General features: G+C 40.1%; 2 protein-coding genes, 2 long non-coding RNA genes and 1 pseudogene across 8 annotated transcripts; 2 read left to right on the top strand and 3 right to left on the bottom strand.

The window, feature by feature from the left end:
• Nucleotides 1-459: 459 nt before the first annotated feature.
• On the bottom strand, nucleotides 460-54,422 carry C9 (complement C9). 4 transcript variants are annotated; one of them, XM_027606471.1, is made up of 12 exons: nucleotides 42,082-42,132; nucleotides 41,869-41,957; nucleotides 40,960-41,065; nucleotides 40,296-40,440; nucleotides 39,762-39,909; nucleotides 32,278-32,416; nucleotides 20,646-20,888; nucleotides 16,424-16,664; nucleotides 13,592-13,717; nucleotides 11,710-11,888; nucleotides 5,934-6,159; nucleotides 460-1,622 (listed from the first exon to the last, which is right to left on the bottom strand). In XM_027606471.1, exons 1-11 carry the CDS (start codon nucleotides 42,115-42,117, stop codon nucleotides 5,935-5,937), a joined length of 1,677 nt encoding a protein of 558 aa, XP_027462272.1. In that variant the 5' UTR covers nucleotides 42,118-42,132; the 3' UTR covers nucleotides 460-1,622; nucleotide 5,934. The 4 variants fall into 4 exon arrangements, with proteins under 4 accessions (XP_027462272.1, XP_027462274.1, XP_027462275.1 ...); XM_027606472.2 differs by lacking the exon at nucleotides 460-1,622 and adding an exon at nucleotides 4,624-5,302; XM_027606473.1 differs by lacking the exons at nucleotides 41,869-41,957; nucleotides 42,082-42,132 and adding an exon at nucleotides 54,189-54,422.
• On the top strand, nucleotides 29,001-30,703 carry LOC113929526. The gene is made up of 3 exons (XR_003522228.2): nucleotides 29,001-29,522; nucleotides 29,638-29,735; nucleotides 30,479-30,703. It is a non-coding gene; the product is annotated as an uncharacterized LOC113929526 (long non-coding RNA).
• Nucleotides 54,423-66,066: 11,644 nt separating the features above from the next.
• Nucleotides 66,067-116,049, bottom strand: DAB2 (DAB adaptor protein 2). Of its 2 annotated transcripts, XM_027605225.2 has the most exons (15): nucleotides 115,632-116,049; nucleotides 87,870-88,056; nucleotides 86,732-86,871; nucleotides 85,939-86,037; nucleotides 83,921-84,052; nucleotides 83,509-83,589; nucleotides 83,024-83,050; nucleotides 82,723-82,776; nucleotides 82,251-82,313; nucleotides 76,810-77,463; nucleotides 75,659-75,821; nucleotides 70,829-71,461; nucleotides 70,171-70,280; nucleotides 69,497-69,564; nucleotides 66,067-67,878 (listed from the first exon to the last, which is right to left on the bottom strand). In XM_027605225.2, the coding sequence occupies exons 2-14, from the start codon at nucleotides 87,958-87,960 to the stop codon at nucleotides 69,502-69,504; spliced, it is 2,310 nt and encodes a 769-aa protein (XP_027461026.2). In that variant the 5' UTR covers nucleotides 87,961-88,056; nucleotides 115,632-116,049; the 3' UTR covers nucleotides 66,067-67,878; nucleotides 69,497-69,501. The 2 variants fall into 2 exon arrangements, with proteins under 2 accessions (XP_027461026.2, XP_027461025.2); XM_027605224.2 differs by lacking the exon at nucleotides 69,497-69,564.
• Nucleotides 116,050-207,975: 91,926 nt separating this feature from the next.
• LOC113928427 lies at nucleotides 207,976-215,586 on the top strand. Its single transcript, XR_003521899.2, has 3 exons — nucleotides 207,976-208,061; nucleotides 210,251-210,438; nucleotides 215,429-215,586. It is a non-coding gene; the product is annotated as an uncharacterized LOC113928427 (long non-coding RNA).
• A 26,852-nt stretch (nucleotides 215,587-242,438) lies between these two features.
• Nucleotides 242,439-243,793, bottom strand: part of LOC113928472 — an 8,521-nt pseudogene continuing 7,166 nt past the window's right edge.

Here is a 243,793-nt window from a genome sequence, read left to right as displayed (position 1 = left end):
TGATATTTATAATTCAAAAGAGTGCAAGGAATTTTCAGTTTTTACTATGATAGGTCCCCTTAGTCCAGGTCCTCTACAGCAGAGACTCTCTCAACAGTGAATTGTATTAGGAGCTGAGTTCAGTATTTGCATGCACTTAACAGATCTGAATTCTTTTTGATTCACCCAGGTTTCTGGGGGCAGGGAACAGGAATTCTTTTGAGATCCCAGGGCTACTTTCATATCCTAAAGGACCAGGCTGGCACTTCTATGTTTAGAGCTCCATCTCCGTATCACACCTAACGTATTAAAATGCATTCCATGTCCAATAACATTTTCCTTTGTTGTTTAAAAAAGAATTTGAAAATTGTTGTTAAATATTTTGCTTTCAAATTGTTTGCAAATAAATAATTTGCTGTGATCTTTCAGTAATTATGTGCATTCTGAATTTGTGTGAAGTGAGAAAAATGAACAAATTTATTTATAAATGCAGGAAATGTTTATTAACAATAACAATTAATGGAGTTGACATGATCATATTGTTTATGTTTATTAAACATTTATTAATTTTTATTTCGCATTTTTTCCTTTGTATTTTCAGTCTTTTTTTTAGGGGAAGTCTCAGACCTTTTCAAAAGCTTTGAGGCCTTAAGTATCACACTATTTAATGGATAAAATCATACAGTCAGTTCCCTTAATCACTTTCTTTTTTTTTTTTTTTTAAGATTTTATTTATTTATTTGACAGAGAGAGAGAGCACAAACAGGGGGAGCGGCAGGCAAAGAGAGAGGGAGAAGCGGGCTTCCTGTTGAGCAGGGATCCCAATGTGGGGCTCGATCCGGGATCATGACCTGAGCTAAAGGCAGATGCTTAAACAACTGAGCCACCCAGGCACCCCCTTTAATCACTTTCTTATGTGGGTAGGCTTACCTCATTCAATTCATAAGACTGGGTATTAAGCTGGACCATACAAAATTGCTGGTTATTTGTTTTTTTGTGTTTGTGGGTTTTTTTGTAAAATATGACTGAATAGAGGCAATTTCACATGATTTAACCTAATTGTTTTTTGTTACGAATACAATACATTTATTCCTTTGGAAACAGAGTTAAACTGGAGAGGAAAGACTAACAAGAGCAGAGTCCTATGCATGGGGTAGGCACTCAGTAGGTATTTGCTGAATGAATTCATGCAGGTACCAATGAATGACCCAACAAGAAGCAACAACATACACAAGAATGAAATTGCATGTTATGGACTTGGGGTAATGAAACTGGTGGAATATATTAATCATACAAAGCACTTTGGCAATTACTTTTAAAGCCAACATTCTCTTTTTAATTTAATTTTGTTTGTTAACAAGAGACTGGCATTGCCTCTGGGAGAAAGCAGTGTTGGCATAGTGTACTGCCTACTGCTCATTCAGGAATAAAAAAATGGAAACACCATAGGAGTTTAAGGAGGAAAAGAAGCCTTGTGGATCTGAAAGTGGAGATTTCAGAGGTCAATAGGATGTTCGTATTGCTTTTCATTTGGCAGCAAGAACTCTCTCCAAGGGCAGGATCCTTAATCGGAAAGTCCTGGTTTTTAGTTTGGTTTGATCCCAAGGAAGTCAACAGCTTAATTGTTTTTTTGGCTGGAAATCCTAGAGAAAACAAAGGATTATCAAATCTTAATGATTTAATAAGTCTTCAACTTTGGGTCCATCCATCCATCTATTTATTTATCCCCTTACCCTATTGCATCATGATGTACCAGATACTCTCTAGGGGCTGGGAACAGAATGGGGTTTAGGATACAAGAGACACATTTCCAAACTAGAGGGATATTCTCTTGTGTAGAAACATGAAATGTCATTAGTTCTGGAAAAGCAGAGGGAAAAGTGCTCAGGAAGCATAGACAGAGAACTGATACATGGAGAAATTGGAAAAGATTTCACTGAAGAGATGTTAATTGTTCTGGGTCCAGAAGGAAGGTTTTCCATGATTAGAGTAACCAAAGAATGAGAAAAGGGGAGGAGGAGAAGAGGAAAAGAAAAAAAGAAAAAAAAAAAAAAGAAGAATGCCCCAGGAAGGATCCACTGCAAAGGTTTTGGTTTAATTGCCATGGATGGATATCTGTTTTGTTTTTCTTTTTGGCCTTTTTAAAGAAGCTAATCAGGTAATTTAGAGAGCACTAGGTTGAGAAACACTGGTGTAGAAGGAGTAGAAACACACAAGGGTACTAAAGGAGAGGGGGGTTGGATGGGTTGAGGGAGGAGAAAGTTGGAGTTCTACTTTAAGTAAATAGTATGTTAAAAAAGGTGATGTTTAAGGTTTTCAATCTCATGATGGGGGCAGGTCCAATCTAAATGGGACATTGGAACTGAACATTTTGCAGAAAATGGGATGTCTGGAAGAGATTCCTTGAGAGAAAGATTCAGCAAGAAAGATTTCATCAAGAAAGATTTCTGGTGGACCATCCTGAGTCAGGTGTGAAAAGTCAACCAGAAGATACTAGGATCCTTAAAGTTACTGTGTAGAGAGGTGGAGGGAACTTGATCTTCATTATCCAGGAAACACAAAATGTGGAAACTGAACCAAGAAATTTACATAAAAAAACTGGTGCAAAATGAATGAAAACAACAGGACCTCTCAAGAAACAAATTAACCCTTAGAATACTCAGAGTAACAGGATTCCCACAGGAAACAATTTCCCCTGAGGATTAAGCCTGTAGTAAGAAATTACTAAGTACGCAGAAAAAAAATGCCACGAAAATGAGTTAGTACACTTAATAGACAAAATAACTGCAGTGCAGAAACTATATATTCTGGAGCAAATTAAGAGAGATTCCCAAATGAACATGTTTCATATCTTCAAAGAGATAAAAGTAGGAAAATAGTACAGTAGGCTAGGATTAATTAAAAATAGATTAAGTTCTTGAACGTAAGATCTGAAACCATAAAGCTCTTAGAAGAAAACATAGATGGTAAACTCCTTGACCTAGGTCTTAGCAATGACTTTTTGAATCTGACACCAAAAGCAAAAGCAAAAAAAGTAAAAATAAACAAATGGGACTACATCAAACTCAAAAGCTTCTGCACAGCAAATGAAATCATCAAAAAATGAAAAAGCAACCTACCGAATGGGACAAAATCTTTGCAAACCATATATCTGATAAGTGGCTAATATGCAAAATATATAAAGAACTCATACAACTCAATAGCAAAAAAATGATTCGATTAAAGATTGGGCAGAAGATCTGACTAGACATTTCTCCAAAAAAGACGTACAGATGGCCAATAGGTACATGAAAGATGCTCAACATCACTAATCATCAGAAAAATGCAAATCACAACCACAATGAGATATCACCTCACACCTGTTAGAATGGCTATTATCAAAAAGACAAAAAATAACAAGTGTTAGTGAGGATGTGACAAGAAATAACAAGTGTTAGTAAACCCATGTGCACTATTGGTGGGAATGTAAACTGGGGCAGCCACTGTGGAAAACGTTATGGAGGTTCCTAAAAAAATAAAAAAATAGAACTACTATATGATCCTCCAATTCCACTTCTGGGTAGTTAGCTGAAGAAGATGAAAACACTAACTCCAAAAGATATATGCACCCCTATGTTTACGGCAGCATTTTTTACAATAGCCAAGACAGGAAGCAACCTAAGGGTCCATCAATGGGTAAATGGATAAAGAAACTGTGGTATATACACACAATGGAATATTCAGCCACAAAAAAGAATGACATATATGGATCTTGAGGGCATTGTGCTAAATGAAATAAATCATACAGAGAAAGAGAAATACTGTATGATCTCTCTTATATGTGGAATCTAAAAAACCAGAAAAACAAACAAAACACAAAACTCATATAGATACAGAGAATAGATCGGTAGTTGTGAGAGGTGGGGGTGGGGTGGGAGAAATGGGTGAACTGTTTTTGTTTTAGTTTAAATAAATTGAATAATTAATAATAAATAATAAAGATCTTTAAGATTTATTGTAAGTGATAAAAGCCAGATGGATCAATGTATATACTTTACTACCATTGGGTAAAGAACAAAAATGTGGAAGGAAGGATATCTCTATCTCTCTCTTATCTATCTATCTATCTATCTATCATATATCTATCTAAATATATAATATATGTGTTTTTTTCTTATTTGCCTGCATATAAAAAAGACGTAGAAATAGGCATCAATGATAATAATACCGAATAGTTTTTGAACAGTTTCCCCAAATTCAAGTCCTTTGGTAGGCTTTTACATGTGTTACCTTACTGCAGGTCCATGAGTCCCAAGCACCTTCAGTCTAGTTTTTGTTTTTAATTAAAGCAAACACATAAAAATCATGTTTTAGGTAATTGACCCTGCTACTGCGGCCATATCCATTTGGCACAAAAATCGGCACCTTGGCAGAAGTCCTCTACGTAGAAAACAGACATAAGGAAGGCCAGGAGTTTCTGCTAGCTTTAGAAACTCATCCTGTTTTAAGAACATTATGTATTGGATAATGGAATAAGACTCAACTGACCCAATCAGACTCTGTAGCAGATAGCATTCCCTTGGAAACAGACTCTGAGAATCTGAGTTTGTAGGCAGCGTTTTTATTCGTGTGTGTTCTTGGGAAAAAAAAATCTGTGAGGAGGGTGGGAAGCAAAATTAGGAATAAGGGGAAGCTCAATTGTGATGTTCTTGCAACGGAGGCTTCAGCAAATCACATGGGGAGCTGTGAAGGTGGGTGGTGCTGCAGAGGGCTTGCTCATCAAATACCAACCACACTGACCAGTTATCAGATACAAGCCTCCCTCAGGCTGGGAGCATAACCTTGGGTGTGGTCGCTTCCTGGTTACAGTGCAATTCCTGAAGAGACTTGTTGTGTGAAATGTCAGCAGGTAACACTCCTAGGAGGTGGGGGGATGGTACTTGGTCCTGAAGGGAGATCTGGGCTGTACACCATGACATCCCCTACGGAGTCTTAGGGAATTTTGAACGCAGGAGGCATTGGGAAAAGATAGAAGCAGTAGAAGCAGAGGGGATAAAGGACGTGATAAATGGAGTCATGACAGTGGTCGCGTCATTACAGTACTAACAACAAGGTAATTAGGTTGCTACACAGTTTTTGAACGCCTTGAGAGGCCTTGTGTCTTTAACAATGGTAAATGATATTTCAGATCTTCATAAACGCCACCTGAAATTGTGGAGACTGTTGTATTATCCCTGTTTCCTGCAATCTGAAAAAGTGAACCTAAAAGACATAGGTCTTAGGGATTCAACTTTGAAGTGCATCTTATTCAAGGGTATTTATAAGAACATGTGAAGAAAACATTCTGTGGAAAATATAAAAAAATTTTAGAGAGATTAGGAATTTTGCTTACTTGCTTAAAAAAATCACAGTTGACCTTTGAACAACGTGGGGGTGAGGGGCACTGACCCCTGCAGAGTTGAAAATCTGTGTAGAACTTTCGACTCTGCCAAAACTTAACTACTAATAGCCTCCTCTTGCCTAGAAGCCTTACTGCTAATATAGTTGATTAACACATATTTTGTATGCTAAAAGTGCTATATAGTGTATTCTAACAATAAAGTAAGCTAGAGAAAAGAAAATGTTCTTAAGAAAATCATAAGGAAGAGAAACTACATTTACAATACTATTATAAAAAATTCACGTCTAAGTGGACCCATGCAGTTCAAACCCATGTTGTTCAGGGGTCAATCATTACAATCAAAAAATTTTTTTCATAGTTCTGTTTAAATGCAGAGGTATAAGATATAAAATTGCATTCTTAGTGATATATAAAGTCTGATTTGTCCATTTTCATTATTCATTCAGTTTTTATCTTCTGTTTACATGGATAATCTAGAAGTTTCATCCAAATTAATTCAGGAGATAATTTTCAAATTAAATAACCTCAAAACGCACAGTTTTGTCCCTAATAATATATCATAAGTTGTTCTCACCTCACGTTTTTTGTTTACTGGTTTCACAGGCAATCCCCGTAAATGCGATGGGGCAGGAACACAGACATTCTCCTTCCAGCAGAATCACTGTACCTCCATTTTGGCATGGGTCACATTTTCTCGCACTGTATTCATAGAGGTAATCTTCGATGGCACTTTCCAAATTTTGTTTCTTTAGATGTGCATCTTTTATTTTAACAGGAACCAGATTATATATAGGAGATAGCTACAAGAAAGCAAACCATTTAATTTCAGGACTTTTTCTACTGATGGAGCTTGTGCAATACCATTCATTGAATTAGTTGTTTATCAATTCATTAATTCAACAGAGTTTTATTTAATGACGGTATTGGCAGATACGATGTTAGCTTTTAAGACTATAGTAGTGATCAAAACAAGGCATGATCTCTGTGATCATAGAGATCACATTACAGAGATAAGAAGACTGATATTAAAATAATCAGATTGGGGTGCTTGGGTGGCTCAGTTGGTTGAGCCTCTGACTCTTGGTTTTGGCTCAGGTCATGATCTCACGTTTCATGAGATGGAACCCTGAATAGGGCTCCATACTCAGTGGAGAGTCTGAGATTCTCCCTCTCCCTCTGCCCCTCCCCACCACTCTCTCTCTCAAAAAAATAAACAAATCTAAAAAAAAAAAAAAAAAAGAGTATAGTAGTGACCAAAACTAGGCATGATTTCTGTGATCATGGAGATCACATCATGGAAGTACGAAGACTGATATTAAAATAATCATACAGATAAACTTAAAACAGAAACTATGGTAGGTGCTAAATGGGATGGGTACACATGTTTTAAAAATGCACAACTATGGATTTAAACTTTTCTCAGGATCATGTATTAACATTGTTTTTTGAATTGTTTTTGCTGCCTGTTCAGCTCCTCTTCTCTTCCAGCAGGTAGCCAGGTGCTCGATATCTCTTGCTGAAGTGAGGGTTTGTGTGCAAGACCAAGATCAGAAAGCCCCTAAAGGCAAATTCTTTACTGACCTTCCCCCACACCCCCTAAAAAAGCCTGAACTCATTGAGAAAGTTTTGCAGGGAGAACGAGTGTAAGATGAATGCCACGGAGGGAGGAGTTTCCTCCAGACTTAGTATGTCCCTTAAGTAGCAAGAAACCATAACTAGATCTCTGGCAGCTATTTTAGGAAGTAGCAGGATCTGTGGCGTGCCCCTAGGGAAGCTAGGTCCATATCAAGGTCCATATCAAGGACCACAGATTCGGGCGCCTGGGTGGCTCAGTCGTTAAGCGTCTGCCTTCGGCTCAGGTCATGATCCCAGGGTCCTGGGATCGAGTCCCACATCAGGCTCCCTGCTCAGCAGGAAGCCTGCTTCTCCCTCTCCCACTCCCCCTGCTTGTGTTCCTGCTCTCGCTGTCTCTCTCTGTCCAATAAATAAATAAAATCTTTAAAAAAAAAAAAAGGACCACAGATCCAGGGAACATTGTTCAAACTCACATAACAATGAACAATGAGGTTGCCACCGCCACCGTGGACTAAGTGTTTACACATATCATATTCCCAATTTCCCAAAAGACGCATCAGGGTTCTTGTATTAAGTTGGGCAACAAGGAAAGATCTCCCTGAACCCCATCCGACACATGAATAAAGGATGAAATTTCTAGCAGCGTGAGGGGATCTCAGTGTCAACGTGAGAATAGGTTCATATCCAAAATATACCAAGAACTTCCACAGTCCACACAAATGTTCTCCAGCACACACTGTTTTATGAGTTAGTATATAAGATTTAGATTTCAACGATGTCCTATTTATTTGGAATAAAGTAGCCTCTCACCCACGTTGCCACATTGGCATGAACAACATAAGCATGTGATGGAGTTATTTTGATTTTTAGGAAAAGAAATTCATCTTGTTTTACCCTTCAAAGGGAAGTCAAGGCCAGATAATCTAAGATACAGGAATAGAGGGTCATGGAGAAACTACAGTGTGGATGAAATGCATAAACAGTGTTCCAAGAGATAAAGACGAAGGTCATTCAGTGACCGCGGTCTGAGAGGAGCCTCAAACCCTGGAGGCAGAAGTCCCACAAGAAGACGAAGAACAATTAAAATGTACTTCGGGAAGTGTTCCTGAAGAGCCACATCTTTTTCTGATGAACTTTAGCTCTTTGCTAATTAAGAAAACCGTTCTAATTTTTCTCCTATCCTAGCTAACTCTATCTTTCTACCATTTGTAGATATATTTTCATTGGATGTAATCTGTCACAAAACTTGCCAACATACAAATAAATGGAAATGTAATTTAATATGAAGTACACTGAGGTTTCTCACAGGCTTCCAAACTAATTAAACTATGTGCCAAATCTAGTTTGTTGATAGAAGGAGTGTTATTTTCACCCCTATACAAGAGAGTTCAGAATGATTTTTGCCCTGTCTTTATAACTGTAATGGCTACAGCACAGAGCACTGGTACTCCAGCTCTCTAAAATACTTATGCTCTTTAACATCCGGTGCATCACTGCTAAGAGTTGCACCATATAACAAAAACGGTAGGTGAATAGTTCATTATGACTCAAGTTGATCCAGAAAGAGCTTAATATAGCTTGACACGTGGGTACATAAAGTTGGTTGAGGGAAATGAGAAAGGGAGAATGGAGGATGGAAAACGCAAGATGGAAGGTAAAAAGCAACACAACATTCATGCCAGAAGGACCCGCTCATTGGCACGAGCTGGGTCACAAATTTGGGTATATTTTCTAGTGCATTGAGTAAAGACAACTGATTGTAATGGCCACGTGCCTATAAGAAATATTTACATGATTCCCAAGAGAAACAAAATGATCCTTAAAACTGAGATTAAAGAGTAGTATCTCCCATGAGTTTTCATAAAGGAGACATTAGTATTATGTAACATCCTTTTAGTAAATAAAGCAGTGAGTTATAGAATTTTGGTTTTTATAATGCCAAGACGGAACTTCACAGGAAGCCAATTTGCTATACGCTAGCTATATTGATCTCGGCTGTTTTGCTCTAGAGGAAATAATACACTTTAGAGATCTCAGGCCATCATTAATAAATGAAATTTCCTCAGCTGACGTTTTTATAACTAGTTTGTAGCAGTAAGCTTAAGAAGAAACCAAGTTCAGCTAGTCTGTTGAGCTAAAATGTAGAAATGTTGTGTTAACATTCAGGCAAGCTGGAAATAGAATTAATATTCTTCCATGAAAACTGAAGCTCTGACAAAAGTTAATACTGAAGGAGAGGCCCTATCTCTGCATGAAGAAGGGTGGAGGAAAAATTCTTGGGCTGGGTTAATACATTCCTCAAGAAGAGGTTTGGGGTCTGCTAAAGCATGCAGGCAAAGTGAGAATCAGAGCCACAAGGTTATTTTTTTCATAGTTTTTATTTTATTTTATTTTATTTATTTTATTTTATTTTATTTTATTTTATTTTATTTTATTTTATTTTTTCATAGTTACTTTAGCATGGAAAAATATGTTATGCTATGTTAAGTTATGTTGTGTTATGTTGTATATAACTGTTTTACTTAGAAAATCTCGGCAAAATTCTTTAGAGTAATATAACTTCCTAGTGTTTTCTCCAAGATAAGCTGTTTGTAATATAAATACCTAGGTAATTGATTTAATTTGCTCAGAGGATTAAACATAAACCAGTTAATAGTTTAGTGTAGGTGGGGAGAGGTTTCACCAATTCTTTAAATAATTAAATAGAAGGGTCAACTATTTTAATATTAAGACCATCCCTGGTGTTTGAACATGTCATCCATAGATAAGAGAATGCTTCAACTTACCAAATAATTAATTAGTGATTATAGATTGTTTAATTACCTCATGGAATAGCTTCTAAACCAGAAAAACACTTCTACTGGATTTATAAAATCAAAATAATTTGCAATCTATTTTAAGGTCAAACCAGACTATATATCATATTCTTCAGGGATTTAAAAGTCACACAAAGTCAATAAAACACATAGTATTCTACTATTTTCTGCACTTCTAAAGAAGATACATTTTTAAAAGTGGTTCCTGGGTGACTTACTGTAGTTGTCATTTTCTTAGGTAGGACATTCATATGAAAAGCCCAGGCTTCCAATATGTAAAGAAAGAAACTTATACAGGTAGTTTAGATGGACTGCCTACTGATCTAAAAATCTGGAGATCAATAGTTGCCCTTGAAGATAGGATAAACTATATTTTGCATCCAGCCAGTGGGACTGTCCAAACAGAGTTGCTGAAAGTCTTTGAACAATCTTGGATCCCTACAAGGACAGCTGAACTTCCTTTGTCGGGATGAGAAGACAAGCCAGTTTAAGTGTCCATGTGGATATAAACATCTTTCTAAATGAATTCTTTTTTCATTTAAGATTTTCTGACATAGATTTATTTTTACTGAGTTCAAAATAATGAATTTAAATGTGATTTAAACATAATAAAATAAAAGGGTACCTTTTTTTTTGGGTGGGTACCCGGGTGGCTGAGTCGGTTAAGCGTCTGCCTTTGGCTCAGGTCATGATCCCTGGGATGGAGCCCCACATCGGGCTCCCTGCTCAGTGGGGAGCCTACTTCTCCCTCTGCCACTCCCTCTGCTCATGCTTTCTCTCTCTCTTTTTCCCTCTCTCTCTCAAATAAATAAACAAAATCTTGAAAAAAAAAGAGACTCGAATTTCGTATATAGACACGCTAATTTGGCCAACTTTATTTCCCTGTTTGTCCTACTTTTGGGACAAAATATTCGAAGTTCCATAGATATATTAGCATGTCTATAAATGGCTAGATTTCTATGACTTAAAGGGAAAGTAGATTACAATTTTCCGGTTTCTTAGTTCTGCCCTCATATAAATGTGATGGTTTTGGTAGCTTCACTCTTTAAAGACAACAAAAGGGGATGAAGGAATAAAAATTTCCAATAACCTTTATTGGATAGTCCTATCAAACTATGATAGGACTTTTGATAGGACTATCCAAACTTGGATAGTCCTATCAAAATGCCAATATGACTGTAACTCAAGTTAATCAAACTGAAGTCATCAAAGATAAATCTGACCCGAGGGAGAATTGTGAAACTGACAGGGAAAATTGAAACCTATAAAAGGAAGTAGGAAAACAAATAACAGATAAAGGAAAACACATACCCTTTCTATTAAGTTTGGGGAGAGAGTGATGGGGCTAAATGAGACTAGCATTTATATCTTTACAATTACAGCGCAGTTTGTTTCCCCTGGAAATAAGGACTAATGGGTTTATAAACTGAAGACTATAATCAAGATACAAAAAAGAAAAAAATTTCTGGACCCTAAGAACTGCTCACCCTTGGTCTTATTTTCTGAGACCTTACGAACTTCCCTCTCGTGAAGGCCCTTCATGATTCTCCTGTGTTGGAAGTGGTGCTAGGATGCCCCCTGAAAGCAAGGGACAACCAGGGGCAGATGGAAGAGAACTGACAAGTCTTGGGCACCAATTTTGTGCCAGTCTGTGCGAGAGGCTCTGTGCAAGCAATGCTACTGAATCCTCAAAATAAACATGAAGCCCTGGAGCGTGTAGGGTTGCAGAGGTCAGAGAACTTTACATGTTTAGAGGACAGAGATCAGAACTCAGCCTGGGTTGGTGTGAGGCCACAGGTTGTGCCTCTCCTCTCTGTCCAGCTTCTTTCTGGGGATGAGATAGCAGTGCGTTGGAATGCTTACATCTCTTTCAGATGAAGTTAACTGTTCATCTGAACCCACGGTTACGCTGAATAAGAAAATGTAAAAATCTCCTATTTGAAAATAAACATTCCTTACTTTTTGGTTTATGAGCACTGGAGCATCATTTAAGGAAGTGGCCCAATTTACAAAGTCACTCATATCAACCGTCTTGGCTCCTTTGAGAAGCTTCTCTTTCAGTTCATATGCGTATTTTTGGGTCCCTCCTCTTATGAGTGAAATAACGTCATCTATGATGCCATCTTGACTGATGTTTACTGAGAAGAGAAGATGATATAAGTGAAGCCTTTATAGTTCTGTGACATTTGATGAATACTTATTGAACCCTTTCATAAAGTATCATCTAGTACATTTATTGAATTTTATTTATATAATTTTTTTTACCCCAAATCTCCAAGACCAATTTTTATTAGTAGCCAATGGAAGACTTTAACTGTCTTAAAAAAATAAAAACAGCATGACGATTGAGATACATTGATGATTCCAAGTTCATCACTTATGCACATGCACACATGACTTTGGGCTACACTATACCTTTTTTGTTTCAGACTTACCTTCATAATTACATTTTATATAGGTTTGTTTTAAACTATTATAATATTATGAATAATCAAAACATATAAAAAAGAATCAGGTGAAAAGCAAAATTTTTTTCCATCCCACATTCCTACTTATTGCTCTCCTTCAATCTCTCTAGACTAAACCACTTTTAACAAAACTTGTGAATCTTAGAGAGTTGTAAATTTTTCAAACTGGAAAGGAATTTCAAGGAGTTGTTGTTTATCCTGTTTCATTTTTATAAATGAGAAAACTGAGACTCAGACAGGTGGAGTGACTAGCCCAAGACTAGCTTAAGGGGTAAATATTGAAACTAGGACATTTTATGGCAAGTTCAGTTTTCTTTGCACTTCATTAACGGTTTCCAGTCATGGCCATACGTTAGCGGTTGGTATGCTTTTAAAAATATCAGGCTTTCTTCTCTCTGCCTCCCCACTATCATTTGATTCTTTAGAGGTGAGCCTCAACCATTTGTATGTCTGAAAATACTCTCAGATTAGATTAGAGTAAAAACTGAGAACTCCAGAACTACCTCATGCTTGTAAATCTGCTAAATATTACCAAAACAAGCAACATTTTTACCAAAGATATTTATATTCTTAAAAAGGTTATGCACTGATTGAATGTTAAGGATGAATTGGGATTTCTTTCCCCCCCAATTTTATTGAGATATATTGACACACTGTAAAAGTTTAAGGTGTACAGCTTAATGACTTGACATATACATATATTGCAAAATGATTACCACAATAAGTTTAGTTAACATGCATCACCTCATAGAGTTTACAAAAACTTTATTTTTTCCTGGGATGAAAAATTTTGGTATCTACTCTCTTAATTACTTTCAAACATATCACATGGTACTGTTAACTAGTCATCTTGTTGTATATTACATCTCCAGTATTTATTTATCTTATAACTGGAAGTTTGTACCTTTTGACTCATTAGATGAAGGTGGATTGGGGGTTTTGAGTCAGGTGGAAGGAATGGTTTTGGTCTCTCCTTTCTTAAAGGTCACACAGGGTCCTGTCACTAGCCTATTCGGAAGCTGTGTTAAAATTGGGGAGAAAAAAGGAGATCTTTCTTGAAGACATTTCTCTACCATTGGCCTTCTACCATTGCCATGATAAATATGAAATCTACAATGACCATGGCGTAAAAGCCTTTCCCAGAGCTGCATGCTGTGTGACCTTACAATGGTGATTCCAATGAACACATGTCCATGGGTTACTTGTGTTTATAATGGTTTGGAAACCACTATAAAGATAAAATAATTTTGAAGCACTCTAAGTTTTTTTTTAAATAAAGAGGATAGACAATAAGGAGAGTTTACAGTGACAGAGTACTGCTCATTGACAACGCCCCTCCTTTTTTTTTAAGGATTGAGTTAGGTCATACTTACCAGTTCTACCTTCACCCCTCTTTAAACAATCATTTTTATTAATTTCTCCCTTGACTTCAACTCCAGCTTTCAGAGAAACATCCAGATTAAACCCGAGGCATCTCTGTATATCCCTTAGTTCAATACCTGTTTAATGTATTTAGTTGAAAATTGTTAAATAATGTTTATCAACATCACAAATAAATTCCAATTTTGCTATTTTGTAAGAAGCGTACTTACTGGGATTCCTACATATTATTACTGAGCTCAAATGCAAGGTCATATCTGCCCTGATTTGTCCTCATATTAGAATCTAGCAGCCTCCTTTTGAATTTGCTTGTCAACTTAATACCAAAGGACATAGAAATTTGCTCCTTGTTTGAAAGGGACAGAAGTCAGAATAGGGCAGTTATAGTAAAGTCCTTCACCTCTAATAACATGGCAGGGAGACACTGACATCTAACATATACTGAATACTTATCATATACACAACATCTTTCTAAGCATTTTGTATGCATTAATTAATTTAATCCTCACATTGGTCTTTTGAGGTAGGTTCTATTATTGTCCGCATTTTACAGATAAGGATATGGAATGGCAGAGCACGTAAGTAATCTGCCAATGGAATTCAGCAATTAGCCAAGTTAGTATTTGAACCAGGGTCGTCTGGTTGTTAAGCACTTCTCTATATTGACTTCATAATTTGGTCGTGGGATGCATCAACATCTCTTGATCCTCTTTGGAAGACTCTTCATTATTAAGGTAGCTAGTTATTGCTTTGAGCAGATGGCTTATATAGATGACAATTTTGTTTTGGTCCTATGAATGTTACTTAGTAGATAGCAGTCTTGGAAGCTGACTAACTGTGGTGTGTGGATGCCACAGTTATTAGGAAGAAAAATCCTAATATTTAATTCAAACATATAATTTATTATCTGTTTAGAAGAGAGAATAATAATTTTATTTTAAGGGTAAACTGCCTCAGTTCATTGACCATGTAGTTTTTGCTCTTATTTATCATTTCAAATCGTACACACACACATGCCAAAATGCTTTATGAAAAAGGAAAGGGAGAAGTTAAGTTAAACCCAGTGTTTCATGGTGGAATTTAGAAGTAGGGATCTGGGGCATTCAGGCATTCATTGACTCAACAAATATTTTTTGTGTACCCACAACTAGTGAGAACTTGAGAAATATCAGGTGTCTTTTCCCATGAGAAAGGGAGAGGGAGGATAAAAATGGAAGACCATGCTAGAAATCCAGAATACTAGATTTCCAGCTGTAACCTAAGAAGCATAAAGACTTTGATTCTGAAGCTGGGGATGAAAATACCTAAGTGATCCCAATGAACTTAGCTTCTCTACCTTCGCTGTGGAACTTTTCATGTTCAGACAGGGTCTGGACATCCCAAATCTAGGTGGAGGACATGGCCTGGTCTTCAGGTATTGCTAGTGAAGAAGTGAGAAAGATGACTTCCCTCTCAAAGATACCAGAACTGACCTAATGATCCTTGTCTACTAAGGCCAGATGCTAAGTAAATTTAAGTGGGTAGGTCTGAGTTATCCAAGATTAAAAATTTTGGCCCATGGAACTTTTTTTACCAAAGCAACTCTTAGCCTGAATTGTTCCTTGTGTTTTGATCATCCTTGTTGAGCCTTTCTCTTCTGATTTTCAGGTCACTCAAGACATAGCCCTCGTGTGTCCCTCGCCCATGTGATGTCTATCAAAATAGCCTACCAGGCAGGACTCATGAGACTTCATCATTCTATATATAGCCCTGTAAGGCAGTATAATCCAAATAACCTCATATTTCACTCCCCCTGGCAGTGTTTCTCCTTGCTTAAGACTGAGGCATCAGGAGCAATTTGTTCTGGCCAGGTCATATTTGTTTTGTCTATAAAGTGCTTACCACCTATGGGGTCAATGTCAGACTTCAAGCTCATAGCCATATCACATTCTTCACTTGACACAGATAGAAGCTATAGGGAAGGAGCCACAGAAAAGGTTTTTGCCAACACTTCCTGCCCTAAGAGACATACTGAAGAACGCTGAGGACAGAGAAAGGAGCTATGTTGGCGCCTACCTCCTCTTTAAGGAACATTATAACTAGAAATAATTACTCACAAAATAAATAATTAAAACTGATTAACACAGTCACTTTGCATCTACTTTATTCTTAAAAGGCTTAGATAAAGCTGTTAGGCCAGTATGGTAACCATGTAGTACATAGGTTTTTCCTGTACATGTGGCAGACATTGATGATCGACCATGGCCTTCTTTCCATGTTCCAAGTGTGGTCAGATATCTACTCAACATGGACCCAATTCAACTACCACCCTATGATTAGACGTGTCATAAGATGAGGTAAAGCTGATTTTTCTACCCTTGCTTTAAGACACCAGACTTATACAATCTTAACATTACTTTCTTCCTCCTCCTTAAAGGAAAATAGAGAAAAATATTTTCCTTCCAATACTGAAGAATCCTTTGGAAGATAATTGTCATACATATAATTGAACCAGTTTATTGATTAAGAAATAGGTTATGTAAATTATGTCTCTTGTACTTTTTTCACCTTTTAAGTAGTATGTCACTAGAAGCAGCATCACCAACTGATATTAAATTACAGTACAATTTTGTGCATTTCTCAATAATGCATGACCAAGTCATCTAGTTTGAGGTAGAAGTCAATTTGCTGTCTGATAGGGTTTTAGATGCCAAAGGGCGGAGAGAGAGTTCTCTCAAAGAAGCAGGACTTTATTTTAAAACACTTAACCACTGAAAGAGATTAGCAATAGGAATAATGATTGGTTAAAACAACATTAGAAGTTAGAACACTATTTCTAGGTATACCTTTCTCTTTCATGGATGCTTTATCCAAAACATATATTAGTTCATAGAATCCTCCTAGAGACCCAGAGCTACTATAGTGGGTTCCATAGGTTTCCAAAAATGCAAAATATTCCCCCTTTGCATAGGTAGTTGGCAGAGCTTTTATGTCATCCAAGAAAGTTGTTGTCAGCATGACATCCCGATTTCTCATCACAAATCTCCCCAGATGAATTATTCCTTTCATATGCAGAAACACTTTTTCCTTGATTGTAGAACAGAAGAAAAAAAATATGAGTTTCATCACCACTATTTCAAATTTAAAAATCACAAAATTTAAAAATCACAAAAATAAAAAATCACAAAATTTAGAACTTCCCCAGGCAACAAATGTTTTAGCAGTGACCCTAGATGACCACTTTAACCCAGTAGGATGGCAAACTCAAAATGTGGTTAGTCCCAACTGTTGATGAAGATGGGCAGCAATCGGAACTCTCAAGCACTGCTGGTGGGAATGTACAATGGCCTAATCACTGTGGAGAACTGCTTGACAATTTCTTGTAAAAGTAAACACACATCTACCCTGTGGTCAGCAATTCCACCTCTACATAGTTACCTACGATCAGTGACAAAATAGTCCACAAAGAGATCTGTACGAGACTTTTAGAGCAACGTTAGTCAGAAGAGCTTAAAACTAGAAACCACTGAAATGTCCAGAAATAGAAGAACTGATCAACAAATTGTGGTATGTTCACAAAAAGTACTACTAATTAGCAATAAAAAGGAACAAACTACCGATACACGCAACAACATAAATACATCTCAAAAATATTACGCTGAGTGAAAAGAGTCAGACACAAAAGAGTATGTACTGTATGATTTCACTTACATGAAGTTCTAGACCAGGTGAAATTAAGCTATGGTCAGAGAAATCTGAAAAGTGGTTGCCTCTCAGGCAGTAGGGGATTGACTGAAAAGGGCATGAGGGAATTTTCTTGAAGTGATGGAAATGTTCTATGTCTTGTTTGACAAGGTGGTCACACAGGTGGATACAAAAGTCAAAACTCATGGAACTACAGGCTTAAAATATTTGTTATTTGCATTATCATTTGTAAGTTATACCCCACTAAGTTGATTGTAAAATGTTGGCAAATGGAAGGAAATGTAGACATTCTATATGGAGCCCAATCTTCTCATTTTGCAGATGAGGAAACTCTGATCCAAAGGTATCAAGTTATTTGCTCCAAATAACAAAAATAGTCTTTGGCAGTGATTGGTACTACAAACCTAGGTCTCAGATCTCCCTGCTCCTTCCTCTAAGTCCTTTCAATTTTTTATAACAAAGATAGGATAAACAACATTTTAAGAAATGCAAGCTAAATGAGTGAATAGTTAAGCATTCCTAGGTATGATGGCTTAAATTTCCAGGAGAAAACTGAGGCAGTGACAAAGAACTATGTGTTTCAATGCCACAGACTGTCCCAGTCAAAACTAAACTACAATGTACACCTATGATTTGTAGATGGTTCATTTAAGTTGCTCCTGCTATAGTAGTGGTTAACACATGTTGATTGCATAGAAGTTGAAAACATTTTATTATTTTTTAAAAGTATATCTTGGTGTATATGAACATCACACCAAACTTTCTGTGTTTTAGAAGCACAACTGTTCACATTGTATGGCTGTGGGTGATGGTCAGTGATTCAGTCTTCAACAACGAATTTGCCTTCTGATGACTTGCATAATAATTCTCAGTGGAGTCTCAAACATGCACAAAACATATTTGGACTCCTCTTCATTGTTGCTAAAATTAGGAGGTATAACTTGTCAGAGAGCGTTAACATTCTTTGGCTCAACTTATTTCAGAGGTAGATCTTAGATCATTTCCATCCAAATATAAAGTTGTTCCTTCCATCTTAGATAATAAAAACAAAATCTCTCGGCCTCACTTGTCTAATCACTTGCTACCAATTTCCTTGCCTTCATTAGAAGCAAAATTCCTTTAAAAAAAATTCTGTACTGGCTGTTTTCAATTCCTCTCTTTCTATTTTCTCTTAAATCTAATTCAATCATGCAGCTTTCCTCACTACTTCAGCAAAACTTCTCTTGTCAAGGTCACCAATGACCTTCACAATGCTAAAGCCAGCAGCAGTTACTTCTTAGTCCTTCTTCTTTGACATATTCGCACGTTTGACCCAGTTCATTACTCCTTTCTCCTTGATACGGATTCTTTTCTTCTAGGGCAGTTCTTCTCAAACTGTAAAGTGTAGACAAATCACCCATAGAATCTTGTTAAAATGCAATTCTAATTCAGTAGGTCTGGGTCAGAGGCTGAGGTCTTAGCTTCCTGGTGATGCTAATGTTGCTGATCCATGGACCACACCTTGAGTAGTGAGGTTCTAGGGCATTATATTTGCCACACCTTGCTGTCCTCTGCTGGTTCTTCCTCTTTCGCCAGACCTCTTTCTATCGAAGTTCCTTGAGTTTAGTCTTGGATCTTCTCTTTTCTATTTACATTAATTCTTGGCGGTCACACGAAACCTTATGACTGTAAGCACCATCTACATACAAACAACTCCCAAACTTACAGCTCAATCCCAGATCTTTTTGTCAAACTCCAGACTTATAACATCAACTTCCTACTTAACATCTCCAAATGAATGTCTAACAGACATCTCAAACTTAATCTGACTACAATTGAATTATTGTTTTTATTCTCTCAACCTGCTCTACCGAAAGTTTTCTCTATCTCAGTTAGTAGCAGCTCCATCCTTCCAGTTGTTTATACCTTAGACTCATGCTTGACTCTATACCTGTTCCAACCATCTGCACACACCTGGATTCCTGCAATAGTTTTCAACAAACCTTCTTCCTTTTGCTCTTCACTCTCATAATTTCTTCTCATTTAAAATAAATTAGCATATGTCAATCTTCTATTCAAAAATTCTACTGACTTCTCATGTCACTCAGAGAAAAAGCTAAACTCAGAACAGGCTGTGAGGCCCTTCATGATCTGGTTCAGGATAAACTTTCTAACCCGTTCTCCTGGTTCCCTTGGCCCAATGGGCAGATATGTTCCCACCTTAAAGACTTGTCTCTAACAGTTCCTTCTGCCAGGTACATCATCCCAACTATGACTATTTGGCTATTTCTTCTCCTTCAAATCTTCATTCAGATTTCATTTCCTTAATGAAGTCTACCCTGGACTTTCTTTTTAATATTGCCACCTGCCCAGCACTCCTGATTTCCCTTGTGTTATTCTACTTTTTGTTTTATTCCATAGCACTTATCACTTTCTAAATACTATATATCTCACTCTTTTGCTATTACGTTTATTTTGTCTATCTCTCCCTGCTGAACTTCCAGCTCCCTGAGGACAGGAATCCTTTTTAGTTTGGTTCACAAATGTATTCTAAGCCCCTGGAACAGTGCCTGGCCACATAAGAAATCCACATTAAATATTTGTTGTATGATTTAAAGGATTTTCCAACTGCATAGTATGGATGGGTATGCATATTTATATAGAGACAAGGTACAGAGCCCTCCAAAACAATTGTATGATTAGGCATAATATAAATACTAAGTGTGAATTATTATTATTTTTAAAGGAGAGCATATCTAAACAGGTGACTATGTTATCAGAAAAGGAAGAATGAACATTTTACCAGCATCATACTGATTACAGAAAGTGTTTCCTATATTTCAAAGGTGATGAAACAAAATTCTAAATCTGGATTAAATATTAAAAAACACATTTTCAAAGCTTAAATTAAGGTATAATTACAAAGTAAGCAGACCAATGTCATATGCAATGTGTACAATTTCATGGCATCTACTTTAGAGACGCTTTCCAGTAAGTTGTCATCAGTGTAAGATACTGCAATGAAGAATCAGACTGAATTCCTCAGTCTGATTCTTCATTGTCATTCTGAAGATGGTATAAATTCAATAGTCTATTACCACAGTCTCAGTCCAAAAGTATGTTCCGAGTTCTTAATACGTTTGTTCTCTGTTTATCACCACCAAATATCTCACCCCCTCATATACTGCAGATCCCAAGGCCCTTTCTTCAGTTAGCATTCTTCTTCCTCACCTCCTAGCTACATATTTGGGGATTTGCTGAGTATTATTTTTTCTTTCTCTCCAGTGAACTCTATCTGGTCCAAACACTTAAACTTAAAAGAGGGGGTTTGGTTAGTTTGAAAAATATCCCATTATATCCTCTATATTAAGTGTTTGGTCTTACCTTTTCAGAAGAATGTGACAAGAGCAGTTGGTAAGTTTCATTTTTGGAATATGTAAATCGAAATTTACCCTCAGCATTTGTAAGACTGAAGTTTTTTTTGCCAGACTTTTCAATTGCTTCGGTAGGTGTGAATTTTAAAGTTATATCTGCATTAAAATTTGATGTCTTCTCTTGGACAATTCTTTTGAATGACTCCATCTGTTCTTCATAATATTCAGTTCTGAAATTTTTATCGGCTTTGGTCTAAAAGAGAATGATGAAATGCTGTGAAAAACAACATACAAAAAAACCACCCCAAATAAACACAGATGAAAGAAAAAACAAGCAATTATTTGAAAGGTATTTGAGCAAAGGAGTTAAGAGTGAAGCACTGAAGTGACATCGCTGGGCTCTGATACAGACTCCATGACTGAGGACAGGACACAGTAATCTCTCTCTGCGTCTGATTCCTAGTCTATGAAAAAGAGATGCTCACCATACATAGCCCAAACGCTGTTAGAAGATAATGAAATGAGATAATGCATATGAAGGGCTTAGAACATAGCAAACTTTCAAATGTTAATATGTTAATAATTAAAGAGCAATTTGCATAACAGATGCACAATATACTTCCATTTGTGTAAAAAAAGAAAGAAAGAAAGAAATGATAAAGCCAACACTGACTGAAGGCTTCTGGGCCAGCACTGCTTTGAATATTTTATGCATGTTTATTAATTTAAGCAGAAAGGTTAAGACGAGCTCTGCACTCTGAAACTTTACACTCTCCTGTCCGTTAATACATACATACATAAAGAAATAAATAATAAAAAACTAAAAAAAAAAAAGACTAGGAAAGCAAGCAAGCGAAGAAAGGTCTTTATGTGCACAGAAAATTACCAGAAAAATCGACAAAGCTAAGTGTTTGCCCTTGAGAAGGGGAACTGTGAAATAGAAATCTGGAGAGGGAGCAGGCTTATATTTCCTTGAATAATCTTCGGCGATGTTCAGACTTTTTGACTTTTTTTTTTTTACCACTTTCATGTTTGCATGGGGGAACAAAACACCCTGAACTAAACAACCTAGTTAAAAATTAAAAATACTAAACTTTCAATTAAAGAATTCTTAGCCACAAAACCAAAAGACAACCGACAGAATGGGAGAAGATATTTGCAAATGACATATCAGATAAAGGGCTAGTATCCAAAATCTATAAAGAACTTCTTAAACTCAACACCCAAAGAACAAATGATCCAATCAAGAAATGGGCAGAAGACATGAACAGATATTTTTCCAAAGAAGACATCCAAGTGGCCAACAGACACATGAAAAAGTGCTCAACATCCCTTGGCATCAGGGAAATCCAAATCAAAACCTCAATGAGATACCACCTCACACCAGTCAGAATGGCTAAAATTAACAAGTCAGGAAATGACAGATGTTGGCGGGGATGCGGAGAAAGGGGTTAGCCTAGTGATGGGTATTTAAGAGGGCACGTTCTGCATGGAGCACTGGGTGTTATGCACAAACAATGAATCATGGAACACTACATCAAAAACTAATGATGTGATGTATGGTGATTAACATAACATAATAATAAAATAAAAAAAGAAAAAAGAGTTCTTAGCCAACTTGACAGTTGTCAGGTATCAGTGGGAAGTTTGTTAATCTCAGTGGTGAAACTCTTCCCAGAGGTTCTCTGCAATAGGTTGTAACTCTTGTCTGAGAAGGAGCCACCCATCTCTTCAGTCAGCACAGACTGGATCCGCATACAGTGGGGAGCTGTTCTGCACAGGAAATGCTATGGTCTGAATGTTTATGTCCCTTATGTCCCTTCACAAAATCCATATGTTAAAATCCTAATGACCATTTCAATGGTAGGAGGGGGGTCTTTGGGAAGAGTCTTCATGAATGAGATTAGTGCTGTCATAAAAGTGACCCCACAGAACTCTCTAGCCCCTTCCACCATATGAGGATGCAAGAAGTCTGTAGCCCAAAAGAGAGCCCTAACTCAACGAGACTAGCACTCTGATCTTGGACTTCCAGAACTTCTGATGTTCTCATCTCCAGAATTGTGAGAAATAAATTTCTGTTTTTTTTTCTTTCTAAGCTACCCTGTCTCTGGTATTTTGTTATACTGGCCTGAATGGACTCAGACAAGGAAACTAAACTTACCATCTAATGGGAATATATATAAAAAATGTGTATAATTTTCATTAAATCTAGGCATGCTGGGAAGAGTGCTCAATATGAAGGGGGTGAGTAACCTAACCACATCACTTCCCTGCTTAAAATCTTTCAGTCTTCCCACTGCCTTTAAGATAAAGTCTAAACTAGACTTATTCCAAGTTAATCTCTTCCTGACTGTACTCCAGCCCTTTAGACACATTTTTTATTTTCACAGCCTGTGCTTCTTCCCACCACAGGGCCCTTTTATGCTGCTTTACTTTCTGGAATGTTCTCTGACATTTGCCTCCGCCACTCCCCATAAACCAAACACATACACATTCTCTCACATATACACACTCTAAGGCTTGACGTGGTTAATTCCTACTCCTATTTCAAGTCTTAGCTTAAATATTACTTTTTCAGCAGGGAAGGGTCTTTCCTAATCCCACAGACTAGCAAATCTGTTTTCTATAAGCTCTCATGTCTCTTAAAATAAAACAAAATGCAGGGCGCCTGGGTGATGCAGTTGGTTAAGCGTCCAACTCTTGGTTTCGGCTTAGGTCATGATCTCAGGGTCCTGAGATTGAGCCCTGCATCGGGCTCTGCACTCAGTGTGGAATCTGCTTAAGACTCTCTCTCCCTTTGCCCCCTACCCTCTGCATGCTCTCTCTCAGATAAATAAACAAATCTTTAAAAAAATAAAACAAAATGAAAAACCTTTTCTTTTATGATTGTTTATTTAATAGACTTTCTGATGGTAAGCTCCAAAAAGTCAGGGAACATGTCTGTCTTATATCTACACATCCACTATAGCCTCACCACTTAATAAAGTGCCTGGCATATAGTAGATGCTAACAAAAATTTATTAACTTTAATACAGCTAACAATAAAAACTAGTATTTATTGAGTGCTTACTCTGTGCCAGGGCTGTTAAAAGTGGTTTATGTAGAATAAAACATTTAATTTCTTACCTTTAAGATAATTTCTGTAATTATCCCCATTTTACCAATAAGAAAACACAGGTTAGGAAATTTGTTTGAGCTCACACAGCTAGCATTGAAACCCAGAAAGTCTGATTCTAGGGCCGAGCTGTTAATTCTTATGCTACACTGCCAAAGAGGGCTTGACAAATTCTAGCTAGTAAAATAAAGGACTCATGGAAAAGGTTGCCTTGAACTTGGCCTTGAAAAATGAATAGGCTTTCTGTTGCCTTGAGATCTAAGGCTAGTGGAAGTGTTGCTGGGTGAACTGGGGAGACCCTGGGCTCTAGGGCCTCAGCCCAGCCCATCTGGAATGAGTCCCTGAAGGTTCTTGGTCATGACTCGGGAAAGAATTCGAGGACAGACACTCAGCACAGTTGATGAGGGTCACAAATGGTTAAGTTTATTAAATCGAAAAGTACACTCTCGAGATAGGAGAGCAGGTGAGCTTGGGAGAGAGCTGTGCACCCTGGGGGTTGGGTTTCTATCTTTTACTGACAGTTGTTAACTAGGGGGTGGAATGTTTATGGGGGCGGGAAGCAGGGCTTTGCACTTTTTCTCCCTAATTTGGTCAGAGGTTTCCTGTCATGGCACCTGCCATCTTGGGCCTGTCTGGTTTGCTCCAGCTTCTTGTGGAGCGCGGCAGTGTAGGCCTCTGACCTTCCCGATAGTGGACCATGACTTCCTTCTTGCTGACTTCCAGGTATCCTGTTAGAACCTAACTGCCTACTCTAATAGGAGCCACTGAACACAATTCTACTCAGTCTTTAAAGCTGAAAAGGGCCAGAGCCGAGCAAAATGGCACCAGGGAAGTATTTCCTAACTCTCCTGGAAGGCCGAGCTCTTCCTAGCTTACTGTGTGCTAATTGGCAGCAAGATAAATGTGGTGTAATTTGTAGGCACCTGCACTTATTCCTGACATGGCTAGGAAGAAAGAGGCACTGGCAGAGATCAGCTTAGCAGTGTGGAGGATTGCTGGCAGGTGTAAGAGAATATTGGTCAGGGTATCTGTTAGGATGCTGTTGAATGGTCCTGTCTGACTGCTGGGATGACAGTAGTAAGTAGAGTCTGAAACAGTGAAGGTGGGGTCACTCCAAAAAGAAGTCTGAGTTCCATGACAGGCAGTTAGAGATGGACCAATATTGGGAATCATCATGAAGAGAGAGCAAAAAATCTTTGAAGAGAGGCCAAGTGGCAAGATTATAGAAAGCAGGATGACGCAAGGATAGAAGCAAGTTTCTTTATGAAAACCAAAATAAACAGACATGGAGAAGATGAAATTAGAGAGACAGCCAAGGGGCTTGCGTGTTCCGGAAGGCCATGCATATTATAGGGGACAGTTCAAGCTCTCTTGTTTAAAGGTTTATACAACTGATGCTTCTTGAAAAGAAAGACACATGATTTCTGGAACTGGGGGTGGAAGAGATAGAATACAACCAATAAATATTGTAGAGTTCAAATTGAAAGGAAAAGGTGGGAGAGCAACTGGAAATAGAAAGTAAAAAGGGAAAACTGTTAAGGATGCAACTAAGACTTTGTACAGATAGACAATGAAAGCATGTGTTATTTATTATGATTATTCAAGACATCTCTCACTAATTGAGAGAAGGAACCTGGAAAGAGCAGACTGACTGCCAGCTCATGAGCCACCCTCAGCCAAGGTACTGAGGGAAGCCATCCCCACACTCCCAACCCTTTAGCTACTAAATTTTGGGGTAATTTGAAATTTCGTAATCAGTAACAAATATGGTTCTTTTCCATTATCTTCAATGGATCATTTTCTGTGCTTGTATCTTAAATGTTAATGTGCTCTAGGACTTCATTCTCTATGTTCTTTTCTCTTTCATGGTATACTTCCTGGATGATCTCAAGCACTCTCAAGATTTTAATGACCATCTAATGCTGATGATTCCTAAATTTCTGCCCCCAATTTAGACTCTCTCTCTCCCTGCACATTTATATAATGTACTCTCTCAGTATCACTCCATCTAGATGTCACACAGACACTTGCACTCAAAATTATCAAAATTCAAATCATTATCTTCTTGGAATTGACTTTGACTCTTCTTTTGGCAGATTCCCCCCTCCCTGACTTCCCAGGTCTTTTTTGATGGCCTATCATCCAGTGGGGGTGTCCTTTTACTTTCTGTCTCCATACTTTACATCCATGGCGAGTTTTCTTTGTTATGGCTAGACATTGTTCTAAGCACTTTGCACTTATTAAACACATTTAACCTTTTCAAAATCTTATGAAGTATGTATTATTACCACTCCACTCTATGATAAGAAACTGAGATTCAGGAAGATAAATAAGTTACCTAATGTCTCATGGATGATAAGTGGAGGAACTTAGAATTTAAACCCAGGGAGTCTTAATTCAGAACTGGCCAATTGACCATATGCTACCCTGTTGCCAATTCATTAGTGAACTTTTAGTTCTTAAATATGCTAGATTTAAAAAAAAAATGCTGATTCCCTTTCTTCCTTTCAGTCTCTACTATTATATAAACAGTTTAGTCTTTCATCATTTCCTTCTTGGACCATGAAATAGCCTCCTTCTGTTGTTACCTCTCTGGTCTTGTCCTTTGAAATTTATATCCATAAAATACAAAGATTTAAAATGAAACTTTGACCCTGTTGCTGTCCTCAGTGGCTCTCTTCTCATGCTCAGGATCATGTCCAAATTACTTAATATGGCATATGAGAACCTTCCTTATTTGATTCCTGCCTGTGACTCCAAATTTGAACTCATATTAGTTTATCATAGACCATAGTTCCTTTCAAAATAGACCAGTCTTTTGTTCCTAGGAAACATCAATATACAATAAACAAACCAGCAGGTGCATAATAAACCTGATCTATACACTGCCAGGGCTTCTAAATGGACCCAAGTTGCAGCAGAAAGTACAGTTGTAATGTTTATTAAGCCTCTGTTTTCTGTTTTGTTGTCAATCTTAATGGAAATTCCAATTAAATATTTACTTGATTATGGGCTCTTGCCTTCATTAGACGCATGAGCTTTTAAGGAAAACATTGTTGGGGTGCCTGGATAGCACTGTCGGTTGAGCAGCTGACTTCTGATTTCAGCTCAGGTCATGATCTCAGGGTCATGTGATTGAGCCCTGGGTGGAGCTCCACACTCAGCCGGGAGTCTGCTTGGGATTCTCTCTCTCCCTCTTCCTCTTCCCTTCCCTCCCAATCGCTCTCCCCCCCCCGAAATAAATAAATAAATAAATATTTTAAAAAGTAAAGAAAAGATTGTTAATATACTGCATGCACTTATTTATTAATTCAGTGATCATTTGTTTTTAGCAAAGAATACAAGGTTAGTTTCTCAGGATTGCACAGTAAATAAAATAACTAGAAACTTGACTTAGGGTATATATGATGCAACAAAATACATGCTAGAACAGAAAGGGAAGCAGAGGCTATTGCATTAATTTACAGGTGGGGCATCTAACCGAAACAGAGAATTCAGAGAAAACTGAGGGAGGAGTGGTAATCAAAAGCCAGGTTAGGAACGACCTTTTTCTTCCTACCACAGAGATTGATTATTATCCTGCTGGCTACAGGGAAACACTCACTAAATATAAGCAGCTAAGTGATAAGATCAGATTTATCATTTATCTTCATACTGATGTGTGTGGAATGAATTGAAACTGAGCAAAACTAGAGGTCCTAAGCTGATAAGAAGACTCACAGCAGCCTAGTTGAGAAATGACAGGTGCCTAAGGCCGTGGCCATGGCAGTGAGAATGGAGAAGAGGAGACAGATTTAGGAGACATTGTGAAATAATGGAACTTGGAGATTGATTGGATACTGTAGACTTTGAGGGAGATGCGTCTGTAGAGAAAGTCTTTAGGATGATTCCCAGATTTTGAATTTGGTGATTAGGAAGATATTATTTCATTGTTTCATTGTATCCAGTTAAGTGAAGAAATCAAGAGCAAGAATCAGGGAACTGTGTGTTAAGAGTGAATATCAGCTTTGGGTATGTTAACTGTGTGATGACTGCACACAACTAGCCATATAGGTATCCAGGTCAGAGGGAGGCATGGGCTGGTAATATAGTATTTGTAAGCCATTAGGTTAGAGGTGAAAATTGAAGCCACAGGAGGGAATGAAATCAACCCAAGGAGAATATGTAGACAGAGACTAGTGAAACAAGGTGAAGTAAGAACTCTGGTAAGACCTATATTTAGGGGCTGTCCTAAGTAAAGGGAGCTCAAAAGAAACTTCAAGATGGACTTTCGCAAAAGCAGTTTGGGCAAGAAGGTAATAGAGATTTGGTGTTGTGGGCTGTATTATGTTCCCCCCAAATTCATGTGTGTAAGTCCAAAGCCCATGTACCTCAGAATGTGATTGTGTTTGGAGATACAAATACCAGAGAGTTAATTAAATTAAAATGAGGTCATTAAAATGGGCTCTAACCCAATATGACTGGTGCCTTTATAAAAAGAGGAGGTTAGAACTCAAACAGAGGGAAGAGGCTGGGGAGATACAGGAAAAATGGCATCTACAAGCCAAGGAGAGAGGCCTCAGAAGAAACCTGATCTCGGACTTGTAGCCTTTCAAATTGTGAGAAAATAAATTTTTGTTGTTTGAACCATCTAGTCTTGATAATTTGTTATGGCAGCCCTAGTGAACTAATATAGTTAGGGAGTTAATGGGAAATGCAAAAATTGAGACATCAAATGTAGATAAGAAGAGTATGTGGAGATGGGTGTTTCCTTCTTGTGTTTGTGTTTTTTTTAATGAGAGTCTTGAAGTATTTATTTATATATTAAGGGCAGGGTGGAAGATGAGAGAGAGGAGTTATTTATATATTAAGGGCAGGGTGGAAGATGAGAGAGAGGAGAAGATGAGAGAGAAGGCTTAAGAGGATAATTAACAAGGCACTTGACATGGAATCCAACATAAGGAAAGACACACTTTCTACTGAGACAGAATAGAAGGATGTTAAGGGTGGACTGAGTGAGAAGTAAGTTTGTACACAAGGACAACCTTAAGAAAAAACTAGAAAATTCTTTTCTAGGCTTGGGTATTCTCTGTCAAGTTGAAGCTAATGCCATCTACTGAGCTCAAGGTCAGAATGGTCAGATGAGGAGCTTGAGGGGGATGCTGGAAATTTTAAACCACCCCTGTGTGGACTGGGGAGGAATGCAGCCTGGGGGGAGGGGTGTGGACCAGCTGAGCTGTGTGGAGGCCCCAGGTGAGGCTATAATGCCACCAGTTCTTATATCATTATGAATTTCTCTAAGCAGTACAAGTTTACAAGAGGGGCAGAAAAATAATAGGGTTCATCAAAAGTTGGAGTGTTTCTGGATTATAGAAGGAATAGAAGTCAAGGGCATTGATAATATTATCAAGAGTGGTCAAAATGGATCTGGATTGATTATAGGAAGGAATTGAAAACCGGAGGAGCAAGATGGAATGGGAGGAAAGCCAGTGCCAAAGAACTGGATCTTGATGGGGTCCAAGAGTAGGTTTGTGGTCATAAGTGAGAGTGAGAGCTGAGAGATGGGCCAGGTGCAGTGAGGCAAAGGGTTAAACGTTGGATTCCCCAGTATTTGGAATCCACATGCATCACAGTTCTAGTGAACACAGCTAAGGATGTGGTTCCAAATGTGAGTGGCTCTAGTAGAACAGACACAAGAGGTTAAGAGGCAACAAAAAGTTATTGGCAGTCCACAGGATATAAAAGTCACCCAGGATTTGGGCAGGATTTGGGGAAAGGACAACTAGAATCCAGGTGCATTTTACAATTCTTTGTTGATCTCTTAAATCTTACATATTCATGGTGACCCAGGTTTAAAGAAAATGGTAATGAAAACCTGAAACCTGATTTACCAATTGTTACTTTCCAGAACAAAAGTGGAGACGACCAAAGAAGAACAAGGGAAAAGGAACTGATTTGTACATGACACCATCCCTGTTTTCTTCCCCATAATTGCAGGCTTCAGTGGTTCAGTATTACTTCTGATTTATTAAATAGCCAGTAGACCTTGACCTATAATGTGAATGCTAATTACACATTGAATCGTAGCAAAGTCTTTTACTAATTATATTCTTTAAAAAAAAGAATGATAGCAAATATTTATTGAGTGTTTGCTATGTGCCAATAACTTCCCGGGTGTTTTAGACTCATTTATCTTTACGAGATAGGCATCAGTATTTCTATTTTACAGATGAGGGAACTGAGGCAGGATGAGGAAGAATAATTTGCCCAAGATCTCACTGCTGCTTAAGAGTGGAGCTGGGATTCCAACCTATGTACTGTGTCCTGGGGAGCCAGAGAACCAGAGCCACTCTTGAGAGAAGAGGCACTGAGGGAGTGTGAATGTATCAGAGTCAGATGTTATTAGTACGAAATATTCCTCATACACTGATAGTTTGGTAGAATTATTTCAAAACATAAAAGACAGTAAATTACTGTTGATGAGTAACTAAGACAGGATTTAAAAAATTAATTCATCCAATAAAAATTTGTTGAGCATCTTATATACACACATATTGAGTAGAGTATTAGTATAACAGGCTGTAAGGAAGTATAAAATGCATTCCTTGCCTTCAGTTCCTATAATAAAATACACAAAAAAGGAGGCAAACTATTCCATTGGATATTAAAAGGTGTAGGAAGAAATTCTTTCTAAGAAGTCAAAATAGAGATTTCCATTGAATAAGCTCATGTTCTTTTATGTATGGTAGGAACATATTTGGCTATTTCCCAGGACCATCACAGATGAGAGTGAGGGGAGCACCAGCAGCTGGAGCACTACGGAGGTAATGTAGGGACTTCAGCAAGCCCCCAGTCAACTCCATCAGCACTCCTCCGCTGACACCAACTCACCATCCAAGCCCACAGTCCCTGTCTGCTTTTTATCAACTTGATGCCAAGACCCATTTGGAGGCATTATTCTGATTGGAACTGATAAAAATTTACTAGAGTCTTCATTTCTCCCACTTTGTGTGATGATCAGTTAGTTTTGCTACAGAAATATTAATGTGCTTGGTTATGAGATGCTGCTCCCAACTCCCCTGGGGGTGTAAGTAATATACGGGGTAAGCAACACATCATCTTCGTAAAATCCAAAATACTGACTACAGAAACCAATCTATTTCCAGGGTTGTAAATAAGAGAAAACAGTGTATTTACTCTCCAAAAGTAGCTTCAAGATCAGTCATGGGCAAGGTCCTGGCCCCGACCATCTTGTGTCACTCACAGCTATTCCTACCCCTAGAGAGAAGCTAAGAGGTTGGTCTCAGTGACGAAGACAGGAAAACTGTATGACACAGACCTGAGAACTAAAAACCAAATAAAGTAAGATGTCAACAACCCTTCTTTCATCAGCAATGACGAAGGTCACCTTATCTTTGGACTATTTTTTTTTAAGAAAGTGGAACATTTGTAATAACCTTTAGAAAGAGGATCATCTTCCCTTCAAAAAATGTGCTTAAAAAAGGTAAAAACCTGGCATGAGGGGGAAAAAATCAATAATCCAACACGGTCCCCGAAATTTGTGGGAAAATGATTCTATGCTGGACTTACAGGTACAAAAAAAAAAAAAAAAATAGGATAATGTGGTCACTTGTAAAAGAAATGCCAGTCAAATAGTCCAGACTTTAAAATATTTAGTATTCATGGGAGAGCAGGATCGCTTCAGGCTGCAATGAGCAGGGACTGTTTTACAACATTATTAAAAATAAAAGAAATATTAACTACATTTATTTAAAAGTATATGTGCTTTGGAAACCGTTGCAAGTGACCACAGTGATAAAAGACTTTGTGAAAACTGAATAAACTTTATGGGTCACCAAAGGGACCATTGAAGAAAACAGATTATTGTAGCTCCTGGTTCAGAATAAGCTAATTATTATTCTTTATTTTTATCTTGCTTAGACCAAAAAAATCTCTCTAATGGTGACGAATATTGATCCTTTAAATGGAGGGGTCCAGTTTGTGGATGGTTCTAGAGAATTTAGGTGACTTTCAGGAAGGTGGTTAAGTTTGGAGAGGCATTGGGTAGAGCAAAAATCATTTTAGGAAATGGCTTAACAAGGGCTAGAGGGGTTTGAGGTGAGTGAAAACAGCCACTCACATTAGTCAAGCAGGATCTACCTAGGGGAATGCTGAGGAACAAACCAATGTCAAGATGAGTTTTGATTTGTAGGCTAGCAAAAAGTGAGCTTACATAGCATGAGCAGTGTACCCAGTACTTAAATCAGCATTAATTTAATTTTTATTTTATCAGGCTTTTAGATGATTCTTTTAATGGAGTCTAGGAATTTGCCAAAACTATTACTAGGCGCCCATTCCTGAGGGTTGACTGTAGACCACTGTATGTTTTCTAAAGAGATCAAAGCTACACTTCCTCTTCTTTCAGTCAATTTTATATTCCCATCAGATTCTTATTCTACTGAACTTTTCACATTATTTAGTGTTACATTTATTGAAGTGGCTTTTCAGCTAAAAGCTGAGCAATATGTTTGCTTCTGAGGAGACTTACTTCATAGGCCAGAGAAGCCACGTTCCAGGGTCTGCGGTAGTAGACCAAGGTGTTTCCATCCCTAACGCGGTCACAGAGTCCATTGTAGTACTCATTGTCAAAAGGTGTGCTTAGGGGATCCATCCCTAAGATGTTGATGCTGAAAATGAAAGAGTAACATCAGATATGGAGATCCCAGGAGCTAATACAAGGCAGTCCTCTGTAGCTTGGGAAAGAGAAAGCTTTGGCTCATGTCCCCATCACCCCATATATGCATGATATAATCAGGAACAGAAGCAAGAGTCTGCTCACTTCTGCTTTACGTCTCTGGCAGCAAGCATACCTTAGGAAGGCCTTATAAACTTCCAGGCAACTAGGGCATCGTTGGGAGCACAATGAAAGAAATGCAATAACTAGGGAGCAAGGGACCATCTGGCTCCTAGAGTCTTAACTCCACTGCTGTAACTCTTAGCTAACCTCCCTTAGTGAGCTAAGAGCCAACTCTGTAGTACCCTATTTAAATTATTTGAGAACGGAGCATCTCGAGGGGGGCAGTATAACATATGCATGTAATTTTTAATCTATGAATCAACATTGGGGCTCTTTCTCTCCCCATTCTCTTTAAACTTAAGCCTTTTCCTCCAGCTGTCTCATTGCTTGTCAAGAACCTCATTCCCTCCAGGCTTATACTTTATTATACTTTCCAAAGGGAAATACAAAAATTTCAGCATCCTGACAAGGCATTCTCAAAAGTTCTACTTTTTCCTCTCAGCAAAATATTTTTATTTGGCAAGTTTTAATTCAGAAACAGAAATCTTATTTAGCTTTAAAAAAGTTAAGTTTGATTTGTAGACCTAAAAGCAATGTATGAACAAGGAGCAGTTCATTCTTTGTAAAATACACTTCTGTTAATCAGAAGAATGGTCATTGCTGTCTAGTCTGGAATATATGGCTCCAGACCAGGGAGGCCAAAATAGAGGTTTGATCTGCACATCTATAACTGAGTTTGACACAAAAGCAGAAATTCTTCCATGGATCTAGACCACATCCCAAACTCCAGTGAATCCAGTGGATTATAAATCTAGATGTTGGTTTCAAGAGTAATATGTCAAAGGGTGTAGATGGTTTACTCTAAAACCATAATCATATTTCATATCAAACCATATTTCAAGAAACATAATTGAAAGATTACCTTACTGCCACTGGGTTAGTTAAAAACAACATCTTCACATAAATGGCATCTTCTTTTTTTTTTTTAAGATTTTATTTATTTATTTGAGAGAGAGAGAGCTCGAGTGGGGGAAATGGGCAGAGGGACAAGCCGACTCCCTACGGAGCGGGGAGCCTAATGCAGGGCTTGATCCCAGGACCCTGAGATCACGACCTGAGCCAAAATCAGATGCTTAACTGACTGAGCCACCCAGGTGCCTCCAAATGGCATATTCTTAATAAATGTTGAATCTACAAAGAAAACGACATTATAGCTCAACTTTAAAGGAGGGTAAGTTAAGGAGCCAATTCAGGAATATCTTTCTCAGAGCTAACTGTATAGTTAACCACTTCTGACTTTTTGCTCTATCAGAACCTTTCATGAGAAGTGCTATGGCCCTAAAGTTTAACATAGGGCCAAAAATTAGGCTTAGTTGAATAAGAAAGAAAAAAGAGACATTATTATCTGGTTTACTTTCTCAAACACCTAATGCCTCATGGTAGGTTAACATTTCAGCTTCACTTCTTCACCCATCCCTGCATCTATTGCAAATGAATAATACCTTTTTTATTCCCCCTTTGGTATGACTAAGGTTTTGATACAAAGACATGGAACACTGGAAACAAATTATCTGCATTTGTTTCTTAAACAAGCCCTGCAGTACATTTTCTTTGTTCTAGAGTGACCTTGTCCTTCATAAATCTGTATTAACAGAGACTCTGTACCTCTTCACTTTCAGGGACTAATGACAGTAATCTTTGTTTATAATGATGATTAACTCTTGGGTGACTATGATATCTACACAGAGTGTAGTGTTTGTAGTAAATAGTGAGTAATATTAAGAGAGTTAATACATAGTCTTTGATCTCACGAAAATTATATTCAAATTAGGGAGTTGGACACATAACCACCAATTTCAAAAAAGAGTCCAAGGTCAAATACACATGTGCCAAATGAGTAGCACAGGCAAGTGCTGCACAGGTTCCCAAAAGGAAGAAACCCCATGGCAGGGTCATAAATAGAGATTAGAAGAAGTAAGATTTGATTTGGGCGCTGCAGAATGGGGATGGAAGGGCGGGAGGAATGGTGTGCACAAAAGCCTGGAGGTAGAAATGTGTATGGTATGATTTCGGGTAGTAGTCTTCAGATTTTCTGCTTGTCTACTCTATGAAAAAATGATGACAAATTTTGCCTGCCTGCACAGTGTTAGTGTGACATCTAAGATTTTTCATCTTAAGTTTAAGTAGTTGCAAAGGATATAATTTCTCAGCATGCTATAAATATTTACATCTTAAAAGTACAGTTATTTTGCCTCTTTTTAAAATAAATCCAGTGAAATATAAATGCCATAGTGATGGTGGGTATCAAATCACTGCAATGTTTATCTTTCTTTAGCAACTAGACATTTTATGATATTCCTTTTTATTCTTTTCTTTTTAAAGACATTTTATTTTTTAGAGCAGTTTTAGGTTCCTTGCAAAATGAGTGAAAGAGACAGAGATTTCCCATATGTCCCTACCCCCTTTTGATTCTTGAATTCATACTTCTATTCCATTTCCACCACAGAAGTTTAACCTCTTGTAATGTTATTTTAGCTCGGAAGTTTTAATGGATCACTTTTTTATACTTTTTTGTACCAAAAAGGTATTAATTGAAAATTTTAAAAATATTAAGTATCCTTTAATCATCAGGTCTAAATAATTAAAAACGCCTCTGGATTGAGTTATAACTATTAGCAGTATATATATTAAAATGTTTTAAATAGTTAACATTTTTTTTTTTTTGGAAAGGTGTCTCAGTGAAATGAATGGGGCATCTTTTTTAATTAAGAGATTAGTCCCTGCCTTCATAGATGAATACTACTTATTGCTAGAAAAAGACAAGATTGAGGATCGACTGTATTCTTACTTTCCATTTTTATAGACACAAATGCTGAGAAACTTTGCTCATGTACATAAGTGGAAAAGAATAGAAGGAATTTTGTCATGGCAATGTCACTTGATTCTTTGATCTTCTGAGTTTTGTGCCAAAAAGAAAGATCACAGATTAGTCTTTCATTAAAAATTATTTGTATAGCCCATTATCTGATAATTGATTACAATATCTTTCAAAGAGAATTGGAGATGGGTTGACTTACAAAGCACTGGAGTACAGCTGAGCACCAATATTTGGAAATGTTTCTTGGTTTTCCCACCACAGAGTAAAACCGAGGTGGGTGAGGGGGGTACTCTTCTTTTGGGAAGGTGAAAGTTAGGTGATTACAAAAGGGGACTGGAGAGGGGAGAATGGGCTTCACAACTTGGATGCCACGGGGTTGTTAAGCTTCTCACGTTTATGAAAAATACGTATGTATGGAATCGAAGATTTACTGTTGGTTCAATAGATTAGTTAAGCCACTAATAGTTGAGGAAACTATTACCTTAAAACTTACCTGTCTCCCCCTTAGAAAGTCTTTTTGCCCCCCACAGTATGCATACCCCACTTTGAAGGTTTTGTTTTACAGAACAGCAAACTGACTAGTTGGCTGGATCCATCTGGAAAGTTACAATGGAACTGCTCCACAGTCTAAAGCACAACTAAGGAAGAAATGTTTCAAAACTTTTGACTTGGTTCCACTACTACAGAGACAGCCAGTCTAGTCTAGAATGAGCCAATTTTTTTTTCGGCCAAGAAACATGAAAACTTCTCATGGATGGAATGTCATCGCCTGGGAAATAAAAAAATCATGTGTATTTTGGCAGCACCTAGAGATGCCTGTTTTCATGCCAGCATCTAGAACCATATAGGCAGTTCCCATTTACCAGGTGACCAGAAAAGAAAGCTCCCTTCACAGAAGGGGTGCTATGCTTAGCTCACATAAAAAAGTAATTCATTGTATACTGTACATCATTTACAGCTGGTTTGGATTTATATTTTTTCAATGAGTGCAAGTTAGGGGATTTCCCTAAACACTTCTGGAGAATCTCAAATGCCTACGAGGCAAGAGGCGGAAACATTTGTGATACAAGGGAATTCTGCTGGCATTAAGAATTTAAGGGGGAGTCCTTCAAATGAGAAAACAGGTATAAATTAATGACTGTGGGTACTTGTACTTTCATGTATGAAGGAGTCTGATTGTATATGACTGCTGATAAGACTTGTTGAGATTTTCTAGATTGGATTGTGTAGAAGCAGTTTATAAATCTGTTGCTATGACAAGGGTGTTTCCTCCTATTACCTCTATTCAATTTATCTCAGAACCCCTTAGAAGAATAATGGTGATGCATGGTAAATAAATACGTAATGTTCATGGGACTGAAGAATATCACCAATATAATAAAGCATGCCATTTTGAGAACTCTTCTTAAATATTAATTACTGATTTCTACTCTTCCATACTCTTAATTCAAAAATTCGGATGATCAATAGCAACTTAAGGAGTTTCATTGATTAGTTTTGCTTTGAAGTTAGGGTGTTGATTTACGGGCTTTGCAGTCATGGGGGAAATGATGTGGGTGGAGATGAGCATGTGGGGAGAGGCCAAGGTAAGGTGGCATGGTGAAAAAAATAGAGTTTTATAAAAGTCAGAGAAACTTGTGTTTAGTTCCACTGGAAACTAAAGAGTTCTGCTAGAATCTAAAGAGATAAAATGGTCTTACTTGCTTCACTCATTTTTCTTTTTTCTGTAAAGTGAAGGTAATACCTCCCCTGACAACCTCAGGATTATTATGAAAACTCTACAGAGAAAAAAATGTAGAGAAGAAAGTTCAAAGTATTATGCAAATGAAAGCTGTTGGAGAATAATAGGCTTTGGGAAGACTAGTTATAGGTAATTGTTCATGGTAATGGGCATTTAAAAGAAAATGCTGGTAGATTTATTCTATGAGGACCTACCTCATTTTTTACCTCTTCAGCCAACCTTCCCCATAATTGGGATCCCACCCTCTTGCTTGGTCCTGAAGTCTCAGCCCTGTGTTATTCCCTGTCACCAGCCCTTACCGTGGCAAAACATGGTATATTTAGCCAGCTCTCGGGGATGCCTCATTATGAAACTTTGTAGCAAATGTTATACAATAAATTTTTTTCTCTGAACAAAGAAAAATAATAGATTATGAATGATTATTTTTCAGCTGAGCGGGCTAAAATTTCTGTATCCATTCACAAGGTGCAAATTTGCCTTGAGCGAAAATACATAATATATGCAATGCCCTTCAGGCCCATCGGTTTAGATTAAGGAGAAAACTGTTTCTTGGATCCCAAATAAAGCAAAAACAAAGTCATAATGGACTTTCGCCACAGATTCACAGTGTCTCCCTGAGAAAAGCAGCAGGAAGAGTCAGAACTTATTGGAGCATGCAGTGATCTGGTTGTAAGGTTTCTGACAACCCCCTTACCATTTACTGACAATTATTAAAAGAACCTCCTGTGTTTGGAGACAAAGACTGTACACTGGATTCAAGACCCCTACCTTTAGGCTAAGGGCCAAAGACCCTTAGTTCGTGGGCAATACTTGAATGTTGCTAGGACAAGATTTTATAAAGTGAATAAAAGGTGTATGACGTGTTTTTTTTTTTTTTTTGAAAGATTTTATTTATTTATTTGACAGGGAGAGAGACAGCGAGAGCAGGAACACAAGCAGGGGGAGTGGGAGAGGGAGAAGCAGGCCCCCTGCCGAGCAGGGAGCCCCACGCGGGACTCGATCCCAGGACGCTGGGACTGTGACCTGAGCCGAAGGCAGATGCTCAACGACTGAGCCACTCAGGTGCCCCAGGGTGTATGAAATGTTTTATCTGGTGCCTGACTCTTGGTACCCTGGACTTTTTTCCTTATTGAGATTCAACAAGTACAAGTTCCATCTGGCTTAGAGAGAGAAGACATCTCCGTTTATGGCCAACCTTGATCCAGAGGCCTTACCTTAGGAACTGCCCCCTATCCTGGTGTAGTGTTTCTCAGCCTGAGCACCACTGACGCTGTGGGTCTGGCTGCTCTGTGCACTGTAGGATGTTTGGCACCATCCAGGGCCTCTACCCTGGATGGATATCAGCAGTGGTCCCTCACCCCCTGAGTCCTCCATCCCATCCCCCACAGTTGAGACCCCCTAAATAGTTTCCAGACATTGCTAAATGTCCTCTGGGGAAAAAAAATCACCCCTGGTTGAGAACAAGTACCTTAGTTCCTCTATTAGCCTTGCTTTTACCACCATCCCCATTTTCTTTCCTCTCCTTATCCCCATTCCCGGGACTTAAGTCCTGAACCTGAATTTATTTCTAGGGACCCAGTTTCAATCTTACCTGATGCCAACTGACAGTATTTTAGAAGCACTTATTTTCCTTAATTCATGAACTGATTGACTGATTCACCTATTTGTCTACTCCCCCCACCCAGGGTTTATGGAGCACCTATGATGAATCAGGCACTGAGATCATGAGATTGATAAGACACATCGCACAACAGGCAGTGAAACAGAGCCACGTGCCATCTCTGTCAATAGACCAGTGGACTTGGGAAAAGCTTGTCTCTGTTGAGTACAGTTTGCCAACAAATCTACCCAAAGTACCTTTGCTGAAAACAGCTCAGAACAACAAATGGAAACTATGTCATGGATATCCCTGGAATCTTCTCTGACCGTGTGGAACAGAACAGAACAGCACCTCAGGGCTACGTCATTTTCCTAATTCCTAGAGTGCAGATCTCTGGGTGACAGTCTTTATTCTGTGACACTCTATGAGTTCTAAACTGTCCAAGACCTCTCATCCGAGCTTAGCTGGCCAGAGCCCCTATGTTTTGTACAGAAAGTGGGTGAAACTTCACTTTGTAATGAGAACCAGAGTCTCAACACCAACACCATCCACATCAGAACTGCTTCTTCTGCCCTTTCCTATCGGGTCAACTCTACAATGCTGTACCCTCCTGAGAACTGATAACCAGGCATAGATCCAGGACAAGTTCCCAGGGAAGACATCCTGACTGACAATTCAAATGTTTGAAAGGCCAGACCTACCCCTGGCAACTCAATGTCATGTGGTAGCATGTCACTCGAACATTGTTGTGGCCTTCCCGAGGTTCATAACCGAGGTGCGTCATCTCCTGATGGACTCGGAGAAAATCACCCTCCTGAGGCCAGGCGCTTTGTCCAAATGATCTCGAGATACTCATGTCACACTTACCTTCTTTTAAGCTCAAGCATGTTTCAAGCAGAAGGCGGACCCGGGAGCTGCTCCCCACGCCTCCCCCCGGCCCACACAGACCCTCCACCACCCTAGCGCAGCAGGCAAGACGGAGGTGCCCCTTTCACCCATTTAAGCCAAATACAGACCCATAGCCTGCTGTCCGAGCCAGCTCGGATTCTTCCACGGCCCTCTCACGGCAGGGGGGACGGGGATCACCTTCACAATCATCCTCATCTGAAAAGTCCCCGCAGTCATTGTCACCGTTACACAGAAGCTGCCTCCTGATGCACCTGCCTGCAATCAAAATCAAGAAAGACACTGCATGTCTAATGTCAGATTTCCTTTCTCTTCCTGGAGTTAGCAAATGGACTTTAACGATAGAGGGCAGGGAACAGGCACACACTTGAATCCTCGGAAGCACCCTTCACAGTTATTTCTGAATTCTTTTTTTTTTTTTTTTTTTTTTTAGGGTAAATCTAAAGATGCCTTGTTTGTTAACTAACTTGTGGAAACCAGGAATCAGCATCTCTGAGGCTGCACCCTGCCCCACAGTGGGCTGTGCTGTTCAGCATTTACAGACAGCCCTTTGACCGGCCCCTTTCGCACTTGGAAACACGAGCGTGTAAAAGCAGGCTTCGTTCTTTTCGCTCTGTGGTGAGCAAGGGGGACGCAGGGATTACCTGTACCACATTTAAATTTCTTGCCACAATCCTCCTCCATGTCTGCACAGGCCTCAGTGGGCTCACACTGTCGTCTGTCTCCCACAGCGTCTACGCACTTCTGCCCGTTGTATTGTCCGAAAACCTCAATGCTCCTTGAGCGGAACTGCATAAAACCAGCTGGAAATATTAGAATTTCTATGGCCAAAAGGGATAATGATCTAAAACTGCATCCACAACCCTGCAGTCCTCCAGACCCAGCTGAGTCGATTGTTTCAAGATGGAAGCCCTAGCACTGGGTGTTATACGCAAACAACGAACCATGGAACACTACATCAAAAACTAATGATGTAATGTATGGTGATTAACATAACATAATAAAATAAAATAAAATAAAAAAAGATGGAAGCCCTAAAAGCAGTCACTAATGTTAAAGTAACACCTTGCATGCTAGGGTTGGCCATCTCCTACAGAATCTGGGTCCTCGTGGCACGCATTTACTATTGTGTGCCACGTTGAGATTTCCAGGCAAATCAAGCTTCGTTCACGTAGATATTTATCTTTTCTTCTTAGTTTGGAACTCAGCTGGGGGAAAGGGTTCCTGCCTCCTAGTCCTTCTCCTGGAGATGCTGGGAACACAGTTTCCATTTGGGGTCACGGGTGGGGAATGACAATGAACACTTACCATTTGTTTGAGGCAAGGGTCACATTCTGACCATTCGCTCCAGGAGCTCATTCTGCAGTCGATGGGAAATGGCTTCTTGTTCTCTTGTATTATCTGTGGGCCATGACTAAGATAACAGAACACATCAACTTCATGGCATGACGAGTGTTTGTGTCCAAGAAGTCTTCCCAAGCCAGTCTGATTTATTTACACTTTTCTGCCTTCCAAATCAAAGGACTTATCCTTTTTTTTTAAAAAGATTTTAGTTATTTATTTGAGAGAGAGAGAGTGAGAGATAGAGCACAAGAAGGGGAGAGAGGGAGAAGCAGTCTCCCTGCTGAGCAGGAGACGGATTCGGGGCTCGATCCCAGGACACTGGGATCATGACCTGAGCAGACGCTTAACCGACTGAACCACCCAGGTGCCCCGCAAATCAAAGGACTAATCCTTTTACTAGATCTCTCATTTGACATTTGACTGTATGCTGCTCTGTGTTTTCATCTGGCCTTCTTGTTGAATTCTTGTACTGCTTTGTGACTTAACTTTCAACCTAACCACAAGATAGTAATGGTGATAAGAAAAACCGGGCAAGTCATCCTGCTGCCTGTTTTACATTGATTAGTCTTAGATTTCCCACTACCTTCTGAACTCAGTGAGGCTAGAGACCTTGTTTCACTTTGTGTCCCCCAGAGTCTGAAAAGGTCTCCAGTTGCCTGGTTCTCTTGCAAATGTAAGCCAGCCAGCCCAGCCGCTCCTGTAGGCAGGACCTGGGAAGCCCAGCTTTCCTACCCTTGCACTGTGCACGTCCTAAACTTCAAGACTTACCACTTCACACTCTGCTTCAGGACTGACCCCTCACTGTTCTGCATTTTCACACCTATACTTTGGCCCTTATAGCCTTCCCTCTCACCCCCAGACCCAAAACTCAGCTGTGCTTTTCTGGCTTTGAACTTCTCTTTCTTTCTCAGTTCACCATTCGGATCTCTTCTGGTCGCAACACCTCCTTGGATGATTATCTCCTTCAATGAAAGAAAAACACCAGAACAAAACTAAAAGCAAAAGCCACTGAACAAGAATCGTATAAATGCTCTGCCCCAACTTCCTTGAGTTGGCACCTGTCCTTTCTAGAGTACAGCCTCTTACTCCAAAGGGCTGGCTTGGTAACGCCAATGTCTCCATGAAGGCTCTAGATCCCAGCTCTTCTCTGAGACCTTGACCAGTTGAATATGTTATCCATTAAAAGTCTTCCTCATTACCAGTTTCTTCCCATGTGTTGTATATTGTGTTCAAGTCTTTGATACTAAACAGAAACAAGCAAATGAATGAACAAATAAAACCCTCTTTGTGAACTCTACATTTCCTTCCAGCTGCCCGCATTTCCTCCTGCCCTTCACTAAGCCACTTCATAAAGGAATTGTTATCAACAAGTTTATGTTTTCCTTTCATTAAAAAAAAAAAAAAAAAGAGTTTCATCTCCTCCTTCAACCTGCCATGCCCCTTTAGGTATCTCTTAAATTCTCTCATCCTTTATCCAACTTTCTTGGAAGAGTAGTTTGCACCCTTTGTTCCTCACTCCCCAATCAGTGCTCAGCCCTCCTGCCCCAGGGACACTGCTCTGGCCAAAGTCAATGATGACTGCCTTGTGGCTCACTTGGTCCTTTCAGTGCTTCTCTTGACTTCCTCACAGGGGTCAATGCAATTGGCCATTCCTGCTGTTTAAAACACTCTCTTCCCTCGGACTAAATGACAATAAACTCCTACCATTTCTTCTTTCTCTTCTTTCGGTTCTCCTACCCGTCCATGTAGGCTCCTCCTCCTTAGATAGTCTCTGGAATGCTGTTTTTCCTCAAGGCCCTCTCCTTGAATTTTTTCTTTTTCCTCTCTATACTTTCCCAGGGCTTTGGTTTCCATGCATATGCTAATGACACTCAGAGATAAGTCTGCAGTCCAGACATCTCTCCTGAATTTTAAGCTCTTGAATATAACTCCCAACTGGACATCTGCACTTGGATTTCATTGCGGTCCATTGAACTCAATGTATTCCCCAAACAAATTCATTATTTTTCCTCTCCTCTCAAAGCTGCACCTCTCCCTGTACTTACTGTCTGGGTGAACAGCACTTTCATTTATGCAGTTGGCCTGGCCAGAGGCTTGGGTGCTGCCTGTCTTATCCTGCATCCCTCACACTCATCGCCTGTAGCTAATCAACCCTTAAAATCTGTTGTTTAGTCTCATAAATGATTCTCAAATTCATCCGTCCTTCATCTCTGCCAGACACTTCTCTGTTCTACACTAAAATTACATCTCTCCTGGATGACAATAATTTCTTGCTAATCCAGTTTCCACAAATCATATACAGGATCTTTTTAAAAATGCAGATTTGATAGTACCATTCCCCTTCTGAAAACGTTTCTGTGAGCTTCCTATCACTCTTAGGATAAAGTCTGAATCTTCTCACATGGTGTGGCAGGCGGAATCCTGACTCCCCAAGATGTCCACACCCTAATCCCTCGAATCTGTTCGTGTTCTACCTTATGTGGCAGAAGGGGTTTTGCAGATGTGACTAAGAAAGATTATTCTGTGTAATCTGGGTAGACTCATTCCAAACATGTGAGCTCCCAAAAGCAGAAGAGTGGTTCCGGGAGATGTGAAGACAGAAGAGGTAGGAGAAATTCAAAGCAGTAGAAGGGACCCCACTGGCTATTCCTCGTTGTGAAGGTGGAAGGAAGCCATGAACCAAGGAAGGCAGGCAGCCTCCCAAGCAGCAAGAGCCAAGAAAATGGATTCTCCCCTAGAGCCTCTGGAAAGGAATGTAGCCCAGGGGGCACTTTGGTTTTGGTCCAGTGAGACCCACCTCAGACTTCTGACCTGTAGAACTGTAAGATAGTACATTTATATTGTTTTAAGTCACTGATTTGTGGTAATTTGTCCCAGGTGCAATGAGAAATTGAACATGGTCTAGAGAGCTCTGCATGGCCTATCTCCTTCCTAATTCTTCAACCTCACTTTCTCCATCGAAGCTTTAACCACATTGAATTGAAATTTCCAAGATAAGCTACTTTTTCTCATGTCTTCAGGCTTTTCAGCCTTCTATTTCCAATGTACTACAGTGATCTTGTCTTGGGCATAATGGCTTTTTTTCCCCCTTGAACATTCCCTAAACTCCTTGTGTAATTTATTTTTCTCTGTACATATTCTTATAGAATCTTGTTCTTCCTTAGGTCATAATCACCTTGGCAATCATATATTTCATTTAATTAATTCACCTACTCATGCCTCCATTCATTAATTCATTCATCAAATATTTATTAATTGTCTCTATTTGCTAGGCATGTGGGATATAATGGTGTGCAAAACAACAAAACAAAATAAAGCAAAAACTATGATCCCCAAACTAAAAGAGCTTATATTCTGAATAACAACATCAGTGAGCTGGGACACTTCTAACCCTGTGCAGCTTGCATATCAAGTTCTTGGAACACAGTAGGTGCTCAGTAAATGTTTTCTGACAACAAATGAATAACTAAGTGCAAGAAGGGGCAGGAAGTTCTTGATCATGTTTTCTTGGGCAGATCTAGGTCTATATTTCTCTAGGTTACAATCTTCTAGCAAACCACCCACATTCTACTTGTGCACCACTTGTCTGTCAGTAAGGCAGACTTTAAGACTGGAGACATCCTACACCATCCAGAAAATCAGGGGGTCTGATAAGTGTCCATCTTTTAAAAGGACAGGTTAAACTTATATTAAACAGGCTGCCAAAACTCTTTGGTGAGCCTGCTTTCCTGGAAGCCTGAGTATTAGCGTGAATCTGAAACTACAGGGCTGAGAAATTTTCTGCTAGAACTTTTCCATAAAATTAAGATCTCCTCTGGGACTGTTGGGCCTCATCAAGAGGCAATGGCAGATGCACCTTTATGATCTATAGCAGTGGGGCTCCATACACTGCAAGTCATAATCCTCAGATATTAAAAATAGGAATTTGTAAAATTGTGATTGTCACCCTAAAACAATTAAATCAGGCTTTCTAAGGATGGGCTCCAGGCACCAAATGATTTTAAAAAGTACTCCAGGTGATTTTCATGTTCATGCCCTGTTGAGAAACACTGCATCAGGAGCATATTCATGAAATCTGAAAGGGTACAATTCAAATAGGTTGGGTGTGCTCATTATATCAATATAGCCCAAACTTGAAGCTACCACTAACTTGAAAATATCACTGAGCTGGTTTATCACTATTTTCGGGAATTACTCTACGCTCTATTTATTAATGTCTCTATGGATCTTTTAAATATCTTCGTTTCTCCGTATTAGTCCTGTTGCCTTCAGCTAGATTATCTGCTCCAGTCTATCTTTTTTGTATTTATCACTTACTTAGATGGTCAGGTTAGCATTTTGTTTTAGCATCTCCCCCAAAGAGATTACTCCCTTGGTTCTAAAAAATTTACCCTATAGATCAGTGACATGATACTTTTATCCTTCCCACCTGCCACTGAGAACAGCTTCAATGAATAACTGGTTCAGAGGGTGCAGTACGGAATGAAGGATCATGATGGAAGGTAAAAGCCACTGTAAACACTTCAGAGTGAGGAGTGCTTTGCTGGGCAAGCCTAGAACCCAGCCAGTGATGCGGTCTGATGAGAAAGGCTGTTCCTTTGTTTCACACACAAGGACGGGGATCCTGCTCCAAAGATATTGGCATCGCCCATAGACTGTTCTCTAACATCCTTTACATAAATAATAGCACCGCATTAATTATGTACACACTGATTCTCTTCTTTCTCAGCTTCTAACTAAAGGACTCCTTTTCTTTTTTACAGATTTGACCTACACTCTGGACTTAGTAGAGAGCTCTGCCTTTGATCTTTTATTGCCCTCCTAGACCACGATTTGGATTCATCCCTGGAATGACCCCCATCCCCTGAATGGCCCTCTAGGAAAGTCCTCTATCACATCCTTTGCCCTGGGAGTGAGACTTACAGCCCTCTAGATATCAGGCGCAGTGTATTTGTTGGCTTACTAGTTCTGTCATAACCAGATCCCACAGACCATGTGGCTGAAACAACAGAAATTTATCTTCTCATAGTTCTGAAGGCTAGAAGTCTGAGATCAAGGTGTCTGCAGGGTTGGTTTCTTGTGAGGCTTCTCTCCTTGGCTTGTAGATGGCCATCTTCAGATGGTCTTTCCTCTCTACAGCTCTGTACAAATTGACTCTTCTTATAAGTCGTATTGGGTCAGAGCCCACCATAATGACCCCATATTAACTTAATTGCCTCTTTAAAGACCCTACCTCCAAATACAGTCATATTCTGAGATCTTGGGGGTTGGGACTTCAACATATGCATGGGGGGAGGGGACACAATTTAGCTCACAACATTCAATAAATTTTTTTTAATTAGGCAGTTTCTTCTATTTGTCTACTAGTTTTACTAGGTAATTTTCAAATCTCATTTTCTCATTACTCTTTTATTCTACCACTGAGACTTCATTTTGTAGGCATTATTAGTTCTCTTTTACAGATGAGAAACTAAAACCAGAACTACACTACTTATCCAAATTTGGACAGTTAGTGGCAAAACTGGATTCAGAATCTACTTTTCTCCATTCCTAGTTCACAGCAATTTTGCCCTGTTCCCTATGCTGCCTCCCCTTCCCATCACCAATCAAATCTTCTTTGAAATGACCTAAAAGGTCATAGTCAATACTTTTTGGATATAATAGTCTTATGACTTTTTAGACATTTTGAAATACAGTAAGCTAACAAAAATTTTCTCTTTCTTTCTTCCTTGCTTTCTCTCTTCCTTTCCTGTCTTCCTTCCTCCCTCCCTCCCTCCTTTCTTTCTTTCCTTCTTTCTTAATAGAGCCATTCTAGGTAAAGCACATCAGTTGGACAACTTGGTTCTTGCCTGGATCTATTTTAAGCTTAAAACTAAATGATGTCAAATTAGGCAAAAATAAACTGAAAAGTGTGAGCATCTGGCTGTTTTCTCTTCATTGCACCAGATACCTGGTTACTTGGAGGCAAAATAAGCAGGACTCTGGGGGATTATCAGGAGGAAATAGTAGATTATGCAAAAGGAATGTGTAACTGAAATGAATGTACTACATAAATATTAAGAAAGAAGATAAGTGATCTTGGATAGCTCCTTCTGAGCCTGCTGCTCCCTCCTGAGCTCCTCTGACTCACTAGGCAGATAATGTTTTGTGGCTCTAAGACTGAGTATGCACCATGCTTACCACCTGCCTTTCACCCTGCTGAGTTATTAGGCTGAGTGGAGAAGTATTTGTAAAGCACTTTCTGGATTCCTAGATGAAATGTGTTTATCAAGTAAAATGTATCTCTAAGTGTTTCAATCTCAGCTTGAAAGTCACTTCCCAGATCAAAGTGATGTATATCAACACGACAGGAGGTCTAACTCTGGGCCAGGAATGCATTAAATGAAGGGCCCTTGATGTACGCCTGCTTCCATCTCCCGGCCATGACAAGTTTCTAGCTTCAGTAAAAGGAAACCTCAGGAGCAGCTCACACTCCAGGACACATTGTGGCAGACCCAGGCGAAAAAACACCTGCCGTAGGAAGGAATCTTTTGTCGATAAATAAGACAATGTGGCTCCTTTGAGTGGAGAAATATAAGCTAATTAGGACTGCATTCTTAACCCACAGATCTGACAGTTTGCTTAGTTCATGCAATTCATCAAGACGAAAAGATAATATAACAGCAGTGTCCAACACATTTTTTTCAGGACTTTTCCTGATTTCCCAAGTATTATTTAGGAGCTTCTTTCATGTGCTCCCAATGAGGCAATATTCAACGACCTTTATGGAAGGCCTGCTCTGTGTCAGGAATGGTTCTAGTGGCTGGGGCTACAAAACAATGTCCTTACCACCATGGAGCCTACATTCTAGTGGGTGAGATATGTAATAAACAAGTATCCAGCAACTATAACATGCAATATCAGTGAAGACATATGAACTATAAAGGAAAATAAAGCAGGGTAAGAGGATAGAGAGGGCTCTAGGGCTGGGGTAGGGGAAGGAGCTTTCTTATGTGGGGTAGTCAAAGAACCCTCTGAGAGGACATGTGGTGATGGAAAAATGTGTTCACAATTTTTTTGGTCATTCTTCCCATCAAAGATGGAGTCTATGTGCCCTCCTATTAAAGCCGTTAGTATCTTTATTAACACCTTGGTGAGTAGAATGCTGTAGAAGTGAGCCTGGATCACTTAAAGGCTAAGGTTCGAGAAGGCCATGCAAGTTCTGCTGGCTTATCTCAAGACATGTGCTCTGCGAGCCTTTTCCCACTATGTATAAAACTGACTACCCTGAGTCTACCACATGGAGGACAAAGAGAAAGAGAGAGATAGAGAGACAGATTCTCAAGGAAAATCAATTGTTCCAGCCCCTAGCAGTTTGGGTCTTCCCAGCGCAAATGACAGACACGAGTGAAGAAGCCATGATAAGAATCCCAGGCCCAGCCACCATCTGACTACATCCATGTGGGAGACCCATGGGAACCCCTTCACTGAGCCCAGTCAACCCTTGGACTCATGAATCAGTAAAATAACTGGTATTGTTTTAAGGTGCTGTCTTGGGATGGTTTGCTACATAGCAAAAGTGACCAGAACAGAAGGTGATACTTGGTTAGATACTTGGATGAATTCAGAGAGAAGTTATGTGAGTATCTGGAAAACGAGTGTTCCATGCTAGGGGAAAGTAAATGTAAAGGCCCTGAGACAGTATGTCGGAGGCACAGAAGTACGGTGACAGAGCAGAGTGAGCAAAAAGAGGGTGGCAGACATGCCTGGATAAACAGGTAGGGTGCAGCTCCTTCTTTGTAGGGTGTGGTGAGGAGTTTGGATTTGATTCTGAGCTTGATGGAAATTCTTAGAGGAGTATGAGAACAGGAGTAACACCAGAGTTATGTTTTCAAAAGATTTCAAAATGTCTCTCATTGTTAGATGGAAAACTGATTAGTGGGGTGTGGGCAGGATGGATACAGGCCAGAAATGATAGTGATTTAAGCTAGAATAGTTACAGTGGAGATAGCAGGCAGTGGGCAGATTTGGGATATATTTTAAAGATAATACCACCAGACGTGCTGTTAGATTGCCCGTGGGAAGGATGCAAATAGAGAAGTCACGTGTGATTCCCCAGTTATTACCTGAGTAACTCTGTGAGTGATGGTGTAGGTTGGGTGAGGTCGGTAGAGAAATCAATCCCAAGACAGTATTTTTGGACATGTTAATTTTGGGATCCCTGCTGACTTAAGTAATTAGACATTGTGTTCAGGGAAGTGGGGTGCACCATAGACATAAAATTGAGAGTTGTCAGAATGTAAGTGCTATGTTGTTCCATGAAGCTGGATGTGAGTATGTGTCTGGAGTAAGGCTGAGGATGAGCCACCATTTAACGGAAATGTTACAACATGTCTGTAGGCTGATGGGAATGATTCGATACAAAGGGAACTATTGATGATGCAGGAAGGAGGGGCAGAGTTAGAGGAGCAAAGTCCTTGCAGAGGAAGCCAGTGCACGAGTGGAATGGTGAAGGTCACAGGAACATATCTCCCTTAGCATCATGGGCTTCACTCGGAGACACTGGCTGAGTTTCAGTCACTGTGTATTTGTCTATATTCCTTAGTAGACTGTAAGCCCAGTGAGGGCAGAGACCCTTGTAACATGTTCAGTATTAAACTGCAGTTGATGCAATGTCTGGCCCGTGTTGCAAACTCAATAAATATTTGCTGTACTACCTGGATGAATAAACAAATGACTATCCATGTCCAACAGTAGTTGACGAATAAATATCTGTTAACTTGTATTGAATATGAATATTAAAAACACAGGTGTATACCACCAAAGAAGGAGGGAAAACTGACATTTTGGATATATTCAATTTAATAATTAAGCCTAGTTTTTCCATTAACAGATGTTTGGGTACTTTCCCAGATTGCTGAGATAAATTTAACTCAAATAAATGGAATGATAATTGCTAACATTTGGAAGTGTTTAGTCTACATCAGGAATTCTTCGAAGACTTTATTCTTATTACCTTACTTAATTTTTACATCAGCTCTATGAGATATCTATGACTAGTATTATCACACTTTAAAGATAATGAACTGAGCCACAGAGATAGTGAGTAATTTTCCTCAGGTTACACGGCAGAGGGCACTTGGTGGCCAGGTTGGGATTCAAACCCAGGCAGTTTCTCTCCAATGGCCACCTACCTAGCCACTCTTGGGACTTCTAACTCCCAGTTTAGTGCTCCTTCTTAACTATTTGAAAAATGAAGAATAAGATAAATATGAAAATATAACTACACCAAAACCACACCACCTATACAGTCAAAAGATGAACAACAGATTGGGGGAGATGTTTGTAATTCATACCAGAGACGAAGGACTAGTTTATAAAGTGGTCATAGAAATCCATAAGAGAAAGACAAGAAGCTCAATGGGAAAAAGAGTAAAGGACTGGACAGTCACAAAGGAAAACATACACAGGGGCCTTTAAACAGATGAAAAGATATGCAACGTTATTGTGCGAATCATTTCATAATGTATAAAAACATTGAATCATCATGATGTACACCTGAAACTAATAGAATGTTGTATATCAATTATACTTCAATTAAAAAATAATAAAAAGAGAGAGAGGGAAATTAAAGCTATTTGAAGATACCATCTTTTTACCTATGAGACTGGCAAATACCAAAAAATTGGCCCAGAGCTGTTGGCAAGGCAGGGGGTTAAATAAGCACTCTCACACTCTGCTGGGCAAAGTGCAAAAGTAGTACAAACCTCCCGGGGCCACGGGGCCATTTTAGCAAAGTGACAAAGGTGATTTCCTTTTGACTCCTTTACATCACTTCTGGGAATTAGTCCTCAGGTAGAACTATCTACTTGCAAAATGATATAGGACTAAAAATATCCATTGCAACATTGTTTATCGTACAAAAGATTGGAAACAACCTAAGCATTCATCAACAAAGATAGATTAACTGGACTGCCTATCCGCACAATGGGAAATTAATCAGTTGTGAGGAGAATTAGGAAGTTCCTTCTAAATTGATATGGCAAGGTTTCCAGGATATATTGTAAAGAAAAAAGGAAAAAACAAAGTACAAGATAGTATGTAAAAGAAAGGGGAAGTATAAGATTACATATGACTCTATGCTTTAATCTGCACTAAAACATTCTGGAAGGATGCACAGAAAGCTAATGAAGGTGGCTGCCTATGGGAATACGGTGGGGCAAGAGGGGCAGGATTCTAAGTACTTTATATGTAAAAACGTAAATCTCATGAAAAGTTATGGGTGGGGAAATCAAGATTTCTCAATGTATACTTTGTTATATTTTTTGATCTTTGAACCATGGGTTCAATATGTTGCTATTTACAAATTAAAAAGAAAAAATAATGATAGTTGTGCCCATGGAGCCCTCAAAGCTGCCCCTTCACTGTGCTAAGGACATGGCATGAACTATCAGGAATTTCACATAGCAAGTCACGGTTTTATTCTCAGTTTGCAGGTGAGGAACAGATTTAGAGAAATCAAGGACCTTGCCTAGGGTCACAAAGCTAATAAACTATGGACCCTGGAATCAAACTCAGGCCACCCACTTCCAGGGCCTGTGTTAAGAGCTATGACTTTACTAGCACACTGGTTTTAACATTTCTGTTCTACTCTGAGAGACCTAAGAGATGATGCCCGGTTTATGACCTGTTCTCATGGGCACTCTTATGTTTGCAAACAAACCATTATTGATCTATCCCCAACAATTCACCAGTAGCAATAGCTCATGGTCACTGTGGCTTCAGGTTAAGTACGTGCAGCCCGGTGATACCCCCTGAAGGCTAGCTGTAATTCTATCCCTTCCTTTCCTCAACCAGAAAGCTTATCAAAGTAATAGCAACTTATTATTTTAAAGAATATTTCACGCATACTGAGTTTTGTGCCAGGCACAGATGTTGTAAATACAACATATATATAATAATTTAACTGTCACAGGGACCCTTATTAGATAGGTGCTATTGTTGTCACTGTTATGGGGTGAATTGTGTCCCCCCACCCCACTCCCCTTGCCCAGAAAGTTGAAGTTCTAACCCCTGTACCTCAGAATGTGACCTTATTTGGAAAGAGGGTCTTTGCAGAGGAAATCAAGTTCAAGTGAGTTCATTAGGGTGGGCCCTAATCCAATATGATTGATGTCCTTATAAAAAGAGAAAATTTAGAACCTGACAAACATGCACAGAGGAAAGATGATTGAAGATAGCCCTGTGGTGCCAGAGCCAGGCACTGGAATGAGGTAGCTATGAGCCAAGGATGCCAAAGATTGCTGGCCACCAGCAGAAACTAGGAAGAATCCTACCCAGGGTCTCAGAGGGAGCACAGCCCTGTGGACACCTTGATTTCAGACTTCCAGCCTCCAGAATCCTGAGATAATAGATTTCTGTTGTTTGAAGCCACCTGGTTTGTGGTACGAGGAAATGAATGCAACCGCCATCCTACAGATGAGGGAACCAAGGAACAGAAAGGTTGAGTAACCTGCCCAAACTTACATGGTTTGTTCGTTGGTAATGGCGCCTGGAGCTGAGTTTGGGAAGCCTCGCTCCAGAGGAGTGTGCCATTCTGATCAAATCTGTATTTAAAAAAATCACTTGCAAACTCCAGGTCTCTGGTCGAACTGTGTGTCTCACTTCATGATGGATCTGAACACTCTGTTTTGATCTCAACCCTCTATCAAGGGGCAGAGCACGGAGTGTTCCAGTGGGGTAACCCTAACAAACTCTTAAGGGCCTTGGTGGTGAGAGTGCTCCAACCCAAAGCCGGCTCAGCAATGCAGCTACTTAGAGCTGGGGGGCCAACCAAGGGGGCTTTGTGATCCTCCCTGAAACAGCTGAGTGCGGCCGGGACCCGGGGGCACAAACTTCAAAGTGGTTGCAGCCTTCCCTGCAGCCTCTCATTTTTGATCAGCGGGAGTCTCAATCCAGGAATGCGGGTTGTTTAAATTATTTTTTTAGCTTAAGAAAGGGTCAGGGTAAGTACCAGAAGGCTAAAGCAACTTTCAGTAACTGTCTTCCCAAATCTCCTTTGTGCCCGATGCCTGGTAAGTGAAAATGTTTTCTGAATGGAACAAGGCTTTTTAGCTCACGGGGGTAGAGGAAGTGAGGGCCTGAAGGAAAGCCTGGTGCAGCCTTCAGCCAAACCCGTGCTGGTCTGTGCAGCAGCTCCATGAGCCGCTCCTGGACGGCACAGCCCTGTGAGCGAACCACCTGCCCAGTGGGGCCCAGGAGGTACGGCGGCCCCCGCTGCAGCTGAGAGGCTAAGGAAGATTGCTTGCCATGGCCATCAGATTCCAAAACAGAATTTGGTTAAACCAAGAGTCAGATGACCAAAGTGGAAATGGCTGCAGGTTGCAATGATGTCTGGGCAGAGGGTGAGTGTCTGGGCAGATACTGTCCTCCAGCTATACTGTCAAAACCCAAAATAGTTCAATGCTGTCCCCAAATTGGATCATTCTGTATTGGATGGTGTACGTGTTCTCCAGCAATTCTGGGTACAGCATAGGTGTTCAGTAAGCACATGGTACCTGCGTGATTTATTTCCTGGCTCGGCTTGGTATGAGCTTCCTGTTCCCAATCAGGATCAGAACAAAAGGAGAGGAAGTCAGTCTTAGCGGGAAGCATGGCTGACAGGTCCACAGGATGGTGCTTTTTCTTGAAAGAAAGAACTACAGCCCTAAGCCTGAGGTCAAAATGTGTGCCTCTGGACACAACTTGGGATGTCAAGGAGGAGAAGCAAAATGCCTAACCTTTGCCCGACATGGGGGCACAAAGGTGAGGTAGCCAATTGTTAAGAGTGGTAGACAATGGAGGCAGAATGAGGGAGAGACTAATTTTCTTTCTCTTAAACTTTTCAGATGTGAGATAATGATATACTCAGGTTTATCAATCATACCCTGGTGAAAACCAGCTTTGTTTCATAATTCCAAGTATTGAAAGACTATCTCGGCCTTAACATTTGAATGCCTTGTTTAAAAGAAATTGCTGGAAACGGCCACAGGTTTCCTTAGAGAACTCTCAGAGACACACCCCTGCACTTTTCCTCACCTTTTTTCAAACTTTGAGGCTATCTATCTCAATGTGGGTTGACATTTTTTTTTTTACCTGCTTTCCTGCTAAGAAGTAGACCTTGAAATATCAAAGCCGGCAGTGAAATTCCAGAGACAAACAGAAAAGCGACTCACCTAGGAGTGGGCCCAGCGGTCAGGACACGGATTTCTAAGATGCATAGAGCCAAGGCAAACCTCTGGCCCGCAGACATCTGCTCCGGCTAAGACGGCTCTGCAGGGTATGGCCAGATAGGTCCCGCAAGGCGTTTATCTGCAAGGGGCCGGAGCACTGGGGGGACTATTATTGCTTGTTTTCGGTCAGGATTTTTGTCAAACTGGGCTTCCTGGGAGGCAAAGTCCAATCAAAGGAGAGTCATGTCGTAATTCTTGGCCTACTGTTTTCTCATATTGACGAGCATATTCGGGCACCCAGCCCGTGAGTGCTGAATTGACTAAGATTAGCAGGAGCGTTGAAAACAAACAAACAAAAAAACCCAAAAAAGACAACTCCAGTGTTTCTCATCTGGGGAGACTCTGGGTGGAAGGATGAGAGAGTGTGCAATTTGGGGGAAAATGGGTCTGGGGATGGTTCTCAGAGAAGCATAAATTAGTAAAAGAAATTAGTCAAAGAACTGTGGTGACTGGAAAGGAGGCAGGGACCAATACAGCAATCTGAGACTGAGCCGAGTGGGTTATTGCCGCAGGGGTGCCGCGAAGTTCAAAATGCAGTTACAAAGCTGGCTTTCCTTATAGACTTGGTGGATCATTCTGAAGAATCTGGGTAAACTCCCTAAGGCGTGTACAGTATCCCACAGGAGGATACGTTCTCCTTATCTCAGAAATGCACCTGTCAGCAAGATAGATCCTGAGATGGAGCAATTTGCTCCAGTCCATTCTAAAGGACCCCCTCCCCTGCATATTTTCACTTTCTTTGGGACTGGTGGAAAGGGTAAGGTGTTTTGGAAGTGCCAGAGAATGTGGGTGTCACGGCTGCTCTTAAAACACTGGTTGTACGATAGAATGACCTGGAACCTGTGCAAAGCCATTGATGCCTGCCCACCCCCACTGGATTCTAATTTAATTGATCTGGGATGGGACCCTGCATCTGTATTTTTTTAAAGCTTGCTGGGTCATTCAAATGCGTAGCCAGGGTCGGGATTTAGAATGACCAGCTTGAGAAGCAGTATTTCATTAAGTTTTTGAAAAAATGTCTGTGGACATAGGACTTAAGGGGCCTTCATCAATACTTATTAATTACAAGAGGCAATTTTCAAGCATTAGCACATACGCAGTCTGAAAAACAGAGGGTGGGGTTGGGAGATAACAGACAGCTAGTTTTTCCAGCACCACCTTACCTTTCCACTAATGGTCCTCCTTAGAGTAAAAGTTATTTATTCTCCACAGACTTTCTTGCCTTCCTTTCCTTTTCATGTGGAGAGTCTGAGATCTCTAATAGGGCTAATTTCATTGGTACCTGAGTTTGTTGTCAACCTGCAGACAGTGCAGAACTGCCAAGTAATGCGGTGATTCGAATGTGGGCAGCAACACTCATCTCTTATGCCAATGATGAAATCTATGCCCAAAACACTTCTTGCGAGTCTTAGCTAATGACAAGTGGGCTGCACCCAGATATAGTAGGAACCTGTCAAGCATAATGGAGCAATGCTGAAGACTTAGGTGGCCTCTCTGGACCCTGCCAGGGTACTTATCAGAAAGAAGGACTTGGAAGCAGGCAAGATAAGATGATGTTTTATGCTAGTTAGACTTAATGCTCATTGGTTAGACTTTGCGATACTTGACTTGATAATTAGATGTGAATGGACATTGAAAATCACCTCTGTCCTTGGAGACTGACTGAGTGCTCCTTCCCCGCCCCCCGGGTGGAAGAGGGGAGAAGGGGAATTTCTTAGCTGGCTGGTTGAATACTGAATTGCTCTGTAGAAGTTCCATTTATTTTATCCCCATGGTTCAGACTAAATGTAATGTAGCAAAGGAATGCGAGCAGTAGAATATAACAACATTATATTAATTATATATTACATGTTAGTGACATGTAAAATATAATATACATTACATTTTTGTAGTGCTTTTAACTCCTCTTTGCCCTTAACATCTATTATGTATCTGATATTTTTTAAATGAAGTTTATACTTCAGTTATATCTAAGGGAAGTGAAGCATGCTAGACTAGAGAAGTGAAAAGAATAATATTTTTATTTAATATGTAATGACTTTCAAAGAAAAGAAAGGATAAACATTTATCAAACTTTTATAATGTGTCAAGCTAATAGACATATATTGTAGCTAACGTATATACACACATATATATATGTACACACATATATAAAGTCTCATTTAATCCTCAAAATAATCCATTGTACAGTTGAGGAAATGGAACTGCACTGAGATTACATCATTTGCCCAGCATCACCCATCTGCAGTTGCTGAGAAACTGGCATTTGAACTTGGCGTGCCTGCCTCCCTGTCTCCGGCTCTTCCCACCACACATCAGGTCTGTTGCTGTTATTGTTTTAATTGTGTCATGTTAAACAACATGAAACTATAAAGTTTCTCACTAAACCCTCTCAACTCCATAAAAGGTAGGCTTCTGGGTTAGCTTTACAGATGAGGCGCAGAGAAATACAGCCAAAGCTACGCGGACAAAGCGGCAGAAGTGGGATTTGAACAAACATGTCTTCAAATTCTGATGCCAAATTTTTCCACTCTGCTGAGGTCTCTCAAAGTTTTCTCCACTCAGGAGCTTTAAAAAAAAAAAAATTTTTTTTTTTAAATTTCCCTTTGGTTTCAATTTGCTTGGGAACTTTGTGGCTCTGAATTATATTTACTGCACAGTAATAATAGTTTCTCCCATTTCTAAGGCAGAGCCACGCACATGTGTACATTAGAATGTGTGACCATCAGGCAGAAACACTTATTTTTACTGAAATGATGTAAATGTGTTGGGCATAATTTCCATCTGGATCTCTTAAAGTGATGGAAGCGGTTTTCTGGAAGTTTATTATTAGAAATTTCATGGACTCCCTCAGTGTCCAGGGATCCCAAGTAGGAGCTGCCATCTCATTCCGTATCTGTTTCCGACTGAATCTGGAAAGATCCACGGGTCTTACGCCGCTACACTGAAATTGTAGTGCTTTCAATTAAAACACACACACCCACCCGCTGGAGGGAATTAGAATTGTCAAATGGCAGCCCCTTGGTTTGGGGTGTGTCCTGCTTGCTGCTATGTTCTCAACGTCTAGGATGGTGCCCACCGCTGTTAGGTTTCAACAGAGAGTGGGAATTATGCATTAATAGATGAATAAAGAAATATAGATGAGGAAAATGCTGTCCAGGAAGGGGAGGTGACACTCCCAAGGTCACACAGTCAGGGGTGGGGCAGCATCAGATTCTAGCTCTCTTCACTGTTGGTTCCAGGCCATCTTCATTACAGCACTTTCAAACAAGCTCTTTTATAAAGAAAGAGGAACAGTTTCTCTATGGAGTGGTTCTGGGGCTGTGTGTGAAGTTCAGTGGGAGTGATGTAAGTCTGGCGATCCCTTTACAGTAATAAGAATTCTTGTGGCTCATATCTGTTTACAGTCACATGGAAGTACTTAGGGCCCCTTGATTGCATTACAGCGCTTCGCTTAAGGAAAGACTCAAGACGATCCCTTGTTCTTTTGAAGTTGACAAGATCTGGCTATGCCACCTTCGACCCTTCTCTTTACCGGCACTGTTGACTGTCTGCATTCGCCCAAGACTTTGGACACTGTCTTCTCTCTCTCTCCCCGCTCAAACTCCAGCCTTTCCTTTACCGATTTCAGTGTTCTCTGAAGTACCACCCCACCTCACTCTTTCTTGATTCCATCAGTTCTATGAATATTTATCTTAATCCCATCTTAGCCCACCGTCCTAGTGTCATTCTAACCCTGTAATGGCTCCATCTTTGCAAATGTCAGTATCCCACTGTCTGATCGTGATTTCCAAGTCTTCGGGTACCTCATCCTCATCCCCTCAATATCCCCTTTTTTTGCTTCATTGAACAGCCAGCTCCTTGATTTCTCCATTCTGGGTTTCTCTTGTTGCGCTTGTCTTTGTTAGCCACACTATTTTTGCAGTCTGTATCAACTTTCTTCCCTTACTACATGGTTATGCTCCAACCTATTGCAGTTTGCCCTTGGCCTTCCTTACTCCACGGAAGACCTCCTTATTGCTAAATTTGGTGGACACTTCTTGGCCCTGATCTTTGTCCCATGGGGGCATCTACCTGGACTGGCCATTCTTATGCCTTAACGCTCCCTATTCCTTTGACTTTTGTGGTACAACACTTCCGCATCTTCTTCTTCCCTTTTGCCAGCTCTTCTCCCTTGTCTATTATACAATGCTGATATTCCTCGGGGGTCTGTCCTCTACCCTCTCCACTTCTCAGTCTATCCCTTCTTTTCTCATCCACTCTTAAGATTAAGCCTACTCTTCAGAACCAGAAGTCTCAAAAGAGTGGTTGGTTGACGTTCCCTTACCAGAATCTTCTGGGTTCTTGTTTTAGAAGTATAGATATCTAGAAGTGAAACTTTTTGAAAAATGCAAACTTATGCTGTTACTTCCCAGCTTAATAATCTTCAAGTACTTCTAAGAAATCTCAAGGTGGACTTTGATTTCCCTATGGTAATTTGAACTTGCTCGTCTAAAATCATGCACATAATTCTTGCCCTGTCCTTGTCAAGGAGGCTCTTCTTATATTCTTTATTTTCATTAGTGAGTCACCATTAACTGTTTTTCTGGTTTCTATATCTGGAAGTCATCTTTCTTTTTATTGCATTAGTATTTTGACAATATGCATAGTGGTAAGTGGGCTCATAATGGGTACTTCATAGTTATCCCATAGTTATTTCAGAGTTACTGGATCACTGGTTGATTTCACTTGGCTCAGGTATGTTTGGTTTCTGGAACTTGGAACTTTGACAAAAAAACTAGTATTCGAGGACAAAACTATATACAGATTTATCAATTAACAACATGTAAACACAACTAAATATAATAGGGGATGATGCTTGGCAAATCCTAAATTCTTTTTAATTTTCTCTTTTAAAATTGTTTTTTTTGACTCTGCAGCCTCAAGGTTGAACTGTGAGGCTTACTGACCAGAGATGGTGGAATAAAGCAGCGATTGGTCACCCATGAATCTCAAAGTAGTGGGGGTAGCATGGCTTGTGATGTAAGTAATGTGAGAAGACTGCCTCTCCTGCTGGAGCAGAGCAGTTGTGAGAGGGATGGGGTGGTGGTGGTTGGGGGGGAGGCCTGGAGATGAGTGTTTGCAGTAGTCTTTCAGGCCACACTTTGGAATGAGACCAGCATGGTAAGTAGGTTGAGGTCAGAGACAGATGTTTCTTTCCTTGCCATCTGGAACTCTGGGAGAGCAACTTCCAGACTTTCCCAGTATAGGGGAAGCCAAACCAGAACAAAAGTGGTTGTGGTGTGTGGTTGGACAGAGGAGGGACTGAATTTGGCCTCATAGGTTTCTTTGGCTGTTGTGGGCCACAGAGGATACCAAGAAGTTCCCAGGCCCTGAGGAGGGATAGAGAGGGTAGCTGGCAAACTTTCTGTCCATCAAGAACAATATGGCCCTAGAGTTGAGGGCAGAGATGCAAAGGCCCAGTTAGTGAGGGCCAAGGTGGGGGCCCAGGCTTCGGGCAGAATCACCAGGCCTTGTAGATCCCTCAGTGGCATGAAGAGGACCAACTGCCCGTTCTTTAGCCAAGATTATTAGCTATAGATCCCACAAGGTAGTAGGCAAGTAGAATGAGGTATATGCTGTAGACACTGGAAGAATCAGAGGACAGTACAAGGAGTTGTCTTAGGACCTAAGCCCCTTCTCAACCTTCTTCTTCCCCCATCAAACTAACCATCATCATGGAGAAGAGCAGGAAAAGGGGAAGAAATGTGAACCACTACGCACAAGGCTGAGAAAGACAGTACCCTTAGAAGGAGTGACCATGGCTGGGTCAGGGTGGCAGGCCTGAATAAATGTTGTTATTCATACCCAGCAGAGTGGAAACCTGTGAGGAAGAGCACATTGGGGAAAGAAAGAAAGGAAGAAATAAAGAAAGAAAGAAAGAAAGAAAGAAAGAAAGAAAGAAAGAAAGAAAGAAGAGAAAGAAAGGAAAGAAAGAGAGAAAGGAAGGGAGAGGGGGAGGGAGGGTGATAGAGAAAGGGAGGAAGGAAGGAAGAAAGGGAGAAAACATAACTTTTTGTGGATACATTTTTCTCTCTCCACCCCAATGGAGTGTAAGCAAATTTTTAACCTAGTTTAAGAGAAAAAATTCTGTTTCTTCTCCAGACATGTTTTGCTAATCCTTCTTCTCTAGGGGAAGGGCCAGTCGGTAATTACAGATGATTTAACTCAGTAACTTAATCCAATTTCTGTCTGGCATCATCTCCTCCATTTTTTCCTCTTTACTGATCTGTGCTTTTCTTTGCCATGGGGCTGTGTGTGTATTGTTGATGGCCTGCAAGGCATCTCTCTGCTCCGTGTTCACTTGTTCAGTTTCCAATCTCTACAGTGCAAGGGTTTGTGTTCGTCAAATTAGAAGAAAGAAGAAAGTCATCACCGCTGATAGGTTTTTTTAAACCCTGAAGAACTGAGAAGGAAAAAATGAAAAAGCACTGTGTAAAATAAACTGTGTCATGAATACATAATTTTGATACAGTTCTTTAAGAGCATGATACCATTGGGTGTTGCATTTTATGAAACATATACACAACAGTATTACTGTTATAAAATTGGGCTCCTCATTGACTGTGGAATATCCAACTAGCCTGCCAGTGAGCAGATATGGGATGATTTGTTATTTATAATGTAGAAGATGTTGGGGAACATTACTCACAACCCATCTTTCATTATGAGCAGCCCGTAGCTTACGTGAAATATGCTGATTAGAAATACCTGAATTAGAATGCCCCGTGTGAGGTTAGATCGATGTATTGCATTTATAACAACTAGATAATTCAAATTCTTAAGTGACACTTAATTCATTCTGAAAATGTGCCCTGAAAAGCCCAAAGGGGGATCAACTTGCCTAATTAAACATAAGCATAAGCATGTCGTGATAGGCATACTGGTTATAGGAAGCAGAAGAGGAGAACAGTACTATGAAGAGAAGAAAATCTCGGTGAACGGAAGATAGGCCAGCATAAAGGCACTGGGGCCAGTTTTTGGAAGCAGTGGAGTGCTGAAGTGGTGAATTTGAGGCTAACTGCAACGACACTGGACACGTCAGCCACTTACTAGCTCTGTGACTTTGGGAAGTTCCTCAGTGTCCTCTTCTATACAATGGTGGTGGTAGTAGCAGCCCACCTCATAGAACTGACATGGAAATTAAATTGTTTATTGTAACACACTCAGAATAGTGTCTGTGGATGGTAAATGCTGGGTAGGTGTTTGCTAATATTATTCAGTAACTTCTGTGGACCATCCCTGAATCCAGTCTGGCTTTCCAGATTTGGCAATTGTGCTTGCAGTGAAGTGAAATGAAGAATTTCGAAGCACGTCAGCAAGTAAGAGCCCAGGAGTTCTAGAGTCCTACCTCCTCTATCCTTCCAACTGAGATGGTCCATCACTTTGATGTCAAATTACATTACGACAACATTAAAGCCTCCTGGACGGGGCTTTTAGTTAACCCACCACACTCTTCTAACTTTTATAGTCCTCATGATACTAACACACAGAAACTAGTCCTCTGCATTCTTGAGCTTACACCTTCTAGTCTAGGTACCTTGATTTTGGCTTTGCTGACTATGCTTTCCATGTGTGGGCTTCTCTTCTGCCCTGAGGGTGCTATGTCATCAAAGACTGCTGTGATTTGCACTTGAAGGCAGGCCAACTTAGGGTTAAACTATCATCCAGGCATTTGGGAAATATATTGGCTAATCCATCGCCTGTTTCCAAGGCCCTCTTGCCAAAGCAGGCTTCAAGGGCGTGCGACCTGTGCAGTTGGACAGGGCTCAAGCCCACGGAAAGGCCCCATGATTGGTTTCATGCTCTATTAGTACCACCTTGAAATTCTTAATTTTGTGTCTGGACTTTTCTTTTGAAAGCAAGTTTGATTGGAAAATGGAACACACACATGAGCAGAGGAAATGTATACTGTGTCCCTTCCTCCATGCTACCACATTTGCACAGAATGCATATGTTGCCCCATGAACTTGGAATTCAGATGGACCCATGATGTGTGCGAGTTCAATGAGTCAAAGCAAAAGTGAGTATAAGGTTGATGTATTATGCCTAGCACTGTTTAAGTGACAGCCCTGAGAGGTCACACTCTCCATTTGAACCAGAACTGACTTCTAATACAAAAAGAAACACAAATGACCAAGAAACACTATCAGATCTTTCTTACTAGTGTATTACTTTCCTGCATTAGCTATCTACTTATGCTGAAAATAATAATATAAAAGGAAACAAAAATATAGAGTCACCCATATTTCTTCTTTCCACCATTTTTCTGTACTCATTAGTGAACTAAAGGTAGCATGTACTGGTAGAATGTTCATGTATCAAGAAGTGAATTAAAAACAGTTGAGTTAGTTTTGTACTGTATTTCTACTGTTCTTGTAGGAATGAAATACATATGTTAAATATATATGCATGTATGAGTTACAAAATACAAGTTGTATAATTTCAGTGATTCCACTTACCGGCTAAAGATTAGCAATAAAATTCACACAAAAACGTTAAAATTTCATTTCTTTTTTACTTAGAACAACATTAAAATAGCAAATAAAATATGTCATAATAAGAAAAAGTTTGCAGAAGAAAGGATTGTGTTTGTGCACCAATGTCTTTAATGGCACTTTTCCCCCTGGTTTATGAATAATGGATCCTCTATTTTTATTTTGCTGGAGGCCCCAGAAATTATTTAGCCAACCATGTCTCTTCCTTAACTACTTTCACTATAGAGGTTGAAAAGCTAAAAGCTTGATTTCCCATCCTCTTTTGCACTGAGCAGTGGCCATGTGACCAAATTTTGGCCAATGAGACATAGTGAAGTAATTGGGAAGCCTCGGAGAAAACTGAAATGCCTGCTGCAAGGAGAAGGCCTTGATTGAGCTGTTCTTTCCCATTCTGCCCTCCCTCAACACTAACATCATATTTGGAGTTGTGCAGCCATCTTGTGACCATTAGGCAATAAACATGAGAATAGGGTGCCAAAAGGCTACAAAAGTTGGGGTGAAAAGCTAAAATAGAGTCTATGTCCTTGAGGGCCTTGTTGAGCTACTCAGCCAATACCAGCAGCCGTCAATCTGGACTTCTTATGTGAGAAAAATAACCTGCTACTATTTTTAAACACTGTGAGCCTTTCCATTGATGTAGTTCATTCATTACCAATGGACACGTGGGCTATAATGTGGCAGCCTGTTCCCAGGGTTTTTTATCAAAAAAAGGACAATTCCTCCTGCTTCTAGCTCTATCATTTCCATCATCAAGTCTCTAGGCCAGTGTCTCAGGCTAGTGAGGAAGGTGGGGAGGCAAACATCATATCAGCTTTCCATTCCCCTCCCCTCCCTCTCCATTAGCTCCTGTGTTCCAGCACTCCTCTTAGCGGGCCCCAAACAAAAGGCTCTGTGATGATCAGTCAGTGTTGGTAGGTATCTGGTAGAAGTAGCTTCAGACACATCCCAGAACCATCCACAGCTCATCCTCAGCCCAGTCAGGTCATCATGTACCTTTTATAATGGCAATAATTTCACTTTCTTACAATTAAGGTAAAATAATAGTGATTGAAGTTAACCTAATGAGAAGAGAATGAACAGAAAACTCCATAAGTAAAAAAAAAAAAAAAAAAGAAAGAAAACTCCATAAGTAACATCAGAATAAAACTTAGTCATGGAGACTTTCAGAGTCAGGTGTTTTTCCTTCTTTTATAACCACCTCAACTTTGGTCAAGGCAGAAACCCAGTTTTTTTGCCACCGAGTAGCCCACACTGTCATCTCCCAGGAGCCTGGCACTCACATAATTTCAACACACAATAGAGGTTTAGTAATTAAGTACATAATTCCAGAAAAGCAAGGGCAAACAAGGGGCTCAGGCCCTCATTAGGTGAGATGACACATGGCTGGCCCTCGGCCATTAGCCTGGCTGTAATTAGGGCATGTTAACAAGGTTGCTGTTATACACCCTTGGATGTGTCTAGGTTTGACATATCAATTTAGAACTGGGTCTTAGTTATTTCTAATAGAAGAAAGTTAGTTAAAACAACATTTCCCAGCAAGAATTAGATGTTTTACTATTTAGCAAATTCCTCCACTGGTAATAGCTTAAATATTTACCAGGGACTTTTAGGGAGCTCCTGTCTTTTACTAGACGACCTTGTATTGAAACTATTCTGGGAACATGGGTCAGTGTCCTCACTCATCAGTTTATTTCAGGGTCAACCAAACTTCTGAGTTAGCTCCATCCTCTGTTGTTTCCCCTCCCTGCTTTCAGCACAGGAAAGACACAGAATTTGCTGTCTCTAGACACCATGGTTAACATTTTGATGGAGGAGTTTGAAATCACAGGCTGAAAAGATACCCCTACTGCAATGCACAGTTTTACAATAAAATACCACAGAAATCACTGAAGAGTTGGAGGGATTTTAAAGCATGGATGTCACTCTCAGACGAGATGGAACAATGACAGATCCCACCCCACAGGATTATAGTATTGATAGAATGAAGCTATGTTGTGTAAATGGTAAAGCGCTTCATAGATGCAAGATTATCTTGAGAAAATCAATACCTTCTCCCTTTGTATTGCCTTTGCGAGGAATTTGGGGGCATGCTGGCTGTTCAAGTTCAACTTTTAGCTTAGATCTATCTGATGCCTAAAAGAAACCCACCTGCAGGTATAATAGGGTTACCATAACAGCTGAACTTCCAACATATGGGTGTGACTAGTATTGTTACTAAATAGACTTACAAAGAAGAGGTCTGCTTCTACTTTGCAGAGACACTTCTGTAAGCACCTCTCCCTGCTTGGCCGACAGTAGTTCCTACTGCACTGAAATGAATGTCCTCCCCTTGTACATATGAGCAAGGGTTAACCTCTGGCAAGATCTTACAGATTAAGCCACATGGAAACAGCATACAGGTTCAGTGGGTTAGACACACTGCAGAGCATCTGGATAAGCCAGATAATTTGTGCAACATGTTCTTATCAGCAGCCTTCTCCAGCACATCTGTGGCTTACTGGAAGCTGCCTTTGTGTGGAGTCTGTTTTTCTATATTCTGCTCATTGTTGGCAGAAAGGGGCCAACTGTTTCAATTAAGGGGAAAGGTAAGGCAGTAATAATGAATGACTTATAATCACAAATACCCGTCAATGACACCCACCTGCTCCCAAGTTTGTCCTAATCCTTAGAAAAGTCTAAGATCAAGACTTTTGTATTGAAGCAAGGCCTGCCTCAGGCTCTTCTTCCCAGGAGGTCTAGGTCTTTTTGAAAAAAATGAGAGCCTTGAACTTTTATACGAGGGGAGAGTATTTAAGAGTGTCCTCGTGCTAAAGATGTCTGATCATGGGCCTGCCCACCTCACACAGAAGTTCTCCCGAGGGGCCTACACCAGCCTGGATCAGTCCACACAGTTGTGTCTTGGTGAGGTCAAACATGGTTGAATCAAGAACAAGGAGAGGCAACGGGTAGAAGGTGTGAACCAAGAGTTCATTAATAAATGGTTTTTATACTAGATGTCTGTAGAGGTTGTTCTGATACACGTCTTATCCACTGGACTCCCATTAAACTCCCAGGAAGGGAATATGTGTAGGTCAGGGAGAGGAAAATAAGGCATTAAAAGATATCAGACAATAGTTTACTCATGGTCTTATTTCACAGATTTCCATTTTATCTTCATCTTTGTGACAATCCAGAATGTACTAATATTTGCTCACCTTGGACTGATATATTTTATACCTTGACTGTGACACATCATCTCAAAGTGGGGGCCAACTGTAAGAATAAACTGATGCTAACACATGAGATTCTGCCATTCCAGTTTATTGAAATGAGTAAATTTATAGCTTTATTTGCATACAGAAAAGTGCACAAGAAAATAAGTATGTACAAAACAGTTGTGTGGCTGATCATCCTTTTCAAAATTTGTCTACTTTCAAAATTTCAACTATCTAGAAATAATTGCCTCGAGTTGAGCACATTCAGGTATTGGGACATTTAAAATACTATTTTTAAGTCTGTGTTTATAATGACTGAGTAGGACGCCAGATGGAAAATCATGCCATACGTGATCAGCTATTACCATTAAACATAAAACCACAGGACTTTAGCTTGGACTACGTGGGACTAATCAATAAAGGTTCGTGAGGCCACCATCTTGTTTAGATCCTGAGCAGTCATCCTCCTCTTCTAACCTAAAGGTAACATTGTGTGGTTGATTAACACCCGCAAGAACCTGAGCACTAAGGGTCAAGAGACAACATTTAAAAACCCAACATAAACATAACAAAATGAAACTCATTTTGGCAAGAACAAATCCTTCAGAACTGTGTTAACAATATGACTGGAAATGAACTGGGAGAGTTTCCAAGGTTATGAGAAGAAAAATACTGCAGACATTGGATTTTTCAATGATAACACCAAATACTTGTTCTACAGCTTCTCTCCTCCCACCCCCTCACCATTTATCTTCTGACTAACTATGAGATTGTGGCTTCAAGCAAGTTTTCCAGTTACTTGATAAAGGTCCAGTATGACCCCATATAAGCACCTAATATATTTGGCACAATCACATTGAACTTTCTGATGTGTTGGCTCTTCAGAATACAGTCCTTCATTGCTGAGTTGAGTTCAGTTTTTCTTCAGTTTTTCTTTCATCTTCTTCAACATGAACTGCTCTTCTGGAACTTCAGCTCAGGAGGATGGCCTCCTATTCCATAGAAAGGATAAAGGTTGTGTCCATTTGTGATTCGTTATGGGATTTAGCGATTACTGAGAAGGCAGAGACATTTCAGATCCGTGAATCCTTAGATTTTTTTTTTTTTTTTTTTTTGCCCCATAAAACCTCTGTTGCTTGTGGAAGAGAAGTAATGTTGTATAAACCTGGGAGCAAAACTGACTGAAAAAAAGAATCAGAGGGAAGAGGAGAGGAGAGACAAATAACGTTTTTCCCTCATTTGCACTATCTAGCAAGAGATTGGAAAAAAAAAACAAAAACAAAACAATCTTGCCCTTGAGAGAAAATAATCTTCAGAAAGAGAAGTTATATTTTTAAAAAGGTTCTTAAGTGTATCAGATTCCCAACTGTCTAGGGAGAAGTTGGACTTGCTTCAATTTTACTTTAAAAATTCTCTCTAAATGTTGATATGAAGCAAGATTTAAGAAGGTGCCTTGTTATACTATAACCTTTAGGTTTTGTGCTGTAAAATAGAAGCCCCAAACAACTCTGAACAGTAAGGATTTTAAAATTTATTCAAAACAGTGTCATCTGAGGAGTTGTGGTGGCCACATCTCTCAACCAGAGGATACATGGTAGAGTGTTCTAGAAGGTTCTAGAATACACTAGGCAATGGTTCAAGTAGGGATACTACTTTATTTACATTTAAGCTAGAGAATTTAGATTCTTAATTTATTTAAAGCCATAGATTCAGTTTAGCTTTAATCTAAACAGAAAAGTGAAAGGCATTTTACAAGTGGAAGAGGCAGCAAGCAATAAGGTAACAGATAATATGTCAAAGCTGGAATGAGAGCAGAGGTCAGGACGTGTCTGGCTATTAGCTTTGTCCTTGACAACTAAGGCCAACCTTTTTGTTCCTCTGGATAGTCAGCATATCAAGTTCCTAGAGAAGTGTAGAGAAAAAAAAACAAAAACAAAAACCAAAAACCCATGGTTAGAATTTTTGGGTTAAATATCAATGTATTAAATATCAAGTCATCATTTAAAACCTCAATAGTAGTATCTCCTAGGGCTGATGTGAGAGGCCTAAATAAGATAGTAAGTGCAGAACCTGAAATAAAGTGATTAACCAAATGTTCAATGTTAGCTATTTTCTCCCATGATATGCTCCTCTACCTCCAACCCCAATCTGTAAGTTTAGCAAGTTCACCAAAATAATCCTTCCTTCATGACCTAAGAAAGAAAGGGCCTCCAAGGAGACCTCTCGTCAATTCAGTTGAGGGCAAACAATCCTCCAAGACTCTGGATGCAGTTTATTCCTTTCTATTTGTCCGTGTTTGCCTCCCTTGGAGACAAGGGCGAGTATGAGTCTCTGTTAAGACTTCTAGCCCTTCAGTATATTACACTGCTCTACCAGCGTTAGAAATCACCAGGCTGCTTGTAACCTGGAGCTTTTCCTCAGCATCAGAGGGGGACTTCTTAGGGCTAGAGTCAGGCCTGAGAACTCGCCTTTTCAATAATCTCAGCCTGTTCTCTGAAGCAGACTTTACAGAAAAACACTTTAAAAAACACTGTAATTCTAGAAGTCAAGTGAGGGACAACAGTCCAAATTGCAAATAAAGTCAATCTTACTGTTCATGTCAGACTTAAGATATTTATCTATTTAAAATAATTAAATTCTAGATGGGTCAAGACAGAGTTTAGTAGGAGTCCCACCTGGATGGGGCAACACTGAAAATAATGGGTTTGGTTCCTTTCATTCTTTTTATTTTTCTCCCCTACCAGCTATGCCCTTCCTCCTCTAAAATGCAGCCAAGGCTTCTGTCCTCCACTAACTTCAATCTTCTGAAATCAGACCAAGTTGCTTCTACTCACTGTTGAAAAAGAAAGGGTCCTGCTGGGCCCTCCCAGGGTCTCAGTCTAAGGTAGTTACACCTAACAATCCACCTAGGATAAAATCTACTAGTGAGATCAACCTGCTGCCTCCTCTGCTCATATGTTGCTTTTGAAGGAGATATGGGCAGCGGTCAGCACTTTTGGATTTAATACCCTCAGACTATTTTAGACTAACTTTGAGACCACTCACAGAGAAATAAATTGATTTGGGAGGCAGCATCTGTTCAGCTGATCTGTTCTGTAGCTTCAAAAGATCTTCAGATTTCGAACCTTCTATAGGAAACCAAGTAACTACTAGGATGCTTTGCAGTCAACTTCAGTATGAAGGTAAAAAGACAAAACAAAACAAAACAACTAGAGAACTATTGTGTGTTATATAAGTTTTATTGTTATGCAACAATGTTATTTTGAAATATCAAAATCATAGACTATGATAGAAATCCATAACCCCATGGGTATATTACTGTTTTGTAGTATGTATAAGAATTCTATTCTTAAATGCTCAGCTTAGTCATTACTGAATTAGTTAAGCGTAGATTTCCATGTCTACTACTTCTAGGTTACAGAGATTTAACCTTGTACCAATTCTAAAATTAAAATTTCACCCTCACCCCCTGTGCCATGCTTTCTTACCAAACCTAAGCTTAATAGGATCTTCTACTTACAGAAGTTAGGCAAAAGGATTTCCAAAAGGATCCCTATATACATCAGAAGATGTGGGTTGAGAAGCCATCTATGAAGATAAAACCATCCAGTCAATAAGTGTAATTACAGTTATGAAGAAAAAAAAATCCTATAATTAAGACTTCTCAAATGCCTTTAAAAATCACTTAGGTCACAGACAAATCAGATATTATATGGGTCTACAGGGATTTGTGTTTGCCTGCATATAATTTGTGATGCATATTTATTATTTACATCAAAATCAGGGCTCACACGAGTAAGGTTTGCCTCTCCAAAATGAAAGCTGTTTTTATGAGCTAAAGGATCAAAGGCAGGAAATCAGGAAACTAAATCCTTGAAAGATTTTTAAAGGTACTATAATTTTGGCTCAGTTTTCTCCCAAAACGCTTTTGTGAGCCAGGCAAAGTGAGATACAAAAGACTTTTCCTATATGATATTCATTTCTCAAGCTCAGGATAGTAGCCCCTGCAAAAATAGTCTCTCGCCAGTCTGAGTTGATGTTTTCACTGTGATGGTTCTCAATGATAAATCTTATTTAAACATCCTTTAGCACCAAAGAGTTATATACAAACAAGACTAATTCAAGACACAGGTCTTCAGCTAGCTCTATGTGGCATGTACTTTGGAGCAACAGCTTCTAGTAGTTGATACTTACAGAGGCTTGTGATGAACTGAAAGAATCTTTAGAGAAAGGGTTCTCAAATGCGTTGTCTGCAGATTTGGTAACTGGCAGGGAACCTTGTCTGAGAGCTGGCTTTGGTGGTTCTAGAAGGCAAAAAACACCAAGAAGTCAGTAGACAAATTTTTCCCAAATATAGGCAAAATCCCACAATCAAGCTTATCTCAGAAATTCAGTTCCATATATTTTGGAATTTACATCATGGAACAAAAATCACCACCAAATACTAGGACTCCCGGTTATGATTACAGGCAAATTCATCAGAAGAGGAGGCACTACATATATACCTGAAGTGGAAGACATTCAGAATTCCCTCACTAAGGCAGTGGAGTGTGGTTGAGGCTCTGTTATACAGCCTTCCACATGCCACAACCCACTGAATTTCAATAGCTCTTGGCAGCCCTTTTAGCAATTGTCACAAGAGGGCAGCATTGGGCCAGCCCTTAGAAACAGCTAAGGTAAATCGTTTGCTCCATAAGGTAACCAGCCAAGTTGTCTCCATAACCACTGATCACCAAAGAGGGCAAGAGTTAGACCATTGGTGGGTGGGAGAGGGTTCTTCTAAGGACCCTGTGGGCCCATACGACAGGGGAAATACTCGTCGGTATGGTAGACAGAGAAGTGGGTAGCTTACCATTGATCTTTTTCAACAGTTGATTAGCATCAAAGTCATCATGGTCCGCATTCTCCTGAGGAATGCCAACTTTGCTGTTGAAATAACTGGAGAAGGCACTTGAAGTCCCAGAGGAAGTCTGCTCTCCCTTCCTTGCAGGCACAGCAGGTGGCTGCCGCAGTTGGAAGTCCTTAAACATTTCTTTCACTTCTTTGACTTCTTTATCCCCAAGTGGGTCCAAGGCAGTGAAGGCATCACTGGAGATGTCCTTCGGAGGGCCAGTTCTGGGAGGTGGTTGAGGAGGAGCGACCAGAAGAGAGGAAAGCATAGAAGGGGACTGGGTAGACACAGCAGAAGCCGGAAAAATACTGCTCTGGAACGGGTTCCCCAAAGGGCTTGTTGAGGACCAAGTATTGGGTGCCACAGATGCTGATGGGCCCCAAACAACAGGGGCTGGAGGGGAAGTTGAGACTGCAAAGGATGAAGGCTGGTTCCAACCTGGAACAGCTGGGCTTGTGGTAAAAACTACTGGCTGACCGAATCCTGAAGGCTGACCACTCATCATGGCTCCTGGGACCACTGAAGTGGACTGATTGAAGACTAGAGATGTTGGGTTCCATGGTCCTGCCTGAGGGGGGCTAACTGGTATACCACCTGAAGTAAGCAGGAGAAAGGACTTATCAGGACACAAGCTTGAAGAGGATTCTTGAGTTTCAGAAAGCACAACTCTCGGTGGTGGGGGAGGGGGAGGGTATTTACCAAGCATCTATGTGGCACACACCTTCCTTAAGCCTTAAGACTGACATGGAAAAAAGGCCCAGAGAGATTAAATCACTCTAAAGATTAACTAGCTAATACAGAATAGCTGGCATTCAAATGCTGGTTGCATTTTGAAATCCTTTCTTTCTACCACAGATTTTTAAACTTTTCTCATTAGAAGGCTAATACACTCCATAAGGACCTAGTCATGAAAAAAATGAGTGCTTATCACACTGATACATTTCAAACAGCTAGGACAGAGCCTGTTGATAGCATGAATGCATTTGTTGAGTGAATGCATTCACATAAACAAACCATACTGATTACGAAGTAGTTAATTAAGATAATCCATTGGGTACTCTGATTCACTGATTTGATCTTTTCAGTTGGCAGCTGGCTCCTGTCTGGTGTCTTATGGAAACCAGCTATCACGCATGTATATGAAGCCTCAACATGCTTGCATCCTGAAGAAACCATTTCAGTTTCCTTGCTTTTAAATTCTGCCAAGGTTGACACAGCTATATAAAAGGATGATAAAATTTGGTTGATGCCAAGATAGTTTTAGACTTTTATACATATAAATGGAGGAAAGGCTGGTTATCCTGGGAGAGCTGTTTCAAATAAAATTGCTTCCTGCCATGTGTCACTCACCAAACCTTGCGGTAAGTCAGAACACAATACTTAAAAGAGGAAGGGAGGGAGAGAAGACAGCATGAAGCAACCCCCCCCAGACAACAACAACAACAACAACAACAACAACAAAACAACAAAACCTTCTAAGGTAGCTAACTCCCTGTGTCCGGGCATCTAATCTTTGTAGGGGAATGGCTTCATCACCTGCATCTTTGTCATGTTGATTAAGAATTTATGAAATTACTAAAATACATGTCTCTCCAATGTTTTTGCCCCTCTTCTTGAGAAGCTCATTCCCTACACCTTGTTCTCATACATATGACGACATTTTCTCTCCTGCCTCTTCCCAAGTATATTAATGACCCAGTCAAACTGCCACCACAAACAAAAAACCTAAATTCAGCCTCATACCTATTCATGAATGATGCTCTGCTCTCAAAATCTGCTTGCCTTGAGCTTTAGAATAAGAGCATTCCTTAGCTATGAAAGTTTTCTAACTGAACTAAGAAAAGGCCTCCAAACTTCTAACTTGTGTTAGGAATGTTTTTGTTCCCGGTGTGAGAAATATTTTGAAAGTGATGTTCAGGGACTGATGTAGCAAGATATTCTATCTTAAATTTTCTTAGTATTGGAGATTGATGTTACTTGACTCAACTGTATCATCATGAAGGCTAACCATCTGGCCATGAAGATGCATGGTGTGCTCAGAGACGGTGGTAGGTTTCAGAAAAGGTCATCTTACTAAATGAACATGCTTGTTTTTGAGGTTAGGGAATTGGGTATAAGAATATTAATTATTAAAATTGGGATGCTCACAGTCTGTGGCAATAGAAACTAAAACTCAGGCATACCAGCTCCAAATCCAGTGTCCTATTCTCCTGTTCTGCCTCCTTGGCATCAAGGGATAAGACTATTTTTTTTAATGGAAATTAATTCAAATACTTATTTTGTAGTTACAGAAATTAGACTTGATTTACACTAAAGAGCATACATATTCTTTTCACAACTAATGGGTTTGAGTGAAGTGACTGCTGCACTTTAAAACAAATTTATTTAAATTTTGTTAACCAAAGCCAGAGTCACTCACTGATAATTTATGCCAACTGGATGTACAAATTGGGTAGAATCTTATCATTTGTCATGTTGGATGACTTGCCTTCCCTTAGGAAAATGTATGGCTTTAGTCATAGATGGTATTAGAGGGAGTGGTGGTAGTTAAAGAGTAAAATATTATATCTGCCAGGAATTAAAGGCTTTCTCAGTATATGCTTATGCCAGCCTTCATTCCCATCTGATGGATTTCAATCATTGCATTTCCAAGGTAGTTCAGGCTCTGCTGGAGAAAGTAGAGGCAAGGGGTAAGGAAAAAGAAGTGTGGGTGTAAGAAGTTAATTTTATTACCTTCTGATGCTAGCTTAAAACACAGGGAAGCCAGTCAAAGCTGAAGGCTCAGCTTTCTACAATACCTCTCCCCACCCCCAATTCTCCAGAAGAGACAGTTCCCCAGCTGGGTCTAGCGGAAGCCGGACCTACAACCTTCCATGGTTTGGCTGAGGATCCCTGCTAGTGGACAGGGGCTATACTGTAGAGCTCAGTTTGAGTCCCATGTCCAAACTTGGAAGGATCATCAGTATTCTGCAGTTGTATACCCCAAGGCCTCAACAGGGGCACCTAGCCAAAAAGCTTCACTTCGTCTGAATAAATTAACAGTTATAGGGTCCAGCTGTATTTTCGAGCTGACTTGTTAAATATTGGCTGTAAAAATTCTTCGGGGCACTGATATTAGACTGTCAAGCTCTGGGATGTGATCTAGTCACAGGCAGTGCATGCAAGCTCTCAACACTTCTGCAAGGAAAAGCACCCACCAGCTCCATTTAAGGGGGCAGGAAAAGGAGCGATGCACAAAAGGGGAAGCCCGCCAGGGACATGAAGTGTTCAGGGAGAGTCTTGATGGTGTAAATGCAAGCAGAGACCTGGAACAATTTGGCTTCCCACACCCACATTGATTTCAGCCACTCAGCGGTTGGGTGACAAGCCCCTCTTGCCACCATACTCCAGATATAATTAAACAGATTTAATATGCCAAAATGAAAATGCTTTCCTTTGCAAGAAAGCATCAGGGGAAACAAAAAATAGGGTCCTGATGACTGACTCCACAGGAGGCAGAAAAAACCAAGAGCCCTGGTCAAATTTTACAAAATGGCGGAAGAGAGTCCCTCTTCATCCATAGCTCCCCCCAACTGCCTCCTAAGACAGAGTCTGTTGGGAACTTGTAGAGGTGCCAAGAAGCAGAAAAATAAAGACAGTCCCCAGCAGGACAGCAAAACTGTTGTCGGGGTTCCTGAAGACTGTCCCATGGAGGCAGAAAGAAACTGGAGGCTGTGGGCAAACAATAGCAGGGCTAGTCCTCAGCCAAGTGGCCTTCCGCAGTGTCCTGCTACAGAGAGGCTCAGTGGCTCACGTGAGCTCGACACATTTATGAATGAGCACTGGCACATCCTGGGCATCTGGTAAAATCCCATCTCTTCCCTTATCTCTGTGTTCTTTTCGACTTCAGGTTTCTAGCATTTGTTTTCTAACTCTATTAAGACACTCAGATACCCAAAATATTGGCAAGGAGCAGCTAAGGCTTAAGTATTCAGAGACCGCTCGGGATATATGCCTGTCTCATACCCATCATATGCCTAGGAACAGAGCTGGGCTGAGAACCTAAGACTTGCATTGTATGACTCACACTCGCTTTGGACTTAACTTATATCCTTCTCGGGGATAGGACAGGATACGCTATCCAAGACGCATATCAGTTTACTAGGAGATAGGGCTTCGATCTAGTAATGGCAAATTATGTGGCAGGCATGCACGTTACCAGTTTTTCCAATACAGATGATAGACAAGACTCTCTCAGCTCTACCTCGTTTCTCCAATGAATCTAGTCTGAGCATCAGAATCCCTTACAGTTGTCTTCCGTAAGCCATTGCCAGTTGGCTCGGGTAAGTGCAATATTGAAAATGGTCTCCTTCGGTGCCTGGGTGGCTCAGTTGGTTAAGCGACTGCCTTCGGCTCAGGTCATGATCCTGGAGTCCCGGGATCGAGGCCCGCATCGGGCTCCCTGCTCGGCAGGGAGTCTACTTTTCCCTCTGACCCTCCCCCTCTCGTGCTCTCTCTCTCTCTCATTCTCTCTTAAATAAATAAATAAAATCTTTTTTAAAAAATTAAAAAAAAAAAAGAAAATGGTTTTCTTTCCACATGCCAACTTCAGGAGCCAAATTTCAGTTGCAAGTCAAGAGTACCAAGTGAGGGTGGGGTCTATGGAAGTAAAAGTGGGAGAAAGGTTCCCTGGGATGCTCAGATCTTATGTCCCTGGAACCTCTATGGATGTGAAGTGCCTTCCTCCTGTGCATTATAATCTTACGAGTGAAAGCAACAGAGGCAAATCTAACTCAATCTCTAAGCACCTACCTAGACCCACAAGGGGTCCCACTGGGGCAGAAGCATTTGTTTTGAAGAGATCCAGAGGGTTGGTCTGTAGGGTTGCAGATTGTCCTGTAGGTGATGTCTGGCCTGGAGGTTCTGAGGCGGGAGGGGTAAAGATGTCTGATGCAAGCAAGTCTTTTGCTGGAGACTAACAGGGCAGAGAGGGAGATACAAGAGTTACTCAGTAATAGTGAAAGACAGCTTATTCTGTTTCCTATTCTGTACCTCAAATTTGGGAACCACAAAAAGAAAAACGTATTCCTCTTACTGGTAAACTACAAAAAGACAAAGCCCCCTCCCCCCTCCCCCCCAAAAAAGACAGATCCCTGCAATGGACAGAATATTTGGTCTTGGTAACTGATGTAAAGAGGACTCTCAAGGTGAAATCTATTTTACTCATTTACACATTTGTATCCATCAGGTCTCCTTGTCAGCTAAAAGCGTGAAGCTGGGAAAGAAAGGACAACTATAAATAAATAAGTAACCTACATATTTTTGACTATTCTACTGGGTTTAAATCAGTCTGCCTAAAGGTGATATTATAGTCTAATTATTAGGCCAGCCTGCATATTCTAATGAGGTTTTTTAAAAAGATATTTACAGAAACCCATTTTAAATTGCTTTTGGATGAAGTGGTACTAGTAAATATTTAAGTGTCTTTTAAAGCAATGGATCATTCAGCCAGCATTGAATAGAAGAGGCAAACTCAAGAATTTTCCACCACCACCTTGGACAGTAATGCAATAGGAGGGGTGTAGGGGGCGTGTGTTAGTGTGGGGAAGGTACACAAGGCATCACAAAGAACCCTTGCCCTCCCCTTCCAGAACATGACGATCGAACTTACCGGAGGCACAGAAGCATAGCAGCATTAAAAATGGAAAAACTGGTGTTTAGTTAATAATAAGTGACAAGACATGCAAACAGAAAGCAAGGTGTGAAAACACTGCTGAGTGAGAAGCTTAGAAAGGGCGGCCATCAGAGGAAGGTATTCCTGGAGAAAGATGTGCCTTATCCCACCTTCTATTTCACAGCCACACAGGAAGCTACAAGAGCAGCAGGAAAGAGAGCTTGCATCACACCACCCTTTGGTACCGAACATGCATTCTGCCAATGGATATGTGGAGAAGACAATTCACCTTAGCAGTCCTTCTGCCTCTTCCTGGTTTGGTACTTTGTGGAGGTGGGATAATGGCTATGGAGTCATGTGGTGAGGACTGGACAGAGCTTTCCAAGTCCTGCTTTACGCCATTCAGTACAGACAGTCCTTTGGGAGGGCTTCCCACAAAAGGGTTCGGGGAGGATTTGATATGGAAGCCGTTCTGTTCTCTTTCAGATACCCCATTTTGAGTTCTCACTGTTGGCTGTGTTTGCGTACTTGAAAAGGGCCATGGGCCTGCCTGAGCTTCCTGTTTGCCAGTCCGGTTAGAGATTTGGTCAAACTGCTGACCAAAGTAATCAACATCCCCATTCAGGGGCCCATTACTCAGTGGAGTAGGCAAGCTACTCAAATTCTCTTTCTTCTGATCTGAAGATTTGAGAGAATCAAACGAAGAGGGTGTCGATTGGTCTGGCTGTGCAAAAGGATCATCACGGAAAGGATCAGGATTAGGGGTGGGAAAGAAGTTGAGATTGGCAGAAAAGGCATTTTCAGGCAAGAAGGATGCCTGAGGCTTTGGTCGTGGAAGAGAGCAGGAGGTAATGCCATTTGTTAAGAATGGATTTTCTCTTAAAGAATTCTGATTGGTGTCGATTTCAGAGTTTAGATCCACTAACAGGATATCTTTGCTTTCCTATCACATTTGGGAAGAAAAAAAAAAAAAGAGAAAAGAAAGTGTTAGTCCATGTCGTGACTTCAAATGAGAAAGCTACATAAGATGATCAGGATCATCAAAATTCCCATTAAAGTTTGGTCTTGACAGACCGATTGATCATTACCTCCTCCCATTACCTCCCTGAGTGCATTTCTTTACTACGGTTGAATAGGTCCTCCCTGTCCCTCCCCACCCTGTTGCCCCTTTATTTAGGTCTCAACTTTGTTGACCCTTCATTAAAATGAAACTGTACTGTCTGCTCTAGTCATGTGTCTGCTCACCCTTGTAGACTGGCTGCGTTCACGATCCTCCTTGTTCCCATTCCTGCCTTTGCAAGTCTTCAAGGGAATCGATTGTGAGTCACTCTAAGCAATTATCTAAGCATACTGAGCTTGAATGTAAGAAAAGATCTCTGAGGCCTAACTCAGCCTCCCACCTGAGGCACAGTCCCATCTGTTGTACTCTCAGAGTCATGTAACAGCATCTCTCTAAATGAGCGAATTCATCGGCTAATATTTTATGGTTCTGTTGAGACAAAGTTTAAGGTCAAATATATTTCCCTATAATTGGTCTTCTAAGAGGCAAAAACAGATTTTCCCACCACATCACACGGTCTGTCAGGTATGCCCCTTTAAATATTTAAGGATCTTTTTGAAGGTGCTAGTCAAGTTGGATCTCTCATCCTAGTCTCCTCTGGACACAGCCTTTTGTCTGTGTTCTTCTAGAAAGAAGAAAGTGATATTCAAAATCCTGATACATGCTAACATCATATTAACCTCTCTTATTTGTGCATTTTTTCATAATACAGCTTAGAGTTGCCTGTGTCGTGACAGTAATCTCATCTATTTGGTGGATAAATTCAAGTAATCTTTAGTTTATGTACAATGTAATCTTTAACTTATGTACAATGTAACCTTTAATTTATGTACAAGGTAATCTTTAATTCATGTATGAAGTAGAGATGTGGGTTTAGAGTTAATTTGAAAAACATACCAAATACTTAATTCTACAAAGTCTATTTCCTCCCTATCTTAATTACTTGTGTTCTCCATTGTTTGATAAAATACCCTCTCAACAGAAAATCAGCAAATTTGCAAAATCTGACATGTCTTTATTCAGTTCAGTGACATAACTAATTTGGGCTCACCTTGGGATAGGGCTGTCAAAAACTGACACACCTTCCTTCTGACTGACTTTGATCCATTAACTACTCATCTATGTTAGCCACAGAAGAATATAAACAATCAACAATGTCTAGCTGAGATGGAAGTTAGAGATCTAGCGTTAGCCCGAGCACCTTACTAAATATTTTTGATCACTGGGACAAAAACAACCTCAAGGGAATATGAAATTCTCAAACTAGTAAGTAAAAAGGGGGACTGAATAGGCCTCCTTGGCTTTAAAAGAACAATTTTTTTTGAAAGTTTAGGTCTTAATTGGTCTTCTATTTTGGCTTCCTTTACTGTTAGGTATAAAAACACAATTTTTAAAAGCCAGTTTTTCTTTTTATAACCAGAAGAATTTGTCAGAAGAAAGAGCTTATAATTAAAAAAAAAAATTTTTTTTAAATCAAAGAAATGGATTGGAAGATCTCTTAATGTAGGGATCTTTAACAATCAAAAGATAGGACAAAATGTATTACAAAAGCTTGTGATTTCAATATTTATTCATTTATGATGAGCCACCTCTGAGTTAGAACAGTTGGGTGTTCACAGCTGGTAGAGTTCTCCTTTTCAAATACTTCACAAGAAGTTCTTAGGACACCAAACTGGAGCCACAATGTTAGACTTCTGAATAGTCACCCTATAAGTAAAATGTATAAGGCTCTCCTCAGGTTGGGTTTGTTGTTAATCCAGGATTAAGAGTCTAGTTCATAGACTACAGTGGGATGACGTGAGACTCCTCATCTGCCCCCTAGGTCAGAACTTCATTAATTCTTTGTTGGATCATCAAACACTGCATCTATTCGCCCATCATCTGAGCTGTATTGTCTGCTCTAGTCACGTGTCTGCTCACCCGTGTAGACTGATAAGCACTGATAACATGAAGGTGAAATGCAGTCCTGGCTGGTAAGGAGCTCCAGGAGGAGGAGGAAGCACGAAGGTGAGCTCTTATATACTGAGTTCCACAGCCTAGCTTTCTCCAGGAAGCTGATCTCTCCCAACCATTTCAGCCTGCTGAATCCCTGAACTTCCCAACTCAAAGCTTTCGGAGGCTTCCTGCTATCCCCTATGTTAAAATAAGCCTCATTAGCCAGCCTTTCAAAATGACCTACAATAGGACCCAGTTTATTTTTAGCCTAACTGTTCTCTATGTTCCTACACACTTCAAATCCCAACACAAGTTCAGATTCTTTACAAAGCCTTTTCCCATGGATCTTTCTACTTCAGCATCACCTGTGCCCATCCATGGCCTCTTATATATGCATGACACTGTGCTTTGGGCCCTGATCCCATCCCTGCACCAGACTTAACCTCCTTCATACCTTATGTTCTTCTCATAATAACTGTGCTTTCAAAGGGTCATTTTTAAAGTCTGAGAACATGTCTTTTGGTTTTTTTCTTCCCTTCTTTTTCTTTTGAGTGGCAGTATGGAAGAACTGCCACTCAGTTCTCATGTCTTCAGTATGGAAGAATAATTTCAGTTATTTTCCAATAACAATTATGTTCTAAGGGATGCCACATAGTTTGTAACATGAGTTTTATCTGAAACGCATAAAACTGTTCTGTATGAATGCTGGGGGAGGGACAGATGGGTCAGGGAACCAGTAATAAAATCCAGGTAATTTAGATTTCTTCTTCTCTTCATCTCTTCCAGAGCAACTGTTCTAAGATTGTGAATATTTTTAAACATTCTGGTTTTATCAAGTAGAAATAAATTTGTTTTGTGACCTATGAATATGGAGTCAATATGCAAGAACACGTGGGCAAAATCCAACCAGCACATAATTAGTGCCATTAGCATTGTCTTACTTATCAGATACCATCTACTTTGATGGTATTTATTACCTTAACTTATTGTTAGTTTAAAACTCACTTTTATTTCTATAAACCAAAAATTCTTAGAATGCATTAAGTCTAATATAACTAAGACTCAGGATTACTCATATTGTTTTCATTTCCTCTTTCAGAACTTTCTAGAAGTCTAGAGAAGCAGATTAAACCGTCAGTGCTTCCTTGCCTATCCCAGTGGAATTCTATTTCACAGCTTGAGTGCTTTGATCTCTTTCGATACCCATGTTTGAATGTCAGTTACACTTGGAAAGTAGATCATTCAGAAATCAATTCACTTTGGGAAGGGGGTTACTGTGGGGGAGGGGACCAAGTTGTCTAGGAATCAAAAGGACCTCAGGGCTGGAATAGACATTTCAGCTTCATCTAATCTTGTCTCTTAACAAGTATCCTCAGGATGGTAACAAACGTTATGAAGAATAAAAGTTTCCACAGACAAGTGAGTCAGGGCTCACTGCTGAAAAGAACATTAAACAGGCTTCTTCTCTATCGTAGGCTTTTTAGGACCTCTGAAATTCTGTTATGCATCGTGAATCTCATAGGGTCGGGGACAAAGAAGAGAGTATGCAGCCCCCGCCCCTTCCCATTTCATGGGCATGGGCATCTTACGTGAAAGTTCGTGGACGGCCATTCTCTGCAATACTCTGGCAGGTGAGACTTACCCTGTCCTTTATCGGCTGCCGTTTTAAGTCCCATGACCTTCTTGGTCATGTAGACTTGCTTGATAATTCCCTGATATAAGAGACTCCTAGACAGACATTCCCACTTATTATTCTAGACTGATGGCTCTTTTTGTCTGGTTATTGCCTTCTCATCTTTTATGGTCAAGTCCAGAAACTCATTTACTTTGAGGCATTACATGAACCTCTAAACTAGACAAATACCATGTGATTAACATCAACTAATAGGCTTTGCAATTAGTTTTAATGCTGGTCTCCCTGCTTGAAAGTAAACTCCGTGATGTCACTGACACTGTACCTTTCACTCACTTCTGTGCCCTGTGAATGGCAGGCACTCAAGAAACTGTTTAAAAAATAATAGTTAAAAGAAGTCATTCAAAATTACATGGGTAGTTTAACTTGAGGCCTGTTTTGGAAGGTCTGAGACGTGTGCTTAACCTCTGAATCTGGACCTCTTTCTCGGGTGAATGAGTTTTTTTTTCTGAATCACCATATCCTTACCTATAAAGGAAAATATTGCTCCATTCTCACAGAGTTGTGGATCAATCAGTATTTAGAAAACTTGATACGCTATAGTGTCCTTCAAAGAATGAACAACTTTTTTTAAACAAGGACGGTCCTTGGTTAAACATAACTGAGCATCTTATTTGTTTTAAGTCTTACTTCACACCAAGCTTATGCTATTAAGTCACAATAGAAAAAATAGAAAAATATTGAAGAGGCTAGGGGTTTTACAATTAATCATCTTGCAAACGCTTCCTTCCAGTGGGACTTATGCCAAGGATTATTATTCAGGCCCTTTTCTGATCCTAAGTAATATCAGGAAGGATTGCACTGCCCGTCCTACTGCTCAGATCTAACCACCAAGCAAAATTAATATATCTGAATTGGTGCTGATAGGTTCCCATTGTAAGTTAAGATGCAAATTTATTCTAGTAGCCACTTATACTTTATGTGGAAAAATCTGCAGTTACCTTCCAAGTTTCAATGAGATGCTCAAGATTTCTGGTTAATTGTCAATTTTAGTTATAGATGTCATTTTCATTACATTGCAAATTTAAAAACAGGCACTTACTGTTGGACTATTTAGGTCAGGAGGTGTAGACATGTCCCCAAACAAATCCATCTGGTCAACACCCTTAAAAAAGTATTTGGATTAGATTCAGGTGTGTCTACTAAAAAATATTACTTTGTATATTGTTGTAATTGTTTCCTAAACTAAGGTTTAGGAAAATCGTTGTCACAAATTGATTTTCATTTAACTAATACAGATTTACTATTAGGCTATTTAGGCCTGGAAGCATACACATGTCCCCAAACAAATACATCTAGTCCACACTCTTAAAAAAATTTTGTGGATTAGATTCAGATGTGTTTACTAAAAAGATTACTTTCTATCTTGACATAAATGTTATATTAATGTTTAGGGCAATAGTTGTCATAACTGGACTTCCATACAGATTCAATGCAGATTTGGTATTAGCAACATCTATAGGAAGTAAACCCATGTTCAGTTAAATAAGAATCATAAAAAATCACATACATACCAATTTCAGTTTGTTAGCTTGGTCATCAAGGGTCAATAGGGTCTCATTCCCATTCTGAAAAGATGGCAAATATTTAAGGGTTTAGTTGGTGAGTTTTCTTATAGAATGTAATTTCCTAGTGTATTGGCTTGCCAAGCAGTTATGATTTTGGTACTGATAATTCAACTATACATCTTTTATGGCCAGAGGGATCATGAACACATAATCATAAGCTAGGAGGGGAGCATGCCTGGACAGGTAGCAAACAAGGACTTCTACACATCACGTGTGCAATTCATAAGAAGTAAAGGTGCAGTTTTACCTCTACTGCTTTGTTGGCTTCTTCCATCTAAAAAAAAGACACAAATTCAGTGATCTTAACAACTACAGTTAAAGGGAATTAAATATCTGTATATCTACATATCTCTATATATACCTATGGGTTCATGAGCACAAGGCAAGAGAGAGTCTTGCATAGTATTTCTGCCCTACATTCCCCTGCCCTTTTCATATCAATACTAGATTTGAATACAGTTTCTGAACTTAAACTTGCTCATCCTTTGGAACCAATGTGAAGCTTGTGGGGAGAGAAGACAAGAGTCAGGGACTGAAAATCCGACGCATCTAACTGTAACATCCATCCATTGCTCTACTGGGAAGAACAGATGATATATTTCTAAACTTTCTATACTTGAAAGAGCCACAAAGGAGCCAACTCTCCGGACAGGCCATATGTTTACATAATGTTCAAACATGGTCCTGAATATAGTCTTAAGTTTAATAGAGTCAATATTGGGTAGTACTTGCCTTTTTCTTTTCTTCTTCCTTTTTCTTTACATTATAGATAACTTGAAAGAGGTCTTTAAGATCAATGACTAATGGCTCGGCCTGAAGGAAGAAAAAGCATCTTTATGAGTATTTTAATATTACTATTTTCTTCTTTTTGTCCCCCATCAGTTCTCATTAGCACTGTTTTCCTCCTTTCTCTTAAAGCTCTTTACTATCCTCCCCTGGTTTATGGGGGATCACTGTCCCCCAACCCCAACCACCACCGCCAGATACATAAAGGGCATCAGAGTAAATAAGTATTTAACAAAACAAGAAGGACCAGGATAATTTTCCAAGTCCCTTCAGGATTTGGGGGAATAACTCACTATTGTTCTTAAAATAACATTGACCTAAGTCCCCCTCCAAGTATACCTCAAGGCTTGAAGCATACCTGTTGCCCTGTTTTTATGGCAAAAAACTGATGCTGGCCTTCTCCTCCACACACATAGCCAAATGCCCGGTTGTCTGTCACATCACGGGCAATGAAAGAAATCTTATTTACTGGATGTTCATGCTCTATTACCTGAAAAAGAAACATAAAAAAATGATTTATTTATTTATTTTTTTAAAGATTTTATTTATTTATTTGAGAAAGAGAGAACGAGAGATAGAGAGCACGAGAGGGGGGAGGGTCAGAGGAGAAGCAGACTCCCTGCTGAGCAGGGAGCCTGATGTGGGACTCGATCCCGGGACTCCAGGATCATGACCTGAGCCGAAGGCAGTCGCTTAACCAACTGAGCCACGCAGGCACCCCAAAAAAATGATTTACTGATAAAACCTAGAATCTGTATGGTGGCACAATGAAACATCAGATACCTAGGCATATATGAAAAGGCCAAAACACTTGAAGGAAGAAATTATTGTCTCTGGTTTAGAGCTACATTTATCCTTGCTAGTAAGGGCTCCAAAAGGAACAAAGAGTAGAAAACAGAAGTGGGAAAAATAGTTCTTAGAATACTGATACTTGATTGTCTTCATCCCAAAGATGTGACACCACATAGCAAGAAAGGATTGAGGATCAGGAGACCAAGAATTTCTAAAGCTAGGATGGGGTATTTCACTGTTAAACCATCCAAGTGGGTCGACTTTCCCAATTAAAAGTCAAACTCAGGTGAAAAGCATAACTAAGCTAGAACAGTGTTCACAGGGATCCTTTGACAATGGCTCTGAGCGGTCAGAAAACCATCCTAAGAACTATTGGTACAGTTATCCACAGAGCATTCTGGAAGTTACCAAATGCTGGCATCCAGTATTTCCCATGATCACATCACTATTGAGGAGTTACAATGGGGCAGGGGTTTTAGTAGTGCCTTCTTCTCTATTCCCCCGCTCCCCTTTCTCTTGATCCTTTCAAGCACATGGCAGGGCTCAACTCTTCAGGAATATTTGTAGGTGGTCATAATGTGTCTTGGTTTTTGTTTTTGTTTCCAAATGCCTAATGCCACTGGAAAGTTTATACTGGGTATCTTTGAAGATTTGGGGTACAAGAGAATGTTTTAAGGAAACTTGCCATCATTCTCTGATGGGCTTGGGAAAATAAGACTTGAGAGATGAGGGAGAATGGAAACAGCTGTGGATGAGGACCAGCAGGGTGAGTGAGCAGGTGTCAGGGTTCCAGGGTTCTCTATGTGACCAGTGGATTTTGCATAATAGATAATGGCCATCTCTAGGAAAGCATGGATAATAACTGGAGGTCTCCCCAAAGTACCTTGAGACAGCAATGAAAATGAGCTACAAACAACATCTTAAGTAAGCAATGAAAATGAGCTACAAATAACATCTTAAGTAAGTGAATCTTACAATGTTGAGTAGAGAAAATAAAGTTCCAGGAACCTGAAGTATGATCTGATCATCTTTGGATAAGGTTACAAAAAAATAAACAAAATAGGTAAGACTGTACCTATGCAGAATAACAGCAACCCCCCAAAATGAGCAAGGTTATATCTGTAGAGTGAAGAGGAAGGGAAAAGAGAGAAGAAAGAAAAGACAGATGTGTCAAAGGTAATAATATTTTAGCTTCAGGTTAGCCAGTAAGTTTGCATGTAGTTAATATATTCATGAAATCCAGGCATAGATCTATGGCAGCATCAGAAACCAGGGGTTAGGGTTAATCTTGTTCTGCGTACCTGGAGTCCAAAAAAATAGTGAAGTGATATTTATAGCACATCTGTGTTTATAGACTGGAGAGTCACATCCATTACAGAAAATAAATTTCAATAAAGTATCTTGACTCCTCACCTCCTACCCTATCTGTTTTCTGCCTATTACTTCTGGAGAAGTGATATATACTATTTTTTTCCTACAGACTTTTGAAAAGGAAAACAGGGAGCTGAGATTCATGTCAAATTGTTTGTTAGACTCAGGTGGACTCAGGTGGTCAGAAAGGTGTCAGTGAAAGTGAATTCTTACCCCAGTTTTCTCATCAATTATTTTTATCCCAGAAAGGGAAATGTTGACCCAGATCCTTTGTTTGTGTTGTCCCTGAGACCGACCAGCTGCTGCCATTCCCTGATGAGATTGGGAAAACAAGAAAAATCCAGTTAAAACTACCCTATGATGCTTTTGATACTAAAACATTTAAAAGACAGCTTTATTTTCAGCTTGGTTTACCATCTACGACAGGATTAGGCATCTTTCATAGTAGATGGCAGAATGAAATAGAAGACATCGAGCCAGGACATCATGAGTTAGCTATGTGAACTTGGACAAGTCATTCTAATTCTGTTGGCCTCAGAATAGTCATTGGTAGAGACAAGGAGACTGGTTAAGATCTTCAAAGATGTTCCTTCTAGATCTGGTCTTATTTAACAATTTTTATTTATTTAATTAGTTCCACATAGTGACAGTACTAGAGTTTAAAAATTAACAAAATGCCCCAAGGGCTAACATGAAAGAGCTACAGGTTCCAAAGAGAGACCTGAATTTTACCTGAATACTTCCAGGACCTAAAACTTGATGTGCCCGAAAGAAAAGGCATCTATGGTCCCGCACTACATGATTAAGCCCAGTCTCTAGAACAGCATTCACAATGTGCAAACAAACTCAAGATTCCTCATAAAATGAGGCATCGCTGGATCAATTATGTGATTAGAAAAGTTTTTCTTTCAAATAATTGAGATATAGGTAAACAAAAACTTCTAATATAATTCCCATTGTTGGATATCTGCTTGAGATAGAGACAAAGCATGCTTTCCCTTCTGACCTTTAGTTTCATCATAGAATCTTGGCTCATTTTATCCCCTCTTGCGTCAGGCACATCATCAATGCCAATTAGCTTGGCCTTGTATTTTACACCATCACCTTTGAATCTGGCCAAAAGATACTCATCTGTCTTTTCAGAGCCTGAGGGGAAAAAAAAAGAAAAATAGGATAAAATTTATAAATGTCTTTAAATATCATCCCCAGGTATGACCAAATATGTTCCAGAACCTCCAAATCTGAGTAGTATACATATTGGTTATATTACAATTGCTCAGATATGCAATATTCTATCTTTATTCTTACTTCCTCTGAGTAAAACTGTATTCTGTATTACGGTATATGGTGTTGGGGTGGAGAGAAAATGAACTCTTAAAGGTGCAAAATGGACTGAATTATGGGAAACGTATGGGACTGTGTGAGGTGGGATTTGGGGATATTCTTCACCATAATTTAAAAAAATATTCTTAAGAGAAAATAGGGAGGATAGTGCTTTTTTTAATGAAAGAAAAATAAACTACTACACTCTTTACTAACATTTTGAACTGCCAATAAGGCAGAAGAAAATTATGAATAAATTCCTTTGAAAATCATTAAGATACTTATCTCATCTTTATAATCTCTTTTGCTTTCCTTAAAAAGACTGCAGTCATCTCATTCCATAGCTAAAGCAGAATAGTAAAAGGCAGGCAAGCCACGGCATATTCTCAAACTATGAATGATTAAGGACTCTGGCACTTTCTAGTGGTACTTCAGGTCAAGAGAACAAGGTCTAGTAAAATAAAGATCTCGGTTTTTGAAAAACAGCTACTTCAGTAAAGCAAAGTGGTAAACAGGTTACTGAAAGATAATCATCTAATAATTGAGAGTGGTGTTTATCAACTAAACAAGCTATCGTGAACGCTTCCCAGCGGCGGGATCCAGCTGGTGCAATCACAGGATTCAGAGACAATGTGTCTTATGAGTGGAGCAAGCTAATCTCTACCCAAGTCCAACTTCCCTGTTGAGGAGAACTTTGAGAGTCTGCTGAGGCTGAGGTGGCGCAAGGCCCAGCTCTTACTTCGTTCACCTCAAACCTCGCATTTCTTCAGAGGTAAGCAACACTCGTTCCCCTCAATGGCCTCCAGAGAATTTCTCCATACCTTTCTTTTTTTCCTTCTTTGATGGTGCTTTCGGTGCAGCCTGTGGGTCAGGCTGCCCGTTAGTTGTGCTTGTCTCTACTTCGTTAGACATGACAAGAAGGCAGACAGCGAACTCCAGCACCAGCAGACACGGAGTGACACCAGGCGATCCCCGAGGTCTCAAATGAACATAACCTATGACAGACACCTGTGGGCAGAGTTTAGAGGCATCACGAGATCGTAACACAGCAGACCCAGAAGGTATGCTACTAGGCTTGCGACTCGTGATTTGCAGACTCATTTTGTTCTTTCTCCCTATTGGACTGAACTCTGAAGAGGAGCGGGTAGGACTGTTTCCTTTGTAGTTTCCAAAAGGGAAAGAGGGTGTTTACGAGGTTTTTCTTTAAGAATTGATATCTGGTAACATTTAATGATTACCTACCTAAGTAGTTTGTATTGGAATTGTGGCATAAAAATCTAGTCTTAAAGGTAGGGATCAAAACATGTCACAGAAACACAAATAAGATTTCCTAGCAAAATACAAATACATTGGATGCTGAGTCTGAGATGATCGTGATTGGCATCTGAAATTGGACATTAAAAATTCTGCTTCGAAAACTCATTTAATTGTAAAGGCAGTGTCAAGAACAGAGTTAAAAATTTTATCTTATTCCCATTGACAAATATATATTTTTTACATGTTGTGATTCTGCATATGATTTCCAGGGCTATCTAAGCCCTATAAAGGACAACCATTTTTGACATTAACATTTATAGGTATCAGGGGAAGAATGAGTTTATGGGATGTCTGTTGTGCAATTCATTGAGTGGAAATACTTTTCGGCTATTATTGAGCATTATTCTCCTCAAGGCAGTGGTGGCATGTGTTCTCATAAGACTCCCTTATGTATCATGGCAGGTAAAAGGGAAAAACTTAGAGTCATTGTAAGCACACAGAAGTGAACTAACGTTTCAAAAATGTTCTTTCACCTCCCAGGAGTCAAAGTTTCTACACAGCTTCTGAGAGAGCGTTAACTATCTACATGGACTGAAGACCAGAGGGAAGCAGCCATTCATAGTTTTATAAACCTGTTAAGACCACCCATGGACTGCCATACTCCTTCCACCCCCAAAAAACTCTCTTAATTCTCTTTTTAAAGCACCCATTTATTTGAACTTTTTATTTTTTTAAGATTTTATTTATTTATTTGAGAGAGAGAGAGAGAGAGAGAGAGCGCAAGTGTGGGGGGAGTGGCAGAGGGAGAGGGACAAGCAGACTTCCTGCTGAACAGGGAGCCTGACATGGGGCTCAATCCTAGGACCCTGAGATCATGACCTGAGCCGAAGGCAGACGCTTAACCGACCGAGCCACCCAGGCCCCCTGTTTTTTAAATTTTTAAATTTTTAAATTCAAGAATCAAGTCCACCACATGGAAATGTATGTTATTATCTAGATATGTAAAGTGTAAAAAGTAAGTCTTAACATTTTTTGCTTCTGTCAGCTTACATTGCACTTTCCTGGCTTCGTAAATGTCAACATGCTTTCCTCAAGTTGCATACTTCATATCTCCCCCCGTGAGTCTTTAAATGATCTTTATAGTCTTAATAGTCTTGAAAAACACATATATACAGAAATCTATGTATGATTAATATTATCTGAATTATTTAATTTGGAGAGTTAGTAGTTAATTGTGCTCAAAGACACCTGACTGGTAGACAGCCAGGGAGACAGTCTCTTTATAGGTGAAAGTCTTACACAGCAGAGGACTCAAAGCCCTATTTACTCAAGATTTAGTTGGGGGCCAGGTACTAGTAGCCTTTTATGTGTATTAACTACAAAACATTCAGAGTAACCCCATGAGTATTATGATATAGTATTATTTCAGTTTTTCAGAGGGCAAGCCAAGGCACAGGGGTTTTAAATTATACAGCTGCTAAGTGGTAAAACCTGGCCTAACCCAGGCTGCCTGGCCCCAAGCCAGAGTCTCTCACAGGTTACACTGATGGATCTCCTCTGAGAAACCTCATACTAGCTACAGAGATGCTCTATTACACACATATAGTCGCCCTTAAAAAGATATGTCCAACATTCTAAACCTTGAACCTTTGAATGTGGCCTTATTTGGGAAAAAGGTTTTTGTAATTGTCATTAAGGATCTTGAGTTGGGATCATCCTGGATTTGGGAGGGTCCCAAATCCTATAAGAGATGTCCTTATAAAAGAAAGGCAAAGGGAGATTTGAGACAAAGAGCCACACAAAGGAGAAGGTAATGTGAATACACAAGTGAAAACTGGATTGACATACCTACAAACAAGGAATGCCAAGGATTGCAAATGTCCACCAGAAGCTGGGAGAGAAGCACAGAACAGGTTCTCCCTCAGAGCCTTCAGAAGGAACAAACACTATTGGTGTCTTGATTTTGGGCTTCTGACCTCAAGACTGAGAAAGAATAGGTTTCTGGGTTTGAAATCGACTAGTCTTGTTGGTCATTTGTTATGGCCACCCTAGAACACTAATACAACGCCTCTGTTTTGTATGCCTCAATTGATTTCAGTGGTTCCCAAGAATTGTTTCCTGTTGACATGATAAATCTCGTAGTCATAGCCACACTTCCAATTTCAGTAAGCTAATAATTATTTTCTTAATTTCAGAGAATTTATTCCAATTTTAGAGGATATTTGCCCATGTTAACAACATCGGGAGGTGAGACTAAGGTCTGACTTAAGGAGATACAAGGACATGCATCCTCCTGCACCCTCACCTTCTCCCCACTGGGCCCTCTCCTCTATGAGTTGCTCAGATCTCATCTCAGAAATAAGGAAAACACTTCCCTATAACCCTCTAATCATCATCTCATGATCATTTCATGATTAAACACTTAAACTGGATAGTCTCCTACCCTCTCCTTTTTCAGATTCCCTTCCTCTCAAAGGACTTGTTCATCTCAACACTACTCTCAGAAACTCAACTACAACTGCTGATGGGTGTCCTGACCAAATCCAATTACTTGACTTGTCAGCCTTTTGTGGGTATTTGGCTGCATGCATCAGACACCTATCCCCTTTCATGAGCCTTTTCCCTCCCTACCTTTTGCTCCCATAACAAACTCGATGCTCCCGTCCATGGCTTGTGTTTTCTGTATTGGAATGATCTGGATTCTTTTTTTTTTTTTTTTAATGATGAAGTTCTTCTAAATTTTAGAATAACATTGAAGCTTTCCTGCTTGGTCTTGGGGTGGTTTCCCTTGTATTAGGACAAAGATTTAGATGTTTTTTGTTTTGTTTGTGAGATTCTTAAATATTCTGCCCCTTCTTATCTTCAGTCTCCTTTCCGTTCACTTTTGTATAGCAACCTCAAGTTTTTCATTTCTTTCAGAGCATTATTTGTTCTTTGATTCTTTACCTTTTCAAATTTGCCGTTGGAATTGTTTTAAAGGTATTTGGTATCCTTTAATTATATCCTTCCACTGTTTAGGAATGAGCAGTTGTAAGGGGCAAGGAAGAAAAAAAATAACAGAGAGAAAATGTTTCTTTAGCATAAATTCCCTGAAGAAAATGCACATCTATATCAAGTTGCAACAACCAAAGGTAGGTCTGCACTGCAGGCCATGCCATTTAAAACGTATCCTTGTTCTCCGAAATGATCAGAGAATAGACTCTGCTCAAAAGCCCCAAGACTCAGAGATAAACTCCTTTATAAAGAAATGTTAAAGAGGTTTTCTGAAAGATTTTAGTAAAAGCATTCTTCTAGTATCCCATATACCGGACTGATAAACATTTACCTTTCTCCCAAGGTTAAAAGAGCAAATCTTCCCCATCACAGACTTTCCAAATGTCCAAGCTACCATCTGACATACAGTAGATGGAGGAAGTCTTGCTGCTAGACTCAGGTCCCTTTGTAGAGAATAATCAACTTAAACATGTAAAAACTCAAATGCATAATTCTTCTAACAGTGTCACAGAATTATCCATTGTTCTCATAAAACCTTCAGCAGGTTTTATAATAAATTGTTTTTGGAAAGGGTTTGGGTCTGGAAAAAGGATCTGGGGGCCAAAAGTTGCCCTATTATTTTCTTTGATTACTTTCCCAAATTAGGGGTATTGTTTTAAAAAAATTATCTAGATTGCATTAATCTCTGTGTTCTGTTTTAAAGCTCTAGTAAGGTAAAAGGTGTTCGTAAGGAGGGAGAAGCGGATGTAGGACATCCAGAAAGCCTACAGCCTCCTTACTCCTTGGGTTTAGTCACACTAACTCTCCTGACCAAAAAAAAACACAAAATTAATCAGGAAACACACGAAAGGGGTGTTTTCATAAAGCAGGGATTACAAATTAAAGCTCAAAAACATATTCAAAGGGTCACATAAACAGCTCCCCATCTAAACCTAGCTGGTTCTTCTTCCTAGTGGTGGGCTCTTTCGTGCATCAGAAACTCAAGGAGTGGAATAAGAAGGCACAGCTGGAAAGAGAGGAAGCTCCGAAGCTATTGTAGATTCTTGACTCTTTCTTAAGGCCTAATATAGAACAACAAGCTGGGAAAGAAACTTTGCTAAGTCAAGAAAATTAGCTCCCCTTTGAGCACAGATACATAACTTGGATTCTGGACTTAACACAAACCTCCCTGAAAGAATGCGGGAACTTCCCCTTCCCATGGCACAAGAATCAGATGACTAGAAGAGATTTTGGAGTTTGCAACATCTTTTTTTCAGTTTCTGAGAAGGTTCTGAGAAATGTATACCAGAAGACTGCTTGAGTCATCTTATGACAAGTATATCCCTTGCACAAGAAAAAAAAAAATCTGCTAGTTTGTTTAGCCCTTAAAGTGGATTCATGCAAGACATCTAGTATTTAGAACCTGGAATATACCAAGTATAGGGATTAATTTGTATAGGGAGAAGTTTGGCTGGCACCTCCTTATTCTTGCTGGCACCCATTCCTTCAGTAGGATTGTGTGGGTATCAGCAATGCTAGTATTTAATGATTCCAGGGTTCTCAACAATATCCTGACACAAGTGCCCCCCCCCCCCCAGGCAATCTTCCTACCCTTATTATACACAGCAGAGAGAAATTTGCTTGCTCAGTCTCAAAATGCTGGTAAAAGGAATAACTTAAGGACTTACTTAATGGTAGCCCCATTCCACAAATGGTAGAGAATCTGTTTTTAATGCTAAGGAGGAGGGGACAAACACTTTACCTACCAAGCCCTTGAAACACTTATCCTGACAGCTCTGTGAAATAAAATGGGTCTATTTTATGAGTAAGTTAAGGGACTCAGTAAGAAAAAAGCAAATCAATCATTAATAAGTCCCTAGGCTCAAAATTAAACATGATCTGTGTTCCCTTGTCTCCTATAGAAGCTGGTGGCTCTTATCTTTTTGAAAAAAATCACACTGATTCTAACCTGTGTTTTCTGAGCTGCTTTTAAAGTCCTCATCCCACTGACTTAAACATACCAGTTAACTTTTCAGAAAGTCACCTAAAATGGACACAGGAAAGAGAGATAAGAGTCAAGAACAAAGCAACATAAACATCTTGGCTGGAGTGTCCAGTACTTTGTACTTGTCAGAAAATATATTCCCTTGTCCTTTGGAACTTTATGCCTGTCTCAGTTGAGGTACTGCATTAGGACACGTGAAATATTAACCTCTAAGGCAGATGTCAGAGTCCAAGAGGGCAGCAAGCTGCCTTCACCACTATTTCCCAAGTAACCTTTTGAGAATAAGGGATGTTGCCAGAAATGATACAGCGAAATTAAACTGTTTCTGATACTTGGTGTAAAGCTTTTCTCCTTTAAACTGCTTGGAATCTTATGCTTTTAGGGAAGGCTTACTCTATCCAGCAAAGGCCCAGTGCAACAGACAGGAAGATTTTTGCAGCCTGTTTAATTGGGGAAATGAGACCATGTTAATACACCCTGAAAAGGAGTCCTTAGGAGATTTTCTTGTAAGTGTCAGCACTTTCAAGAAAAGGTGGGGGCCTCAGGAACAAAACACACCCGAGTCAAGGAGATCTACACAAGTTATGCATTGACAGAGAGCATTTTTCATTGCTTTGAACCCTTGGAAAGCATGCCCTAGGACCTAGAGGACTGAACCGAGAAGCTTTTCCCTGTCTTTGGAACCAAGTCAGACCAAGAGTGCCCCAAACAGTTAATTTTAGGTATACGTAGGACAGCAGAACTGCTAAGGGTTGAGGCTTGTGTGTGTGTGTGGGGGGGGTCTTACACACTTTCGCCATTTTCTGGCTCTGCACCTCAAGGCAACTTATCTAAGAGTCCCGTATGTAAAATGGGAATACAGTCTGCAGAGTTGTTACCAGAAGCCTCACAGCCTACTGTATAGAAAGGGCTCAAGGAAAGGTAGCTGTGATGAAATCAAAGCCGTGTCTCACACGCTGTGTCCTGTATAGTCTTAGGTTGCAGCCAACATTGTTTTTCCACAGCAACTGTTTAAACAATTTCAGAACAACGAGGACCAACAAGTAAACAGCTAGCAGGGGCATACAGAGAAGGATGTAGTGCTTTAACCAATAAGGCCCAGGTGAAAAAGTGAGAGTGTTTGCCAGTGGTAGAGCCCCTCCTGTTCAACTCTGGCTTCTGAATCTACTCCGAGCCACCCAGAGACTCTGAGTCAAATCCAAGCCTACATCCTTACCATTGGCAGTTTAGAGGGTCTACCTCACATCACCTGGGGAATTTTTTACTGGAGAGCTCCTAAGAAGATGTCCATGCTACACCCAGATCGATTAGATCCAAATCTCTGGAGCAAGAGACACAGACACCAATATATCTTAAAGATTCCCAGGTAATTCTAATGTGCCAACAAGTCTGAGTTCCAACCATCTACTTCCATGGCCCTTTGTCCCCTTAAAGAAATACCAAGTGGTTAGACTTTAAGCTGGAAGAAACCTAGGGAATCATCAGTCACGCCCTTTCATTACTAAAGATTAGGGAAGTGAGGGCAAGAAAGAATGTATAACTTGTCTATCATTAAACGGCTGGTTGGGATGGAGCTGGTGTCAAGAGAAATCTAGATCCTAACAGGAGGCTCTACTGTCCCCCTCCTTGAGATTCTATGTGTCACTTTTTAAAAACCATTTTTTAAGAAGACTGTGCTAAACCCGTTACATACAGACTGAACCAAGAATACATTCCATTTAGTAGACAGAGCAAGCACAGAACAGGAAGATAGCCTAGCAGAACTTCATTTCATAGATATTTTCTGAACCAAAACTGAAAAAGGACTTTATGTGATCTAATCATACATTGTCACTGGATTCTTTTTTACCTAGGAAGCTGGAGTCCTTTTTGGTCAAACTGGCTTATTAATGTTGATTTGGCTGCTTGGAAGAAAGTATTTGGCTAGGCTTGAGCTGCAGTTCACAGATCAAAGAATTCAAATTCATTTTAGTACATTCTCTACTGTTCAGTGTGTGGCCTTTTCTTTCTTTCTTTCTTTCTTTCTTTCTTTCTTTCTTTCTTTCTTTCTTTCTTTCTTTCTTTCTTTCTTTCTTTCTTTCTTTCTTTCTTCTCTCTCTCTCTCTCTCTGTCTCTCTCTCTCTCTCTTTCTTTCTTTCTTTTTAAGCATGACAGGAAGTTTGACTTCTTGGGTTGGCAACTTTCAGTATTTTTGACTCATTATGCCCTCTCTTAATTTTTGTACCCACCACACCCATTTTGTTTTTAAAGTAAGTTTTTATTAGGAATATCTCCTACTGGAGCCTAAAAAATAGACATCATAATAAATAGCGTTTAGGAGAGCTTAAGCTTTAAAAGAGAGCTTAATGCTATCCAGATGAGGGTCCATTCTCTAGACTGGGCAATGCAAGCTGTTCACTAGGAATGTCTGAAATTGTTCACAAGTTGAACTGAAGTATTAAGTTTATGCTCAATTTTACAATCATATTACTCAGTTGTTTCAGTACAATGACTATTGGTTAGAGTACTTAACTCTTTAGAGTCAGAAAAAGAAGAAAGTGTAAATTCACAATCAAAGTATGCTCTTGCCTCTTGGGAAAGCTGGGTACAAGTTAATATGCTGGCATGAACAAAGACATGCTTAGAGCACTGAGTCTAGACCCTTCTTTACCCTTCTTCAGACTCTAAAAGAGACTATAGTGTTGGAATATTCCTGTGGTCTTTTGACCATGTGGAATTCTTGTGCACATGGACAAATGAGGCTTGGAGTTGGGTTAATTGACATTAGAGAGTATGCCTGTCTCAACTGTAACATCCCAGTCAATCCTTCCACCCCAGTTCTTGAGCATCACCCCCTCTAGCTCAGACCGAGCACAGAAGAAAAACTGGAATCTGACTTTATCCTTTAACTCGCTTCTACAAAGGGAAGGAAGTGACATTGAAAGTTCGGAGGTTTGAAAGTCATGTTTCTGTCATTGTTTTACATTGCTGGCATTGGATCATTTGGGTTATACTCTACCATGGTGCCCTTGACCGCAGTAACCATCTGGACATGGCTCAACCAACTATGTTACGTGTGCTCTGTATATCTCAAGTGAGCTGGGCAGGGCAATGGAGCAGACACAACTTGACATGGAAAAGAGAATGGGAGATTTCTGGTCTAGTGTACAGTGTGCTTCAGCCTACATTTATCAGAGCGCTGCCTTTGGGGGTTCCTGGGCCCTGGGTCCCCTAACAATGTTTCCTTTTTTGCTCTTGTCTCATTTGTACTTATACCTCAGGAGCCATGTGGGGGAGAGAGATTGGCAATGTAATGATTGCATCCTTGAGTCAAGTTTATAATATTAAGTACCAACTTGAACCACCTTATTAGCTGTTGCTTTCTCTATTAGAGAGCTATCAAGTCACCTATGGAAGAAGCCATGAGTGATTCCCATTAATTCCGAGGAAAATCCATTTGGAATTCATTGTTCTGGGAGAGAGAATAATATGGCTTTTTGTGGGGGCCATACACCTTGGGCTTTAGGCTCAAAGGTAGCTGGCAATATGGTGGGTAAATCTGTATAGCAAGCCAAGACATTTTTGGGGAATGGCCCATGGACCAAAGTGGTCAACATGGGGCAGATGTGTGTGTTTGGGGGGTAGGGATGAAGGGAAAATTCTTTATGGCTGAGGAATGCGTATTCAGTGAGCAGTCTACACTAAAGACCTGGGCTGAAATGTCAGGGTTCCCACCTAACCCAGCCAAGAAGATACTTCCACACTTTGGGCAGCGTCACTGGTACAGTGGTGAGTGGGTGGTACGCGTGAGCAGGCTGAAGGAGCTGTGTGACGAGAGGGCCTGTGGAGATGTGACAGAATTCTGCCGAGCACTCCTCCCCTCGGGCTGAGACACTACTGCAGGGCCTGTGATGGCAGCGCCTGCTTCCGTCACCAAAGGTCTGCTTCAGTGGAGAAAACACGGCATGTTTTGGTGGTGGCACAGTAGCCTGCCCCAAAGTGCTGTCATAAGGCTGGGGACACCACGCTGAAGTGACAGTGACAGAAAGGGGCCCTTGTGGAGTTTGCTATTTCGAGCTATGAAGTGACAGTAACCAGAAAGTATGCTGAAGGGCGCCTGGGTGGCTCAGTTGGTTGAGCAACTGCATTCGGCTCAGGTCATGATCCTGGAGTCCCGGGATCGAGTCCCGCATCGGGCTCCCTGCTCCATGGGAGCCTGCTTCTCCCTCTGACCCTCTTCCCTCTCGTGCTCTCTGTCTCTCATTCTCTCTCTCTCAAATAAATAAATAAATAAAATCTTTAAAAAAAATAAAAAAAAAGAGATACTATTTAAAAAAAAAAAAAAAAAAAAAGAAAGTATGCTGAAAAAACATGTGGAAGGAATACGATTTTTAAAAGCTGAAGTGTTGATAGAAAATTGGAATGGGCAAATGGAATAAATCGGCTTTAAAATTTGAATTTAGAAGAACTCTGTTGTGTACTATTAAATGGGAAAGTAGGATACTATATTTCAGTCTGCTTTCCTCTCATCCTAAAGCCAAAGGAAGAGGGTATTCTAAAGAATGAACAACTTATATGAACAATTTTAGGGTTTTAAATGTAAAAAAAATACCATTGCTAACATGGAAGCCTCTAGAAATTTTCTATTTCAGGGCCTTTGGGGCAGTGATTTGGGGAAAAGCATTACGGAACTGGTACAAAAACACGGTAAACATATGATTTTTACTTTGAATTTGGCATTTAAATGTATAACAGGTATTATGCTTGACCCTTGCAGGAAAAAAGTAGTCCAAAAGCTAATGAACCCAGGTGAGGGAAAAGGACTGTCATTGTACCATTTGATTCCTAGGCCAATACACTGACACTATTCGTATCTTTTTCAACAGTCTTCCCTCACATATACGTATACTTACCCAAGCTGACCAGCAAGTATTTCATTTTTTTCATGTCTAGTCTTCCTGAGTTAGGTTAGCTACTGAAATGAAAGCCAGTTTTAAAATAAACCATAGAAATGAATCTTAGTTTGTGTCCTAGAACACACATCAAGTTGTGCTTTCTTGTTCCCATATGCAATAACCCTGAATTAAGTCAAAATGGGTGTACAGCATATCTAGCACGTGGACGTCAGGATACAATAGTTTTTTTTTTTTTTTTTTATTTGAGCCCTTCACCTATGATACTTACACATATAAATCCTAATTGTTAAACACAGTCCACTTTCTACTCTAATACCGTTACAGCAGTCATCTTGAAAGTCTATGTGGACGTTAGAAGAGCTAAAGAAAGCATGTTATTTAGAACCATCTGCATTTTAAACATAAGTAAGAATGAAGAGCCATGGACTCTAGTAGAATTATTTTATGATCTACTACAGCAGAGCACTTTAAAAGCAAGCAGGTAATCTTAAACTTTTCCTCTTCCAAGGCAAGAAACATTGCCTGATATTTGGTTTCTTCTTTAATAGCCTGGCTGAATTATATTAAATCCCAATGTGGTTTTCCTTTTCAGGCAGAGGCCCACATTTATATAATCCGCAAAGCCAGTGCTTGAGTGTTTCTGTACCTTTCCACAACTCATGTTTCAGAGACAAGCTGTGTTTTGAAGAGCTTAAAGGAATGAGAATCCAGCTGCCTTGTACCATCAGCACAGAAGAGTCAAACTGTGGTGTGTGTCGTAATTGTATATGGACAGGCGGGACTTCTTTTTCTCTCTGTGTCTGTACATAGACCAAAACTATGAAAAAAAGTTCATATAGCTATGTAGACACAACACAAGATCAATTTAAGTTATCTTACCCTAATATGTCATCTCTGGGTTCTAGGTGGCCTTTCCGGTAGAATATGTCCTTTGTTTTAGTGTCCAACACCCCCTTAAAGTTGGCATTAACCTTCCACGAGAAACTTGCCATTGGCTCACATTTCCACGCCTGATAGGATCTTTTCTAGTTGGGCCAGATATCCACCTCCAACAGGGCATTTGCGCTTCATCTCTAAGAATGATGGTGGCCTTGCTAACCTCCATGGTTAAGAATATATATGTTTTTAAAACTACTTTTTGTTATCTGTGTGCTTGATATATCAATTATCACTTTATGGGTGGTTCTTCATAACTTAGCTGATTTCCCTTAGAAAAGACTTGGTTGCTTTTAAATAAGATGAAGACAAAAAGAGTCATTTACAAAATAAAAAGAGACTTTCTATTTATTTGTCAAATTTCAGGTCTGCATAGAACCAGCAACCTGATAACCAGCCCTGTCCCCTCTGGATACCAGGGCTCTCCCACACTGAAGTTTACAAAGTTCCAGAATGCTATCTAAAAGGCCAGGGAACTCTTCTGGGAGAAATAAGAATACGGGCTCATTTGCTTATTTCTTGGTTGCTGACCAAATCAGATAGGTTAACAGATAAGAAATCCCTAGGTAATTTCAGTTTCTGGTAGACAAGGAGAAAGGTGAATCTGCCAACTTGTTTTCTCGCTTTCTGAGGTGATATACTAAAACTACTCAAGTGTGGAAAATTTAGGTGGCAGGATCCAAAAAAGGTCCTGAAATAGCTAGACTACCTGCTTGGAAACTGTGTATATCTACAAATACTCCAAGAAGCCGCTACAGAGTAAGCACAAGATGGCAAAAATGCACAAGTACTGTTGAGCTAAAGTTCACACTCTGTCATTATTCTTTCATCTTTTCGGAAATGGTAATGGACCAAGTAAGTAGTGAGAATAAATAAGTGCATTTTAAGGTAGCACATTAACCCATGCCAAAGGAGGCAGATTTGGGATTTTAGTCGCTGCACAGTTGAAGCAACTACAACAAACAATAAATGATTCCACTGTATTGAAATATCTGCATAAGGTCCTTGCGCAGCACAGATAGATGAGCGTAGGAAGTTCAATTGCAATTAGAAAGCCTACCGCTTAATGTCAGACTTCTGCTTATAAAGTCTAAGCATGTGAGACAGGTTTTGTTTCATGAACTCTCTATAAATCCAAGTAAATGTAACCAAAATTATGCCTGTTAGAATCATGTAAGTCATCACCTCCCTTCCACAAACACAGCTAGATATCTACCTTAGGAATCATGAAGCACCATCAGCAAGTTTGGAAAAGTAATTCAAGCCTTGTATCTACTAGAGCCTTCGGGGGAAAAAGCCACCCCTGTGTGGTCCCAAACATTAAACAATGTTCCCAATCCAAGAAACTTTCAGACAGTCAATTTCCATACCACCTTTGGCAAGTCATTGAAGTGACTTCTACCAAAAAGCTTAAAATGGAGGGTGGTGTTTCAGAGAATTAAGTGTACTTACAAAATGAAGATACAACTTACTCATCTTCTTCCTTAGTTATAGTAATCAAAGAACACAAGGAAAAGACCTCGAATATCACCTTAATCTGTATAGATTTAAAAAAAAGTTTATTCTAGGAATTAAAAAGTGACTTTGAAGATTTTCTAGCTTACATATTCTACTGGGTTGTTTTCTTACATCATCTTTTCTGACATTTAAAACAGTACAGGGCTGGGGGAAGGGACAAAAAAATCAAGTTGTTTTGATTTGCTGCATAAAAACAGGATAGCTAAGAAAATTATCCTGGTTATGTCATTAGACAACATTTCCAAAGGCTTGAGTCTTGAATATTTAATTTACTTTTTTTTTTTCTTTTTAAGATAAGCTCCTGAGGTGGCATTAACCTCTGACTTCGAGGAGCCTTAGAAAAGTGCTATTTTTTTCCCCAAACACAGTATGATTTTGTTTGTTTGTTTTACTTTTGATCTAGTTATTATTTGATCTAGTTACTATTCTAGATACTATTGATCTAGTTATTGATCTAGTTATTGTATTGAAATACAAGATTAAAGAAGTAATTAGTGTCTTAACTTTATATTTATGTGAAGTAATAGTCAATGTAATATGCTGTTTCTTATAAACCTATACTGCTAGCCTGATAAACAACTCAGTTTGGATATTTTAAAAGGCAATAAATAGTCATCAATTCATATAATGCCAAAGGAATTGCTACTTCCCCAAAGGGACTTAACTTATTTGAGATGATAAATTTATATACTAGGACAATCTAGTTTTTCTGGTTTTCTAGACTATAAAGTCTCATTTATTGGATCTATCTCTGTGTCCTTTAAAATGTGTTATTCAAAATCATTTCCAGCTGCAGATAGCTTCCGTGTGAATCTAATGCTGGTTAACCCTCTACTCCTGCTATGTTAAATGAATATGATTTAAGTTCAGAGCGAGATTACTACTATCTAATAGTTATGCTAAAAACTTTTGAAGTATATTGTTTTTAATTTATCAGAGCTTTGACTAGACATTGTGTCAAGTATTTTTCCTTTGCATTAAGTTATTACTCATATACCTGCCTAGCACTCAGAGACCCAAGGATCCTTTAAACCTTTTTTTTTTAAAGCAAGAGGTTGGTAGAAACAAAACAAAACAAAACAAAACACACACAAAAATCTGATTTACCACAGGAGACTTTCCCAGAATAAGCAGATGGAATGAGAGTTCTTCCTTCTCCCAGGCCTCTTAAATGCACACCATCATACTGGGCATTTTTTAAGATGATAAAACATGGGGGTGCTACTTGGGTCTACAGTTCTAGCATAAGATGAACTAGTAGCAATGATTGCTTATCACACGCCACTTTGCTGGGCTTTCACCGAGACCTCCCAGTCCGTTATGAGATATTCCTATTTTTACTGAACTACAAAAAGGCTTCTGGTTAGCCTACACAGGAATGTCAACATCAATGACTCACTGTAAAGGAAGTTTCCCTGGTTCATAAGATATGTAATATTTAAGCAACATGTTTCATTAACTTTTAGAGCAATCTCGTCTAGTCTCTGAAGTAGTAATGACCTGTTGCAAAATTCTGTGCCTGCTAAGTAATTGACACTTAAATACTACGGCAACCGTGGGATGGATATAAGTGATTAGACTGGTGCTCCATGTGTAGCCTCTCTTTATTATCCCTATTATAGTCATTAAATAAATGTAACTCAAGCCGGTCCTAGAAGCTTTGGACAGATTCATGGTGGCATCTGCTATTTTCTGGTCTTAGAATAGTAGGCATTTTTAGCATCAGAGAATGTAATTAGATCATTCATTTCCTCAGCTGAACTCTATAGCCCCGTGCAAAGACAAGTCTTCTTTGAAAGCCACTATTAAGTTCCTAATCCAATCTTTATTAAAAAGACTCAATATTGTAGACAAGGAGGTTAAAACAAATCCTCAAAAAACTAATGATCAAGCCCTTCTATACCCCACAGATGCCTTCTAGTGCAGAAAAGTCTGAAATTAGGAATGTTTATAGTTGTAACGTTTTTGTTTTGTTTTTTTTTAAACTAGGATGCACTCGTTAACGAACTATAGAAGCATGTAGATAATGAATTCCACCAAAGAAAATAGTGAGAGAAACACTAAGGGACTAAATTTTCTTAGTCCCACTAACATAAGCAAAGTTCTACTTTTAGGGCTATCAGAAGTGGATGTGATTAATATTTCTGAGGATCAATCTCCCCAGTGTTGAGGTTCCCTTCCCTAAGTTCCATTCTACATTTGCACCTTCATCTAAGAAAGTCCCTTTTTTAAAAGGGTAAAAACAAATGCTTTTCCTTTTGACTGTGAAAAGCCTGTCATCTCACACTGTGCCTAGCCAGAGTGATTACACAAAGGGGAAGTCATTGGCTACCCTAGATTTTGCCCTGAAATCATGCTATTAGAAGATTAAGAAGGCTTTTGAATACTGATAGCATTTTTGAAAATTTCTTCTCCTTCTCCTTCTTCTTATTTTATTCAGAGCATATGGGGTTTGGTGATTAATCTCTGTTCAAAACCACTGTAATTTAGAGACCGAAAACGAAGTTTACCCCCGAATATGCAAGCTAATTCATGTAATAAATCTATGTCCCTACCATGCGCCAGGCATTCTTCTAGAGCTTGTCAGTGAGCAAAATAAAGATCTATTCCTTTGTAGGGTTTGCCCTCTAGCAGGGAAACACATAAATGGATTACAGTCTTTCAGAAGGTGATAAATGTCCTGGATAAAAAGAGAGCAGAATGGATTGAAAGTGAAGTGTTGGTGATGGCTTAAACAGGTTTCTTAGGAACACAGAAGGAATACCATATTTTTATGAGTTAAATTTATTGGATGTTTATTATATGCCAGGTGTGATGTGTGATGTATGATGCTCAACCTCTCTCATTTAATTCTCTGGGGGAAGTGTCATCATCCCTACCTGACGGGAGAGAAGGTGAAGTACTAAAGTCAACCAACCCACTAAAAATCCCACAAGTCTAATACATGTGCCTTTATTAAGAATTATATAAGCAAAAAGAGAGAATTAAACTCAGTTCTTCAGATTGGAAGAATGTGGATTAGCCAGAAAACACTTTCAGGAAAGAGGAATTGATAATAGCAGTGAGTAAAGGATATTTATGTCAGCTTGGCTAGAATACAGGACCGTGCTGGGTGATCTGAGGGGAAAAGGTGGAAATTTGGGTCAAACTGGATTAGAGTGAATTTTCAGAGCTATATTTTGTCTAGACAGTACTGGGCAGACTTTGAGGTTTTGAGCAATGGTGTGGAGGCTGGGGTGGTGACAAATCTGAGTATGGACCATGGCATCAAAGAGTCACATCACTTTGTAGTATGATCATTGCATGAACTTGCCACTTGGAGTGATTCAACACTGCCGGGTTTTTCATTTAAATACTTGGCTAATCTTTTGGAAACAAAGCCTTTTAATTGAAAGGTTAAGGTCTAACAATCTCAAATGTCAGATCCAAGGTTATCTAATCTTGTGAAACTATGATGCCCGGTGACCCTCAAACTTCAAATAAACCAAGTGTCCTAAAGGTGGCTTAAAAAAAAAAAAAAAATCAAAGGCCATTGTGTCTTATAACCTTCATTCTAAGAAGATCCATTTTATCCTAAAAATAGAATTTCCATAATGTCAGTTTTCTAAAAGCTGATATAAGTGAATTGGTATTTTGAAATATGACCACCTAAAGGAATATCCTTTATAAAAGGCAGCTACTGACTAAAATAGTCACATCGTTATAGCTCCTTGTTTGAAGCAGAATATATAGCATTTCCCCATTTTATATATGTTCTCCATACAACTTGAAAGACTAGGAAGGTCAGTACCAAGGAAATGCTGGTTAAGAAGGGAGCGAGCAGGGTGAGAGAGAGATTTCTGCTTCTTATGCATTTAGAATAGTGATATTAGGGTGACACGTGCCTTTCTGCATTTTTAAAATTAAATTCCTTAGAGACAAGCTAACTTGCCAGATAGCAATATTTAAAATGTAGGTAAATCTACAGTCTACCTTGGGCTAGAGATAGAATCATGAGGGTGCTTTAGAATTCAGTCATGTGAAATTAAACTCAAAAGCTAGGAGAACTCACAAAGTGAACATGCACACGTCTAAAACATATAGAATGCTGTTCACGGTAAACTTTGAGCTATTGACTTGGACATCATTCACCGATACTTACCTCTCCAAAGTTATTGAGAAAAACTCCTGATATATTAAAAAATGAACGGTAAGTTTGGATCAAATGGTCACTAGGATTTGATAAAAATCTTTAACGCTGGTTTTTTAAAACTTGGTCAGTGTATGGTCTATTGTTGGTTTTTAGGCTGTTTTCCTTGAACCCAATGGGGTCTGTGGAACACTAATGAATTGGCAACCCAATTTAGGCATTTAAAAAGCCTAATGGATATCACATCCTTACCCATATTACAGTGGCATTATGCTAATTAAAAAAAAACAGGTTTCTTTTGATTTTGGCAGAAATTGTGTTAAGTCAAAGGGATAACCTTAATTATCCAGTGCTTGAGCCAAAGTTTCATCTATTTCTTCCATTTTTATTAGTTTTTTTTTTTTTTTTTTTTTTTAGGAAACAGTTTAGTGGCAACTTTAAAAAAAAAAAGAAAGAGAAGGAGAATAAGAAGTTGTCCTTGGGTGAAGTATCAGGATGAAAACTATTCACTACTACGATAATCACTAGCCAGGTGATTATACCCATCGGGTTAGATCGATGTATGAGCTATGATGAATACTCCATTACTCCATAACTTCTACCCAATACTCCACGGGTAGAAGTTAACCCAGGGACTTGAAAAGACCACACCATCTGGAGAGTTTCAGTAACAGCTTGCCCTGAGCAGATATAAACTAGAGGAACATACAGATGTTACTCATTATAAATAACCTAAAATTAAAAAAAAGGACTCAGAACTGTTTTACTTATATCAATGGATGATAAGGTGAACTGAAGCTTCCCATTTTGCCCACTCTATAATAAATTACAATCAGTGTTGCCAATGAGAGCAGCTTGTCACTCATTCACTTGGCCATCTGGTTATTGGTTCTTGAACACCTACTGTGTGCCAAGTGCCGTGCATTGCTATATATACAGTGCTGAAAGAGATGGCCTCTGTTCTTAAGGGGCTTATGATACAGGCAGGGGAGAGAGAACAAGCACGTAATAGTCACAGTCGGTGCGAAGTTGTTTAGAGGAAATGTTTCTGATTAGGGTAGAAAGCCTCATTGCCATTAATAACGTTTAATAAGAGCAAAATTAGTACTACTTCAAGGAATCCTATGTAAATTGCTTTCTTATTTATATCAACCATGAAAAGATTCAAATTTTGTCTTAAGGGCTTAATTACCCTCTTCAACAGACAGTTTTAAAATTATGACATTTACTTAAATCACTAATTAGATGAAGGATATTTACATTCAATGTTTGGGAGTCTCCATATTACAATCTGGAAGAGCATCTTGTGATACATTCGGTTATTAAAGAACATCAATGATGACTCCTGAAAAGTTACCCAAATTTCTGAATCAACGTTATATCATAAACCCCAGAAAGAAATGCTATGCTCACTTGGCATTCAGTTTTATCACTTCAGAAGGGCAAGCAATTGAGAGATGACATGAACCTCAGTATTCTAGAACCAAACACGTTCTGTGGCACTCTTACTTATCAGATCTTCTGAGTACAATAGTGCCACTTTCAGATCAGGCAAAACTACTGAATCACAGATTTTAATGAAGCAATATTACAAAAATGTAACCAGGGTCACTCTCCAGAATGGCACTGGTATTTAAGTAACATGTCCTACTTACAAGAGCATTAGAAAGGGAGTATCCAATAGCACCTGGTTAATGTCAGTCTTTAAAAAACTGGACTTTAGGGGCACCTTGGGTGGCTCAGTCATTGGGCGTCTGCCTTCGGCTCAGGTCACGATCCCAGGGTCCTGGGATCGAGCCCCGCAACGGGCTCCCTGCTCGGCGGGAAGCCTGCTTCTTCCTCTCCCACTCCCCCTGCTTGTGTTCCTGCTCTCACTATCTCTCTCTGTCAAATAAAAAACAAACAAACAAACAAACAAAAAAACTGGACTTTATTATCACTGCAAATAGGAAGCCCTTAAACAAGTGTTGGCTGCATGAAGTATAAAGAGTCCAGATCCTAAAACAGAACAGGGTTGCCTCCATTGTTACAAAGTTGAACATTTGTATCTCCATACACTATCTGGAAACAGAACTACAGAATGTTTTTGGTACATGGATATGTCTAAAAGATCAATAACAGTACTGTCTGTAGTTTAACATAAAACTAAGATTTTATCGTAGACTGTTCACGTGTCTACCGAATCTGGCAAACCTGTGACCCTCTATTTTCTAGAACTATCCTTTATGTCCACACCTCTCTCTCTACCAAAAATTTTTAAAAATTATTTTTAGTATTCCTCCCTAATCTTGCCTCATTGTCACCCCAAGTTCCCGTTTCCAAAAAAGTGATACTTTCTTGTATCATGTATCTTGTCCTTCATGATTCGCCAACTCATATTACAGTGTTATTTTGGTATTTTCTGTACACATAACATAAGTACTTTTTAAGATATTTAGAATACTTGAAGTAAAGAAACTTTGCAGGATGAATTTTTCCTTCACCTTCTCAAAAAGGTCCAATGAGAATCTGAGTTGTAAGAAACCAGTTGTAACTGACCTACTTTTATGGTTGAATACTTGTGGGAGTGCCCTATCAGACTTCATGGCCTTCCTGATTTTATATTAATCAGGTATCTCTATCTATCTATCTACCTATCTATGTATATTTAGACAGAGAGAGAGAGAGAGACAGAAACCCTTTCCCTAGAGAGGCTAACCTTTTCCATTTGCCCTGGACACACACACACACACACATACACTGTGCCTTCTTGTGTTGCGTCCCTAGGCTCTAATACTTACTGCCTTCACCTACGTGAATTCCGTCCTGTCATTCAAAGTCCACTCAAGGTGTGTTGCCTTAGGGGAGTCTTCACTGACCTCTCACCAGCCTACCATTTTTCTACCCTTGCCACGACCTATTGTTGCCCTCTGATTCATATAGAACTCTTTCCCCAACTCAATGAAATTTTGAGGTCAGGTCCTACTTTTTGATACCCACATAGTTTGGTAAAGAGTAGTGCACTTACAGCATTAGGGGTAACACATATTTTCCATTTGCTCTGTAATATTGGCTTAGGCAAATCTGTTCTCTACGTTGCTGATTTGTCATGGAATACAGATTTTTCTTCAACTGTTAAACGATCTCTGCTCAAATTCATCCTGCCAATAGAGCTAGGCGAATTTATCTGAGTCAGTATTTTGTTTTCCTGATTTAACAAAGATCTACTGCATAACAAATACAGATTAAAGTTCTCGTCTTTATATCCAAGTCTCGGTGCAATCCATCTCTCCCTTCCAAATCCATGTCTTCCCTCTCTGCCATCTGTAGTTTCTCTTGGTCAAACTGGCCAGTCTGTATCTTTGGACATGCACCTCCATAATTTGCTTATGTGCTTCTGCCTAAGGATGCATTTTTCTTCTATCTGACTTCTGCCAGTCTTTTAAAAGCTAAGTCCATTATCACACTGGTGTCCTTTTCTGGACCCTACCCACACTACTTCATTATAATAAAACCTTATGTTAGTTGAGTAGATGTCATTTTCTCTAAATTTCTTATAGGCAGTGATGGTTGGCATTTACGTGTCTGCTAGCAGATGTCAGGTCACTATTACCATCCAACTTTCAATTACAGCCAACTTTCGTCATTGAGAATTTTAGACAAGCTGAATAAATCAGAAATCCCCAAAGAACAAGTTAACAGGCAGTTAAACAAGCATCTATGTAACAAGAGACCCTTCCGAAGATAGCTTCAACATTGAATAAAATCAGCTTTTCAGTTGTTTGTCAATTGCCAATATGATGTTTCTGAAAAGCTTCAGTTATAGCTGAACCTTGGTCCAAGCAGAAATCGATATTAAATCTCCTTATTATCAACCAGCTGTGGATGGAAGAACCTATTGGATCAGTTATATATTTGTTTTCTACTTCAAAAATGGGATTTCACTTACGATGTTTACCTTCAGAAGCAAAGGTTTAAAAGAAAAAAACCCAAACACAAAAATAAAAAATACCACCACTACCACCCAGTGTTAACGTAATTAAAGCGCAGCTGAGACTTTCTTCCAAAGGACAAATATTTGAGCAACTACTCAGAAGCATACCATTCCCACTTCCAATCCTCTGATCTAGAGGTCAGTTGTATGTTTCCCACCTGGGTTAACACTGTGCCCCAAAGCCAGACTGGCTCAGCATTCTTCTTATAATCTTGCTAGCCCTCTGACAGGTATTGGAGCATATGACAACTAAATGATAATGGAAAGCACTTTAGCATCTGCATTGCATATCATAGAAGATCAAAACAGGTTTGGACCCCTAATAGGACACTTAAAATATGGAAAATAAGTGAGGTCAATTGTGTGAAATGTTTAGAACAAGGAGGGTAGCTATATCCAATGTGGACACATTTAGTGAAGCTTTCATCACTTTCCAGTTCTTTGAGTAGGGATTAACTCTAGATCTTAGGAGGACTGAATTGTCCTGCCCAGATGAGATTTAAGTGGTACTTTAAGAGTTAATATTTGTGGGCCTGTACTGGTTTATGAAGCATTGCCACATTCTCCTGCTTGACCCTCACATTTAATAGTTTCAAGGTGTGCAAGAAAGAAGGCCTTCTAATTTTTCAGCTGAAATGTGTTCCTCTCTAGATTTCAGTTTGCTTACAGCTCACAAACAATTAAAGCAAGAGCCTTTTCCAAATATCAGACTAATTGTTACACTGAGAATTGTAGTTCTAGAGCAGGTGCATTTCTGAAGGAGCGGCTCTGAGAAAGCATTTTTTTTTCTGGTTTCACCCTTTAACTTGGAGGCAACTCATTTTACTGATGGAGAAAATGAAGCTCAGACACAATATCTCTTGTCTTAAATGGCAAAGTGAGTTGTGGACACAGTCATTTGCAGGTAAGAGTCTAAGCTCTTAACCACTAACCTATGTCATCTCCTCGAAACCAGAATTCCAATTCTCTAATTCTGGATCACACCCTTGTATTTTTCAGTCTAAGGTGTGATCTCTGCTAAACATCAGTCTCTGATTAACATCAGCCATTCTTAGGACTGTTTTGCAAGGTGCGTGAGGCAATTAAGGGTCAGGGACATTGAGCAGTATGCCTAAGAAATGGCACAGCTGTTATCCCAGTGCAGGTCCAGAGTCTACATTCTTTGTTTCACGTGATGTAGACTTTCTTCTAGATTTCCACTCACTAGGCATTCTTCCATTGCCAGGCTAGCAACATAATCCACATAATAGGTACTTACTAAATATTCAGATAAACACCAAAATTCAAATCATAAAGATTCATGCTTGAATCCTGGCTCTCCCATCTAATGATATGACCTTGAGCAAGCTGATATGTAGTGATCATATTTGAGCCAGGAAATGGAGATATTTTTCCATCTTCAGTTATTTAAAGTTAAAGATAAATGGGAGAATGGAATATTACTTTATAAAACCATAAAGCTCTATAAGAACCAAGTGTAGTAGATTCATTTACCAATAAAGAGAAGCCTTCATCTGCACTCTGGGCATTGCATGAAAAACAAAATAAAAAGTTTTATAGGTTAGAGAAAACCATCTGGTGCATGGGTTCTAGTTTACTAGAATCTTTTTTAAAAGAAGTAACCGGGACAGTCTCCAGTGGAGATTAATTATGCTCCTAAAAAACCCAAAAGAGGAGAAAGGATTTGGAAATAAGGTGATAATACAAAATAAGGAGTATATCGGTTTTCCTTGGATCAAGAAAACAATACTTGAGATACTATGAAAAATGTCAAGGTCTGTGCTTTTTCATCTTTTGCATCCTAAGATCCAGTTAAACTGAGCTATGTTTAAATGCTTTGCTTTATTATTTCCATGACTGTAGGAATGCACATATTTTGTTATGCTTTCCACTGAACAACTGAATTATAAAACAAATGAATTGTGAAAGTTACTCTTAGATCATGTGGAGGGCTTGTTGAAATACAGCTGGATGAGCCCCACTGCTGGAGTTTGGCTCAGTGGATCTGGGATGGGGACCAAGAATTTGCATTTCTAACAAGTTCCCAGATGATGCTGGTGTTGCTAGTCTGGGGACCACACTCTGAGAACAACTATTTTAGATGAATTCTCTCTAGCCGAGAAATACACCTGAAGGTAACTAAGTGTCCAGTCTTGAAAGACTGAATGAATTTGATTGTGAAATGAGAGTTTGTGTGTTTCATCTGTCACATGAAGATCTCAGTCTATTTCAGAGAAACACTGTGCATCAGAGAGAAATAGGGTAGCTTTTTACCCAGAGAAAATGTGAAACCACATATCCCTCCCCCAAATTTATTCCAGGTTGAATAGTATTTTTTTTAAAGATTTTATTTATTTACTTGACAGAGAGAGACACAGAGAAAGAGGAAACACAAGCAGGGGGAGCGGGAGAGGGAGAAGTAGGCTTCCCGCCAAGCCAGGGAGCCCAATGTGGGGCTCGATCCCAGGACCCCGGGATCATGACCTGAGCTGAAAGCAGACGCCACCCAGGCGCCCCTGAATAGTGTTTTAAATCTCACTTTTCCAGGACCGTTCTATTCTACCTGCTCCCTTACTCTGTGGTTACCTGAAAATTTAAGTGACAGCCCTCCTGCATTCTGCCTTCTGGTAACTTCCTTACAGCTGAACACTCAGCCTGCTGGGTTCACTCAGAATTCTTACTGGTTTAAGGCAGTTAAAGGTCACTTGCCTCTAGCTAGCTGGTATAAGTTACAGTAGCAGAGAAAATCTGCCAGTCTTCTTTAATATTGAGGCAATAGCTCCTGTGTTCCTGAAATTTCATAAGCCTTCATGTTCTAAGAATTAGCAAGAGTTAGACAATTAAGTGTTAAGATTAAAATAAGTTGAGAAGAGGAAAAGGATGAGGTAGGTAGACAGGAGATTCTACCTCAATAAAAAAGTAACTTCCATTTTTAGATCAGGAAGCAATTTGTTCAGATTTTGCTCACCCTAGAGTGGCAGGCTTCCTTCCAGTGTAGAAGGATGCGGGAAGGGGAGTAGCCATGGCAACCTGCCCAGCTACATGGGCAAGCATAGGACGGGGCCGCACGCACTTGGAAGACTTTACTTCTAGCCCAGTCACTCAGTTTAGTATGGGTGGTCCCTCCTTTCCCACTTCCTTCTACTATAATGCTGACTTGGGGAAGAATGGCACCCACTCCATAGAGTGGCGGAGAGGGGGTGGAAACTTCAGTGAGACCAGAGGAGATCAGCTTGACCAAAGCAAACTACAGGCTTTCAGGCGGAGAACACAGAGTAACTCCCTGTCTGTTCTAGTGTGAGTACAGCAGACACCCTGGCTTTGTCAACATTCAGTGCTTGAATGATTAGCAGTTTTCAGGTAGGTGAGCAGTGCCCAATTTTGATGAAGAAATTCACTCTGCCTTCAGTTTTCACAAAGACAGATAATTCAGTTGCTCAGGGGGCAAAAATAAAACAAAACACCTACATTTCTAGGTCAGAGAGAACAGAGTATTCTAAGCATATTAGATTAACAATCTCCCCAACAAACTTGGGCTAGGTACTCTTATTCTCTCCAGATAAGGAAGCTTAACTACAGAGGGGTTATGTAATTTGCCCGAGGTCATGTAAGCAGCAGTGGTCGAGCTGGGATTTGAATCAAGGCGGTAGGACTCACGCCACTACCTGGTTGTCCCAGGTGGGAGGCAGAAACTGGCATGAATGCTAGCCCTTTGTGTCCATCCTTAGCATCACCTGTTCCCTTCATTAAAAATGAGCATGGTTTTTGTAGAAGAGGAGACTGATGGCCCCCTCCCTCTCTTTCTGATTCACACAATGCAGTCAGGCTACGTCACTGTGAGTTAGGTTTCCACGAAGCACACCGAACTGCTGTTGCAGCTAGCTCACCTACAGGTGACTTTGGCCCACCTCTGTGCAATTCAGTGGCACGGCTTCAACTTTAGAAGTACATGCAGCACCAGGGAGAATTTTAAAATACCGCATCCTATTACTCAGGTGTTTCTTATTGCCAGTGTTGGTCTCGTCTTGATTCCTTGAGGAGGTCAGAAAACCTGACATGTTCGGTCTGTTAAGGGACACTCCCCCGCCGATCTGCTCTCAAGTCTTTCCATGTGGGGAGGCATGTTCTGATGCCCATGAGGGCAACTGGACACATGGGAGAGCTCAGTCTTCAGCAGCCTGCTCGAGCGTTTCAGCATCTTCACTTGTCTTTGAGAAAAGCATCAATTAAATCTCCAAGGCAGGAGAGATTGAGGGAGAGAAACACATGATGCCTTCAAAACCATCCAGATAAAAAATATCAATGGTAGCAAGTTTAGGCTTACGGTAGAATTAGAAATGAAGCAGCATATACTTGCTGTGCCACCCAGAGCCCATGTATCCACAAAGCCTCCTGCTGGCCAGGAGACACCCAGCAAGGCATATGTCTTCCTGCTCTCTTCAGTCTTCAGATAATTGAGGCATGGCCAAGCAGGCCAATAAATATCACCTCCAACCATCTGGTCAGAAGTTTCTAGAAGTCCCTGTACCACCTTCATGCCAACAAGTGTCTTAAAAGCAATTCCCTCAACCCAAACAAGGTGACTGAGATCCAGTCAACCTTTTGAATAAGACAAGAGGAATGCACAGGAATTTGGACTTTTAGTTGAATCTAAAACTGTCAAAAGTCTTGAGTGGAAATGCAGACTCTCCCTCAAAAGATTAGATAAGGCTTTTAACAAGTGCCATGCATGGCTCCCTTTCCTCTCCTAACATCCTCAGGTGAAGATCCAATTGTGTCCAAGACCAGAAGGCCAACAAGATAGGTGTCATGGGGGCGCCTGGGTGGCTCAGTCGGTTAAGCATCTGCCTTCGGCTCAGGTCATGATCCCAGGCTCCTGGGATCAAGCCTGCTTCTCCCTCTCCCTCTGCCTCTCTCCCTGCTCATGCTCTCTCTTTCTCTCTCTCTCTATCTCCGTGTCTCAAATGAATAAATAAAATCTTTAAAAAAAAAAAAAAGATAGGTGTCATGATTCAAAGGTGGAGGACATTCCACTAAGATCAATTGGTTCTGGCCATCCAGTAAAAACATGTAGGAGGGTATAACTTAAAGAAGAACTGGTTTCCAGGGCAGTTGTTTGGATAAGAGGGATAGAGCTAAGAGTGGGCAGGGAAAGGGAAAGTTAAGTTATTCACCAACAGGAAAAAGAATCCAGTCTGCCTTAGGGCGAGACCGATGAGGAATTTAGAAGAAGTAATCCGTCCCGGAAATACACATTGGAAAAGGCTACTAGAGCTCCTCCGTGCTTTCTCCAGGACACTGTCCACATCGCACACTCCGTGTTGTATGAAGTGTGGCACTGTTTATTGCCACACACCAGCGCTTCACCAAAAAGGTCCTTCCCCCAAAGATTAAAGAGAGCTCAGTCCCAAATGCTTCTGAATTCTCAAGGCAATAAACTTTTCTATGGTGTCATTGAGGCCTGTTTCCCTTCAAGGAAGGAGAGACAGAACCTGGGGTGGGAGGGGCACCAGGCCGGGAGAAAAGCAGCCTAATCATGGTCTGACTGTGGGTGTAAGAAGCAAGCATGGAGATGTCACAGACCAGGGAGACAAGCCATTTGGTAGCTGCAATGCTCCCCCATTCCCAGCTAGTTCCTCCCTCCCCAACAGCCAGTAGATGCTCCTGTGCAGGGAGCTAACCTCAAGCCTGTAAGGAAGATCAATTCTATACCCCATCAAAGCCATTCCGAGAGCCTTATCAGACATTTTGAAGGCATTTTTGTAGCTGCCTTCTTTCTTCAACCATTACTTCTGTTTAAGTCAGTTCTGTCTTACCTCCTTCTCTCCCACTCCCCTGCTTTGCCTGATTAGGGCCAGAAATTTTTTCATTAAGTCACTTTAGAGTGTAATAACAACATTTACTATTCATGAAGTCTCCCCTCCACAATTTTTAAGTCTTTCCATGTGTCTGGAAGCTTATTGCTGCTCTTCTCATTTTACAAGAGTGCCTGTCTTCCTTCCAAACACAAACTAAAAAGAAAGAGGAAAAGGTGGGGTGGGGGGAGGGTGGTAAGGGCGTGGAGATAACATCCAGATTCTTTAAGTGCTTTTAATCCAGTTAAATTTCCCTTTGGACTCAAACAGCTCCCTGCTGACACTGACGGCGGACCGAATTCCAGGCTAGGAATTGAGTCAAGCAAGAGGAAAGGAAGCAGAAACGAATAACAGAGTCAGCTCTATGCTATGAAAACCGCTATGCTGACTGGGGCTCCATAGTTTAACCCATTCATTTTTTCCCCCTTTTCTAGAATTCTCACTTAATCTTTCCACCCAGTTTACAGCAAGCAGGCCAACACCTTTTAAAAGCTCCAGGGATTTAAAACAAGTTTGTTCAGTCTCTTGGGCAGATACTTTCTTAAGAATGCGGGTGTAAGACAAAGTTCACATTTTCATGCCACATGTTGTCAGTCACCAGGAAAAAAGCTTCTCAGGGGCACAAACCGGGTCCCCAGCCTTTGTCACACGGCAAAAATAAACACCCCTGGAGGAGTTAATTAGGCAGTCAGCAGCCACACCAGCGTCCTACCAGGGTCGCCCGCAGAGCTTTTAAACAAGCGTGCGCGCGCACACACACACACACACACACACACACACACACACACACAAAGGGAGGCGCTTGTGAAATGTCACAAGCTGGACATCTGCCGCCCGATCCCAAAGGTAAATGCAGTCCCTGGAAGCATTCCTCGGATGTCAGGCCACAAAACCGCGGTTTCCCCAAGTACAGTCTCCTTTCTAAGATTCGCGCCCCCCTCCACCCCGGTCCCAGCGCTGCACCCCAAGGCGGGGAAAGCCAAGAGAGGAGGAGATGGCAAAAAATGGAGCCAAGGGGCGGAAGGACGGGAAAGCGACTCACGGCTAGCTAGCGCCTCCGCGAAGCGAGCATGACTTCCCGCTGCCGAGCCTCCAGGCTGCCGTGCAGCCGACACGGCGGGCCGCGCTTAAATAGCCGCCGGCCGGGGAGCCTCGGAGCCGCGCGGCCACTCCCGGCGAGATATGGTTCTAATCAGATGCTGGCAGCCGAGGACTCCCCAGGAATGCGCCGGGATGTTTTTGCTGCCTGGGCTTGGTAACTCCCCCTCAACGTGTCTGCTGAGTCTTCCAAACTTAACTGTTTATTAACCCGAGCCGCAGCCACGCTGAGCGCCCGGCTCCCCTCGCTCGCGAGCCCCGCCAGCGGGGGGCGATCGCAGGGCCGGCCGCCCCCCCACCCCCCGCCGGCCCCGCGGAGGAGGGACGAGGGAGGGTGCCGGTCGGAGTCCCGGCCGCCGCGAGCTGGGGACGCGGGACAGGGGAGGGAGCAAATAAGGACAGGAAAGGGAAACTCCGCAGGAAAGGGGTGGGATCCACCCGACCTTCATTTCACAAATTCCTTCGCTGGATTGCCACTTCAGTGATGTGGCACACGAAAGTCATCCTAACCCGTTGCGGCCCTCGGAACAAAGGGCTGCCTTTACTCCTGACTTTCCTGGCAAGAGGCAACGGATCCCAGCTCGGATCTGCTCTTTCTCCAGTGGAAAGTGGGATTGCCCCTTTGCAGGCATTGCTGATGCGGGTACACTTAACTTGGTGGGAACTCTGTGCGTGTACATGTAAAACGTACTGTATTTATGGACGAAATAAAATCCTGATAGATATAAAACAATACTCTGAAATCGATGTAAACAAAAACGTTCACCCCTATATAACCTATCTAAATAAGCTGTGCCTCTGATACAAAGATAATGTACTGACTTCTCTTCCCGTGTGTACATCCGTGTGTAGACACATAACGTGACTATGTGCACTAATTTCCACAGTGTTCCCTCCACCTCTAAGAGAAATAGGCAACACGAGAAATAAAATATTTGAAAATGTTGACACGCAGGGCTCAGCAGAAGGCACTCCATAGCATAGCTTCATGAACCTTCACAAACTGGGAATTCATTTTCTCTATATTTTAAAATCATGAACGATTGTACAATATCCCCAGAAACTCTGTCACTTTTAAAGAATTTTGGAATTATTTTGTGAAAAGCATGTCTATGTTCCTTTTATTTTTTTGAAGTTGGAGACAGTGTGTACTAAATGTGAACATGCCAAATTATGACTTGGATGAGAAGAGGTTATTGATTTTATTGAGTAAGCAACACACAGCAGATTTGCATTTTACCTCTGGAAACGGAGGGTTCAAATCAGGCTCATGGGACACCAAGGATGCATTTTGTGGTCCCAAGCCTAGCCCAACTGCAAAGCCGCTGTGTAATTTGGGGCAGCTCAGTGTGAGTGGCAGTCCCCGCTCTCAAGTAGGTCAGGCTTGGGACTGCCAGGGAGCCAGGGGTGCAGAGTAGCACAACCCCGTGACAGGGAGAGTGCCACCTCTCCTGGCCTCTCCGATTTCTGCCACCTGTCTCATCCCCTCACACCTGAAGGTGTGGGGGTGAGGACAGTGGTGCTGACAGTTTTCAGTGTTCCTCTGAGATAATTTGCTATTATTAAAAAAAAAAATGACTTCCTGTGAATGATAAGAGGTATGTAGACTTTAATCTTAGGACAGTATTTATAACATTTATGCAGAGAACTTTAATTCTGGTACATTTTAGGACACACTGCTTTATTTCTAAGACCCAGGGGTCCAGAAGGATGGTTTCACTTCCAAAGGCTGAGCAGCTGGACAAATGACAGCTGATTTCAGGCAAATAGAGGCATTGGCAATTTGGGGGGAAAAGGGGGTTTCTCTTTTAACCTCAATAGGTAATATTTTCTCCACTCAGAAGTGACCACCCAAACCTTTTTTTTTTTTTAATCAAAAGACTGTTACTAGAAATGTTAACATATGTTTGCTCTACCACATGGAAGGGATATATTTAAGGAGCCAGAGGAAGAAAATGATTTCATCTGCAATGAGCTGGAGTTTCAAGAGAAGACTTTGATGAAAACAGTCCATTTATGAGCAGTAGTCTCACACATACAGCTTAAAATTATCAGCTCTGTCATTTTACACAGAAATCTTAAGAGTCGACAGTGGAAAACTCCGATTTGAAGAGTATTTTTATATCTCTAGGGTGCTGATATTGCTTCTGGCAGTAATTCAGTGTCCTGCTCATAGTAAGGAAAAAAAAAAAAGAAGCATGAAAAGAAATTTAACTCTTTTTATCTCTGATGGAACAGTTTCCTGTCCCATAGAAGTCGTTCACTTTTCAGGAGGTCTAAAGTGAACATCGTTGCAGCTGGAGAATCACACCCAAGCCCACCCAGACATTAACCCTGCCTAAGCGGTCTTTTCTTATCACCACTGAAATTAATGTTTAGCACATTAAGGTGAGGAAAATTCAATGCAATGTTTGAAAAACTATGGTCTTTGCATGACTTTCTCTTGCACAAAACCCGCCTGTGAGGAAGGAAAAAAAAAAAAACAAAAAAACAAAAAAAAAAAACTGACGACCGTGTTCCCAGCCTAGGAAAAGGGTAGTTAATCCCGTGATGGTTTGCTGAAGAATGCATGGTTTATTATTAAAGTAATCTCTTAAGATTTTCCTGGAATGTGCTTCCACAGCAACTCTGCCTGTGTGAGCTATCCTATGTGTGTGTCTTTTCTTCCATAATTAAGCTGGTTTTCCCCCCTTTAGCTCACAGACCTAAAGTGTTCTCTTTCCCTTCTCCAGCCCTTCTTCTGTCCCCCTCCCTATGGCTCTTGTCTCCCTTAAACATCCCATTCTGAATCCTGCCATTTCCCATGAACTGTAAATGGCACTTCGGATGTGGTCCTAGGGGAACTCTCTGTGCACCTTGATGCCTTGCTGGACACTTCCAGATGTTCTTATCAAACGAGGACCGGTTCAAGTTTGTGGATCTAGCAAGGTCACAGCTTTTCTTCTTCTTCCTCAGTGTCATAAAAATAAATGAAAAAATAGCTCTTGTTCCCAGAAAATGTTCTTTGATCTCGACTTATCACATTTACAGACACAGAAAAACTGACCCTATTGGATTTGGCTGTTGGCAAGGCATGACAAATATTGGAAGTTTTTCCTATCTATCTATCGATCTATCTAAAATATTTGGAGGGTAGTCTTATTGAAGGCAGCCTGGTTTTCTTTTGTTTTGTTGGTTGCACCTGCAAAGCACCTCAGAACTCAATACTTACTATTTGTTAGTGATGTGTATTAGTAAAACTCAAACGGTACTTCAAAAATTGGGATATTTAAAGTGAAGGACGTTTAAAAATTCAATATGAAAAATTTATATAAGTAATTGCATTTTGCTACCAATACAAACTTTTATAATGAGAAGTTGTAAAGGGGAAAAAGAATACTCATACGAACTACTGGTTAAAACATCTTATTTGGAAAGCAATTTGAAAAGAGTGGTTAAAAATAAAAATACATATAAACCTACAATAGCAATATTAATTATTATTGTAGCCAATACTTACATAGTTCTATATCCTATGAATAAGAATCTATCCCTAGAAATAAAGCAAAGATGCTAATCACTGCATTGTCTGTAGAGTAGGAACCTGGGAACAAATTTTGTCTGTCAATAGGAGAATGATTGAATAAGTTATGATTCATCTGCACTGTGAAATCATATGCAATCATTTAAAAGAATAAATTAGAGTTAAGCCTCGTAATATGGAAAGATTTCTAGGGATAGATTCTTTTTTTAAAAATTTATTTATTTATTTATTTGAGAGAGAGAATGAGATAGAGAGAGCATGAGAGGGGGGAGGGTCAGAGGGAGACCTGCTCAGCAGGGAGCCTGATGTGGAACTCGATCCTGGGACTCCAGGATCATGACCTGAGCCGAAGGCAGTCGCTTAACCAACTGAGCCACCCAGGCACCCTAGGGATAGATTCTTGAGAAAAACAAGATACAGAAAAAAATGTAAAATATGGTTCTGTTTTGGTAATACGAAAAGCAACACCTATCCATATAAGTTTGAGTGTGTGTGTGTGTGTGTGTGTGTGTGAATGTGTGAGTGTGTGTGCATAATTATAAGGGAGACTAGAGATTACTGGGAACCTCATGGAGATGAGAATAGATAGGGGAGGGAAGGGGGTAAGAGCTGTACAAAAAAGGAATAAAAATTAAAATATTCCTTATGCAGATATATAGAGATCACATTTGTATATCTAATTGAAATTGTATATGCACAGGGTTGCATAATTTTTAAAAAATACACCAATTGATTTGAAGATAAGGGAAGAGAAGAGTTATAAAAGAAATCCATAAAATAGCTTTCACTGAGGTGTTTTCCTCAAGATCATTCAAAAGTGAGTATTCATCAGTGTTCTCATGATCTAATTCGGCCACTAGAACAATAGTTCTCAAACATTCATGCTCACAGCAGACATTCTGGGAGCTTGCTACAAAAGGCGAATTCCTACCCCAGCCTGAGACCCGGACTGGGAAGGTGTGTAGGTGGGGGAGGGGGGTGTGAAGTGCCTGGGAATCTATGTGCTTAACAGCACTTCTGGGTGATTCAGATGTTGTAGTCCTGGGGACCACAGTCAAAAGCATACTCACTCTGTTTTTCTCTGAGTGAGGAGAGCTCAGTGGGGAGGGAGCAGCACAAGGATGATAGGAGGCAAGTGCCATTGGTCTTTAGACATTGGCTTTTCTCTCTCCCATTGGCTCTCTGCAGCTTCAGACAGTCCTGGCTTTGGTGGTGACTCTCTCCCTACCCTCTCCCCTGTCAAGACTTGTTTTCAGAGAAAGATCTGATATCAGCCATTTGCACTGACCTATACACAGATATTTGCATTTCCAATCCTGTGTCTTACTGTGGCATGAAAGGCACCGGTCATTGTTAAAGACATCTCAGTCATCAGTAAGAATAGGGACATGATCAGTTGGAGGCAATTGTCAACTCCACCATGCACCCAGCTTAAGGTTACCCAGAAAGAGAAAAGAATTATGTGACTTCCAGCTCCTGGGATGACCCTCTATTATCCCTGAAGTCATACTAGACCCTGGCTTCAAAGGGGTCACGGTAAAACTGAAATTGGATATTATGTACATGTTTGCTTTTATGATATAGCAAAGGAAAGTGGGATTTAGGATCAGATCTGGGTGAAAGTGCTGGCTCCATCTCTTACTAACTGCAAGATTTAGGGCAAGTGGCCTAACTCCTCAATGGCTCAGTTTCCTCATCTATCAAATGGGCATTTCCTGTCTTCGACTTTTGTTTTGGTTTTTGGTAGAAAACAAAGGAAATCATATTCAATGAGAAGAGTTTGAAGAATTTGAGACTATATGAATACTGTAAATTATGTTAAAGTTATGGAAAAAATACATTACTAGAAAGGTGTTCTTGTCCTAAATTATTTCTATCACCAGGAGAAGAAATACTGTCTAGTAAATCATGTGTTAGGTAACAATGCTCCTGTGGCTGGGGTGGACTTCCCATGTGGAACAGTCCTGGATGCTGATTTTCTAGCAGATTCATGCGGATAACTGTAATGGATCAATTTCATCCTTTCAAAGACAACTGAGTCAATTTCTGCTGAAATGGGGATATTAAAAGGGGGGAAAGACAGAAAATTGGAAAAGGGGGACTGAAACCCAACCTCTTGTACTTTGGAGCTCTGTTGCTACTACTGAGAAGGTGCCTTGCTGTCCACAGACACTGAATTCAATCCAAAAATATTTCTACTCTGCTCCAACTATGGCCACGTGCTGGGCTGAAGCTGGCCAAACAGCCTCAGTTCTAAACCAGGACGGCCATCTGGGAATCAGGAAGGAATACTATTTTCCGTAGTCGCTTAGCGCTCAGGCTCAAAATCACTTCTTAATTAGAGAAGGGGGAAAATCCGTGTCTGGACTCCAGGGTAATTTAACTCCCCAGTTATTTGGAAGCTTATATGTGGTGTGCCCATGCTTACGTGCTTTTTCAGAGGCAGGGAACTGTAGATTTCACTGGATTATTAAAGGACCCCACACCATAAAACAAGGTTACATTCCACTGTGCTATGGGTGCACAGCCACATTCTTCCCATCCATTTTTATCTGAGGATTTTATCTGAGTCTTTTGTACCAATCTGATATTTGTCCTCACAACATTATTGTCAAACAGGTTAGGGCAAGTATTACTTTTCCTAAAGGTTAAGAAATGTAAGTGTAGAAACTTTGATTTGCTTCTGTTTATAGAGCTAGGGACAGAGCTAGAACTATTACTCAGCTCTCCTGAATGATCTAGAAGGTATGGCTCATGCAGTCAGGGCCCAAACAGTATTAGAGGGGTTACTGGCAACTCTTAGGGTTCACTGTATGCTGTCTGGATCTGTCCACACCTGGAAAAGAGTATCCATTGTTGAGTTGTGGATGCTCCTTCATCTGCAGGAGACACTGGCTAATGGAAGGGCACCCAGAGCAGGGTCCCTTTGACAGTGAGAGAATTTCCTGGGAACTGAGAACTACCGGGGGCTCTGCCAGTGTGACCTGACTGAACTGAGCATGTGTGGCGAAGGGAAGAGACTCCTTGGGCATATGAGGTGGGATAGGGAGAGAGATCTATGAGTAGCAGAGCTCTTTCCAAACATCCAAAGACTTGTCCTGTGGGAAGTAGAGTAGCCTCCTCTCTCGGGCCACAGATGTAGAAGGGGATCCTGTTCTGGGTTGAACAGTGTCTCTCTTCCCCAAGATTCCTGTCCTCATGGAACCTCAGATTAGGCCTTATTTGGAAATAAGGTCTATCTATGCACATGTAATTAGTTAAGATGAGGAAATGCTGGATTTAATGAGACCTTACCTCCTTCAATGAGGTATTTGCCTTGTGATGCTTTTTGGTCAGAATATTTTTCACTTTTTATTATATCCTACTTTGCAGTTAGCACGACTCTGCAACAAGTATGTCTCCAAGTGTGAATTTGAGCTCCATAGCTTACCAACTGTGTGATCTGAGGAAAGCTACTGAATTTCTCTTCTATAAAGTGAGGGAAATAATAGAATTTCCTTCATAGTGCCGTTCTGAGAATTGAATAAGTTGATCTGTCTAAAGGACTTCAAACAGCATTTAGCACATAGTAGAGCACTGATGATAATGTGAATTTGTCTGAATATCTTAAAAGAATAATTTTTAAAATATTAAGTAAATTTGAAAGTAAGCTTACCCTAAACCTCAGAGATTTCACTTCCAAGTCAGCTTAGAGGAACTCCCATGCATTTCCCAAGAAATATGCCTCAGAATGCTTACGATGGCAAAAAGTAGAAACAACTTAAGTGTCCATCAACAGAAGAACAGACAAATAAATTGTGGTGCATGTATTCACTGGGAATACTCTAACAATAACAGGAATGACATGAATGTATGACCCAGAACTGCTTATATCAACACAGATGAATTGAGTAAGAAGAACAAATTACAGATGAATACAGCAAGCATGATGCCATTTATATATGGCTTAAAATATGAAAAATAAAATTACTCTATACTGAGAGATACAACTATTCATACAAATGAATATAAAGATGTGCAAGAATGATAAATCACAGGGGCACCTGTGTGGTTCAGTCAACTGAGCATCCGATTCTTGATTTCAGCTCTGGTCATGATCTCAGGGCCCTGGGATTGAGCCCTGCGTCAGGCTCCATGCTCAGCAGGGAGTCTGCTTGAGATTCTGTCTGTCTGTCTGTCTCTCTCTCCCCCTCTGCACCCCCCTGCTCTCTCTCTCTCTCTTTCAAATAAATAAATAAATCTTTGAGAAAAAAAAGAATGACAAATCACAAATTCAAGATGGTGGTTTCCTCTGAGAGAAGGAAGAAGAATAAATACATTTATTTTATTTTTTACCAGTAAAACTGGTAATTTTTTTCCTTAAGGCTTAGGCAAATATTGTTTTGTTTAACATCTTTTTATACAGATGTTCTTCTAAGCACTTTATAGATATTAACTTATTTAACCCTCACAACAGTGCTGTGAGTTAAAACCTATTATTATCTCCATTTTACAGACGAAGAAACTATGGAAACTGATTAAAGTCACAGAATTAGTAAAGGACAGAGCCAGGCTTCAAACCCAGGTAGCCTGATTCCAGGGTTTGTGACTTTACCCCTGTGCAATGCTGACTCTGATTAGAATTTTATAAAGAAACGAAAAGGCTGTAGGTGACATTAACTCTCCAACACAGCTTTGGAATGCCTGCTGATCACATTCTGCCTGCTTGTTCCTGTGACGGCCCTGCCTCCCGACCCCTTGTCCTTCTCTGTCCTACTTTGGCCTTGTACATCGGCTCCTGATGTTCTCCTGCCCTCCCGCGATCAATGGACTCATTTGGACTCATTTTTCTGGCTTTGATCATGACCTCAACACCCTTTCCAGGATGTCTGTCCCTGGTGTCTAGACTTTGACCATAAGGAGAAAGTTCTGTCCTGACCTGGGTCTGGCCCTGACAGAGAGAAAATGGGAAGTCTACACTACAGCTGAGCACAACAGTGCAGAGCCGCTGGAAAAAAAAAATGTTTCTCTGAGGAAGGTTTTAAGAGAGATTGGGTCAGAGCCCCTGGGTGGTGCCATCAGTTAAGCATCCGACTCTTGGTTTCCACTTGGGTCTTGATATCAGGGTCTTGAGATCGAGTTCTGTGTCAGGTGAAGAGTTCACTAAAGTTTCTCTCTTCCTCTCCCTCTGCCCCTCCCCACTCTCTCTCTCTCTCTCTCCCAAATAAATAAATAAATCTTAAAAAAAAGAGAGAGGAAGATTGGGTAGAAGTAGAGGTGATCGCAGATGTATGTGAGTTTATGTGTTTGTGTGTGTGGGTGTGCACCTGTGTGTGTTGGTTCAATAGATAAGCTACTATTTTTTTTAGGAGAAATACTAGTGAAAGATACAAATTGTGGGGATGATCCCAAATAACCAATAATCCTTGAAACAATTTCTACCTGGCTTTCAGCATCCTCACTCCCTTTAAATGGAGCTACCCTGATCCCCCACCCCCACCTCTGCCCCATGACAGGGAAAGCATAGTTATTCTGGTTAATATTGAGATGGATTCTCCTCCTCAATCTATCTTTGGTAAAAGAACATTTCTCCAGGCCAGCTCAGGGAAAGAAACCTCATCACCAACTTCTGTTGGGAGAGAAGCCAAAGCTCCTGTAACCCATCAGTGGGCCTCTCCCCAGATTGCTGTCGCTTCAGTCTTCCATGGAAGAACTGAGCTCACCAAAAGTGTGTTTGCTGAAGAAACACCACCTGGGAAGGCTAGGTTGGGTGTGGGTTTGGATGGATGAAAAACCGGTCCAGAACAGTGCAGTTGTTGCTGAAAATGCTTAAGTCCTGAAGTCCTGTTGCCGAGACCAACCAGGAAATGTGTAATCATAAACTTTAAATGTGTTTATCTGTCCAGTGGACACATTCGTTATTTTGGTTTATAATGAGGCAGTTTTTAAACTAATGTTAGACATTAACTACACTCAGTAATTTGATAACACTGTCTCGTCTCCCTCTTTCCCTTCTCTCTCTCTCTCTTTCTCCCTCCCTCTCTCTCTCTCACCTCTGTCTCTCTCTCTCTCTCTCTCTCTCTCACACACACACACACACACACACACACACACACACACACACAACACACACCCCTTTATATTTTGTTGTGATTGCATTTGAGTTATAGGCAATAGTTTTTTGGTAAACCAGGTCTCTGAATAAAAAAGCTCTGATTTACTGTGCTTGCTGATTTCCATGGAATAACTACCCCGGCTTGGCTTATTTCAAGGCGTCACGTGATGTCATTGAATGTGGAGATGGAAAGAGATTTGCACATTCAGCTCCATGATAAGGTATAGACTGCCATGTTCTTTCCTAATATGTTGACTATGGAAGGGTCTCTTTTCACAATATTCCTGGTCAATAGTAATCAGTCAAATTGATTAATCAACTACCTACAAATGAAGAACACCAAGTAAAGTCTCTCTGGAACATTGGTGTTTAAAGATCTGGACCACAATGTTTAGATACTTAAATAGAATACTTGCTTTGTTTTCCTGATTCACCCTGTAGTACAGTGAAAATCACATGGGATCGAGATTCAGCAAACATAAATTAGAATCCCCGTCTGTCCTTAACTATTCATATGATTGAACAAACTGCTTAACTTCTCTAAACTTTCCATTTCTTACGTGTGAAATGGAAAACAAGGCATGTAGTGCAGGCTTATTTCAAGGATTAAACGATACAGGAATGGATATAAAATAACAAATTCTTGGTACATAGCAGGCCCTATGGTAGCTATCAATGTGAACTGCAGGAAAAAGGAAATGCTCAATTCTTCTCATTTTAAGATTTTCTCATAAAGCCAATTCTTAATCTTCTGGTGCTTGCCTCCATCCTCTGGGAATGAATACGAACAGGTGACAAAACACTTGATAATAAAAGAGATAAGTATTAATAGGGAAAAATCTGGACCATTTTTATGTGTTATTCTTATTATCTGATAGCTTCTAACTACTTCCACTGCTACTAGTGTAGTCCAAACCATCATCAAATTTCTCCCATGGGTCATTGAAATAACCTCTAAGTGCTTCTACCCTTATCTCTCTCACAGTCTGGTCAATATAGCAGCTAGCGGTTCTCATGAAAATGTCCAATAATATCGCACTTTTGTTTAGAAGCCTTCAATAATTCCTATTTCCAACAGAGTCAAAGCCATCGTCCTTAGAAATGGCTTTCAAGGCTGCGCTGCTCTACCCTCCACCCATTACCTTTGTCACTGTTGCTGTTACTGATCTTCCCCTCACCCCCACTTCACACATCAGGTCCGTTCACATCTCAGACTTTCACATTTGGCTACTCTTTGCCTGGACAGTCTTTCTCCAGATTCATGGCTGTTTAGCTCTCTAACCTCTTCAGTTGCTCAAATATCACCTTCTCATGGAGAAGTTTTTGACCATTGTATCGGGTTGGGTAGGGTCCTTCAAAAATTCATGTCCACTGGGACATTGTGAACGTGACTTTATTTGGAAATAGGGTTTTTACAGATGTAATCAAGTTAATATGAAGTCCTATTGGGTTAGGATGGACCCTAAATCCAACAGTTGGTATCCTTATAAGAAAAGGGAAATTGGACACAGACACACAGGGAAGAAGATGACATAAAGATGGAGGCAAAGATCTGAATGATGCAGCTTACAAGCCAAGGTACACTGAGGACTGAGGTTGTTAACAGAAGTGAGGAGAGAAACATGGAATGGATTCTTCTCTGGAGTCTTTGGAAGAAGCAGGGCCCTGACACCTCCTTGATTTCAAACTTCTAACCTCCAGAACTGTAAGAGAATAAATTTCTCTTGTTTTAAACCACTTAGGTTTTCTTGTTTTGGGGGGGTGTTTTTGAGAGAGACAGAGAGAGCTAGAGTACGCACACATACTAGTGAAAGAGGAGAGGCAGAGGCAGAGAGAGAGAGAAAATCTTAAGTAGTTTCCACACCCAGCACGGAGCCCGATGCAGGGCTTGATCTCATGACCCTGAGATCATGACCTGAGCTGAAATCTAGAGTTGAACACCTAACCGACTGAGCGCTCCTCAAACCACCTAGGTCTTGGGAGTTTGTTAAGCAGCCTTAGAAAGCTAATGAAACCAATCAATTTTAAGTTGCTGCCCTACTACCTTATCCTTATTCCCTCTTCTCAGATTCATATTTTCCCTGTAGCACCTATCCCAATGGAGCCTGATGATTTCTAACTTCCCTTAAGCAATATGTTTCATTGATAGTAACTATCAGCAAATCATTGTAATCTCCAAGCATGATTTAGCTTTCCCTTCTCACCTTCCCTTGCAAACTGGAAATATTTATTCTTACCTGTAGGACATCCTTTCTTCGGTGAGGGGAATGCCCACTAAACTGGTCTGACTTCTACTGTTCCTCTTGTTCAAGGTTCAAGGAAATAGCTGCATGTAGTTAGTTACTGCATGCATACAGATCCATCAACACAAGTAAAACCAAAAAGAGAGGGTATATATTGTTTAATTTGAGGATGTGATTTCTATTAGGTCCAGAATATGAACCTATTATGTTCTATATTTGGCATGTAAGCAGGCCAAATAGATTCCCACTGTTTGGTGCTTTTTAAGGATCACTTCTGTGAGACACTGTAGGAAGTACACAGCTAACAGTGAAGTAGGCTGAATCCAATTAAGCCTCTAGATATATCTACCAGTTTAGGGGAAATATAGATAAAAGATCGAATTAAATGACACCCCGAGGCATGTCAACCAAATCCATAATGTGGTACATTATACTGGATAAATGGCCTGCTTTCTCTTACAAGTCAACGGTGTTAACGAAATAGAGTGGCGTGGAGTGGGAAGAACCACTATTATAGACACTTTAAAAGACAAGCTATGCAATTTTATGAGTCTTGTTTGGATTATGAGTCCAACAAATAATACACTAAAAGAGATTTTTGAGGCAGAGAAATTGGGATTTTTACAAGGTATTAAGAAATTATTGTTAATTTTGTCAAGTGTGTAAACACATTATCCTTGTATGTTAGAGATGTAGAGTACCTATGGATGAAATGACAGTATCTTGGATTTCCTTCAAAATAACCCACTCCATTCCTCAAATTGAGGGGGGATAGACAAAACAAAACTGTTTTTTGTTTTTTAGAGAGAGAGAGAGTATGCACAAGTGGGATGCAGGGAGGGGTGAAGGGAGAGGGAGAGAGAGAATCATAAGCAGGCTCTACGCCCAGCATGGAGCCCAATGCAGGGCTCGATCTTACGACCCTGAAACCACGACTGGAGCAGAAATCGAGAGTCAGACGCTTAACCTACTGAGCTACTCAGGTGCCCCAAAACACAATTGTTGAAGCAGAGTGATGGGTATATAATTCTCTATATTTTTGTTTACATTCAAAAATTTCTGCAATACAAAAAATTAAAGACCACCGTTACCATTAGGTATTTCATGGAGTTCATTTGTTCATCATTCCTTCACTCATTCATTCACCCAACATTTTCCATAAGCTAGTTGCTGCTCGTTCACCAGTTGGGTCCTGTAGATAAACAAGCCATGGCTTCACTCCCTAGGATTCGATGCTTCAGCGTAGAGAGCTTCCCACATGGAGCTATTTTATAGGAAAACCAATACGCTTTCAGCATTGAGAAGCCCAGAATTCAGATTCCGGATATCATGGTGCCCTCTGACTGAGAAAATGGCTTGGTTTCCCTAGCTCCCCGCCCCCCAAGCAGACGTAGACATCTGTGCGTGCTGGAGGAGCGCCTCCAGGGTCAAGGGCCAATGCAGTCCTATTAGCCACTCTCCACTCAACGTTACGCCGTATCAGAAGGCCCGGGCCTGGCCCCCTCTTTGATATCCCTATGCTCCCAAGTGCTTTTTCTCTGGGTTACTGATTTCAGGCTGGAGTCAGATGATTTGCAAAATGACCTGCCTTTCCCGTCTGCTTCACACCACAGGGGCGAGGAGAACAAATAGGTACAAAGTCTGGCTTCCCAGCCCTAGAAAGAGGCCTATATTGCTGTCATGTGCTTGTCTGCTGAGATGTTCCAGAGTTTGTTTTTTCTTTTTCTTGGCTTGATAAAGTTTGGGAATTAATCTACAAAGTTTTATGCAGATTTTCTTTTGGGGGTGTCTTTGGTAGTCAGAATATAGCAGCAAGAGGCAATTCTTTCTTGTGAAGGTACTGCTGATCTCTTGAGGGTGGGGGGAGGGGGACATCACTTCTCTTCCTTATTCTTCTGTTGCTCAAGCATGAGTGGCACCTCTAACCAGAGAGCAGAAAAGAAATGGGATAGGACTTTGACCATGAAGACGATGGTGAGTATGCATTTTTGCGTGCAACTTTAAAAAAACTTGCAAAAATATTCTCATTTGATCCTCATATCCTTGTTGTAAGTTAGAGCAGTATGATTGTCCCCACTTTAAGGGTGATAAAAATGGGTCTCAGAGAATCAGGCAACTCCTTCAAGTGCTTGTGAAGGTGCCAAGATTCAAACCAGTTCTTCTTATTACCCTGCTCAGTGACCTTTCAACTGCTCTGAATGAGCTCTTAATTTGATGAAGGAGAAGGAAGAAGGATATAGATATTTGAGTTTTAAATTATCCCCAATGTTTCTCTTAGCACAGATACTATGACTTTACCTATGTTTTTATTTTATTTTGCTAGATGCATACACTTTTTTTTTTAAAGATTTTATTTACTTATTTGAGAGAGAGGGAAAGCACAAGCAGGCAGAGGGGCAGAGAGAGAGGGAGAAGCCGACTTCCGGATGAGCTGGGAGCCTGGACTCTGGGCTCCATCCCAGGACCCTGAGATCAGGACCTGAGCCAAAAGCAGACGCTCAACCGAGATACCCAGACAACCCTAGATGCATACACTTTTTAATCTCCAAGTATCTTTGAACATTATAATGTAAAATCATAATGCCTTTTATTTCTCTTTTGCCTAAAATATTTTAGTTTAATCAGAAAATTCTTTTGGTACTATTGTATATATAATAAATGGCACTATATATATAATATGTAGGACAACTCAGGGCTTTCTCCAAACAGGTTGTTTTCCAAAACAGTTGATTTTTTGCTCCATACAGGTAGGATTCTTCTGCCTTGTGTCTGCCATCAAGATAGGACAACTGTCCTTTGTTATTTGGATTAGTGTAAGTCTCAGAGCAGTGGTAAGTCAGCACACCTGTCCCCTGCGAAGAAGGATTGCCCAGAGGACATGTGAGGGAAACATTAACATCTCCTGGCCATCTGGTTCTTTTTAGCTGAGGAATGCTCACTGGTTAGGGCAGTCCTGAGGAAAGCTCATAGGGAGAGATAGAACCTTCAATCTAAGCAAAGGAAACGATGTGAGGGAATAGAGGGAGAATAGAGGTAGAGTTGGCAACAAAGTGCTACTCACAAAAAAACTAAAACCTGAAATGAATCAGGTGAGAAACTTATTCTTTGGATTGGGAAACGTCCGAGGCTGAAATCATCTCCTTGAAGAATTATTCACTATTCAAAAATGATTCATTGTTATTGAATAGTCCCCACACTGAACTGTCACTAAGTCTGGACTCAACAAAAAGATTTTTTTAAAACCATAAAAGTATTATGTTGATTAAAGAAGTAAGTAAAGGTATTTATCTGAATGGATCTTCTTAAAATATAATGGAAGATAGTCATTTCAAAGAATACAAATGTTAATGAGGACATAAAAATCATAAGATAATTTATTTAAAGTAAGGAAGCCTCAAGTTTGAGATTCCTCAGTAGAAAAGGTCCTTTTTCCACTCCAACAGAGGGTGTACTGGGCCAGGGTATTAGTTGACCTTGTGGCCAATATTGGCACAGCCACTACTTTCTGTCCTGTGTCAAATAACTACTCTCTGTGTGCAGCATTCTTCAATTTGAAAATTACCTGCCCTGCATATTATGGTAAAAGAGATAAAATCGATCATGATAGAAATGTTATATAAAATACTATCATTATGCATTTTTGATACAAAAAAGAAAATTAAACATAAACATTTTGCTTTCAATTGATTTATGTAAATCCTAATATATTTTATGTTGCAAATAATTTGACCTTGCTCTGAGTTGGAGATCATCTTACTTTTTTAGGGGAGCCTCAACCTGCTTAGTTAGTAAGATTCGTGTTTATTAACCCTTCTCCAAATTACAAATAAAAACCAGGCAGAGGGTGCCTGGGTGGCTCAGATGGTTAAGCGTCTGCCTTCGGCTCAGGTCATGATCCCAGGGTTCTGGGATCGAGTCCTGCATCGGGCTCCCTGCTCCTTGGGAGCCTGCTTCTCCCTCTGCTTCTCTCTCTCTCTCTCTCCCTCTCTCTCTCCCCTCCTCTGTCTCTCATGAATAAATAAATTTAAAAAAATCTTTAAAAAAAAAAACCGGGCAGAAAAAGATGTTGTTATTTGCACTGAGTATATAATATATCTACAGAGTCTGAATAAATACACATCCAAAAGCAATTGTTATTGTGAAATTAAAAGTGGATTATAACCTATTTAATAATAATATTAGATGCTTCATATGTGTCTCCCAGCAACTAAATAATATGGATAGGTAAAGAAATTTTTTGAACACGCCTCCAATCATTATTATAATAACATATATAAATTGAGTATTTAAAAAATATATCCAAATATATAATCTTTTAGTTATAACGTAAATATTATGCAGATCCAGCTACTGAATTATATAGCGATGACACCAATATTCCAATTAAACCTTCTAAGAAGCAATTAAATGGAATAAATTTTTTTCTCTCATTAAGTCTACAGGTGATATTGAATACAGAATAGATTTCTTAAGTCTTCTGATAGTTGAAGAATTTCTTACAAAAAATTTATTCTGGCATGAGTCCCAATTTTACTCTTTCATATCGCCTTCTCTCAGTGTCAATAGAAGTTGAATTTTCTAATATCAAAATACAGAGTTTCTCCTAAAATTGTTAGATTTTATCTTACAACATTAGACACAACTGATTTAATAGAATAAAAAACATTCTGCTTCTTGGGAATACTTTTTGGAACTTACTAAATGCTAAGCAGTCTGTCCCAAATTTTTGATCTAAAAATACTAGGATTTACTTTCTCTTCAGCTTAATTTAATTTTACTTTTTGGAAGGTAGGGTGGGGAAAGAATATCCCTTTAAGAGTTCCTATACCACTCCAACTTGCTATTGAAACCTGTAAACGTTAATGAAAATTTGGAAGGTGACACTGCAAAAATATTTCAGTCATTCTGAATAAGACTTGAAACAACATTTCTACATTGAACTCCAGGTAAAAGCTGGAGGCCTGGGCACCCAAACAATGTTGCTTTTATCAGAAAGCAAGCCAAACATGAAATCCTATTTTCTTTCATTTCCCTCCCTCGACACTAGAAAGAAAGAGAGAAAGAAAGAAAGAAGAAAGAAAGAAAGAAGAAAGAAAGAAGAAAGAAGAAAGAAAGAAGAAAGAAAGAAAGAAGAGAAAGAAAGAAAGAGGGAAAGGGAAGGAAGAAAGGAAGGAAAACGAGATGGAAAGGAAGGAAGGAAAGCTCTCCAGCATACTTTAGGAATGCTGCATGCCTATGTGTGTGTGTTGATGATTGTGAGGGTATGTGTATGTTGGATTTCAGCTAGAGAGGATTTTCTACATCTCTACAATTTCTACACCAGCTTGAAACCAAATAATATTTAATCACTTCCATAAAAAAAATGCCAAAATAAGAAAAACATGCATGAAAAAGACAGCAATACGAAGAAGGCAGCTATATATGTTAGAGCTGACCACAAATATCATTCACAAAGCAAGCAGGCGGCCTAACCAGGGATTTTCCAGATGCTTGTTTTGGGAGAAGTTAACTCCCAGACACAGAGAGCTTTAAAATAGAAGAGGAAAATGACAGGTTAGTGCCGACCCTTTTTACTGATTTATCCCTAAAATAAAGCAGCATCTTGAATTAAAATGCAAGTCTCTGGAGGGAGCTTATGAGAAAGCATCACATATACAAATAATAATTTAGCATGCCGACCCCTTTCTCAGACACAAAAACCCGGTCCAGACCGGGAGGAGACCTCTGGGTAAGAGGCTGATCCTGCTCTTCCAAGCTGGCCCACCTCCTCCTGGTTTTGGAAGCTTTTCCATTTTCGACTCTGTTCATTTCTCCTTTTGGTGTTTTTAGAGGACGACAGAACCTATCCAACAGGAAATACTGGAACGGTTTTTGCAAGACCTCCATTTCCCCACCAGCGGCTTGAACAAGAATAAGGACTACCATGTGGTGTGGCTGAACTTTACTAAGAGAGCTTTGAGGCATATACATGACATCAGTTTGACTTTAGTTACATTTGGGGAAAATTGGAATGGTCTGAGTCTGCTTAGCTCCTAGAACCATAGACTCTCAGGATCTTAAAGAACCTTGGGGGCCATCCAGCCCGATCTCCCACCTGATACATTCCTTCCACCTTACCACTTCTCCCTGCCCCAATTTACTCCAGGGACACTTTCAGCAAAGGGGATTTCCTGAGCCATTCTATTGTGTCCTTACTTAGGTTAAGTACTTTTTCCATTTGGTCCTCCTCAAAAGCAGATAGAGTATTAAGACGCAGCATCCTTCAGCAAGCTACATGCTTACCTTTTTTTAGGCTCTGAGAAACTAACCCAGATGTCAGCTGATGTATTATGAATTTAGAGTGGGAACCTTGAGTTCCTTCCTGTCTCTCCGTGGATTTTCGGGGGGAGATGATTTACAGTTTTCCAGGCCACTGCTAGTTTGGAGCTCTTGTGTCTGCTACTTTTTTTTCCCTTCAGTTCCTGGTTTACTCTGCTGTTCCTCATCTGCCACCTCTATTTTGTACCATGCCAAACTCAACATTCTTCCTTGCTCAGTTCACTCTAACCCCCTTAGGAAACCCACCTAAATCAAGGCATTTGCGTGTCTTTTCTGAAGGTGTTTGGAAATGAATGGGATTTATTTTGACATATATATTAATTAAATATACATTGTATTACATATGTTAATAAATATTAAAAATACATATTTATTGTGACATGTACATATACACATATTTGAATATTAGACACCCCTATAATTAAAAGTCTTATTCTTAAAAAAAAAGTCTTATTCTTTGCTCCTTTGCAAAGCCATATTCTTTCCTATCCTCGAATTCCTATGCGGAGTGATTTAGAAATCCCCTTTGTGTGCTCCCTCCTGTCTTTGCAAGCTTCTAAATTCTTGTTGGCAACATGCTGAGATATCTTTATTTCTTTGGTGCCAGCCTTTTTCATGCCCTCAGGTTCTTATCCACACCAAAGGTTTATCAAGACATTTTAAATAAAATGGCTTCCCTCCTTAAGGAGGATACCTACGTATATATTTTTAAAGGCTTAGTGTTTGAGAATCTCTCCAGGTCTTGTCTGGTGGAGAATGTATTTGTTGAGAAGGTTACAAGGAAAAAGGAAGGAATCAAACAATCAAGCGGGAGAATACAAGTATCCGATTAACCAACTGAACCTACTGCAAAGTGCAGAATTTTAAAAAATCTTAGTTGCCGGTTCAGTTGTGCTGTGCCAAATGTACAAAAGTAATAAAGATATGTTCTCTGACCTGAGAGTGGAAACGTTGACCTTCATCTAGATTAAAAATCTGCCAAAGTTTGCAGTTCTGTGTGTAAATTCCCTAAAGTATTGGTGAAAGTATCTGAGGGATCATAAGTGAGAAAGTTGGGATCGCAAGAGAGAGATGCCTGGGGTCAAGTTTTCCTGACATCTTATTATTCCATCTTGGCTTAGGACTTTAGAAAATTTAAATGAGGTCAAAAACAGTATAAAAATAGAAGAAAGCAGAGAGTAGGTGTTAACTAGGAACTATGACCACGGACTTTAATTTTTCAGGATAGCTCTGACTTCAAATGTCTCACATAATGTTCATATCACGCTCATTGATTTATGGTCCAGAAACTATGTTTATTTCATACATGAGCCTAAGGAATTATTTGAGCTAAAACATTGCAAATACAGTATTCAGTTAAAGAAGGCAGATTGAACTCACATGTTTATCCCCTCTTTCTCTCAAGCCCCCACTAAATTTACATGAATAAAAGGCTATACACCTAAAAGGACAAAGAAAAGAGAAGAGGGCTTCAGCAGGCAAGCTATTTAAACAAATCACTGAGGGATAGAAAGTAGATGAAGGTGTGGACATTGACTTATTAAGGCAGAGGAATCCAGACCTCATGCCCATGCAGGTAGCTTAGTAACTGTGGTAAAAGCAGTTCACACTGAGAGCCCCCAAGAGGCTTACCTCCCAGAAGTAGCCATTGTGGTAGATGGAGGGTTGAGGAATGGGGATGGACTGAGGAGTGGGTGGTAAAGTTATCTAAGTTGGTCCTCTCCCCAAGGAATGGAACCCTAACAGGTTCTTCCGATTCCCCAGGGCCTGCCATGAACAGAACATTCGTGCCTACAACACCTCCCACTGTTTGCCCATTATTACCGCAAGAGACCAGAGCTTCATTTATTAACTAGAGAAACTGCACGAGAGTGGCTGGTGATTTGAAGACACCAGGCATAGTGACGGATGAGTGAAGGTGACGGATGAGTGATGACACCGGGCGCGGTGATGGATGGCTCAACAGAAGGGAACTAATAAAATTCTGTTCTTATTAGAAACTTCTAGAATGGTTTGATCCCACAGTCCCTTTTTCCCCATACAACTAGGATGCTGCCCAAAGACAAAAGATTGGAAGATTACTTTTCCAGAAAAACTGAGTCACCAGAAGAAAGACCCCTATAGACCAGAGGTTGGGAAGCCCTGACAAAATGGCCAGCTCTCTATAAGACCTCCCCGAAGGGGAGTCCGCTAACCTTGCATGTGTGCACTGAGCTGCCACTCAGATTTGAAAGTTCCACTCTTAACTGAAAAAAACCTTGGGTCACCAGAAATTTAAGGGGAATACTCATCATGGAGAAAGGAACCAAAGTAAATAAGGTGGAAACAGGGAAAAAGAAGAAAATAGAGATAATGCCAGGATCATGTAAATGCTTAACTGTTTATTAATATTCTTTGGGAGGCCTATTCTTGGGAAGCTATTAAGTCCATAAACAATAACAGATTGCTGTAAAGAAAAAAAACACAATAGAGTTCTTAGAAATTCAAAATATGATAGTGCTGTTCCTCCCATAAAAATATGAGTAGTAGGGTTGAAAGATAAATTCTAGGAATGTTCCCAGAAGTAGAACCATAAGATGAGGAGATGGAAATTTTGAAGAAGATAAAAATCATAGAAGATGAGTCTAAGAATATCTAACTGGTGAAACTTTCAGAAAGAGATATTAGAGGGAAAAAATTATAAAGTACTAAAGAAAATGAATCAAAACAGATAGATAGGCATCTCCAGAAGGAAAAGGCAAAAGTGGTTATCCAGTGCAATCATGGTGCAACTTCAGAAGCCAAGGCAGAGGGAAGATCCAGGTTATTATTCCTCATTAATTTGATCCTCACAAAATGAAGGTAAGACAAGTTAAAAGAAAGAGTTTCACTGATCTTGCCCCTTTAAACTTAAGCCTTTTGCTGGTTGACCATGTCCTCAGAACCAATTTCTATCTCCTCTGCACAGTAGACAAGGCCATTCAGGGGGTTGCTCTTAGCTCACCTCACTGCTTCCTGTCCTGCAGTCTTCTGGAACACTTTGCATTTGCCAGAACGCAATGCTGACCTCTCTCTTGCTGCCTAGGGTGTTTTCTTCACCTGAGTATCTCTCCTTTCTTCACCTGAATATCTCTCTTTTCCTCATCTGCTTTGTCCCTTTGAATGGCCAAATGTTCTTGTTTGTTTTTGAGATCTTGGCTCAGATGCTGCCTTTCTGGAGTGCTCTCCATCACCTATGCTGGACTGGGTCAGGTCCCCCTTCGCTGCTCCTGTCGGGTTCTGTGCTCTGTCTAGTAGAGTGACAGTCACTCTATTGTAATTCTTATCAGCTTTTTGTATCCATGCACCAAACCAAAAGCATCTTGAGCACAAAGACCGTCTCTTGTTTACTCAGTGGCCCTAACACCAACCGTAGGACCTGCACATAGTAGGCCTTTTTTTGTTGGTTAATAAAGAAATCAAGAGAAGGAACAGATAGGCAGGACTATAGATAATCAGGAAACCAAAATGAGAGAAAGCTGGCAGTTCTATTAATGCCCTTATAAGGATATTTAAAGCTCTTCTCTTTTCTTTTTGCCTTACATTACCATAGTTCATCAATTCAAAGATAAATTTTTTTTTTCACAGCTCAATATTTCTGAAGTTAGAATGTATCATATACATGACGGTGCACGTAGATTTTTAAATTGGCAGCATTTTCATTCTTTTAGGTGGTAGATAAAATAATGGTGTGTCTTGCAATCAAAGGAGTTGAAGAGTTAATGAATTATGGCTCATGTAAATTAAACATAGATACAACACGTACACCAAGTCTGTGAAGGAATAAAATGGAATTGGAGTCTTGAGATAGACCTACAGAGCATGAGGGGCAAGGACTGAAAGAACTTCGAGCTACAAGGTTTCTTGGCGTGGAGAGAAAAGAGGGAACAGAGCCATGGAAGAAGAATGAGAGTGGTGTAGGAACATTGTGGGTTCTTTTTTTCTCCTCCCAAATAAAGAAGATAGGCTGCAGGTGGTTAGAACTCCTTATCCCCCTCTGCTTGCCCAGGTCTCTGACAGAGTAAGTGGAAAGGTGGCTGGTGAGTCTTCAGGTCTTCTTGTTTGGCAGTGTGGAAATAACAGGTTTTAATTAAGTCTCACAGGCCACCCTGCCGGAAGGTGGTGGTAGTGGTGGGAGGGGGGCAATTCTTGAAAAACAGCGATTCTTGTTTCAGGAGGCGTCACCAGTCAGTTAGGAAAACTTGGAAAAGTGGCAACCCTCTATGTTCTTATAGGCCACGACGCCAACACCAAACCCCAAATTAGCCATTGTTGGGTAACACCCCTGATGTTGCAAAACCCAGTCTCAAACCAGCTCTCACTGGGTACAATCAAGTGAGAGACAATATTTGGAAAATATTTCTTAGAAGAACAGCAGAACGTTCAGTCCAAGAGGAGAAAACCCAATCCTTGAGCCCGTAGTGAAATTAGTAAGGGCAGGTTACAATGATCTTGGCGACACGATTGTGCTAAAATAGATGTTTTGGCAATTTGTGAGCAAACGAAGTGTGCATACCTCCAGATAAATAGGACTTCCATCAGCTACTGACTGTAGTGTTCTGTGGGAGGCTCTAAATAGAATTTAGTGGATATCCTGATGCATGTACTCCCTCTTTTCACCACGACTTTACTAAGGTATCTAATCTTTTACATTCTTTCTGGGTTTTATTTTGTTCTAAACATTACAGCTATGAGTAATGCTACAAAAATCATTGCTAAGGGAAAAACAAGGAAGGAACCCACAAACCATTTTTGAAATGTGAATTCTAGAAAGAGCTAAGTAATAGTGCCTCTTTTTAATGCTGAGTAAACTTACCTTTGGCAATAAACTGCTCACCCCGCCAGGAACCGAATCACCTATTTCCTGGTAAGAACATCTTATTGGAGCACAGCAGAAGAAACCCATGACTCTGTGTTGCTTATCCAGACAGCTGCATCATTAATGTGCTCACCGATGGCCTCGCCATTAGTTTTTACCACAAGTCAGCCACAAATATTATTGGAAAGGTAGGATTTTTATATTTTAAGTGATACTTTTTTTTTTCTGGGAGGTTATCACTTCAAGGCCTTAATTATGATGGGGAGATTCTTTAAATTATAGAAGTAATGAAGAAGGACGCCTGAGTGGCTCTGTCAGTTAAGCATCTGCCTTTGGCTCAGGTCATGATCCCAGGGTCCTGGAATCGAGTCCCCCATCGGGCTCCCTGCTCAGCGGGGAGCCTGCTTCTCCTTCTGCCCCTCCCCCTCCTCGTGTTTTCTCTCTCTCTCTCTCTCTCTCTGGCAAATCAATAAATAAAATCTTAAAAAAAAAGAAGTAATGAAGAAGTGCTATCCTTTACAATCAATGAAGGAAAGAGGGTAAATTTAGACACTCACTTTTCTGAGTTACCTCCCTGCACAACTGGGTGGCCAAATGACTTTGATGCTGAGCTCCATGTCTTATTAGAACTTCCTCTTAGTATCTTAGGTTTGATTTTCTGGCAGTTGCTGACAGTCCCAGTGACTCAGGATTGCCCTTTCCTGCAGCACCTCTGGGAACTCTGGAGATATTTCATATTTCCAAAGAAGCATCATTGTGGTTTTTGTGTGAATTGATACCCCAAGCAAACAGTGTGTATCTACAAATTGAGCGAGTATTTCTTAGACAAAGATGGCCATTGTAGCCTCAAACGAGCCTATTTATTTGGGTGAAGGGAGTATTTTGTGAAGGAATGACAAGCTGACATAAATTATTAACGTCTCTCAGAGTGTGTGACAAAATCTGGCAGAGTAACTGTGAATGGAACAATTTGTCACAATTTTGTGGAATCCCTTCATACGCAGAATCCATGCCTTGTCCAAGCTGCCTAAAGCATTTAAGTTTTTGAAGAGATTTCTTGGCAAAATTCCCACAAAATCCCCCCTATTATTTTCAAAGCTTTTAGCTCTTTCTTATGTACATGGACTTGCTTTCTTTCTTTTCCCCATTCTCCCCAGGAGGATATATCTCTTTAGGAACATCCCGGTAAAAAGACTCGAGTTTTCAAAGAAAAGTTGTTGAATTTATATTTCTATTGGGTATTTTCTTATAAAAATGTTAATCAAATTACATGATGAGCATTTTCGGCTGGGAGATGTATTTGCAAGAATCGGTATCAGTGAGAATATGGCCACCTAATTGTTTTTTCAATAGCTGATGGCTATTTCTCAATGCCTTTGCTTTCATGTCGGCTTCTGCTGGCCGCACTACTTTTCCTTTATCTAATTATTGGTTCTATAATTTTGATTTTTGCTATTTACCTCTAAGAAATTGGGTTATAATTGCCACTCAGGTAAGACATGGAATAGAGCCCAAAGATGTCCCCAGACCTTTTGGTAGCTTAAATGAATACAAATCTATTTTTCATATATTTAAAAATATATTTTAGGATGTTTTATAAAATATATGCTTACACATAGATATGGTATGTATAATTTAAAATTTAAAATATTAAATATATATGCAATTTTGCAAAGCTTAGATGGCTGACCAAAGACACAATGGTGAAAATTTTAGGGAGGCAGAATATGGCTCAGTGTCTGCTTTTTAACCATCAAGAATATCCTGGCACAGGAAGGGCTGCCCTGAGGAGCAGGGGGTTCATCCTTCCTACAGACGTTCAGGCAGAGACTGGCCTTTTGCTGAAGATATGGTCAAACACGGCAGGCATATACAAAAAGATCTCTAAAGGCCCTTTCGTTTCTGGGACTCTATGAAATAAAAATACCATTTGAGAGAAATTGAGTTTTTTACTTCATGCTTGTTTCAACTGAAAGGAAGTCTGAGGGAGAGAAACATCATTAAAATTAACTGAATGCTGAATGTTGAGATTTGGACAATCCGTTTATACAGCATGGTATTTGTTGTCTAAATGTTTATCTTAGAAGGGATCAGGACCATAATAGCACTTAATCATGCCTGCATCACTTAACTAGTAGTCTTATTAACCAATTTTTGGGTTTTTCTCTAAGCTCTGATGGCCATATCCTTCTGTTATGAATTGAATTTGTCTCCCCAAAAAGCTACGTTGGAGTCATAACCCCAGTACCTCAGAATGTGACCTGATTTGGAAATAAGGCTGTTGCAGATGAAATTCATTAAGATGGGATCTTACTGGAGTTGCATGGGACCTACTCCAGTATGACTATTGTCTTTAAAAGAAGCAGGCCATGTGAAAACCTAGAGATGTGTCATGAGAAGTTAGCGACAGGATCGGAAGAGATGCATCTACCAGCCAAGGAATAGCAAGGATTGATGGCCAGCCTTCCCTGGATTCTAGAGAAAGGCATGGAACCAATTCTCCTTCACTGCCCTCAGAAGGAATAAGCTGGCCACCATTTTGATTTCTGATTTCTTGACTCCAGAACGGTGAGAGAATAAATTTCTGTTACGTTAAGCCACTCATTTTGTGGTACTTTGTTATAGCAGCCCTAGGAAACTAATACATCTTCCTTATAGTCAAGGACATTTAAAAGTGTGCTTATATTCTTCCAGAAATCTTCTGTGCATATGCACACACACATATATATATATGTATATATATATATATATATCTTGTTTTTTTTCCGGTAGATATTGGGAGTATATCATAAAGCTGCTCTGTGTTTGGCTTATTTATTTTTTAATTACTGTAATTGAAGCTTTTTATATATCAATACACAAATGACTACTTTGTTCTTTTGAATCGATGTATGCTAAGCCACTATATAGATTTAATAACATACTTAACTTGTCCTCTACTGATGGCCATTCCAATTTTTTAAATGCGAACAATACTTAGTGGACATTCTTGGATAAATTCCTGTTTGAACACATTCAAATATGTATATGTGATAAATTCTTGATAGTGCAAATATCAAGTCCACAGATATATGCATTTTAAAACATGATAGTTTTTGACAAATTGTCTTCAAAACAGTAGTTCTAGCTTACCTTTTTACCGACTTTTGGGAATGCCTGTGTCTCAGTGCTTCTACTGACATTGTATAGGACCACACTTTTGATTTTTTTCCCCTATCTTTAACTATGAATGAGGTTAAGTATGTTTTCATATATGGTTTTGGTTGTTTATATTTCATTTCCTTAGAAATTAGCCGATTTTTCTAATGGGTTATTCTTATTTATGTGTAGGAGCTCCTTTTAAAAATTTTATTTCTTAGCCCTAATGAATTATTGTGAGGAGGGGCTAATACGGGTGGCAATTCTTAAATGTGAATATTTTTGTCCTAAAAGTGGCTTTTGTTTGTGGAAGAGACTATTCAGAGGTTTACTTTTGCTTAAAAATTCAGCACTCAATTGATTAAAGTTAAAAATCTGAAACCCTACTAAAGTTTTTAAATTCAGTTTATAGGTTTACTAATCTATTTGTAAATTTTGGGTAATTTTAATAACCATTTTTTGGGGAGTTTGAATGTGTATGATCACATTTATAGACTTAGTTAACTCAATTTCTATGTATATTTAGATTAATTTTGTAAATTTAATCTTGACCTCCTCTTTAAGCATGCCCATTATCTATCTGAAAAACTTTTTTTAAAATCTTAAAAAAATGCACAGAAACATAGTAATGTTTAATCCTCTTTCATATTCAAAGCTTTTATACCCATTGTATATGAGTAAACAATAGTTAAAATCAGCTACTGCATTATGCATTTTATTTTATTTTTATTTATTTTTTTAAACTTTATTTTTCTTTTTTTAAGATTTTATTGATTTATTTGACAGAGAGAGACACGGCGAGAGAGGGAGAGAGGGAACACAAGCAGGGGGAGCGGGAGAGGGAGAAGCAGGCTTCCCACTGAGCAGGGAGCCCGATGCGGGGCTCGATCCCAGGACCCTGGGATCATGACCTGAGCCGAAGGCAGACACTTAACGACTGAGCCACCCAGGCGCCCCTGCATTATGCATTTTAAATTGGAATTACCTTATCTCTCATTTTAATACATCAAGTTCCCTTAAACATTAGTAATATTTTATATAGATGTATCATCTAACCAAAAACATTAGTTAGATTGTTTTGATTCTCTTAAACACACTTCTATACTTAATTTTAAATTTTTCTATGGTCGAAGAATGCTTAACTAAAGAATTATGCCATCTAATATCATTTTAGGGGTTACATTCTGAGCTCGCTTGAAGTTACATAACAACAGAAATTTAGGTCAAGACAGTCACTGAATTCTGATAGAACATACTGAGTCCTATAATTTATGTTTGTAACAGGCACTTCATCATTTGAAGACTGGTATTTTAGTCTTCTCAGCTCTTTTAGGTGGAGACCCATGGTCTGTTCAAAGCACCTCTTATCTTCCATCTAATTGATTACCTGAGAGATTTGGCCTTTTGGGGGGGAGAAGGGAGGGAGTTTTAAAGATAGAAATTATTTTTTGATCTAACTCCATAGGTGGTAAAAGTTGATGGGAACCTGCATTCTTTAAATAGGCTTCCAAATATAACTCTTGTAGATATTAAAATAGCATCAACTGAACCTACTTATTTTCTCATGACTTTCTCTTACTATTCAGCTGCAACTTCAAAGGACATTGTATTGACAAAAAGAATGGCGGGGCATTGGTTGCAATTCATCTGTAGCTCAACTACTTTTGGTTATCCACTTGTGTAGAAGTCCTACATCTTGATAATATGGTCACCAAATTGATAATATGTATCCTATATACACATTCAAATGTGTTCACAAAGATATTTATCCAGAGATTTCCTTGGCAGCATTATTTATACTGAAATAAGGGGATTAATACTAAAAATAGGGGACGGGTTATATCACTTATTAAAAGGTATTTAAGATTCTGCTTCACATTTCATAGGGCTGAAGATGACCTAGTTTTTAGCTCTAATGCTGTAGTTTCTGGCAAGCTCAGCTCTGAATCCCCCTGACTCCTCACATCATGATACCGGGCTTGCTGGGGAACAATCTGAAATGCTGTTGCCATAAAACAGAGAAGGTAGGGAATGTGTTTTGATGCAGTCATCCTGATAATTCATCACACCATTACCAGGATCTGCTCTATTTCTCTGTAGTGTGATGTTTGTGATGAAAGAATGTTCGGCATTTGGAAAGGAGTAGATTCGAACATCCTTTTCTCACAAGTAATGTTTGGAACTACAGTCACTAGAATCTGTTTGACTATATATGTATATACTTAAAAAAGAGGGACCACAGAGGCATTAGGCACAGCTTTTGTTTTCAGAAATTTGTGATCAGAAGGAGAAATATTCATCTATTCTGATGGTACTTTATATTATGGGGAATAAAATGTTAGAACCAGAAGGAATCTGAAAGTTAATTGTTGACCTTCCTTATTGCATAAATAAAGAGAATGGGCCAAGGAACCACATTTCCCAAGATTTTAAAATTGCATACAATGTAGCACACAATACAGGATCCTTAGTTATAGGGGAGCAAAGAATGCCCTGAGATTTTATGCAGACTCCTGCATTTAAGTGAGTATCTTTCATCTGGATAGAAGATCCACAGTTTAAAAAAGGTTTTCAAAAGTCCATGCAACCAGAAACAGGCATCAGTAATTGTTTCCTCCTAGGCACTCTGACTAAAATTCTCTGCCTGGGGAAGAATGTGCCAGCAAAAAGTAACTGTTTCTAAGATGTAAAGGCTGAGTTCCCCCAATATTTCATCCACAAACCCGTGAATGCTTTATTCTTTCCCCTATAGAGATTGCAACTCTTTAATAAAAAAAAAAAGTAAGGATTTCAAAGAGGTAATTATGAATTACTGTTTTTTGCAAGCTATAAATATACAGATATGATACCAGATGTGAAAACACCTGCATTGGGAATTAAGTAATTTCTCCCAAAGAACTTAAGTATTGTTAATCAATGCTTCTGGAATCCGAATGTCAAGGGGGTCCTCTCTTTAAGATTTAAATAAAAAGTGGTTCTATTCTCATTCCACATTCTTACTGTTTCTCCCAATATATCTAGAAATCGGTAGTGTGGTGGGAGACAGGCTTTATGCTCCCCAACCCCAAATCAACTAAAGCTCCTGTTTTGTATCTGCTCCAGGCCGTTCTAAACTTGAATAAAGCCTGTTACTTTGTTATTTTTCTAAAACCCTTGGCTGACTTTAGGGAAGGTTTAGGGCCATGCAGGGCATTTCTATTGCAGCACTACAGATAACTTTAAATTGAGTATTGAAAACTCTGTTTATAAATGAACCCCAACTCCCACCCCTGGGCTTTCTCATAGAACCCTGCTTTTTTGTTTTCTTTCTTTTTAATTTTTTAAAAGACTTATTTATTTATTTTTAGAGAGAGAGTGTGTGCTTGAGTGAGGGCCGGGTGGGGGGAGGGACAGAGGCGGAGGGGCAGAGGAGAGACAGAGGGAAGAGGAAGAGAATCTCAAGCCGACTCTACCCTGAGCAGAGCGCATGCAGGGCTCCAGCTCCCGACCCTGAGATCATTACCTGAGCCAAAACCAAGACTTGGGCGTTCAACTGACTGAGCCACCCAGGCACCCTTCCTTTTCTTTTTTTAAGTGGAAGTGTAGTTGACACACAATGTTACCTTAGATTCAGGTGTAAAACACAGTGATTCCGCAACCCTATAGTTATGCTATGCTCACCACCAGTGTAGCTACCGTCTGTCGCCACACAACCCGGTTACAATACCACTGACTAGATTCTCTAGGATGTGTCCTGGAGCCATGCTTCTACAGGCTCTGCAGGCTGCCATGCTTCTTAGCCCTTGTTTTCCTCTTAACTTTCTTCCCTCTTTTCTCTTCTTCCTTTCCCCAGTCATTGCATAGCTGTTAGGTCTTTGTGAAGAACAGCTTATCCAATCTGTTAAAAAAATTGCCATTTTACACAACATGTTTTTGCAGGGGGCTCATTTTTTCCACCCAAAGCAACGTCTCAAGGTATTTTCCCAGACAAAGATAGTTTTTCTCTTTAAGGGACATTCAGGTGCCCACTATTAAAATTATATATGTGTATATAATTGTAATAATTAAAATTATAAGTGTACATACTACTTTAAAAATTAATATGAAAATAATAAAATTATTTGTTTTTCATCATGCTGCACTTTAACTTTCCTTTCCAGGACTTTCTCATTTCTTTTCACCTGTGTGTACCCAGCTGCACTGTATGAGGTGTAAACATTTCCTCGCTTTTATCTGCTGTTATTTGAGACCTCTTTATGATTTTCTCCTATTTCTCAGTTCTCAACATTTATATTTCTCTCTCAGAAATAATTTTCCTATGATCTTTAGGAAGGCTTATGTTTATGGCTTCTCCACACTTAGAATGCCTTTCCTTTTTCTTCTCATGATCAGAAAAATAGGGGGGAAGAAATCCCACTCTCTATATTGCTAAAGCCATCCTCCAACCCCGAGATGCCTTCTTTCCAATGAAGAGAAGGCAACCAGTAAACACAGGACTGACTCACACAGTTTACTTTCCCTTTCTCTACACTACCACTACTCAATTTGTAATTCAATTTTTACAATTCTAAATCTTTAAAATAAACAATAGTCTTTATTTGGGAACTACGTCTTTCATTCTCTGAATGCTTAAGGACACATTTGAACAAAGTGCAGCAAACCTATTTTATACTAAATGATCTGGGGTCCTATCAGCATAAGTAGCTAGTGATGTTTTGAAGATGTCAGGGAGGTTGGGCTTACAGGCAAGGCCATGTGGACGCTCTTTTGGACTAAACACATAGATGTAATTAGGAACGAGTAGGAAGCCATTCTAGGATATCCAGGTAGTAGGACAACATGGTACTTGGGGAATGGCAGTGAGAGCATACTTGAAGGGGTGATGGGAAGGGCTGCCCAGAAGGAGGAAGGTGGTCCAGGTGAGAGCAGATGAGAACCACAAGATTAGGAGTGTAGCAGTAAGACTAAAGAACAGCAGATGAGCCATATGGGGTAAGTGTTCTATTTGGTCAACTGACTGCACATGGAATGTCAAAGACAGTAAAAAGCTAAAGATTTCTCAGTGTAGATCCACAAGGGTATCTGAAAGACATAATACTTGCTCTGGTAGGGATGGAGGAAATGAAAGATAAACTGTTAAATCTTTGTAATGTTCAAGGTCAGTTGATATTTATACACCCATTTTAGACAGTGCATCAAATATGATTTATTTCCTGGGAAAATTTTTGTCTTTGAAGGAAAAGAGTTCCTAATTAGCATCTGCTTCACTTAGACCATGTAAATGGCAAACACCATTCAGGCAATGTCATGGGTCCTATATTGTTTGAAAAGCTGTCTACATTAACCAAACTAATTGTGTAGCACTAGCCTTCAGATTCTCAGATTAATTTTTTAACACATGTACAAAATGTTTCTACTGGTGCTTTAGAAAGTCTATTTTTTTAAAAATAGCTATGTCTAATGACTTTTTCCTTCAAAATCCCATGTTTAGAATAATCACTGATGGCTTGCAATAAATTGCTTCCAATTTCATTCTCATCTTAGGCAATGTTATCCAGATCTGTGGTTTTAAAAACCATTCACATGCCAACAATTCCTAAATTTCTGTCTCCACCTCTAACCTCTCCCCTTAACTCTAGACTCATATACCCACTGTCTCTTATACATCTCTACTTGGAGGTCTAAGAGGCACTTCAATCTAACAGGACCCAAACCGAACTCTTCTGTTTCCCTTCCTTCAAACTTCTTCTTCCTCTTTCTTTCTCTTAGTTGAGAATACCAACGTCCACTTGGTTGTTCTAGTTCAAAATTTAACAAAGCCATCCCTGGTTCACTTTCTCTTGTCCTTTATGACAACACCACTAGCATGTTGGGTCTTGTTTATAAAACTCTTTATGAACCTGCCAACTTTTCTCCATCTCCTCAGCTACTACTCTGGAGTGTCTTCCCTTCTAACATTGGGTGCATTATCCACAAGGTAGGCAGAGTAATCTTTCAAAAATTCATATCAAAGCATTTCTGTCCATCTTCCTCATATTTAGAACTGGGAACTATTCGATACTATATCCATTTACCTCTCTGGCTTCAACTGATCACTTTCCCTTCTCACATGATGGCACAGCCACACTGGCTTACTTTATGCTCCTTGAAGAGCCCAAGATTATCCATGCTTTGTGGATTTTCATGTTTATCAGCCTGGACCTTCTCCTTCTAGAGCATCAGATATCTGGATTCTTTTAGCTCTCTAGTTCCTATTGTAAATCTCACTTCTTCAGTTTTGCCTTAAACTGGGGAGTCAGAGTCCATCCAGGAAAATGAAACCACTCCTACATATTTAAAATAGGAAATTTAACACCAGCAGTATTGGTTACCTATGTGGTGGAAATACTGAGAAGCCAAATAGGAGATAATAAAACAACCCAGAGATTAGCAACAGCAGAAAGCCACAGTCAACCTTTGGCAGGAGTGACAAAAAGAGAAGGTAGGTTTCCTGAAGTCTGAGACCACAGCAGAAGCTAGAACCACGTCAGGCATGACAGGAGAGAGCCAGGGAGCAGATGTATCCTCTGCTGGAGACACCACCCAAAGCAGGGGGTGGGGGGTGGGGGGTGGGGGGATGCACTGATTTCTCCCTTCTTCCAGCGCCCCAGTCTCATGTCAGTGATTTCATTGGTTAAGCCCAGCCATAAGTTAGCGAACATAAAAGCCTGTGGATTGTGACCTGCCAAGGTCAGCTCCACTGTGGTATAGAACAGAGCAGGACACTGAGGAGAAATTAATCTGAATGGAATCAGATCGAGGATGGGCATATTACCCAACTTAAAGTGGTCCCCCTTGCCCAGACAAGTCCTATCCCACCGTTCTGTTCTTACCATAGCACATTATCACATAGTTGCTTATCTGTTTACTTTTTATTGTCTCTCTCTAGGTCATGTCCAACACAGCATTTGGCATATTTTGTGGGCTCAATAAATGATTGTCAAATGAATATAAAGGGGAAATGATTTTCTCTATAATGTCATAGTAGAAAAGATACATAAAGGATTACTTAATGATTTTCGAAGTTTGTGCACAGTGTAACTAGAAATCAAAGCTGGGTTATTCAGTAAGTCAGTGGCAGATCCACGTTTCTTCTGGCTTCTCTACCTTGGGGGGAGGGCAGTGTCTCTACTGTTATACTTTACCGAAGAGATGATTATGTACTTTTTAAAATAAATACCTATTGATTCAGTCTTAAGAATTTAGTTTTTGTTTCCTTAGCCATTCTTCTTTAGGGAAAACTTACTGAAATAGCTATACCATGTTTTTAGAATATTATAGAATGTTTTTGTTTACAGGTGAATGTTTCTAAAATCAAGAAACGCCAAGGAAGACTTAAATATCTAAAGATTACAGAGTGCCTCTTTTTTCTTCAAGTCACCAATTTCTCCAATGAGTGATAAATCTGTTGTATCCAGGCTGTTTATAACATCTTTAGCACGAAGATCTCAGAACACTGTAGACACAGTTTAGCATTGCCTTTCTCCTGTTTTTAGTTGAAAAACATGAGGTTTAGGAATACCAAGAAGTTCCTCCCAGAATTATAGCTTCAGAGGTCCAAAGGAACCTTAACAAGATAATCAAATCCACTCCCTTTGCTGCCAAGGCATGCACTGAATTATTGAGCTAAAACAGGATTACATCTAAATCCACATTTGTTAAAGGGCTCTTGGGGAAGGAGTTTGTAATGACCCCATTCTAATAGCATTTACTGTTCATAAATGTTTCCTGATATTTATTCTATATCCCTCACACTACAGTTTCTTATTTGATCATTTGATCTCACTCTTTCCTCACCTCCCATAATACCCTCAATTTTGTATTGCTTTTTAATTTTTTCAAATACAAAAATCTCATCTCTATAACAAGATCATCAATAAGAATTACATTGTTTTACATTGTTTCAGTTCACCCTGGAGCCTAGGCTCAGGGATGTGTCAACTAGCTGATGGACTCCTTGATGGGCCTTCTGTAAATTTAGAAGTTTTGGAAAGGCATAGCAGCAAAAGCACTTAAGAATATCAGATTTCATTCACTTTGGAAATGGCACTTTTGTCAATTGCATCAGGTGCTAAAAGACTTCTATCGTTTCTCAGTTCTCAGTAAAAATTTGTCCCCAGTAGAAAGGTTAAAACTGAACGGTAATGTAGTATTCTCTCAGGCTCGGTATCGTCGTTCATACTGACACATAGAAATAAATATGCCGGTCTGCCTGGGTGGCTCAGTCGGTTAAGCGCCTGCCTTCGGCTCAGGTCATGATCCCGGGGTCCTGGGATTGAGCCCCACATCGGGCTCCCTGATGGGTGGGGAGCCTGCTTCTTCCTCTCCCACTCCCCCTGCTTGTGTTCCCTCTCTGGCTATCTCTCTCTGTCAAATAAATAAATACAATCTTTAAAAAAAAATGGAAATAAATATGCATAGAAATACTCAACTACCTAGTTAAATGATAATGATAAAGATTATAATTTTAGAATCTATTTTAAGTGGAGAAACTTAATGAGCGAATGAGTGAGATGCCATGCAATCTACATGATATCGGGGCAAAAGAGATTTAATAATAAGCAGAAGAATAATACGAAACAGCAGCAGACGACCTTTATCGAGTACCTGTTATGTGCCAGATAGTCTTCTAAATCCCTTTACATGTATTAACTTAGTTAATTTTCACGATCACTCTATGGGTTGGCACTATTATTACCCTATTCTAAAAAAAGGAAAGCTGATGTACAGAAATGTTAAATGCCCAAGAGTATGCAGTTGGTAAGTTGCAATGCTGATGTTCAAACCCAAGAACCCATTGCTCCTAACCACTAAACTACAGCTTCCGTGGGTGAGGGGAAGGGAACTTTCATAGGAAGTGTCCAGGAAATGGCCTATGGTGGTTCTGGTTTCAGTTCTCACTACAAGAAGAAGTGACTGTTGCTTGCCGCAGCAGACCGAAGACCATGGTTCTCCCAGAGGAAACACAGCTGCCCGAGAGAAGGCACAGACAGACTCAGAAGCTAGTGCAGCAAAGCCATGGTCAGAATTTGAGGAACCTATTGGAGGGAAGCAGAACTTTATGAAGAACTCAATCAATAAAGATGAAATAAAGGTGAGACTTAGAGGCAGCTGCAACATGGGTAGTGACCTAGACTTAGAAATAAGGACAAGGAAGCAAGAGGTGGACATTCCAGGCCAAACACTGCAGACACACAGACGGTCAGACAGGATCAGATGTGTTATCATAGCCCCTGAGCCACACAGATGAGGTCTTACGACTAGCTGCTTAGTAGAACACATGGGTGGTCTTCTACAGGTGATTGTTTATAATTAGAAAATTGAAGTGCATAAAATTTCTATATGAGAATGTAAATCCCGGGTGTAAATCTCAGTAAAGCCTTTCACCATATTACAAAAGTTCCCAGTCAAAAGAGTCCTTCAATATATGAGTTCCTAGATAGAAGAGTAGAGTGCACACCCACTCTGACTCCAGAATTCTTTGAGTGTTGACAAAATTTGGTATGGATACAGAGTATATGTGTCAGCATTATTACCTGGTGTTACATTGAAAATGCAAGTTTCAATAATTTTTCTAGCTATTAAATAAATACACATATACAGGCACATATATCGCTATCTGCACACTCGCATCCATTCCTCTAATGCATTGCCCTCTCCCATTCCAGTCTCCTCAACTGATTGTCAAAATCTTCCCATGATACTGCCCCACCACACTGAATGGTTATATTTTTTAAATTTTCCGTTATTTTCTGCAGACACAAAATCATGCCATGTCCCTTCACCACCCCCACCCTAAACTTGTTCTTGCTACTTCTGCCAGTAATGGATTTCCAACTTCTAGCTTTATCCAAATTCATTTACTTTTCAAGGCACAAATCAAGTGCTATTTCCTCGGATGATATTTTCTACTGACCCTGATCATTCTCATCTTCATTCTCCTTTGGTACCTCCCTCTTTGGTAATCAATCACATGTTGTGTTGTGTTTCATGTGTGTATGACTTGTCCGAAAAATCAATCATATACTTCTTGGGGCTAGGACCTGACTTAAACTTCTTGCCCTTGCACAACTCTCCGGACAATGGCAGGCATATAGCTGATTCTCAATGCACAATTGTTTGTGATAAAACGAATTGAAAGCACTTAATTGTTTTACTTCAGACTTACTGACGTCAATAAGTAAATTATTTTTGAAGGCCTTTCATCCCCCTTGGATTCCAGAAGGACCTGTGGGACACACTCTCTGTCGGAATGACCCAGAGCTCCCTTTAAATCTATTGTATATTCAATGAGATAGACTGGGTATATCCTCTTCTCCCCATGTGTTTTTTAAAAAAGATTTATTTATTTATTTTAGAAAGAGGGGAGAGGGACAGAGGGAGAGAGAAAATCACAAGCAGACTCCGCACAGAGTGCAGAGCCTGACGTGGGGCTCGATCTCACAACCCTGAGATCATGACCTGAGCCAAAACCAAGAGTCGGACACTTAACTGAATGAACCACCCAGCCACCCCTCTCCATGTGCTTTTTAATTTGGGTAATTTATGCTTCTCTAATGTTGGACACAAAAGCATTTCATTGAAAGAGAAATGGAAGGGAAGGTTCTGTTATTATAGAAGCATGCAATTATGTGGGCACAAACATATTGTTATGATAGTCCTCAAGTTGACTTTCTCAAATGGAGTTGATGCCTTTGTCAGCTTAAGTCCTCTATGTCCAGAAATCGGTACACTTCAGTTTTACTCGCATTGATATTTGGGCAGGGAGCTGTTGAATGGACTATTGAGAAGCAATGGACATAAAATATAAAATTTACCTGACAGGTTAAACTCAGTAATCATACACCATAGTGATATGCCTCAGTTTCAAACATTCTAATCCGCCTTGATAATTGTAATACATGAGGATCCATCAGCTATATGAAATTACCTAAAAACTTCACATTATTTGTGCTTTCAGTCTGAACCACCTCCTAGAATTCTGACTTTAACAATACCAGTAATACTAGCAGTTAACATTTAGGAAATACTTGTTATAAGCTCACAATTATCACAATTAATTCTCTCGATAACCCTGTTATAAAGGTACTATTTTTACTCTCTACTAGAGGCGAAGAAATTGAGGCTTAGTGAGGTCGAGTTACCGTACCAGGGGCACACGGTTAATGGAACCAGGACTCAGTGTTCTTCTGACCTCGTTAAGCTCTGCTAGTCTAAACCCTTGCTGTGCTCAGCACCAGCATCACCTGGGAGCTTGTTAGGGATACACAATGTTAGGCTCCACCTAGACCTACTGAACTCTCATTGGAATTTTAACAATTTCCCAACCGATTCCAATGCACATTAAAGTTGGAGAAATGTCTGTTCATGTCTTCTGCCCATTTTTAACTGGATTGTTTGGGTTTGTGTGTGTGTGTGTGTGTGTGTGTGTGTGTGTGTGTGTGTGTGTTGAGTTGTATAAGTTTTTTATATATTTTGGATACTAACCCTTTCCTGGATATGTCATTTGCAAATCTCTTCTCCCATTCTGTCGGTTGTCTTTTAGTTTTGTTGATAGTTTTCTTTGCCGTGCAGAAGCTCTTTATTTTGATTAGCCCACTAATATATTTTTGCTTTTGTTTCCCTTTCCTCAGGAGACCTATCTAGAAAAATGCTGCTATGCCCAATGTCAGAGAAGTTACTGCCTGTGCTCTGTTCTAGGGTTTTTATGGCTTCAGTTCTCACGTTTAGGTCCTGAATTGAGTTTAGTTTTGTGTATGGTGTAAGAGGTCAGTTTCTTTCTTTTTTTTTTTTTTTGCGTGTAGCTACCTGGTTTTCCCAGCACCGTTTGTTGAAGGGACTGTCTTTTTCCCATTGTCTATTCTTGCCTCTTTTGTGGAATGGGAATGAGAGAAATAGGTGAAGGGGATTAAGAGTACGCTTATCTTGATGAGCATTGTGTAATATATAGAAGTGTCGAATCATTATTTGTACACCTGAAACTAATATAACACTGCACGTTAACCATACTGTAATTAAAAATAAAAAAGTTTGAGAAGCACTGCTCAAATGCAGCTGGTTATAACACATCCATTCTCCACCCCTTCTCTGCCCGTCTCTATGAAGATAGAGTTTTGTCTCTTATGTGTTGTAAATTTCTCTCTCCAGACTTCAGGGGGTGTCACAGACTAATTTATAAATGTATCTTTGATTATTCCTTGGACTTGACTTTTCCTTTCCTCAGTTTTCAGTATTTTACATAAACCTTTAGGAGATTTGTTCTAACTCTCAGCAAATTTCAGTTGCATTTCTATCGTCATTTTCCAGTTCTTTATGGGGTTCTTAAACATGAACAATGCTAAAAGGAGAAAGATGCTAAAAATACTATGTCAAGATAGAAATATAGTTTTACTTTGTGCGGGGAAGGCACAATGACTCCTAAAACCATTTCTCAACATGCCCAGCACTGTGTTGACTTCCCCACTCCCAGTTTTATTGAGATTGGATTGACATATAACTTTGTATTAAAGGATACAGTGTAACGATTTGATATATGTATATATTGGAAAATGATCAATGAAATAAATGTAGTTAATATCCATTGCCACACATAGTTACAAATATTTATTTTCTTGTGGCTTTTTTTTTTTTTTTTTAAATTCAGGGACACACACAGACCAGTATCCATCGGGAGCAATGACTACCACAATCTTGGCCGAAAATAGGTGCTCACTAGGACATGAGGAAGAATGAGGCAAATGAGTATTTTCTGATTCTCTTTCCTGAACCCTAATTACTCACTCAGAACCATTCATTCCATATGTTCCACCCAATCCATGAGTCCCTGTGCCACCTGGGCCTCACACTGCTTCCTAACTCAGGGAGTGACCATACCATCCTTTCAGTTATGCAAGCCAAGAATCCAAGAGTCTTTCTGGATATCTCCATCGCTCTGTCCTTTTATGTATGATGTCATCTTCTAGATTTCTCTTGAATGTGCCCACCCTTCGGTGACTACAATAATCCAAGTCACCATCATCTCATTATTGCAGCGGCTTCCCAGGTAGTACTCTCATCTCCTTTTGCTCTTCCCTCCCCACCCCAATTCAATAAGCAAAATAACAATTTTAAGTGCAAATCTGATTACGTTACCCTTCCTTCTGGCTTAAAGTACTCAGCACTTTCACTTTGACCTTAAGATAAAAGCAGAACTCCCTAATTGGTCTTCGAGGACCTGTCTCCTGATGCTTCGATCCTTGTCCCATCTTGCACAAATGACTCCCTTCCTTCTTCATGACAACCACAGTCAATTGTCCTGCCTTTCCTCCCAACTGTCGTGCCACGCTTCCTCTCTTGCACATGTATTTCCTGGCGTAGTCTTCCCTCCCTCCTCTACTTGATGAGCATCCTTCAGAAGTCAGGGACTTCATTTAGGGACTCTCTTCTCTGACAACTCTATCTCATGTCCTTCTACTGTACACAGCCCTTCATTCATTCACTTATTCATTTATCCAACTAATTCAACGAGTATCTATGGAGCAACTCCTCTGTGCCAGGCTCTGTGCCTGGTGCTGGGGACACAACAGTGCATAAAGCATGTGTGGTTCCCCTCCTTTTGTCCAAATTAGAAATCAGAGCATAAATCTCTCCTTTCACAGGACTTATTGCAGACACAACTTCCTACTTTCATGATTTTTACTTTATGCCCATTTCCTATATAGACTATAAGCTCCATGCAAGCAAAGATTTTGCCCCATTGTTTTATTCCTAGTACCCAGCATGCTACCTGGCATATAACAGGTACGTAGTAAATATGTATTGATTAAATGAATTTTGAATATTTAGACCTAGATACTCACTTTAAAATTTACCTGCCACAAACAGACGTTTTAGATCTTAAAATATTTTTCTTCTTAGTCCTATCATTTCATGAATCATAGTTTAATGTCAGTCACAAACATAGATTTTTTTATTAATTTATTCCAGAATATTTATTTATTGCTTACTCATCAGTGCTTGCTCATTCCTCTCTATTATCTCCCCAGATATTAAATAACTCCTGTTTGGGTAAAGACTCCTGAAGTATCTGGGAACATTATTTCCTGTATAGTAGTGTCCATTTATTAACCACGTTGAGCTTGCTATTTTTAAGCCTTATTCAGTCTCTGATTCACGTCTAAACACTGCACCCAACTTCACAGTGACTAAAGTTCAAAAACAGATTTTATAATGACTTTCAAAAATCTAAACATACTACACACACTTATTACTCCCTTCCCTTTCTTGAAAAAAATAGCATTTCTCAATTTGTGTTCAAAGGGTTCCCTGGTCGAATACTATTGGGAAATAAAGGCTTAAACCAAGCAAAACAAGCTTCTTGCTGCAGCATTTTTTCAGAGCCCTTAACCTGTTGTTTCACATTGAGAATCTCCAAGTGTGTGTTGTTGAGGGGCGGTGAGGTATATTACATATTCAGAAGGCCAGTTTTTTCAAACACATCTGATAGGGGGCTCCTTTCTCCAAGACCACTTGTTGAGCTCTTTGGGAAATAGTCACTTTTAAACTAGCCTGATTCTAGCTAGGGAATAAAATGTCGGTAGTTCACTGTTACTACTTAAAAATGAACTGTTTCAGTTTTCTCTGGAAGTCAACCGACTCCTAAAAATCCATATGCCTAAATCAACTTCAAATGGTTCAAATGATTACTGAACATCTGTTATCTGACTATCTAGTGCTTGGCAACCCTCTTGACCAAGAAAATGACAGCCACCTCTCTGCTCCTAAGCGGTGGGAGGAAAAGATAGTTGGGACCGAGTTCTTATTATGTGCCAGGCCTACTGCAAATGCCAACACACAGTGTCTCTAAATGTAGAAATTATTATTCTTGATGATAAGACAAGGGGTGTTCAGAGTCACTGAGCCGTGGGAGATCTGGGAATCAAGGCAAGGGCTCTTCGCTTCTAAAACCTATCCCCCTTTTCCTGGCCATATCATCCCTGATTTACATATACTCTTCTGGAGGAACTCACTAAAAAATAATGTGAATATTGTATAAGTAAATGACTAAAGTCCTATGGAAACCATTGGAACTGTTTTGCTGTTTCCTAAAGATGGTATTCTTCTTCCCTACACTGGCTTTTCACCCAGAACCCAGCTTGGAGAGTATGTTCCTGGAGAAATATGTAGCTGGCAAATCCTCTGCCTCCACCACTCAGTCTTCTTTAAGTAAATTGTGAAATTTCCATTAATGCAGAAGTAGAACTACTGCTCAGCAGAAATGTATAACTTGTGTTTGTGGTTTACATTGGTGGCAGATGTGATTTCCTTCATAAAATCTTAGAACTGGAAGGAAGTGAAGAGACTGTCATAAGGTCCCACTCATGCATAACCAGGGCAGTTGAAGCCTGAAAAAAACTTAATGATTTGTCCAGAATCATATCAGAAATAATAATACAAGTAAATATTAATGATGATGTTAAAACAGTAACTCCTGTGTATTGAGAATCTACCAGATAACATGGCCTTTGCAATATACTTGTTGTGTATTATCTATTATCTCTATTTTCAAATGGGATGTCTGAGGCTCACACAGGTTAGGCAATTCACACAAAGCCACCCAGTTAATAGGTAGCAGATCCTAGGTTCAAATAGTTTGACTCCAAGGTTTAGTCCCTTTCCACCACGTTGCTCCCTGTCTCTATAGCATGGGCTCATCAAGATAAGCAGAAATGAAGTGATTCAGTCTAATTTTCTTCAAACCTAAATCAGATAGAAAAGGGGGGGGGCAAGAAAACCTCGACATCACATCATTTACACGAGGTATGATTGAAGAAAAATGGGCCCAGATTTAAAAAAACATATGTCAAATGTCATTGCTCCAAAGTGAGGGGTATTCCCTTCACACACTCATTGGGGATGGATCTATTTCAGTGGTGATGTCACAACCTGAAACCATTGTCGAATTCCTTTCTATGCGGTAACTTGCAATATGTTTTGTTTTGTTTTTTAGTTGTAAAATTTTCACATAATTTTTTTTATTATTGAAGTATTGTTGACATCAATGTTATATTAATTTAAGGTGTATAACATAGTGACTAGGCAATTCTATACATTACACAATGCCTACCACAGTAAGTGTAACTATCATCTGTCACCATACAACATTAGTACAATATTATTCACTATATTCCCTATGATGTACTTCTGTAGTTTGGGTTTGTTTGTTTGTTTTTAAAAACATCATTAGTGGTAAAATTCTTTTCTTGAGAGCATATTAAATTTTCCCCATTGTTTGGAATCTGGATTGGTGAATAAGTGGGGATCAGGCTGGATGATAATGGTGAGTATCATGTAATGGGACCAGTGTCCTTGAGTGACTTTATTTACAGACTCAGAAGCTCTTATCTAGAGTTAAGTTTGGTCCTTTGGATTAAAAGTGGTGTCAGTGAAATTCAAGACTCTTTCAAATCTGCATGGAATTTGAGAGAGCTTCTAGACTTGAACCTATATGTGCTATATAAAGTAATTCAAAACAGCTTCATATGAATATACATCTTCTTTATTATTCTTTATTTCAAGTGAGTGTGAGATTATGATAGTTATAAACATTTAATTATTTTTCATGGTGTAACTAGTTTGTTATTTTGAAATCTTACCTATCATTTCATTAAAGGCTCAGCTATATCACACTTGGTTCAAGACAATGCCCTCCCAAAAAGAGTCTCTGAACCATTATAACATTGCTATCTGCTCTAATTTCTTAGAATCTAATCAAGTACTACACTATTTTTATTTTACCTTTCATGATGTTTGTCTTGTAAAGACTGTAATATTTTTTAATTTAATTTCATTATGTTATGTTAATCACCATACATCATTAGTTTTTGATGTAGTGTTCATGATTTATTGTTTGCATATAACACCCAGTGCTCCATTCAATATGTGCCCCCTCTTTAATACCTGTCACCTGGCTAACCCATCCCCTCACCCCCCTCCCCTCTAGAACCCTCAGTTTGTTTCTCAGAGTCCATAGTCTCTCATGGTTTGTCTCCCCCTCCAACTTCCCCTTCATTTAATATTTTTAAGAAAATAAGAAAAATAATTCTAAAGTTCCTCAGTATTCCTTTTTTGTTTTGTTTAGCCCTGTGATGGATGCATTATAAAATGAATGCTTTTAAGATGCAATTCTTCCCTCAATCACTTCCTCATTTTTGTATATCTGCTCTCTATGAGTACAAACTGAGTTCCTAGAAAATTGCCAGTATTCAGTATCTTCTTCCATTTGATGTTACTCACCCTGATCTTTATTTTTCCTGCAAGGTTCCATTTACCAACATTTCTTCTTTGTTATTTGGAAACTGCATTTACCATAATTATATTCAGTTGTTGATTCAAGTGCAAAGTTGAGCTGTTTTCAAGTGTTTTAGGTCAATGTAGGCAACCTTCATCACTAATTTAGGTTCAATCTTCTATAGAAAGTTTGGATATTCAGAACTAGAGAAGTTTTCTGGGATAAATAAAATTTCTGTTCTCCTGGGTTAAGAGAGAAGCCTTTCTTGAATTTATCGCCTAAGAATTGTCTGCCACAAACATCTGTTGTTGCTGTTTGATAAAACTGAGGTCAAGTCAAAGTTATTTATTGAAGTGAGTTTATACAACACCTTCTCTCTGCCCAGCTCGTGCAGATTTCCTACTTTCAGCAGTGGGAGGTTGACTCATAGCTGTAATTCCATTCTGAGACAGCCTCAGAACAAAATGAAGCAGTATGGGTCAGCACCCAAATTCTAGCATTTAAAATCCATCCACTGCAAGCAGAGGAAGTCAGTGGTGAGTAAGAAGTAGATTTTTCTGCCAGTGGATAAGCCTCATCCCTGAAAAGGAAATGTTCTTGGTCTCAGAAGGACTGGCGAAAAATGCAGAGGGTGCCTTTCTACTTTTTCCATCATAGAGGAAGAATGAATTGAGAGGCCTACAAAACCACACAGGATAAAATACTGCTGGCCAATGGAAATAGACACATTTGGAAGTCAAGAAGTTGACCTGCTCCAGAAGTGGTGTCAATGAATGGAACTCCAGCATTGGAGGTGTCTTGGGAGAGGAGGGTAGTCTTTAATGCTTACTAATGAGAATCTTCAGAAGAATTAGTCCGTGAGGATAGACTAGAAAGTGGGGTGATAAACTGTGGTAGGGCTTGAGAATTCCATCCGTAATGGAGCTCAGTTTTTAAAAACCTGATAATTTTGTATTCTTCTTGGTTCACAGTAACAAATGGCATGAGCATTTGCAGATCTTATCTAGTAGGGAATTCCAAAACCTTAACACAGCTTTATCAAAGCAGTCTCATTATCTTGTGAATTTGACAGAGAAAATCCATATGTAAAACAAATTTGAATTGCTTTGCATCAAGTAAAATTGAAGAAATATTCTCAATAAGAAGGAAAACAATCTGAACTAAATACTATGACCTAGTAGATGACTCATTTTAATAAGGCAGAACATGACATCAGAACTGTTCCTAGGAGTTTGGGTAGTCAAATGAAGTGGTTTCCCATAAAGTTCTCTTAAAATACAGATTTCTGTTCCTTATCACCACATCACCACCACCACCAATCCCATCCTCCACCTGCTCCCATCCCTAAAGATTCTGATTCAGTCCCTCCATGCTTAGGAATCCTATTTTCAACAAATATTTAAACACCCATGTTTGGGAACTTCCAGTCAAGGAAACCAATGAATTAGAATAATTTCAGCCATTGGTTTTCCATTCTGACTGCATATTGAATCACTTGGGGAGCTTTTAAAAATAACCAGTGTTGGGGTGGGGAGTTCCTCTCCCAGACATTCTGACTGTTGACCTTCCTTAGGGAATTGCTTGGCTAGAGTAGCAGCAGGAGTGGGAGAGTCTGTGACAGACAGCTCTTTTCCCCCAAATGTTTGAATTTCTTTTGCAAATTTCTTATTTTTTTTAAAGAGTGTACTCGCCAAAAGATAGAGATTGTGAGGGGAACTCTTCAGAATAGATAGAAGATCCCCTTACCCCAAAAGGCAGCCCAAGAATGAGACTGAGCCAAGATCCTCAGTTGTCCTAAGAGAAAAGGTATTAGAAAACTTCCGGAAGCTGCAGTACAATTCTTGTCTGAAGCTATTCTTCTGCTCTGCATTTTGACTCATTTGGCTGAAATCTGCCCGTTTGCCCTATAGACTCTCCAGACACCACAATCCCAACTAAATTTGCATTTAAATTTAATGTGCTATTTTATTTTGCCATTAAAATATTTGCATCTTCTGTATTACATCTGAATCCTCAAGATGCCGGGTTCTGCCAGTGTGTTGACCTCCCAATCCCTTATCATTCTATTTAACTCATCAGAGTACATGTTGATAATTTGAAGAGTGTAATACCTGCCTATACCACTGGCCAGTAGACCAAGACCCAACAAAATAACTTGACTGTCCCTAGATGGTTATGGCATTCTCTTTAGATGCCTTTTACATGTCTTGTCTGGACCTTAGTAATAAATAGATGGGAACTTGAAAATAATAACCATTTTGGTTAGCCTTTTTGGTAAGAGTTCTAGGACACAATTATCTTAGAGTCCAAGAGGAATTTCTTGTTGTCAAAAGCTTGTAGAACGCATGTTGTGAATGAAGTAGTAAGAATAGATTTCTTTTCACAAACAAAACCTTCACAAGTGTTTTGGGAAAGGGAGGGTATGGGAAGGGAAGGCGATATTCAACCATCCCAAAATAGCTGGTTTATTACTACAGGAAAAAGATAAGACGAAGACAGATTAGTCACATTTCCTTATTTGTTATTGTACCAAAATTATCCTGTGAATTGCAGTGTCATTTTGTATTGCCATTGAGACTTCTTAAATGCATCAAATCACTGAGACTGGAGTAGAAAAAAAAATTACTTAAATCAAAGCACAAGTCTTTATAACAGTGAGTGACTAGGGTCATTAATTTGTATTTGCTTTTCTTCTTCTTCTTTTTTTTTTTTTTTTCTTTTGGCAACAAGTCCAGCATTGTTCCTTTAAGCTATCTGGTTCACTCCAGGGGTGCATAGCTGATAATAAAACCGTATTAGCTTACTTCAACCTTCTTTGCCATTCATATACACATGCAGATTTGCTTTAGATCTTCTTGACCTGCAATTAGGATTCTCACTTACTAATATACTCATTCAACATATATTATTAATCATCTATCTTGTGCCATGCACCACTCTCTGATTTATCACCTTGGCTTATGTCACTTCATGTCATAGGAGTGACTCATATATAATAGTAATGTCTCCAGCTTCCATTTTGTTTCTCTATTTGTCTATAATAATAAAAAATAACGACAGTCGCTAATACTATATGGCATTTACCTTTTGCAAGTCACTGTTCCAAGTGCTTTATATATGTTTTTTATATATTTTTGATCCACATGAGAACCCCATGAAGAAGTCTTCATTTTAATGTTCATTTTTTGGAAAAGAAAACTGAGGTACAGTTTAGACATTAATTAATGAAATAATTTCTCTGAAGACAGCACAGTTAGTAAGTGGTTGGACTTGGTTTTGAACCTGGGCCATCTGGCACCAGAGGCTGTGTTCATAATCACTATGGAATTTCTTGTTGTGTCTCTAAACACACCATTAGTGGGCAAATATCTGGCCTTTGCTTTGAATTAGCCCTCCATGATAATGCTTCTACCTGACTTATTCCACTCTTAAACAGAACTCAGAAACTGAAGACCTGTCCACTGCATACTTTTAGCCTTAGTTATAAAGACAATTCCTTTTGATAAAGTCAATTTTTTTCTAAGCTGGTATTTTTTTCAACAGTGTTAGAACATTTGCTTTTTCCCAAATGAAGGCTATATTTTCTTTATTATAAAGATATCATATGTTCTCATCCCAGTTAATTCTAAGATTATTTGTTTCTCTAGTGTCAAGTGTTTTATAAATATGAGGTCTTTCTGTGTACTTGATTTTTCTTGGCTAATGTTTAGCATAATCATTTACACATTAAAAGAAGTAAAAGTTTTAAGTCAAGGTCAAAGCCTTTGGCTACACAATACAGTTAGACAGTTCCCTTTGTGGCCAAAGTCATGTTGTTCAGCTCATAATCCAAAGATGGCATATGAGCCAGTATCAAGTGACACATGAGCCATTTGTCACCACCACTCACTTCTTTCCTGACACCTTCTTGATTTTTCATAGACCTTCTCTTAGATTCACCGAGATTCCTCATCTTCCACTCATGAAATTATACTGATTTTGTCTGTTTCCTATCTTTTGACTTGAGAGATCTACTGGGATTTAATCAAATGAATGGTTAAAAGTTCTACATAGTTTTTTTTCCCCAGAATCTTAAAGCAAGAAATAGTTTCACAATATCCAGAAAATGGTCACATAGACCATGTCTAAAGAGGAAGAAAATGAAGACTTTACACTGAATGAAGGTAACAATGATTGCTGTTGTGATGCATGTTTTGGTAGAGAATGTTTTTGAAGACAATAAGAATTCCTGAGACCTTGTTGGGAAATAGTAGAATGGGAGGAACCAGGATCCTTCCAATACCACCTCCATGTACTCCTCTTACACACACTCAGTCTTGATCTGCCACGAGTTGCCAGGGAAATCGTATACACACATACAACACCATACCACACCTTGTATGTATGCCTCAATTGTCTTTTCCTTTCTCTTCAGCAAGGTCTGCCACCTCCTTCCCTTTCCAAAATAGGCAAAGGAATAGGCATTTAATTTCAGATGACAGACTTATGAAACACTTCTCTTGATGTGTTAATTTGACAAAATGCCTTCACTCAGAAATAAACAGGAAGTCAGGAGGTGACATTGTGGGCGCAGCTTCAGTTCATTGATCTCTGGAGAAAGATAAGTTGAATAATTGGAAAAAAAAAATCACTGAGTTATCCAGTTTGTATATCTCTCATTGATCCAATTAACTGGACAGACAGCAAATGCCCATTTTATGTTATGCTGTGAATGGCATTATTGTAAAAGTACTTTGTGGTTCCTGGGGAAAGTCACTCTGTGGTACTATCAGCAGTTTTTCTCCTTCTCACTTGTTATGATAATAACTTTTGTTTTTATAGTCAACACTCAGAAATTCAGGATAATGTGAAACATTCTAAGCTTATGACTCAATTTTTCTAGAACCATCCTGGTTTAAAATATTTCATCTTACCATCCCCATAAACCACTGTTGTAGAGAAGTGAAGCTGTACCAAATGCTATCTTTTGGATTTGGATGAACGAAAATTTGGATCCCTGCCACCCACTAGGCTGTGTGACCTTAGGGAAGATGTTTTACACTTTGAGGTCTCATTTTTTTTTTTTCAATATGTTCCTTCTTCTTAGGGTTTAAGAGAGGATAAGATTATGAATGCAAAGCTGTAACATAACGGTGGCTGTCTATAAAATGTATAAATATTAGTCATTATTATTAGTTAATTTAAATATTTTTGTGTCATACCACTTATTCTAGACAGCTTTTCATAGCCAGAAAACTCCCCCAAATTGTTTTTGAAATCCGATATATTTTATTTGTAAAATACAATGGCTTGATCTAAAGAGAATGCAGACTATATTAAAAAGAAAATCTCCATGTGTATTTTAAGTTAATACTTGGAACTTTTTTCTCAGTTACAAAGAAATGAATAAATAACAAAATGGACTTATTTGAAATTTACTTTTATTCTTTCTTTGGCTATTGATGTTTTGTGAAATTGCTAAGTGAAATAATGTGGGGAAAGAAAAGGAGAGGCACGTAACACAAACAACAAATTGCATAATTATTTCCTGAATATTTAGATAAGACAGAACATCTCTTCCAAGGTGTTAAACACCTATTTGTTCTAATTGCAATCTTGTGACCTGGTGAAAGGGAAGAATGATTAGCCTGTATTACAGAGTGGGGAGACTGAATGTGGAAGTGTAGGGAGTACATTCCCAGAAAACCTTGGCCCAATTATTAATTGCTTACTAATGCTGCTTCCTCCAATCACTGAATCATACTGTCTATCGGCTGAGTCATTAACTGATTTCTATTAAGCAAATATCTACTGAGTGTCAGCTATGTGCGATCTAGGTGTTGGGAATAAACAAGTGAGCAAAGCAGACCAAAATCCCTGATCATGTGGAGTTGGCAACATAAACTGCATATTATGTTATGTGGTGATACAAACTACAGAACATCAGGAACACAAGATGGGGAGTAGTGTTCTTACAATCTTAACAAGTGGGGATTAGCAAGGTGCACGCTGAAAAGGTTGCATTTGAGCCAAGACTTGAACGAGGCAAGGGAGGGAGCCATGTGGGGATCTGGGGGATTTGCAGTCCATGAGCAGGATACATGAAGGTTGAGGAAGAAGGAGGCCTGGGGCGAGTGGACAAAGGAAGGAGTAATGGAGGCAGGGGCCTGTCAGGGAGTGTAGGGTCTTGCAGGCCATTCTGATGACTTTGGCACTGGCTGGGACTAAGTTGTAAGCATACTTAGAGGTTTCCAAACAGAGGAATGACATGATCCAGCTTAAGTTTTATTGGGATCACTCTGTGCTGTGTGGAGAATAGATAAGGATCAAGGATCGAAGTGGGGAAATCAGCTAGGAAGCTATTGGAATGATCGGCGCAGGCTCCAGCAGAGGAGGTGGTAAGAAGTGGTCATTGCTGAAACAAGAGCCAAGCATTGGCTGAACATAACTGGATGAGGTTTGTGAGAGAAAGGGAACTGAGAATGACTCCAGGCTTTTTGGCCTGAGAAACTGGAAGGGTTGAGTGGACACCATTATGGGGTTATCTGAGAAATGCAATGTCTTGGTTCCAGAAAAATAGTAAAATCATTTTATTTGCACTGTACTTATTTAAAATGTGTACATTCAATTTGAGCAGGGACTGAGATGACATCTACCACTGCTTTTCCTGGAGGTAATAAATTGCCTAAAGATATAAATCATATAAACAAGACTCCATCCAGAAAAGGTTCTTTGGACAGGAGGATGTATCAAAACGTACTAAACAGATTTTTAAGCAAGCATTCTCTCCTGGCTCCACTGCAGACTTAAGCAAAGATAATGGGCAGGGTGGGTCCCAGGTTTAGCTATTTAAAAAAAATCTCCCTAGATGATTCCGATGCACAGGTCCTCAACCCTCAGCCTAAGCTTTCTCACTGCCACCCCTTCCCCTCAGACCGCTGAGAACTACCGTGTTTTATGGAGCTAGCTGATGTTTTAAGTACGGGTGAAGCAACTTGGAAATGGTTTGTATATTATAAACCACACACTGGTTACATTTTTGCATTCCTCAGAGTGAGTTCTTCCAGGATCTATCAGCATATCGGAATTACAATGCTCCAAGAAGCTTTGAAATCATCTAGACCCACGAACAGACTTAGTAGAGTGGGCTAAGGCTCTAGACGGATGAATGCTTATTGGAGTTCTGTGTTAAGAAACATTCTGAGGCTGTTTCTTTGGTTAACAGAGAGTTTACAGGTTAGCAAAGCTGGCCATGGAAGCAGGAGGGAAAGTGACTCTGCACATACCACATACCTGCCATTCTGTTCTGGTCCCAACCTCTCATCTCAGGGGAATTTTGCACACAGCCCCACAGACTGACAGTGCTCCGGGTGCTGCTTCCAGAACATTCCACACACTAAGCCATCTGTGATACCCTAGAATATAAATGCCCCCCTACAGACAAGTGCACATACTTATACATATGATAAGAACTTGAATATTGGAACTCCATAACTCACAATCCGGACTTTTTACTAATCTGGACAGATCTGAATTATGGAGATTTTACTGTATACGAAGGGCAATTTCCTTAAACTTAACAAAGCCTTTCTGTTGTTTTTATTTGTTTTTCCTTTCATTTTATTTTGTTTTTTTTTTTTTAATTTTATGAGTTGGCCTAAAGTGGAAACAATGAAATAAAAATTGTATTTTATAGACTGCAGTGGAGTGGATTTATTACTAACACCATGACCTACAAAAACTGGCATAAGGAATTTTTTCCTTCTGTCTCCAGGGCCGTGGAATGTGAAGGAAGTGGCTGAGCAGCAGCTGCAAACAATTCCTAAGCATTTTCAATGGTCTTGTGAAATGCCGCGAATTCAGAGCCTCACTTCAGAAGCCCGGATTTGCACCCCTCTGAAGAAGTGCATCATTATTGGCCAAACCCATTTTCTGCCCCTCCTTGGCAGAGTTGATGGATCAGACTTTTATTGAGGTTCTGTCTTCTGACACCCTGACATAAAGAGCCTCTCTAGCTTTCTCTTCTCGACCTCTCCGTCCTTGCTTTGCTTTCGTTCCATCTTCTAGAATGTATTTCTTAGGATTCCTTTAGTTTTAGCACATTGCAATTCATCAATGCAGGAACTGGCTGGTAGAGAACAACTCCTTTCTGCGCATGCAGGAGGGAATTTTCCTTTAGTCCTGTCCAACACAAGTGAGCTAATCATGAAATGCTGCCTGTGTGAACGTTCCTATTCTTGCACTGGGAATTTCTTTCTGAGTTTTAGTGGGCTAGAAGAGAGGCTTTTCTGAAGAAACTTAAATCCTTAGACTAACATGTGAAATCTGCCACATAAAATGCAACTGAAATGTGCATAGTAAACTATGGTTGCCATCGTCAGCTTTAACTTGTGTTCAGCGAGAACGTGTTCCACAGGGGATTGGTAGGAGTGACAGGAGCCCGGAAAAAACCTCAGTGATGTAACCCAAGATTGGATGGACTGATGACATTCCCGGCCTGTTTGTAACTGTCACACCAGGCTCTTGATTACACGGGGGCCCCAAGTCACATCATGGAGACTGGAGAGGGTCAGCAATAATTATGGACTCATCTAGTCTTTGGTTAATGATTTACCTTTCTGTCATTGCCACAGTGAAAGAATAACTTTGCGCTGTAATGATTCAACCAAGCTAGGTCAGGATCTGAATGAGCAGAAAGCTGGCAGGGGCTTTAGAAAAGACCCTTTGATCTTTCTCCTTCCGTATTTTAAAGGAGTAAATAATTGGATGAAATTGAAACATGCACTCAGGTATCCTATGTGTAAGAAATACGTCAGATAAGGACTGACTTTGTTGGTTCCCAGAAGGAAAGGACTGATTTTCTGGCAGGCTATAGTAACAGTGTCCCCCTCCAAAGTTACAACAGGAGGAGTGGGAGAAGGAAGCAAGCAGACCCCACCCCCACCTCTCTGACCCGACATCTTACACACTTGGCAGAGACACTCTTATCCAACATCAGCAACAGGTTGTAGCTCTGGAAGCCTTGTCACTTCAATGCTGGGTGGTTTTCAGATCTCAGGGTGAATTCCATGTTAAGGAAAATGATCCTTGTGCATTTCCTTTTTTTTGTGAGTCCAGTGCAAAATAAAATTTTCTGACAGTCTGTCCTCAAATATGGAAAATATTTATGAGAATGTCACAAGCTTGAGCAAAAGCGTGCTTGATTGTGAAGTATCAAAGCTGAAGTTTGGGATACAACCAGGAAAAGGAAATAAAAGTATTCAGATCAGATAATGAAAAGCATGTAGTTAGAGGTCTAGAGTTAGCATTAGAAAAAAAGTATCCCTATAACTTTGGGATGAATTATTAGGAAACAAACATTTTAAATTGTGACCATCTGAAGCAAAGTTTTAGTTGTTGTTTGTCCCCTCTTCTCACCCCTCCCCCCAATATTTTTACTAAGAAAAGATGTGTTTATCTACATGTGGTGTTACTTTCCAGTGCACCACAGTACAGGGTCGTCACCTTCATATGCTGGGGGACCAGCAGTCTGCACTAAAAGACAAAAACATTCTCACATCAGGATTTTTGATAATGAATGACCTCTGGGTTTACTTATTTATTTTTTTGAGTAGTTTACATGTGTATATATTTTTAAAGATTTTTTATTTATTTGACAGAGAGAGAGAGAGAGACACACACGGCGAGAGAGGGAACACAAGCAGGGGCAGAGGGAGAGGGAGAAGCAGGCTTCCCGGAGAGCAGGGAGCCTGATGTGGGGCTTGATCCTAGGACCCTGGGATCGTGACCTGAGCGAAGGCAGACGCTTAACAACTGAGCCACCCAGGCGCCCCCTGAGTAGTTTATATTTTTAAATTTAATAGGCAATCCTTGTAAGGAGAAAACAAACATCTGCCTTATGGTTTATGGATATTATAAAGGCTGGCAGGAAATGAACAAAAACAACAACAACAACAAAAAATGGAGAAATCCAAGAAGTCTTAAAACTGCTGAGATTCACAGAGAACCTGCCCCAAACTGGAGCCGTTTCAGCTCAAGTAGCTAAGGCTGAAGATTCTGCATTATTACTGAAAGATCTGAAGTTATACATGTATCTAAATCTCGTCCACTTCCGTCCTGTATGGAGATAAGCTAGATTAAATCAAAACAGTGGATACAAATGTAGGGATCCGAAGGGGTACGTGCACCCCAATGTTTATAGCAGCAATGTCCACAATAGCCAAACTGTGGAAAGAGCCAAGATGTCCATCGACAGATGAATGGATAAAGAAGATGTGGTATATATACACAATGGAATAATATGCAGCCATCAAAAGGAATGAGAGCTTGCCATTTGCAACGACGTGGATGGAACTGGAGGGTGTTATGCTGAGTGAAATAAGTCAATCAAAGAAAGACATGTACCATATGACCTCACTGATGTGAGGAATTCTTAATCTCAGGAAACAAACTGAGGGTTGCTGGAGTGGTGGGGGTGGGAGGGATGGGGTGGCTGGGTGATAGACATGGGGTAGGGTATGTGCTATGGTGAGCGCTGTGAATTGTGCAAGACTGTTGAATCACAGATCTGTACCTCTGAAACAAATAATGCAACATATGTTAAGAAAAAAGAAAAAGAAGAAGATAGCAGGAGGGGAAGAATGAAGGGGAGTAAGTCGGAGGGGGAGACGAACCATGAGAGACGATGGACTCTGAAAAACAAACTGAGGGTTCTAGAGGGGAGGGGCGTGGGGGGATGGGTTAGTCTGGTGATGGGTATTAAAGACGGCACATTCTGCATGGAGCACTGGGTGTTATGCACAAAGAATCAATCATGGAACACTACATCAAGAACTAATGATGTAATGTATGGCGATTAACATAACAATAAAAAATTAAAAAAAAATCAAAACAGTGGAATTAGGTAAACTCTACAAAACTATGCAATAGATTGCAGAGCAAATAAGGAAAAAAAGAAATAATGAGCTGAGGATGTAGGTGAATATTTAGATGGGTTCATTGGATGTAGGGATTGAAGAGAGAGTTGTTCTCTTTCCAAAGAGCCGTTCAGTTGATTGTCTAGCTTCCTTTGCTACTGGCTTTATAGACATTTTCAGATAAGTTACTTATTATGTTAATATTTATAATATGTTTAACTATTTTAATCAAGATGACTGGTTAATATAGTTTTACTTGTAGAGCTGGTTTGGATCTCTGAATTCCTTTCCAAAGAAAGTAAAAGTAAAGCAACATGAAAGGAACATTTTTGGCTCATGGTTTGCCTAGTTCTGGGAAATCAGTATGCTCCTAATCTTAATAATAATTTTCTAAACTTTGAAATTTTTCTACATCAGATCTTTGACTCCCAGAGGTCTTTCATTCCCACTCGATTACCAAAGGTTTGATTCTTCAATATAGATTCTAATTTTCACACATCAACCTGCTAGTCTTTTTTAAAAATTTAAAATTTTAAAATTGTGAAGCATAATGTCCACTGAAAAAAGAACAAAACATCTAAAACTATCATTTGACAAAGTGGTTTGAAGAGAACATCCATGTCACTGTCACCCAGATAAGAAGTGTAAAACACAACCCACCCAAGAAACCCCCTTCCTCTGCTCTTGCTTTGTTTCAATATACATTTTCCCCTACTGTCAGGACCTAGATGATACTCATTTCCTTGCTTTTCTTTATAGTTTTATGACAGTTGTATGCACCCTCAAATGATATAGCTTTGTTTGCTCTATTGAACTTTATACCAAAGGAACCATACTATAAATATTCCTTTGTGTCTGGCTTCTCTTACTGAATATTGTGGCTCATTCATGCTGTTAATTAGCTGTAATTTCTTTTTATTCCCCTTGCTGTATGATATTCCAGTGCTACTGTTGGTTAACATTTGTGTTGTTACCAGATTGGGCTATTATGAGCATGCTATGAAAGCATTCTTGTTCATGTGCCCTGGAACATGCCCTGCTTTTCTCTAAGATATATCCCTTGGAGTGTAAGTGTTACATTATAGGCTTCAACTTTACTATACGATGTTGAACTATTTTCCAGAGTTGCACAAATTTATATTCCTACCTACACTGTGTGAATATTTCTCCTGCTCCACATCCTCACCATCACTTGACATTGCAATACTTTTTAGCTTTACTCATCTATGTATTACCTCATCATGGTTGTAATTTGCATTTTCTGATTACCAAAGATGTTGAGTCTATTTTCATATGTTTATTGGACTTTTAGTTGTCCATTTTTGTGATATGCTTCTTCAAGTCTTTTGACCATTTTTACATAAGATTGTCTTTTTTTCCTTATTAATTTGTAGAAGTTCTTTACCTATTTTGAAATCTAGTGCTTTGTTGGCTATACATATAAATGTATATATCCCATATCTATCTATCAATACATATGTGATTATACATAAATTATAGACTATTAGAGAGATAGTACATATAATAAATATACAATATTATGTTTATTAATAAATACAATAAATATAATATATAATATATAATGAATATATAATTAAAAATAAATAAATATAATCTCTAGTCTTTTCTTTAGAGAAACTTAAGAATAGGAGAATAGGTATTCTGGTACATTCTGTACCAATGTAATGATTGATATAGATTTAGAAGACAAGAGAGTATTATGATCTACACTGCCTCAATATTAATAATGCACTGCCTTCTTATTTACTCTTGCATTGTCAAATTCAGAGCAAGTAAAATCATTAGTAGAGTAGTACAGAAGAACAAAAGAAGATTCTAAACCTAGAAGGGACCTTAAAGGTAAATATATCTCATTAAAAAATTCATGTTGCTCAGGGACGCCTAGGTGGCTCAGTCAGTTAAGCATCTGCCTTTGACTTGGGTCCTGATCCCAGAGTCCTGGGATCAAACCCAGGGACGGGCTCCCTGCTCAGAGGAGAGTCTGCTTCTCCCTCTCCCTCTGCCCCTCCCCCTGCTTGTGTGCTCTCCCCCCCCTCTCTATAATAAATAAAAAATCTTTAAAAAAAAAACACAACAACATGTTGCTGGAGTGCCTGGGAGACTCATGATCTTAGTGTGATGAAATTGAGCCCCACGCCCTCTGTGCAGTGTCTACTTGCGATTCTCTCTCTCCCTCTGCCCCTACTCCACTCTCTCTCTCTAAAAAATAAAATGAAACTAAATCTTTAAAAAAAAAAAATCATGTGACTCTGCCTGAGGACCTGAGTAATAAAACCTAGGTCTTGACGACTCCAGTACTCTTTAAGAGTTACGTGTTAGGAAGAAATCTTCCCCTGACAATTTCAGTTAGCATAGGTCACCTCTTTGAGACTTACTCCATAGACACTTTTTAATCTATTAGGAAAAAAAGTCGGAGATTCGAGGAGATGGCAGCAAGTTTCATTGCTGTTATATTCGGAGGGGAAAATGTCCCTTATTAATTTCCTACAGAATGCTGGTTTTTCAAGTTTTCCGGATCGGGCTTCCTGCCTGGAGGGTTGGGATCTTAATTCCAGAAATCCGCATTGTTGCTCAGATCCAGAATCCATCTGTGGTCTTGGGCTGCTGGGAGGCCCAGAGGCCCTGACCTATACAAGCATCTTCCCTTCTTGGCTCCCAGGGCTCCAGGCAGTATGTTTACTCAGGGCTTTGGCATTTATGTTTGCTCGGCACATTTAGTCACATGGAATCTTTAATGGCCACTCTGACTGCTCAGTGCCAATTTCAAAGCTGGGCCCCAAAGGAGAGCAATAGGAAAAGGGAATAGAACTTGGCAGGGAGGAAGGAAGCTTAGAGAAACTGCAGTTTTCAGTTTTTGTTTTCATTTTATTCTTTCTGGCCTGTCTCTGCTTTCATGAGGGCATTGATAGAAGCATTTGTTGTCTTATGCTTGAGGTGTTATAAACTATATTTTATATGACATTGAAAATGAAATAGAGTAATAAAATTAATTTGGAACTGGCTGTATCTCCCAAGAGCAGAAAAAGGATCTGGTGAAGTGTAAGTGAAGTCCAAACTGACCATGACAAAATAATAAAACAGTGTCATTTTAAAAAGCAGGCTTGCTATTGGGACATATAAATAGACATAAATTGGCAGCTCTCTAAGTGTGGTCTGATGAGCATTGGTGGGCCCGAAGGATCCTCCAGGTGGCCTCTGAGCTGGTCTCTTATAATTTCAGCATTTAAATACTACCACATTTATACTTTCTTTGTAGTCTAGAATAAATCAGTTTATAGCCCTCATTAATGTCTCTTTAAAAACAACATGTCTCAATAATTTTGGTCAGGATATGTGGTCTATGATGTCCTGTGCCATATGGAAATGATACGTGGGCCAGAAATACATAAGAAGCCCTAGAATCACATAGATAAACCCTCTAAGTATAAGTTAACATTTAAGACATGCACAGTATGTGCCGGGACTTGCACCAGGTAGTCTTAGAAAAGGATTTAGTACCCCCAACTACTTATTGCCCCATCCCAATTTATGCCAGAAGGGAATGAGTTGTAGAAGAATTAGAAATGGGACTTTAATTCTTTTATTTTATAACCTCCTGAGTGTTTCACATTTTTTTTCAGAAAGCATGCATTTTTTTATTACTTACAAAAAATAACATGCTATCCCAAATTAACTGTTTAGTTAGCATCAAGCACCATTCTAAAGTTTACATACTTTAGCTCATTTATTTTAATTAAAAAAAAATACTAATTTGGGGGCTATTACTCCCCCCCCAATTTTGTAGCTAAGGAACCTGAGGCACATGGACATTTCTTAGGGTTGCACCATTGGTAAGTAATGGAGTCAGGATTTAATCTCAAAGGTCTCACTCCAGAGCCCCACACTCAGCTGAGACTTTGTACTGACTTGGTTCCCTGAGGATTTTATATTTTGGGGGAAAATCAGCAATACAGAAATTTAAAAAAAAACAACAAAAGTAAATGTGAAAGTCTACCATAATCATCACTGGGTTTATCCCAACGATGGTGGTTATATAGAAGCTTTGTGTAGACTCTAGTTGGTAATAGAGAACAACTGATTTTACATGCTCACAGGTCCACTTGGACACAAAACTATGTGTCCAAAAGCTTACATCAAAATGTCACCCTAATATGGTGACATAAAAATGTCTTACTTGGGGGAGCAAGTATGACTCCATTTAACTGCCTGGCACCAAGCATTTTTGTACCTCTGGGAGGGCTTGGATTCATGCTACCAGTACAGAAGGCAGTGAATAGCAGGAGCAGCAGAAATGTGAGCAGAACCCCAGAGAAAACAGGTGGCCACCCCGGGTAGAAGGCAGGCCAGTCAAGGGCTGCGCCTGATGCAAAGGTCCATGAGACAGGAAGGCCTCCAGTCAAGCACTGTGGCTTCACCATGGAAGGCTGCTGTCTTGCAGAGATTTCAAGGGGCCTGAGTGTTCCTTGGGATTCTCCTCTCTCCTGCCACTTCTTAGATGGCTAGTAAGCCACATACGTCAGCCCTAAAGCTTAATAGCTGAGAAAAGATTTCTAAGAGTAACCTAGAAACCTAGAAGCATCTACCCATCCTGATTAGAGGAATTCCCCAATGTTCACTTTCTCACCCATAACGCAAATCACCAAACAAAACCGCATGGTGGAGGGGGTCCATTAAAAGTTTTCATAACATGGAGCAGAACATTTAAACAAAGGTGTGATGGCAACTACAAGCATTTGCAGAAATGAGCATTAATTTACAAGTACCATCTTTGAATCTTTATGAAAATCAAGAGCGTATGGATGCTGAGAGCTAAGAGATTAGGTATGAGATGGTATGAGAGCAGACAAGGATTTAAATACAAAACAAAACTTTTGTGGCTGGGAGGCTGGTAGAAAGAAACAGGGAACTGTAAATGTGATAAGTAGAGAATAAGAAAAAACCAAACTCTGACCCTGGGATTGCCTTTACCTTAGAAGCACTAGCACAGTGGAAACTGTCGGAAATAAATGGAGTGAGTTGGAGACACAGTTGAGCATGTGTTCCACAATCCGAAAGGGCAAAGAGACAAAAATGATCTCAGAAGAGATCAGATACGAAAGAGATAGATGGAGTCTCAAACTACGAATAATGTATGTTCCAGAGGAAGAGATCAGAATAAACGCGGCGGAACAGTGACAAATATCAGAAAAGAAAATATGTGCTGAAGATGAATCTGACCCCGTAAGTTGATTCTTACCCTGTTTCTGGTAAAAACACCATTCAGATACCCCACACTTTAAAAGGTTTCTCCTATTTCTGCTGCCCAGGATCCATTCTCTTCCTTGAATTCTGAAACTGGAAGGACGTCTTAGTAGGACTAAGGGAGTGGAAATCAGAGAAAAATTAAGAAAAATGGAAGTGAGCTCTCAGGCATGGACTGTGTACCCCCAGGAAACTAAAGAGGGGTACAATTAGGGGTTTACGTTAAGGATCTAAAGTACCTGGAACCCCATATGTGTAGGTATATTAATAATCGAAGCCCCAAAACTAATCAGAATCTTTCATTTAGCGGTAAGAAGGGCCCAGGCTACACACTGAGAAGTCCTGAGCCCACCGCTGACCAAACACACACCCACGCGTTTCTATGCATCCTTGCTTTGCCTCACTGTCCTCCCCTGTGAAACAGGAGAACAGCTGGTAACTGTCTAGCCCACTGCAGAATGGTGTTACAGACCTATGAAGAAAACCACACACACAAAAGTTTCCCACAAATGTCGATGTTATTAGGAGCCCAGGGACCATTACGCCAAGCTGGGTGACTGGACTGCACCCCTTAGGTTGAAGGAGCCACTCCACACCAGCTGATTTTTTAAGAGTAACCTAAATTTTTTTTTTCCAAGTCACAAAGATTTTATTTTGTTTTTTCTTCTAGGAATTTTACAGATTTGGGTTTTACATTTAAGTCTGTGATACATTTTAATTTTTTCAGATGATGACATATATGGGGCACTTTTTTGGGGTTTATGGATATCTAATTGATACAGCGTCATTTGCTAAAGTGCCTATATTGTTTTTTTAAATTATTTTTTATTTTTTTCATTTTATTATGTTACGTTAATCACCATACAGTACATCATTAATTTCTGATGTAGTGTTCCATGATTCATTGTTTGCATAACCTAAATTTAAAAGCAAGGTCTTTGCTTTGTGGCTAAGCAAGCTTCACTTATTAAGAAAGAAGCATACACTAACCTAAGTAATTGCATTTCCACAGTTCCCAGACACATCAGCTAAAAAAAATCATTACACATACGTCAATCGTATAGAATAACAGAAACAGTCACAATAGCAGAAATTTGTTAGAGGATCCATATCTCCTGCTTTGAAAATAAACTTGTCAGCTTTGCTTTATCATTTCGTTTCCACAGTGTTTTCAATTTACTGGCTCAGTATTCACATACCAGCAGGAGACTATTATCTCAGAATAAGTAATAATATGTCCCTCAAGACATTCTCTTCATTGTACTTTATAATTTTATATTTATTATTGGAGCACCTCACTGTAAAACTCAATACAAGAACAAAGAAATAATGTTATAGAGAATGTGTCTTTAGGCAATACTCAAATCTTTTCTAGAACATTCCTAGAAGAAATGCATAGAAACATAGCTGTCAGAGGAGAGCTAAGCATGCTGTTTTCTTTCTGGGTTCCTGTACTACTGACTCTCATACAAAGGAGTTTATTATCGGAACCCCATGTCTTCACTGATATATTAATACTTTCAAAGAGCTTTGATTCTTGGGGCCGTGACCGAAGGAGGACAGTGTTTAGTCCAATCTTTAAAAGTATAACTCTGTGTGTTAACTTTACTGGAATTAAAATAAAAACTTACTTTAAAATTTTTTTGAAGTTAGAAAAAAATTACGTTGCCTATCAGGGCTAAGATAGGGCAAGGTCAGGGAGCCACTTGCCTCAGGAGGAAATTTATGTGCAAAAAATCTCAGTCCATGAGGAGATGATATTTGAATGCAACATTTAAAAATATAAAAATTAGGGCCACCTGGGTGGTGCAGTCGGTTGGGCATCTGACTCTTGAGTTAGGCTCAGGTCAGGATCTCAGGGTCCTGGGATGGAGCCCATGCCGGGCTCAGCGCTCAGCAGGGAGTCTGCTTGAGATTCTCTTCCCCTCTGCCCTTCCGCCCCGCCCTCCCCCCTTACTCTCTCTTTGTCCCACTCTCTCTCGAATAAATAAATAAATTTTAAAAAATAATAATAAAAAATAGAAATTAATGCAAAAAACCCATGATGAACAAAATCTGGAGGGAACCACTGCATCACATTTTCACATAATGGCAGGATGAAAACATGATTTATGGTGCTGAAATCAGATGACGATAAACACAAAGTCTGTCTTGAAGGGGGAATAAAGGTGCGAAGGGGGCAGACCAAGGAGTATGTGCTGAAGAAATCACTCCTGATTGAGTGACAGTGAAGGGAAGGGGCTTTCTGATTGTTTATCGGCATGTGCACCTCAGAAATTCGTTTTACCCTTGGCTAGACAGAAATTCATTTGATCTCCCGCCCACTTGCCAACCAGTGTCTCTTAAGGCCTAGAATTTAGGAAGAGGTAGACGGGACACCTAGCTTCCTCTGCCTTCAAAGGAATTTATACAGATTTATTTGGAACCAGCAACGTGCCCTCATGTCTGAGGGGACTGGGGTGGATATTTAAGTGGATGTTCGCCCCAGAAGATAAGAAACTGCTGTTAGCCACATTCCCCTCCCCCCACCCCCCCAATCCCTGATACACAGACACTGGCCAGTGAGAGTGGGTGGAGCAATGTTCCTCTCAAGAGGGTACAGTGTGCTCTTCTGGGGGTGGCTCCACTGCCCTCCTGTGTGGTTGCTGGCTGTGCTGCAGGCCATTTGGATAATGTATGCGTGGCGTGCTGCCAGAGCCCAACAGGTTAGCTGCCAGGTCATGGCGGGGGAGGGGAGCTGTACTACCACCCATTCCCAGCCTACAACAGTTATGGTCGCTCTGGGCATTCATTCCATCTCCTTCCCTCAGTAAAGAGGAGGGAGACTGAGAGGAACACGATTAACAACAGCAACAGCAAAAAAATAAATGCATTTCAAGCTGAGAAGCGAACAGATGATTCAACAGTCTTCCACATTCCTTTTAGTGTCCTGCTCAAAGTAACTGGCAGTGGTTTATTTTTCTCCTGTTAAATTCGAGCATGGGTTATATGGCTTTCTGGGTGGGCAGTTAATTCTTTGGCCCAGGTTCAGCTTTAGTTCATATCTTAGTAGTGGAATGTATCTATGCGCTCGTAAATTAACCTCTACTCTAAATATCTGCCCAGACCAGAAGGCTTAGGTTCAAGCTCAGTGACAAAAGCCATGGTGATATGCAAATCACTTGTTCGGCAGGTGAAGGATGAGTGGTGGGATCCGAGCAGGGCCATTAGCCAGAGGGAGGTCTGCTGGCTCTGCCATGGGCTGCAGGCCCCCCTCGCTGCCGCCAAGCTTCTGATGAGGTGGCAACCTGGCCCAAAGTCGTGGGGGCTCATTTTGTTACTCTTTCTTTTCCTTCAGCGTGGTGGGATAGATCTGTGAGAACTGAATAACCCTCTGAAGTTGGTGGGGAGAAAGAATTTACAATTTTAAGCTAAGAAGGGCTGCTGTCTTCCCTTCTTCACTGTACATCTGGGACATTTTTAAGGGTTAACCTGGGATTCTTCTCTTCCAAGAAGCTTTCCCTGCCATGGGTGATGGATATTTCATGTGGCATTTTTATAGCCTTATGTTCGAATTACTCGTGAATATACCAACTGTACAAATCATGTATATGAGTTTCTAGTGGGAATTACCACTGCATCCAACTCATCCTGAAATTCCTTGCATAGTATCTTGAATGTAAGTGAAGGTTTGTTGAAAGTATGTAAATGAATGAATGAATGAATAAAACCATAAAGTTGTATAAATCCAAGTTGGTCGACAACTTGGCAACCATTAGGTTGTTATTAGGCAAGTACGTTTTTTAAAAAATGTGGGTATGTGGCTCCCTGATGATTCTCTATAGCCTGATGCTAGGCTGGCACCTGTGACCTTTGCCAGAGCCTTCCTGATGATTCTGATTTGGGGATAGTTGTAGGAACAGTCAAGATTCTGCATTTTCAAAAGGATAACCAAGTGTCTGATATGCAGTTATGTTTGTGATTCACTGGTTTAGGATATCTGACCTGGTATTAGAAACATTATAAGTAAAATAATAATCATAATAACTGTTACTTATGGGTTACTATATGTCAGATACTGTTCTTAATGCTTCACATATTTTAAGGCATTAATCTTCACAATCATCTAAGGAGGTGAATACCATTATTGTTCCCATTCTATAGGTAAAGAAACAGAGCCACAAAATGTAATTTGCTTAGTGGAGCTGGGATTTGAACTCAGTCTGGCTCCAGAGCAATTCTCACCTATTATACTTCCCTCCTTCTCACTTCAGCTTCTGGAGATAGTGGTTTAAGCCTGAATTTTTGCCTTTCCTTTCATCCCATATCCTATTGAAATGACAAAAAATATAAAAAATAAGAATAAATAAAGAAATGTCCACATGGCAGTGAGAGGAGCTCTGTTGATTTGCTGCCCAGGGAAACACCCATAATGGGTAAAAATTATAAAAGAAAAATCATTTAAAATGTCTGGAAATTGTCCTAAGGGCATAGAGCAAATGAAAGACTTTTTTTTTTTTTTCAAGAAACTCTACTGCATCTCAGTAAGAACAGTGAGTCTGTGGCACTTGAGCTGTCAACAGATTAAAGGACAAAACCAAACTGATTATCTCCATGGATGCAGAAGAAGAATTCGACAAAATCTAACACTCCTTCATGAGAAAAATACTCAGCAAACTAAGAGCAAAAGGAAACTTCTTTAGACTGATAAAAGGCATCTATGAAAAACCCACAGCTAACACTGTACTTAATGATGAAAGACTGAGTATTGTCTGTTAAGGTCAAGAGCAAAACAAGGAAGTCTTCTCTTACCTTATATATTTAACGTTGTACTGGAGCTCCTGGCCAGGTCAGTTAGGCAAAAAAAAAAAAGGAAATAAAAGGCATTCAGATAGGAAAGGAAGAACTAAAACAATCTGTGGTTGACTTATTCTTACATTTAGAAAATCCTCAGGAATCCACTAAAAATCTCTTAGAATTTGATAATCAAACCCAACAAGGTTGGAGGGTACCTCTAATATACAATATACAAAAAGAAATTATACTTCTATATACTCGCAATGAGCAATCCAAAAAGGATATTAAGAAAAAAAATTTCCTTTACAATAGCATTAAAAGTACTTAGGTAGGAGCGCCTGGGTGACTCAGTTAGTTAAGCATCTGCCTTGGGCTCAGGTCATGATCTTGGAGTCCCAAAGATCTAGTCCTATGTTTGGCTTCCTGCTTGGTGGGGGCTCTCCCTCTCCTTCTGCTCCTCCCCCCACTCATGCTCTCTCTTTCTCTAATAAATAATAAAATCTTCAAAAAAAGTACTTAGGTATAAATTTACAAAACAAGTGCAAAACTTACATGTAGAGAAAAAGAAAAAAAAACCTTACACTCTAAAAACTATAAAGCTTTGTTGAAAAAATAATTTAAAAAGATCTAAATAAACAGAAAGACATCCCATGTTCATAGATCAGAGAATATTAAAATTAATATTACTAAGATTGTAATACACACCAAATTGGTTTACGTATGCAATACGATCCTTATCAAAATCCCAGACGACTTTTGCAGAAATTGACAAAATGGTCAAAAAATTCATATCAGAACACAAGGGAGCGGGATAACTAAAATAATCCTGAAAAGAAACAGAGTTAAAGGACTCACACTTCCCAATTTTCCTCCCATTCAATGGTGAAAAGAATAGTGTTTTCAACAAATGGAGTTCGGACAATTGGTATCCACTTGCGTAAGAATGAAATTGTTCTCCTTCCTCACACCATATACAAAGTTACAAAATGAATCAAAGACCTAAACGGAAGAGCCAAAACTATACGATTCTTAGGAGAAAACATAGGAGTAAATCTTTTTGACCGTGGAGTAGGCAATGTTTTCTTAGATATGACACCAAAGACATAAACAAAAAAAGAAAAAAGATAAATTAGACTTTTTCAAAATAAAACTTTTATGCTTAATGTGCTTCACCATCAAGAAAGTGAAAAGACAGACCACAGAATGATTTTTGAAATCCTTTAGCCAAGAAATGAATCTCAAAGCAAAACACCCCTTTCCAACTAGACCAAAAGTGTTTCAGCCGTGGTACAATTCAGCTTTGGTGACAGTGCGGGGGTATAGGAGCCCTCATGCTCTACTGTGTATTAATGAGTACTTTGGCAGTGCCTACCACTCTATATGTTTTTTCCTTTTTCTTCAGAAAGTCTAGGTCTATGGATTCACTCTACTAACATGCTCACAAAAATACACAAAAATTAATGTGCAGGGATAGCTTTTAAAGGATTATTTACAATAGCAAATAAAAGGAAACAATCTGAAACTTATCAATAGAGAAGACATTTAACAAATCATGGTACAGTCACCATTTATAGGATTTATAAGATATTTTCTTATTTCCATAGGAGTGAAGTAAATCCTTTTTTTTTTAAAGATTTTATTTATTCATGAGAGACAGAGAGAGAGAGAGAGAGAGAGAGAGAGAGAGAGAGAGGCAGAGGGAGAAGCAGGCTCCCAAGGAGCAGGGAGCCCGATGTGGGACTCGATCCCAGGACCCTGGGATCATGACCTGAGCCAAAGGCAGACGCTTAACCATCTGAGCCACCCAGGTGCCCAGGAGTGAAGTAAATGTATAAACTAACAAGCAAAGCTGTTCACAATAGACAGAAATAATTGAAAAAAGTCCATCATATGTGACAATATGTACAATGATTTTTTTATACTAAACATAAAACAAGACTATTGTGTCCATTATTTCTCAGGAGACATCGAAATATTATTAAATACCTGCTCAACTTATCTTGGTGCAGACGGCAGATCAGTGCCCATATGAGAAGAAGCTCAATACCAAATAAAAATGCATGGAATTTGAATATTTGCCCTTTTAATGTTTGATTCTGAGGCATATATTTGAAGCTACTCTTTGTTTATTCTCAGATGTCTTCAAATATGTACTCCAAATTTGGTGAATATTCATTCGGCAAATTTTATGTGATACAATGACAGAATAAGCAGAAATATGATTCAAATTTATAGATTTGAATATATATATAACGCATATATAATATGCACATATAATAACCTGGAAATATGTATACCAAAGAATGTTCCGTGGCTACCTTTTAGGGTAAGGGTAGAAAAAATAAAAAAGTGAATGGCAAGGATGTTGTATTTTACCTTGTACTCTCTACTCTATTTGAATTAATACTGGCATTTAATACTTTCATAATTAAAAAATAAAGAAAATGTGGTAAATTAAACATAAAAAACTGAAGGTAAAAAAGCAACTACGTTCAGAAGGTAATACATTTTTTTCAAAAGTAGCTTTGTTTGCTTTTAAAAAAAAATGTTACTCTTTTTATTCCTTTCTAGTCCTGGAGCCCTCAAAAATTGACCACTTCCTTGAAATTATTTTTGCTCTCTATAGATTTCTTTCTTTCTAGTTCAACAGTATTGAGACAGACTAGTTTAAACTTCTTCTATTTAAAGGCCCCCCATGTTGAAGTCTCTCATGTGCCTCGTATTCACTCTTTCTGTCAGGATAGCATCTCAGTTGTGTTCCACTTTCGGAACTCACTTTTTATTATTCTGTTGGCTGGACTGACTTCATTTAAGATTACATAAAAAGATGTGCCAAATGGCATGACCCATTATTAAGAATCTAGAGTGTTCCAAGTTTTGAGACTTGCACCAAGTGTTTTCAGTATCACTTACTGTTTTATGTGTATGCTTGTCAAAAGCAATTACTCCCGATTCAGCAAAATTCAATGCTTTCTAACAAATGATGGGAGGGTAAACAACTCATTTACATGGGGAGGTTTATATTTTCAGAAATGCCTCAAGGGAGCCTTTCCAAGAGGCTAGAAAGGAATTCAGCGAAAAGGAAACAGCAGGAGGATCCTGTATTTCTCTGCAATTCAGCGGTACTGCTTGCCAATACCAACATCATAACATTTCAGAGCTCAGTTTTCCATATTTTGAAACTTCATACAGAGATTCCATCAAGGAAGTCAATCTCCTATCAGACCCAACTTTCTCTGTTAGTGGCTGAATTTTCTACTTCATGACATGAGTTAAGCTGCAAAAGTTTTTACATCCTGAGAATAGATCAGAAATGATGGGGACTTGCATTAACTTAGTGGTTCTCAAACTTTGGTTTGCATCAGAATTGCCTAGAAGTCTGTTAAAACCAGCAGATTGCTGGGCCCAACCACAGAGCTGCTGACCCAGTGAGTCGCAGGGCGGGGGGGGGGGGGGGGGGGGGGGAGAGGGGGCGGGGGGCGGGGAGCCTGAGAATTTGCATTTCTAGTGGGTTTTTAAGGGATGTTGCTGCTATTCTGGGTACCACTCTTAGAGAACCACCATCTTAACTCTTCAGCAACTAGGACTCCAATTAATAACTAGATGCTTTAGCTCACTACGAGTATCTTCTTGGCTCTCAAATATTAAGGAAGCCAGGTATTAGTGGCGTGGTCTCTGAATATGATTATTCTAAGAGAAAAGAATGATATTTACGGCTGCTGTTTTTCTAAAGGGATTCATCTGGGCGCTGGTGGAAAGTGATTCAGTGGTGCTGGGAGGGGTTTACAGGGGTGCTGATTATTTCAGTGTGACAACTTCTCTGACCTTTATTTCACACCATGGAATCAACTGGGAAGAGTGGAGACTTGGGGGTTAAATGTAGGCACCATGCTTTAAGATTTTATGGTTCTAACATTCTAAAATTCGTGGCCCCTAACCTTGTGTCAGTCCTTACTGGACTTGTCCGTGGCCCTCAGGGAAAGCGTGAGTGGAGGCAAATGTTTCTAAATCACGTCGTTAGAACTGATCATATAGATAGTTTTTGGTCTTTAAAGCAATATCTTTCTAGTTCTGACTTATAATTCAGCAAAATTACGATATTCCAGATTGGTTTGGCAACTCTGCTAGTTAATTAATAATCTTATTATTAATTAAAAGTGAAAGCTATTATTATTACAACAACTGGAGCTCTGCCGGGAACACTGGAACCATATAAATATCCAATTTAGTCAGCAAAACCAATGTGCCAGATGCTGTGTTAATTGTTTTATATATGCTTCAGTGTTTTCTTTTTACTATGTTTTATTGAAATGGGCAGAACTTTTATTTTATTACCAATTTAGTCAAATTGATTTGCAACTGATTCATACTCATTGGCACAGTTTTCCAGAGAGCTGTGGTTTGTCTATGAGAAGCCAAAGGCAACTCCAGTTTTCACTTAAAACATCACTTAGAGTGGGAGAAGGCTGTATGGGCCTTCTCTTCATACACTTTTGGGTTACAAGAGGAACACTTACTCATCCTAACTGAGAATTTTGGAGAATTATAAAATTGGAGCACAATATTAAATTAACGCTGATTTTTAGTATTCATAAAAGTTTTCATAGCATTTTAATAGCTTTATGATCTTTTAAACATTCCTGTAAAAGTGTGGTTATCATTTCATTTCACAGTTAAGATAGATGAAACATAAAGAGGTAAAGGGTTTTTTTTAGGCCCCCAAACAGCTACTTTGTGTGTGTGAGAGAGAGAATATGAAGGCTAGACCCACCCTGGAGGTTCCTTCATTCTTACTTTTTAGGTAGTAATATGATGGAAAGAACAGACTTTCTAGTCAAATACAGCTGGTTTGGATTTCCGCTCTGGTCCATACTAGCCACATGTCAGTGAATTAATGACTTAATCTCTCTGAGCCTCAGTTTAGTTAGCTGCAAAATGGAGCTATTGTCACTCCTTACTTCATACAATTGCAGTAAAGATTAGAATTCATTTATGTAAAGCATTGAGCACGTAAGTACTCAAAAAACATGGTTGTTACTCGTGCACACTGGGGATTGGGATTGTAAACGGTAGGTTCCGTGAAGCCAGGAAATATGTCTCTCTTTCCCATCGTGTTCCCAGAATTTAGCACAGTGCCTTGCACAGAGAAGACATTCATTAAATGTGTATTGAGTGAATTAATGTACCACAAATAGTGGCTACTTATCATTTAATCAATCACAGGCTTGATTTAGATTTCAAAGTGCATGCCAGGCCATTCCTGTGGGCTAATCACATCTGCTTAGAAATCATACCAGGAGATCATGAAATAAATCGTTTGTCACTTGTGATAGTCTCTCCCAAACAAAAAGAATAATAGATTTCATTTTTCACCCGGAAACCTTATTGAAGATGGAGGCACAAACACATGCGGGGGATACAGTACTGAGCTATTACAAAAAACTCAGATAGATCCCCAATTCTGGCCCAGGGTTAACTGATATGGAATGGGTCCTGTGTCAAGATTTCTCAAGCCCAGTCCAGTAAGCGTAAGTCACGTCTTCAGCTTACACACAAACGCATGAATTAACTAACACAAAGAAGCACAAGGAATATTCAGACTAGGGTGTGAGGAGGAACCACTCCCTAGGAAAGATTTTGGAACGGGCCCAGTGCCCACCACCCTGAACTGGCAGCCAAAATTAATCAAGTATGAGGAAGTGTATGGGCTTACTATCAGACAAGTCTGCATTTAAAACCCAACTCTTCTGTGCGAGTTACTGAACCTTCCTGAGACTCAATGTACTCATCCATGAAATGGGGATAATAACAGACCCTAGGCACCTGATGGGGTTGTGGGTGTTAAATGTGATAATGCATGTAAAATGCCTGGCACAGATGAAGCCCTTGATGGGTATTGGTGTATTATAATTATTATTAGTAGTAGTATGTAGGAAGCTGGAGATGATCCTGAGCATGATACAGTGGTCAGGGAGACCTGGGTAGAGCTCAGGATATAGGGTCTTCAGGTAGGTGAACAAAAAGGAACTGGTGGGTGTCAAAAGCAAGACAAGGGCCGTCCAAACCCATTTTCACCCATGAAACAATTTTACCTGAGGATAACTCTGAAGGTGGTGAATATGAACGGAAACTGCTATACTTATTCAAACTGATAGGTTGGTATAATCTATTTTTCACCGTTGTACCTAATCAGGTTTGGTTTGAAATGTGTGTTGCTTTGCATACCTTTGCAATGACAACATAAGAAAAATGCCAGAACATGTCCAGAAATAATCCTCCTCCCGGGTTCTTGCAGACCAAGCTTACCATCACTGTCTGCCTCACTGATGATGTTGCAACTTCGTGTTTTTCACTCTCTCTGTCTTGCACACAGACACACTTGGAGCTTATCAGTGCTGACCCCTCACTTCCAGGCATCCAGTGATTCCAAAGTGACGTTCTTTCCCCTCGTCCAATGAACAGGAAAAGTGGGCTGATAGCCTTACCCACACAAAGCTGTTAGTGATGTGTTTATTATTTCTTTCAAAATAGTTACCATCTGAAAAAGAAAAATGCCTGGAGAGGCTAATCCTTGTCTCAAAGGGATTGATTTTTTTTTCAAAGGGATTGATTTTTAATGATGGAATTTCAGGCTTTGTAGTACATGGGGATAAGCATGAGCTAAGTAGGAACAGAAAATCAGTTTTGGGGAGGGCACCTGGGGTGGTTTCCTCTCACCCCTGTGATACTCCTCCTTCTCTCTATGTCTCTGTCATCCCCTATTTTAGATGTCACATTCAACTATTGGAGGAAAAAATCACAAAGATACAGGGTTTGGAATGGTTGTGCGGGCAAACGCATTTGAGAAATACTGACTTACATAATTGCTCAACGCAATGTATTAAAATCAAAGGATGAGAATAGAGCACAGGCAGGATAATTTTATCTGGTTGTGATGAATTTCTGTGCAGATTCTAATAAGTAAATGACAACACACTTAACTCCAAAATAGACACGATGAATGAAGATCCAGAAATTGTCATTTTCTTAACCATTAGAAGAGGGCGATGTGCCTTTAGCCTAGGAGACCCTCAATTCTCAGGCAGTATTTTCAAGGGAATTACTAGACTGTACAATCTATTCTATGAAGGCAGAGACCTTGCTTGTTTCCTATAGAATCTGCAACACTGGGCATGGTGCCTGACACATAGTAAAGACTTAATAAAGATTTGTTCAACAAATGAATGAACCAACGCATTCCTCAGGCTTTGGTTATGCTGAGGCTTGTGTTGATACAGAGTGGGAACATTGAAATGGGCTGCTCATGTCAGCTGTTGCAGGGATAAACGACTGAGGTCTCAGGTGCTGTCTTTCTGGCTCCATCACTGGCTGTGCTGCGTCTTGCACCTTAAGAGCTGCTCTTAGCTGATGATTGAGCTTAGGGTGCGGGTGGGGCGGCGGGGAACTAATGCAGGCCAATTGCTGTGAGATCCAGGTCTTTCCACCAACACTGAGTTCCCATCAGCCTGGCCAAAACTTTCTTGGAACTGCATTGCCATCTGCAACTTTTCAACCCAATCCCCCTTCCCTCCCTCCCTCCTTCCACTGACGGCAGACCTGCATTTTCCATCTTAAGTATCCCCTTGCCTTTTCTTGTCCCTCCTCCAGTAAATCTCTTGCAAATCCAGTGCTACCTTGGTATCTACTTCTAAGTGATCCTGAACTAGCACAGACATATATATAGTAGCTAAGTCACAGAGAAACGTGAATAGTTTAAATTTAACCTGTATAAATCCAGACCTGCAATTTATTTGTAAAAATTGAATAAGTAAGTACATTTTCATCGTATCAAAATGATCCTCTCACCCAAGGGGCAACCTCTTTTCTTAGAAACATCCTCTCCCCACTACTGCTATCACAAGGTCACCCAGAATATATGAAATAAGAAAACTATTGGTCTGGATATGCCTTGGGAAACAACAAATGCATTTATAGCACCCCCACAATTTCAGATTTAAATGACATTTAAAATTCAAAATTTAATTCATCCACCGTAGGTTAAAAAAGGTAGGGACAGCAGAGTGGCTCTCATTAAGCCTGTTGCCTAGTAACCCTACACAGAATCCAGGATCATCTGACATCCTCGGCGAGCATGTGAACCAAAGCTCGGTTTTACAGCTGGACTCAAGACCCCCACTTTGGGTAATTTCTGAGTGATGCCTCAGGTGCCCAAATACAGAATGAAAAAGAGAAAATTGTTTGGAATTTGAACATCTACCTAATGTTGACACTTAATTGTTTGGAATTTGAACGTCTACCTAATTTTGACACTTAATCCCATATCTAAGCTCACATGAACCAAGAATTCTTGGCTGTGTATGGGTCTTATATTTCCTATAGAATGCTTATGTCCAGATAATGATTATGCAGTGTAGAGCACAAGGTAGGTATTCAATGTCCACTTGTGGCTGAATATATGAAAATATCGATTGCGAAGACTTAGAAACAGATCCAAATGAGCAGGATTTAGGATTTAGGTTGAAGGGTCTTCAGCAGACAGTTGGTTAATAAAACCAACAACCAAAATGCAAAAGATGCTATTTGTTCTTTAACTGAAAAATGATTCTTTCCAGCAGGCAGAGAAGGCCATTACCCCGAGGACCCATCTTGCCAGGTCCAAGTTGTTCCCAGGGACCTCGCAGCAGCCAGCAAGCACAGTCATGAACTGGAATAACATTTACTGGAATGGGATGGAGAGGCCTCCTTTTGGATGACTTGAGGGTGATTCAGAGGAATACTTCATAAAATTTTCACAGGGTCTCAAATTCTTCCTTGTTTTCAAAAATATATACATTTTTATGCACAGGGCAAAAGAAGAGAAAGAGGGGAACATGGACGATTCTGGCTCATTTTCTCTGATGATTTCAGTGTAGACTCTGCGGTTGCTCTTTTTTTTTTTTTTTTTTTAATGTAGTCCAAAAGGCTAATGGAAACACGATCCATCAGCTGTGAAAAATGACTAAGTGCTAGCTGTTTGCAAAGGTATTAACCATGTGACTCTTACACTATGATGGTTAAAAAAAAAACAACAATGTGGATTGCTTTTTCATGTCTGTGTGTGTGTGCACGCACATGTGAGCGTGTGTGTGTGGGTGTGCATGTGTGCATGTGTCAGGCTTGCCAGGTTTGCTCTTGGCCTAGGTCTGCACAGCTCTGGTTTCAGTTGGCGGCAGCCCGGGACAATTTGCCTTTTTCTTCTGCTTGGAAGCTCTGCTGATAATGCTGTTTAAAGGGCTCAGGTGCTGACAAGCTGGGCACTGCCAGGATCTAGGGTCACAGGAAGTCCATCAAATTACAGAGCTTCTTTCACACCACATACTGGAGCAAGGAAATGAATCATGCGCCTCTTTCCCTGTCTCCCTGTCACAGGCAGTCCAGACCTCTTCTTCAACTTCGGATTCAGTATTAATTCTTCATACTAGTGGCTTAGCAAATACTTAATTTGTTACTGTAAATGACAACAGTAATCCCTTGACTGTGTTTTTCCTTTAACTTGTACAAATTTTAAGGTCATCCTTTAAAAGTCATCTATCCCTTCCCCCCACCCCCAATCCCTGACCCCAGCACAAACATGTGCTCACACATGGGTTACGAAAGGCTGGGACATAAACCGAGTCTTTATGATATTCACATCAATAACGAGTGTCGCATTTTGGTCTACATCAGAAGCATGGGGGAAGAGGGTGTTGGGAAAAACACAGACTCTTGGTCACTACTCCAAAGACCCTAATTCTTTAGGACTGGCTATCTGTATCTTTTACACCAAAGTCTGAGAACAACTGGTATATTAATTCCCTGATGTGGTCTCTATGCAGGATCAGAAGACTCTTGCCTTTTGTAAAGCGCTTTCTCCTATCACTCTACCCTCTGCCACAAGCTATTTATTCACCAGCACCGTCTGCTTAGCTGCCCATCTTGGCTTTCCTGAGGCTTGGTGCCATTTCTCCTGTTTCCCTCAGCCCCCATGTGCTGGCTCTTCAAATAGCCAGCTTTGCAGTTCTGGAATTGCTGATCTGTGTCCCTATCTGTATAATGAGAGTTGTATTAGATACATTTCTGAAATTCCTTCTTCCTCTAAAATGCTGTCCTTCTCTAGATAGCTAGTCATTTTCTGTACTTGTGCTATGTTAGGTTATCGAACGATCCCACAGCAGCTGTTTTGGCTCATGTGACTTCCCAATCTGTCTGTGGGCCGCCTGTTTGGGAGGTGTCCTGTCCCATCAGACAGACTTAGCAGAAGTCGTGTCTGGGGGTGTGGCTCATCAGGAAGTCGAAGGGAAGGACACACCAACTGGAGACGGGAGGACGGAGCCCAGGAAGGAGCCCAAACGGCAAGTGGGGTAATGCTGAACACAGGGTGAACATTTAGGTAGTCTAGGCTGGTGGCAGGTATACACAGTGCTAAATTCAAAAAGCAAAATCCATTTAAGAACCAAAGGGAATTCAAGTACTACAAACAAATATTGGGGGTGATGTTTGCAAGAGGGATGTTTGGGGGGAACCTAGGCTACTGGTAGGTATGCTCAGATCCAAATCTCAAAAGCCCAACCTGTTTAAGAGCCAAAGGGATGGTGGGTATCATACACAAAATTTGGGGGATGGCTGCAGGAGGGTATCAGGAAAAGAACCACAAACTCAGAGTTGGCTGGCAATGACTTCTGAGTCCTCCTTCTCTGTAAAATACCAACTGTGTTTGCCACCTTTCCCTACGGGCAAAGGGATTTCAGCCTGTGTTCTCAGCCCCCTCAGGCTTTGGACTAGTCTGGCCGGAGCCCTCAGTGCAATGGGAGGTTTGGGTAGTGTGTGAGATCGGGCTTGCTCTGTTTCCAGGATCTGAGATTTGTGGGATGGGGACTAAGAAAGCTTGGACAAGCTGCAGCTGTCGCCCACGTGTGTCTGCCACACCCGCCTCGTCCCCACGACTGCCTTTAGTCCTTGGTGTCCTGATTTTTAGCCCAGTTTCCTGGAGCTTTGCCAGTTGACTTGAGGGAAGTTTGTATTAGTTCCTTAGGGCTGCCCTAACAATGTGCCATAAAACCAGTGGCTTCAACAACAGAAATTTACTGCCTCACAGTTGTCAAGGCTGGAAATCTGAGATCGAGGTGTCCGTGGCGTCAGTTCCTTCTGCGGACCGAGAGGGAGAAATCTGTCCCATGACTTTTTCCTAGATTCTGGTGGTTTACTGACACTATTTGGTATTTCTTGGCTTCTGTTATATTATCCCAATCTCTGCCTTTATCTTTACATAGCGTTCTCCGTGTGTGTGTGTGTGTGTGTGTGTGTGTGTGTGTGTGTGTGTGTGTGTGCATGTGTGTCTGTGTCCAAATTTCCCTTTTTCATAAGGAGACCGGTCATACTGGATTAGGGGCCCACCCCTACTCAGTATGTCCTCATTTTAACTAATTAATTCTGCAAAGACTCTATTTCCAAATAAGGTCATAGTCTCAGATCCTGGGGCTAAGACTTCAATATAACGATTGAGGGAGAGGCCCAATTCAACCTCTAATAGGGCTCTTGCCTAGTTTTTCCAACCTATTTTTCTCATACCTGCAACTCTCTACCTGTGTCCTTAGCTACTGACAGGAGTTTAGCTTTCAACCAGATAGACCACTTGGAATCACAATACTGATTGCTAGTCACCTGACTTCACAATGCACGCAGCCTAGAATCCTCCTGGCATACTCTGTATACCAGATCAGACTCTCCTGGATAGCAAGGTTGTTCCAGCAGAACATCGAGTGTGTCTGGAAACTTGGAGTCAGTGCTTTGACCTGTTTCCTTTCCCCTATTTTGAGGCCCATGCTATAGACAGGCTATCTCTCTCTACCTTCCTCTATTAACACCTCCTCTACTTACTCATATACTCCTTCTTGGGACAGCTCTGTGAAGGCACTATCTTGGAAGCATCACAGCTGACCTCCCAAAGCAATAATAGTGCTTCCTACAGGCTATATGCTTTATTAATTAAACTAATAAATCATGTAGGTTAAAGCAACACTTCTGTGCTTTAGAATTCACAAAGTACCACCAAGAATATTACCAAGACGTCACACATGGACCATTGGTACTTGAAGTATGGGTAACCTACAGGAAATTTATAGGCAATGTGACTTCAACGATGGGTTGAATTATCAGAAAGTTAACAGGTATCTATATATCTACTTTACCTTTACGTTTAACTCACTGGATTATTCCTGAAAACTCATCAGTCATTCATTTGGCAGGCCTTCTGCTTTGAGCATTAGCTCTGCACCAAGTACGATGCTAGATTGGGGGAGAATGGACGAATGAGAGCTAGTTTCCGATGTAGAGGTCATCAGCTCCCCCATTCCCCTTTCATGGGATTATTCAGAAGACAAAGAATTTGACTAGATGATAGAAATGACTGAACTCGTCAAGTTCACAAGAAGAATGTGAAAAGATTGATTTCTTATAACTGGGTGTGAAATGAGCAGTAGAGGTGGGGGGTTTTGGCCTGTGACTTTTGTTTAAATATCAAGACCATCACATTCTCTGGAGATAGCTTTTTGTCAGAAGCTAATTAGTTCTCTTGCAGTGAACTTGGATAATGTCCTTCCTCTGACATAACTGTGAACCTTCTCCAGTGGCCCCATAAGCCTCTAGCACATCAAGGCCAATTACTATGGCTGTTTGACATGTAGAAGAACATCTCCAAGAAAAATAACAAGAGTCCAGAGAAGGAGCAGAGGTGGGGATGGGTGGCAGGGGTGTGAGGGTGGAAAGCTGTGGGGGGGGGGGTGCTAAAAAAAGAGAGATTGGGAAGCTGCTAAATTTTCGTAAAAATACAGTAGTAACAGATTCTGCCAACACAGCTGCTCTGAGCTTTCTCCTGTTTACGGTAAAATGGCAATGAAGGGAAATTGTAGATGGATACTACCCAAGGAACAAATTTTCTTGGAAGCCTGAATTCATGCAGATAAATTGGTCTTTAGGCAAGTTAAGAAACAAGGAAAAGAGAAAAGTTCCTATATGGAACACAAGGCAGTTTTCTGTTAGGTCAGGCCGTACATCTTGGCCCCACCTCGGCTGCCTGGATGGACTGCTCCTCAACATCTGCTCCATTACCTGCAGGCTTGGGTGGCCCATGGCTACAAGCTCCCCATCCAGCACTATAGAGATTGGCTTGCAGCAAATCATTAGGCCGCCAACATGATCTCAGCATGGCCATGTTAAGTAGGCTGGAGTCAGAGACTATGAATCATTGTGGCCAATCTAGCTCCACAGGCTAGACTTCGATTTTAGAAGTCACTCCGATTGAATTACCTTGTTCTGGGTAGCTCTGGGTATTGTACTCTACTCTTGACCCTCACTCTACAGCTGAGACTTCTCTAGTGTTTTCATTTGAGCTGAGCTGGTCCTCCCTCAGCTTCACAAAGAGTTCTAGTCTTCTGAACCAATATGTTTTCCTCTTTCTCTTCTTCATCTTCTTCCTCTTCCACTTTCCTTCACTTTCCACTTTCATTCCTCATCTGTTTTTACTCTCATACTGGTTCTTTCCTCTGTGCTCCTTAAGTTCTTTATACGAGCACTATTATTACATATCTTGCCTTTAGGAGAGTTATATCTATGCAAGTCTTCTCCCTGATTATCTCTCCTCCTCCCCCCGCCCCATCTGGATTTCCTGGTGGCAGAGGCTGGGTCTCAGTCACCCGAGCCTCTTGCATGATACCTGGCGAGGATGGCCATTTATGCTAATCTGGAGGTGAGAGGGGGCAATCTCAATTTCCCAGCATGTCATGGTGACAACACAGGCATTTTACACCAAATCAAACTTTATTTCTGATTCGAGTGTTTATAGAGTGAAAGCCACAGTATGCAGGAGAGTATACAAAGAACATTGTCATAGCTCCTGACCTCCGGCAAGTGAGCTTGCCATCCAGTTAAAGTGGCAGGACACAGATAAATGAATGGTTCTATGATAACTTATAGGCAAGTTAGGTAGATGATGTGGGTAGATGCACGGAGCTCAAGGTCAAGAAACCCAAAGACTACTCTCAATTTTTTCAGGAGCAAGTTATAAACCCATTTTCTCTGAAGCTCAATTCTTGAGCAAAGTGAAGGAAATGAACTCCATCAGTTTTTTCCCCAAAGTATAATACATAATTTTTTAGGTGATATATTGAACTCAGAATTAAACAAGAAAAAAAAAATCATATGATGGGAAAGTTATTTCCTTTTAAATTCTCTTTTTGGTCACAAAAAAAATGGGGCAAGAAGCAGTCTCAGACTCAAAATCTTTACCTATTATAGCAGTTAGGACTATTATAGGAACAATATAGGAACATTTTGTTTTCATTTTATTTATTTTCAGGCAATTTTTTTGCAAGTCTTTGTCCACTTATGCTAATAAGATGTACTTCTAAAATAACATGTTTTAAAATGTTATTTATTTATTTATTTATTTGACAGATAGTGGGAGAGAGAGAGAGAGAGCGTGCGTGCGCAAGCAAGGGGAGCAGCAGAGGGAGAGGGAGAAGCAGGCTCCCCACTGAGCAGGCAGCCCGCCGCAGTGCTCAATCCCAGGACCCCGGGATCATGGCCTGAGCCGAAGGCAGATGCTTAACTGACTGAGCCACCCAGGCACCCCTAAAAAACATGTTTAAAAAAAAATAAATGAGTTGATTTCAATATCAAAAAAATAATAGACCATTTCATATGAGTGTGACAAAGTTGTAAATGTGGGGCTGGAATATTCAAAGTTTAGGAGATGCCAAATAAACAACTCCGAGATTCTTTTCAGCCCTATACTTTTTTTGATTTTGCAATTATTTCCAAAGGAATGGTGTGGCTAATAAGAGATAATAAGTGCATCAAGGTGATTTGCTGACAACACAATATGGCAAAGGATCCATTAAAGAAAAGTAAGATAAAAACAGAAAGAGAGGCAAACCATGAAAGACTCTTAACTCTAGGGAACAAACTGAGGGTTGTGGGAGGGGAGGGAGAGGGTGGGGTGGGGTAAATAATTAGGTGATGAGCATTAAGGAGGGCACTTGATTTAATGAGCACTGGGTGTTATGTGCAACTGATGAATCGCTAAACTCTACCCTGAAGCTAATAATGCACTATATGTTAACTGACTTGAATTTAAATAAAAAAAAAAGAAATAACCTATGATATGCTATAGATAATAGAGATGTAGATTTAGATTTAGATTGTTATATAAAGAGATATAGATAATAGATATGTAGATGTATACACAGATGTAGATAAGTAGATAGCAATAAATCCATAATTATGAATAATTATCTGTGATACAGAAAAAAGTGACCGATAGGTTTCCATCTTCCTCTCAAGGGGAGAGAGAAGTCTTTCAATTCTTCAGTTTGGATTTCTCTTAACTCAGGGGAAATGTTACTTTTTCTTTATTTTTTCAAGTTTTAACCTGCAGAGGTGTTTAATCTGCCTTGTCTGAAATGGACAGGATTCCTGAGAGCTTAAAGGGAAGTGGCTTCACATCAAGAAAGTGGTTGGATGGTGGGAACCAGAGAAAGAGAGGGTTGCAAGTCTCTTCTTCTCAAAGGCGGCAGACTCTCAGATGAGGTGGTGGGTACTTAAAAGCTGGGGTGAAGAGCTGGGCTTCCCATGATCCCTGTGGGCCCTCGCTCCAGCCCCCGCCTCATCCAAGTGTGGCCTAGGCAGGCAGCTGAGCCAGTGACCAGGTGTGAGACCAGTGAAAAAGAATCGTGCCCAACCAGCTCCGGTGTTGTGGAAGAAGACATGGAAAGATGGTGATGGAGAGATCTCTTCTGGGGACATCTATGAGCTTTCAGATCCCAAGGAAAACTTCTCATCAACCTTGGTGAGTGAAGCACTGAAATTAGATTTTTAGGAAAAAATATAATGTGACCTTTTCACTTTAATTTGTGGAGAATTGCATTCACTTTATTGAGGAAGGAGGAATGGAAGAATCTGGAAAGGCACGGGCTTTCTTTTCACACTCTCTTCCCTTTCTTCCTTTCCTCTTCCTCTTTTTCTACCTACCAATCAATCACACAGATATGCATACAAATTAAATGTGATTTCATATAATATATACAATATATTATTATAACAATATAATAAGCCACATACCAATTTTTGCATACATAAAAGATAGAAAAATAATTATAACTGAGACACAACCTCGTAGATGTAAAATAGACAGCTTATTCCACATCCAGCACTTGGAAATGACATGGCCTCAGCACACTGATGAAATGCAGGAGCATATGCTCTCAGGGCTCTCATTCTCATCTTATGAGCGCACATTTAATTAAACCCAGTCCGGTGCTGTGTTCCCACAGTTTACATCATTTCTGTGTTCCTCTCCAGAAGCATTGTGCACCTCCACTTGGATGTGTCACAGAAGTATAATTTGCAGTGGTACACAATTACTTTTCAAAAAGTTTCCCCATAACACCTAGCAGAATGCCACGTAGATAATAACTATTTGTGAAATAGATGGATGGATGGATACCAAATAAATTATTTTTTAGTCTAATTTTCTCTACAGTCAAAATTTCCCAAATCTTGACGAGGCCTTTCCTCTGACTTTTAGCTTCCAGCTTGGCAAAGTGGAAAACCATGATGAGCATGGCAGTTTATTGCACCATATTATGCAATTAGTCCTCCTCCAAAAACTGTGGCATTTAGAAACATGGTGTCATTTTCAGACACAACCAGTTACAGTGAGTCTGAGTAGAGACTGCAGAAAGAGAAAGACCCCAGGAAAAATGTCTGGCCAGGAGAAAAAGGGAAAATGGGCTCTTTTATCACACAATCTCATCTGGTCATTGAGCTTTGTAGCTGGACAGCACGTTAGCCTGTCTTTATTTTTGAGGATAAAACAGGAATATTTAGAGTTGCCAAGGGGAAGAATCTATAATTTTTTTCCATGAGAATTGTGACCAGGGGGACATTTTGATAAAATGAGTTCATAGATCCCAGTTGGTGCCTGGTTTCTATTAAATATTCTCATCTTGCCAGTGAAAAATGGGAAGCAATTTCACGCTCTCATTATTCAACCTGATCTGGTTTCACCAGACACTCCATGGTTGTAGTCAGTTCAGAAAGATGAAATACGTTTCCTCAATTTTAGATTCAGTTAAGAGGGAAGCCTGCTGGCTATTGGACCCACCGTGGTGGCCGTTCTTGATGGCAGAAACACGTGACAGCAGAAGCCCAGAGATTATTTGTCTCTACTGGGAATATTCAACTTTACCTAATACTGTCCATTTAGTCTGAATGAGTTTTAATCAACTGAGACTACTTCCTTAGAAGGCCTCAGATTCAGTTTCCCTGGTGTCCCCACAACATCTACAGTGATATTATAAGGAGTTATTTATATTAAGAATTAACAATGTCATCAGCATTCTAATTTTTCTGCCCCATTTCCACCCAGTGGCGCCTGGAACCTCATGTCCTAGACCATTCCCTGCCACCTCCTCGTTATTCATTCCCTCATTGGCTCTCTGGCTGACTTCCCTCAGATTTACTGAACACTGATTATTAGTGCATTCTGACTGAAAGCTAGAATTAAGAATAGAGCAAGGTGACGAACTATTCCAGAGTGAGAGATTCTGGGTTCTTCCTGAGGAAAACAACATTAACCCAATATCCTTAGATCATGTGTGGAATGAGCTGAGCTAAGCCACAGTTTCTCCGTCTTTAAAATATAAATCATAGTACCATTCTCAGGAGGCTGTTTGAGAATTGAAGAGCTATATGCCCAGCACCCAGCACCCAGTATGTGCATACTGTGTCCCTAACAAGTGAGGGTTAGCACTAGTTTTTGTTGAGAACAACAGTTACTCTCTATGTATCCTGCTCAACCTACCCTCCTGTGTACTTCTTAACTAAGACACATTTGAAGACTCTGGTGAAAAAGAAGCAAAAAAAAAAAAAAATCAAAAATATTTCTTCACAGATGCTGAGAGCGAGATGGAGGCATCATAAGGAAATGTATCTGAGGAAGAGAGAGGCCAGTGGCTAAGGGCAGGAGAAGGAGATTCTAATGCAGGTTTTATGACTTCTCCTGGGTCGACTTTAATGCCCCCAAACAAGTTTGTGCAGCCAGCTTGTCTCCTGCCCCGGACCTTCCTAGATGTTCCTGCTGGGTGAACGTGGTTTTGCCAGATTAGGACAGTTCTTCGCTCAGAAACCTTCAATGACTTCCTGTACTATACAGAATTGTACCCCAAGCCACTTGATCAGTTTTGAAATTCCTTTAAAACTTCATCAGTCCTTTTCATACACTCCAGCCAGATCGGACATGTTTTCTTCTGATGGCATGCTCTATTCTTTCCTGCCTAGCACTTTTTATATGTGGTTTCCTTCTCTAGAAATTTCACAAGGAGATTACTTCAAAATATGATTTTCTTCCTGATATTCTTCCCTGATCCTACCAGTAAGAAGTCTCTCGGACTTTTGAATTTCTAAGTACTTTTTATGTACATCTGTAATGCATGTTAAAACATTCAGTACTGTATTGTGGTTATTTTTCTAAGTTTTATCTCACAGATTGGATGAATAACCACTTAAGGCACCAGTGACGTTTTAATTCTCTTCCATGCAATACCTAACACAGCTGGTGCTCAATACATGTTTGCTGGATAAATGAGTGAGTGGCAGTGATTGTATTAAAATTTCTCAGCATGGTTCAAATTTCCCAGTATTTAGTGTTATCTGAACTTCTGTCTTATTTTTATATTCCATATTTGTTTACTTTCCATCCATTGCTCTCAGGCTCCTCATGGAACAGGGCTCTTGGGCCATGTTGTAGATGCCTGGCCTATAGTAGGCCATGAATTAATATTTTAGTAACAATGATATTAATCATAATGATAAAGGTAAAAATTTCTGGGCACCTACCACATGTCAGACTCTATATAGATTCTCTCTCTCTAAATCTCAAATCAGCTCTATGAAGTAGATCTTCCTTCTAACAGATGAGGAAAAAAGGCTTAAGAGGTTAGAGAAGATAACAGGTTCAAGGTCTCAGTGTTCTAAAGAGTGTAACTGAGACTTTAATTTAGCCATCTGACTGCATTCCTCGCTATACGACCTCCATAAGCAGTCCATATTTAATAAATCAAGTAAAACACGTCCACTGCCTTCTATGAGCAGAAACTATTGGATTGCATTACTCTTCGTGAGCAACAATTCTTAACATTTTATCTTCAAGTTCTCTGCACCCCCTTCCCTAATGAACCCCGTTTCTGTAAGGAACTATGTGACCATGATGTATCATTTCTTACCATAAATAATAATTAAAAATTTTATTTATCACTTTGGACACCCCGATCACCTGTAGATGATATTTTCTTCAAAGAGACATGCTATGGACGAAATATTTGTGTCCCTCCAGAATTCGTATGTTGAAGCTTATTCCCTCAATGCGATGTATTAGTAGATGGGGCCTTTGGGAGGTGAGTGGGTCATGAGGATGCAGTCCTCATGAATGGCCAGTAGTGCTTTTATAAAAGAAACCCCAGAGGTCACCCTTGTCTCTTTTGCCATCTGAGGTCATGTGTCCAAGGCACAGGCCATGAACCACAGAGAGTAGCTAGCCCAGACACCGAATCTGCTGGTGCCTTGATCTTGGACTTTCCAGCCTCCAGAACCGTGAGAAATAAATTTCTGTTGTTGATAAGCCTCCCACCTATAGCATTTTTGTTGCAAGACAGATGTTGGAACAATGTGAAAGGTCAAATGCAGAAATCAGATTTTAACAAAAGGATAGATTGCATGACAGTAATTCAGAAGCCAATAAATTAAAAGAAAAAACAATTAGGAATAGCAGATTGGTGGGTGTACACAGATATAGTCTTGATTTTTGGCTTTTAAAGCGTTTCCTAAAATTTCCTAAAGGTTTCCTACTGGGTTCTAAGAAAGACTTGAGGTGATTCTTAAAAATAGAAATTCCAGGACCCAACCCCAGATCAACTGATTCAGAATCCCGGGGTGGGAATGGGGAAAGAAGGAAGAGGTGTCCCAGAAGAATATTAGATTTAAGCAAATCTGGGAAGACACTCAAAGAATGCTTATTCATGTGAGGAATACAGGATGCACAGAGATGATAATATGAGGCAAGCAAGAAGGCTTTATGAAATTCTTTACCTGGAGAAAAAAACATTAAAACCTACTGCATACTTATTATTGTATTTTTTGGTCTCTTTCCATTGTTTCTCATATATTTAAGTTCCAAATTCAATAGTTACCTTAGATGAAAGATTTAAAAGTTCAAGTTTTTTTGTTCATTTCTTGACTCTAAGGGCCTGTTCCTTTCTTTTACTTGTAATGTACACACACACACACACACACACACACACACACAGTTCCATGGCAGTAATGAAATCCTCACATTCCAGATATGTCTTAGTGAAGCATGATGGCTAAGAATTCTCAATATTTTCACGTTACTTAGAGCACCAGTAGGTAGGTTACCCTGGCCCTGTTCCCAGAATTTAACAGTAGGGGTCTTGTGAAATGCTAAACGATGTGTATAACAGTATTCAGGTCCTCCAAGAGCCAATCCGTCAAAACATTTGCTGCTTTGAAAATGTGTTCTTCAAAAAAAAATGGGCATATGGAACTTATTACTCTGCTTGGTGGAGTTCAGGCAGCAGGATCCAAAATAAGCAGAAAACCCTTTTGAGGGCACAATCCTACCTCAAGGTAATAGGGTCTCTAAAACTGTCCTTCCCAGACCTAAGAGGTATAGAATGCACAGGAAATAACAGAGTTCCAAAGATTTTCCTGGGATCCAAATGTTGGACTGGCACAAAAGTAGGCAGAAGCTCTGAAAAGACCAAAGAAGTAATATTTAAATAAAGAATCTGAAAATATTTTGGCCTATTTCAGTAGTGATCTCTCAGTTGGTATCTCTTTATCTATTACTCCTTTCTGGCTCAGTCATTGGCCCATAATTGCTGCTTAATAAATATCTGTGAACAAATAAATCTGGCATTTTACGGCTATCTACTCAAGTGGAGACTAGAATGCATAATTATACACTTGTGGAAATTTGATGGATGAAAGAGAAAGCAAATTCTTTAATCCCCAAGGAAATAAAAGAGACATTTCAACAAAGAAGAAAACAGTCAAAAGAAGGACCATGATTAGCCTACTGTTATTTATCAGCCCCCCACTGCTGATACCTATGTCACTTGGATTTAAGAGGGTCAGATTTTTTTTTTAATTTACATGTCCTTATTTAATTGAAATATTAAAATATCAAAGGAAGCTAATTGGTAGAAGTTATGAAGGATTAACTTACTTTTCTTTGAACCTGCATAACACGTGCTGTCCTTGGTTGAAAAGAACACCCGTGTTTCATTTTCATTAGCAGCAAGGACAGAAAATGCTGTTATCAGTCATTGTGGACAGCAAGAACAGAATTTAGGCTTCAAAGCTGAAAAGCCTCAAACTCCTTGCTGTGTTTTATTATGCATAACTGAAATTCTTCACAGTTACAAAAGTGTAAACTCCTCTTGATTGCATCAATATGTACTTGGAACAGGGAACTATGTAGACCACTCATTGTGAAGGAACTCTGTAGCTACATTTAGATTTGTTTTGAAGGGATAAAAGCAAATCTAGAAAGTGTGGCTTTTTGTAAATTGCACAGGCATTTCATTTCTAATTTCTTGAAGATCGTAAGACAAATTTGTTGCCTGGCTGTAGAATCTCCCTCACTTGAAATTTCCTGACAGAGAGATTTTTTTCTAGCATGTTTGATCCCCCCCCCTCAACCAAATAGCACTACATGGGCCACTCTTTGATGGTTTATATTCTCTCAATGCAATGCTCACTTGTGCTTGTTACCTTATTTTTCACTATTTCATGATTTGCCTTTTGTATTTTGTGAGTGCTTCCTTTGGGATTTTTTTTTTCCCCTAGAAAAATGACAAGAATGACCCACATAAGTCTATAACAGAGGTTGTAAAATAAACATTATACCATGTGTGGGGTAAAAAAAAAAAAAAAAACTGCAAATGGCTGTTCTCACTTTCTGGCATTTACACACATGGCCATCTGTTTGAGGGCTGTTTTACTTGGCTCTTTCCCAATCTTTATGTAACTGGCCGATTGAAAGGAAATGACATCACCAAGTTGCCTGAAGACTATCACTGGAACCACAAAAAAGTTGGGAGACAAATTGCTTAGTAAAGAGAAAGATGTTTTCAAACGTCTCTTTTTCTTTCCACTCCTTTCATTCTTTTCTAGCATTTCTAACCGTCTCTTTTCCCTATTCTGTACCTTCTATGTTAAAATACTTGTCAACATTTTCACTATCTGCTTTGGGGCTCTTTTTGTTTGATCTGTGAGGAAGTTAGAGAGAAAAACATGCTCTTTTGGGGGGTCTACACGACCAGATTATAAGGTGTTGAAAAGGAAGGAGTTTTGGGACCTCTCTAACAGCCAGTAATAGATTTGACTGACTTCTTCGTTCAGGTGACAGCAGATTTTGAACCAGCAGACCCAGCCTTGAGAAGATCTGAGGTCATCCTCACAAGACCCAAATTGTTCTGCAACAGAGGGATACCTCAGCTATCCCCCCTGCCCAGCTCAGCTCACAGAGCATGAGGGAATGAAGAGGAACATTTGGAAAGTATATTGTATTTGTTGGCAGCACCAAGACATCAAAGCTAGCGACGGTGGAGGTTTTTTATAGCAGAGTTTATAGACCCTCTTCTTCCAGTGTCCCAGTAATTTGCACCACTGGACAAAGGAGCCCTTTCATCCGATTCCAAAATAAAGCCATCTCTAGGGGAACTCTAGCACCTGTTTATAAAGCTCACGGTTGTATGGAAAAAGTATTAGTGTTAGAGGAAATTAAATATACCTGCTTTTCAAACTTTCTCAGGATCTTCGAGTAATAGAGGGCCTCATTTAAGCAGGAATTTCTTTAGGCTCCTATGTTAAAACTTTTGGGGGATTTTTAAATGCCTTCATATGATCCAATCTGCTTGTGGTCTACGATAATAATGCATCTGCATTCTTCCAATAGGGACGGGAGCATCACTTTAAAAGCATGTCCTTTTTGACTGTACCTGATTCATTTAAAACTGCCCCCCGACAATTTGCTTCTCCTCTTTTCCAAAATTACCATGGGCAGTAGATTCTTTTGGTGCCCTACCAGATTTCCTTTGCCAGTTGGCGCATCCTCCTAAGGTGTTCTGAGTTCTTTCTGGAGAATTGCCATTAGTTGATGAGAGCCACCTGCTGGGGAGGTAAAAGCGTCGCCATTCCCCCCACCCTCCAGAGTGGCCTATGACTGCCAGGTTTAGGGATACAAGAGCCTGGTCACATAGCAGAGCCGCAAGGTGAGACATCCGAGGTGTGACTTACGCTCCGGACTCCTGTTCACCAGTCAAGGCTACGCTTCACCTGACTCCCCATCCTTCCTTGGCTCTTTCCCCTTCACTGTCCTGCTTACTCTACTTCCTTTCTGGTTTATCCTAAAGGTCTCCCCCTCAAATCACATCTTTCTGAAGTCCTTTCTTAGGCTCTGTTTTCAGGACCTCCTACCCAAGATGTGCTGATTATCGACTATGATATCTGAGCGAGGAAGTTACAAAGAGCTAATACACAGGTGTCTAAAGCATAAGGAGGGCCCCTATCAGAGTTTCTACAGAAGCAAGGCAAAAGGGGAAGTTGGGGAACTGAGTCAGCAGCAGTATCTACAGAAAAAAAATCAAGGTAAGAATGTTAGAAAGAAGGAAACATCAGTGCTAGTCACATTACTTAAAAGAGTTTAATAAAGTTGATGAAGATTACCGAGGTAGACAGCAAAATGTTGCTTGGATTTAAAAGAGTTTTTACACATGTGAGTTATGAAAATCTAGAGAACACAGAAAAGCAGAAAAATAATATCAAAATCATTTATAATCCTACAATCCAAATATAGCCACTATTTTGGTATATTTCATTCCAATTTCCTTCTGTCTATCTGTATTTGTGTTTTATTCATATGTACCTATTTACATATATTTATACATTGAGAACTGCTACAGATGCAATTTAATATCCTGAAATTTCTTCTTGAATATTGCATACACTTTTATGTCATGTGGTACTCTTTGAAAACCTGATTTCCGATGTCTACCTTGTATTAATTCCTATAAAGTGACTATACTTTAAATATATACCTATCATCCGAATGTTGGTTACCACCAGGCTTTTGTTGTTTGTAACACTGATGTAAGGAATAATAACCTTCTACATAAATCTTGGTGTTCATTTCAGATTTTTGTTTATAGCCTACATTTATAGTAGTAGAATTACTGGTCAAGCGCCTGAAAATTTTAAGTAGACTGCCAACTTATGTTTAAAATTTGCCTGCACTGTAGGAGTTATTTTCCAAGAATGATGTGTCGATGTATAATTACTCCAATAAGAATGCCATTTTATGGCACCATTACCAACATTCTATATTATCACTTCAGCAGATTAAATGAAAGCAGATTCAGCACATTAAAACTAATTTTCTAGTTAACATTGTATTTGTTGTGTGTGTGTGTGTTGCTTGGACCTTGTTTCCTCTTACTTGAAGATGAAAGTTGTTTTTGTTAACTTTAAAAATCAGCCTGTTCTTGATTGCCTTTCCCCTTTTTCATATGCCTTATTCAAGTCTAGAGAAAGAACCCCTAGAGAAACCCTAGGTTCAAAACCATGAAAACGAACTGAGTTGCTGGAGATAGAGGGAAGAAAAAGGTCAGTCAACTCCTTATTTTGGAGGCAGGAGGCCCAAACAATCAGTTGAATTCTTTCACTCCGCTAGAGTAAATTGATTCTTCCCCCCAGTTGAAATGTCTTGATATATTGACATATTACATCACAAAGGCCAACTACTGTATGCTTTGTCTTAGGGACATTTCATCCCCCAAATGAACTTTAGCACATACCTGAGTGATTGAGGAATTTTGAGCAATATCAACGGGACTTTGTAACAGTGAGACCATGCAAGTCAGTATGGTATAGGAGAATTTAAACGAATGTGAAACTGCATGGCAAGAAGAAGCCTGCCAACGACCTAATGGTGGCTGGCAGGCTGGAAGAAGAAACTCGGAAGGTGAGGAGTCTGGAGATAAATGCACAGGAGCTACGCAGGCCATGGGGAAAGGGAGTGAACCATCCTCAGGCTTCTCCCTTATTTCCTAAAGTGTCTCTTAAGGAATTGGGTCTGGCGTGTTCCTTAATTTAGAAGGCACTGAGGGACATGCTAGGTCATCCTTCACTTACTCATCTGATAAGAATGCTCTTACAAATAGCCCCCGAATGCTTTACTTGATTTACAATTGTGAGCAAATTGTTAATGTGTGTGTTTGCTATGTGTATGGATTTGGATTTGTGGGCATCTGATTTCAATGACACAACGTCGTTGTTAATTTTCTAACAAACGGTAGGTTTTGTCAACAGCGTGGAGACTAGAAGGGAACACAGAACAGAAAGGAGACGTGTGAGAAAAACAAATAGGGTAGGGGCGGGGAGGGTTCCTGGAATAACTGGGGAGGGGTGGAAAAGCAGAGGAAGGGGTCAGGGCACGTGCCTGGCAAAAGTGCAGCAGTGAACACTTTGATACGAGACAAATTTAAATTCCCTAGGACTGAACAGGCCATTTTCCATTCGCTGCTTCTTTGACGCTCAAATTCATAATGGCGGTCTTCCCCACAAGGTGCTTTCCCAAAACCCCCATTCTGGTTCCCTTGCTTTGTTTTTTGTTTTGTTTTTTTTTCTTTTAGGTATGGTGCTGCCATTTTGTGACCCTGATGCTCATAAATTCCACACAAAAATACATTTTGCCACATAACTTGAATGAAATAATGTTTTAAAAGCAAAACACAGTTTGAGGAGTTGCAGGCTTTGCTTGCCTATCAAAAATAATTTGCTGAAATTTAATCCTTAAAAACCTGTTCGATTCAGTCAAGTAATGCTGGCTTTTAACTAAATTGTGTCCCTGAAACGAGTTGCTCTGGAATTGGGCACAGCTTTATTTACCTCTGCCCTTTGTTCTTGCCCTTTCCCTGTCTACCTGTGAGTTAAAATATGAACCCCACAAAGCTTAGCTCCCCGAAGAGTCACGGCTCTGTCAGATTGAATGGTGTCCGCTTTCACATTCTCTAACTGGTGATTCAGAAATTTTATATGCCTTAAATATGAATTTGAAGCTGATGTTTGGCAAGTGTGCACCATACTTTATCAATTCCCTAAGATTGGTTTTCTACAGAGAAAAGATTTGATGTCAAAGGGTTATCTTTAGGTGGCAATTCTTCAGGGCACTTCTGACTTGTATGTGAACTCTTTAAAGCCCTTGGGTCCCTGAATTGCTTAGTGTGTGAAGTGCTGATGCAAAGATGGTGTCTGAGATAGGCTTCATGGTTCCCAAAGTGTCTGATTTTGCACCTCTTCCTCTCAAGGTGGGTCATGGGTATGACTGCTCTAAATGACCGGTGGGATAGGAATTAAGCTGATGGTTACTTGAAACACCCTTGTAGAAAGATTTTTAACGAGCTGACCGGGAGACCTTTCAGCTGAGGTAATTTTATATTACGTGGCACGGATGATTTAAAAATCTAAATCCAATAAACACATAGAAGACACACCCAGCTTTGGTTATGTGTGATTATGTGTGTGTGTGTGTGTGTGTGTATACCTTGACATTTACATACAGTATCTGTGTGTATGTGTATAATTTAGAAACCCTGCTTTAGCTAAGTGTTAGTTTTTTCCCTCTGACCATATAATTCTATTTTCAACATGAAGTAAGATGGCTTAAAAAATATTAATTATAGAAGCCAAGCTTCTCTGAGTCATGCAGTGACCTTCCTCCACCCCCACCCCCACCCTGCCACCTCCCCTGTTACTTTTGTGCATTTGGCATAACCAGTTTTCTTTAATGAGACAGAGATTTCCTTTCCAAGAAATGAGTGCAAGCTCCAGACTGAAAAGATGAAAATGCTAACGGGTGGCATCTGGCTCACCCAAACTGATTTCTCCAGGTGCATGTTACGTACGTGCTGTTATTTTGCTGGTAGCTTAAGAGTCTGTGTTTTTCAGCAGCATTGTCTATATCTGAGGCAATAAGAAGGACCTCTAAGAAAAAAAACACAATGAAATTACACTGAGGAGAGTTTTTATACTTTCTTTTTCCTTTTGGTGGTGGGAGGACCTTGGTCTTGCAAACGCCGAAACTAGCAAGAACTTTATACCTTTGGCTTAAACATTAAACAGAAATATATTCATTCAAAATGTTTGCCTTGAATGAGTAGACAGATGAGTTCAGCCTCAGGAAAAGTTGGAATGGGTTTCCTCCAAGTATGAAGTGGGCAGAAGACACTGTTTTATTTTTTTTTCATGGCGGAGCCTGGATCTAGAGGAAGAGGCTTTTTGCCTGAGTCTAAATAATTAAAGGAGGAGGAAAACGGGATTGCAGTATCTGATACTGGACCTGTTATTGTTTGTGTCACAATTTAAATCATTTGTTCACAGTTGGTCACAAGACCTCAGTCTCTATTCCGTGCTAAGGGAGTATTCTTTCAAAAAAACAGGAAGCAACACTTTAAGTAATTGCAGATTTGCAGTGACTTCCAGGCTGATCCCTGCTCTTTGTCGCTGCTTTCCGGTTTCAGTCTGGGGGAAGGGGCAGAGAGGAGAGAGGGTGGGGGAGGCGACTCTTATGTGCTGGCTAAACGGAGCCTGGCCTCACCTTACTGGATGAGTGATGAAAACACTTTAAACAGTTGCCAAAGAGTTCAGTAGAAAATATTTGACATCTCACCTACATCAACAAGCAAGAGTTAAAGGTTAAATCACACACACTCAAGTGCTGGGAAAAAGGATATGTTTATGTCATCAACTTTCTTTGTTCTAGGACCGCCCTATGTCAACAAGGAGATAGACACGTTCCCTGCTTGGAGCCACCAGGACAATAGAGGCTGATCCGCAATTTGTGCATGGTGACAAATCCACTTCTAAGCATTTGCAGTTTGTTTCTAGTGACATGAGCTTCTTCACAGGTCTTTACGTGCTTCCAGAGAGCTCTGTGTTTAGAACAAGGTGGTGGTGGCCTTTGCTCTTTCTCCAACCAGATTCTTGAGATCCCAAGCATGAAGCTCAGGGCAGAAGGAGGAGAAGCTGGGAAGGGGAAGTTTTGTTTTGGTTTTTTTTTTTTTCTTTTTTCTTTTCGTACATTTCCTGTGTTGAAATGCACCCCTTAGCATTCAACTCAAAATATGCTGGGTGGTGGGGCCAGGGAGAGGTACTTTACAAAACGGGTGCTCACACATTAGAAGGGCTTTGCTGAAGAGACATTTAGTGCCTTTCTCAAGGAAAAAGGTAAAAGATTGGGCAGGAGATTTCTTGACCAAATCAATAAAGTTTTAATTGAAATTTGTGAGGAAAAGAAAATATACGCAGATGACTAAGATAAAACTATTGCCATGAAAACCCACAGGTGTGTCATGGAAGGAAAAAAAAATCGTCTAGAAAAACGCTTCTTATCTTTTGGTGGATCGAGTTCCCTTTTGAGAATCTGGTGCAAAGTATAGATTATCTGCTTACACTACAGTTTATACCCACGTTCAGGAGGATCAGAGACTCCTTGATGACCGTCTACAGAAGTCTTGGCAGTCAGGGGGCCGCTGGGTGGTACAGTTGGTTAAGTGTCTGACTCTGGGTTTCGGCTTAGGTCATGATCTTATGGCTCCTGTGTACCTGTGACCAACAGAGCCTATGGAAGAATTTGACAGTTTTGGGCAGCCGAATTGACTTATGTCAGTTTGCCCTCATTTTTTTTTTTTTTTTTTTTTAATTTGTCTTAGCAGTAGGCAGGGCAGTGTTTTCCATGGGCAACTTTTTTGGCTTTTACTTTCTGACACTGTAAATCTTACAACTGTTTTCTTTCATGTTGGCTGTTTGGCATTCAGGAGTTAAAACCGTTGGCTGCCTCTAGCAAGTATATAAAATTTCATGGCATAACTTTTGTACTTCTATTTCATTCTTAGGGGGCAGCATGATGAGTGATTAAGAGCGTGAACTCTAGAGACAGACCATTTGGGTTCAGATCTACTAGTTTACTAACAAAGTGACGTTGGACATGCTAATCTTTCAGTTTCCTTATCAATCCTCATAGGGGTGGGGCGCCTGGGTGGCTCAGTCGTTAAGCGTCTGCCTTCAGCTCAGGTCATGATCCCAGGGTCCTGGGATCGAGCCCCACATCGGGCTCCCTGCTCAGCGGGAAGCCTGCTTCTCCCTCTCCCACTCCCCCTGCTTGTGTTCCCTCTCTTGCTGTGTCTCTCTCGGTCAAATAAATAAATAAAATCTTAAAAAAAAAAAACCCTCATAAGGGTGTCTGTGATTGGGTGGGATAACACATGCCAAGCACTCAGAGCAACATCAGGGTTCCAGTAAGAACGAAGAATTGTTAGATATTTTCCCCGGCTTCAAATTCTTTTCCTAGATTATTTTTTCTCTGCCTCATGTTTTATTACTTCCTTTGTGCATTGAAATCTTGTTACTATACCAAATACATGTTTTATAAACCTCCTCCCTTCTTTCAGGCATCCTGACAGCAATGTGAAAGATGGATTTGTGTAGAATGGGATTAGAAGTATGGAAGTCAGTTAGAATAATATAAGAATAATCCATTTGACAGACGATAACTAAACTTGTAGCAGTAGGAATGTGGAGGAAGAGGGGTATTTGGGATATTTACAGGATTGAATTGACAGGACCTGGTGAGCCATTTTAGGTGAAAGATAAATAATAGGGAATCTGGGATAACTTCCAGTTTGCTACTTTAGATGACTGGGCAAATGATGGTACCATCAATCAGGATCAGGAATAGAGTAGTGTCCTAGAGATGGTTAGGGGTAGTGATAAACAATGAGTTAAGTTTTGGCCAGGTTGAATTTGAAGATTTTTGTGGGATTATGAATTGAAGCCCAATAAACCATTGAAAATAAGCATCTACAGGTCAAGAGAGCTTATAAGGCTGGGTACATTGGTTTAGGATTTAGCACAGTATACATTTTTAACAGTGTTTAGAAGTAAAATTCCCTGGTAATAAGTGAAAGCTATGGGGCTTTTGGGAAACAGGCTTGAGGACAAAGGCCGCGACTTACTCATCTTCATATTTCTGGTCCAGACACTAGCCCAGTCTCTGGCACAGAGGAGATCCCCAACCATCTCTTTCATCAGTTACCAGATGAATGAATTGATGACTAAAAAGAAGAAAGCCTCACAGGCGACTGAGAAGGAGCAATAAGAAAGATGACCATGAATTAGAAGAGAGTGATTTCTTAGAAGATGAGGGACCGGAGTTCAAAAATGAAGGTACAGTTAACATTTGGGGGTCTTGGATGACATAAAACTGAGACAACGAGTTAGTGCACTGTATGAGGGAACCAGGACTTAAAAAGATCTCAAGTATGGAAATCAGAGTTAAATCTCATGGTTACTTACTAAGGACAAATGTAAAATCCTAACTTAGGTTTAGAAAATCCAATGCCTAAGTACTGGAAGTATATGACCTGGCTTAATCACGTTCCTGGGGTTTAATAGTATGCTGAAAGGTCAATATAAATTAATTCTAGAGTCTGACTGCCAAAGTATATCATTGGGCAATGCTAATAAAAATATCCAGTATAGGAATGTGGAATAACTTACTATATGTCACAGATACAGTTTAGGACAATGCATTTCAAGAGGAAAAGTTATGAAACTACTGTATATGCAGGGAACAACAAGCGGAATGAGAAAGCATCTGGAAGTCATGCCATTCACTTGAAGACTGGTTGAAGGAAGACATAGGAGGGACATGGTATGTCCCAGCTTCATGCTGCAGAGACACTAATCTTATTCTGTGTAGTCAGGCTTTGATCAAAGGGTGGAACTATAAAAGTGATAAAGTGAGAGAATCCAACTCACTTTGAGAAATTTCGTATAAGTAAGCCTGACTCTTAATGGAATTAGCTCTTAGTGGGGGAAAAAAACAGTGAGCCCTCTCCTCTGTTTACTTATTGAACTAATATTTTGGGGACATCTACTAATGTTCCTAAGATAGAGGTCCCTAGGTAGTAGAGACCTAACAGGAAACTAGTTTGATTCCTGCCCTACTGGATCTTACATTTAGATTCCTTTATTTATCAAGTGTTTATGAGGCTCATGCTGGATATTAAACTAGTCCTAGTCTGCAGGGATATAGTGAAAAAGGTTTCTATTTGCATGGCCTTTACAGTCTGGCAGGGAAGAAGATATTAAGCAAATAAATATAAAAGTCTACATAAAGTTACAGACTAGGTGATCATTTGTACTATGCAGCAGGATGAATTCTAAAAGGGAGAAATTAATCAAGAGAACTAATGTGGTTGGGTGAGTTGTGGAATGGTCTCTCTAAGGATGGACCAATTGCAGGTAAATACAGAGGGAACAGTACATGAAGGGTATGTTCAAGGAATGGAGAGAAGGCAGGAGTCACTGGAGCAAAGTAAACAGGGGAGATAAGTTTGGTGAGGGCAAAGTCTCGTAGGTCTTTGTAGGAATTGGCTTTATTCTAAGTGCAAAGGGAAAGCACTGAACAATTTTAGTGAGTATGGTGATAATAAAATACAATACATTAAGAAAAAAGGAGTCCTCCGAATTCTGTGTGGAATCACAAAAGGGAAAACTGGATATGGAGAAAATAAGAACTCCATTGCCTAAGATTGTTGAGAAGTAATGGTGCTTTGTAGGAGAGTGGAGGCGGTAGATGGATTCAAAACATATTCTAGAGTAGGCTTAATAAGTAATTGGGGACCTGATTTGAATTATACTGATTTGACATGGGGAGTTAGGCCGAGGAGGAGGATTTGGAGAATAACCCTTCAGAATCTAGCTCCTGTGACTGACTGCACTGTGAGATGTGTCCTTGGAGGAGCTCAGCTCCATGTTGGGGGTGGGAGATTGACGATGAACATGAGTTCCTTTTGGACAGATGAGGTTTGCTGGGATGACTGTAGACATGCAAGTGATATCAGTTACAATCAAATAAAGGCCAGAGAGTCCATGACATGTCCCCTAGGGACAGGTCGATATTTCTTGGTGCTCAGACGTGCCTTTGATCTGTCTCCCTTACATTTCCCTCTTTATCTCCGAGATGGAGGGAGAATTTGAAGCTCAAATATTTTGCCCTCATTTTGTTAACAGAAAAATGTGTGATAGTGACTCTTCAAGATTTTTTTTTTAAGAAGGAATTCAAACAGAAGCCTTGTTACCTGTGTTGATTCAAATCAGAGCTATAAAAATGCTGTTTTTCAGATTATCTGTGGTCTTTTACTTGAGGTATTTATATTCCTCATTCTTTGTTAGTACTGAGGATGACCTCAGAGGTCTCTTTTTATAATGAAGATGTTCTCTAGAGGTTTGATTGTTTGTTAGCAATCTCAGAGAATTCAGTGGAATATATGTTGCAGATATTTCTTTCATTGGAAGTATATCATAGAAGAATCTTATGTGAGAAATTGAAAAGTTGCCCAGAAATTGTTAAACATCAGTGTTTTTTGATAAGATCGGTGGTGGGTATGAGAGATATGATCATTAAGTCAGGGAAGATAAGCATTCCTATGAATTAAAATATCGCTCAGCAACTATGATTAAATGCCAAAAGGTCTTTCAAATAAACACTTAAATAATAATAAGAGTTTATTATTATTATAAACTCTTACAGCCGTCGAGTAAGATGATGTGGAGTCTCATTATTCTCCTCCAACCCCCAAAACAAGTCATTTTTCTTTATACAATCTCTTGATCCACTGCTTCTACACTTAATGCAGCAATTTAGACTACTGCCTTATTTCAATCCATCATCTGATATGTGGGCTATTGAAATGGGGTCGGTCCTGCTTTCTGGTTCTTCCTTCTGCCCTCCTGCACACTGCCATCAAAACAAATTTTCTAAAATGCTTCTTTTGTCATGCTTCTTCTGCATTCAAAATCCTTCAGCCGTTTCACATGTTAGGACAGTAAAAGGTCCCACCTCCTGCAGCTGGGAGAAGCTTGGTAGGACCCAGCCAATCCTACGGAGTGTATTTTCCCCATTCATTGTCCTGCAAACACACTGGAGTGTTTCCACCTCTGTGTTTGTTTATGTTGTTTCTTCATCCTGGCATACCTAACTCCTGGAGCTGCCCTCTTCTCTTAAGGCCAAGACTGAGCTCCACCTCCGGGAATGCTCCCAGGGCACTGGGTCCTTACAGATTTTGCGTTGCTTGTCACTTGCTTCCTTATATCATTACATATTTTGTCCACTTACATGTCCCAGATTTCGCATCTGTGTTATTCTCTTCTACCGGGAGAGAACACTTCTGATGAGGCTTCCCTACCCTGTTTCTCAGCAACCCTCTCCACAGTGCCTGGATGCCTGGCCTGAGGTCAGTGGGATCCTTGAGATCATCTGTATCCAGATTCAAGGCACTTTCCACTGAGGAAAGAGCACAGGCTAATTGGAAAGCCTAGTTTTGGAAGTAAGAATGAAGAAAGATAACTTTTGCCAAAGGCTACAGTGCAATAAAATGCACTGCATGTTTCTCTTTCTCTGACTCGTGTCTCTGGCTCAATGTTAAAGCTTATTTCCCCCTTTCTTGTACTGAATCATATTTTTCTATTTCCTTCCAGAATCTGTTTTCTCCTTCAGTCTTTCATCACCCCTAAGCATGTGTCCCTTCTCATCTAAGATTCTTTTTCTCTCCCAAATCGTCTGAACGGAGTTGTTAATTTCATTGTCTAATTTTTTTTCTCTTTTCAATTATAACACTCAATTTCCTTTTTAGTTATTTATTTATTCCTTAAACTTCATTTTTATTCATTCTTATTTTCTTTCTGGGTCGAGAGACTTTGACTTCTTCTTCTCCTCCCTCCTCCCCCGCCCAACCCTAAATAGTTCCCTGTTAAAGGAATGGACATTTCTATATAAAACACAGTGTACGTTCAGGTTAAATGGAGAGATAGCTTCTTCTTATTCTTCTTGTTCCTGGCCAGTCGGTTATAATTTTGTGTTCTTTTTTAATATTGTCTGAAGGTTTATTTGAAATTCAAGATAAGGTTTTATAATAGATTACTTTAGAGTACCCAGGTCTGCTCATACTCTGTATTACCTACTACATTACCTGCTATTTACACACTAGCTTGATTTCTGTTATTTTTTTTTTTTTGAAGATTTTATTTATTTGACAGAGAGAGACCCAGCGAGAGGGAACACAAGCGGGGGGAGTGGGGGAGGGGGAAGCAGGCTTCCCGTGGAGCAGGGAGCCTGATGTGCGTCTCCATGTGGAGTTCGGTCTTAGGACCCTGGGACCATGACCTGAGCCAAAGGCAGACGCTTAACGACTGAGCCACCCAGGCGCCCCTTGATTTCTGTTATTAATGACTTGGAGCTATCTGATAATCAATGACTGTTTTGTTTGCTTTTGCCTTTACAATCCTGCCATTTAAATCTCTTATATCTGGAGGAAAACATTGGAGTGGCTTCTTCACATAGTATGCAGTAAACAATACTGTCAGTTACAGACAGAAGATGAGGGCTGTTGTCTTTTTTAAAATAAATGAATGCCTTTCTTAGCCATGTAATCACATCAACCCTCTTAGATGAAGTGATGATTTCCTTCCTTCTGATTAAAAGGAGTTCTTGTTGAAATAGTGCTAATCTCATGGACTCTATTACTCAGCATTATAATAGGGAGGGATAAACTCAGAATAGTTGCTCAACTGTGAGATCTATTCGTCCTGAGAGAGTAGGTTGGAAATGAAATGCATAAAAAATTTAGGTGAATATTTTTCATGTCAGCACAGTGGGTTCTTCTCCATGCCTGACTGAGACCAGAAAGTGAAATCCCTTCTACCCTGAAAGATTCCCAGACTGCAAATAAAAAATTCACCAAGGTGAAAATGCTACCTTTGTTCTTTAAGGCATGGTTTGAAACTATGCTTCTATTTCAATTAATTTATTTTTTGCCTTTCCCGCCCCGTATTCACTCCACTCAGACTTCGCATGTATATGGCTGCCCTTGACAGGGACCTTGGCTTTCTTTAGCTGAGAAGCCTGGACTGTTACTTGAAACATGAGAGGTTTCCATGTATTTTGACATTCCATAGTATACCTTGTCTTAGCTTGTTGTCTCTTCAGGAATTGAGTAAGATAAAAATAATAACAATGCTAAAAATAGCTTATATTTATAAAGCACTTAATGTATACAAGGTACAGTTCCACCCATTTTATATAAACTGCCTTGATTCATCTTCACAATAATCCTAATGATGTTGGTATCATTGTTATAATATCTGTTTTCAGATGAGGAAGCTGAGACACAAAACTAGTAAGCAGTTGGCTCCAGGGAGCCCAGACCACCACCGCAACAGCCGCCCCCCCTCCCGGTTGCTGGGGAAAAACGACAACAACAACAACAACAACTGGATTCCATTTCCCACTATTTTACTCACTACTTCATAATAAACTATAGTGATAGAAAAGATAAGAATACTTATATTTGGTGGCAAGGATTGCTTGGCTACGTAGAGGAGAAGATTGATCTTCCAAAGTTAGTAAATAAGATTTCTGGAGTCCCCAAAATGCTGGGTGAGGTCAGGGAAAAGGATATTTATTCACTGCTAAAATTCCATGCCCCCACTTTATCCAAGAACATCAGGGCTTAATGTAGGTAGTGTGCAGGTACTACAGAGAGGCGTCAATCTTTTGCTTCAGTGAATATGTAGTACCCACCAGGGAATCTAGTAGTGAGATATTCTGGGAGTCAAGAGGAAGGTGTGTTGTGAGAAGGGCAGTTTAGGAAAGGGAACAATGAAGGGCTTTATACCAAGCCCATGGATCACACTGATGCCAGTGTAGTTGGTTGTCATTATCCAGTTGAAATCATTCTTGAAACACATAAGTCATCTTACTATTTGCTTGTGATATGTGCCATAATTTCATACATTTGAAAATGCAAATCCTGGATGACCCATATTTCTTTTTAGGGTCATATGCATTTTAATGACAGCTGCATGAAGTGGGTAATGATGTCTGTTAATGGAAGCCTAAGTCCAAGGACAGTCATCCCTGTGTGTGCCTAATGGGGAGAAACAAGAATATATAATAAGAATAGCACTTGGGTTTTTAACAAAATAGTCTTCCTCTTAAAAAACAAACAAACAAAACAAAACAAATAAAAAAACTTGTAGTCAATGCTCTAAATTATGCAAGAAATATGACTTTACTCCAGAACCAAAAGAACGAGGCATATAGAACAATATTTGAAACCAATATTTAAAAACTCTTAGGTGTCTTTCAATTCTCATAATTCCTGCTTAATATAATTCTGATATTTTCCTTCAACTGGGTCATCCTACTCTCTTCTTATGGATGGAAACCTCCAGATGACGCTCATTCCCTGAGAAAATTTGTTCAACGGCTCTTCAGTGATGTGTAAAATAGTTGCTCCTTCTTATGTCTTTACATTTATTATGTTATTCAATCCTCACAGCAACCCTACATTAACACTGAGGCATAGAGAAATTAAGTAATTGTTCCTGGGCCACATAGCTAGTGAAGGGATTTGGACTCCAGCAGTTACACAAGGAACACAGGTGTGAATTGCTATCAATCTGCAACTTTAATTCTATTAACTAGTTCTGGAGCGGAGCTCCAATGAGCTGAGTATGGGAGTGTCAGGGACAAACTCCCATTACTCCACAGAACAAGACAAAGGTAATGTACCATCTTGTAATAAGATTGCACTAAGAAGATCACTTGTACATTCCAGATAATAAGTCAGGTGGCTTGTAAGTCAGTTGAGTTACACCCTCCAGCTATGTCCTTTGGTTTTATCAATATTAAATCACACAGGTAGATTTCTTTTACAACCTGTTCTTAAGGGGAGGGGACACATTTCAAACATACTTGAGCAGAGGAATTTTCAAGCAAGTATGATTGCCCTATGTGATAGGAAAGAATGAGGAAAATTAAATGTTTTAAGGGTCTCCTGAAAGTATCAGAATGCCACTAGGAACTGGCATATAATTTATTTCAGTTCATCTGTCCAAAGAAAATATGAGGTAATAATTACTATCCCCACTTGGTAGATGAGAAAACTGAGATCAAGAAGGCTTACCGACCGAAAAAGGCAGAGCCAGAATATAAACCCAGGTGTTTTGGTATTCAGAATCCACATCTATCATTTTAGGGTGCCCAAAGATTGCTGTGTTGGATGCAGAGTGTGGTTTCCAATTTTAAGGATATATTTGCATTAAGCCATGCAAATTCCTGTATTCAAAGTTGCAGACTATGGTCTGGGGAAAGATGCCTTCTCCTAAAGATCCTGCAAGGAAATTAATGTGTCAGAGAGGTAAGGACTTGGAGATTTCTAGGATGGTGTCTCCATGGATGGTAGTGCATTCATAGGAGGATATGATTTGCTTAAAATATTGACTGCAAATGAATTTAGTGATTCCACTTTGGGACATGTTAAATTTGAAGTGACATTGCAACATATCGACAGAGCTGACTAGTAGGCAACTGAGAACAGAGCTCAGGAATGAAGTCTGGGCTAAATTATACACAGTGTATAGATGGAGATTTGAATCAAGGAGTGGATGGGATTTCCCAGGTTGAATACGGAGGAGGAGCCAGGGGCTAAAGAGAGTTCTGCAAATCACCTAAGGGCTGGGAGCTCAAGAAGGAGAGCCTGGGGGGCATTCGTGGAGGTGGCAGACCTGCAGAGCCCCCAGTGTCTGCGAAGACAAAGCAGACACACTTCCAAGTAGAAGGGGACTGTCAATCACATGCAGTAATAAAGAGAATTTAAGAGGATGAAAACTGAAAAGGAGTCACGTGACAAAAATATATAGTAAATCACTGGGGCTGCGTTAAAAAGAAAAATAAATCAATGTGTTTTATTAATGGAGTTTTTAGACAATGTTCTCAAACCACAGGCAAAGCTAATTTTTCACTGCAGACTAACCTATTACAAGCAATGGAAATCATACTGAAAAGAGAAAACTTGCTACTAGTGAATTAGGCATATGTCACATGATCATTTGAGATGGGCCACATCTCCTGGTAAGCTCAAGGAATGACCAGGAAGCAGCGCGGTTGGGAATAGGGTTGGGGAGGAAACTCTGAGGATAGAGAGCCTTTTATGGACTCTGATCCCACTTGGGATGAGATGGGAAACGTTGGGGGCTGAGCAGAGGAATGATACGATCTGACCTGTGCTTCCACAGGATACATACAGATGCTATGTTGGGATTAAAGTGTGCGGAGGTGCAGACAAAGCAGCAAGACCAGTTCAGAGGCTACTGGACTCCAGGAGAGGAGAGAGATGGTAGTGGCGTGGGCCAGGGTGGTAGAGGTATGTGTCAGATAGCAGATGCATTTTGAAGGTGAAGCCCACAGAGAAAATACTGGAATAGGAACCGGACACTGCGTACACAAAACTTTTTTCCCTAGTGTAATTATTTTTTTTTTTCTGGTTGGGGGTAGAAGCGGTGTTAAGATGAATTGTTTCCAGACTGGGGGAAATCACAGCAGACGTGGACGGTAGCGAGAACTGTCGTAGTAAGGAAAAAGTTAACACGGAGGTGAGTGGCCAGAGTGATGTCCTTGAATAGAGCCAGAGGGGAAGGGAGCTCTGCCAAGTGAAAAGAATGGCCTGTTCCTCCTCATTGGTCTGTACTCTGACCTGGTAGTTCCCACACTTTTCAGGTATGGCTCTCTCTTTAATGTTAACAACTTTCACGGACTTTCTATGTTAGCAGTTGTACTTTGAGTACTCACAGGTGAAGAGAACGGAATTATAACCATATTACTAATTACAACAGCAGCAAAGTTATATTTCAGGAAAAGTACAGTTATATGTGAGACATATTTGTTGTTGTTGCTGCTCTATGTGTGGTGCATCTTTAGACTGAGGTCTCCTCTGAAACCCCGAAGATTTCATGCCTACAGCCCACTGTTCGGAAAACCTGCTTTAGCAAAACTGCACAACCAACCCCTTGCTTTCTGAATATGCCCAGGGGGGTTGCTATTTCGTCTGAGATTGTGTCTTCTGCATCCCTCAGGGCAGGGTGCGACTCCTCCACAAATTTTTTCCAATCATACACTTCACTTCTTTGTGTTCCAGTAATTGTTCTTGTCCTTTACACTGCTCATATTATTTGTATGGTAATTGAATGCACAGCACATACCTCTGGATACCTAAACACTTCAAATATATGACACGTGCAGGTATACAGCTATATACAGAGCTTCTCTCCTCTATTACCTGAGATTATTTCAGCCTGAAATTATGTTTCGTTCATCTCTGTTTCTCAGCAGTGGACTTTTCACTATTGAGTGGAACAGAAATACTTGAAAAACTGGTTTCATTTTGTGGTATTCCAGAGGACAGAATAATTATCAGTTGACAGATTAAGAATAAGATAGATTTTTGGCTTAATGAAAGGAAAGACAGTATACTCTTTTGAGACCTTAAGAATTGGAAAGACTATTATTTAAAGTAATGAGTTCCAGGTAAGTGAATATATCCAAGTCATTCTTTTCTCCTAACTGCCATTGAAGCTCTGTGCTATACAGATATACCAAGTGTAACAGATAGCATCACATTTCATCTTTATAATAGGCCCACAGAGAAGGCATTTTAATCATCCCCATTTTACCGGAAGGGGTCAAGCAGCTTGCCTTGGTGTACAGCTTATAAGAGACAGTATTGGTATTGAAACTCGAGTCTGTGTGATGATCCAGTCTAGATATTTGACTTGAATGCCTCACTGTGCAGGAGGGATGAAGGAGTAGATAAATCTCCAAGGTTATAAAAGAAGAAGATACAACTCTAGGAAGATGCGAGTTATCTAAGTAACACCCTATGCTTTTATTATAGTTTAGCAGGCTTGCTTTCCAAAAGAGAGCCATGAAATGGAATGCTGAAAAGGAGAAGCCATCCATAGTGAGGTACCTGAGATAATCTTTCACTTTGTTCATCCCCATTTACTCTTAGATCCAAATAATCCTTGATCCAGAATAAAAACAAGTCCAAGGTCATTGACAACCATATTATGATGAGATAACCATTAAGTGGGCCTGGGGAGTCTGGGAGACCTCTCCAAATGTTGAGGACACCTCGCTTTTGAGTAATGGACACAACTCTCAGACTATATCACTAATAATACCATAGTTCTCAATATGCATCTGAAGTATCTAGGTCCTTAATTAATCTTATCTCCCTTCTCCTTCATTCTCTTTGAGTCCACATATATTCTGAGACTTTCTTAAATTCTGTTATTTCTGAGTTCTGTTATTTCTTGAGTAACAAATAAAAGAATCAATCATTTGATAATGTGTCACTTATGAATATAAGAAAAACTCCTGCAAATTAAATGGTAAGCCATTGGTCCAATTCTTCACCAAAGGAGAATGCCATACTTTTGAAAACCTTTTATTCTTGATGTTTTGTTCAAGAAAATGTGTATTTACTTGCATAGAATGGGACCAGGATATTGAATAGGGAAATATCCTACACGCACTTTCTTATCACATTTCAGTATGTTCGCTCTTTCAGCAAATAATCTAATTTGACATTTAGAAGCTTGGAGCACAGAGGGAGACATTACCACCCCATCCTTCTGTGTTTCTGCTGGTTATTTTGACAGTCTACTTCAGTATAACTGAAAAAAGCTTTATTCAAGTGAACATCAACTTCACTTTCCATAGAACTATGACCTTAAAAAAACCAATCTTTTAACTTCCTTTGGGGAGCCATGTGACTGACTGCCTTGTCAGCAAGCTACTTTTCCTGAATCTAAGTTATTTCCTTTCCTACAGAGAAAAATTGCTGTTATCACTTCCAACCCTTCAGTAATGGCCTTTTTCATGTATAGTATATGCTTTAAAAAAAAAAAAAAATGAATGTCTCTTCCTTTTGCTTATTTGCTCAAAAACTGTTTATCCTAAAGAAAAATGTAAGGATATAAGCACATTTCATGTACTGTGAAGAAGAAAAAAGTCAGCATCTGCAGAGATTTCTGATCCAATAGACAGCTAAAATTCTCTAAAACAGCTATTTTAAGACATTCATTTCAAATACCTAAAACCAAAAAAAACATGGTCTGGTTAAAGCCAGCATCACCCAAGTACTTCCTGATTTCCTTATAACTTTTTCTTCAGTTTTTATCCCACATAACTTTTCTGAAACATTTAACACTGGAACTACTGTCCTGTGTGAGATTCCTCCCGCCTTACTTTTGAGTCCCTGGTCCCATCCTGATTTCTTCTCTTGATGACTTTTTCTCACCCTTCTTCACTAGCTCCTTTCCTATCTGGCACAGCCCTTGCAACGCTCTAGTCATAGCATCCTGCTTTCTTTCTACATATTCTAACTGGACATTCTCACATCAACTCGCCTAGCTTCAAGCCTCATCTACTCACTGATTTTTCCCACATTCAGCCTAGAGTTCTCTCCTGAACTCTCACCCAGTTGCCCCCTGGGCAGCTTCTCTTAGATGTCCCACGGTCACTTCAAACTTAACATGTCCCAAACTGCACTCAGTATCTTCTCAGCCAGCCCTTCCTGTGTTCCCATCTCACTGAGAATGTTTTTATACACCCAGCACTAAGCTTAAAATCACCAACTCATCCTCAATTTAATTCTATTAAAGATTCTCCTAGCTGCTCCTTCTCTTCCTTCCCCATTGCCATATGCTGCGTTCATGCACTCACAGCTCTCCTCCAGATGATCACAGCTGTGATCTCCTAAAAATGCCCTAGTTTCTTATCTCTCTTGTGCTGAAGTCAGACATTCTGCATATCATCCTTTCTTTAAGACCTTTGATAATTCCCCATTTCATATACAGAAAAATCCCAGGCTCCTCAACAGATACTACAAAGCCATTTACAGTTTAGCCTCAATGGCTCCGCCGGCCATCTTTCCGCACACTCTCCCCACCCGCCCCAAAGGCATATGCACTAGTCACCACCATCTCTATATCTTTTGTCCTTGCACATGCCATTTTTATCTTTGCCTAAAATGCATTCCCCCCACCTCCGCTTTTTGCCTGCCTGATTGTGCCATTCGTTTTTCAACAGCCGACTCAAATACCATCTCTTCTTTGAAGTCTACCTGACTTCTCCAGGCGCACGTTCTCCCTCTGTTTCTATTGCCCTTAGAGAGAGGTTATGGCAGAGCCTGTTAGCACGACCCTCTTCCCTTTTCTGGCCCTACCTCTCAGCTTAAAACCTTGGGAGTGATCCTAGAATGGGAATACGAGGTGGTGGTTCCTTGAGATAGACCTCCAAGCAGGTAGGGTGCCAGTTTATACTTGTACTGGGTAAAGTGGAGGAGGGTAAAAGGGAGGGATAAACTCATGCCTGATGACTCACTGGACCCAGGCTTCCTATCTGAAAGCAACTGGAAAATGATGGGGCCGCCTCGGATATCCTGAAGAGAATTAATTCTCGGTATAGTACAATCGGGAAGAATGATTTAGAAACATAAAAATTTCATACTTCTTATTGAGTTAACACTGCTTAGTAAACTAGGTACTTATGTAAACCCATTTAAATGCGCAGAAACTCGGCAAGGAAAGAACAAATTTTAATCCCAAACCACTATCAAAGCAAATTTCCCATTACTGACTTATCCTTGATTCCAAGGAGTAACACCATCGTTATACCTCTAGTGAACCCTCTGGAGATCAAAGCATGGTCAGAAGGTCCCCGTGAAAGACACGTAGGAATGCACAATCGTGTTCTGATCCAAAGTATGATTCTGACTCACAGTGTAAGGATAAAGCAAAGACAGAGGGCAGCTCCTACTCAGATCAGAGTTTAGAATGAGTACCTAACCAGTTGCCAAATGATCAGGAACTCGCTGGAATCACGGAGGACCCTGTTGATTAGGAGGTATATTACTGTAAACCAGCCATGTTTGGAAGTAGCTGATATGTTTGTTCATCTTCTCTCAAGGGCAGAAACGCAAGATATTTTATTATGTTATACAATATTAACAGTAATTTCTCCCAAAAGTATTCTGAGGGAACACTAGGCCATTCTTGAGCAACTAGTGTCTGATTCTTTCTCTGTACTCTCAGTTCTTCTGCCTCCACTGCCTACCCATATATTCCATTCTATATCACTTGTCAACTCTGTTCCTGCCAGCCCTGTATTAATTTCATGAAAGTCTATTTTCTGAACGATATCTTGCTTTCTCGGATCATTTTCCCATAATCTGTCTGAAAACCTGAGGCACTCCACTATAATGGAATTCCTTGGACTCTATAATATCAGCCTTTAAGGTGATCATATTGCCCATACACTCGGCCAGAGAGACCTATGATTTTCAACTTCCTCCTGGAAAGATGCCTCTTCTCTGGAATTTCCTATGCTCCAGCTATTCCCCATTACCTCCCTCTTCTCCTGGACTCTGGTTTCCTGACTCTCCCTGGAAACAAACATTTACTACCCTTGGGGGTCATCCTTGACAATAATGTAGAAGAAATAGTCACAGAAATGTATATGAGAGATACCAATAATGTCAAATATAGCTCCAGCAAGTTCTGAATTTAAGGGTTCTGCCAACACTAGAAGGAACCAAGTAATCAGAGGTAGGTGAGCATAAAGATTGCCTAAAGTATTAGTAGTCTTTTAATTCTTAACAGTGTGTGATTTCACGTAGGACTTCAAACAACCCAACACGAAGGAGAACGGAGACTATTTCTAATGATAAAAAGTGAGGTTGGCTTCCTTACCTTCCTCCCCCTCAATTTTTAAATGGGCTCAAGTAATCTAAAAACCAGAATTACTGCACAAATAACTACTCTGGGCGCATCAAAATACCTTTATGTTAAGAGTAGGTAAATTTTGGCGAGGTTGTTATAACGGCTTTTTTATATACCCTGGGAATTGTATCTTAAACATCTACCTCCACCAGAGACTCTGGGATTGCAATACACTGTCTGAGATAGGCTTCATTACGTGGTGATGAAAGTAATTGTGGGATGCTGTTACGCTTTGCAGGCTGCCGGCAACTTGTACAAATACCTAAGACTCTTTTTTTTTTTCCCCTTCTGATTTAAACTATCACATATAAGGCTTTGCAGTGAAATCAGAGGTATAGAAGCTGCTGGTGTCTGTAAATATTTCATCCCATAGGTACTCCCCGGTCTGGAAAACAACCTGCTGGGCATGTTGACTGGGTATCAGAGATCACCTTGGTAGAGGAGGATCCACCCATTTCTTTATCATAACAGCTCCCCCTGCTGCTTCCAAGTGAAGACTTCAGGATTGTTTGCCATTTTCCTTTCAACTTTTGAGGGACTCTGGAAACATGGCTGGAAAACATTATCTTCAACTGAACCGTGGCCAGGAAAGTCTCAGGAGGGAATTCTTTCCTGACATAAAATTAAACCTGGCTTCAGCGTATCTTAGGGGGAAAAAGGAGGAAAACTTACTGTTGATGTTTCTTGGCTTGGTTTTCTCTCTGTTCTTAAAGCAACATTATTTTAAAAATCTGTAACAAAACCTGTCATCTGCCAAGTCAGTCCAAGTGTCCCAGCGGCTCACAGCTCAGGTTTCTCTGTCTTGCCCTGTTCTATCGCCTTACTCCACACACACTTTGCAAACTTTATTCATACACAGATGCTTTTTCACTTACCTGCGGTAGGAGCAGTGCCCCCCCCCCCCCCCGCCCCGGTTGTAGAAGGGATCCTGGTGCCCAAAGTCCCACAGAGTCCCAGACGGTGTGGCACCAATGTGGTGGTGGGACTTCCAAGTCACAGTAACTAGGCCTCCAGGTGACTTATCCAGCCAAGCTTCACATGACTTCAGAAGTGGCTCTGGAGTAGTTGACCCCAGACTATGTATGTTCAGGTCTAACAAGATGTACTACTTACTTCGAAAAGAAAATCTGGAAGCTGTGGTTGGCGGCCTCTGCCTCTCTGTACGTGAAGTAGATGGTTATTATGTGACCTGATGTCCTGGGTAAGAAGATGGGAGGTTATTTATTCTCCCAACGGTCAGATGTTAGAATTGAGTCAGAAGGAAATAAAAAAAGAAGAAGAAGAAGAAGAAGAAGAAGAAGAAGAAGAAGAAGAAGAAGAAGAAGAAGAAGAAGAAGAAGAAGAAGAAGAAGAAAGAACTAGAATTGCCCGCACCAGAGCACTGATGACTCTGCTGGTGAAAGACATCTTGCGTCTCAAGAGGAGACCAGACCCACTTGCCAAATCAGTGCTGGTTTGGGGTCACCCCCCCCTTTTCTGACACGACCTTCTTTTTTGAATCCCATGAAAAACAGGGACTTAGAAACAGTTTGTCCATGGGTGTGGAAGAAGTAGAGCAAGTGAATTGACACTGCTGAGAATTTCTCTAGGGTGGAGAATGGTCCTTATAGGCCCTTGGATGTTGACATTGGTCTCTGGCTCTGAATCTACTACTCACATTAAAATGCACTTACAGGATTAAAGAATGCTGTGTGGGTCTATCTGGTCAATCTGCACCCTGTGCGGACCAAGACACCATGTGGGATGCACTCCACAGGCCCTGCTGGGGAGTGGCTGAGCTGGGCCATAAACACACGGAGCACTCGCCTATTGATCTGGTTGAAGATCTGCTCCTAAATGGCCCTTGTTTAAGATTATCTCTTCCCACTGGCTGATATGATAAATTGCTTTTTTGGAGGTTAAGGTATTCTCTCTCTAAGGCATACGTTTACAATCTAAGTATTTCACGATAGGAGAGTAAAGTAACATTTTACAGCGAATGCATTTTTAAAGGCAACAGCTAGCCAGTTACATCGCCAGGCCATGGAGATGGGGGTCACAGTCGTGATGGCAAGGGTGGTTCTTTGAGGAAGGTGGGTTGAAGCAGAAGGATCAGGCCAGAGGCAGCGGGTGTTGCCTGGGAGAGTCTGGGAAGGCCAGTTCAGAGTCACAGGTGGGGAGACCTGGCCACCTTGGGGGACAAAATGAGAGCACTGTGGGCTGGGGCTTGGTTGATGGGGATGGAAACTGTAGAATGCTAGAAGCATAGAGGTAGAGGGAGGAGAGTGGGCTCTGAAGCAAAATTCAACTTCTCTCTCCTAGTTTTCTGAGGCTTTATCTGAGAATTGGCCCTGCCTTCTCTAATATCCAGATACTTGGAGAGTAATTTGATTGTTCCTCGTCCTGACAAGTGATTTTCTTCTTCGTCCACCTGCTTGTGGAGGTCTCAGAATAAAGACTAGGGAGCTGGGTCCTGGAGCAGAGGGCCCGAGCCAATTCGGCTGTCACCACTGGAGCCTGCCTGGCATTTTCTCCCACGTGCACCTGTGCAGTGTTCTTCTCTTCACACTCCCATTCCTTTTTTTTTTTTTTAAGATTTTATTTATTTATTAGAGAGAGAGCAAGAGAGTGACCACAAGCTGGGAGAGTGGCAGGCAGAGGGGGAAGCAGGACCCCCGCAGAGCTGGGAGCCCAATGCGGGACTCGATCCCAGGACCCTGGGATCATGACCTGAGCCGAGCCACCCAGGTGCCCCTCCACACTCCCATTCCACTTGCACCTCCGTACATGAAGACGACCCTGATGATATCATTGGCCAACTAAAAGAAAACATTATATGTTTAAATTTGGTCAACTGATTAATTTCTTTCCTGTGGCAGATTGATTTATTGGTACCAACTATTCAGCCCCCCTTGCAGTGAGAGGATCACACATCCACATCCAGTGCAATGTGACATTTAGCGTCTCCTGTGTTGGAGGCGTGTTTTTTGCCCAATTGATACGGGGCTTGGCCATATGACTTGTTTCAGCCACTGGAATATGAGCAGGCATGACATATATCTGGCCTCTGGCAGAAGCTGCAAAAGCCCTTGTATGTTTCAGTCAGTCATTTTCCTTGAGAAGCCATGGTTCCCCAGTAGGGTCTGCTCCTTCAGCCCGCGACTCTGAATAAGACAAGAAGATGCAAGAAATAGAGCCATAGCAGCTGATCCCCAGCCACCAACGTGTGACATAAATGAGAAACCAATGTCTGTTGTAAGCCACTGAAATTGGGGTTTGCTTGTTACAACAGGCAAAATTGACTAATATAAATCCCTCCCACAGTTTAGCCCCAACCTACTTGACTGGACTCACGGCACCACAACTGCACATGCACCCTACGTTCTGCCAATCTAGAAGCAACTCCACTTCTCTGTCTCTGTGTTCAGCTTTTATCATTCTCCTAGCTCAAACTGTCTTTCCCCAGTCTTAGCGAACCTTACTGTAAAGATTCTTCCAGCTAGCTCAAAATCTTTCTCCTATATAAAATTTTTTTCTGAATGTCTTGGTTTGAAGTGACTTGCCCTTCCTCTGAGTTGCAGCAGGCAGTCCATGTTTATGTTATCCATCACTCCCTTTAATAATGAGAAGTGATGTTTATTGAGCACGTACTATATACTAGATGCTGGTCTTTAATCAACTGTGTTAGTTTGGGTACATTAAGATGAGATGCAATGTAAGGTTAATTGTGAGTGAAAAGCTTGTGAAGGATAGAAGGGGAGGGAGTAGCAGAAAGTGGCAGGAGCCTTCCTACTACAATGATGGTCTGACACTGTGGAAGGAGAGAAGGAGGAAGGAGGATTGGTCTCACGCTGCAGTATAATTCCAAGAAATGTTCTGCCAACCCAATGAGAGTCTTCAAGTCCAAGTCATTTTTCGAGAGTCCCCCATCTCATAGAAATGACCTGCATTGGTACCCCCACCGTGGTTGGTCATTGGCTGGGAGCAGCCCTGTGGGAATATGACAGTAGATCCAAAAGGAGAGTAGCTGGGCTTGTTCATCAGTTACACTCCCACAGACATGAAACCTGGGCAATTCTTTCTCATGGCCACGAGGTCAACATTAGTTCATCGAATCTTCACAAAAATCTGATGAGGTCAAGATTGCTGTCATTCCTGTTTGAAAGTAGGAAAACTGAGGCCCAGTGTTAGCATCACTCAGCTAGCAATAGGATGGAGCCTGACTGGTCCTCCAAACTATGATGTGACTCTAACTCCAGGCATTTATTGTGTGAATGAGCAAATGCCCCATGAAGTCCCCTGTGAGAAGGTGAAACTCGAAGATGATGGTCATCAAAGCCACTCTGTTTTTATTGGACCCAGAAATGCACAGTCTTTCCTCCTTTCCTTGTGTGTCATGACACACAAGCTTTTCCCTCATCTGTGGGTCAAGGAACGGAACTGGTTGTGTTTTCAGAAGACTACTATTTGCTGTTCTGATAGAATATTCAGAAATATTTTACAAATAAAACAGCTCATTAGAAATGCTTCCTAAAACCCCAAGGAAACAAGACTCTTCTTCCTGTCATTCTCGAGCCATCCATTCCAGTCCACTTCCTGCTGAGTCTAATAGACGATGTGTTGTTAATCTTACAGTCTGTTACATCGTGCCTGTTTTTTTGGTCCTATGAATGCAAACTTCATTTTCTCCTAGGAAATCATTTTCTTTCTTGTTCTGTGACTATGTTTCCCTTTGGTGAGAAGTTGTGAATGATCTTGCTGAGAGAAGCAAAGACAGATTCAGATAGATAGTTTATATTTTGACAGGAGACCTAAACTACTTCCTCCCCACCTCAAAAAAAACAAAATAAAAACCAAAAACAAACAAACAAAGAAAAGAAAACAGAAGAACTTTTAGGGTTGGGGTAAGTAAACCATTGTGTCCTATCTCCCTATAAACCAAGTACTTTCCCTTTCCCTTTCTCATGAGTCCACTTTAAGAAAACAAAAACAAGAAAACCCAAACGTATATAAATAGATATATTCATAGAGATATACAGATAGATATGAATGTATCTTTATATGATATGATATATATGCACATATATGTATCTGAGATAGTCTTCTTTCTACTGCAGTGTGGGGTCATAGAGAATGCTGGTCTGTAGCTGAACGTATCTGTAAGAATCTTTTTCAAGGAAAAACTAGAAGACACCAGACAACCTCCCAAATCCTCCAAAAATTTCCATTTATTGCTGTTGCCCTGACCACAGTGTACGGGGGATTTTACTTGTAAGGTCAGGGTCAAGCCCTGCCCTGGACAGCACAGTGGCAGGGGTGTCAGCTCTCTTACAAACACCTTTAACTGGTGCAATAAACAAGTCTACGTGTCAGGCCTATAATGAAAAGGCATTTTACCCCACTGTCACTTTAAGATTAATTCACTGGGGAATGTTTTTGGTTTTTTGTTTTGTTTTCGTTTTTTGCTTTTTGTCTTTTTCTGCCTTTGGAAGAAAACTATCAGGCACCATGACATTTCCGGTCACTTCTTATTTTATAAAAAGAAGTCCCAAATCGCTTAAGTTACGAAACACGGTCTTATTTCAGAAAGTAGGATCTTCAGTCATACATTAATTAACACTGCGATCTGCATTCAAAAATACGACTTGTCCTCCAGTTGCCAGAGCCGGCACCGGGCAAGTCTGTCTGATGAAAGGGGTGTCATGAGCTTCTAGCTTCCCTGCAGACCTTTCCTGCCACACGGCAGCTGTTCTTTCTGCCGCTGGGGCTGAAGAAGGGAGAAGACAGATAAAGGGGAGAGGAAGAGCTTAACTTGTCATGCCTGTCCGTGGCTCCTCGTTCTCAGAGCCTCACAGATACTCGGCTAGGACCCCCGACCCGCTTGGCTCACTGGATAGTATCCAACAACTCTCTTCACCTTTGGCCTATTGTTCACCCCCCCCCCCACCCTGGCCTTCAAATTTCTGGTGCTTTATTTTGTACAGATCCTCTCAGTAAGGATTCCCTTGTCCTCAGGCAAAAATTCTTTTAGGCCTTTTATTAAGATCCCGTATAAAAAGGCCCCAGGCTAGCATTCCTCCATCTGGCCCTAGGCATTATGTATCTTGGCTTGCAGTTGGAGGGAATACCGTTCTGTCCTTGCTGCAGCTCCCTCTGCTCCCGTGGAGAAGCAGAGGGTCTTTCGCTCTGGCACTTGTTGGAGAAATTTCCCAAACTCAGGCAACAAAGGCCGATCTACAATGTCATCTCCTCTGAAATCCCTCTCGCTAGTGAGGAGCCAGGTCTCAACCCTGCCTCCCCCTGTGGTGGCGGCGGGAGCTCGAAGTACAACTCTCCCTATCTCAAGCTATTCTCCTCCATCTTCCTCTTAATTTCCCATCTGGGGACCCTTTACACCCTGGAAGTGGATGACAGGCCCAAGATCCCGTAACTGGTTCCTAGGGATTTCCTTGGAAGGTTGCACCTTGACTGAAGGCCTCTCCACTCAATATGTGACATTACTTTACGTGGCATTTCGGTTGAATCTTTCATTACTATTATGTATCAACTCCTTTCAGTGTTCTCTGTCTCTTTTAGTTTCTTCCTTGGAAATTTCCATGTTCTTCTACTGCACACTCTCCCAAGTACCTAAAATATGTCACCTTCCTGGGGCTTAGACTTCCTTCGTCCTCCCCATCACCTCGCCCCATCACATTGGAGCTTTGGGGCTTCCATCCTTAGAGCCCTGGTCTTTGCTGAGCAAGTCGTGAATGCACTGCTCTTACCCTCTTGCTCCACACTGCACAGGGGCATTTTAATACACAGCCAACTGAAAGTGGCACCTTGACTCAGTAGTTTTTAAATTTGTGGGTGGTTTGTTCTTCTTGTTGTTGTTCTTACTTTTTTAGCAGAACCCCTTTTACGAAACTAAATATTTCAATCCGTTTGTTGGTAAAGTTTCAAACAGACTGAAAATGAGTAATGGGGATAAAGCTAGAGTGGGGTCCCCGAGACTGACCACCTGGCTTCCTCCACAGCCCTGAATGCTTTGAGAAACACACTTGGAAGAAAATCTCTGCTTTAAAACATGAAGCCACGTTTGAAATGGGAGCAAAGCGTGGAGGGTTGATTTGAAGAAGGGATTTGTCCTCCAAAATCCTTCAGAAGCCACCTCTCTATAAATGGTCCCAGCCCCCATGCTTACTTCCAGCATGATCAGCTTCTAAATGCCACCTCTTGGTGAGACCTCAATGTGCCTTGGAATTTGGTTTATTTATTTCTCTAAAACCCGAGCTTCTGAAACGAAATCCCCGTGAAGGAACTCATAAAGGAAAAAGGCCTCTTTTCTTTAAAAGACCAGAAAACAAAAACAAAATCCAATAGTTCTCAAAACTTGATTCTGTGGATTATGATGTTTATGGCATTTTAATGCCATTCCTTAAATCCCTAAACCATACTAACCACTGAGATTTTAACAGACTAATCAGGCTTCAGGTCTTTTGAACTTGCCAGCCCCTGTTATTGGTTTGAGTTTCCCCAAGGAGAGCCAAAATTTCACTTTACCCCTCCCACGTTGGTTTCTTCCTGTAAATGTACTAACACTGTGGTATCGACATCATCTGGCCCATAAAGAGGAATGGCCCCTACACTTTCACTGTCCTGCTCCCCAGCCTAGAGGGTGTTTAGATCTTCTGGTCAGGCATGTGGGGAGAATCAAGTGGTAGCTAGTTGGGGAAATGATTGGCAGGATGACTACTTCTTTTTGGGTGAGCAGAAGGGTTTATGAAGAGTAGAGGGGAAATGATTCAGAAGTAACACTAGAAAAGAACATAATCTTCTTTTCTTCCCCACAATATTTCCTCCTTGGTGACCCTGTAAGAGCTTGGGTTTGCAATACAGGGCTCCAAGGGCCCCGCTGCAGTGAATAAAACATGCTAGCGTGATCTTGACAGGCCACACGCTGAGCATAATTAGAGACTGGAAGTCATGGACCCACAATAATTTTGGACTGATTATTTTGCATTGCCTGCACATTATCCATGGGAGGGACTATACCTGGAGTTGAGCAGGGGGCCAAGGAGGAGGCCTTGTGGGGACATCTGGTGTGCTTTCCTTGCAGCCTAAGGCCCTCGATTATTGAGATTCTAAAGAGAGCTGAGATTCTAGGAGCTTAATTGGAGGAATGACACATGCCCCACACCAGCTGTGGAAAATCCACTCAGGACCTATTCCTATTAACCTCCTTTGGACATCGAAAGGGGCAAGAACCCTCTGTACCAACTGAAAATGTTGAAAACAATTGTTACCTTTAGTACTAATTGTGGCCATTTTTGCTTAAAACAATTATTTCAGAAGAATGTTGAACTAAAGGATGGAAGCCAGAAGGGAGTCATCAAAACTCCAACTCTATCATCTTACCTCATCCATGAACACCTCTGGACCACTCTGACCTTTTTTCTTCTTTGATATCTGTAGTTCACACATGCAATTTGACACAGAAGTATGTATTATCTTACGTAGTGAATGACTGTTTTATACCTCTGCTTTGATCGAATGAAAATGTGTTAAAATTTTAAAGCCCCATGCAAAGTTTTCTGGGCTCAGAAACTGGGCACAGGACAGATTCTCAGAAAATCTCGGTGTGTTGATTAGTGGTTAGCAAATCACAGTGACCGTCAAAAGCTTTCAAGAGCCTAATGGCTAAAACTTGGCCTGCTTCTACTTATTGGCGATACTGACCACAGAAGCAAACCAGCGTGCATTGCACACAGACATTTGTAAAATTGTCAGTTTCATGGCATTCCTGGCAAAGAAGTATAATCTGTTGAAAATGCTTAAACCTAACTTATATATTAAATGTGACTAATTTTTCCTTCCGTGTCAATGAGAAAAAAATCCCAAACATTTGTGTGCCTACAGCATTCTCACTGCCATATAACATAAAAATTAACGCATGCTCTGGAGCACTCACATCCCAGTTCTGCCACTTACTGGTGGTGACACTGAAGAATTATTTAAATTCTAATTTTCTCTTTCTTAGTTCTTTCTTTCCTCCTGTCCTCTGCAACCATAAAATTGTTGCAGGATGACTAGTTAGCTTGGAGGTTAAATCTCACACCCTATCCTCTTCTAGAGACTGATGTAATGCAAAACACATCCATAGTTATACATACATACATACCCAGATAGAGAATGACAGGTGATAGATAGATAGATAGATAGATAGATAGATAGATAGATAGATAGATGGTTTTAACTGCTTTCTTAAGAAGTTAGATTATGCCAAGGGGAAGACTCACCCACAATCCCAATCCGGATGGGTTTAGGTATACAGTTTGGGGTACATACTTGGGATAGAACATTGATATTTGTAAAAATGGGAGGAGCACAGAAATGTTGGGGCAGGAAGGGGACCTGGGGTAGAGGGGAGCCGATGATCAGAGTGGAGCACAGCAAAGGTGGAGGAGAATTGAGCCCTCACAGGTAGAAGGGACCAGAAGGAACTTGGAAGACAAAAATTACTGGGAAATTCTGAACTTGTTTGCCGTGGGATATGTCGGCGTCTGTCTCCCTGTGTGTCACCCTTGTATCTTTTATAAAAACCAGATTGCTCACTGAGGCTTTCCTGTGGAAGTTCTTTTTGAGGGAAGTGTTGGGGAGGGGTATACTTATCAGAGGATAAGCCTCACTTTTAAAATCTCTAGTGGTGAACATAACGGGGTTAGCGTAAGCATCAAATGAGCTAATGCTTATGAAACGCTATTCTGTAATACGCAATTATTTTTAAAATTATTTTAAATACATTGTGAATTGATTTATTTATAATTTCATAATTGCTTGTGATTTTGTAATTACTGTTGATTAGAATTGCTTTTGCATGGCAATATAGTAAAATGGTTGAGAGTACAGGCGTTGGAGTTAGACAAACCTGGGTTTAAATCCTCACTGCCCCTTTTTGGTGTGCATTCAGGCAAATGACCTCTTTTTTATTTGTAAACTGGGGATTATAACTGTATCATACTGACATGGTGGAGGGGCGACGGCTAATAAGATAACACGCTAACACTGCATTACTCAGAGTTCTCAAGGGAAAGGGATGACGTAATCAAATGGGGGTAATTTGAAGAGAGTTTAAGAATGGGACAATTTATAAAGTTGTAGGTAGGCTCTAAGGCAAGTGGCATAATGGTTAGTTGTGTACCCTTAGGCTAGCAATAGAGGAACACACTCCTCCCCCACTCACCCCTCTAAGACCAGAAGGTCAGGATAAGGACTGAATTTATTGTGTGGAACAGAGGCTAAGGGAACCGCTTGATAGGACCCATAAGATCGGTATTTCTGAGCCACCGTGGAGGTGGAGGGCAGGATGGAGAGAAGACACGGAAAGGCATGGGAAGCATCCAGCATAGAAATGATTAGCAAAGTGCCTGATATAGTAACACTCAATAAATGATTCTACACATTAGACAGAATGTGATACGTAGTGTTTATGATCTTGGAACTACAGCTTTTTATCTGTACCCCCAGAAATCAAGAGTGTTTGGTTTTATATGCCTAGTGGAATCAGTGTGTTCAAAATACTGGTTCTTGCCAATTCACTGGGTTCATTAGAGTCCTCCTGTAGAGTCCCCATCCTCAGGAGGCACCAGCAGTGTTTTCAGATCCCCTGCTGAACTGCCTGTCTCATGACTGGGGTATAAACATGCCACATGATGAGGAACTGCACGGGCTCTGAGAGAGCACCCTGATTTGCTCACTTGCCAGCCGTACTGCCCGAGCCAAGCCACTATGCCACTCCGAACCTCATGTACAAAATGGTCTTTTAAATATTGGTAAGCCCCAAGACTCAGTCTCCTGTCCTTTATTTTCACAGCTTTAAGTACCATGAATAAGCAGATGACACCGAGCCCAGAGTCTGCCCTGACCACCATATTAGCATATCCTACTGCCAACTAACCATCTCTGATTGGATGTTAAAAGGCATCTTGGACTGAATCTGTCCCAAACCGTATCTTTGATTCTCCCTTCTCCACCTACCTACCACCTCCTGCCAAAACAGAGAGAGACAGAGACACAGAGAGAGACAGAGAGAGACAGAGAGAGAGAGAGAGAGCAGAAAAAATCCTTGCTCCCGCCCAGTCATTCCATCTCATCTAACAGACCTTCATCCTTTTAGATGCTTCAGTCTAAGTGCACATTTACCCTTCACTCCTCTCTTTCTCTCATCCCTCACATGCTCTCTGTCAGGCAACCCTGTCGGCTGTGTCTTCAGAACACATTCCCACTCCTCCCCATCGCTACAGCTGTAGCCCTGGTCTGAGCCACTGTCATCACTCAGAGCAATTTGGATCCACAGCCTCTGACTGGTCTTCCTACTTGCACAGTTTTCTCCTTGCCCACACCATAGTCATATCCTCCACATAGATGACATTTATAAATAAAAGTCATATCATACCAGTCCTCTGCTTAAAACCCTAAGTAACTCCTCAACTCACTCCATGGAAAGGTCAAAGTCTTACCATGTCCTGTGAAGCCCCACACGACCTGTGTCCTCACTCTCACTCTCCACGCTCTGACCTCATCTCTTACTTCTCTACTGCTTAATTACTCCGCTCCAGCCACACTGGGCTTCCTCGCTGTTCCTTGCTGGAACGTCGCAGGCTGGCTGCTTGCATTTGCTGCCTCCTCCACGGCGCTCTCTCTTCTCCCTCCTCAGGTGTCCTGACGAGTCCTGCATTTCCATCAGGTTCTGCTCAAAGCCCCTCGCCCAGCAAGGCCCTCCCCGACAGAGCATATGAAACTACAGACTCACCTCGCAATTCCAGCTCTCGGCTTAATTTTTCTCCACAGTGTTGTCATCACCTTCTGTATGTTTATACTCATTTCTCTCCTTGTGCTTGCTCTCTTTCCTCTAAATACAAGCTCCAGGAGGCCAGCGACTATGTCTGTCACAGTCACGGCTATATTCTCACAGCCAAGACATATGAATGAATTGGCTCATAGCTCTGAATTGTTAGGACAGTTAACAGTTGATGGTCCAGTGAGATGTAAGTCCTGACTGGCTCTTTCTAATGTAAAAATAGATGTGCAATTCTGGACTAGACTCTTAAGTGCTTACTTATTTTATGTTCTATTGCCACTAAAAGTGCTAATAAATAATGTGATTTTAAGTCTTTTTTTAATTAAAGGAAATATATGTTCATACCTAAATATCTTTTTCAGATGTAGGTTTTAGGATGCAAACATTAAGACCACAAAGATTCCTTGAAATGAATCTGCCAGTCATGGGACCCAGAATGCAGAGGAGTCTTAGCAAATGTCGGTTTCCTTCCTGCCATCTTTCTGGAAGCAGAGGTACTTCTGTTGTTCCTGGACTGGCAGTGGGGGATGGGGCATACATTTTATAAAACCTGTCACTCCGGTTATACAGCTCTTCCAGCTCCAATCAAAGTAGCCACTTGGATGACAAGGAAAAGCAGCAACACCACCAGATGATTTCTGCGGAGTTCCCAAGAGTTCTCCATTTCGTCTTACGTCAACAATTCCCGAGTGTGTAACCTCAAAAGATGGAGTGTCCTACGGTGGCCTAGTGCAGTGTTTCCCAAACTTGCTCCCGAGGCAGACAAGCATTGTCAAGATATTAACTGGAGTTCATCAAAGGCAATATTTCATGGTCAAGTAAATTTGGGGGAGACAGTTAAATAAGACTAAGCAGATTCCAAGTTACCAGTCTTCCTTTTGCCTTTTATATATAATAGCCTGTGTTGTGAGTTTTCTGGAGAACAGTCATAAATGTAGGATTTTTCCAACTTGCTTCTCCCTAGAACCCATCTTTATAGACCCTCAAGTTCCTCTGAACACGTTCTGAAGTACTCAGTATAGTTTCAAAAAATTGAGTATTTCAAAACATTTGATTCAGTTTTCATATAATCCTCACAGTTGGCAGGAGAAATATTATTTTTCCATCTTCCAGTTTTCCATTTTATAGGTAAGACAAATAAAACTCTCAACATGATAAACTGGCCTTCGGCGTGGCTTGTAAAAGGGTAGACTGAGCCAAAGTCGTTTACTTAGAATTTCCATTTTCATTCCATTGCACCACGTTGCCATCTCTCTTCATCTTCTAGGGCTGTTGGAACACATTACCACAAACTGGACTGCTTCAACAAGAGAACCGTCTTCCTCTCACAGTTCTGGAAGGTCGGAGGGAGATCTGCCCCACGCGGCGCTCCTACCTGCTGGTGGGAGCCAGCTGTTCCTGGAGTTCCTTGCCCTGTAGCTGCATCCCTCCACCTCTGCCTTCATCTTCACAAGAGTTTTTTCCCCCTGTGTGTGTCTCTCTCGCCATACGGCACTAGTCACTGGTCTTTCTACTTCAGTGACTTAATATTTTTGAATTTATTGTGTGTAAGCTTAAAGCCCTTGTTTTCCTAAGCTGGAATCTAATCTTTGTTTTATGACCCAATCTGGAGTCCTCTTCTCACCTTTAGTACAAGTAGTGGCCTTTGTGTGAACATCTGCCAGCTTGGTCTTTCTCCTTATTTGAATCTGCCTGAGTTCCACGCAGTATTCGAGGCACAGTGCGTCAATTTGATACAAAGAGGTTGTGATAATAACTTTCTAATGATTCTCAGGACTTCCACGACTTTTAGGTCATGCTAGCCTTTTGGGACATTGTTGAAGGTATTGGAAAGAAGTGTTCTTCCTTTTTAAGATTGCTCAGCTGGTAAAGTTTAAGTCTAGCGCTGGCAACTGTTCTTGTCCCTTCTGGAAAAAAGCCTCCGGAGAATCTAGCTAACATCAAGCGCGGATGAGGAGGGAAGGAGGAAAGGAATGAGGAGGAGGGGTCGGGGAAGGAGAAGGGGAAGGGGAATTTAGTAGACCTGATCAAACTGAGGCCCTGGATCCAGTCACTTCTGAAATTCCTCATTCCAAACGCCCAAAGGAAAAAATTCTTTCGCATTTAATGTAGTTTGAGGTAGACTTCCATCATTTGTCTGACACTATCCAGAAAATTACAGTATAAAATTCCTTATGCCCATTTCTAATCTGCTAGAGGTGAGGACGGTGGATCTAGGAGCAAGTTTCTGCTTTGGGTTAAGCCGTGTTAGACATACTCTATGTCATGTCATTTAAGCCTTAGGACACCTCTGTCAGGTATTGCTACCCTGTGAATACACAATTCGTAATATTAGAAGACTATTTTCCTTTAAGTTGTAAGAATAAAGTTTAAAAATGAAATGAATGTATATGTGTATATATTCATGAATATATAGATACATATAGATCTCTCTACGTATAAATATATGTACATATGTACATCTATATTTGTCAGGATGAAGCAAACAAGATTGACCGGTTAGTGGCAGAGAGACTTCAGCTTGCTGTCTAGAATTGGTGCCCGGGTTTCCAAGGTTGCCAGCTTGCATCAGGAAAGTCAACTCTCAAACGAAACCTTGAATTGCCTATTTAAATGCTGAGAAATACAGTTTCATTGTCCCACGGGCAGGCAGTCTGAATCAAAGAAACAATTGAGAAATTCTAAATTACTGGAAATCAGATGGAAGAAGAAATATAGCAGCAGGAGAGTAGGAAAGAAGCATCCAACTCTATGTTCAGTACCTTGGAGGGGAACGTGTGAGGTTTTTAACCAGAAGTTCTTCGTTCCTTTTAATGCCCCCCCACAGCCGCATGGCTGCCCCTGAGATGGTCATAACTGTTTAATGGCAAAATTAAACAGTTATGACTGTTTTATTAACTGTCTATAATGACTGTCTATTAACCCTTGCTACGACAACCCAATTGTGTCACCACCATCCTCACACACACACACTGAATGACTAGAACCTATTAGTGACTCAACATCATTCGTAGGATAAAACATCTAAACCTCTAAAGCTCCGGGAATACATTCTACCGAAGCCCCCCTGGATCAGAGATGATTCTTGTCTACCTGGCCAGCTTCATTTCATCACCTGTGGCTTATCCTCCAGCTACACCAGTCTGGCTCCAGTTACACAAACATGTCATACTCTTCTGCCTGCACCCCCCTTCCCAATCCTATTGCCTGACAAATGTCTCATTCATTTTCTTAATCTCTTGCAGATATCGCCTTGATATGGTGTCTAAACCCAGAGTTAATGACCTAGTCCTTAGACCTTTAGTTCTGTAACATGTAAATTTTTTTTTTTTTCTGTCTGAGATAGTGATGATAAGATTTCCATTAGGTATCTATTGATACAATGGGGGATTTTGCTTTGAGAAATAGTTGATTATAGTAGATACAGCCAGAGGCTTTGGGTCAAACTACTTCAGGTAAAATCCTAACTCCACCTCTTATTACCTGTGAAACCTTGGAAATTTCTCTTGCTTGGGCTCAATTCTCTCGTCTGTAAAATGGAGGTAGTTAATATTAACACTCCATTGGATCACTATGAAGATTGAGATAATCTGTGTCAAGTGACTGTTACAGGTATGTTCTCAACACATAGTATATTATTTCGTCTATTGGCTTAAGGAAGACAGATGTTCATCATCAGGAACTGGCCAAAGTTATGCCCAGAGCATAATCAGGCCATTGTCAGGACATCTGCTCTGTTTTCCACTCTTGCTTACACATCAGCGGTACACAAAGCTGACTGGAGGAAAGAACACCATGCTTACCAATCACCCAAGAAGACATCTTTCTCTTGCTGTTCCCAGACTCCTCCAAAGGTTCCAATCAAGTTGTCAGTGTATGGTACTGCTAATTTCGGGACATAGATAGCCACAAATTCGGCTTTCTCCCAAATTCTATGCCTATTTTACTGGCAGAGCCTTAAAAATTTTACCTTTAAAAAAATTTTTTTTTTTTTTTTTTTTTTTGCCTTTTTAACTGTTAAGTAGCTCCTTGTGACCCTGTTTGAAATATCTTCTTTGGGAAGAATGAATGAAACACAGTTCTGACAGGTGCTAGCACCCCTCCTATGATCAAAAGACCTCAGACAGAGCCACCAGTCCATCCCCTGCTTCCCAAGAAAAGGCACATCAGTGGACAACCCCAGGGGGAGTTCTGGGAGCAGTGCTTCCTAGGCCTGCCAGACAAAAATGCTCATTTAAACCAGCCACATTGTTGTGGCTTCCTAACTAGTGTTGTTACACGGGAATGATTCCATGTTCTGGGGAAGTCCAGGATGCAGACCCGTGGAAAGGTCTATGGCCAACCTTTGTGCTGGTGAAACCTGGTACACCAGATGTATACCAGGAGGGACTCATTCCTGCCTATAGGTCAGTGTACATCGCAGAAGTTGCTTCTTCAACAAAATCAAATATTATTTATTTGGTTAAATAACCCAAAAGCATACTTTCATTGACCTGAGTCATTACATCTTTTCCTCCAAAATGAAAGATGCATTTAAATTCTCCGGGTGTCTCTTCAGTGTTTGATGAAGGCAGTTTTTAAAACTAATTTAGAAGAATTCCCCTTGGATTCATTCTTCTACCTTCCTTACAGGGCAGTATGAAAGATGAACCAGCATCATGCTGAACTGAGCAAGGCACCAGATTATACTTTAATAAAGTGAATGTGAACTTTGACCTTTAACCCTTGAATAGTGGTCACACAGAGCAATTTCATCTTATCTGTTAGCATCTATAATAGAGTTTCAGGCATTTACTTTTAGAGAAAATAACCTGCTCATTTCAGTGGAACAAGATGGACAGCCAAGGTCAATGAAGCATCACAAGTAAGTTTTCCAGCCCATCCTGGAGGCGGAATTGGGGGTGGCTTTTTTTTAAATGGCATGTAAAAAATAGCATCTGAGTGGAATTTTTAATCAAAACCCGAGACGATAACTCTTGGCAGAAGAACTCTGGTTTTTTTTTTTTTTTTAGCACATTTCTCCCCCTGACATCTGTTCTTTCCACTTTCTGAAATAAACACTTTGCTTTGCTAATGCTGTGAGGTGTAGGGCTGGGAAGTTACTCATTCTTTCCCTCACCCACAGAAACAATTTCTTAAGGTGTAAGTGAGATTTTTTTTGCCCACCTCTTTCAATTTTTTTTGCCCACCTCTTTCAAAGGCTTGAAAAGCAATCAAAATTCAGATAGAAAAGTCCCAGAGTCACCTGATGGAACCCTCACTTCCTTTTCTCAGGCAGAGGAAATATGTCACGTTCCCCATCTAGTGGTATGACTTGGAATCGTCCACAAAGTTGGTCTAACATGAATTCTGGGAGAAGAAGATATTTACTGAATTTGAAACGCCAACTGATCACCATGATAAAGAGAGAGCAGATAAGAGAGAATTAAAAGATAAAGTTTCTATTCTCAAAGAACTTATAATGTATGGGGGGGAAGGAAAACTACTTAACAATCAATCTAATACAGCAGAACCCCTTTCTCAGGCCGGGCTATGTTCCAAGACCCCCAGAGGATGCCTGAAATAGTACCAAACCCTATACATGCTGTGTTTTTTTCCTATACATACACACCCATGATAAAAATTTGATTTTTAAATTAAGTAACAATAAAAGTAAAAGATGAACAACAATAACTAATAATAAGATAGAACAGTTACAACAATATCCGGTAATAAAAGTCATGTGACTGTGGTCTCTCTCATGTCTTAGTGTCCTGTCTTCACCCTCCTTGCGACGCTGTTAGATGATAGCATGCCTACGTGAGGAGGTACGGTGAGGGACTGACATAGGTGTCCTGACACAGAGTCAGGCTACTAATTACCTTCTGACGGTATGTCAGAGGGAGAATCATGTTTCCAGGCCACAGCTGATTGCAGGTAACTGAAACGGGAAAGTGAAACCATGGACAAGGGGGGAGGGGGAAACATCTATAAACAGTTTTCCATATATTTCGAGAACATGTAGGCTCAGGACAGGTGCTCAAGTCCCTTCTCCTCTCAAGGTTCTCACTGGGCTCTTGGGTAGTTGGTTTGTAGAAGTATGGGGAAGGGGGAGGGAGGGAAATATTAGCCAATGGTAGTCAGGAAGGGGAGGGTGACCCACTTGCAAAGCAAAGACTGAGTGCTTCTGGAGACAGCCCGGGGACAACCAAGTGACTTTCCTTGTAAGGCTCCAGGACAGGGGACCTGAAAAACCCTCCACCTGAGCAGAGACTAACTGATTTGGGGGAGCCTGGTGCAAAACCCTGTACACTGCAGATGTTGGAGAAGTTCAGCTAGCTCCCAGGCCTGTCACCTCAGTGACCCTAGAAAGGGCTGCCACGGTCCACAGTTGTCCAGAGGAGGCCTGATTTGCTGAGCCAGACTGTTCCCCTCAGGTGCTGACTGTCTTCGCCTCGAGATCAGGGAAAAGCCCAGGAACCTAGTGGCTTCTCTCCCCATCCATTCATTCCAGGATCACAGTTTGTGGGCCTGTTGACACTGGCCTCTAGGAGTAGTAAAGCATATTTTCTTCCTCTGTCTGCTAAGCAATAGATGGGCCTGTTCTGAAGAATCTTCCTCCTAATAACATGCGGGCTGTGGGTCTGCAAGGGTGGTCATAAACTTGAAGAGGCTATTGGAATACTGTACTTTGTTTCTTTTCTAAAGGAACATAGAAGCATACTGTAGTAAAAATTACTTAAAGACTGAAAAAAATATATTGATGTGTATGAGACTCTTCTGGAAGGTTATTAGGGCATACTCTCTGCATGGGACGCGTGTTTCCAGACAACACTTGATGGGTGGTCTAGATCTGGATCTTCTCCTGGCAAACCTTCTTTTACTGCTACCTCTGCTTCAAACTCTTGGCATTCTCTTTCCTCCTCTGCTTCCTGGGCCAGCTGCTAGCAGGACGTGTGCATCTGCAGATGCCTGCTGCACTCCTAGGCGGAACCTCAGCGTCTTGCAAAATTCTCCTGTTCGCTGTTAAGCTCTTTAAGACCTTCATTTATATGATCCTACTCCATAGCACATTCTTCCTGTTTTTTTGCTTTTCTTTGCAACCTTTCTTGAACTTGAACTTTTCTTATACACATGACCCCATTTACAAGTTGTCTCTTCGCTTTCTTTTCAGGTCTCAGCTCCCTGTCTTTCTCAGCCAACTTCTTTCCTTCTCTTCCTCTATTACTTGGTCCAACTTTTTCTCCTGAGTTTTCTCCTCCTCATGTTGCTGTGCCATTACTCATGGGATATCTTCTGTTTTCTTCTCATATCTTCTCTTTTGTGCTTCTTCTTTTCTTTAATCACCCTCTTCCTCTAAGCCTTGAAGGGCTCTTTGATGAGCTTTGTGTTCAAATCCTGCTCTGTTCTATATTCCTGCTGAATATGTTCTACCTTCTCTTGGAGGGCTTTTTGCAAAGGGTCCCAATTTCCTGCTTTATCTACTGTTTCTTTAGCTTATTCTGTTTATTCTCAAGTTTAGCCTTGTACTGTCCATTTACCACAAGGTGCACCTCCTTTTCCCTCAGCTTCTGCACTGCCTGCCTTTGTACCTTGACGTTGGTGACCTGGGCTTCCAGCCCCGGGTGTCTTCTCCAACAATTTCTGCCTCCTTGTTTCTTGAGCTTGTCATTTCTCCTTGGCCCATCGATCTTCTTCCCAGAGTTCTTTATTTTTTTTTAAAGATTTATTTATTTATTTGAGAGAGCGAGAGTGAGAGAGAGAGAGAGTACATGGAGGGGGGGAGGGTTAGAGGGAGAAGCAGGCTCCTTGCTGAGCAGGGAGTCCGATGTGGAACTCGATCCAGGGACCCCAGGATCATGACCTGAGCCAAAGGTAGTCGCTTAACCAACTGAGCCACCCAGGCACCCCTCTTCCCAGAGTTCTAAGAGCATCTTTTCCTCCATAATCTCTGCCTCTTCACTTCCTCATGAAACTGGCTTGTGCTTTCTGCCCCTCACCCCTTGTGAGGGACACAGAGCACTCGACATGGAGCTCTTCCCTGTGCTCCCTGAATAGCTGTTCTGCTTTTCAGCCACAAAATTCTACCTTTAT

This window comes from Zalophus californianus, chromosome 5 (genome assembly GCF_009762305.2).
Source record: "Zalophus californianus isolate mZalCal1 chromosome 5, mZalCal1.pri.v2, whole genome shotgun sequence".
NCBI classification, from domain to species: domain Eukaryota; kingdom Metazoa; phylum Chordata; class Mammalia; order Carnivora; family Otariidae; genus Zalophus; species Zalophus californianus.
The sequence above is the reverse complement of the archived record's forward strand: the minus strand, read 5'-3'. Positions and strand labels throughout refer to the sequence as shown.

Coding starts and splice junctions, on each gene's coding strand:
- C9 (XM_027606471.1), bottom strand. CDS start 42,117: ATGGAGACATTGGCGTTACCAAGCCAGCCCTTTGGA. Junction 41,958..42,081: donor TACCAAGCCAGCCCTTTGGA/GTAAGAGGCTGT, acceptor CTTTCATTGAAG/GAGATAATCATCCAAGGAGG. Junction 39,910..40,295: donor GAAATTTAAATGTGGTACAG/GTAATCCCTGCG, acceptor TTTTGATTGCAG/GCAGGTGCATCAGGAGGCAG.
- DAB2 (XM_027605224.2), bottom strand. CDS start 87,960: ATGTCTAACGAAGTAGAGACAAGCACAACTAACGGGCAGCCTGACCCA. Junction 83,590..83,920: donor CCATAAAAACAGGGCAACAG/GTATGCTTCAAG, acceptor TTCTTCCTTCAG/GCCGAGCCATTAGTCATTGA. Junction 75,822..76,809: donor GAGGCAGAAGGACTGCTAAG/GTGAATTGTCTT, acceptor CTGCCCTGTTAG/TCTCCAGCAAAAGACTTGCT.